This window comes from Phacochoerus africanus, chromosome 2 (genome assembly GCF_016906955.1).
Source record: "Phacochoerus africanus isolate WHEZ1 chromosome 2, ROS_Pafr_v1, whole genome shotgun sequence".
Taxonomy (NCBI): Eukaryota; Metazoa; Chordata; class Mammalia; order Artiodactyla; family Suidae; genus Phacochoerus; species Phacochoerus africanus.
The window spans coordinates 139,095,949-139,384,306 of NC_062545.1; the positions used below are offsets into that span (position 1 = coordinate 139,095,949).

At 44.2% G+C, this 288,358-nt stretch overlaps 3 protein-coding genes across 6 annotated transcripts in view; 1 reads left to right on the forward strand and 2 right to left on the reverse strand.

Moving 5' to 3' along the window:
* Positions 1-5,014: 5,014 nt before the first annotated feature.
* Positions 5,015-101,601, reverse strand: LOC125119600 (protein FAM169B-like). 3 transcript variants are annotated; one of them, XM_047766797.1, is made up of 9 exons: positions 101,546-101,601; positions 82,222-82,355; positions 78,226-78,325; positions 53,219-53,304; positions 48,835-49,012; positions 14,783-14,965; positions 11,544-11,675; positions 6,847-6,941; positions 5,015-5,590 (listed from the first exon to the last, which is right to left on the reverse strand). In XM_047766797.1, exons 1-9 carry the CDS (start codon positions 101,568-101,570, stop codon positions 5,414-5,416), a joined length of 1,110 nt encoding a protein of 369 aa, XP_047622753.1. In that variant the 5' UTR covers positions 101,571-101,601; the 3' UTR covers positions 5,015-5,413. The 3 variants fall into 3 exon arrangements, with proteins under 3 accessions (XP_047622753.1, XP_047622754.1, XP_047622755.1); XM_047766798.1 differs by having other exon boundaries at positions 82,222-82,352; positions 101,546-101,585; XM_047766799.1 differs by lacking the exons at positions 82,222-82,355; positions 101,546-101,601 and adding an exon at positions 81,263-81,300.
* A 10,143-nt stretch (positions 101,602-111,744) lies between these two features.
* Positions 111,745-183,941, forward strand: PGPEP1L (pyroglutamyl-peptidase I like). The gene is made up of 6 exons (XM_047769199.1): positions 111,745-111,832; positions 112,773-112,919; positions 120,386-120,438; positions 152,688-152,804; positions 153,797-154,023; positions 183,667-183,941. Exons 1-6 carry the CDS (start codon positions 111,745-111,747, stop codon positions 183,911-183,913), a joined length of 879 nt encoding a protein of 292 aa, XP_047625155.1. The 3' UTR covers positions 183,914-183,941.
* Positions 183,942-194,039: 10,098 nt separating this feature from the next.
* IGF1R (insulin like growth factor 1 receptor) overlaps positions 194,040-288,358 on the reverse strand; it is a 299,068-nt gene continuing 204,749 nt past the window's right edge. Inside the window, exons 3-21 of one of the 2 annotated variants that reach the window (XM_047766801.1) lie at positions 256,248-256,560; positions 251,982-252,130; positions 249,313-249,457; positions 238,672-238,886; positions 236,681-236,807; positions 234,634-234,872; positions 232,260-232,427; positions 231,884-232,088; positions 226,592-226,875; positions 224,908-225,044; positions 224,129-224,288; positions 219,161-219,263; positions 218,103-218,173; positions 213,844-214,073; positions 213,536-213,646; positions 211,321-211,480; positions 207,684-207,813; positions 202,067-202,201; positions 194,040-194,597 (exon numbers count right to left, since the gene is read on the reverse strand). In XM_047766801.1, the coding sequence (XP_047622757.1) occupies positions 194,216-194,597; positions 202,067-202,201; positions 207,684-207,813; positions 211,321-211,480; positions 213,536-213,646; positions 213,844-214,073; positions 218,103-218,173; positions 219,161-219,263; positions 224,129-224,288; positions 224,908-225,044; positions 226,592-226,875; positions 231,884-232,088; positions 232,260-232,427; positions 234,634-234,872; positions 236,681-236,807; positions 238,672-238,886; positions 249,313-249,457; positions 251,982-252,130; positions 256,248-256,560 (3,464 nt within the window). In that variant the 3' untranslated portion in view covers positions 194,040-194,215. Of the gene's footprint in view, positions 194,598-202,066; positions 202,202-207,683; positions 207,814-211,320; positions 211,481-213,535; positions 213,647-213,843; positions 214,074-218,102; positions 218,174-219,160; positions 219,264-224,128; positions 224,289-224,907; positions 225,045-226,591; positions 226,876-231,883; positions 232,092-232,259; positions 232,428-234,633; positions 234,873-236,680; positions 236,808-238,671; positions 238,887-249,312; positions 249,458-251,981; positions 252,131-256,247; positions 256,561-288,358 lie in introns of both variants that reach the window. The other variant, XM_047766800.1, reaches the window with a different exon arrangement.

A 288,358-nucleotide genomic window follows, 5' to 3' on the forward strand; every position in this document is an offset into this window, starting at 1 on the left:
GAAAAGATATTCAACATCACTCATTATTAAAGAAACACAAATCAAAACCACTATGAGGTACCACCTTACACCAGCCAGACTGGCCATCATCCAAAAGTCTACAAACAGTAAGTGCTGGAGAGGGTGTGGAGAAAAAGGAACCCTAGTACACTGTTGGTGGGATTGTAAATTGGTGCAACCACTGTGGAAAACAGGATGGAGATTCCTCAGAAAACTAAACATAGAACTCCCATTTGATCCAGCAATCCCACTCCTGGGCATCTATTCAGAAAAAACCATGACTCACAAAGACACATGTACTCTGATGTTCATTGCAACACTATTTTCAATAGCCAAGACAGAGGAGTGGATCCAGAAGATGTGGTACATATACACAATGGAATATTACTCAGCCATTAAAAAGAACAAAATACCAGCATTTCTAGCAACATGGATGGACCTAGAAATTATCATGATAAGTGAAATCAGCCATACAATGAGACGCCAACATCAAATGCTATCACTGACATGTGGAATCTGGAAAAAGGACAGATTGAACTTCTTTGAAGAACAGATGCTGACTCACAGACATTGAAAAACTTTTGGTCTCTGTAGGAGACAGTTTGAGGGGTGGGGGGATGTGCTTGAGCTGTGGGATGGAAATCCTGTGAAATTGGATTGTTATGATCATTATACAATTACAGATGTGATAAATTCATTGAATAATAAAAAAATTTTTAAAAAGAGAAGATGTGGTACATATACACAATGGAATACTACTCAGTCATAAAAAGAATGAAATAATGCCATTCACAGCAATATGGATGCAACTAGAGATTATCATATTAAATCAAAAGAAAAAGAAAGGCAATCACTTAAATAATTACAATGGCACAAATGAACCTATCTACAAAACAAAAACAGACTCACGGATATAGAGAACAGACTTATGGTTGCCAAGGGGGAGTGGGTTGAGAGAGGATGGAGTGGGAGGTAGGGGTTAGCAGATATCAGCTATAATGCATGGAGGGGATAAACAACAAGGTCCTACTGAACAGAACAGAGAACTAAATTCAACATCCTATGATAAACCGTAATGGAAAAGAATATATATAATAAAAGAATGTGCATACATATGTATATTCACATATACATATATAAATGTATAGCTGAGTCACTTTGCTGTACAGAAGAAATTAACACATTGCAAATCGACTATACTTCAGTTTTTAAAAAACCAACGAGTGCTGGCTGGGATGAGGAGAAATCGGAACCCTCATTCATTGCTGGAGGAAATGTAAAATGGTGTATCGTCTTATAAAGTAATTTGGCAGTTCCTCAAAATGTTAAAAGTAGAGTTACCAAATGACCCGAAATTCCATTCTTGGGTATATACCCAAGAGAACTGAAGGCTACATCCACATAAAAACACAATGCTCATGGCAACATTATGGATAATTGCTAAAACTGAAATTAACCCAAGAGTCCATTAATCAGGAAACGGGTTTTTTTTTTTTTTGTCTTTGTTTTTTAGGGCCGCACCTACGCCATATGGAGGTTCCCAGGCTAGGGGTCTAATGAGAGCTGTAGCCACCGGCCTACGCCAGAGCCACACCAACAGGAGATCCGAGTCACGTCTGCGACCTACACCACAGTTCACAGCAACGCCAGATCCTTAACCCACTGAGCAAGGCCAGGGATTGAACCTGCATCCTCATGGAGGCCAGTCAGGTTCGTTAACTGCTGAGCCACAACGGGAACTCCCAGGAAACGGATTTTCTTTAAAGTGGTATATCCATACAATGGAATGTTCTTCTGCTATAAAAGGAATGAAATACTGATACATGCGACAACACGGATGAGCCTTCAAAACATTAGGCTAAGTGAAAAAAAAATGCAAATGACCACATGTTGCATATGATCCCACTTAAATGGCATGTCCACAAAAGGTACCTCTATAGAGAGAAAGCAGATTCGTGGTGCCTATGCCGGAGTGGGGGGGCGGGGGGTGTGGAGAGAGAGATGGCTGAGGGGTACAGGGTTTCTTTTTGAGGTGCTGATTATGGTGGTGGTTGCACAAATCTGTAAACACACTAGAAACCATGGAATTATATACTTTAAATGAAATAAATTTTATGGATTTTAAATTATATCTCTTCAGAGCTACTATACAGTAACAGGCAAGAACATGAAGGACCTGAATAGTAAGTTCAGCAAAGGTGATTTAATACAACAACACGCCATGCACACAGCCTCACAGACACTCCTGTGCAAGTCCATCACATGGAAAGGACCCTGCACACAGCCCCACGCCCACAGGGCCGGGCCCTGCCACACAGGGTCTGCTCTGAGCTCCAACATGTTTCCCTCTAAAACCAAGCGGTTATCATACATCCTTAAATGAACTGCCTCAACACATCAGTTTTTTGGGAGTAGCTTTCGTGGCTCAGCGGTTAGCAAACTCCACTAGGATCCATGAGGGTGTGGGTTCGATCCCTGGCTTCATTCAGTGGGTTAAGGATCCGGCATTGCCATGAGCTGTGGTGTGGGTCACAGATGGAGCTCAGATCCCAAGTTACTGTGGCTGTAGTGTAGCTCCAATTAGAACCCTAGCCTGGGAATTTTCATATACCGCGGGTGCAGCCCTAAAAAGCAAAACAAAACAAAAAACAAACAAAAAAGACATCAGTTTTTCTTCCTTGGCAGGATTCTTTTATTGAACAATAACTTCATCAAACCCCTGAGGCATTTAGATCCGTCCACTTCCACGTAAACACAAAGCACCAATGATTTATCTCAAACAGGAAAATATTCACAGCTCACATCTAAAGGTTACATCTCATATCACATTCCCCCCCACCCCACCCCCACCACCACCCCAACCTGGCTCCATGTGTAAGGTTGGGCCTCCTTCCCAGAGAACCTACATGCACTGGGATGGCATGAGTCTCCATGTGGGGCTCTAAACTCTCTTTCTATTCAATTGGGCATGTCTCTCTTTTTAAAAGGTGTAATGGAGACAAATGCACTGAAAGACTCCAGGAGAGACCCTTCCTAAGAACAGCTACCTTGAACCCAGGGTCCATGCCTCACTTATCTGTACATGCCCTGTGCCCAGCAAAGGGCTTGGCCCTGAGCAAGCACACAATGTGTATTGTACAACAGGATGGATGGATGGGTGGATGGATGGATGGATGGATGGATGGAAAGACAGGTGGGTGGATGGGTAAATGGGTGGACAGATGGAGGAAGAGAGAGAATGGGAGAAATGGATGGGTGGGTGAGCAGATGGACAGATGGATGGATGGACAGATGAGATGAGTGGAGAGATGTAGAGAGAGAAAAAGAGGGACAGGGAGATGGACAAGTGGATGGATGGATGGATGGATGAGTAAAGAGATAACAGAGGTCCTGCCACACAAGCCCTCAGACTACCAGGGCAGCAGCAGGGGAGTATCTTGCCAGCGCTTGGCACTGGTGGTCTCCTCCCCATTCCAAGGCTCCAGAACCAGCTTCACCATATCCCTAAAATCTAAAACTGTCTTTCCATCCACCTCTCCACAGCCTAGCAGCAGAGGAACAGAAGGCAGATGTCACTCTCTCTCCTAAGGTGACCTGTGACCATCCATCCCTCCCCCCAGTTACTAGGGGCCAGCTCTGCACTGGGGACACAAGAGGCAACTAAGCAGACCCAAGCTGAACCTGGTGGAGGCCGTGGAGTCCCAGCAAGTGACTGGTACCTGGAGGCCACCTGGGAAGGCCACCTGAAGCAGTGGTGGTCAGGAAGGGATCTGAGCCGAGACCAGACATATGAGCAAGAACGAACCTGACATGCGTGCAGGTGTGTGTGCACGTTTGTGTGTGCAGGAGGGAGGGGGAAAAGGTACACACCCTGGCAGACCCTGAGTGAGACCCTGATGTGTCAGGATGGGGAAGCCTGGTGGCCGGGGGCCAGAAGGCAAAGCAGGCATGCCCAGAGGTTGGAGCAGAGTCAGCAGGCCCTCTGTGACCAGCCCTGGGGGCTCCAAAGATGGTGTTAAGCCACAGAAGGAGCAGGGGTACCTTCAGTGATACAATCAGATGTGCATTCCCCCCAGACATTAGGGCTGACACTTGGGTTGCTTGCCCCAAGATGACCTGACCGGATTGCCTGGAAAGAAGCCTACTGACCAAAGGGGAGGCTGAGCCAACTACACACAGCGTCTACCCCAACCTCCGGGAGATGGGCTCTGGGGCCTCATGAAGAGGGCTGCACTGGACTTTCCCATGAAGGGCCAGCAGCACTGGCCACTTCCAGCCTCTCCCGTACTCACTGGCGTCTGGAGGGGAGAGTCCCTGGCTCAGCTCCAGAACCCCAACAGTGGCCGAGCACCTGCCCCCAGCAGAGCTGTGTAGGTTTGTAGAAAGTGGAGGCCACGGTCACATGCAGGCCCAGTAGTTAGCTTCATGGTCACCTTTATTAGCGCAGGCCTGTCCCCTGAAGGCACCAATATTCCAGCAGGACCATCAGCCCAAAACCCCCTCTGGTGGCTTCCCTTGTGAATTAGATGCTAGTTGATGCTGGCGTTTGCCTGGAGTTGCCCTGAGGCCTCCCATGTGTCAGCCAGACAGGAGCCAGAGGCCCAGGGTGGGCAGCCGGCAGCCTGGCCCTCCCTCAGGGAGCTTCCCACGGCACTGATGCTTCTCCACAAAGGAAGTGTATGTCCTTAGAAACCCGTCTGGTATCTGGGGTCTCGCTTGTAGGGCCAGGCTGTGGTGGGCAAACCCAGGAGGGATTTTCTGCTACGTGGACAGGACTGGGCCTGGCTTCACTTCCTTGTGCTAAAGAGGCATCTTCATGTGGTTCCAGTGTAGTCTTTTTTTTTTTTTTTGGTCTTTTTGTCCCTTTAGGGCCATACCCATGGTATACAGAAGTTCCCAGGCTAAGGGTTGAAGAGGAGCTGCAGCTGCCAGCCTACACCACAGCCACAGCAACACGGGATTTGAGCAGCGTCTGTGACCTGCACCACAGCTCACGGCAACGCTGGGTCCTTAACCCACTGAGAGAGGCCTCATGGATGCTAGTCGGGTTCATTAACCACTGAGCCATGATGGGAACTCCTCCAGTGCAGTCTTGACAAATCCAACCCTGAGTAATAGAAACTGTATTAGGTTTAAGGAATGGGCTTCTGAAATCTGAGCTTGGGAAAGTGATTCCCAGCATGTTGGGATTACATGAACTACTTTCTCAGAATTCCCATTGCCTGAGCCCACACACCCAGCCTGAGGTAGAGAGGGTGGTCTGTGCAGTCATTTGCTCCTTCAAGGACACGGCAAGGACAGAGGCCAGCTCCAGGCCACAGGAGCGTGGAGTGACAGGCAGCTCTCGAACCCACATCCCTGTGGGTCCAGGTGGGCACTCAACAGACTCAGCTGGGCCTCTGCGAGTCAGGGGTTAGGAGCTGGGCCGCGTGTGCTTTCGCCAAGACCGCCCGGGCAACCCAGCATCCTCCGCTGTCCTCTTAGCTTCCATTCCTTCCAGCTCAGCCCAGCGGGCTCTCTTGAGCCACCCCATAGCTTCTTTCCTGGCACTATCTCCATCATTCTCCAGTTCTTCTCCACTGATCCTCTCCTGAAATCAGAGAAGAAGCAACAAAACATTCCAATGAACATTGCAGGGGCCCTCTGGGGGTCCTGGGCTGGCTGGGCACTGCTCTGTGAGCTCAGTGTCAGAGCAGGTAAGCCAGCTTCAAACACCAGGCCAGCCATGGGGACTCTGTGCTTTGTATGTAAGATGCTCCGAGTGCAGATTTGCTGATGGGAACACATCTGCTGGTAGGAAGTGAAGTCTCGGCTGGGGGAGATACGGGAAGGAACAAAGCCAAGGGGCACTACTTTAAACATTGCAAAGTGTAGGCTTCCCTGGATGCATGCCCATGGGCGTCAGGCCACCCTGTCCGCCCCCCCCCTTCCCCTAGTGGCCTTCAAGGGTTAAAAGGAGAGTCAGAGGTTAGCGCACACACTTGGTTTGGTGGCCTGATAGGGTCATAAGTCAGCCTGCCTTTTCTCTGCGACCCAAGGAACGTGAAAGCCACCCTCTGCCAGATGGCTACAACTGACCTCAGACACCAGGCAGCTTTTCTAAGATGATCCAGCACTTTCTGGGACATCTTATGCCTTTGATGTTGAGCCTCCTACTCCAGAATCATCTCCAAGATAAGCAGTATCCCCCACAAAGTGCAACTGTTAAGCTTTGCAGCTTAATACCATGGGCGATTCTTTAGGGATTCACGAGCCCAGGCCCTTCCGTGCCAGAGAACGGATGTCATTGCAATTGCCTTGTGCAGACAAAGGTCTGGATTGGCCTCAGGAAAACACCTGTGGAGTCATATTACTTCAAAACCTTCTAAAATACTGAGTGACAACAGGCCACCAAGAAATATGCAGCAGACATCCTTTCCCGTGATTCTCCCCTGCCATTGCTCTGAGGCATCCTGTATCCTAACACCCAATTCCATTTTCTAGCCTCTGGGCTTGAGGGGCGGGGGAGGCAAGAAAGCCAAATTTGTCCACACATTTGTTCTGCTTTGAAGATGCTGGCCCGTCCCAGAATTTGAAATGCAGATTTTTCAATGTTTCCTCCACAAGGCAGTTACAGCCGATTCCCATGTGTTCTCCATTTAGTTCTGGCTTCTCTGGAGCTTGTCTAGCTGGGGGAAAAGGACCATGAAAAGCCTAACAGAAGCAGCCTTTCCTCCCACCGCAGCTCAGAGGATCTCAGTGTACATCACAGGCCACTAGCTGGGGGGTGCCCAGAGCAGAGACGTTCAGGAAGCTACCCTGGATGACGCAGTGACCAGTCCTAGAGGGCCATGTCTATCATCATACCTGGTCGTCTTCTCCAATAGTGGACCGTCTGGGTCCATCGTCTTGAGAAGTCTGCCCATGACTGGTCACATCCTTCGTGGGGTTTTCCAGATGAACTACCATCCCCAAACAAGAGAGGGATGGGTGAACAGGGTGGCTCCCGAGGGAGCGGAAAATCAAAAGATTAGTAAGACACTGGGGGCCCTTCCAAAAGCATGGTGCCCACTCATTCCTTTGACCTCGACCCTGACACCTGCTACATGCCCCCCAAGGACAGGAATACCTGCCAGGTGTTGGGAGACATGAAGTAGTCATTCCACTTGAGCATTTCTGAGCTGGAATTTTCATCTATTTTCCAATAATTCAGGCATTAAATTAAGTCAGGTTTCCCATTCTATTCCTCTTTGCTCACTGGAATTCCTACTTGTAAGAGACGCCATAATCATGCCTTAATTCAGCCTCCCTCCTCCTCCTCCTATCCTATCAGTACCAGCTTGGAAGGGGGTGACTTTCTTATCCTACTGTGCTCCTTCCCATACCCCCAAATCCATATGTGGAGCATGGTGGGGGAAGGTTCAGATAAGGTTTGCCTTAGGATAAAATATATAGTTTTCCATTTGAGCTGCAAATATGAAGGAAACACATTTTTCAAATAAAAAAATAATTGTATTACGTGTTTCCTATATAAACGAGTATCTGAAGTTTATTTCCAGACCTTATAAAGGAGGAAAATTTGGTTTGGCAAAATTTAACTGTGAGCACTTAAAAATACCAGCCCTCTTTAGTCCTCTCTGATACATAAAATTTTTTGTTTGTTTGTTTGTTTGTTTTACAACTTCACCTGTGGCATATGGAAGTTCCAGGGCCAGGGGTTGAACTGGAGCTGCAGCTGAGGCCTATGCTACAGCCATGGCAACACTGGATCCAATTTGCATCTGAAAACTACACCACCACTTGCAGCAATGCTGGATCCTTAACCCACTGAGCGAGGCCAATGATCAAACTCGCATCCTCATGAACACTATGTTGGGTTCTTAACCCACTGAGCCACAGTGAGAACTCCTGATACATAAAGATTTTATATAAAACAGGAGCAGTTGCCCATGTGCTTTCCTTCACAAAAATGTAAGCTCATAAATGAGCTGCTGCAGACACTTAGGCAGCCTTATTCACTCCTATAGCCGTGTCATCTGCATAGCAACCGATTTTGAGAAATGTTCTATTAATAGTAATCAATTGAATAAATAAATGAATGAATGAATACCTGATGAATGAATGAGAAAATGAATGAGAATGAGGCAGATAATCCATTATCAATTTTCCTTCTTTCCTAATATGTAAAACTATGCTTTTATATACGATGGACAAAAGCATTCTAATAGCTCTCAAATGTCCACTTGCATTTTTTCCCTATATAATGAAGGTGCAATATTTAAAAAAAAAATGAACCCACTAATTTGGACTCAAAAGGATAAGAATCTGAGAAACAGCCACATAGGTAAGTCAAAGCTAAGTTTACCATCCAGCACTGCAGTGGAAGAGAATGGCCACAGGAGGGAGCCATACAACCTGTCGAAGAGCAGTATCAGACCAAAAACCCACAGAGTGCAGTGGTTCTGTTCTTGGCGCTTTCCAGCGTAGCTCACCATCATAAACTTGCTCTTGCTACTAGGCTACATAATGTCCAACTCTCCAGAACAAGCTGAAATAAGTTAGAGCTGCAATCGGCTAAGCATTAGGCTTTGAGAAAAACGATACCCCTTCCTTAGCCCAAATAGTTCACCTCTTTTTATGTACAGCCCTCTAGCTTTAAAAACTAAATGTAAATAGAAGAAAAGTATTTTCCCTATGGATGACAACTGAATCTATTAAAAATTCACCTGGACAGAAAGGAAAATATAATCTAAAAATGAAAAAAATAATGTTTAAATCTGTGTGCAATTACCTCCTGCCTCCAGCAACATTTTTGTAGTTAAAAAAAAAAAAAATCGACGGTTGACATATTCAATTACATCTCCTCCAGGGAAGAAACTTAAACATGTGTAGGCTAACAGGGAAGTCACGTCAGACAGAATTATGATCCTATTGGTCAAGTACGTTTCAAAGGCTTCAAATGTAACTGAGTGTAGAGAGAAAAAAAATGTTCCCACAAACTCCTTCTCTCCAAAGGTCTGAATAACTCTATAAATATTTTCAGGGCCTTTATAAGCCACAGATGTTATCAACAGTCAGGACTGTGCAAGCTTTAAAAGCCCTAGTCCACAAATGACACCACTTCAAAAATAGATTTTAAAACATGTGAAAAGAGAAGTTAATTTCCCGCTGGAATGTTGTAGAATGTTATAAAATGCCCTTGCCTTCCTTAGAATGTAAAAATCAACTGGCCCCACCAGGCTTCTTGTTTAGAGTTCTATTTCTGTGGCCCATGAAATTGTAGGAAACCTCCTAGATAACGCCAGAGATGAAGGGTCAAAAGATAGAGCTTGCAAAATACAAGTCAAGAAAGCAACTCTAAGAATAACTGATTAATTAAAAACTAAAAGTTAAGTGACCTAGTGAGATCTTCTCCAGGGACGAGAAGATCCCAGAATCTGTACTGTTTGGTGATCAGTGGGGAAATCCAATGGGCTAACATTGGCTGATTTCCACAAGGAGAGAAAAGACTAAAAACTGAGAAACTACAGAGCATCTGGGCCAATCTGTGATTGTATCTACAGCCCCCACTCACCAACCTGGGAGAAAACCTGAAATGTCAGCACTAACTGACAAAATTGTTACAAGATGAAGCTGCTTGGCTGAAAAGCTTCCTGAGTGAATTAAAATCCTGACTGCTGGCCCTGGGGAGACAGGAGGTGTGGGTGAAAACTGGGAACTAGCCCATGATTTATACAGGGAGTGAAACGACCACAACTTAGAAAAAAAAATTATAGACTTTTTAGTAATCTAATTGTATCCCTAATTATAATGATGGCCCTTCTACCTTCAAGGGACTCAGGCATGCTTCTGGAAACTTCTCTGAAAGTGGCCTCATTTGCCACCTTAAGGAGAGAGTTGGTGCATCTCAGAGTGACTTAAAGTGACAGGTCTAGCGTCTGAATTCTAGCTCATTTCCTCTGACCAGACCACACCAACTCTCAGCTCTTGAAATAACCCCCAGTGGAATTCTCCTCAGAGGAAGCCATCTTCCTAATTAATGCAAAAACGTTCTCCCCTGCAAGCCCCCTCCAGCCCATGCAATTTCCACATGATTTCTACATTCTGGTAGACAAGCCCCTTTTTTTTTTTTTTTTAACCTCATTCCCAGCCAAGGAATTGCAACATCCAAGTCACCAAGGCCAGGCCACGTGGGGGCTGCAGGCTTATTTGGGAAGTCCATCGATAAATTCACATGGTTGGCCAGCGAAGCGCCCGGGATCTGGGCCGGCTTCCCTGCATTTCTAACTCTCAACGCCACAGGGCAAGTCACTTAACTGCCTCATTAGGATCACAGTCACAGCCCTGCCAATGGCCTCCTTCGCGGGTGCCCAGTCACCCCATTAATATCTGTAAATATCCATTAAGCCTCCTAGCTGAAAGGCACCAGAGGAGCAAAGCCTATCACTATTATCATCAATAAATTCGCAGGCACTGTTCCCTGTCACCACCTAAGGGGAATCAGCTTGCCACCTGGAGAGAAAGTTGGCATCTCAGCTGCCCACCTGGTCCCTAATGAGCCATCTGCAGCCTCGGAAGTGGCAGGAGACCCTACAGGGACCCCAGGGGCCGCAGGGGAAGGGAAGTGAGGCTTTCATTGTGGCCAGTTAATTGACACAGGCTCCCCCTCACCGCCCCCACCTGCAGTCTAGAGGGCTCCACACCCCCACCCCTCCCCATCACCCACACGCACCTCCAGCAGCAACTGCGAGGGGCCTCAGCAGGCCATCCTCCCCTCACTCAGGGAAGGTGGAAAGATCACTGCCAGAAAGCAGCATGGAGATCCCAAGATGCTCGTACCTGCCGCTCTGGGCACCCCTCTGGCTACTTGAGGTCTTCCTATCCCTGCCTGAGACCCACCAAGTGGGCACAGACACCATCCGTCAAAAACCCGCCACCAACTCGCTGAAGGTTGTGTGTGTGTGTGTGTGTGTGTGTGTGTGTGTGTGTGTGTGTGTCTGGAACAGGGGCTGCATATGCAATAGCGCACCCACAGGCCTGGGCTGCCTGCCATCAAATAGGGCAAGAAGGACAGGGCAGGCCCCTCACCAACAGCCAACTGGGCGCTGCCTACCCTGGGGGGAGACCCACCCCAAAGGATAGGGGACCAAGCTCGCTCTTCCAGCAAACCCTTGTGTGTCTTAGCATTTTTACCAGATGCACACACTGCCTATTAGAAACAATTTTTTCAAGGGACCTTCTGTAAGAGGTCCTCTTATGTGCTTCAGGGATACTTTCTGATTGTAAACAGGGAACCCTCAGTGCCAGGGAGTTTCTGATTTGGCTCTCCTGGAGGAGATCTATTTGAGAAAGAGTATCTGGAGGTGTGGGTCATTAGGAAGGGAGGGGGAAGGAGGTCAGGATGCCACCCTCCCCCCACCCCCATTCCCACTCCCTCTGTTCCTGCAGTAGCAACAATCAGAACGTCCGCCTGGCCTGACTGGACCTGCACCAGTGAATCTATGCTTCCATTACTGACGCTAGAAATAACCAGACCAAAGAGCACGTTTTTCACCCGGACTCACAATCTGGACGTCTTGACTGTTGAAGCTGAACCTTCAACCAGATGTTGCCTCGCTGGCCCCAGGCTCCTGGGGGCTCCACCTCCCACAGGCGCCCCCGATCCTCCGGATGGGCTGCCAGGAGCTTCCTGCAGACTGAGGGGAAGAAGTTGCATGGGGTCAGGGAGGCAGCCCAGCCCTGGGGCACACAGGCCCTCTTTTGCATCCCCAGACATGGCCACTGCTGTCCTTCCTGCAGCCCAATCTGGCCCATGCCCAGCTCTGCCCCTGTTATATGCAAACCCCTCTGCCATCATCCACACACATCTGTCTCCCACTTTTATCCACCCCTGAGGGCCTTAAACAAGACATTTATTGTCTCACAGTGGTGGGGGGTTGGGGGGAGCTGGAATTCCAAGGTCAGGGTGTCAGCAGGCTTGCTTTCTCCTGAGACCTCTCTCCTTCTTACTGTGTCTTCACACCTTCTCCCTTTTGTACATCTCTGTCCTAATCTCTTCTTCCTGGAACCTACTCTTACCAATCCCACTGGGTCAGGGCTCCACTGTTATGACCTCATTAACCTTAATCACCTCCTTTGAAGCCCCATCTCCACATTAAGCCACATTGGGGGTTACAATAGAAGGGACCCAATTCAGCCCATGACATCACCCCACCAGGTCCTCTTCTCCAGTGATGTCTGCCCTCTGAGCCTCCAGAGCCCTCTTCTCCCACAGAAACTTCCAGCTCATCCACACACGCCTCAATTCCAGAATGCCCTCAAGATGCTTATGCCACGTTCACATGGCGAGCATTTCCACACAGAAGGACCCCAAACTCAGCCAACTGGGAAGTGGCTCCTGGTCCTGGAAGTGCTGGGGGATCCATCAGGCCCAGGACAAGAACGCAGATGGAAACCCACAGAGCATGATGCTCCGTACTCAAAAGGTATAAGCCAAGCTAGCCGTGTGCTAGAGAGAATGTTCTGCTCTCCTGTCTTGACAAATATAACTTCCTAACCACAGGGAAAGCCAGCTTCAAATTTAGAATTCTTGGACTCCTTGGAGTTTTGCATCAGAATGTGGCGATGCCAAGAGAACTGGCCCCCAGCCGGCAGCCGCCCGCCTCCCCACCCACGCAACTCCCCACACGCTGCAAGGAGACTGCGCATGCAAATGTGTAGGTGGAACGCAGGAACCATGCCTGCGTTCCACCTACAGCCCATCAGTGACTGTCCTGGGACCTAAGCATGTGCAAACTAGTAGCATGATCTGCCCTTAGGGGCACAGATCCAGGGACAGAGTCCACTCGGGCCCTTGGCAGCCCCTGGCAGGAATCCTGGGGTCCTGATAGCCTGAGCTGGTTTAGGAGTGGCCAGGATCCAGACGAGAACATCCTCTTGGGCTCTCTCCTCTTGGAGAGAGGTGCAGCTTCAAGAGGATGCTAAAGCCTGGGGCCCTGGGCATGAGGACCTCCTGTCCATTTGAAGGGAAGGACTGTATTGGATGAGAACTGGTCAGTGAAGCTGCAGTAGCCACACCTGGCCAGGTCTTGAGGCTCCAGTTGCTGCTTTGTGTGCATACTGCCTGCTCACTCACGAACCCAGGCACAGGCAGGGTGATACAGAAGCTGGAGGTCCAATACCTTCAGCTGGGCAGCTGAGCCCCCGAGGATGATTCAGAATCAGTACCTTCAGATCTTCTTGCTCTGCCAGGTGGAGACACAAGCCCTCATAAGGGTCTCTGCCACACTGGTCTGAGGCCAACACACTCGAATGAAGGTCTCAGAGTTGAAGTAAGAATGAGAGGAGAGAAAGACAGCATGTAGAGTGTGGACAGAGGACCAGTGCCGGGGTTCCAGAACTTTCCAACAAACCAGCACAGCAAGCCCTTTGCAGAAATTCAAGAGCTTCAAGAGTTTCATGAGACATGAAGAGTTTGAAAATACAGAGAAATGACTAAACCCACTGGAGGAAAATATGTTTTCTCCTGCTTTTCTTATGACTTCAGAGCAACAGAAGTTTCCTTGCCTTTCCCAGCTTTTCTCTCCTATCTGTTGTTCTCACACCATAAGGACACTGGAAACTCAACAGTAAGGATCCAAAAGCATCTGTGTGACAAGAAGTGAGACGGGGCCCAGTGTAGGGTGGAAGTGCTTGATGGGGGACCAGTGGATCCTGGGAGATGCTCCCCAGATTCTTCTACTCTTTGCTGACCTGGAGTGAGACATCTAACATCAGAGCTTTCTGAACTTCCTTTGGCAAAGATTTATCTTCGAGAATGAGGAAGGGGATTATGATAGTTCACATTATGTCAGCTTGAGTGGGCCAGGGGTATCCAGACATTTAGTCAAACATTATGCTGGGTGTGTCTATGAGGGTGTTTTGGGATGAGATTAATGTTGGAATCCATAGACTGAGTAAAGCAGATTGCCCTCCCCAGTGTGGATGGGCCTCACCCAATCAGTTGAAGCCCTGACTTTAAAACAAAAAGTAAGTCTGACCCACCCACAAGCAAGAGGGAGCTTCTTTTGCTTGACTGACTGAGCTGGGACATTCATCTTTTCCTGTCTTGGGACTCGAACTGAAACACTAGCTTTTCTTGGGTCTCGAGCTTGTTGGCATAGGGACTGGAACCACAAAGTCAGTGGTCTTGAGTCTCCAGCTTGCTGACTGTAGATCTTAGTGTATCTCAGTGTCCCCATTGTCTGAGCCACATCCTTATGATACATCTCTCCTCTCTATACACATATACACCCTATTGGCTCCATTCCTCTGGGGCACCCTGACTAATGCTGGGACTCAGTAAGACGGGAATGGATGGGGGAGCCATCTTTGGCAGTAAGAGCCACACAGGTGCCCAGTGTTCAGTGCACCCAGAGCCTGTCTTCCCTTCTGTTCCTGGACTGTGGCTCGTGCTGGAAGGGCTCAGTGGTGAACTATAACCTTCGGGAAACAGCAGAGGTCCTCCTCTGAGGCCTGGGCATCATGGCAGAAGTTTCCTGGATTCTTCTCTCTAATGCTGTGCTGATTTGTTTTTTATTATTTCTAAACCCACTCATTTCTCAGGCTGGGAAAGGTCAGCCCCTTGTGATCAAGCTTAAAGTCTCGTTGGTACTGGAGATTTCTCAGAAGGAAGCAAAAAACCCACAGATGTGTCATGATGCTGGGAGCTCCAGGGGGCCTCCCGGCCCCAGAGTCACCTGAAATGCACATGAGTTAGCCGTCACCACTCCTCAAGCACCGCTCCCTGACCCATTGGATTTACCTTGGTACATGGCAGGGGAGATGGGCCAGCTGATGCCCAGGGCCTCATCCTCTCGGAAGGTCTGGCAGAAGTCCTGCAGCATGGCCAGGCCCAGACCCTGGCGGCGGTGGCTCCTCCTGACGAACACAGTGTCAAAGACAGGCAGCAGGTAGCACGCACTTGTGCCATCACCACACAGGCTGCCTGTGGGGAAAGCAAGAGACACACACTGTCTCCTGGGCTGGACTCCCAATTGGTCAGCTCACTGGTACCACCTGGAAGCAGGGCCAGCCTCAAAAACTAGACCACTGAAGACAGAACAGCAGATGGTTGCAGACCCCCAGCTCTCCAACTGACTGGCCAGCCCACGTGTTAAGTGCTGTGAGCATTGCCACTAGTCTAACCCTAATCCTATTGTCCTGAAATGAAAAGTAAACCTGGGTGACTGAGCAGGGCAAGACTGTCATGCATCCAGACTCCTCAGACCCTCCCCTCACTGCGTACAGTTCAGAGACACACACACCCCCACCAAAGCCAAAGAGGAGCATCTGGGCAACATCAAAGTTCACCCTGAACTCAGGGATGGGGACTCTCCAGCTCACCATGTCCAATTACAATAAAGTACATTTACCCCAAAGAGACTAAGTCCTGTTTCTCGTAAAACATCAATGACCCTGGTACAGCAGAGCAAGAGAGACAATAGCCGGTACCCTTTTTACTATTCCACCCTGAACTGAACTTTACTATAAGCAGTGCAGTTGCTGTTTCTACAATAGGAACTTGGCCTTGCAGTCAATCACCTCTATTGTCACCCGAGCTAGGAAAATGCCACATGGACCTGACTATATCACTTTCCTCAGGTCCCAACTGCACAAGTGCCCTAGATGCCCTAGATGCCCTGCAGTCCCAGACAAAAAAAAACATGTCCTATATACAGCTCCTACTGGAAGAGGTGGTATCTGCACCTGCCAAGATTCAGAAGGTAATTTCCCAAACAAACAAACAAAAAATGATTCCAAATCTACTTAGCCAGGCTTAAATGCAAAGTCACATGCTGCTGTAGTGAACTATTTGCAAAAATGACCACAGTTATTCCCCTTCCTATTTCCACATACTTTTGTGTGTGATTTTGAAGTTCTTCCCATTAGGAGATGGGGTCTCTTTCCTCTCCCCTTCCAACCAGCTGGCCTGGTGACTCACTTAGAGCAAAAAACAAGGCTGGCAAGAGCACACCTGTTCTGAGCCTAGGCCTCATGGGGTGCGGGGCCCCTCCATTGCTACTTAGATCCCTACCGCTCACCATAAGAACAAACCTGGGCTAGTCTGCCACCATGAGAAAAACATGGCTCAGGCACCTCCCATAGTCACAGCTGACATCTAGCTAGTCCTAAGAGTGAGGGGGACAGGTAACCGCAGATACACAGGCCAGCCCAGCTGAGAGCACAAAACCATCCAGCTGAGCCTTGATGAAATCACCAACCAAAAGAATGGTGAGCTAAATCAATAACTGGTTTTGTGCCCAAAACGAATGAAAAAAATAATCTACAATCAGCAAGCATGGTAATCTACGATTGACTTGAGATGGTTAATTGTAAAGCATTTAGGCTTCACCCTCAATGTGCCTGAAATGACAGCACCAACTGGGTTGGAATTACATAACTTTCAACTTTTACAGACAGTAAGAGCAATGTTCCCTAAATAGTGAAATCCTCCAAAGCTAAGAAAGTTTAAAATTAAATAAAGATACAATTCCACTCACAGCAGCATTAAAAAGAAGTAAATGTTCAGGAATATATTTTAAAAAAGAAGCACAAGCCTTAATTACTGAAACCCACAAAACATTCTAAGGGAAATTAAAGAGGATCTAAATAAATGAAGAGAAATTCCATGTTCATGGATTGGATGGCTCAATACTCTTAAGTTGGCAATTCTTCCCAAACTAATTTATAATTTCAATGCTGGTCCTATCAAAATCCCAGCAGGCTTTTTCTGTGGAATTTGATAAGACGATAGTAAATTTCACATGAAATGTAATGTCTGCTTTTGAAAAAAAGAGAAGCACAAAGTTGGAGGTTTAACACCATCTGATTTAATACTTCTTATACAATCAAGGTAATCAAACAGTGTGATAGTGGTATAAGGATGGGCATAGAGATCAAAGGAGCAGAACTGAGAGTCCAGATGTGAACTATTACACTATGAATCTCTACAGAATGCCATGAGAACTCAATGGGGAGAAAGACAGTCTTTTCAGCAAACAGTGGTAGAATGACTGGACATCCATAAGCCAAAAATTAATTAACTAGTTAATTAATTTAAAAATGAACAAATGAATGAATGAAACTTGGACAGAAAAGAAGCCAGCATTAGTATTTTTTTTTAATGAACCTGGACCCTTACCTCACATCATATAAAAATATAACTCAAGATGGATCTAGAGTTAAAATGATAATGGAGTTCCCATCATTGGCGCAGTGGTTAACAAATCCGACTAGGAGCCATGAGGTTGCAGGTTCGATCCCTGCCCTTCCTCAGTGGGTTAAGGGTCCAGCGTTGCCATGAGCTGTGGTGTAGGTCGCAGACGTGGCTCCAATCCCGTGTTGCTGTGGCTCTGGCATAGGCCAGCGGCTACAGCTCCAATTGGGAACCTCCATATGCCGCAGGAGCAGCCCTAGAAAAGGCAAAGAGACAAAAAAAAAAAAAAAGAGGTAAAATGATAAAGCTCTTAGAAGACAATCTCACAGAACTAGAACAAACAATCCAAAAATTTACATGGAACCACAAGAGACCCAGAATTGCCAAAGCAATCCTGAGAAACAAAAACCAAGCAGGAGGCAAAACTCTTCCAGACTTCAAGCAATATTACAGAGCCACAGCCATCAAAACAGTTTAATACTGGTACCAAAACAGACATACAGACCAATGGAACAGAATAGGGAACCCAGAAATAAACCCTAACACCTATGGTCAAATAATTTTTGACAAAGGAGGCAAGAACAAAAAACAGGAAAAAGAAAGTCTATTCAGCAAGAATTGCTGGGAAACCTGGACAGCTGCATGCAAAGCAATGAAATTAGAACACACTCTCACACCATGCGTGAAAATAAACTCAAAATGGCTTAAAGACTTAAATACAAGACAAGACACCATCAAACTCCTGGAAGAGAACAGAGGCAAAACATTCTCTGACATCAACCTTATGAATATTTTCTCAGGTCAATCTCCCAAAGCAACAGAAATAAAAACAAAAGTAAACCAATAGAACTTAATCAAGCTGACAAGCTTTTGCACAGCAAAGGAAACCAAAAAGAAAACAAAAAGACAACTCACAGAATGGGGAGAAAATAGTTTCAAATGATGCAACCGACAAGGGCTTAATCTCTAGAATATACAAGCACCTTATACAACTCAACATCAAAAAAGCCAACGACCCAATGGAAAAATGGACAAAAGACCTGAATAGACATTTCTCCAAGGAAGATACACAGATGGCCAACAAGCGCATGAAAAAATGCTCAACATCCCTGATTATTAAAGAAATGCGAATCAAAACTACCACGAGATACCACCTCACACCAGTCAGAATGGCCATCATTAATAAGTCCACAAATAACAAGTGCTAGAGGGGTTGTGGAGAAAAGAGAATCCTCCTGCACTGTTGGTGGGAATGTAAGCTGGTACAGCCACCATGGAGAACAGTATGGAGGTACCTTAGAAATCTATACTTAGAACTACCCTATGACCCAGCAATCCCACTGTTGGGCATATATCCAGACAAAACTTCCCTTGAGAAAGACACATGCACCCACATGTTCATTGCAGCACTACTCACAATAGCCAAGACATGGAAACAACCCAAATGTCCATGGACAGATGACTGGATTAGGAAGATGTGGTGTATATATATATATACATATACACACAACGGAATACTACTCAGCCATAAAAAAGAACGACATAATGCCATTTGCAGCAACATGGATGGAATTAGAGACTCTCATACTGAATGAAGTAAGTTAAAAAGAAAGACAAATACCATATGATATCACTTATATTTGGAATCTAAGATACAGAACAAATGAACCTTTCCACAGAAAGGAAAATCATAGACATAGAGAACAGACTTGTGGTTGTCAAAGGGAGGGGGAGGGAGTAGGAGGGACTGAGAATTTGGGATTAATAGATGCAAACTATTGCCTTTGGAATGGATAAGGAATGGGATCCTGCTGTATAGCGCAGGGAACTGTCTGGTCACTTGTGATGGAGCATGATAATGTGAGAAAAAAGAATGTACACATGTATGTGTGACTGGGTCACCTTGCTGTGCAGCAGAAAATTGACAGAACACTATAAATCAGCTATAATGGAAAAAATAAAAATCATTATTAAAAAAAATCCAAACACACACACTACACACACAAAGAAGACAATCTTCATAACTTGGGTTAGGCAAAGAGTTCTTAGCTTCAACATCAACTGACACAACCAATCGGCAAATCTGACTTCAACAAAATTAACTTTTGTACTTCAAAAGACACCACTTAGAAAATAAAAATTCAAGCCACAGGCCACGTGAAAATGTTTGCAAATCACATTTCTGATCAAAAACATATCCAGACTATATAAAGAACTCTTACAATTCAACAAAAAGAAAATAAACAACCAATTAAAAATGGACAAATGATCTAAATAGACATTTCTTCAAAGAAGACATACAAACAGTTCATAATCAATGAAAAGATACTCAACATCTTTAGTCATTTAAAAATGCTAATTAAAACCATAATGAAATGCTACTTTTGACCTACAAAAATGTCTAAAAGACAAGCAAGTGCTGACAAGACATGGAGAAATGGAACCCTCACATACTGCTGCTGGGAATATATAATGGTACAGAAACTTTGTCAAATAATTTGGCAGTTTCTTAAAAATTTAAAACATACGGTTATCAAATTACCCACCAATTCTACTCCTAGGAACCCACCCAAGAGAAATGAAAACATGTCCATATAAAGACATGTATGTATGTTTACATGAGCATTATTTCTAATTGTCCCAAACTGGAAACGATACTGGTAAATGCATAAACAAAATGTGGTATAGCCATACCCATGGAACATTACTCAGCAATAAAAAGGAATGCAATACTAATATATGCTACAATTTGGATGAACCTCAAAAAACACCAAACTAAGTGAAAGAAGCCAGATGCAGAAGACCGCATACTGTATCTTTCCATTTACATGAAATGTCCAAGAAAGGCAAATTGATGGAGACAGAGAGCAGATCAGTGGTTGTCTACAGCCAGGATGGAAAGAGATTAACACCAAACAGGCAACTTTGGGGGATGACGGAAACATCCAAAATCTGGATTGTGGTGATAGTTATGCAACTCTCTATTTATTTTATTTTATTTTTTGTCTTTTTGCCTTTTCTTGAGCCGCTCCCACAGCATAAGGAGGTTCCCAGGCTAGGGGTCTAATCAGAGCTGTAGCCGCCGGCCTATGCCAGAGCCACAGCAACACGGGATCCAAGCCGCGTCTGCGACCCACACCACAGCTCACAGCAACACCAGATTCTTAACCCACTGAGCAAGGGCAGGCATTGAACCCACAACCTCATAGTTCCTAGTCGTATTCTTTAACCACTGAGCCACAGTGGGAACTCCTATGTAACTCTCTAAATCTGCTAAAAATCATTGAAAGGTACACTTAAAATTGGCACCTTTTATGGGACATAAAATTATACTTCAATAAAATTGATTTTAAAATTTACAATGAATTGTATTAAATTGTATTAGACAGATACAGTTAAGTAAGGAAAGAGAAAAACCATAACTTTACTGAGGAGGAAGAGGGCAGACACCCATCTGAGTGACTGGAGTAAACATCACTGATAGCAATGTTGGCATCTGTACCCCCCACATCTGATGTTCCCCAAACCCATAACCCTGTCTAATCATGAGAAAATACCAGACAAACCTAAATTAAGGGGGTATTCCATAATTCTCCTGAATGGTACTCCTCAAAAGTCTTCAAGTCATGAAGGACAAGGAAAACCAAGAAACAGTCACAAATTGGTAGAGGAGGCTAAGAAAACCAAAAGACAACCAAGTGTCCTGGATCAGACCTTACAAGAAAAGGACACTGCTGGAAAATCAATGAAGGTTAATGTCTCAGTTTTGACCCCTGAATCATGGCTATATAAGATGTTAACATTAGTGCAAGGTGAGTGAAGGGTACAGCAGGAACTCTTGGTCCTATCTTGGCAATTCTTCTGTAAAACTAAAATTATCCCCATATACAAAATCTGGAGTGGGGGCAGGAGGATCAAAACATTCCACCAGTTCTTCCTTTTAAAGGCTAATTGTACCTTCAGGCTGGTTGAATAAGACCCATCTCAATTCCCAAAGCCAACCAACTGGCTTTGTAATAAGAATATGAATTAATTGTAGTAAGAATATCAGAGCCTGATTGTGAACAGGGCTCAGACAGTAAGCTGGTTACACGCAAATGGACTCTGAACTTGTAACCAGAACATAAAATCTGAGGAAACCATGCTGCAAAGCAGAGCAGTTGGTAGGAATCCTAGCCATGATCTTATCCATTCTACCCATTTTACAGACATGGTATCTGACAGGGGCAAGAAAGGTGAAAAACACAGGACTTGGTTCCCTTTTGTCAGTAATGACTGCCCAGCTGCCTCTTATCAGCTCATGGGGAGTCTGTTGATACCACAGCAAAGACATTAAAGGGAAAGAGACAAGAAGGATAGAAATTCATTAAATAGAAAACAAAGATACAACATAAAGGATTTTTTTTAAATTCTGGAGTTGCTACAGCAGGAAAGAAGACACAATTCTTGAAGCACACTAGGAATTAAAATAGAGATATCACTATAGATGTGGCAGAAATTTAAAAGGTAAGAGACTACTAACTGTAGGCCAATAGATATGAAAACAGATGAGAACACATTTCTATGATAATACAACCCACCAAAACTGACTCATGGAAAAAGAGAAAAACTAAACTATCCTATGAGCATGGAAACATGAACTCAGTAGTTTAAACCCACCCCACACTGAACACATCAGGTCAGGTGTCTTTAGAGATAAGTTCTGCCAACTTTCCCAGGAAAGCCTTCCAGAGCCCAGAAAATGGGAGAATATTCTTCAACTCAGTCTATGATCCCAGTGTAATCTTAACAGGGAAAAAGATAACAAATATAGGAAAATTAAGTAAATAACAGTAATTTGTGAACATAACACAAAAAACTTAAATCAACAGTATCAAACCAAATTCAAGAGGGTAAACAAAGTTACTTTAGATCAGCGTAAGGAGCAGGTTTCTCTGCTCACGTCCCAGGCTGTTCTGGAAAAGTTGCACAAGATCAATAAGACATCCAGGGGGCAGAACTAACACCACACAGAGTAAGAGGGCTTTACCATCAGAACCTGGGGGGACCTGAAGAAGGAACCTCTGTGAGGACAAGAAGCCCATTCTATGAGGACAAGAAGAAGCTCACCAAGAGTAAGGAGGGGACGCCAGCAGACTGTCCTCTTAGCAATATGAGCCCAACAGAACAAAGATGAGGACGGTTACTCCAGGAAGAAAGGAGTGACTTCTTGGAAAACCTAGGACAGAATTCACAGATGGTACACCATGGGGAAGTGACAGTAGCAAACAGCCAGGAAGTGGTGGAGAAACTGTATTTGCTTCAAAAAAAAAAAAAAATCTGCCAGGAAGGAAGAAGCTATAAAAGGCAAGTGGCAAGACAAATGCCCACTGCCTGGCTGTTTAGACACTCAAAACCTGGGCACCAGGAGAGTTACGGTGTGGGTCCCCAGAGCGCAAAACAGCCAAGTGCTCGGCCAAAGGTAACCCAGCTCTCTGCACAATTCCTTTTGCAAAGCTGCATTTGCACAGCTGCAAACCACCCGTCCAGATTTGTCCTGCTAATTCCCAAACAAGGTATGCTGACCATAGCTGCTGCAGACACATGGCTCTGTGGAGCATTTTAAAAATTGCAGCTCTATTCACAACAGCAAAGACAGACGAATGAATTAAGAAGATGAGGTACCTATGGAATGCTACTCAGCCATAAAAAAGAATGAAATAATGCCGTTTGCAGCAACATGAATGCAACTAGAGATTCTCATACTAAGGGGAGTAAGTCAGAAAGAGAAAGACAAAATACCATATGATATCACTTACATGTGGAATCTAAAATATGACACAAATGAACTTATCTACAGAATAGAAACAGATCACGAACATGGAGAGCAGATTTATGGTTGTCAAGGGGGAGGGGGAGGGAGTAGAATAGACAGGGAGTTTGAGATTAGTAGATGTAAATGATTATATTTAGAATGACTAAGCAATGAAGTCCTACTATACAGTATCCAGTCAGTATATGTAACTGGGTCACTTTGCTGTACAGCAGAAATTGGCATAACATTATAAATCAACTACAATTAAAAAAAAAAGAATCACTGCCCTAAAAATCTAAATTCAGATCAAGTGCACCACTGCTGGTCTGAGAGATTAAGGGCAAACTATAAAGTTATTTGGGAAACTCCTAAACCATAGAAACCCAAAGCAGAAGTAGCTAAAAGTATCAACTTCTGCTAACCCTTAGCACTATCTTTTTGTGATAATCACACTCCCTGTCTGTCATGAGCCCACATCACAGTTAAAGCCAGACTCCCTGGGCCCCTGGGGGCAGCTGAGCATCTACTGAGCATCTGGATGTTCCTGCACCCTCCCCACCATGGAGCATTGCTAACATCAACCTCGATAAAATTGTTTTCTTTAAGGGATGAGGCATTTAAAAACTGTATTCTCTAGAACTGGAGGCTGGCAAACTTTTTCTGTAAGGGCCAGACAGAAAACACTTTAGGCTTTGGGGGCAACCACTCACCCCTGTAGCTGTAGTGCAAAACCACCCTTGGATAAGACTAATGCATGAGGTTATGTTCCAATAAAATTCTATTCCATATGCCATGCGTGAGACCATAAAAAAATAAATACGGAGTTCCCATTGTGGCTCAGTGGGTTAAGGACCTGACATAATCTCCTCAAGGATGTGGGGTCAATTCCCCACCTGGCTCAGTAGATTAAGGATTCAGTGTTGCCGCAAGCTACAGTGTAGGTTGCAGATGCTGCTTGGATCTTGTGTTGCTGTAGCTGTGGCATAGGCCTGCAGCTACAGCTCCAATTCAATCCCTTGCCTAGGAACTTTCATATATTGCAGGTGTGGCCCTAAAAAGAAAAAACAAAGGTTCATTTCTTTCTCTACATTTGACCATTATAAGAGGGATTTACTTATAAGGATATTTACAAGGAATTTATTTTTAATAAGTATATTTATTTATAATATATTTTATATATTTAATTATAAAATTAGATTCATTTTTTAAGTATTGAAGAAAATCTTCTTTTCTTAAAGGAAATAACCTTGGCCAAGTTGGATTTATCCCAGGGAGTTAGACATAAAATCTGTATCTGTAATTCACCACACTTATAAATTACAGGAGAAAGAATTGCCTCAGTTCAACATAATGCTTGACCCCGCACATAATCCAGTCCATACCACACACAACAGACAAAAATGTAAGCAAAAGAAACTACCACTGAGAATGGAGTGGAGTTCCCATTCAACCCCTAGCCTGGGAATCTCCATATGCTGTGGGTATGGCCCTAAAAAGCAAAAGAAAGAAAGAAAATAAAGAAAGAAAAGAAAAGAAAAAAAGAAAGAAAGAAAAGAAGAAAAAAGAAAGAAGAAAGAAAGAAAGAAAGAAAGGAAGAAAAGAAAGAAAGAAAGAGAAAAGGAAAGAAAGAAAGGAAGGAAGGAAGGAAGGAAGGAAGGAAGGAGGAAGAAAGAAAGGAAGGAAGGAGAAAGGAAGGAAGGAAGGAAGAGGAAGGAAGGAAGAGGAAGAAGGAAGGAAGGAAGAAAGAAAGGAAGGAAGGAAGGAAGGAAGGAAGGAAGAAAGGAAGGAAGGAAGGAAGAAAGGAAGAAAGGAAGAAAGAAAGGAGGAAAGAAAGAAAGAAAGGAAGAAAGAAAGGAAGGAAGGAAGAAAGAAAGAAAGGAAGAAAGAAAGAAAGAAAAAGAAAAAGAAGGAAGAAGGAAGGAAGGAAGAAGGAAGGAAGGAAGAAGGAAGGAAGGAAGAAAGAAAGAAAAGAAAGAAAGAAAGAAAGAAAGAAAGAAAGAAAGAAAGAAAGAAAGAAAGAAAGAAAGAAAGAAAGAAAGAAAGAAAGAAAGAAAAGAAAGAAAGAAAACCTACCACTGAGAATGCATGCCTTAGGTGAGTGGGTCTCAGACTCTAGAATCAAACATGGGAATCACCTGCAGGGCTGGTTGGAACATAGACTGCTGGACGGCACTCCTGTGCCAGAGGTCTGGGGCACAGCTCAAGAATCCCCATGGCCCATAACAGGCCAGCAGCACAGACAACACTCCATCCATTACGCCTTATTCCTTGTGTATCAAGGGAGGGCTTCCTGGTGGTCTTGACTGGAAGTATTCCAGCCCAGGCTGAGACTTTATAAACCGAATCCTTCCATGGATTACTATGGGTGTCTGCTCAGCCACGTTCTTCTCTAACACTGCCCCAAACAGAGCCCCAGTTAAAGAGCTGAAGCTTGATGACCGTATCTGAACCATAAAAACCTACCCACCAAGGTGGGCCTACAATCCACAAGAAATCCATCCACAGGGCCAGCTGGACCAACCTGATTCTTTCAAAAGGCTTCAAGTCAAGTGAGACTAGTACTTATAATAGGTCCTATTATACCTTTAAGGCAGTATAGGTATTGCTGGGTGAGCATCACAGCAAACAGTACTCATGGTTATGAGGAAGCAGAAAACAAAATGAGCAAAGGAAGCTGGTTTGCAAAGATGAGAATGGAGCAGCTGGAGCATAAGAAGCTGGGCTGTACCTCATGAACCACCCCTGCACCCTTCCAAAACCCCGTCTTGCAAGCCCTTCATTCCCTTGCAACAGCAACCCCCTTTCTCATTGGGCAGCAGAGTTGGTACCCAAACTCACACCACTCTCCCACTGCTCCACTTCTGCTGCTTACATTTCCACTAAAGTCCAGAAGATGGCATTACAGTCCCCTGCTTGATAGAACAACAGGGCAGGAGGGGCCTGTGGCACAGAGTGCAGAGTGCCTGGGGGAGGGGAGAGCAGAAGGCTCTGTGACCAGCAGAGCAGCTGAGACCACTTCAAGGCATTACAGCCATCTCACAGGTCACATACTTGTCTGGATTGCAAATCACTTAACTGAATACTTTCAAGTGCCGCTCCTGTTTTCTGGTTTGCATTAGTGTTGGACTTTCAGGAATCTGAAAGGCAAAGCTGTTCTTTTTAGATTTTTACACAAAAGCAAAATACTTATTAGCTCTGCCTTGAATTGGTCGACTCTCCACTTACCAGTCCAGTGTTTTCTTCTCTTGAATGCTGAGCCTTGTGGACTAACGGTTGGAGAGTAAAAATTAAAGTAAACCACCATTAATTTTGATTATCTAGGGAGAATTGCAGCATGAAATAATGAAACGACTGAAGTGTCAATATTTTGTAAAAAAAGGCAATTATAGAACCATCAAATGAAGGGAGAAACTCAAGCCAGCCCATTAACAAATGTCCCCAAAAAGAGGTCTACCTGAAAAGATCTCATTCATGCTATCCCAAGGAAGCCACTTGTTTCAAAACCAAACACTCTCCTCATACAAAGAGCACAAAGTCTTTTCAGACACGCTGATGTGAATGAGTCACAAAAGCATCACACTAAGTGAAAAAGGCAGTCTTACAAGCCTACCCACTGTATGGTTCCACTGCACAACAGCCTAGAAAACAAAACTACAGGAGGGTCCTGTCATGGCACAGTGGAAATGAATCCCACTTGGAACCATGAGATTGCAGGTTCAATCCCTGGCCTCGCTCAGTGGGTTAAGGATCCAGTGTTGCCGTGAGCTGTGGTGTAGGTCACAGACACGGCTCAGATCTGGCATTGCTGTGGCTCTGGTGTAGACCAGTGGCTACAGCTCCAATTGGACCCCTAGCCTGGGAACCTGCATGTGCCACATGTGTGGCCCTAAAAAGCAAAAGACAAAACTACAGTGATAGAGAATAGATCAGTAGCTGCCAGGAGGCTAAGGGGGAGGTCGGGGGGGAAGGCTAGAATAAGAAGGTTTTTTGTGGGGAGGGGAAATTACTCTATATTTTAACTATGCCTGTAATTATAAAAATCACAGAACTGTAAAGCAAAAAAAAAAAAAAAGTAGGGGTCAATTTTACTAGCTGATCGTTTTTTAAATAAGACTTAAAGTCACACACAAACAAAAGTGAATGTGCTTAGAATCAATGAACACACTTAAATAGGTGCAACCTGCCCCCTGTGATGCAATTCATGCAATGAAGCTGCACATTTTCTTTTCCTCACAGAATGAAATTATAAACTGCAGCCCAGCTGAAACAAAATTAACAGATATTCTGAATCATGTGGATCCAAACTAATGAAAAGAAATTGTACTGCAGCAAAGTTGGGAAACATATTGCATGCTATGCCAACAGTACTGCATGATGCTGCTGTGATAAGACATTGCCATGATTGAAGAAGCATCGTCAGCCGCCTTGAACTTTTGAACTATAAACTCCTCCTATGGTCAATTAAACCACATGCACTCATGAGTGATTTTTCACAAATCTATGCATAAAAAAAATTGTAAAATATATTCGCTATCTAAATTATTTTTTGCTTAATTTTCCTGCACATTTCTAATATCAACCATTTTCTAAAATTCATCAAAGAAAAACCCTCTCTCAACTTATAGAAAGGGATGGGAAAGAAAGGAATAAAATTTTATGATTCATATCTGAACAGAGTCCCTCTCTGCATGAACTGGTCATGCAGAGGCCCCTATATAATAATTATTTTTAAAATAAATTTTAAAAATCACTTCAGATATCATAAGGCACTCAAAAGCACATAGAAGCCAGAGGAAATTTTAATTTCAGAAAATTGCAAATGGAATAGGAAAAACCTATGAGTTTGTACAGTTTCCTGGCTATAGGGTATAACTCAACCCCCAAGGATACAGAAAATATAGGTGGGAAAAACTGCAGCCTTACCAGCTAAAGGTATCAGAGATCAGATTTCAGGACTAGGAAAGTAGCTGGAAACATAGAGGGGAAGTGGTAACATGGGAACCACAGAATGAATGAAATCCTAATGCAGAGCAACTGCCCAAATCCCTGACTATAAATAATCTACACATGAGTGAAGGCGACCCCAGGGGACCCAACAAACAGAAGTCTGAAACCAGAGAGATACTCACCCTTGACAGAAGGAAACACACAGGATCAGATCTGTGAATTTGATGCTTTTCTTGATCAAGGACCCTCCTCAACTTGGGCAGCTCAAATGGCAGAAAACTGAAGCCAAATGGGTTGGATGGGTGAGGGTACAAGTCCCAAACCAGCAGCAGCAAGGAAACCACAGGCGTCAGCAACATCCATGCCCAAATCTCTGTCTGACCACCAACTTTGCAGGCACAGGGAGGACTGCTACAGAGCCAGGCTAACACAGCAGCCATGAGACATTTTACCAATGGTATTAGCAGTTACATATGAAAGGAAACTAAGTTTGTGGTGTGAATCCAGGTTAGCTGAATACCTCCCAGATCAAAAATCCTCAAAAAAAAAAAAAACAAAAAACCCACACATTAAAAAATTAGGTGAGTTCCCATTGTGGCTCAGTGGGTTATAAACCCGACTAGTATCCATGAAGATGAGGGTTCAATCCCTGGCCTTGCTCAGTGAGTTAAGGATCCGGCATTGCCATGAGCTGTGGTGTAGGTCACAGACACGGCTGGGATCTCATGTTGCTGTGGCTGCAGTGTAGGCTGGCAGCTGCAGCTCTGAAGCTCTGATTTGACCCCTAACCCGGGAACTTCCATGTGCAACAGATGAGACTCTAAAAAGCAAAAACAAATATACAAAAAAAAAACCAGAGTTGCTGCACTATGTGTGCAATGTCAAGTCTACAACCAACACATGCGAAGAAACAGGAAAAATAAAAAGGACGTAGTCAATATAAGAGATTTTTATCTTTTTCTCCTTTAGATTTAATTTTTTTTTATTGAGGAAACACTGGTTTACAACACTATATGTTTCACATGTACAATATATTTATACTTTTGACTAACCTACAGTGTGTGCTCACACACCAAAAATTTAGTTTTCATTTGTCACCATACAGTTGATCTCCTTTACCCACTTCACCCTCCCCTATCTGTTCCCTCCCCTCTGGTAACCACTACCCTCTTCTCTGAATCTAAGTGTTTATTTTAATTCAGTTTGGTTTGTACATTCATTTTGGGGTTTTTTTGGGGGGGCAGGGAGTTATTTTTAGGGCCATACCTGTGGCATATGGAAATTTCCAGGCTAGAGGTAAAATCAGAGCTGTAGCCGTTGGCCTACACCATAGCCACAGCAATGTGGGATCTGAGCCGTGTCTGCCACTTACACCACAGCTCACAGCAGCACTGGATCCCCGACCCACTGAGCAAGGCCAGGGATCGAACCCACATCCTCATGGATACCAGTTGGATTCATTTCCGCTGCACCACAACAGGAACTCCTCGTTTGTTTGTTTTTATACTCCACATACAAGAAGTCATACAGTTTCTGTCTTTCTCCATGTGATGTCTGACCTATTTTACTTTAGTTAGCATAATGTCCTCAAGGTCTATCCACATTGTCAGAAATGGCAAGTTTTCATCTTTTTTTATGGCTGCCATTGTGTATGTGTACCACATTTTCTTCATCCTTTCAGCTGCTGATGGGGACTTAAGTTGTTTCCATATCTTTGCTATTGTGAATAATGCTGTGATGACATAGGGGTGCATATATCTTTTTGAATTAGAGATTTCATATCCTTTGGAAACTCAGAGGTGGGATAGCTGGATTACATAATAGTTGTATTCTTAATCTTCTGAGGAATCTCCATGCTGTTTTCCATGGCAGCTGCACCAGTTTACATTCCTACCAACAGTGTACAGCACCATACAAAGGTGCCCTTTTCTCCAAATCCTCACCAACACTTGTTAGCCTTTTAGTTGTTACTGTTAGCCTTTTGGATAATAGCCATTCCAACAGGCACGAGGTAATACTTCATTGTGGTTCTGATTTGCATTCCCCCCAATAATTAGTGGTGTCAGATATCTTTTTATATGCCTGTTGACCATATATGTATGTCTTCTTTTGAAAAATGTCTGTTCAGGTCATCTGCCCATTTTTAAATCAAGTCGTTTATTTTTCTGTTGTTGTATGCATTATTTATATATTTTGAATGTTAACTCCTTATAAAATATATCATTTGCAAATATTTTCTCCCATTTGGTGGATTATCTTTTTATTTTATTGATGGTTTCCTTTGCCATGCAGAAGCTTTTGAGTATGATGTAGTTTATTTTTGGTTTTGTTTCCCTTGCCTGAGGAGACATATCTAGAATGACACTGCTAAGACTAATGTCAAAAAATGTGCTCCCTATGTTTTCTTCTAAGAGTTTTATGGTTTCAGGTCTTTCATTCAAGTCTTTAATCCATTTTGAGTCAATTTTTCTGTACGGTGTGAAATAGTGGTCTAGTTTCATTTTTTTGTGACTATCCAATTTCTCCACCATTTATTGAAGAGACTATCCTTTCCCTATGGTATGTTCTTTGCTCCTTTTTTTGTAAATTAATAGTCCTTATATTTGTGGGTTTATGTTTGGATTCTCAATTTCATTCCACTGATATATGTATGTTTTTCTGCAAATACTGTGCTATTTCAATTACGATAGCTTTGTAAAAGACTGTGAAATCAGGGAGTGATTTTTTCCTGAGGATTGCTTTGGCTATTTGAAGACTTCTGTGCTTCCATATACATTCTAGAATTTTTGGTTTAATTTCTGTGGAAAATATTTATAGGATTTTGATAGGGATTGCATGAAATCTGCATTTTGCTTTATGTCATATGGATATTTTAACTATTTTAAGTCTTCCAATCCATGAGCACAGAATATCTTTCCATTTATTTGTGTCTTCCTCCATTTCTTTAAATGTCTTATAGTTTTCTGTGCAGAGGTCTTTCACCCCCTTGTTAAATTTATTCTTTTTGTTGTAATTGCAAATGAGATTTTCTTAACTTCTCTCTCTGCTAGCTCAATATTAGCATATACAAATACATTTTTTTTCTGTCTTTTTAGCTATTTCTTGGGCCGCTCCCTCGGCACATGGAGGTTCCCAGGCCAGGGGTCGAATCGGAGCTGTAGCCACTGGCCTACGCCAGAGCCACAGCAATGTGGGATCCGAGCTGCGTCTGCAACCTACACCACAGCTCATGGCAACACTGGATCGTTAACCCACTGAGCAAGGCCAGGGACGGAACCCGCAACCTCATGGTTCCTAGTCGGATTCGTTAACCACTGCGCCACGACGGGAACTCCACAAATACATTTTTGTATGTTGATTTTGTACCTTGCAACTTTACTGTATTTGTTTATTATTGCTAATAGTTCCTTGGTGGGTCTGAGGGTTTTTCTATAAAATCACATCATCCACAAATAGTGACAGTTTTACTTCTTCCTTTCCAATTTGGATGCCTTTTATTTCTTTTTCTTACCTAACTGCTTTGGCTAGAACTTCCAATGCTATGTTAAATAAGAGTGGCGAGTCTGCACCATTTTCTTGTTCCTGATTTTAGAGGAATAGCTTTCAGTTTCCTGTGACTGAGTATGATGTTAGCTGTGGATTTATCATATATGGTCTTTACCATGGTGACGTATGTCCCTTCTATATGACTTTGCTAAGAAATTTTATCACAAGTGTTCATTGAATCTTATCAAATGCTTTTTCTGCATATATTGAGATGATCATGTTTTTTATCCTTCTTTTTGTTAATGTGCTTATCACACTGATTGACTTAAATATGTTTGAACCATTCTTGTATCTCTGGAATAAATCTCACTTGATTGAGGTGTGTGAACTTTATAATGTATTGTTGGACTGTGTTTGCTAATATTTTGTTGAGGATTTTTGCAACTACGTTCACCAGAGATATTGGCCTATATTGTGTGTGTGAGTGTGTGTGTGTGTCTATGTGTGTGTGTGTCTATGTGTGTGTGTGTTTTGCTCTCTTTTTCTGATTTTGGTATCAGGGTGATGTTGCTCTTGCAAAATGGGATAGCAAGCATTCCCATTACATTATTTGGAATTAAATCTTTGAATATATTATTGAATTCACCTGTGAAACTATCTAGTCCCAAACTTTTGTTTCTTGGGGGCTTCCTTTTTTTGTTTTTTAGAGCCACACCTGTGGCATATGGAGGTTCCCAGGCTAGGGGTCTGATCAGATCTGTAGCTGCCAGCCTATGACATAGCCACAGCAATGTCAGATCTGAGCTGCATTTGCAACCTACACCACAGCTCATAGCAACGCCAGATCCTTAATGCCCTGAGTGAGATCAGGGATTGAACCTGCATCCTCATGGATACTAGTCAGATTCATTTCTGCTGAGCCACAACAGGAACTCTGGGAGCTTCTTGTCTACTATTTCAATCTCTATTAGTAGTGATTGATCTATTCAGATTTTGTATTTCTTGTTTATTTGTTTTTTTCTTTCTTTTTTTTTTTTGCTATTTCTTGGGCCGCTCCTGTGGCATATGGAGGATCCCAGGCTAGGGGTCGAATTGGAGCTGTAGCCACCGGCCTACACCAGAGCCACAGCAACGCAGGATCCGAGCCGCGTCTGCAACCTACACCGCAGCTCACGGCAACGCCAGATCGTTAACCCACTGAGCAAGGCCAGGGACCGAACCCGCAACCTCATGGCTCCTAGTCGGATTCGTTAACCACTGCGCCACGACGGGAACTCCTGTTTGTTTTTTCTTAATGGCCACTCCCATGGCATATGAAAGTTCCCAGGCCAGGGACTGAATCTGAGCTGCAGCTGCAGCAATTCCAGATCCTTTAATCCAATGTGCCAGTCTAGAGATCAAACACATGCTTCCACAGTGATTCAGGCCACTGCAGTTGGATTCTCTCACTGTGCCACAACAGAAACTCCAGATTTTCTTCATGATTCAGTCTAGGACAGTTTGTGTAATTCTATGAATTTGTCCATTTTTTCTGGGTTGTCCAGTTTGCTGGCCTTTAGCTGTTTATAATATTATCTTATAATCTTTGGCATCCATTGTTATTTCTCCTCTTTCATTTCTGATTTTACTTATTAGAGTCTTCTTTCTTTTTTCCTAAGTTAGCCTAGCTAATGGTTTGTCAATTTCATTTCTCTTTTCAAAGAACCAGCTCTTAATTTCATTGATCTTTTCTATTTTTTTTTTTTTTGGTCTTTCTGTCTTTTCGAGGGCCACACCTGTGGCATGTGGAGGTTCCCAGGCTAGGGGTCTAATTGGAGCTATAGCCATCGGCCTATACCACAGCCACAGCAATGCCAGATCTGAGCCATGTCTGTGACCTACACCACAGCTCATGGCAACGCCAGATCCTTAACCCACTGAGCAAGGCCAGGGATGGAACCCACAACATCATGGTTCCTAGTCAGATTTGTTAACCACTGAGCCATGACAGGAACTCCTTGTTTTTTTAATTTTTAAGAAATTGTATTGAGTATAGTTGACTTACAATGTATTAGTTTCAAGTGTACAGCAGGTCAATCAGTTATACATATACATATATCCATTCTTTTTTTCCAAAAAGTTAATACAGAACATTGAGTAGACCTCCTTGTGCTATACAGTAGGTCCATGTTAGTTAGCTATTTTACATACAGTATTGTGGTATGTTAATCTCATCCTCCTAACTTACCCCTCCCCATCACAGTTGCCCCTTTGGTAACCATAAATTTGATTTAAAAAATCTGTGAGCTGGTTTCTGTTTTATAAGTTCTTTTGTATCATTATTATGAGATTTCTCTTATTTCTTGATGTAGGCCTATTTTGCTATAAACTTCCTTCTTGGTACCACCTTTGCTGCATCCTATAAATTTTGGTTTGTGTCTTCATTTTCCTTTCTTTTACAGTAATTCCTTATTTCTCCTTTGATTTCTTCATTGACTCAATGAATTCAGTAGCACTTTGTTCAGTCTCCACATATCTGATTTTTTTGAGATTTCTTCTTGCAGCTGATTTTCAGAAAAGATGTTTGATATGATTTCAATCTTTTCATATTTATTGAAACTTGTTTTGTATCCCAACATATGGTATACTCTTGAGAAACTCCCATGTAGACTTGAAAGGAATGTGTATTCTGCTGCATTTGGATAAAATGTTCTGTATATCTATCAAAGCCAAAAGGTCTAGTATTTCATTTAAAGTTGTAGTTTTTCTTTGTTGATTTTTTTTGGTCTGGATAATCTGTAAATAATTGTTCTATACATTTTGGTGCTCCTATGTTAAATGCATAAATATATATATCAATCAATGTTATGCTTTCTTGATAAATTATCCTCTTTATTATTATATACTGTCCATTTTGTCTCTTGTTACCTTTTTTGGCTTTAAGTCTATTTTGTCTGCTATGAGTATTGCTATATCCACTTTCTTTTGGCTGCCATTTGCTTGGAGTATCATCTTCCATCCCATCACATTTAGCCTATATTTGTCCCTGGAGCTGAGGTAAGTTTCCTGGATTCACCTGGAGCATATGGCTGGTTCTTGTTTCTTAAGCCATTCAGCTACTCAATGTCTTTTATTGGTGAATTCACTCCATTTATATTTAGTTGATTATTGATAAATGAGGACTTGATATAGCTATTTTATCTTTTGTTTTCTGTTTCCTCTACCACTGTTGTTTCTTTTTGTGTTTCTGTCTCCAATCTTGGTTTGGTGGTTTTTCTCAGTTTCCTCCTTTTTTATGTTTCAGGTCTCTGCTCTAGATTTATGTTTTGTGGTTACCATGAGGTTTGTATAAAACATCTCATGGAGGAGTTCCCGTCGTGGCGCAGTGGTTAACGAATCCGACTAGGAACCATGAGGTTGCAGGTTCAGTCCCTGCCCTTGCTCAGTGGGTTAACGATCTGGCGTTGCCGTGAGCTGTGGTGTAGGTTGCAGATGCGGCTCGGATCCCGCATTGCTGTGGCTCTGGTGTAGGCCGGTGGCTACAGCTCCGATTCGACCCCTAGCCTGGGAACCTCCATATGCCGCGGGAGCGGCCCAAGAAATAGCAAAAAAAAAAAAAAAAATCTCATGGATAAAATGATCTTTTTTCTGCTGATAGCATCTTATCTTCATTTACCTATAGAATTTCTCTCCTTTGCCCTATCCCCCTTTGTGTTTTTGTTGTCTTAAATTATTCCTTTTCATATTTTGAGCTTACTGCCAAACTGAAGTACCTATAATTATTTTCTCTACTTTTTCCCCCTTTAACCTTTATGCCATAATAAAATGTTTAAATCCTATTCTGATAAAGAGTTACAATTTTATGATTCTATTTATCACCTTATTCAGAATTTTGCATATTTTTAGCTTTTCATTTCTGGCAGAAGGGCTCCTTCCAGCAGTTCTTGTAGGGAGGGGAGATAGGATTAAAATGGCAGAATAGAAGGACTGGAGCTCACCTTTTCTCATAAAAACAACAAAATTACAACCAAATGCTAAACAACCTTCAACCAAATGGCCTGGAAACTTTCAAAAAGATATCCTACTCCAGAAGATAAAGGGGTGGCCACATCAAGAGGTAGGAAGGGCGATTATGTGATATAAGCAACCCCATACCTGCCAGATGGGAAGCCCACAGACTGGAAAGCAACTGTATCATGGAGACTCACCTATAGGAGTGAGCATTCTGAGCCCACATCAGGTCTCCACGGGACTGGGGTAAACAGAGACCCCATTCTTGAAAGTTTCACACAGGTTTTCATGTGCACTGGGTCCCAGGGCAAAGCAGAGGCTCCACAGGAATTGGAGTCAGATCTGACTGCAGTTCTTGGAGGATCTCCTGGGAAAACTGGGTGACTGGCCCATTGTGGGGGAAGAACATTGGAAGCAAAGGTCTCAAGAATATTCTTCAGTGTGTGTTCCTCTAGGGGTGGTTATTTTGGGAAAACCTGGCCCCACCCATCATCACTGAGAAGCCCCAGGGCAAGCAAAAATCCAGGTAGGATCACAGCCCAACCCATCAGAAAACAGGCTGCCTAAAGAACCCTAGAAAAAAATATTTGAAGAGATAATAGGCAAAAACTTCCCTAACATGGAATAGGAACCACTCACTCTAATCTGCCCCACCCACCAGTGGGCAGGCACCAGTCCCTCCTATCAGGAAGCCCACAGCAAGCCCCTGTACCAACTTCAGCCATAAGGTGGGTAGACATCAAAAATAAAAGAGGCGGGAGTTCCCATCGTGGCACAGTGGTTAACGAATCCGACTAGGAACCATGAGGTTGTGGGTTCGGTCCCTGCCCTTGCTCAGTGAGTTAACGATCCAGCATTGCCGTGAGCTGTGGTGTGGGTTGCAGACGTGGCTCAGATCCTGCGTTGCTGTGGCTCTGGCATAGGCCAGTGGCTACAGCTCCGATTTGACCCCTAGCCTGGGAACCTCCATGTGCCGTGGAAGCAGCCTAAAGAAATAGCAAAAAAAAAAAAAAAAAAGTAAAAGAGGCTATAACTCTGTTGTCAGCAAAAAGGAGACCACATCAAAAACCTATAAAAGGTAGAGAACTATAATTCAGATAAGGGAGAAAGAAAAAAAAAACAAACAGAAAAACAGCTAAGTGATCTGCAGTTTATCAACCTACATGAGAAAGACTTTAGACTGATGATGCTGAAGATGATATAAGACATTGGAAATAAACTGGAGGCAAAGATTGATAATTTACAGCAAACATTGAGCAAAGAAACACAAGATTTAAAACATAAGCAAGCAGAGATGCAAAATACAATAACTGAAATAAAAAATTCATTAGAAGCCACCAACAGCAGAATATAGGAAGCAGAAGAAGGAAAAAGTGTGGTGGAGGACAGACTGGTAGAAATCACTGATGCAGAAGAGAAAAGAGAAAAAAGATTGAAAAGAAATGAAAACAGTCTAAGTGAACTCTGTGACAATGTTAAATGCACAAACATCTGTATTATAGGGGTGCCAGAAGGAGAAGAGAGAGAGAAAGGGACAGAAAAAAATATTTGAAGAGATAATAGGCAAAAACTTCCCTAACATGGGATAGGAACCACTCACTCAAATCCAGGAAGCACAATGAGTACCATATAAAATAAACCCAAGGAAGAATGCCCGAAGACACATATTAATCAAACTGACCAAAATTAAAGACAAAGAGAAAATATTGAAAGCATCTATGAAAAATAAACAAATAACATACAGGGGAACCCCGAAAAGGATATCAGCAGATTTTACAGCAGAAACTCTGCAGGCTAAAGGGGAGTGGCACCATATACTTAATGTAATGAAAGGAAAAAACCTCCAACCAAGATTACTTTACCCAGCAAGTCTCTCATTCATATTTGAAGGAGAAATCAAAAGCTTCACAGATAAGCAAAAGCTAAGAGAATTCAGCAATACTAAATCAGCTTTACAACAAATACTTAAGGAACTTCTCTAGACAGAAAAGACCACAACTAGGAACAAAAACACCACAAAGGACAAGGCTCACCAGTAAAGGAATATATATAGTAAAGGTAGGAAATCATCCATGTGCAAATGTGTTATCAAAATCAGAAATCATGAGAAGAGGAGGGTACAAATGCAGGACACTGAAGATGGACTTGCAATTAAAAGACCAACAACTTAGAAAAACAATTTTGTATATATATAGAGAGAGACTCCTATATAAAAACATCAGGATAACTGAAAATCAAAAAATCTACACTTGAAACACACACAAGAAAAATCAACTCAAATATAACACTAATGATGGTCATCAAACCACAAGAAGAGAGAACAAGAAAAGCAGAGAAGAAAAAAGAGCAACAAAACCAAATCTGAAACAGTTAATAAAATGGCAATAAGAACATACATATCAATAATTACCTTAAATGCAAATGAACTAAATGCCCCAACCAAAAGACATAGACTGGCTAAATGGATACAAAAACAAAATCCATGTATATGCTGTTTTCAAGATACCAGGTTCACTTCTAGGGACACATACAAATTGAAAGTGAGAGGATAGAAGAAAATATTCCATGAAAATAGGAATCAAAAGAAAGCTGGACTAGCAATACTCATATCAGACAAAATAGACCTTAAAATAAAGAATATTATAAGAAAAAAGGAAGGACACTACATAATGATCAAAGGATCAATCCAAGAAGAAGATATGACAATTTTAAATAAGTATGCACCCAACATAGGATCACCTCAATATATAAGGCAACTGCTAACAACCTTAAAAGGAGAAATTGACAATAACACAATAATAGCAGAGGATTTTAATGCCCCACTTACAGCAATGGACAGATCATCCAGACAGAAAATCAACAAGGAGACACAGGCCCTAAATGAAGCATTAGACCAGATGGACTTAATAGATATTTGTACAACATTCCATCCAAAAGCAACAGAATACACATTCTTCTCAAGTGCACATGGAACATTCTCTAGGATTGATCACATTCTGAGCCACAAATCAAGCCTCGGTAACTTTAAGAAAAGTGAAATCATATCAAGCATCTTTTCTGACCACAATGCTACACAACTGGAAATCAACAACAAGAAAAAAAATGCAAAAAACAAAAACACGTGGAGACTAAACAACATGCTACTAAACAACCAATGTATCACTGAAGAAATCAATGAGGAAATTAAAAAATACCTAAAAGCAAACGACAACAAAGATATAACACTCCAAAACCTACGGGATACAGCAAAAGCAGTTCTAAGAGGGAATTTTAGAGCAATACAAGCCTGCCTCAGGAAAAAAGAAAAAGCTCAAATAAACAACCTAATTTTACATCTAAAGCTACTAGAGAGAGAAGAACAGATAAGACCTAAAGTTAGCAGGAGGAAAGAAATCATAAAGATCAGAGCAGAAATCAATGAAATAGAAATGAAGAAAACCTTAGAAAAGATCAATGAAATGAAAAGCTGGTTCTTTTAAAAGATCAACAAAATTGATAAACCCTTAGCCAAACTCATTGAAAAAAGAGAGAGAGAGAGGACTCAAATCAATAAAATTAGAAAAGAAAAAGAAGTTACAACAGATATCACAGAAATACAAATGATCATAAGAGATGACTACATGCTACTATATGCCAGTAAAATGGACAACCTAGAAGAAATGGACAAATTCTTAGAAAAGTACAATCTTCCAAGACTAAACCAAGATGAAATAGAAAAGATGAACAAACAAATCACAAGTACGGAAATTGAAACTGTGATTAAAAAACTTCTAACAAACAAAAGTCTAGGACCAGATGGCTTCACAGGCGAATTCTATCAAACACTCAAAGAAGAGCTAACACCTATCCTTCTAAAACTATTTCAATAAATTTCAGAGGAAGGAACACTCCCAAACCCATTCTATGAGGCCACTAACACCCTGATACCAAAACCAAAGATAACACAAAAAAAGAAAATCACAGGCCAATTTCACTGATGAACATACATGCAAAAATCCTCAACAAAAGACTAGCAAACCAAATTCAAAAATACATTAAAAGGATTGTACATCATGATCAAGTGGGATTTATCCCAGGGATGCAAGAGTTCTTCAATATCACAAATCAATCAGTGTGATACACCACATTAACAAACTGAAGAATAAAAACCATATGATCCTCTCAATAGAGGCAGAAAAAGTTTTCGACAATATCCAGCACCCATTTCTGATAAAAACCCTCCAGAAAGTGGGCATAGCGGAAACCAACCTCAACATAATAAAGGCCATATACAACAAACTCACAGCTAACATCATTCTCAATGGTGAAAAGCCACAAGAAATCCCACTGAGATCAGGAAGAAGACAAGGATGTCTGCTCTCACCAGTACTATTCAACATAGGTTTGGAAGTCCTAGCCACAGCAATCAGAGAAGAAAAAGAAATAAAAGGAATCCAAATTGGAAAGGAAGAAGTAAAACTATCACTATTTGCATAATCCTAAAGTTACTACCAGAAAACTGTTAGAGCTCATCAATGAATTTGGCAAAGTTGCTGTATACAAAATTAATACAAAGAATCCAACTGCATTTCTATATACTAACAACAAAAGATCAGAAAAAGAAATTAGGGAAATGATCTCATTTACCATCACAACAAAAGGAATATAATACTTAGGAATAAACCTACCTAAAGAGACAAAAGACTCTGAAAACTATAAAATCCTGATGAAAGAAATGAAAGATAACACAAAGACATACCATGCTCTTGGATTGGAAGAGTCTTATCAAAATGACTATACTACCCAAGGCAATCTACAGATTCAATGCAATTCCTATCAAATTACCAAGGACATTTTTCACAAAACTTGAACAAAATATCTTAAAGTTTGTTTGGGAATACAAAAGACCCAGAATGGCAAAAGCCACCCTGAGAAAGAAAAATGGAGCTGGAGGAATCAGGCTCCCTGCCTTCAGACTATACCACAAAGGTACAGTCATCAAATCTGTATGGTACTGGCACAAAGACAGAAATGTAGATCAGTGGAACAGGATAGAAAGCCCAGAATTAAACCCATGCACCTACAGTCAATTAATCAATGGAGAAAAGACAGTGCCTTCAATAAGTGGTGCTGGGAAAACTGGACAGCCACATGTAAAAGAATGAAATTAGAACACTTCCTAGCACCATACACAAATATAAATTCAAAATGGATTAAAGACCTAAATATAAGACCAGACACTATAACTCTTAGAGGAAAACATAGGCCAAACACTCTCTGACATAAACCACAACAATATCTTCTCAATCCACCTCCTAGAGAAATGACAGTAAGAACAAAAATAAATAAATGGGACTTAATTAAACTTAAAAGTTTCTGCACAGCAAAGGAAACCCTAAACAAAACAAAAAGACGACCCACAGAATGGGAGAAAATCTTTGCAAATGATGTGACTGACAAGGGATTAATCTCCAAAATTTATTAATACCTTCTGTAGCTCAATACCAAAAAAATAAACAACCCCATCAAAAAATGGGCAGAAGATCTAAACAGACGATTCTACTAAGACTTACAGATGACCAAAAAATACATGAAAAGATGTCCAACATCACTCATTACTAGAGTAAAACCACTATGAGGTACCACCTTACACCAGCAAATCAAAACCACTATGAGGTACCACCTTACCCCAGCCAGAATGGCCATCATCAAAAAGTCTACAAACAATTAAGTGCTGGAGAGGGTGTGGAGAAAAGGGAACCCTATTACACTGTTGGTGGGAATGTAAATTGGTGCAACCACTGTGGAAAACAGGATGGAGATTCCTCAGAAAACTAAATATAGAACTCCCATTTGATCCAGCAATCCCACTCCTGGGCATCTATCCAGAGAAAACCATGACTTGCAAAGACACGTGTATTCCAATGTTCATAGCCAAGACATGGAAACAACATATATGTCCATTGACAGAGCAGTGGATCAAGAAGATGTGGTACATACAAAATGGAATGTTACTCAGTCATCAAAAAGAAAAAATAACAGCATTTGCAGCAACAGGGATGGACCTGGAAGTTATCATGCTAAGTGAAGTCCGTCAGATAGTCAGACATCACCATGAAATACTGTCACTTACATGTGGAATCTAAAAAAAGGACACAATGAACTTTGCAGAACAGATACTAGCCCACAGACTTTGAAAAACTCATGGCTTCCAAATGAGACAGGTTGGGAGGCTGGGGGATGCTCTGGGGGTTTGGGGTGGAAATTCCATAAAATTTGGTTGTGATGACTGTTGTACAACGATAAATGTAATAAAATTCATTTAGTAATAAAAAATGTTTTAGCAAAAATTAAAAACTACAAAAAACAGTTCTTGTAGGGAGTTCCCTTCGTGGCACAGCAGATATGAATCTGACTAGAATCCATGAGGATGCAGGTTTGATCCCTGGCCTCACTCAGTGGGTTGAGGATCCGGTGTTGCCATGAGCTGTGGTGTAGGTTGCAGATGCAGTTCAGATCCCACAGTTGCTGTGGCTGTGGTATAGGCTGGCAGCTGCAGCTCCAATTCCACCCCTAGCCTGGGAACTTCCATATGCCATGAGTGTGACCCTAAAAAGCAAAAACAAAATGAAACAATACAGTTCTTATAGTGCACATCTACTGTTGATAAACTTCCTCGGTTTTTATTTATCTGGGAAAGCCTTTATTCCTCTTTTAGATCTGAGTGACAATATTGCTGGATAAAATATTCTTGGGTGACAGTTTTTATCTTTCAGTATCTTAAGAATATCAGTACTCTTCCTTCTGGCAGGTAGAGTTTCTACTGAGAAATCTGCTGATAGTTTAGCGGAAGTTCCTTTACAGGTTACAATTTTTTTTTCTGTGACTGCCTTTAAAATTCTTTGTTACTTAGTTTTGACAATTTTAATATAATGTGTCTTGAAGAAGATCTTTTTTTGCACTGAGGTAATTAGATGTTTTTAGCTTTGTGGACTTGTACATCCAGTTCCTTCTGCACGTTTGAGAAATTCTCAGCTATGATTTCTTTAAATAATCTCTCTGCAACCTTCTCCCTCTCTTCTCTTCGCAGATACCCATTACCCTAATGTTGTTCTTCTTCTTCCTAGTTAGTTGGATAGCTCTTGTAGAATTTCCTCAATTTTTATGTCTTATTTTTCTTTCCTCCTCTACTAGCATCATTTCTAGATTTCTATTTTCTAGCTGAATAATTCTCTCTTCCATATGGCCTGATCTATTTCAAGTGCTTTTTAATGAATTCTTGATCTTGTTTATTGAGTTCTTCAGTTGTGGAATTTCTCTTGGATTCCTTTTTAGAGTTTTGATCTCTTCAGTAAAGTATTCTTGCTGTTCACTAACTTTATTCCTGAGCTCACTGAACTGTCTTTCTGAGTTTTCTTATAACTCAATGAGCTACTTCATGATATCTATTTTGAATTCTCTGTCAATAACACTAAATTTCTTGACTTTAAATTTGGTTTCTAGAGAACTATCATTTCCCTTTTGTGTTCTGGTGTCACCTTGGTTCTTCATGGTACTTGATGAGTTGATTCTATGGCAGTGCATTTGAAGTAGAAAATACCCTTCTGAGTCTAACTATTGAAGTTTAGAAATTAGAGGTCTTTCTTTGTTTTCCAGTAGGTGGCAGTATAGCACAATTCTATGAATTATGCCAACCCAAGCTGCATCTGGTTATGTTTGAGAGTTGGCACTTTCTACCTTCCATTACCTCGTTATTGCTTCTTGTGCCTCCAAGGGTCATCAATGCCTCCTTGCTGCCAGTGTCAGTGGCATTGCTGCCCAGAACCCTGGCATGGCAGGATCTTGCCTGGTGTCCAGAATCCGTAGTCATATACTCTGCTGCCACAGGGGAAGGATGAGGATGGGGGGTGCAGGGGTTGCACAGATGTCTGTGCTATGCCTTGTGTTATAAGGTTCATAGGCTCCACCATTGTGGATAGAGGAGTGGGGGGTCAGTGTTGTGAGTGCCTCAATGGCTGGAAGAAGGAGTCTCAGGCCCCACGGCTGCTGAGACCTAGTTACCTATGGCTGCAAGCACCATTTCAGCCAGGAGGCTGGAGTCATGTGCACTTCCTCCCCTACTGCTCTGTGTTTTCTGCAGCTGTGGGCTCAGCTGCCATGGCCACAGAGCTGGGCAGTTCTCTCGGTTCTGTCTCTCACATGTGTTCCATTCCAACCACCTTTAAATGTACAAATGTGTGGAGTTCTCTGGTGTCCTAGTGTGTTGAGCAGAGGCATCTTTGTTGAGTTGGGGATGCCTCACTGGTTATAGACTGAAAGGGAGAGACAAAGGTAGCTTTTCACTCTGCCATGTGCTGATGTCACTCTACTATAACTGATTTTAAGTAGACCTAGATTCTGGATTTGGCATACAGGGAACTCAAAACAGCTCTATAAATATGTTCAAGTCAAACAAAAGTTTTTTAAATTAAGGGAAATATATACTCAATAAATAAATATTCTCAACAGAGAAATGGAAAACACTCCTGACAGAAATTCTAGAGCTGAAAAGTACAATAACTGACAATTTTAAGTAGTTTCAACAACAGTTTGGAGATGGCAGATAAAGTTGAGTATAGATTAACAGAAATTATCTGACCAAAAAAGAGAGAAAAATGTTTGAAGTAAAACGAACAAAATTTCAGAGACCTACAAGACAATAGAAAACACCCCAAATACATATAACTGAAATCCCAGAAAAATAAAAAAGAAAAAAGCACAAAAATTTGCATAAATAATAGGCAAAGATGTCCCAATTTTGGTAGAAAACTTTAAAGATTCAAAAAGTTCAACAAATACCAAAAAAGATAAAAATAAAATCACTCCTAGACAAATCACAGTTCAACTGCAAAAGATCTAAAGAGAAGTCTTGAAAGCATTCCAAAAAAAAAAAAATGGCATGTTTGTACAAGGAACAACAATAAATTGACTGCTGACTTCTTGCCGAAGACTATGAAAACCAAAAGATACTGGAACAACTTATTCAAAGTGCTGAAGGAATCACTAATTATTTTATATCCAGCTAATATCTTGAAAAGATATAACTATTTAATACTTATAAATCAGTAGTGACAGACAGATATAATATATAACAATAGAACTATGTAAATAAAATGATGGTTACATAAAAATACACTACCACAAGGTTTCTGTATTTTACCTTAAGTAATTTAATATTAACTCTAAATTAGCATATGTTTAAGTTTAAGATGCATATGCCATCTCTAGAGCAACAACTTTAAAAAATGCAAAAATATGGAGCTGGAAATCCAAGAAAAAATAAAAAGGAATACTAAAAAATATCTGATTAAAACAAAAGGATACAGGAAGTGAAGAACAGAGGGAAAAAATAAGATACAAAACAAGCTGTAACAAAGAAGACCTAAGTACAACCATATCAATAATTAAATGTAAACAGACTAATATTCCAATCAAAAGACAGATTATTAAATCCAGACTTAAAATCCGATACTCAGTTGTATGCTATCAACAAAATATATGCTTTGAATATAAAAAAATAAACAGACCAAAATTGAAAAGCTAGAAAGAATATATTCCATGCAAACAGTAAGCATAAGAATATGAAGTGGCTATATTAACAACAGACAAAATAGACTTCATAATAAGAGATATTAAGGGAGGCAAATGGGGGGGGACAATTCATAATGTCAAAATGGTCAATACATCAAGGAAATATAGCAACTATAAATTAAGTGTGACTAATAACAAAGCTCCAAAATACACAAAATAAAAACTAACATGGATTGCAACCCTGGGATTAGCAGATGCAAACTGTTATCTATAGAATGTATAAAAAACAAGGTCCTACTGTACAGCACAAGAAACTAAGGAACTGGGAGTTCCCATTGTGGCACAGTGGTTAACAAATCTGACTAGGAACCATGAGGTTGCGGGTTCGATCCTGGCCTCGCTCAGTGGGTTAAGGATCTGGCGTTGCCATGAGCTGTGGTGTAGGTCACAGATGCGGCTCGGATCCCAAGTTGCTGTGGCTCTGGCGTAGGCCAGTTGCTACAGCTCCGATTAGACCCCTGGCCTGGGAACCTCCATATGCCGCAGGAGCAGCCTAAGAAAAGGCAAAAAGAGAAAAAAAACAAAAAGGAACTATATTCAATATTCTGTGATTAAACTGTAATAAAAATATGAAAAAATATTTATATCTCCATATCTAAGTCACTTTGCTGTACAGTAGAAATTATCATAACATTGTAAATCAACCACACATACTTCAATTATTTTAAACTGACTGAACTAAAAGAAGAGATGAATCCACAGTCATAAAGACTTTTACATACTTATCCCAGAAACTCATAGAATTAGACAAAAAAATTATTAAGAATATAGAAGATCTGAATGACACCATCAATTAGCTTAACCTAACTGACATTTCCAAGACATGAAGCTCAATACCTGCAGAATACACCCTCTTTCAAGTCCATATGTAGTGTCTACCAAGATAAACCATATATGGGACCATAAAATAACTCTTGATAGTTTTCAAAATATTAAAATCTAATAATCTATATTATCCTACTGCAATAGAATTAAATTGGAAACCAACAAAAAATAAAACATCTAGAATAGCCCGCAAATATCTAGAAATGTAAAACTCACTTTTAAAGAATCTATAGACAAAATCGATCTTATAGTTACCATAGGTGAAACCATTGAGGGGAGGAAAGAATTAGGAGGGTGGGAATAACATATACACACTACTGTATAAAAGGGATGATTAAGGAGAACCTACTGCAAAGTATAGGAAAATCTATTTGATAGTTTGCAATAAGCCACATGGGAAAAAAGAATGGATATATTTATATGTATGACTGATTCACTTTGGTGTACACTTGAAACTAATACAACATTGTGAGGCAACTATACTCCAATAATTAAAATTTAATTCTTAAATTAAATATTTTAATTTAATTTAAATAATTTAAATTTAAAAAAAGAAAAAAGAACTCATCAAAATCAAAAAGTAAATCTGAAAATATTTTGAACTGAATGATAATGAAAATTGATAAAGTGATAAATTAGACTTCATAAACATTTAAAACTTCTGCTCTTTGAAAAATTATTAAATAAAAATGAAAATGTTTTCAAAATATATATCTCTTTAAGAATGGATAGCTATAACATAAAAGGAATCTCACAGCTCAATAATAAAAAAACAACCCAATAAAAATAGGCAAATATATTTGAACAGACACTTTACCAAAGAAGATCTCTGACCTTCAAAAAAGCACATGAAAACATGATCAATATCCTTAGGAAAATGCAAATTAAAAACAAAATTAGATACTACTTCCCACCTTGTAGAATGACTAAAACTAAAAATACTTACACTACCAAGTATTGGCAAGGATATGGCATGACTGGAACTCTCATACATTGCTGGTAGCAAGGTGTATATAATTATTCCACGGAAATATTTTCATTCTGTCTCTCCAAAAACAAGCTAATCCCGCAATAAGCAGTAAAAAAAATTTTTTTGATTAGCTGTGTATACCTGAGAAATCTATTTATATAATTTTTCTACTCGTTTGATGTTTTTTAAACTAATGCAATTGTTGAGCAAGTAAAAAAAAAATCAGTTCATAGATGAAAACAAGACCTGGTAAACAGCTTCAGAAAACTTTCAACAAATTCATGGAATTCATCAGAAATGAAGAGGAGGCAGAATTCAAGCACCTAGTCTGATCTGCCTCAATTCAACATCTTAATATCCTTCTTCTACTTCAAGGCTCTGGACCTGCCTTGGGAAAAACGAGGCAGCCACAACCAGCCTCTGCTTGACCCTCACAGAACAAAGCCTAAGGTATCGTTTCAGTCAAGAGCAACACTACAACTGGTGAGAACAAGGCTAAGCTCTTTCTGCCCCTTAGCTGTGGTTCTCACACAACAGGTTGGGATCTAGTAACAGTTTTAGTTACTATTAGTAGGATGTCCACAGCACAAGTGATTTTGCTACAGATTAAAGACAAGCCATCTGTTAGAAAGTGACAATGAATGAATCTTCTAAGAAAGAGGAATTGCAAAAAGGTTCTCTTCCATTTCTAGTGTTCTCCAGATCCCCTGGTCTATCTAAAATGAAAGACTGAAGACAGAGCACCCCCAAAAGTGAAACTGTACATCAAAATCAAAGAAAAAATGGCTTTACCATGACCCAGGAAGCTGAAGGACACGGGCGCTTCAGCCTCTATGACTGACCTAGCAGGTAATTAAATACAAGAGTTGTTTGCATGGGAAACTGGTCATCCCACATCACATTGATGGGAAAAAAAAAAAAAAAAAGGTGGGGAAGGGGAAGAAATGCAGATCAACCCCACTCTGGACAGGTGGAACATCTACACAGTATGAATAGAGCTCAAAACCACAATTGTAGCATTTTTAGCCCCAGAGAAAAACACTTAATTCCAACAACAACCTATCCATGGTGGTATAGGTACTTGGAAATTTTATTTTTGCTAAAAATTTATAACTTTTTAAGAATTAAATGTTGGGGCTTGGACTAGTTGGGTCAGAGATGTTGATAGCCTTTCAAAATTAAAGAAACTGGAGTTCCTGTTGTGGTACAGAGGAAACAAATCCAACTAGGAACCATGAGGTTGCGGGTTCGATCCCTGGCCTCGCTCAGTGGGTGAAAGAGCTGGCGTTGCCATGAGCTGTGGTGTGGGTTGCAGATGTGGCTCAGATCTGATGTTGCTGTGGCTGTGGTATAGGCCAGCAGCTGTAGCTCCAATTGGACTCCTAGCCTGGGAACCTCCATATGCCGTGAGTATGGCCCTAAAAAGCAAAGAAAAAAATTGTTTAATTAAAGTAACTGTTAAAGGAAGCAAAGTTAAAGAAGACTGATTCCTTAGAAAAAACGGTACAAGTTCCACACTCCCTGCTGGTCAGAGCCCCTAAAAATAAGTCCCCATGTTTTACCATAACCTTGTTATCGTGGCCGACCTCCCTCCCTCTCTTCTGAGGTAATGTCTATAAATCTTGGCATCCAGTGTGCTTTTGTACCACATGTCAGCTATTAGCAATGGTATTTTTCCTGACAGCTAATTGGTAACATTAAAGAGAAGAAATGAAAAGCATTGTGCTTGCAAAGCTATCTTACCCACTAATGGCAACAAGTATTTTACAGGGGACATGGAACAGCCTGGGAATCAAAGGGACATGCTGAATTGTTACCCTGTTGGCCAGTAAAACAAGAAATGTGGTGAAAACGAAATCCATACCTTGTGTTTATTTACATGACAGCTGAATGAGTGATATCCCAGTGCCAGAAGATTCTCTCCAAATAAATGCTTGTGCTCAGGGAGTCCTCCGAGGCAGGCAGACATCTAGGGGCCTTCCTCAGTCGCCAGAAGTGGCAAGGCTCCCCCCCCCCCCACAGCCGTGTGTCCCTTACCTTTCATTTTGATTGTGTAAAATCCAACAGCTGCTCCATCTCTCCACAGAATTTTAGCCTCCTCCTTCACGGAGTGAGGTAAAAAAAACATGTCATCATCATCCAAATTCCTCTCCAATCTTCCAAAAATAACGACATTCAGAATGAAAAGCACAATCCTTTCCCCAAATGACTGAACCTTTGAAGGAAAAACAGAAAGGAACAGCTAGTGAGACGAGAGAGGAAAATCAGACACAATAAACTCTACACTTGGAATAGATCCACGCAATGGGGGCCAGGTGTGCATTCCACCATCACACAAACCTTCTCACACTCAAGAGCCAAAATGTGGATCATAGCTTCTCACAGAGGTTTTAACACCCCTGACCTTCACACCAACTGGCCTCCAGGAGCAAGGGGCCTCCTGGGTCTCCAGGGCCCCAGATGTGGAATGTGAGGAAACAGAACCATCAGTCACTTGCCAGTGAAACAAGGTTGCCTCCAGGAAGCCACCTCTGCAGAAGCACCAGATGTGTCCAGAAATAAACCCAATCTGCCTCCCTGCCCCCCCATTTTTAGGGCCAGACCTACAGCATATGGAAGTTCCCAGGCTAGGGGTCAAATCTGAGCTGTAGCTGCTGGCCTATGCCACAGCCACAGCAACACAGAATCCAAGCCTCATCTGTGACCTACACCACAGCTCATGGCAACACCAGATCCTTAACCCACTGCACAAGGCCAGGGATTGAACCCACATCCTCATGGATACTTGTCAGATTCGTTTCCGCTGTGCCACAATTGGAATTCCTCCAATCTGCCATTTTTAACAACAGTTCCATAATTCTGACCCTCAGAAGGAAGGCAAATCATGGGAGATTATTATTGGTGTAGCTGTTACACCAAGAGCAACTGATTTTCAGTGACTTATGACAGATTTTGAGTGCACACTGGAGTCCCAATCCCAGAGAATTACTGGGATTCAAGGCCCAGCCTGTCCTAAGGCTACAAGACAGAACTGCCCCTCACCCACTGAAGTATCATGACAGTTGAGGAAAATACACTGCGGTCAAGGTCCGGACCACACAGAGCTTAATCATTAACAGGTTACAACGACTTCCATCTCCTGCCTGTTCAGATTCTCTGCATTTGTAGAGCCTAAATGGCAAAGACATGACATACATAGAGGCCTCCCATTCCTGCTCCCACAGCAGACATGGCTAATCCATCACTGCTCGTGGTGGCTGAGCCTGGATATGGTCTCAGAATCCTCTTAAATGCAGTCCTCCAGACAACCACAAGCAACCACTAAAATGAGGCACTTGAGATGAAACCAATCAGCTAGTGACAAAGTGCTAGTATTGGTTTATTAGATTTTACTCTGATGACACTGCCATGTGACAGCCTAATGGGGTGGATGTTTATTGCCCCATCCCAGGCAGCACCACGAGACCTTGACCTGGGCTGACATTGCCATCCCCAAATACCATTCCGTTCTCACCACCCACTGAACTTGATTTGGCTGCTACTGTTTATAGGAAATTAAAGCTCAAAGAGGGTAAGCAATTACATATATTGATTTCCCTGCCCTGTCCCCAAGAAGAATTAAGATAGTTGAATGAGGCCTCTGAGAAGGCAGGCAGGTTTGAAATACCATGTCAAGACTTCTAAGTCCCAGGTCAGTGTGCCAACTGCAGCCCAGCCAGCAGCTTCCTTCTGTGTTTTCATCCATCAGAGCTTGGGGAAAAGGAAATCTGATACAAATATGAATGCTTGGTTTCATAATTAATACTTTACCCTTAAATATTTTTTATTGTCATTATCAGCAGCAGCACCACCATCACCATCACCATCATTTGTGGGCATGACTTCTCAGCCCAGATTTGCTGTGAGATCTTAAGCAACTCACACCCCTTTCAATCTCAGTGTCCTCCACTGGTCAAGGGAGAAGACGGCCTCAGTGGTCTCTCAAACAGTTGTATGTATTTCAAATGCTCCAACAATAAAAAATAAGCCAGCTTGCAGCACTCTAGCAAATGGCAAAAAAGTGTTTAGTGCCAATAAACTTATTAATTGGCCCTGAATGCAAAATATTTCACTTTCATCTGGAGCCAAATCTTAGATGAGAAAAAGATTTTTAAAAACCACAGCAGCCTAACTCTGAGAAGCCACCCCAATTTTGTATCTCAGACAGTAGCAGCCAAATCAAATTCAGACTTTAAGAATAACTAGCTCATCACAAAACTCGAGGGGTGTGATGTGGGAGGTTATATTTTTCAACTCATAAAACTAAAAAGTTCAGAGGCAAGCCAGAAAAGAAAAACGGATTGCATCTGGCAGAAGGGAAATATCCAATCAAAAGCTGGCAGGAGAAAAAAGGAGAAGAAGAAAATGCACTTAATTTGTCCAGTTTCATTACGGGGGGAGAAAAATGGGTGACATGTGATTCTGACTTAGAAACATTTCTGAAAACACAAAACCAAGATCCAGTTCTAATGCGTCAATTAGGACCACTAATTATGTTAACAGAACACTACAGTTCTTTTGTTTTTTTGGTAATTTGTGAAGAAGAGTTGGCTAAGAAACAGAATGTAATTAAAAGAAAAAAGTCAAGACCCCAAGTTCTATAAATGGAGAGGGTAACTCTCCCCCACACACAGCTGGGGCAGATGGAGGTTTACAACATGGTTCACCAAGTGGAATTAACATCCAAGCTTCTTTCTGTTCACAACACAGGCCACATTTTCAGAAAATGTGAACATTTTCCTCATCTAAACATAAAAGAATTGATACAAGAAGGAAGTGACCACTCTTGCTCTAAAAAAAAAAAAAATTTGTTTAAAGAGTAAATCATACACATATGCGATGTGTTAGCTTACACCTGTGGTGGTAGTCATTTTGCAGTATATCACTGTATTAAACCAACGCATTGTACACCTTAAACTTCCACAACATTAAATGTCAATTCCATATCTCAATAAAGCTGGGAGAGAAACAAACTTGAGAAAGACAACCCATTAACTGGGGGAAAATACTTGCAAATCATATATGCAATAAGGATTTGCATCTAGAACACGAGGCGTTCCTGTTGTGGTTCAGCAGTAACGAACCTAACTAGTACCCATGAGGGCTCGGGTTCAATCCCTGCCCTAGATCAGTGGGTTAAGGATTTGGCATTCCTGTGGGCTGTGGCATAGGTCACAGACAAAGCTTGGATCCTGTTTTGCTCTGACCGTGGCTGTGGTGCAGGCTGGCCTCTACAGCTCCCATTCAACCCCTAGCCTGGGAACTTCCATATACTGCGAGAGTATATGAAAAACTCTTACAACTCAACAGTAAAAAGTCAAATAACCCAATTTAAAAGTGGGCTAATGATTTTAATAGATATCCCTCCCCCCGGAAAGAATATAAAAATGGCCAATAAGCACATGAGAAGATGCTCAACTTTCTTAACCACAAAGATCCCTCACTCTTGCCATCCTAGGTCTCTACTTTATAGCTGCTCTACAAAAGTCATAGTGCTTCAAAAACCTACCAGGTCTGCTATCAGAGAGACTAGAGTTTGTGTCCAATTAAATCACTTACTGTGTGGCTCAGTTTCAACTGCTTCATCTCTAGAACAAATACCTTAAAGATTCTGAAATCAGATAATCCCTGTAAAAAGTCTAGGTAATACTAGTATCTACTAACACAATATCTAACTCACAGTAAGTACCAATAAACATTATTGGAATGCAATAAACAGGACTTCCCCACACACTAGAGAGATGATGTATATTAAAGTTTCAAAATTAAGATGGGAGAGGCCACTCAGGAAGGTAAAAGAGGTTTACCAATAGCCAGGCATCTATTGCATATATCCAGTTACTACTACTTTCCTTGCTGGCAAGGTGTTAAAGATTGAACTGTGCCCCCTCCCCAAAGATGTAAAAGTCCTAATCCTCAGTACCTAGGAACGTGATTTATTTGGAAATAGGGTCTTTGCCAATGATCACATAAAAATGAGGTCATTAGGGTGGGCCCTAATCCAGCATGACTGGTGTCCATATAGAAAAGTGGAATTTGGACACAGGCACAGAGACAAGAGGATGCGAAGACTCAGGAAGACCACCACTGATATGCCAGGGAAGCCAGAGGCCACCAGAAGTTAGGAGAGAGGCCTGGAACAGATTCTCCCTTGCAGCCCTTGGAAGACACCAACCCTGCCAACACCTTGATTTTGGACTTGTAGTCTCTGGAACTGGCAAATAATACATTCCCATTGTTTAAACTACCAAGCATGTGGCACTTCATTACGGCAGTCCTAGAGAACAAACCCACCGGGAAAGACAGCTTTAAATTATTAACATAAGCATGCTGACCTTTAAAACATGTTTTGCAATGGCCACTTAAATTCTCAATGCCTCACCTTCATCAGACCTTCTCTGGCAGGATCAGAGGTTCTTAGGACATCCTCGGTGGTCCACCAAGACCCCTTCATGTAAACAGCCACAACTAAAGAGAAAACCAAGAGAAAATGATGATGTACACACAGCCAGCCAGTCACCAAAGGGGCAGTTTGAGCAGCATGCAGCCACTGTTGAGGTACAAAGGACAGGTGATGTGTGGGAAAAGCAGGTGATATTTCTAGAGCTGAGGTGGCTGAGAGCACTGATCCAGACAGACTGACCACTCTCACCTAAACAGACTTCCCAGGTGTCTGCAGAGATGAGCTCTCATGGACTCCAATGCAGGATGTACCTCAGTGGTGAAGGGCACAGAGGACTACACACCCAGGCTGACAAATTCAGTGGGTGAAAATTAACTTTTTTTGCAAAGTCCAGTTATATGACACAACTTGGAACTCTGCAAATTTAGTCAAACCCACCAGCATTATCTAAACACATCGAATGAACTATCTTCTCATCACCCTTGGTGTTGGTCTTGGCACTGGTTTCTTTTATATGCCTTTCTTTCATTCTTACAATGAAACTGTCATCTGCATTTTTTTGAGGATGCTGACATTCTGAGATGGGAAGGCAACCAGCCAGGAGAGCTGAGGTCATGTTCAGCCCTGGGCCACTGGACTCCAAGTTAAGTGCTCTTTACAAGAGGCTGGAGATGGGTCAGCTGTTAGAAACAGGGCCAATCATGCAGGGATGGTGGGGAGGGGGGGTCTTTAGGTAAGACTTGGGCTGGGACCTGCAGGAGAGGAAGGGCAGAGACATCCCTCCTAACCCCCTCACACCCTGCCCTCATCTAGATAGTCACCTCTAGACAGCCTGTGAGGCCATTGATGCCACCCACTCCGAGTCTGGACATGTGTCCTGCTGCTTAGTAGAGGTGATCCTAGAACACCCCCAACCTCTCCAAGTCCCAGACTCCTTACTGGAGCTGCCCAAATGGATCACCCAAGGTGTTCTGATGAGGATCAGGTGTGGAACACCCAGCACAGGACACAGATGTAGAAAGCACTCAGTATCTACTAATTAACACAACAGCCCCCCTATTCGTGTTACTGTCACCTCCCCACATTGCACCTGCTGCCTCAGGACAGGATCCATGCCCTCCTCTCCATCCCAGGAGGCCGGCTGGTCCAGGCCACCATCATCTGCACAGGTGAGTGTGACAGCACCCCATCTGGTTCCCTGCCCCAGTCTCTCCTGCCAATCCATCCTTCCTGAGCTGCCACTCCAAAGGCAAATCCAGTCATACCCCAGCTTCTTATCTCTCGGCTGGGCCACCCTCCTCTCCTTGTATAAGAACTACATTTTAAACTAACGTGACTTTGGTTGTTTTCTGATACTTTTTTTAAAGACTATTTATTACGGAAGTTTTAGGTTCACAGCCAAGTGGAGAGAAAGGTACAGACATTTCCCATACTCACCCATAATACACACACACAGCCTTGCCTGCGATTAATATCCCTTACCAGAGTGGTACCTTTGTTACAACTGATGGACCAACACTGACATATCATAATCTCCCAAAATGTGTAACTTATGTGCTTTACTCTCCCCCCCCCCCCACTTTTATGGCTGTCCCTGCAGCATATGGAAACAAGCAAGATCATTAACCCACTGCGCTACAGCGGGAACTCCATGATTCACTCTTAGTGCTATACATTTTACGGGTTTGGACAAATGTATCCATCACTATGGCATCACATAGGATGTTTTCACTGCCCTAAAAACTCTTTGCACCTGTTCATCCCACCTCACCACCCCCCATCCCTGGCAACCACTGATCTTTTTGCTGCCTCCACAGTTTTGCCTTCTCCAGAAAGTCATATAGTTGAGTCATACAGTAGGCAGTCTTTTCAGATCAGTTTCTTTCCTTTAGTGAAATGCATTTAAGGTTCTTCCATATATTTTCATGGCCTGGTAGCTCAAAATTCTTTTCAGCCCTGTATTCAGTGTTAAAACATTCCATTGTCTAGATGTACCACAGTTTGGTTCTCCTCTGGTATCTTTTTATACCCCTTTTATTGCCATTTTTATACCTGCTTCTCAAGCCAGGTATCTGAGCCCCAGGGGTTCAGAAGCCACAAGATTAAAAAAGATGCATCTTTCCAGTCAAATCTTTTTAGCTGAAGAGCTAAGGGAAAATGAAAACAGAGTACAAAGCAACAGTCACTTGAACATTTAATATAAGGCTTAAGACTTTAAAACAAATCTTGTGGGGCTATCCAGTTAAGCTACCACCACCTTCTTCCCTATTCTTCTCTGCTCTTTGAGGAGCTTTAATAGAAAACCCTGTGAAGACCAGGCTTGACTTTAGCTTGTTATTAGCACTATCTCTGCACAGCCAGCCCCTCCTCTCCAAAGACCAACAGCATCTAATTCACTGTCAGTTTCACATCATTGGTGAATTTTGTCATCTCCAACATCAGTTCCAAACTGATAGAAAATAGGGCTGACTGAGAAAGAAGGGCCACTTAAATGCTTGACATCTGCCTTCATTTATTTGACGAAATTCATGTTCCAAATGGCACCTACCAGAAATTACAGGAGACTTACAAAGCCAAAAGGATTATTTTCCTGCTTAACAAGGTGAATCAATAAAAGATGTTCAATTTACTAATATGGTGTGTTTACTGTAATACAGATGTTTCATTTACTAAGACAGTCTCGGGAAATGTGTTATGATTTGATGTTTGTGGGGTGCCTTGCAAGTTTCACGGTGCACTGCAGGGCATTAATTAGCCACACAAGTTGTCACAAAATAGATTGAATTTTTTTTTTTTTTTCAGAACTAGTCTTAAGCTGCTGAGTATACATAACAATGAAGGTGAAATCCAATCAAATTTAACAGGCCTAAAATGAATTGCCCTCAGAAACAATTCTCAAAAAATAGCATCAGCTTTCCAAAGGACAGCAGCTTTTGATCGGAAAAGCATGCAAACTAGTCAAGAGGAAACAGGCAGGAGGAATGAGGGCAGAGCCCTTGGAGAGAGGCTGTTTCCAGCTCAGCAAGAACCAGAAGACCGATTCTAGGGGACCAGAGCCAGCTTCGGGGCTTCACTTCTGAGACCCTGGAGCAGTAAGCTCTGAGAGTTAGAAAGTGGAAACTGCACATACATGGTTTTAAAAGAAAAATTCACTCCTAATCAGTGCCCACTGGCTCTCTGCCATCCAGGATCTGGGAGACTGGACACCAGCCCAAGACTGAGCAGTGGTAATGGCAGTCAACAGCGCATTGGAGATTAAAGACCAGCCCCACTGCATGGATTTAATTCCCCTAAGCTTTCGGAGTGACAGGCGACCACAAAGAAGATGCCAGTAGTGAATTTTATTCTATGACACCCTAAGGCTTCCTAAACAAGTTACGACAGAGAGGTCCCTAAGGCTGGCTCCCAGGAGCTTGGCTTCATAAAGGCTCAGCAGGATTAACTGAATTCAACTACCTGGGGCTGAGTCCCCAAATGCATGGTCCTGTCCCAGGTCCCCAGAGGCTAATGACTAAGTCTCCATCCTTGCCACTGGGAGTTAGTGGCCTGTAAAGAAGAGAGCTAAATAAACTGCTACAACACAGGGCAAGATGTAATAGGTATTGGAATCAAGCTGGGAGCCAAAGTGTCCAGAGGACCCGGAGGAGAGGCCAGTTCTTCTGAGGAGACTGGGAAAGCATGCCAAGTTAGCCAGCTCAGATTCTGGATGGCTGAATAAGCATTCAACAGGCAGAGGTGACAGATGAGGACTGCAGGCAGGTAACCCATGAGCAGGGGCACAGAGCCTTACAAGGCCAAGGCCACACCAGTGCACCCCAAGCAGTGGGGGTAACTGGGCAAGGCTTAAACAAGGGAAAGACGAGCTGCAAACAACAATTACAGCAAGGCTACAGAATACAAAGCAATTATACAAAAGCCCATCACTTTCCTATATGCCAACAATAAGCAACTAGAATTTGAAATTAAAAACATAATACCAGGAGTTCCCATTATGGTTCAGCTGGTTAAGGACCTGACATTGTCTCTGTGAGGATGTGGGTTGGATCCCTGGCCTTGCTCAGTGAGTTAAGAATCCAGCATTGGTGCAAGCTGTGGCATAGGTTGTACGGTGCAGCTCAGATCCAGTGTTGCCATGACGTAGATTGCAGCTGCAGTTCTGATTTGATCCCTAGCCTGGGAACTTCCCTATGCTGCAAGTGTAACCCTAAAAAATAAAAAAAATAAAAAACACAATACCAAAAATTAAATACTTAGGCTTAGACAGAATAAAGTATTTAGATTTATACAATGTAACAAAAATGTGTAAGAGCTATAGGAGGGAAATTACAAAACTCTAATGAACAAAATCAAAGAACTAGCAAAACAAAGAGATACTCTCTGTTCTCAGATAAGAAGCCTCAACACTGTCAAGATACCAGTTCCTCCCAGCACGATCTATAAATTCAATGCAATGCCAACCAAAATCCCAACAAGATACTTCGTGGATTTCATCAAACTGACTCTAAAGTTTACAGAGAGAAGCAAAAGACAATGATAAAAGAAAACTATTTGGAAGACTGACACCACCCAATTTCAAGACTTACTCTAAAGCTACAGTAACCCAACAGCATGGTATCAGTGAAAGAACAGGCATATCAGTGGAACAGAATGGAGAGTCCAGAAATAGACCCATGTAAATGCAGTCAACTTATATCAGTCAACTTCGACAGGGGAGCAAAGGCAAAACAATGGAACAGAGACAGCCTTTTCAACAAGTAATGCTGGAATCCACACACATAAAAATGAACCTCTACCCAGATCCTCCACTCTTCACAGACATCATTTCAACAAACATAAACCAGTGCCAACACACAGGAAGACGACAGAAAGCAGTTTAGATACAGCCCTCTGGACCTGGTGTAGGGAGAAGATAGAACGCAGACTCAAGTCAGTTCAGATTCCTGCTTCTCTAGTTACCAGCTGCGTGACCTTCACTCCCCTGATCCAGCCTTGAGTCTCCCACCTGTCATATGGAGCCCACGAGATCCTCTCACCTGGCCACAATGCAGTTTTGGTGAAACAACTCACTTCACCAAACTGCTTTGCCCAAAGTATCTGAAGCTTTTCAATGGTTTCCCAAAACTTCCTCTACCTGCTTCAAGGGTTGCTCTGGGATCCTAAGGAAATATGAAAAGCCCTTTTGTTGTTTGCTGGCTTTTGTCAGCGGAAACAATGGAAGCTGCTTGCTAACATAACACTCCGCCTCTGTCTGGGAGCTCCCTCTCCGAACTTTCTGCTCTGGTTTGCATGGAAATGCCTGTCTTTCTTTCTCAGCTTGATCACTGCCATTCTGCCTGCCCCCTCCCAACATAAGTGGGGACACGTTCCTACATACCACATTTGCTCACCACTATTTTATTTCCATCAGGAGTGTTAAGCTGACCTGGCTTTCTCCTCCCAAGGTGGTGGGGCCATATCATGCCTGATCAAGGCACAGAATATAACCTGCCCATAACCTCCCAATAAGATTTCTAAACATTTGACCCTGCCTAAGATTTCTTAATGGAGCTAAATCCTATTTTTTTTTTTTTACTTAAATACTTTTAAAATATATGCATCTTATTTTTGAGAATAGTTTTAGATTTATAGAAAAGTTAAACAGAAAGTACACAGACTTCTCATATACCCTGTCTCTCCCCTCCCCCCATGCCCATACCCCCACCCACAGTTTCCTCTATTATTAACATCCTGCATGGGTGTTCTGTATTTGTTGTGATTAAAGAGCCAATGTTGATAAATTAACTAAATTCTCTACATTTGGGGTCACTGTGCTGTATAGTTCTGAGTTTTGACAAATGCACAGAGTCATGTACTGTACAGAATAGTACTGCCCTAAAATCCCCTGTGTTCCCCTATTCACGCCCTCTGGCCTCAAAGCCCTGGCTACCACTTACCCTTTTACTGTCTTTATAGCTTTGCTTTCTCTGGAATGTCATGTATTTGGGATCATACAGTACATAGTCTTTTCAGACAGACTTCTTTCACTTAGCAATATGCATTTGAGATTCCTCAGTGTCTTTCTATGGCTTGAGAACTCATTTTTTTTTTTATTCAAGTGTAGTTGACTTACAATGTTGTGCCAATTTCTGCTGTACAAAAAGTGACCTAGTCATATATATATATATACATTCTCTTTCTCATATTATCTCCCATCATGTTCTATCCCAAGAGATTGGATATAGTTTCCTGTGCTATACAGTAGGACCTCATTGCGTATGCATTCTAAATATGAAAGTTTGCATCTACTAACCCAAAACTCCCATCCATCCCACTCCCTCCCCCATCCCTTTTGGCAAACCTAAGTCTGTTCTCTATGTTTGTAAGTCTGTTTCTGTTTTGTAGATAGGTCCATTTGTGTCATATTTTATTTTATTTAGTATTATTATTATTATTATTATTTTGCTTTTTAGGGCCACACCCTCAGAAAATGGAGTTTCTCCCAGGCAAGGGGTCCAATCAGAGCTGTAGCTGCTGGCCTACACTACAGCCACAGCAACGTCAGATCCAAGCTGTGTCTGCAACCTACACCACAGCTCATGGTAACACTGGATCCTAATCCATTGAGTGAGGCCAGGGATGGAACCCTCAATCTCATGGTTCCTACTCAGATTCGTTTCCGCTGTACCATGACGGGAACTCCATTTCTGTCATATTTTAGATTCTACATGTAAGTGACGAGGATGTCCACTCTCACCACTTCTATTCAACATAGTATTAGAAGTCTTAGCCACAACAATCAGACAAAAGAAAAAAGAAAAGAAAAGAAAGGTATCCAAATTGGAAGAGAAGAGGTGAAGCTGTCACTATACGCAGATGACAAGATTCTATACATAGAAAACCCTAAGGACTCCACACAAAAACTACTTGAACTTATAAACGAATTCAGCAAAGTTGCAGGATACAAGATTAATATTCAAAAATCTGGGAGTTCCTGCTGTGGCTCAGCAATAATGAACCTGACTAGGATCCATGAGGATGTGGGTTCAATCCCTAGCTTTGCTCAGTGGGTTAAGGATCCAGCATTGCCATGAGCTGTGAGTGTAGGTCACAGACACGGCTCTGATCCTGCCTTGCTGTGGCTGTGGTGTAGGCTGGCAGCTGCAGCTCTGATTAGACTCCTAGCCTGGGAAGTTCCCTATGCCTTGAAAAAAAAAAAAATAGCTGCATTTCTGTTTACTAACAATGAAATATGATAAAAGGAATATTTTAAAAATACCTTTTAAAACTGCACCAAAAATTAAAAGAAAATACATAAGAATAAACCTGACCAAAGAGGTGAAAGACTTATATGCTGAGAACTATAAATCATTAATAAAGGAAATTAAAGAGGATTCAAAGAAATGGAAAGCTATCTCATGCTCCTGGATTGGAAAAATTAATATTGTTAAAATGGCCATACTACCCAAAGAATCTGTAGATTTAATGTGATCCCTATCAAATTGCTCATGACATTTTTCACAGAATTAGAACACACAATCCAAAAGCTTATATGAAACCATAAAAGACCCAGACTTGACAAAGCAATCCTGAGGAACAAAAACCAAGGAGGAGGCATAACTCTCCCAGACTTCAGACAATATTACAAAGCTACAATAATCAAGACAGTGTGGCACTGGTATAAAAACAGACATATGGATCAATGGAACAGAATAGAGAGCCCAGAAATTACCTCAGATACCTATGGTTAATTAATCTTTGACAAAGAAGGCAAGAATATAAAATGGGAAAGACAGTTTCTTTACCAAGTGGTGCTGGGGAAACTGGACAGCTGCCTGTAAATCAATGAAACTAGAACACACCCTCACCCATGCACAAAAATAAACTCAAAATAGCTTAAACACTTAAACATAAGACAAGACACCATAAAACTCCTAGAAGAGAACACAGGCAAAATATTCTCTGACAGCAACTGTGCAAATGTTTTCTTAGGTCAGTCACCAAGGCAACAGAAATAAAAACAAAATAAACCAATGGGACCTAATCAAACTGACAAGCTTTTGCACAGCAAAGGAAACCATAAACAAAACAAAAAACAACCTACGGAATAGGAAAAAATAGTTGCAAACCATGCAACCAATAAGGGTATAATCTCCAAAATATATAAACAACTCATCCAACTCAACAACAAAAAAACAAACAAACCAATTAAAAAATGGGCAGAAGACCTAAATAGACATTTCTCCAAAGAAGAAATATGGGTGGCCAGTAGGAACATGAAAAGATGCTCAACATCACTAATTATTAGAGAAATGCTAATCAAAACTATGATAAGATACCACTTCACACACCTCAGAATGGCCATGATAAATAAGTCAACAAATAACAAATGCTGGAGAGGGTGTGGAGAAAAGAGAACCTCCCTATACTGTTGGTGAGAATGTAAACTTGGTACAACCACTATGGAAAACAGTATGGAGATTCCTCAGAAAACTAAATATAGAATTACATATGATTCAGTAATCCTACTCCTGGGTATATATCCAGACAAAACTACAATTGAAAAAGATACATGTACCTATATGTTCATAGCAGCACTACTCAAAGTAGCCAAGACATGGAAACAACCTAAATGCCCATCAACAGATAAATGGATTAAGAAGATGTGGTACATATATACAATGGAATACTACTCAGCCATAAAAAAGAACAAAATAATGCCATTTGCAGCAACATGGACACAACCAGAGAGTATCATACTAAGTGAAGTAAGTCAGAAAGAGAAAGACAAATTCCATACAATATTTAAATATTCTTAGTTAATCAATAAATAAAACAATTATTTTTTAAAAGGCAGTGTGATTTGTCTACAGGATGGCAGAGGGAGAGCTGGTTGTCACCTGTCACCTTGGATGGATGGGCTGCAACAGTAGGGAGCTGTCCTGAGAAGGGCTTTGAGGCTACTATCCAGCTCAGCAAGGAGGAGCACTGTGACAGATGGTGACATCCAGGAGGAGGACAGAGGTGCATATGGCTGTGCTTGCTGTCCCTCATCACCTGCCCAGCACAGAGGACAGGGGACATGGCACAGTGGCTTAGGACCCTCCAGAGGTCACAATTCTGAAGGACATGGTACTCATTCAACCCCCATGCTGAGAGGCTGCTATGGGCAGAGCACAGGCTAAATCCACTTGAGGAATTAAATTTAAACTCTAGCTTAAGACACTTAGAACTTGGAGGAGGAGAGTGGGCCTGGTCACAGAGGCCCTGGAAGCCATACTCTGGAGACCACTGGTAGCCACCATGATTCAAAGGGGGAGATGAACATGACCCAATTACTGTGTTAAAGTAATGACATCCACCAGAGCTATAGGTCCAACAACCCACTGAGTGGCTGGCTGACCCTTTTGTTCAGAGGAGGCTCTGAAGGATTAAGATAGTCAAGGTCATATGCTTATAAACAGCAGCACTGGGACTGGATGTGAACTGGGTCCCAGTGATTCCAGAGACCCTGGTCTAAGCACTATGCTCCAGGTGAATAAAGGACAGAGAGACAAGGGGATAGAGCTGGGCCCAGGCCCCAAAAAGGCCAGCAGAGAAGGGAAGACAAAGATGAGACAGAGATGAGGAGGGGACAAGCCAAGACACCAAGGAGAAAGAATTGCCAGCAGAGAAAGTCTTTAATAGAACAAATCTCCTTTTGTACTTTGGGGAGGGGAGGGAGGCTGCCATTTATTCAGCAAACACTGACAAGTATCAGGCACTGTACTTGGCACTAGAGATCCAGGACAGAAGACACCACCCAGCAGGAGCAAGACAAGCCACCAGGCCGTGACCACACATACCATGACCAGTGCCTAAGATGTGAACAGCATCAGGCACCCACCTGGGGGCTGTGTCTTCATCCATTCACACTGCCGTGACAAAATACCACAGTCTGGTGGCTTATAACAACAGAAATTTATTTCTCATACTTCTGGAGGCTGGAAGTCTGAGATCAGGGTACTAGCATGGTCAGGTTCTGATGACAGCCCTCCTGGACTGCAGATGGCCAACTTCTCACTGTGTTCTTCTGTGACAGAAAGGGCAAGGGAGCCCTCTGGGGTCTCTCTGATAAGGGCACTAATCCTACTCAAGAGGGCTCCACCCTCATGACCTAAGCAGCCCCCAAAGGCCCCACATCCCAACCTCATCACATGGGCTTAGGATTTCAACATATAAATTTGGCAGGGGACACAAACATTCAGACCATAGCTGGCTGTCTAGGAGAGCTGAGGCAGAGTTCCAAGAATAGGCCTGAGCCAGACTGGGCTCCAGTGCTGGGGGCTCTGGGGACCAGGTTGAGGTAATGACTTCGAAATGAGTCTCCGGGGGAGTCTAATCAATGACAGACATGATTGGAGCAATGGTTTACAAAGCAGGTGAGGCTGGAGGCAGGGAGGACAATGGGAGGCTGTGATGATCCCACCAGGAAGTGTGGAGGGGCTGAGTGCAGCAATTATGCTGGACGGGAGGAAGATCCTCAGGGGGGCAAAAAAGACCACCTGTGAATCAAACTGGCCCAAAGGCGGAAGAGAGGGGGCAGGCAGGAGTGGCAGTGGGCAACCAAGCTTGAGCAGGACAGAGGTGCTTTCACCAGCAGGAAATGAGAACAAGGAGGAGGTGTGAGGGTTTCAGTTCTGAAATGCTTGTTAGAGACAACAAGGTCAGGGTGGCCATCCAAATACACAGCCCAAGCTGAGCAGAGAGACAGAGAAAGTCCATACCCCATATTACAGAGGAACCAAGGAGGCTGAGTGCACATGTGCCTTAGAGTGCATGCCTGCACATGCACATGCACACACACCTTATCTCCCCACACTAACTTCAAGTTGTTCATGTACTGGCCCATGGTTTATACTTCTCCAATCACAACTGAAGGAGCTTCAGGCTCTCCTGTTGCTCCCCACCCACCTCCCCCAGTCGCTTTCCTGGAGTCTAAGCCACCATTGCCCCATTACAAATCTAAAAAATATGTAATCCCCCCCCTCAAAAAAAGAGCACAGTTAAACCAAAGTGACAGGTCATCTTCCCCAAAGCAAAATACATGTAGGAAAAAAATAATGCTGAAAAGTTCTGGCAGGGGAGAGCACATAAACACATTCCAAGGCATTGCATGACTTTTATGCAACATTGACTGAGCTGGTCAATAATTTAAGGGGAGGGGAAAAATCCTCAAGTTGACATAGCAACTGTCACATCGCATTACTCGGGCTACCATTTCCATACAGATGTCTTCCTTAAAGGAAAACACTTCCCCAGATGCCCTGTGAACTTGGGCGCCTCTTTGCCATGGAGAAAGAAACATCTGGTTTGCAGTATATTTGCCTCAGCCTCTCTGTGGTTCTCAGGCCTTTCTGGCCTTAAGCAATTTTGTTTTCATAAGTCGAGATTTTAACTCAAGGAAGTTGGGGTGAGATGGGGTGCCTGGATCCTGAGGCACAGCTGGACAGCCAGGTGTTAGATGCAGAAAAGAAACCCACACCAGGGCTGGTCTACCTAGGAAAGGCATCCCTTTTGAGGCAGGGCAGGGGGAGACTGCACTCAGGATTTACCAGGCCAGGGATTGAACCCAAGCCACAGCAGTGACAACACTGGATCTTTAACCCACTGAGCCACCAGGAAAGTCCTAGGAAAAAAATCTTAAAATCACAGGCTCCACCAAGGCAAGCACACTGAGTTTCTCAGGGCAGAGAGATGCGGACAGCCCAAGCTGTAGCAGTAAAACTCTCGAAGAAGCAGCCCGGCCCCTGGACAATGGCTTCATCCTTGACACAGAATATTTTCCTCGGGGTGTCTCTGTCTTTCAAATACCATTAGTCCCTTGGTAAGAACGAAATGTCTTTGTTTGTTTGTGGGATGCTGTTTTTCCCTATATTGAAATCCAACTCACAGTAAGTGCCGTCAATTAACATGGAATAAAGAAGGAAATCCCAAACAATAGCCAAAACACAGTGCTGTCACTGCAAATAGCCCTTCAATCTGTCATGGCCCAAGGAAAACAGAACTCTCTTCTCCATATGTAGCATGGAGCTCTCTTAGTTTATGTGAAGTTGGGTCCTGCTCAACCTGGGGACCACCTGACACTGGCCTGAGCTTACAGGGCCACATGGGCACCTTAACCACCAAGAGGAGCAGGTATTCAAACAGAGGCTGAGTTTTTGGCCAGAACTCTTTTTCCCCCAAACTGTCAAACCCACTTAAGCAGGACTCCTCTAATTGGCAGGTGGGAGAATGGGACCCATTTCAGGCTTAGGTCTATCTCTGCAACATCCAAAAAGCAAATACAGACTTAAACAAAAGTTAACGTCCATAGGATCATGGGAGGCTACACCAATAGGTGCCTGCTAACCAGGTTATTCCTACAAATTTGGGGTACAAGAGTCTGTGGGGTTCCTCACACTTCAAAACCAGAAAAATTGCAATTACTTCCCAGATTTTACCAGGTTGGCAAGCCTCTCCTCCCATCATATTAGCTTGGTTTTTACCAGAGATACATAAACCACTTCACTGAGTCATGAGGATAGTGGATAGGCTCATTCAGCTAAAAAGAACTGGGTTGGGAGTTCCCACTGTGGCTCAGCAGCAACAAACCCAACTAGTATCCATGAGGATGAGGGTTCGATCCCTGGCCCTGTTCAGTGGGCTAAGGATCCTGAGTTGCCATGAGCTGCTGTGTAGGTCGCAGACACGGCTCAGATCTCGTGTTGCTGTGGCTTTGGCGTAGGTTGCAGATTCGACACAAAGAGACCAAAAAAAAAAAAAAAGAGAGAGAGAGAGAGCTGGGTTAGCTCTGGGTTTAGTCTCATCCTTCCCACTCTCCAGGAAGCCAGACCTTTCCCTTCAAGGCACACTACTAGGAGCTGTTCCAACCAGGTCCCTTCTGGAGGTCAGAGATTCAAAGCTCCTCCCCCTGCCCCAAACCTGGGCAGCCTGGTCAGAGGTAAAAACATCCCAGAAAGGGCCTCCCAGTTCTGCAAAAGTGCTCTGGGCACCTCAGGAGCACACCTCACTTTCCACCCACCCATCCATCTTGACCCACCACCCACCTGCCCCAAATGGAGCACAGTGAAGGCCTGGCCCTACGCCTGCCATGTCGCAATCCACCATCCCCCAGCCCACGACAGCCACTGGGAAGGTGGCTCCACAGCAGCTCTGGTTTCATCTGAATGTTTGCCTTGGCTCGTGCTGTCTCTGCAGGCCTAGGATGGGCATGCTTTTCCAAGAAAAAATCATCATTTTTCGATTCCCTGCTTGTTTTTCTCAGGGTGCACATGACATGCAATCACCAAAAAACCGTAAATAAATTAGCAGCAATTTGAAGGCTGAGTGTTATGCTTGGTCACAAAACGTCTTGGAAGTGAGCTGGGGGTATAGATGTTCCAATCAGGGAAGTCAGCATGTGGTAACACACACAACAAACAACCTTCCCTCCATCCTCCTTGTCCCCAAGGACCCTGCTTTCTGCTTCTCAGCCCTGCTGCCTCCCCTGCACAGGGAGTTCACCACACACCCTCCAGGAAATGACAGAAGGACTGCAAAGTGATATGCACCTGGGGTCCAGGCTGATGATCAGACCCCTCCTCCAATTCGACAGCCCAAAGACCCTGCAGACATCAGCTCAGGTAGCCCTCGCCTCAATTTTTTCCCTCTGCATCACCCAGCACTGCTGGCACCATCACTAAGCCCAGCCTCCCTTTGCCATCACCTCCCAGCCATCCCAAATCCGGTTTCCACTATTTCACCAACCCATATCCTTTCCACCAGGCAAGCCCTCAGCATCTCTACTCTGGGTGCTGACAGTCTCCTGACTTCCTCTCTTCTCTCCATCCTCCCTTCTGATCATGAGTAAGGCACTCTGTGAAGGTCTGAGATCCAACCCCAGTCCCCACACATCCTCCATAACATCACCAGGCATCTTGCTGACACCCCTCACCAGGCATGGGCCAAGAGCCGTCATGAAAAGACTTTGTGAAAGGAGATGTTCCCATTGTGCCACAGCAGAAATGAATCCACCTAGTATCCATGAGGATTCAGGTTCGATCCCTGGCCTTGTTCCATGCGTTAAGAATCTGGCATTGCTGTGAGCTGTGGTATAGGTCACAGACACAGTTTGGATCTGGTGTTGCTGTGGCTGTGGTATAGGCCAGCAGCTGCAGCTCCAATTCAAGGCCTAGCCTGGGAATTTCCATATGCCATGGGTGTGGCCCTAGAAAATCAAAACAAAACAAAACAAAAAAAATTTTTTTGAGAAAGGGAACTGCAAAACCATCAAGAAAGGGTCAGTGAGACTCAGGGCCAGACTGCAAGGTGGGGGGCTATCTGGACTGAGGAAGATCTGCTTTCTGGGTTGCCTGTGCCTCCACAGGTGCTGCTTCAGGTCCAAAGAGCCCAGCTTTGCAGCGCAGAGGAACCGCTGTGTGACAACTGTGTGACCACTGGTGAGCCTGGACAGCAGAAGGGGGTATCAGAGACCCCAGTGAGTGGTCAGTGGAGAACTTCTCAGACCTCCCACCCTATGTTGGCCAGATAGTCTCTTCCCTGCCAAGAACTCCACGCTCCTGCCTACCCTCAGCAATACTCAAGATTCCTCTTATTCTGGAAACTTCCCTAGCATGATGGCTTTAGGTCTCTTTCATTTGACTCAATTATAAATTGCCATTTTTAATCAGTCTCTGGACATTTTTTGCCCTGCCCTCTGATCATCTGACTGCTGTGTTTTATATGGGGAAAAAAAAAGTCAAACAGATATTGTCAGAAGAACTGAAAAAATTCTAACAAGTTTCCTAACAAGGAATACAGGAAGAGATGGTCTAGGAAAGGCTGGAGCCTGCCGAGAGGGCTTCCATCAGAACAGCTCAGATATTTGGAGTTCCCGTCATGGCTCAGCGGTAATGAACCTGACTAGTATCCATGAGGACATGGGTTTGATCCCTGGCCTCACTCATTGGGTTAAGGATCAGGCATTGCCATAGGCTGTGGTATAGGTCACAGACACGGCTTGGGTCCCCCATTGGCAGGCCGGCATCTGCAACTCCAATTCAGCTCCTAGCCTGGGAACTTCCCTATGCCATGTGTGGCCCTTAAAAAAAAAAAAAGCTGCAAGATGTATGGGAACAACATGGGGAATATAACCAATAATTCATAATAACTATAAACAGAGCACAACCTTTAAAAATTGCAAATCAATGTATTGAAAACTTGTAGTTTATATAATATTATACAGCAAATGTACTTCAATTGAAAAAAAAAATGACAAGTGTAAAGGATGGAAGAGGCCCCTCCTAGCCAAGGTCTCCAAGGCCAGCACAATCCTGTAAGATTAAGGTAGGAAAAGCCAAACACTGACTCAGTTTAGGCAGGCTGGGAAGATGTTCAAGGCAATAGGCAAGCTGCCTAGATAGGCCAGCCGGACTCAGAGGGGATTGCCCAAGGAAGAGACACGCCTTAGCTGGAGGCTGTAATGGCCACAGAGGCTCCTTTTCACTGGGAAAGCAAAGGGCCTCCAAATGAGAAGCAAGACTTGCAGCTGGAAACAGTGGAAAGGCAAAGGAGGCGTTAGCTGCTTCAGAGAAGCACAAACCTCTAGACTCAGTGAATGGACATCCCAGGGGCCAGGAGGTCCTGCAAATGTGATCCTGAAGTTGTAACCCTGAGTCTCTGAGAGCATGGGATGCAGGAGGGGGGCCAGAAAGACACATGAGCCAGTGCTCTTCTAGTGTATGAAGGGAAGGTGCAGATCTTGGAACTAGTGCCTGGTTCCCTGAGCATCCCCTCCTAACAATGGTCCAGAGTGAATTATGAAAGATAGCCCAGGAGTTCCCTTCATGGCTCAGGGGTGAACAATCCCAACTAGGATCCATGAGGATGTGGGTTTGATCCCCGGCCTCACTCAGTGGGTTAAGGAACCGGTGTTGCCCTGCGCTATGGTGTAGGCCACAGACATGGCTTGGATCCATTGTTGCTGTGGCTGTGGTGCAGGCCAGCAGGTGCAGCACTGATTCGACCCCTAGCCTGGGAACTTCCATATGCTGCAAGTGGGGCCATAAAAAGTGGAAAGAAAAAAAAAAGGCCCATAAGGACCCTATCAAAAAAAGACTGAACTTAAAAATCAGCATGAATTCACCAAGACCAGAGGAAATAAACTGGCCTCACTCCCTTATCTGAGTGTTCTAGGCTAATGTTAGGAAAATAAGTAAATATACGTCATTTTAATTTCAGCAGCACAGATTTCCCTCCATTCTTAACTATAGGCATGCATTTCATAAAGTCTCCTAACTTGCATTTTATGAACGTCTCTTGAAATCTCCAGAAATGTATTCTAAATAATGGGTTGTGTGTGTGTGTTGTGGTATAATAATTGCACAATTTTTTAAAAGGTGTTTTTTTAATTATTTGGATTGAAAATAAGGAATGAACACTTCCAGAACTTCAAATGATATTAACTACATAGCCAGAAGGAAAAGTTAATAGAACTGAATGAAACTCTTCAAACAAGCAAAGTTTTCTTAGATTTAACACCAAAAGCACAAGCAACAAAATAACAAAAGATAAACTGGATATCACGAAAATTTTAAACTTTTGGGTTTCTAAGTTCACCATCAAGAAAGTAAAAAGATAACCCACAGAATAAAAAAGTTCTTGTAAATCATATCTCTGATAAGGGGCTTGTATCTAGAATACATAAAGAATGCTTACAACTCAATAATAATTAGTAGACAAATAACCCAATGTAAAAGTGGGCAAAGAATCTCAATACATAATTCTCCAAAGCAGATATTTAAATCAACTGGCCAATAAACACTTGAAAAAATGTTCAGCTTCTTTAGTCATCAGGAAAATGCAAATCAAAACCACAATGACTCCTTGACATTGGTCTTGGATGATGATTTTTTTGGACTTGACACCAAAAGCAAAGGCAACAAAAGCAAAAACAAACAAGTGGGGCTACATCAAACTAAAAACTTCTACACAGCTAAGAAAACCATCAACAAAACAAAGGGGCAACCTTAAGGATAGGAGAAAATATTTACAGGTCATATACTTGATAAATGGTTAAAATCCAAAACATATAGGAGTTCCCGTCGTGGCGCAGTGGTTAACTAATCCGACTAAGAACCATGAAGTTGCGGGTTCGATCCCTGCCCTTGCTCAGTGGGTTAACGATCCGGCGTTGCCGTGAGGTGTGGTGTAGGTCGCAGACGTGGCTCGGATCCCGCGTTACTGTGGCTCTGGCGTAGGCCGGTGGCTACAGTTCCGATTGGACCCCTAGCCTGGGAACCTCCATATGCCATGGGAGTGGCCCAAGAAATATCAAAAAGACAAAAAAAAAATCCAAAACATATAAAGAACTCATACAAATCGACAGCAAAAGGCGGGGGAGGGGGGGACAGAGGATCTATGCAATATTGTGATTTATAATAAGACATACATATATTTGGTCTTCCTCCCATTTCTGGCTCAGTGCTCCTAAAACCCTAGGAATTTCTGAATTGATCGAGAGCAAAGAAGGTGACTCTTGTTATGTTAAGCGACTTTTGGACTCATGTTAGTATGGGGGCTGGTTGCCAAGAGAACCAATCATGAGATTGGAGGGTTGGCATTTTCCCACCCCTCCTTTCCAATCTTTGAAAAGGGAAGAGGCCCTGGAGGTTGGACCAGTTGCCAATCAATGATTTTACCAGTCAGGGCTATGTAATGAACCTCCATAAAAACCCCAAAGAACAGGTTTCGGAGAGCTCAGGTTGGCAAACACATGGAGGTGCACCTGGACGGGGTGTGGATGCTCCATGCATTCCCCACAACTTGACCCCTCCATCTCTTTCATTTGGCTGCTCCTGAGTTATATCCTTTTATAATAAACCAGTAATCTAATATGTAAAATATTTCTCTGAGCTCTGCCAGTCACCCTAGCAAATTAATCTAATCCAAGGAGGGAGTCACAGGAAACTCTGTTTATAGCCAGTTGATCAGAAATACAGGTAACAAGCTGGGCTAGAGACAGGGGAGTCTTGTAGGACTGATCCTTTAACCTATGGAAACTGATCAGGTAGTTGAATTGAGTTGAATGGTAGGACAGTCAGCTGGTGTCTGGAGAATTATTTGGTGCTATTAAAAAAACAGCCCCTTCAATACATTGGAAATTCAATCTCAGAACACATTTAATCTGAGTAGACATTTTTTCAAAAATGACATACAGATGGTGATCAGGTATATGAAAAAGTACTAAACATCACTAATTATCAGGAAAATACAAACCAAACCACAATAAAATATCACTTCATATCTATTAGAGAAGCTATTATCAAAAAGACAAGAGAGGAGTTCCCTGGAGGCTTACTGGTTAAGGACTTGGTTTTGTGATCGTTAAGGCTCAGGTCACTGCTGTGGTATGGGTTCGATCCCTGGCCCAGAAACTTCCACATGCTGTGGGCATGGCCAAAAAAAAAAGAAAAAAGACAAATGTTGGTGAGGATGTGGAGAAAAGGGAACTTTTATGCACTGTTGGTAGAAATGTAAATTGGTACAACCATTATGAAAAGCAGTATGGAAGTTCCTCAAAAGTTTTTAAATAGAACCATGCCACGATTCAGCAATCCCACTTCTAGGTATTTATCCAAAGAAAACAAAAACACTAACTTGAAAAGATATATGCATATACATCCACACAAAAATCTGTACATGAATTTTCACAGCAGCATTATTCATAATGACCAAAAGGCAGAAACAACCCAAACATCCATTAATAGATAAACAAAATGTGCTAAACCCATACAATGGAATAGTATTCAGCCATAAAAATAAATGAAATACTGAAACATACTACAAAACAGATGATCTATAAAGGCAGACATATAAAGGCAATCATATATTACATGATTCCATTCACAGGAAATGTTCAGAATAGGTAAATCCAGAGAGAAAGAAAAGAGCCTAAGGCTGAGGAGAACAGAGGAATGGAGTTGGTTTCTTTTAGGGGTAATGAAAATTAAGTGTGCACAACTCTGTGAATATCTGAAAACCACTGACTTGCATGCTTCAAATGGGTAATTGCATGTTATGTGAATTACATTCCAATAAGTCTGTTTACTTACATAGATAAAATGGGAATAAAAGTAGTCCATCTTGTGGGTTCAGAACAACTACATGAATTTGGAGGATGGAACCATGTCTTAATAATAAGTCTGTGTTGGGAGTTCCCGTTGTGGCGCAGCAGAAATGAATCCGACTAGGAATGAGGTTGTGGGTTTGATCCCTGGCCTTGCTCAGTGGGTTAAGGATCCTGCGTTGCTATGAGCTGTGGTGTAGGCCAGCGGCAACAGCTCCAATTAGACCCCTAGCCTGGGAACCTCCATGTGCCACGGGTGCGGCTCTAGAAATGACAAAAAAAAAAAAAAGAAGAAGGAGAATGTTCTGGAGTTCCTGCTGTGCCTTAGCAGGTTAAGGAACTGATGTCTCTGTGAGGATGCAGGTTCGATCTTTGGCTTCACTCAGTCATAGGGTTGCGATGGCTGTGGCTCAGGCTGTAGCTACAGCTCTCATTTGACCCCTGGCCTGGGAACTTCCATGTGCCACAGGTGCAGGCACAAAAAAGAAAAAAAAAAAAGAAAGAAAGAAGAATGTTCTAATAGAGCTATCCCAGAGCAGAATAGGCTCCCCCAGGGTATAGAGGCCACCGACCAGAAGCCGGTGCCCTAGACACAACCATCCTGATTCTGACACATTCAGACACCACCTTCTTACCCCATCATGAAAGAGGCATCATTGCTATGATTATAAAAATAAACCTTACAATGACAAATCTTTCAATTCTAGCTAAGGGTGCACATCTAGGAGACATTTTCTTCCTTTCTTTTCTTTTTCTTTTTCTTTCTTCCTTTCTTTCTTAAATGAGATTAACAAGTGTTAGATACGCATTAAAGGCATATTAGTAGGAAATAAACTCTTTCCTTGATATATTTAATATTGAAATAAAATGCAAAAGATCATTCTTTCTCTCCTTCTGAAATTTGGTTGTGCCACTTAAAATCATCTTGGACAGCACCAGGCCTAATGATTTAAACACCCTTTCAACTGTGAGCTTCTGGACCCCTGCATCCCTTCTCTCAAGATAAATAGCCCTAGTTTCCTCAAGCCTTGTTCAAATGGTTTCAAGCCCTCTCATCCCCCCGGTTGCTCTCCATGGATAAGCATCAGTTTGTTTCAGCTGCGGCCTGAGCAGCAGCACAGAGAACGGAGCCATAATTGAGCTGGAACATTATCCTTCCATTATCACAGCCCCAGGTCAGGTCTGCTTTCCAGCAGCCCACTTCAATGCCTGGGCTCACTGTGCTTCTGAGGAAGAACATAGCCACCTGTTCCTTTTAATCCATGCGGTGTAGAGGCATGTGCTCCCCAGCCCATCCTTGATCTCTGGCTGCATGACATTTATCCAACAAGGCAGTTTTGGGTTAGCAAAAAGAACAATGGTCTTATAATTAGAGTGGTGCAAAAACAGACTAGATTGCCCTAGTGTGATGTGGCCTTCCTCTCCGTGAGGTGTGCGAACAGAATCCATCAGGGAGGTAATTCTGCTGCTGAGTTTGGCCAGCAGTTGACAAGAAGGCCTCCCATTCTGAAACCCTGTGCTACTGTAACACAACACTCAAAGACAGAGAAGAACACACCAAGGTACACCGTGACGGAAGAATACCGAGTCCATGCCTATGCTCTCCCATAGATGCTTTAAAGCATTGGCTTTTCTGCCACAAAATCATTTAATTCTCACAACCACCTTGGGAAGATGCTAAGATGGCTCCATTTTGCAAATGACCAAACTGAGGCTCAGAGAGGCCAAATCACTTATGTGGGTCGCCTGGTCCATTGGCAGGGCCAGGATGCCAAGTCTGCAGGATCTGATGCCCAAGTCCTGGTTCACCTTATTCAACTCTGCAGCTCCCAAGAAGAAACGAGAAAAGCCAGAGGCCATGAGTGGATGGGAATGTGGGATGCTAGGATAATCATTTTAATTTAATATAGGAGATAAGAAAAGATAACTTTCTTGATGAGAGGAGTTTTTTCTTTAATCTATGTAAACACTTGAGATCAATTAATAATTTTAAAATAAGATGAAGAGCAAAACAAGGGGAAATAAATGAAAGATAAAGCCCTGGGGAGATACAGAGGCAACTAAGGAACGGAAGCTCTCAGCAGCCTTTGGCTGTGTCCCCTTGGTGACATAAACCAGCCTCCGATTAGAGGAACAGTCAAGCATGAGCCCCGCAGGGAGCAGCCAGAATAAGGGCACGTGTTTCTCAAACCACCTTCATGGAAAGCACATCCCCAGTTCCTTGCAGAGGAAAGCTGGAAAGCTGTGTTCCAGGCATATCTCGTTTCACTGCATTTCACTCCATTGCATTTTTTTTTTTAAACAAACTGAAGGTTTGTGGCAAACCAACAACAGTGTCATTTTTCCAACAACAAGTGCACACTTTATGTCTTTGAGTCACATTTTTGCCATTCTTGCATTGTTTCAAACTATTATTATACTGCTAAAATTATTATGATATTTGTTATGATGATCTGTGATCAGTGATTTTTTTGATGTTACTATCACAAGAAGATTACAACGACTCAATGAAGGTTCAGATGATGGTCAGCTTTTTTTTTTAGCAATAAAGTATTTCTCATTAAGGTCTGTACACTGTTTTGTTAGGCACCATGCTATTGCACACTTAAGAGACTACAGTATGGTGTAAGCATAACTTTTCTATGCTCTGGGAAACCAAAAAATTCATGTGATTTGCTTTATTGCAATATTCACTTTACCGCAGTGGTCTGGAACCTCCACAACATCTCCGAGGTTTGCCTGCACTCATATCCTCACGGCAGGCCATTAACTGCTTGCCACAGGGGAATTCACAACTCCAGGATGTTTTTCATTCACTCACAGGGTTATCGGAAGTTACCATGATTCAACCAGTTTATCAATAATTAACTCATACACAGGCTTATCAAACATCTCTGATCCCTTTAGCTTCCATCTAACCACACAGACACACAGACACACACACACACACACACACACAGAGGCCTTCACAAATATAACTGCTGGAGGAAGATGACAAAGGAACAGGGGATCATCTTCTCAATGATCCCAGCAAAGCACAGGTGTGGCACATGTGTCAAAGCCATCAGGAGCCTCTATGGTACTGTCGGCTGCTTCAGGGTCCACATACTTCAAGCTACAGGAGATGAATTTATGGGAGTTCCTGTTGTGGCTCAGTGGTTATGAACCCGAGGATCCACGAGGGCGCAGGTTCAATCCTTGGCCTCACTCAGTGGGTTGAGAATCCGGCATTGCTATAAGCTGTGGTGTAAGTCAAAGACATGGCTCGGATCCTGCCTTGCTGTGGCTGTGGTGTAGGCCAGCAGCTACCGTTCCAATTCAACCCCTAGCCTGGGAACTTCCATACAGCCAGACAGCCCTAAAAAGCAAAATAATAAAATAAAAAATAAAAGGAGAGAGACAGGAAAAAAAAAAAAGACATGCATTTATGTATCGTGTCTGCTTCAAAATACCAGATGAAAGGGCATGAGGTGTGGACAATACCTATGCACTTTTTGGAAATCACCCAAAGTTGCCACAACCACCATAGGTCCCCAGTAGCAGGAAAACACTTGGAAATTTTATTTATAAAACACAGCTAAATATAAAGAAAGGTCCGGAGTGAGATTTCTTGGAGCTTATGAATATTTATGATAATACATTCTTGAAAACAACCAAGAAATTAAGTACAATAGAAATAGGAAACAGATTTTAAGAGTCAGTCATATGTTTACATTATGCAAATTGTAGCTAAAGACCTATAACCAGAATACTGTTAAATGCCAAAAAGAGGCAGAGGGGAGGGCTGCTGATATTTGGACATTTTCTTAAAATTGGTAAATGATATTTTCAGAGTTTTTTTGACAATCTGTTCCCTGAGGAATGCCTGTGGGCACATCCTGTTCCTTTCACTAACCTGGTGCTAGAGTCACAAATTCAAGGCAATGTCAGAGGCCTGGGGTTATCACAGCCCCTTTGTTCAACCATGGCTTGGCCAGACAGTAATAGGAGATGTCCCAAACCTTGACCAGAAAGCTCTCACACATCGCTCAGCCACCCCCAGCCTTGGAGCAATGGGGAGGTGTTGCCGATGTGCCCCAAACTCCCAGACAGTTGGCTTAGCACACTCAGGTCTCAGGATAAGCAGCAGGAGAGGCATTAACAACAGTCTGTGTGCTGAATAATGTCCCCTGGTCAAAGGATGTCACCATGGGATTTGTGCACCCAATGAGCAGGGCATCCTCAGACTACAAACCCCAGACAGACCACAGAGTGAAAGGCAAAAGTCCATCTCCAGGGGAGCCAGAGAGTTGACGGAGACCCCTTTGCAAATTGCAGTTAAAGACCTATAACCCCAAACTTTCACCAGACACCAAATTATTGAAAAGGGGCTGGATGTCCCATTGTGGCGTAGCAGAAACAAGTCCGACTAGGAGCCATGAGGCTGCAGGTTTCATCCCTAGTCTCACTCAGTGGGTTAAGGATCCGGCATTGCCATGAGCTGTGGTGTAGGTCACAGACATGGGTCAGATCTGGCGTTGCTGTGGCTGTGGCAGAAGCCAGCTGCTACAGCTTTGATTCGAACCCTAGCCTGGCAACCTCCATATGCCACAGGTACAGCCTTAAAAAGCAAAAGAAAGAAAGAAAGAGAGAGAGAGGAAGGAAGGAAGGAAGGAAGGAAGGAAGGAAGGAAGGAAGGAGGGAAGGAGGGAAGGAGGGAAGGAGGGAAGGAGGGAAGGAGGGAAGGAGGGAAGGAGGGACGGAAGGAAAGAAAAGGGGATAGCTCACTGAGAGTGGGTTTGTTTTTTTCATTTCTTATTAGGAAAGCAATACAGGGGAATTGCAGGAAATCTGTAAAACACAGAAAAGTATAATAAAGGGAGAAAAATTTCTAAATTGGATTGAATTTAATTTGGGAGTCCCTTGAATTTAAATTGGGAGGGGCGGGGGACTTTGCTTACAGCTCACTGGTGGCCTGGGCTCCAGGTGGGCTGACAGGCTGGAACCGTTCTCTCCCATCACACCTCACACTGCTTACTGCCACTAGTCCCAGACCCTTACCCTGTATGCAACTGGGGCCCTCCACACTCCTCACAGCACTCACTCACAGAAGGTGAAACTGGTCACAAACAGACTCCTCATAATGCAGAGGAAGAATAAATAAGTTACAGATTACATAAATGTCACCATCAGAAACAAAACCCCACCAGATCATCACCTTGCACTGTGTGGTCCTGCACTGTGTGGTCCTGGACAAATTGCTTGGCCATTAGTGGCCTCATTTCCTCATCTGTCCAGCAGGGATAAGAATGGTCCCTGTGCGTCAAAGGGCTGTGGTGACACTCCAGTGAAAGGGCTCCACCCTGTGCACGCAACCCCTACATGTTATTAATAAGAACAGCCAATGCTACCCTCAAAAGCAGCTCTGAATACTGTCACTGTGGACAAGAAAGTGTTTAGTGTCTTTAAAACAGAAATCAATGCATGTGTCTATAAACAGAAATCACAATGCCTTACTGGATCTCTAAAAGCTGGAAATAAAGCAGTTCTGCCTTAATGTTCTTCCAAGCCCAGCCTAAAAGTACAACCATCATTTCTGAGCTATTTGGCTCCTTCAGTTGTAAAAAATTAAATAAAAATCCTTGTTTATTAAATTCATTAATAGCTACTAGAGTTCCCATCGTGGCTCAGCGGAAATGAATCTGACTAGCATCCATGAGGACTCACTCAGTGGGTTAAGGATCCAGCATTGCCATGAGCTGTGGCGTAGGCCAGCAGCTCCAGCTCCAATCTGATCCCTAGCCTGGGAACCTCCATATGCCGCAGGTGCAGCCCTAAAATAAAAGACCAAAAAAAAAAAAAAAAAACATTAATAGCTACCAACCTGTCTTTGTGTCCTGGGGATTAACCAAGACCAAGATTTTATGCCGAGGTTCATCACGGTGCACAGTGCAAAAGCGAACAGATGACGCATCAAGTTTCACCTGAAAAAATAATAAAATCACCATTTTGTTCTGTCATCATCATGAGGGCACAAGAAACTGCTTAACAATTAATGAGCATGATATTCCCTGGAAAAGGTTAATTTGACAGGATGGAGGCAATGAAAATGGAAACCTTACCCACTCTGAGCTATACCCAAGGGCAATCCGGCAAAGGCCCTTCCTCTGACTCCCACTCAGCAAACTCTCGCTTCCCCTCACTCGCCTTCCATCTCCTCAAGTAATGACTAAACGCCTCCTCAGCTGATGCCCTTGCAGCCTCTCCTTCCACTCTCTTTCTGCCCCAGCAGCCTTATCCACCTGAATCCCCTAGGCCTCTGCCTGCAAAAGCAGAAGACCACATCCCAACCTTGGCCCCACCTGCCAAGCCAGCCTCGACTGTCCTCCTGCAGCCATTCTTTGCAACCTCTGGGCCAGCCTGTGTCCACCCACAATGCCACTCAAGTGGACTGTGTCCTGGCTCAGGTCCCTACAGGCTCAGCCCTGGCTCTGAGTCAGCCCCAGGGAGGACATCTTCGGTGTCGGCACCTGTTTGCCCATGAACGTGGGGGATACAGGCAGCACGTGCGAGGCCTCTGACGCTGGGGCTGCCCCAGAGTCTTCCCTCAAGCGCCCACATTCCCAGTCCTCTTCCCGGCCATCAAACCCACTGCTCTCAAAAGGTCAACATGTTCCACTGCAAAGCGTGGCATGAACACCAAGCAAAGCAGGCAGGTAGCTTGGAGAAGTTTACAGCAGGCCTCCATGGTTTCAGAGAATTGTTTCTTAACCGACTGTAAACATCTTGGTGCCTCCCCATCTTCAAGTCACCTTGAGGAAGGGTCACCAAGCTGGCCTTCCAAGGTGGTTATACGAAGCATGGTTCACTCATCAGATGGCCATTACAAGGCCACTAAAAACAATACGTACAGGGAGTTCCTGTCATGGCTCATCTGCAACAAACCTCACTAGTATCCATGAGGATGTGAGTTCAATCCCTGGCCTCATTAAGTGGGTCAAGGATCTGGTGTTGCCAGTGAGCTTCGGTGTAGGTCAAAGACACAGCTCGGATCCCAGGTTGCTGTGGCTGTGGCACAGGCCGGCAGCTGCAGTGCTGATTCAACTCCTAGCCTGGGAACTTCCATATACCACAGGTGTGGCCCTAAAAAGCAACAAACAAACAAACAAACAAACCATATTTACAAAGCATTGTTTCAACATAGAAAGAGGCTTATTACAGATAATATTGTATTCCAAGAGATCTGGATGTTACAAAAGCAGGAGTTCCCTTCATGGTGCAGCGGTTAACCAACCCACTGGCCTCGCTCAGTGGGTTAAGGATCCAGCGTTGCCATGAGCTGTGATGTAGGTCACAGACACAGCTCAGATCCCATGCTGCCGTGCCTGTGGCATTAGGCTGACAGCTGTAGCTCCGTTTTGACCCTAACCTGAGAACTCCCATACAGGTGTGGCCCTAAAAAGTTAAAAAAAAAAAAAAAAAAAAAGCATGCCCGGAAATAAAATCCAATGGAAACATGTCAAAAAGTTCATAGGAGTTAACGTGAGTGATCTTATTTTCTCTGTCCTTAGCTATAGTTCCCAAACAGTATACAATGAGCATACATTTTTCTGTAACCAGGAAAAAAGTATGATTGTATCTTAAATATAAGACAATTTCAGGAGTGAAAACAGAGTTAATTATGAAAAGAAAAGACTGATTTCAGGAGGATGAGAGTGATGTAGCCTGATTATTCTCATCTTTTGTCTTTTTTTGTTTGTTTAGAAAAATTTCTCTGGGTTCAAAAAGAAAAGTTAAATTTACTAAAAGCAATGAGGAGATCCACCATTATCCTAAATCAGACTATTTTGAAACCTGCTACATGGTAGGAAATTGCTACCATTTCTTAATTAATTGGTAAAATAGTAGGAAACCAAAAGATTATTTTCAGGACTTGTTTTTTTAGAAGGGGATAAGTGAAGAGGTAAGAAGTCATTTCAGCATTTCTAAAACATTAAAACAACTTAATTTTATGGAGTTCCCTGGTGGCCTTGCAGTTAGGGATTCAATGTTATCATTGCTATTACTCAGGTTCAATCCCTGGCCCAAGAACTTTCGTATGCCACAGGAAAAGCCAAAAAAAAGGGCAACTTAATTTTATTTATTTTCTTTTTATGGCCACACCTGTGTCATATGGAAGTTCCCAGGCTAGGGGTCAAATCAGAGCTGCAGCTGAGGCCTACACCACAGCCATGGCAACACTGGATCTGAGCCACATCTGTAACCTATGCTTCAGCTTGTGGCAACACCAGATCCTTAACCCACTGAGTGAGGCCAGGGATCAAATCGGCATCCTGCATCCTCACAGATGCTATGTCAGGTTCTTAACCCACTGAGCCACAACGGGAACTCCAGGCAACTTAACTTTAATAACTTTTTTTATTTTGTTTTTGCTAATAACACTAAAGTATTCACTTACTGAGCATACTATCTATTAGGGTTTTTTTTAAGTAATGTAAACCATAAGTAAGCATGAAATAAAAGCAAATGACTGCAACTGCATCCTAAAGTACTTCAGGGATAACTCTGGTATTTCACCACACTTCTCAGATACCTAGAATTCCCCACACTCCCTCCAACAACCCTGCAGTCCACCAGCCTGGCAGCTCCCTCAGAGTAAGCCCTTAACCTTGACTGAGAGCTTGCTTGCCTGCTGGTTGAGCTGTCACTAGGGGGCGCTGAAAGCCTGTGAGTACAACTACCTCTCTGGGCAGACCAGCTATGGGGAATCACCCAGGAGAACCAGAGCCTTCTAGGAGTTGATTATAAACCAGCATCTCCAAAATCGCAAAATCTCAAAATTTATATAGCCACACTATATAAATTGTACAAGTCACTGTTTTAATTAACTCTGAAACAACTTCAGTATAGTGAAATAAAACCTCCTCATCCAGCCAGACAGCAACGATTTCTGGTATGAGCAAAATCTTCTATGTATAAAACAAGAAAATCTTGTCTCTTTCAACAGATCAGCCTCAAATCTGAAAGAAAGGTGAACAACTTAGGCATGGCACAAGAGTTATATATTCTTTTTATTTACTTCAGGGAGAAAAAGTTCTTAAAAATAACATAATTTTAAAATTTCATCCACAATTCCACCATCCTAAACAAATAAACAGTTTCCATTTTTTTCTGTTCTCTTCCAGTCCATATTTAAAATGCAGTATTGGAAGTTCCCATTGTGGCTCAGCAGTAACAAGCCCAAATGGTGTCCATGAGGACAAGGGTTCGATCCCTGGCCTCACTCAGTGGGTTGTGGATCCAGCGTTGCTGTGGCTGAGGTTGAGGCTGGCAGCTACAGCTCCCATTCGACCCCTAACCTAGGAACTTCCATATGCCATGGGTGCGGCCCTAAAAAATAAAATCTTATCAGTGATAAAAATCATAATTTATATAACTTCATTCCAGGTCACAAAGTTTTCAGATGAAATCAAAACTTAGAGACTAAAGGACAGCAAATTCCTTCATTTACAAATGGGAAAACTGAAGCCACTCAGGCAATACACACAGCATCTCATTTAACCTTCATAAACACTGTATGAGGTAAGCACTGAGATTTTCACACTTTCTGAGAATAGCAAGACCAGAGAGGTAATGACACATGCTCAAAATCACACAGCTATTGTGAGGATTTACAGCCTGCTGTCTGGCTGACTGCCTTGCAGAACTGGACCCTCCAGACCCCAGAATCCCAATCCAGGATTTCTTTTGCTTTTCAAAGTGCTATTATTCTAGGACTCACTCCAGAAGGATTTTTTAAAAACACTCTTTCACTAACATTCTCCTTTCTAATAAGTTAGATCTTACAGAGCTCACTGGCAACAAGGAAGATCACACATACCTGCTCCCCAGTGGGAAGCGAGAAAACCTCTGGTGAGGGCCGTGCTCCTTCCCCAAGTGAGGCAGAGTAAGCCAGAGCCACTTCCCGATACCCCACAGGGTCATCTTCCAAAACATCCACTGGGTAAATGCCTGCTGGGGTAAAAAGAAGGCAAGAAATGATGTGAGCTTTACTCTTCTGTTGAAAGAAAGGTAACATTTCTTGAATACGAAAAGAAAAAAATCAGCCAATTGAACAACTTGTTTTAGAAATTATGGTCACCTGTTTATTTAAGAGAGCAAAAAGCAGTGCAACAGCAGGCATGAAAGGAAAATAGAAGACATTCCTGACAGCAGGGCTGGCACCAAACCCAAGGAGATACGAAGTTCAATGTAAACCCTTTTAGGCCACTGCAGAACCCTCCTTCCACAGCCCCAAAACATCAGATGGTTTCCCAAGTATTTCCTAGTAGGGTCAGCCACCAAGGCCAAGGTACAAACAGGTACCTTGAGAGCTAATCCTAGCTACGTAGAACCTTGATGACTGTGACAAAATCCAGCATGAGTTATTCATTTGAGAGCTTATATGCACTGTGAAGTTAAGATTTGCCAATCCTTCTCCTTTAATTGTTCTATTATAAGAGAGGGTTTTGTTTGTTTGTTTGTTTTGTTTTGCTGCACCCAAGCATGTGGAAGTTCTTTGGGATGAAATCCACACCCCAGTTGCAGTCTGTGCCATAGCTGTGGCAGCAACCGTGGATCCTTAACTTGCTATATCGCAAGCGAACTTCCTCATAAGAGAGTTTAAATGTACTAGTTAGTATGAATTATAAAACTACATGTGTAATGGGCATACACAAATAAACTATTGCACAGATTAATTTGCAAGTCACCTCTTGGCTCTACGCAGCATCTCTTCCTTATCACCAAACTTTTAGAGGAAAATTATATCCTCAAAAAATCATACAAATTGAGAGCATCCAATTCAGCTTGGAGTTGGTAGCTGGTCGTCCCTTGCTGGCTCATCTCTGCTTGGCACACTCCCTCAATGGGAGGGGGCTCTGCAGCTCCTGCCCTTCTGTGGACCCCTCCTCTGATTCACCTCTGAGCCCCCTACGGTGGGGAGGGTGCCAAAGTAGCTGTCTCTTCCCCCTCCTCCTCTGCCTCCTCTTCCTGTCCTCCTCCTCTGCCTCCTCCTCTACCTCCTCCTCTACCCGCCTCATCTTCCTCCTCCTCCTCTGCCTCCTCAAGAAAGATAAGCCTGAACATAAATACCCACTCAAATATCAGCTTCCTACTTTCTCTCAGAATCTCCAGCCCTTCTTCCAGCCACTTTTCAGGGAACAGAGACGGTCCTCAGCAGCAAAAAGTTTCATGTCTTCGGCCCACCAAGTTCGCCTATGATGAATTTGTACTGCTGTTGATGAGTTCCTGGGGGAAGTGCTCATTGAAAACAGAGGCTGTCAAGAGCAAGGGTGGACCAGGCCTCAGTCTCTGCATGAGCCCCTCCCCGTGTCCCTGACTTTCATGGTGAAAGGGTCATGGGCACACAAAGAGCTGAGTAAATACATTCTCCCACTATTCAATTTAAGTATATGAGTATGAAATCTGTACCCTAAAATGACAACTCTAAGTGCACTGATAACAAATCTTTCAAATAAAGACATAAAGAAGTAACAGTCCATTCACTGACTGTGAACAAGTCAATGATGAAGCTGAGGAGGGTGGGCCTGTTTCTAGAAAAAATTGTGCCTCTACATAGTGGGCATATTCTGCTGCCAAGGGCACACACTTGGGGTGTGTGTGTGTGTGTGCGTGTATGTTTTCTCTCTCCACACACATACATTCAAGGAAGCCCAGGCTCCTTCTCACTACAATCGGCCAGGGACCCTTCAGCAACAAATCAGACACAGCCCGCAGGCTGAACCAGTATGCCCTCCTTACTCCTCACTGGGACCTCTGAGTATACAGGGCAAAGCCAGATGAATTCAAGCCAAGCCAATGGCTTCTTATTAGGGACCACTTCAAACCTGTCACTAAACCCTCAGCTTACATCACCTCTCTCCAGTCATCCTGATGCTCTCAGTTCAAGGCCTCAGCATCTTACAATAGCCTCTGGTCTCACCCCCTCTGCCTATCCTACCTCCACCTGCCACCAATTAAAATAACTGCAGCTACCAGGGGAATGCTGAGTGCTCCACACTTCCTATGTCACCAAGTCCAACCTAACTCCCATTTACAGATGAGAAAATTGAGGCCCAAAGAGAACTTGGCTGGTCAGTGGCAACACCAGGGCAGGAAGGTCTGATTTCAAAATGTATAAAACACTCAGATGATGTGAGTGACCTCATCAAAACAGTGTCCTCTGCCAAGCCTTGAAGGTCGTTTACAATTCCATGCCTCCTCCCCCTACAGCACCCCTACTCCCCAGCTCCTTCTGCTTGCCATCTTCAAGGCCCGTCTCAAACTCCAGCACACCCAAGGGCCTTTCTGGAGCCCCCAAAGACAAGGGCTCTGTGGGTCAGAGTTCTGTGTTCGAATCCAGCTAGGTCCAGAATGGGAACTGATACACCTTGGCCACCTCCCCCATCTTGCATTGCCTCACACACCTGAACTCAGCCTTTCACAGGACTCAACAGGCCAGGCAGCCTCACCCCACCAGGAACATGAAGAGCCCCACCAGGCACACTGAGTGCTTCCTTCTGAGTGTTCCTCTCCTGCCCCCCCACCCCCACCCCACACACAGACCTCTCCCTACGCCTTTCCCATTCTGAGCACTTCGGAAATGTGGATGGTTGTTCAGCTGAGCTCGCTATTCAAAGTGCTATTCATCTAGCTGGTCTAGTGGCTTCCCACAGATATGAAAAAGGATTCAGTGCACGTTCAAATAAATTAAGAAAAATATACTGGGAAGTGGGCTGTTTCAGCCCTGGGACACCTAACTGGTGCCACATGCATCTCCCAGGAGAACAACTGCAATAGCTACTTTCTCCAACCCCGCCCCGGGGGAACGCCATTTAAAGAGCAAGTAAAAACCCCACCTCTTTTACCCTAGGTCCAGAATGGGAACTGATACACCTTGGCCACCTCCCCCATCTTGCATTGCCTCACACACCTGAACTCAGCCTTTCACAGGACTCAACAGGCCAGGCAGCCTCACCCCACCAGGCCACAGGTGCTGGCCCTGTGTCTTGGGAGAGACGGTTGTCAGAGCCAGGCTTTCAGTCCTCCCCCATGAGGTTGAGGGCTGACAGAAGAGCCTTATCAAGACTTGCCCCACCACACACAAACAAGCAGAGACCCCTGGTGACAGGGGACTGGGAGGACACTGTAACCCTCCAGGTTCTCCGGAAGGGGGCGCGCGGGGGGGGGGGGTACCTCACCCAGGACCACTGGACCCAGAGGCCTCTGACTGGTGCCCCCTTAAGGTGCCTGGTTCCCCTGACTCAGCTCTGGTCAAGAGTCATCAGGAGAAATACAGTGAATACAACTCTTGAACAGCACGAAATCACTTCCCCAGAAGCTGAGACCCACTCCAAGATCCTGGCTGACAGAATCCCCTGCACTCTGGCAGGTCCCTGGAGGTTTTCTCAACAAGAAGCCCCTGGCACAATCAATTATCCCCAAGCCCTGAGACCAGTGTCTGCTTCAGGCCTGCCTCTGAGGATGAATTAACCCTCCACAAAGAGGACTTCAGAGATCTCAACACTCCCAGGAGTACCCAGGCCGAACCCACACTGGGTTCCCCTTCAAAACCTCCACGGTGGGCCAGACCCCCGAGCCCCCACCCCCACGCCCGCCACCAAGGGGTGAGGGACGCGGCGGGGTGCAAGGGTAGCTGAGACCCTCCAGCCTTTTGGGTTTTAATTCCTTCTCCTCTCGCTGGGGGAAAACGCCTCATTGGAAAAGTTCGGGCAGATTCCCTTTTACACGGAAAATGTTTGGGTTAGCTGTCTGGAAAACCGGGTGGGAGGGGGAAAAAAAGGAGATGCTTGAGGCAGGAAAGGGGAGGGGGTATCCAATGCTGGCTGGGAAGGGAGACCCCCCTCCCCAACCTGGGAGGGAGAAAGCAGGCAAGCAGTGCGCGCCTGCGCACGCACACACACACATACACACACGAACACACACACACAACCCCGCCTCCATCGCAGGGAGGAAGCCCCCAACCCCCACCCCAAACCGCAAGGGCACATTTGGGCCTGCACAGGGGCCCTCGGGAAGTAAACAAGTCTGGGGCGTTTTACGCATGCGCGGGAGGCCAACCTGGCCGCCACTCTGGTGATGGAAGGCAGACTCGGGCAGGGGCTTCCAGATGTGAAACGCTAACTGGCTTTAATAGCTTGAACCGAACAGGAAATATTTTTCCAAAGCCAAAAGAATGTAATCTTTTCAGTACAATGTAAAATGCTTTTATGAAAAAAGGCACACCGTTGAAATGATAATTCATTGCAGACTGTAAAGAAACCAAAATCCCCCAACGAACCCGGAATTTAAGAATTTACTTTAAGCGCCTGTTGGCTGTAGTCAACCAGAAAACAAAAGCAGAGATCGATCTTAATGCATTCTTCAGGGGAAAAGGCTGACTTATTCAGGATCTTCGTACTATAGCTTAAGTTTTCAGGGCTTCATGAAAGGCCTCCACACCCTCCTGAGCTTGTCCACTGCTGCTCCAGCCAGGTAAGGCCTACTGTTCCAAAGCTTTCCTCACGCTTTTCGGTCCTCCCAACGTAAACAGCAAAGCCAACAAAGGAAGGCTGTGAAAAGAAGCAATGCTCTGCACTTATCCATTCAGCATCCTTTGCAGAATATTATTCTCTCCAAATACCACCTCACCCCAAAGATTAGGAAAATTCTTTCACTTTAGCAAAGTGCAGTTTTTCTCATATTAGACTATAATTATGAGAAACATTAATAAAGAGGTTTTAAATTTTACGAGCCCCACTTTTTAAGAATTTCAACTTTACTGAAAGCCTCTGTCAGTAACTGCATGGCATAGGTCACTGGAAAAACTGGCTGTGATCAGAGTTGACATTCTTTTTCTTTTTCTTTTTTGCTCTTTAAGGTTATAACCATGGCATATGGAGGGTCCCAGGCTAGGGGTCAAATCAGAGCTGTAGCTGCTGGCCTACACCACAGCAACACAGGATCCAAGATGAGTTTGCCACATATTCCACAGCTTATGGCAACACCAGATCCTTAACCCACTGAGCAAGGCCGGGGGTTAAACCTACATCCTCATGGATGCTAGTCAGATTCGTTAACCACTGAGCCATGACAGGAACTCCGAGAGGTGACATTCTTGAACTACAGAAAGCACAATTCTTACTCGTGATAATATGTTAAAACAATTTTTTTATGCTTGCTTTTCTTTATTTTTCACATAAGCTGTCTGGTTATTTTCTTTGCAAATTAATTTTCCTCTAAAGGAACTTAATGGAAGAAAGAATCCTTACCATAGAAGAAATCTTCTGAGGGGGGTTAAGTGCCTAATTCTGAGCTTAGCAGAGAGCCTGGAGACTAATATCTAACCAGAGAGAGGGCATCAGACAAGAAGTATCTGAACCCAAGTGTTTTGCATATCCACAGCAGTAGGGTAGTGCCTAAAGGGAGATTTCCAAATGCCACCTTGATGGCTCAGAATTCAGCACCAGGAATTCATCAGGGTTCCTGATATCTAGTGAGGCATGCACTGCAAAGATGCATTTCAAAGGTGCATGCTTCAGGAGATCCCGTTGTGGCTCAGCGAGTTAATGACCCAACATTGTCTCTGTGAGGATTCGAGTTCGATCCCTGACCACATTCAGTGGGTTAAGGATCCAGTGTTGCTATAAGCTGTGGCAGAGGTCACAGATGCAACTCAGATCTGGTGTTGCCATGGCTGTGGTGTAGGCCTAAGCTGTAGCTCAGATTTGATCCCTAGCCCAGGAGCTTCCAACTGCCTCGAGTGCAGTTGTAAAAAGAAAAGAAAAAAAAATGTGCACACTTCAAGGAAAATCAGTATTCACAAATGCAAACTTCATCCCAACCCTCCAAAAGCATTCACCATAGGATGCCTTAAAACTGAGAACTACTCTTAACATAAAGTATGATTCCATTTAATTTTTTTAAAAAGGAAGAGGACCATTGCACACAGTGAGAAATACCCACAGTTGTGCAAGGCAGTGTCTGGGGTTTATTTAATATTGAAGAATGCAAGGTTCAGGCCTTCCCTTGGATCATGGCTCAATTTCATGCAAATATCCTGTGGAACACTCCCTTCACAAGATATGATGTGGAAGGAGGTGTCTGAGGCCAGTAAGTATGGAAAAGAGGACCACCTGTGACACCTTGAGCTCACTGCTACAAGTTCTATGCACCTATCAGCAATCAGGACATTTAGACATCCTGCAGCATTGGGATTTGCTTAATCTAGCCGTTATCTCTCAAATTGATTTAACTAGGAAACCCCTGTCCCAGAACATTGACTGACAGATGACAAATCATTCCTTAGAGAAGTGTGCTTTGACATAACATCCGGGCAGGGGGAGCCATGACTATCAGACAGGCAGAAAACAGGCAAATGCCTGGAGCTCAAGGACCATGGGAAAAGGGGGCCATGGTGTCAGCAAAGCAATCTTCTACAGAGAGGAGAGGAGAACAGAAGGTGAAGCAAATACACACTTGGATATTTTTTTTGGGTTTTGAAGAGCATCTGATTGCCAAAATATTCTTAGCAAAAGAATTGAAAAAAAAAGTTGGAAGGCAGAATGCAGAATATGTTATAATTTCTGAGCAGATGAGCAAAATTGTCAGTGAAGGAGGAAGCGCCAGGAAAGGTCTGCAGGTGGTGGCAGGAGAGGTTTCATTACCAGTAATTGACAGGGAGCCTGTTGCTCTGTTATCACAGATTTAGTATTGGCCAACTTGCAACTTGTCATTGCCTTGGCTGAGAATAAATCACTTGTCCTAAATCTAAGATGGTAAAATATGCAGATGACTTGATGTGCCACCCACATGAGGATTTATGTAATCCTAATTGCTTTTAATATGAAGGTCTTGTAATCTGAGCATTGGTGCCTCTTACTCTTAGCAAATGATACCAAGAATAAAATGATTGTTCCCCCTGAGAAGGGGGATGAGGTGGGACTGAAACATACTGTTCCTTTTGCATTCAAAGAGGTATCACATTTGGGGACAACTGTGGAGCCCTATTTGGGGCAGACAGGCGGAAATAGCATCTCAAATATCTGCTTCCTCGTGAAAGGTAACAGAAGAGGGTTCCTCACCTGACACAACTGTAGGAAGCTCTCAGGTCTGCCGCACCCCTGAACTTAAGCCGCTCTATCCCATGGGGCCATCATTACAGTGCCCTATGAGTCTAATCTTTACCAGGAAGGAAGAGGGCTTTGGCAGAGGCTCAGGAGAACATGGAAAACCTGACTCTTTATCCTGAATTTAATTGACCAGGAACTTGTAAAAATACCAAACCTCAGTATCAGTAACACCACCGCAACATGTGGTGGCCCTGAAGCTGGTGGGAAAATGCTTCAGGGGAGCAGTTGTCCATCATGGAACCAAAACCCTAAACCACACAGCACACAATGGGAGGAAGAAAAATAATTCGTCATCATCATTAAGCTTTTACCCATTAGTCACAGAATGACATTTCTCAGAACTTACCCCCAAACTGTAGTTGTTAATGGACTTCATTAATTTTCCTCCAGAAATCCCATCCCTATATGTACATCTATTACACTGCAAACAATATTATTTCTAAAGAGGACCAAAACTGGGTTTCTATCTGGCATGCTTGGACCCATGCAAAGCAACAAGTTGAAAGTAGACTAGCCCCCATTCTCCATGGCCCAGTTCTAGATTAAGCCAGTGCCCCCTGCTTTAGCCCTGGCCATCACACATGGAGAATGGATGGAGAAGAATGGGATTACCTTAAGCCTGGATGATGATTCACTTAGGGAAAGTGCAGTTACTTCCAGTATCTGGAAATGTGTTAAGAAAGCTACCTTTCTGGGGGGGACTTCCTGTTGTGGCACAGCAGAAATGAATCCAGCTAGCACCCATGAGGATATGGGTTCGATCCCTAGCCTCACGCAGTGAGTTAGAGATCTGGCATTGCCATGAGCAGTGATGTAGGTTGCAGACGTGGCTTGGATCTGACGTGGCCAGGGCTGTGCTATAGGCCAGCAGCTGCAACTCTGATTCAACCCCTAGCCTGGGAACTTCCATATGCCATGGGTGTGGCCCTAAATAACAGTGGAAAAAAAAAAAAGGAAAGCTACTTTGGCGGGGGGCACACCCACAACATGTAGAATTTCCTGGACCAGAGATGGAACCCACACCACAGCAGTAACCAGAGCTGCAGCAGTGACAACACTGGATCCTTAACCATTAGGCTACCAGGGAACTCCAAAAAGCCACATTTTTATAAAGGCACTGGATTCTGCCAGGTAAAACTACAAAGTAGACAAAGAAATACCTACCAAATACAAATATTTGCGTCTAAGTAAGTACCAGCTCAGCTCTAAACTAAAGGCATTATAAAAGAGAGTTAACATTCTGCCTTCTGTGGCTAAACAAAGCTTCTCAGGTACTAGTTGGGAGAAAAAAAAAAAAGTTACTAGAAAAGTAGTGATATGTTCTCACATTAGAATGTACCCTTTTAAATTTTTGTACAGTGTTTTCCCATGTACAGAGGACAGTTACACTCCCTCACTTATTTGAAACTTATATCAACCCTTTGAAGTCAAGAAAGAACAAAGCACTAACCCCATCTTTCAGATGTGGAAACAGGTTCAAAAATGGAAAGTTAGTAATGCGGCTGAGACTCAAAACTCAGATCTTAAGATTCCCATCAAGGCCTTCACCAATTCCTATACATATATGTTGTCAAAGACCACACAGTATGTACCCGCAGCAAATGACAGCCAGTGCTCAATATTGCAGTTTAAAATACCTGCCTTTCCGAGGATGAATAATATTCCATTTTACCCTCACACACATGCACGCATACTTCCCATTTTGCTTATTCATTCATCTGTCAATGGTCACTTGGGTTGCTTCCACTTTTTGCCTATTGTGATAAGTGCTGCCATGAATACAGACCTAGAAATAGCTCTTCCAGTGCCTGCTTTTACTTCTTTTGGGTATAGACTCAGAAGTGGACTTGCTGGATCATATGGTGATTCAATGTTTATTTTTTTTTGAGGAACTTCCATACTGCACAGTGCCTGTACCACTTCACATTGCCACCACTAATGCACAAGGGTTCCAATTTCTCCACATTCTCACCCAACACTTGTAATTTTCTGCTTTATCTGATAACAGCTATGCAAATGGTTGTGAGGTGGTATCTCATTGTGGTACTGATGTGTATTTCCCTAATGATCAGTGATGTTGAGCATCTTTTTACATGCTTACTGGTCATTTGTACGTCTTTGGAGAAATGCCTCTTCAACTCTTTTGCCCACATATTAATAATTTTTAACAACTACTTTAAAAAGCTTGTAATAATTAGAAAGACATGAATTCACAAAGAGGCTACATGGTGAGGCTGATGTGGTCTAAATGGGCTACCTGCACAGGCTTCCTCACAGCACCTGCATCAAAGTACATTGATGCTACCTCTGCCTGATGTCCAGCTGGACCACACCCCAAGAAAGGGGGCAGAAGCTGGGAAATAGCTGCAGTGAAAAGAGGACAGGCTGAGTGTTCACTGTCACTTGGAAAACCACATTAAGGCTTGGAGGAAAAAAACTACTACCTGTTTTTAAAACTATAACAGTAGTAGTAGCAGCAGTAATACCCGGAGGCCTCTGTGATCCCTGCTCCCAGAGCCTCTGCCCAAGGGTGACCTCATTGTAGCCCAAAGTCTTTCTGATCCCCTACGGTCCTGGAAAGAGGTCTTTTGGGACCTGGATCACATTCAATAGCAACCTCACAGCAAAGGTTTGAAAAACGCTTCTGCTAAAAAGCTATTTTATAAATGTGTAATATAAAACAATCATGGCCATCATTTAGGAACTTTCCTACCATTGCCAGACACCATGCTAAGTGCCAGTCAATACACTGGTAAAAAAGCAGAAATAGCCTCTGCTGTTACAGAACTTACAGCCTGGTCAGGAGACCCAAAAGCAGTTAAATACCTCGATGGTATGGAGGGAAGTAAGTGACAAAGGAGGTGGGAGACAGGGAACAGGATGACACGGGAATGTGTCTCTAAGGAAGTAAACTTTGAGCAGAAGAACTGAAGAATAAAATGCAGGCCTCGTGCAGATCACGGCTAAGGGCCACCCAGACTTAAGGAGCAGCCCATGCACGAGGAAGAAAGGAGCAGAGGGAGTCAAAGAGCTCAAGTGAGGCTAGTATGCCTGCAGCATGGCTGGCCAAGGGAAGATGGGCAAGAGTCACAGGAAGCAGGCAGACAAGGGCCAGAGTAACAGGACCCTGGGAAAATTCCATACTTCAGGTTTCAAGAAAAATGCAATAAGAGACTACTGAAGGGTCCTCAGTGGGGCATGATAACTGGAGTGTGTGTTTCCTGCTGCCTCCAGAACATACTGTAGTGGGAAACCCAAATCAGAGGCAGAGCAAGTTGATTCAAGTGATGATGATGGCTTAGACTAAGACTAACAATGGCAGTGAAGATGACAAAAAGGGGATGGCAGGGTTGAGCTAGATGTTGGCAGTAGACAAGTCAGAACATGCTGCTAACTGGTGTGTGGGGTGAGGGGCCAAGCTGACCAACGTTAGTCCTTCCCCTCCATATAAGTCAATGAAATTCAACAAGCAGCTTTCATATTGTGGCATATTTATAAACTAACACTGAAATAAATAAATACTAACATTGGAAACAGCCAAATTCTGTTAAGAGCCTGGCTTTTTCCAAAGGGGGAAATTGATGAAACTGCCAACAGAATAAGATGTACATTATTCTAAAACACTATTTTCCTTGAGGTATTACAAGCTGAACCCATCTGAAAACACAGATGATGCATCCACAAAAATGATGCCACCTTGTCAGACCTCCCCAACATCAGGCCACACAGACATGAGGGCATGTGGGCAAGAGCTTTGGGGTCATTCAGCCCTGATTTCAAAAATCTCTAACATATGATGCAATAAACTGCCACAAAAGACTCAGCACAAACTATAGACTCAATCCCACAGAGACTGTAGATACTGAAATTATCTAACAGGAGCTAGAGATATGAAATATGTTTAAAGCAGTCTAAATAAGGAATGTAAAGGACCAAGATTTTTTTTTTAATTTCCTAATAATATTCTAGGGAGAAAAAAAGTAGAGCATAGAAATGAATGGCTTAGTGGCCAATGAACTAGAAAATATCTGAAGAAATTACCCAGAATGCAGCAGAAAAAGAATAAGTGAAAAATATGAAAGGCAGGTTAAGAGAGAGAGAGGGTAGAAAAGTGGGGTCTGGCGAACAATGTAACTGAACTTCCAGAAGGAGGGAAAAAGTAGTTAACAGTCAAGATTTGAAGAGAGACTGATTGAAATTCTTCCAGAAATAATGAAAGACACCTATCCTCAGATGGTGGAATCCTAACTAAACACAAAGCAGGAAAAATAAAGAAAACTCACCTCCTAAAAACAATGTGGTCAAGCTGCAAAAGAACAAACACAAAAAGATGCCATGAAAGGTGCCAGAGGGAAAGACCCTCTTAATAGCAACTATGGAAGCTAGGAGACGATGGAAGAACATTTTTAAAGTGTTAAAGGAAACTAACTTTCATCCTCCATCAAGCAGAAGCAACTTCCAAGAATGTGGGTGAAATAAAAAACTTTTTAGAAAAACAAAATCTGAGTTTACTACCAGCAGATCCTCACTAAAGTTTTTTCTACAGGATGCCTATCAAGGGAAAATAAATTGACCTCAAGAGGAAATTAGTCAAGAAGGAATGGGAGCAAAGAAAATGAGAAACATGTGGATAAAACCCAAGCCAGTGCTGACCATACAGAACAAAAACATCTAATTTAAGAAGATAAAAACATCATAATAGAACTAAGGAAGTAATTGGAGTGAAGACATTCTAAGGCCCTTATATGATCCCAGAAAAAGTATAAAACTGATTAATTTCAGGATTAATTAGAGCTAACATGCATATTAAAATGCCTAAGCCCCTGAAAGAATAGGAATATAGATATTAAATTTCAAAATAGGAGAGAGAAACAATGGAATTAGAGCCGGGGGGGGCAATCTCAATTTAAAAGAAGGCAAGAAATGAAAACAAGATGACCTGTCAATATTCGTATTTAATTTTTATGATTAAAAACATATTCATCAACAAATACTAGGCTATGCTTTTGCACAAGGACAAATTTTTATTAGTGTTTTTAGCCAAGCATTTTTTAATATCTTAATAATATTTTTATTCAATTATCATGCATTTTGAGAAGACACAGAGCAATTCCTTTCCTTCTGCATAGCTTACAAAAACATTTTTCCAAGACATTCTAATAGCCCAAATGTGGGCAACGCACATGCATTACAGAAATCACTCATTGGAAAGTTCAAAATGAACAACCAAGTAAAATTCACTGTTTGGGCCTGGACCCCCCTGAACCCACATGCACACACTCACCCAAACTGGTCCACTAAGCAGCATTCACAGAGCACAAGTGGGTGGGGAGACAGCACTGTCAGCGGAAGTCTCTGCAGTGGTGGTCCCCCCACCTCCCCCGCATCAACTTCTCAAGCACCCTCCACTGAATGGAACGTTCAGGGTATCGGATGAGGGGTAATGCAAAGAAGAAATCAATACGCCTTTCTCTGTCAATGGAATTTTTGAGTGGTGGTTAGAGATTTGGTTTCCAAAAAAAAAAAAACACGCATTTATCTTAATCTGTGCAAGACAAGGAAATCAAGTGGTCTAGAAGGGTTGGGGCCTTAGAAGCCCTGGGCACACACACAAAGATGTGAGCTCCCCCTCTGCCCTCGGCCCTCTGCTTTGGGGCCCCGTGGCTGCCCTGCTTCAGAGGAGCAAAGCAGCATGGAATTGATTCTATGCCTTGACGGACAATAGGCATTTGGTTTAAGCAGGAAATGAAGCACTGCCTGGGCATGGGGAACGCGAATGCGAAGGGTCTGATGTGAGGGTGCTCTGAGAGGGCCAGAGAAGCAGGGAGAGAGACACGCTTGGATTTTGACGGACAGTGGCCTTTGAATTCATACAACCTGGGTGTCCCACCCCCACCAAAGCTCCCTGACAGCCCGCTTTGGAAAAGAAAACCCACAGCAGAGGATGGGTGCCCTAAAAGGCATGGAATTTGTAAACCACAGCTGTTACATCCTAATCAGCATTATGCAGAGGCCCCAGACTTTCAGTTGCTACTGACAGTCATTTAACTGCAACCTTACCCCAACCCACACAATAGCCCTGATTTTAAAAGTCACCTGACCCCAGGAGCCTCTGACCAACAGGTGTGTGCTTGAATTTTGCCCTGAAGTTGGTTTCCGTACCACCCGGCAGAGCAGAAAACATAGTCATCTCCTCTAATCCTCTGTTGGGAATTTCCCAGGGCTGAGCTACAAATAAGAATGTCATCAGAGGAGCCAGGAGCCAGCTGCTGTCAGGAACCAACCCAGCTAAGGCCAATCGGCCGGTCACCAGACTAGGGTTTCAAAGGTCAGAAAGACAACACCTCAGTGCCTGCTCCCTTCCCATTGCCCGGCCTAAGTTCTGGCCACCAGGTCACTCACTCCATCCTGCCAGGCCACAGCAGGAGCCAGGGGAGGTCAGGACACCAGACATCTCTGGCCCAGCTTCATACTGCAGAGATCCCTGTTTAACAAGACGTTAATACAGCTCTTGATGCTACAGATGAGGGTGAACAAACCATCTATAGGACGGAAGGCATGGCAAAGAATCACCACCAACAGACAGTTAACATACAAAATGCCCAGGCCATTAGGAGAACCCACTCAGGACCAGGCCTTCCCAGGAAGAGTGGGACCCCTGTAAAGACATTCCAGGGAATGGGCTGATGAGTGGCACTCCATTCCAGGGAGTACTGCTCTAAGCATTACCTTAATTGGTCCTCATAGTAAATAGTAAACACAGACGCTATTATTATCCCATTTTACTGTTGAGGAAGCAGAGTACACAGAGATAAAGTAACTTGCCTAAGGTCACCTGCATCACCCCACATCCCCATACACACAGGCTTCAAAATTCTGGCAGCAGGAGATCCCGCTCTGGTGCAATGGGATTGGCAGCATCTCTGCAGCACCAGGACACAGGTTCAATCCCCCACTGACACGATGGATTACAGGATCTGGTGTTGCTGCAGCTGCAGTGTACATGGCAACTGTGGCTCAGATCTGATCCCTAGCCCAGGTTCTCCATATGCTGTGGGGCCACCAAAAAAGAGAAGAAAAAAAAAAAAAAAAAGCTCCCAGCAGTCCTTCTATAGCCAGGGAACCAACAAGGTCTTCATCAGCACCCAAAAGGGAATGATTCCTCCCTTTAAAGCACATAGAGTTCCTACTGTGTGCCAGGACACCAGAGCACCAGGACATAAAGATCAATAAGGGTCCTGCCCCCCTACAGGGTTACAGTTTGGTTACAGTGATGGGAGGTGACTGACAAAGTGGACTTTTAGGAACTGTCTTATCCTTTCTGTTCCCTCCCAGTGAAGGAATGGAGACCTGGCCGGGGCATGAAAAGCATTTGGTCTCAGTGATGTGGAGTCCCAGTGCCCATCCCTCTGTCCTCCAGTGAGGCCCTGCCCCCCAGGAACTGAGATTCCCCATACTTGGCCAGGTCCTTGTTCCTCTAAGAAAACACTTCTACACCTTGAACTACAGAAGACCCCAAATGGCTGATGAATATTTGATTTTTTTTTGAAGGATTATGTGTTAACATTGAAGTCATCTCTGAAGAACTGGCTCATGGATTATTACCTTCCTGAGTCTCCATTTGGGGGTGGTGGGGGGAACATCACCCTCTGACAGGTTCCTTTCTCTGGGGAGTCAGACACCACCACCATCACCCCCCAATCTGAACCCCAACACTGCCACTTACTAGCCAGGTGACCTTAGGCAAGTTACTTTATCTCTGTGCCTCTGCTTCCTCAACAGTAAAACTGGATAATAGCATCTGTGTTTACTATTTACTATGAGGACCAATTAAAATAATGTTTTGAGCAATACTTGGGGGGCAGTAAAGAGCTCCTAAGGGTTAGGCTACCAAAAATGTCTTCAAGTCTCCTCCACCAAAATGCAAGGGAAACGCCACCCTCCCTCCCTCATACACCCTCAAGAGCAGCCTTCTCCCTCCTTCTCCCTGGTCTTGTCTCTGCAAATGCTTATGAAACAAACAGTCGGGGCGGGAGGGGGGCAGCGGCAGGGCTTCAGGTTTTAGGTTAAGTGACAGTAACATGCCAACGCCCTGCCCTCCCTCCCCCACCCCAGGCTTCTTTTCTTTCTGGTCCCTTCTCCTTTGTTTTTTTGGTTGTTTTTAGGGTTTTGGGGTGGGGGTTGTTTTTTGTTTGTTTTTTGCTTTTTAGGGCTTCACCTGCAGCACACAGAAATTCCTAGGCTAGGAGTTGAATCGGAGCTGCAGCTGCTGGTCTGCACCACAGCCCAGCAACTCAGGATTCAAGCCTGCATCCATGACCTACACAGAGCTCATGGCAATACCAGATCCTTAACCCACTGAGCAAGGCCAGGGATATAAGTTGGGTTCATTAAGGCTGAGCCACAGTGGGAACTCCCTGGTCCCTCCTCCACTGGAATCTCAACACAAGTTCTCAGAGCTTCTCCCTCCCAGAGCCTTTGCGCTGAGCCCTCAGCTCCTCTCCTTCCATCTCCCAGGGACACCCTCCCTAGGTCCCATTAGCTCTGCTTTCTCCACTCAGTGACAGGGGTCCCTAAGAGAGCTCAGAGTCCTTACTGCCCTTTCTAGATTCCCCCTCTGCTCCAGAGTCAGTGTTGCTTTAACTCTTCGGTGTCTCCAGTGGGAAGATACTGAAACATTTTGAAATTACTCTGTTGAGACTGCATCAGGTTTTCTCCCTCCCAGAGTAGGTTGCTTTATTGGCATTACCCCTGTCCCTATACCCCCAAACCAAGCTTCAGAGTCATCACAGATTTTCCTCCTTGCTTGCTAGCTTCCCTGTCTCCAAAGCTCTGCTTTATGACCGGGGCAAACCGTCCAGCACCTAACTTTTCTAAATTGGAACACTAAACCAGATTCCTAAATGGAGATCATAAAATAGGTCATTCTCACAAACGTCGCAACTTTCTGTGTAAACAGAAGGGAAGAGGGGCAAAACAAAGGACGTTCTCTGAGTCTACTCAAAAGTTCACGAGGGGCCCAGCAGTCCACTCTGATGAACACAGCTTCATCTAATCCTTATGAGGCAGGTCAAGTCCCTATTTTATAGACAAAGGGGGATCAAGGTAAAGGACAAGAGGAGTAACAGGACTGGGCCGAGCCTGACTTTCTTACTCCTTTTTAGTATAGTCCAAACTGAAATGACAGCGACAGATGGCCTAGTGGAACCCAAGACGGTCTTCAGCATCAGGGAAATTAGAAACACATACAAACTCTCAGAGAGAGAAAGAGAACATGTGTGTGGCCGGGAACGGGAAGGTGGGCATGTCTTGAATTATTGAGGGTACCCCCCCCATCCACACACACCAATATTGATACACCATCTACAGAGGCAACTCCCACGAGAATGTCACATGCCCTTTCCTTACATTTCAGTGCTAGAGTGAAGTGGGGACCTGGATACAGCCATGTCTGAAAGCACAATTCCCCATTTCATGCTTCTTTGCTAAAAAGAAAAAGGATTCCCACGTAGGCATGGTTTGCTGAAGCCCTTTATGGAAATGGGCTATCAAAGCTTGGGCAATGGTTCAGCTATGTAAAACTCCAATCCGTTAGGATCTAGCACATGTGGAAATGATTAATGTGCAACTGCTGTGTGTCATCTGGGCCATCAGCAACGAGGAAAGCCACAGCAAACGCTGAAATAAATACAAGAAAATCCTTAAACCGTTTAGGCCAACTACACTTTTCCAGAAGATGAAATTACCATTACTTGTCCCATTTAAGTAGAGTAAGATTAGGTAGAATAAGAGCAGCTCTAAAAGTTACAGGAGGAGCTCCCGTCGTGGTGCAGCAGTTAATGAATCCAACTAGGAACCATGAGTTTGCGGGTTCGATCCCTGGCCTCGCTCAATGAATTAAGGATCTGGCATTGTCATCAGCTGTCGAGTAGGTTGCAGACGTGCTTGGATCTGGCATTGCTGTGGCTATGGCATAGGCTGGCAGCTATAGCTCCAATTAGATCAGACCCCTAGCCTGGGAACCTCCATATGTCCTGGGTGTGGCCCTACGGGGAAAAAAAAAAAGAGTTGGGAGGAACTCTCTGACTCATGGCACCACTCTGAGGGGGAAGGGAAAGGAGAACGCTAAACTGAGCAATTTTGTGTGCAGACCTGCTAAGTGTTTGAAATACATGAGCTATTTCTGTACAGTAAGTCCCCAAGTGGGCAAATTCTCCATTTTTCAGGTGAAAAAGGTGATATCAAAAGTGTGAGTTGTGGGAGTTCCTGTCATGGCGCAGTGGTTAACGAATCCGACTAGGAACCATGAGGTTGCAGGTTCGATCCCTGCCCTTGCTCAGTGGGTTAACGATCCAGCGTTGCCGTGAGCTGTGGTGTAGGTTGCAGACGCGGCTTGGATCCTGTGTTGCTGTGGCCCTGGCATAGGCCGGTGGCTACAGCTCCGATTCGACCCCTAGCCTGGGAACCTCCATATGCTGCAGAAGCGGCCCAAGAAATACCAAAAAGACAAAAAAAAAAGTGTGAGTTGTGGCTAAGGACCTGACATTGTCTCTGTGAGGATGAGGGTTTGATCCCTGGCCTCCATCCGAGGGTTAAGGATTTGGCGTTGCCATGGCTATGGTAAAGCTCTAGGATGAGGCTCCGATTTGACTCCTGGCCTGGGAACTTCCAGAGCCTGCAGCTGCAGCCATGGAAAGAAAAGAAAAGAAAAGAAAAGAAAAGAAAAGAAAAGAAAAGAAAAGAAAAAAGAAAAGAAAAGAGGCAAGTTGATTTTTCTTCTTGCCTCAGTTCTCAAACAATAAACTGGCAATAAACAAGCACTCACTATCCACAGTCCTGACGACCAACTTTCCACAAATGACCACAGAAAAATCAAAAACGAAATAGTACTTCTCCCTCTAAAACTGGAGACAAAACCCTTTTTTCAATCTCTAGACTAATGGAAACTTTCAGGGAAGATGTAAATAATTCATACAAATGGCTAATGACCATCTTTTCTCCTTAACTCACTTTCTTCAAAACGGGGGAAATAAGTCAAAATCACAGCTTTTGAATATGGGTCATAAAAACAAGCAATTTGCCCACGTTGGCACCTAATAAAAGGCAGATGAGCTTCCATAAGATTGGGTTTTCCCTTACAGGGATGTGTGGTGGGAGAAAATCTTTGGTTTGACTGCATGTGGGTGCAAGGCTCCAGGGCCAAACTAGACCTGCAGGGGACATAAGGACCTGCTGGCCAAGGAGCCCGTTCCTGCCGCTGGTCCCCGCGGAAACAAGATAAGGGTGCAAGAGGGAAAGAGGCACTTTTTGGGCATCCAATGACCCTATGCTTGCTCCCTTCTAAACACTCTTTCCTTTGCAGGACCGGTAGAAACCCCTGAGAGTGGTTGTTCCACGTGCTTTCAGACTCAGATGTCGCACGGCTCCGCTCAGATCTCCAGAGAGGGGGCCGGCAAGGGACGCGTGGGAGGTGGCAGGCTCTGGGGTAGGGGCGGCGCTCCCAAATCCAGACTCGCCTGCCGGCTAACCCGGGTCAGCATGCCAGCCGCGCACCGGACGCGGGGCGGGAAGCTGCAGACCCGGGACGGCGGGGGGCGGGGGCGACAGGGGCGCCCGCCATCACCCGAGGTGCTTTCCTGCACCTTCCCTACCAGGCTCTTCCCATTTCACAGACAAAGCCACCAAGGCTATGGGAAAGCAAGGAGTTTGCCAGGCCAGGTCAGCGGTCGCTACAGGGGTTGCCCTTCAGGATGAGCGCCGGAGCCCCGCGGGTCCCGTCCCCCGACATCCCGGGACGCTAGCCATTACGTTCCCCGGCGGCGACAGGTGCGCACCTCGCGGCGCCCTGGCGCAGACTCCGGGGAAAGTTCCCCTGGCCCCGGCGCGCTGTTTACGGTCTCGTTTTGCAGCGCAGAGGCCAGTAGCTTTTTGCCCAGCCCAGCCATTGAAACCCGACACTCGGGGTGGGGCCCGCGTGGCCGACGGCCAGGGAGGCGGGCGGGCTCCGGGCCGGTTGGTCGGGGCTCCCCTTACCTGCAGCTCTGCCGCCAGCCTCCATCTCCAAGCTCCTGCTCCCCGGGCGCAGCGCCCCGCCCCGTCCCGCCCCCTCCCCCAGTCCGCCCCCGTCCCCGCCTCCTCTCCTGGGGCTTCCCCGTACCAGCCCTGGGGACTGTCCCCGGTGTCCCTGTTCCCCTCCCCCGCCCTCTGCCCTGGGGCCACAGTCTTGCGTGCCTTGCTAGCGACCCCCCGGCTCCCTACACACTTTGCAAAGCGAACTCACCACCTCTGAGGAGTAGCTGGTATTCCTCTTACAAATGTTGGAGGAGAAGTTGTTCTCATCCCCAAGCGCTTGCCAGTGCCCCTCAGCTTGGACGCGATACCCCGATGTCTGCGCCCCTTTCCATTTCCTTCTAGTATTTCTGTTTCTATGGGCTAGCATCCCTTGTAGTATCCCTTTTTGAAAATTTACACAGTCGAAAACTAGCTAGAAGACAATGACCATATGCACCCATAATGCAGGACATCCAGTAATCTTTTCCACCATTTTTTCAGTCTTTTCAGGTTTTTTTCCTCCTGACTATCAAGTGCTTTTTCTGATAACTGATGCTTTTATGTATTAAATGTTTAAGCTTGTGCTCACTTGAAATAGCAAAAGTCAATGAGAAGCACCTGTTTCTCTAGTATTTCTTCTTGACCTCTTTCAAGGTGTTTTTTAACGGGAGAGGTGGGGAGCAGGGGTGGTTTTAAAATGCCAATGGCCTTGGAACCCAAAGGCCTGTGGTCAGTGAGCTGGCACCTCCCCTGTTTGGTTGTCAGCTCTGAGGTTTGCCCTTCTGGACTGGCTTCCTTAAGCTACATTCTCAGCCGTTATGATCTTCTACCTCCTAGGATGAGTCTGGAATTCATTTAACTTCTGCCTGCACCCCAGCAAACAGTGGCTCAGAGGAACCTCTTAGCTACTCCCTGCCATGTGACCCCAGCTTCGGAGCAACACACCCTAGAGAAGACCAGGGCACCCCCATTTAGAGGATGAAAATGGCCCCAGCTCTACTTCCATTGCACATTATGCAGGATGTATTGACTGTGTCTTAGAGCCCAGAGTCACCTCTTGGAAGTGTGAGATTTCATTTTCTACAATGATGAAAACTCAGAGATCCTTGGATGATAGCATTCTGGTCACTTAACTCCTCCAATCACCTTGTTTTCATTCAATACATATTTATTAAATTCCTACTATATGCCTTATACTGTTCTAGATTTAACGTATATTTTAAAAAAGAGCTAAGAAAAAAATAAAACAGAGAGAGGGAATGGGAAGGGAGTTTTACAATTTAAAATAGTTAATTGTAAGCCTTGTTGAAAGGATGACTTTCAAGCAAAAATATGAAGAAAGTCAGGGCAGTAAACATGTAGGAAGGGAAAATGGCAAGGGCTATAGCAAGTGCAAAGGCCCTGAAGTGGGGACAAATCTCTGTGCCTTTGTTGAGCCCCTGAAAATGGTGAATGTTACTTAAGCTGTTGGCACATAGGGCTGAAGGTTCATTAATTTCTGCTGTAAAATGTACTTCTTCAAAGGCCTTGTTACACTTTTTAAGCTTTTGTGTTTTTCTACGTACTGACACAGTACCTGATTACATGCTTTTTTTCCCCCCCTTTTTACTGCCACACTCTCGATATATGGAAGTTCCCAGGCTAGGGATCAAATCAGACCTGCAGATGACAGCCTATGCCACAGCCAGCAATACCAGATCAGAGCTGCATCTGGGACCTACCCAGTAGTTTGTGGCAATGCTAGATCCTTAACCCACTGAGCGAGGCCAGGGGATGAACCCACATCCTTAGGGACACTATGTTGATTCTTAACCCACTAACCACAATGGGAACTCCTACATATTCTTTAAAAAAAAAAAAAAAAAAAACTAGAAAGAATTTTTATGGACTGAAAATTCCCCTCTTTCTCATTCAACTCCTGCCCAAAATCAGAATTCAGTCATGAAAACAACCTAAATTCCATCAACAGAGGAGTGGATCCAGAAGATATGGTACATATACACAATGGAATATTACTCAGCCATTAAAAGGAAAGAAATAACAGCATTTGCAGCAACATGGATGGACCTAAAAATTATCATGCTAAGTGAAGTCAGTCATATGGTGAGACACCAACATCAAATGCTATCACTGACATGTGGAAGCTAAAAAAAGGACATGATGAACTTCTTTGCAGAATAGATACTGACTCACAGACTTTGAAAAACTTATGGTTTCCAAATGAGACAGGTTGGGGGGTGGGGGAGGGCACTGAAGGTTTGGAATAGAAATACTATAAAATTTGGTTGTGCTGATTGTTGTACAACTATAAATGTAATAAGAGTCATTGAGTAATAAAAAAATAAAAATAAAAAAAAGAACTTAGTCAAATACTTCCTCTTTTCCTTTAGAGTTTCTGGATTTTCTGTCTTGCTTGAGTAGGCTGAAACCACCTCCAAATTAGAAATAAACTCTTCTACATTTTCTTTAAATATTTGCATTGTTTTGGTCTTCAGATTTGAATTTTAAATCTAACTAGAATTTGTTTATGTATATGGCATAAGGAATAGATCTAACTATAGTTGTTCTCACACCATGAAATGATCCACTCTTTCCTCTCCTAATTTGCATTCCTTCCTTAATCATATATTAAATCCCTTTATACATTATGGCTCTTGTTTTATTGATTTTCACTATTTCTACAATACCTCATTATTTGAATTGCCAATTTTATCATATATTTTGATATCTAGGAGGACAAACCCTCCCTCATGAAATATTGGAACCAGCTAATTAAGGAGATTGGAGTCTAAGATTGCATCTTGTTTTGAATATTAATTCACATGACATTAATATCTTTAAAGTTTTGAGTCCTCCCATCAAAGAACACAGCATACCTTGTTTAGTCAGGATTTTTTTTTTTTTTTTTTTTGCCTAGTTTCTATAGTTCTTACAAATAGATTTCATATATTTCTTGCTAGGTTTATTCCTACATATATCTGATGTTTGCTGGCTATTTTGAATGGCTCTTTGTTTTCTCCAATTACATTTTCTAATCAGTTATTGCTGGTATATAAGAAAACTATTAGCTAGGGTAAATGCCACTCTCACATCCAACCACTTATATGAAGTCCAGTAGTTTCTAAGTCAATTATCACAGAATTTCTAGGTAGACAATCAAATTGTCCTTGAATAAGTTGTTGGATTCCTAAACCTTCCTCAAATCTTCTCAGCCACATGGAGTTCGCTTTTGACACCAAAATTGCCCTTGACTCTAACAAGAAAAAAAAGAAAAATATGGTTTATATAAGTAAACCGGAAAATAGGGGCCTGGAGCGAGTTTTCAGTATGGTTCTCCCTTCATTCCAGGAGGTTGTTAAGCGCTCGGCTGCCTCCTCCATCTGGCCTCATTTATCTACACAGGAATTTCCTCAGTGTTAAGAACACAACTGTTCTAGCCATTCCCAAGGTATTTGAGAAATTTGAAAGAAAAATCCAGTATTTAAAAAATAGAGCTAGCAAGCTACTGGATTTTAATAAATAAACCAATTCCTGTAGCAGCAGTTGTTACTTTTCAGTCAAAGTGATGTGGTCTAGTCCTTTAAAAACGAAGTAAAATCAAGACTTTAGCAAAAATCAAAGAGAAAAATATAAGAGAGAGGAAAAATATAGGCAAACTATTCTTCTATAAACTGTAAGGAAAATATTACCTGATGATGTATCTTAGCAGACTGTCAGAAATTTTGCTTTTTGAGCTGTACCCATGGCATGTGAAAATTCCTGGTCCAGGGATCGAACTCTAACCACAGCAGTGTCCTGAGGCACAGCAGTAACAACACTTGTTTTTAACTGCTAGTCCACTGAGGAACTCCAGCCAGAAATTTTAAACCACTACTTTTCAAACTAGTGATTCATATTCATAGGCAAAGTTATAAAAATTAGTATCTTTTGGAGTTCCCGGCGTGGCTCAGTGGTTAACGAATCTGACTAGGAACCATGAGGTTTCAGGGTTCGATCCCTGGCCTTGCTCAATGGGTTAAGGATCCGGCATTGCTGTGAGCTGTGGTATAGGTTGCAGATGCAGCTCGGATTCAGTGTTGCTGCAGCTCTGGCGTAGGCCAGTGGCTACGGCTCTGATTCCACCCCTAGCCTGGGAACCTCCATATACCACAGTAGTGGCCCAAGAAATGGCAAAAAGACAAAAAAAAAAAAAAATTAGTATCTTCTATACCAGTTTCCAAAGGAATGCTCACAATAATACCAGCATTGTAATATTGTCTCTAAAATACCAATTCCCTGATTGTTTCTAAAACAGTTTTCTTTTCTCTTTTGGCTATTCCACAGCATGTGGAATTTCCAGGGATAGAACCTGCACCACAGCAATGACCCGAGCCATAGCAGTGACAATACCAAATCCTTAACCTGCTGGGCCTCTATGGAACTCCTTGAAGCAGTTTTAAATGGCTGTTTCAGTCTCAAATTCTTTTATGTTTAAATAAGTGAATGCCATAAGCACTTGAGAGCAAAGTTTTAGAAATCCATACATAGAACTACCATATGACCCCGCAATCCCACTCTTGGGCATATATCTGGACAAAAGTTTCCTTGAAAAAGACACATGCACCCGCATGTTCACTGGAGCACTATTTGCAATAGCCAAGACACAGAAACAACCCAACTGCCCATTGACAGACGATTGGATTCGGAAGATGTGGTATATATACACAATGGAATACTACTCAGCCATAAAAAAGAATGACATAATGCCATTTACAGCAACGTAGATGGAACTAGAGACTCTCATACTGAGTGAAATAAGTCAGAAAGACAAATACCATATGATATCACTTATAACTGGAATCTAATATACAGCACAAATGAACATTTCCACAGAAAAGAAAATCATGGACTTGGAGAACAGACTTGTGGCTGCTGGGGGGGAGAGGGAGGGAGTGGGAGGGATTGGAGCATGGGGTTATCAGATGCAAACTATTGCCCTTGGAATGGATTTACAATGAGATCCTGCTGTGTAGCACTAAGAACTATGTCTAGATACTTATATCAGAACAGAACAGAGGGAGGAAAAAAAAATGTATACATGTAAGTGTTACTTGGTCCCATGCTGTACAGCAGAAAAAAAAACAAAAACAAAAAAAACGAATAAATGGCATCTGAAACGTCCAAAATAATGAAGTACAGCTTCTGGATCCTTCCTTACCTGGGTGTTGGAGCCAAATCTCGCCTAGGAGAACGAGCAATTGCACATAGATAGGTGAGCAAAAATATTAATTGATAATGGCTTGAGTGATCTTATTCCACACTGTAAAAGTCATAAATACTATCACTTTGAGAACAAAAATGTCTACTATATTTAATCAGACTGCTCTTTGAACTTAACGGTGGGTAAATGTAATGAAAAAAAGGGGAAAGCAGTGTTTTTTTAATAGACTATTCTGAATTACTTAACCCCTGTTTGATTTTATTTTATTTTTTTATTACTCAAATGAATTTATCACATCTGTAGTTATATAATGATCATAACCCCTGTTTGATTTTAATTAAAATCAACTCATTTAACTGGGAATTTGTTCATGTGTATCACAAGGTCACTTTATCACCAGCCATATCAAGCTCACTATGGGAGAAAAATTGTATTCTAGGGCAGAGTTCGGCAAACCAGAGCCCACACCACAGCCCAGCACGCTGCCTGTTTTTGTGCAGCCTGTGGACTGGAATAATTTTTACATTTGTAAATCATTGAAAAAAGAAGAATAGTTTGCGACCTGGGCATTATATGAAATTCAAACTTCAGTGTCCATAGGTAAGCACTGGTGTATAGCCACACCCGCTGATTTGCATATTATCTATGGCTGCAGGAAATACCACATGGTCTCCATGTGGTGCACAAAGCTTAAAATATTTCCCATCTAGCTCTTTTTTTTAAAATAGTGATTTTTATTGTTTCTGTTATAGCTGGTTTGCAGTGTTCTGCCAATTTTCTACTGTAGAGCAAAATGACCCAGTCACACATACATATACATTCTTTTTCTCACTTTATCTTCCATCATGCTCCATCACAAGTCATAGATATAGTTCCCAGTGCTATACAGCAGGATCTCATTGCTTATTCATTCAAAATACAATAGTTTGCATCTATTAACCCCATATTCCCAGTCCATCCCACTCCCTTCCCCTCCCCCTTGGCAACCACAAGTCTGTTCTCTAAGTCCATTAGTTTCTTTTTGTGGAAAGTTTCATTTGTGCCATATATTAGATTCCAGATATGTGATATCATACAGTATTTGTCTCTTTCTGACTTACTTCACTTAGTACGAAAGTCTCTTATTTCACCCATGTTGCTGCAAATGGAATTATTTTGTTCTTTTTTATGGCCGAGTAGTATTCCACTGTGTATATATACCACATCTTCTTAATCCATTCATCTGTTAATGGACATTTAGGTTATTTCCATGTCTTGGCTATTGTGAATAGTGCTGCCATGAACATACAGGTGCATGTGTCTTTTTCAAGGAAAGTTTTGTTTGGATATATGCCCGAGAGTGGGATTACTGGGTCATATGGTAGTTCTATATTTAGTTTTCTGAGGCAACTCCATACTGCTTTTCATAGTGGTTTTACCAAGTTACATTCCCACCAGCAGTGGAGGAGGTTTCCCTTTTCTCCACACCCTCTCCAGCATTTGTTATTTGTGGACTTTTTTATGATGGCCATTCTGACTGGTATGAGGTGGTATCTTATAGTAGCTTTGATTTGCATTTCTCTGATAATTAGTGATGTTGAGCATTTTTTCATGTTTCTGTTGGCCATCTGTATATCTTCTTTGGAGAAATGTCTCTTCCGGTCTTGCCCATTTTTTCCAATTGGGTTGTTCGTTTTTTTTGCTGTTGAGTTGTATAAGTTTTTATATTTTAGAGATTAAGCCCTTGTCAGTTGCATCATTTGAAGCTATTTTCTCCCATTCTGTAGGTTGTCTTTTTGGGGTTTTTTTTATGGTCTCCTTTGCTGTGCAAAAGCATGTCCGTTTGATTAGGTCCCATTGGTTTATTTTTGCTTTTATTTCTGTTGCCTTGGGAGACTGACCTAAGAAAACATTTGTAAGGTTGTCAGAGAATGTTTTGGCTATGTTCTCTTCTAGGAATTTGATGGTGTCTTATGTTTAAGTCCATCTAGCTCTTTAAGAAACTGTGTGTCCACCCCTGTTGGACTATTAAGCTGAAAAGGCAAAGTAATAGGAGAGGGTGAGGCCAAAAGACCACCTACCTTAGAAGAGCGGCATTTTTGGAGAACTTCTTCAAGCTTTGAGAAGATGTAGTTTGATTACGAATTCTATGTTTACTGTAGAGTATGTAGCTTATTTGGAAGCAGTGATGTTTGACACAGAAGAGAGTTGTTGTTATTATTGTTATTATTATTTTAATCACGAGTGCTTCTTACTGACTGATTTATTTTCTCCAACTCCCAAGAGGAATTTGACCAGTTTGATTACATCTCATTTATGTCAAGTGTACCAAATGTGTTGTAAGAGTTGTTGTGTCAGAGACAATAAACAAACCCTTTAATTCTTCTTCTTGCTTAAGCAGAAAGTCACAGCTTGCCAATAATAAATTTAAAACAAATCCCACTACATATTATGTTTGGTTTAAAATGAGAAATATTTTAGGTCTTGGGCTATTGTCATCTTGGCAACCACACTTGTCCTCCCTGGTGAGAACACGTGTGCACTGCTGCTTGCTTTCCGGTTCACTGACAGAGGGTCACACCTTGCCCTCTTAATCCCAGAGTCAAATATGATTACAAATATTTTCCTCCCGGGGAATCTAACTTGTAAGGAAGATCACTGTGCTTTTTGTTAAACAAGACATCTCTCTTTAGTTGCCTTATTTATTCTCAGGCTTACTATATTTCATCGGCCAAAAGATTGTGTTTGACATCAGCAATCATTAGAGACCATTTGTTTTTACAGTGGAAAAATAAATAAAAGTGCACATGTCAGACCTCAAAATTCATATTTCTCTGAATTGTTCTCATTTTCAAGAATGAGAATGTGTGTGTGTTTTCCCCCAGAAAGGGGGGCGGGGGATGAATACAATCACAGACATGTTACTGTAGCTAAGTCAAAATAGTTTATGTCTCTTGTTTTCTTTCTTTTTTTGTTTCAATAAACAATTTATTTTTGAATGAAAAAATAGCTTGATAGCAAGCAAATACTTAGGAGTCATAAGCCTGATGATACACAATTAGAAAACCAGAAATTAATACAACATAATGATTGGCATAACAATATAGAGAAAGACGAGTTGATTCCAAATAGTTTATTTCTCAATTGCATCTTTCTTGACAATTAAACATGGGTCACAACCACTGGCTAGTGACAGCAGCAAGAGTGTTTTGGTCAAAAAAAAAAAATCTTTTTTTAAGACTTTTTTTGGGGGGAGCAGTTTTAGGTTCAAAACAAAATTGAGAGGAAGGTACAGAGATTTCCCGTGTACTCCCTGCCCCCCACATCTTTGGCCTCCCTCATTATCAAAATCCCATACTAAGATGTACTTTTGTTACCCTTGATGTACCTGCATTGACCTATCACTCAAAGCCCATAGTTTATCTTAGAGTTCACTCTTAGTGCTGTACATTCTTCGGGCTTGGATAAATGTATAATGACATATATCCATTATTATAATACACAGAATATTTTCACTGCCCTAAAAATCCTTTGCACCATATCTATTCATCTCTTCCCCTCAATCCCACCATTTTCTTTTTTATTAATTGCAAAATTAGAGGACATTTTAGGACATCAGAAAATTAGTGATTACAGGAAAGTGAAAATTCCAGGACACATTCCAGTTGCAGTTAAAACAGGAATGGCTTGGAGTTTCTGTCATGGCTCAGTGGAAATGAATCTGACTAGCAACTATGAGGATGTAGGTTCGATCCCTGGCCTCGCTCAGTGGGTTAAGGATCTGGCTTTGTTGTGGTGTATATCACAGACGCAGTTCAGATCTGGCATTGCTGTGGCTGTGGCATATGCCAGTGGCTACAGCTCCAATTAGACCACTAGCCTGGGAACTTCCATATGCCATGGGTGTGGCCCTAAAAAGACCAAAAAAAAAAAAATATATATATATATATATATGAATGGCTTATGTTGAATCTCGAAAAAAAATTACAGCTTTGTTATCAGAAAAGTAGCATTGTTTAAAAATGGGCAGTCTTAGCAGTTGAGGATATTCTTTTCAGACATGATAAGTTAACATTAACAAACACAAGTTAGACACCCAGACCTCGTTAGTCATGCTGATATCAGATTTGATCTTAGGGGCAATGAACTTTACAAATGTGGGCACGTCTAGTGACCTAATCTCATTTGTAAATATGATGGACAAGCAAAGCCCTCCTGATAGGACTAGTTAAGTGACATGAAGCATGAGAGCTGTTCACCAGAGGGTGGAGAAAACATCAACAGTGAGAATATGAGAAACTGGTTAATTGCTTTCAAACTTGGATTTTCGTATTGTCTACTTTAATCTCAAAATGAAGTGAAATGCAAAGCCCCTTGCATTCCCTGCAAAACAAGGCAGCCCCAGTTTCCCAGAGCAGGCAGGGGAAGGCCACTGGAGGCAAATACCACAACCCACCTGTTCTCCGTTATAAATAAGCCTGTAGCCCACACCAGGGACCAATTAAAAGAAATGGCCGTTGGTTCAGCGGCCCAGGAAAGCATCAGGTAGAGTCTTAATTCCTTGGCAGTGATCCCAATTAAATGGTGGTGGTGGGGAGGGTACTGTTTTTTATCAGGGGGCCAATTAAGAAGACAGAGCCACTAGGGTGCACACTCTCTAATGGAGCACTCTGAACTTGGGAAGCAATGTGATGTTAGAAGGGGGTTCTACCAGCTTCCCCTAATAGAGCTTCTCTTGGCCACACCGGATGGGGAAAGAGAATTATGGTCTTTGGCCTCTTATTAGACAGCTTTTCTAAAAAGTATTTTTAGTTAAAAAAAGTTTTTTTTAAGTAATATATTCTGAAAGGTCAAGATGTTGAATAACACTGCTTCTTCAATAGAGGAACCAGCCCCAAATGTTAGCTCTTTGGTTACTCTGACACAGTTAAAAAGGAGGCAGAAGGGCCAGGTGGCATGCCAAAGCATTCAAGTGCCCTATTAGGCGCTAACAGCAGGCAGAATGGGGGATGATGAGCGCAAAGCCTGGAAAGCCAACACAGACACTGCCAGTTGTGTGAACCTCTGCCCCAGGGCTGTGGGAGGGCTGGGTACAGTGCCTGGGGCTCAGTAAGACTGCATCCTGGAAGCAGTGCTGTGATCATCCTCATTTCAGGGAAAGGGGTTAGGGGAGTGGGGGAGGGGCTCAGAATCCTTAACTTGTCAGAGAATCCTCAGGTTATAGGCAGTAGGTGCTCTCAACCCTCACTGTCTTTTTTTCTTTTTTGCTTTTTAGGGCTGCACCCTCAGCATATGGAGGTTCCCAGGCTAGGGGTGGAATCGGAGCTACAGCTGCCAGCCTACACCACAGCTCACAGCAACGCGGGATCCTTAACCCACTGAGCAAGGCCAGGGATCAAACCTTCGTCCTCATGAATGCTACTCAGATTTGTTAACCACTGAGCCACGACGGGAACTCCTCAACCCTCACTTTTAACTCTAAGTTTCTTCTGTATTTTTGGTTTCTTTCTTTTTTGGTCACACCCGGGGCATGTGGAAGCTTCCCGGTCAGGGATAAACTGTCACTGCACATAGCAGTGACAACACTGGATCCTTAACCTGGTGAGCCACCAGAGAACTCTTTCCTTTTAAAAAAAAAAAAAAAAAAGCATATTTGACAGAATCATTTCCAAGAGCTATCAAATTTTATCAAGTTCTTCAGAAAAAACTTGTAGGGTCACCCATCATCCTGACTTGCTGGGGCTGTACTGGTTTTAGCACCTTTTAGCTATCCCTCCCCCCACCCAATCCCAGAAACTCCTCAGTACGGAGCAAATTGGGACAGTCTGTCACCATACTCGTGGCTGGCTCACGTTTGAACATACTGACCAACAAAGGGACCCAGACCCAGGTGGCCAGAAAGACCCTGATAGTGCTCTGACCTTCTACTTGTCTGTTGCTGCTGCCTCTGCGTCCTGAGCTGGCTATTTCTAATTTCAAGGACCATCATTTTACACTCTCTCCTCTAACCAAGAGTCTTCAGCCTTTCAGGGCCCCCAAAACCTTACGGGGTGACCCTCATTGGAGACAGAAGCTGTAGACCAGGCGGGAGGGGCCGGGCCTCTGACCCGCGCAGGCGCACATGCGCACTCCACACAGGCTTCATGGATTCCCAGTGCAGCTGCGTGGTAGTGACCGGTAAGACGACCTTTGTATTTTCCCACTTGATGCTGCTTTTAGCCTGACCACGGAATGCGCACTTGCCTGATCCTGGTCATAAACAGTTCCCTCCAGGGGAAAAAAGAGTGGCAACTGGTGGTGCCAATAATTCCAGATGGAGCTAACTTCCTGCCATGCCCTATTAAAAAAACAACCAGGGGACAGAGAGGCTTTTCTGCCTCTGTCCTGTCATTCCCTTCAAATGACTCTTGAGTGGCATACGCAGTAGGTGCCCATGTGCGGCTTAACTCCATCAAGGAGGAAGTGGAAGCTGGCCCCGGCTATTGGAGTCTGGGGCCCATGTGGCATCCATTTGGGTGCAGCTGCACAGCAGGAAGGGGGAGCCAGCGACCCAGAAAGAAAGGAGCCTCATAAGGCTGAGACAGTCCACCCTGAAAGGAGCACATAGCTCCCCCTAAACTGGAGAGCTTTTAGCCACTCAGGGGACTCACCCTCTCTGGGCCACCAGTTAGAGACTTTGAACCCCAAAATGTCAACTCAGAAGGAATGGTAGCGGCCCACTCCTGCCTTTCACTAGCAGTTCAAAATCAACCCCAGCCACGCCCAATCATTGTCACAGCTGGTCCCTGAAGGGCTTGATTTCTTCACAAAGCTCTTTATTTTTAGCCAGACACAGTTGGCATATTTTAAGTTTTTTGAATTGTGTTGGATAAAGGAAATGTAGCAGAGACAAGGGTTCCTGTATGTGTGGAAAATTGAAAGTTACCTATCTTAATATTTTCAGACTATAATCAAACTCCTGTTAACCTTCTGAGAAAAAGTCCTTTTGAAAACCTTTTATCTCCCTTGTTCTCATTTGTGTTATTTTGGGTATTAGAGATTGGTTCAAATTACCCTTGAATTCCTAAGGAAAATGTACCCATGATAAATGCGATACTTGTCACAAATGAAATATGAATATTGAAGCACCATGGCAAGCCTTAGACTCACACTGACCTTTGTCTCTGTCCTGTCAGCTTGTGGTTTGCTGGCAAACTCTAGATTGTTTGATGAAGTACTTGATGATCAGCTGCGATTTGGGAATGCCCACTGGTTTCCAGAGTGTGGCCCTCCTTTATTAAAAATGCTCTGGGCTGCCAGGGCCGTCTTTTCATTTAATTGGATTTGCTTCACATGTAAATCTCTCCAAGACAATTGGCACAGAGACAGTTGGGGCGGGGGCTGCTTTGACAAACTGCTTCAAGATCAAGACCGGCACCAGCAATGACAATGGGAGACTTGAGAAAACCTGCCTCCCTTCAAAGAGGCAAAGAAGGTTTCTGCAGCCCTTTTTCTCAAGTTCCACTCAAGGGCCTGCCAAGTTTAAAGTATAAGGTTTGACCCTACAAAGCAAGAGCTTCAGACCTTCATTTGCTGAGTTGTTTTGCTTAATTTAAAACATGTGAGAGATGATCTGAATATGCTGATCTGAATACAATGCTAAAGTAGAATGTGATTTTTTTTTTTTTTTTGGTGTCATAGCATTTTTAGTATTTCTACAGTCATCCTGGGAAGTACCTGGTTCCCAGTGACTTTTCCTTAATTTTATCTATCTATCTATCTATCTATCTATCTATCTATCTATCTATCTACCTATCTACAAATATATATATATTTTTAGGGCTGCATCCACGGCATATGAAGTTTCTCAGACTAGGGGTCAAATCGAAACTGTAGCTGCTGGCCTACACCAGAGCCATAGCAACTCCATATCCAAGCCGTGTCTGCAACCTACACCATAGCTCATGGCAACGCCAGATCCTTAACCCACTGAGTGAGGCCAGGAATTGAACCTGTGTCCTCATGGATGCTAGTCAGATTCGTTTCTGCTGAGCCACAATGGGAACTCCATAATCTCAATATTTTCCAAAATTTTTTGTTTGTGTGTTTTTTTGCTTGACAACTACAGGCTTATTTATTCTATAGGATTCAAAGTCAGAGAACACCACTGGCTTCCTGGGATATCTGCCCCAAACTTTTCTATTCCCTTAGAAGATTTGAGATAAACTTGTTATTGCTCTAGATACAGGGGTTCTGGAACTATAAAGATACAGTCTTCAGAGTTCCCGTCGCGGCACAGCGGAAATAAATCTGGGAACCATGAGGTTGCAGGTTCGATCCCTGGTCTTGCTCAGTGGGTTAAGGATCCACTGTTGCTGTGAGCTGTGGTATAGGTCTCAGACACGGCTTGGATCTGGTGTTGCTTGGATCTGGTGTTGCTGTGGTGTAGGCCAGCAGCTATAGCTCTGATTAGACCCCTAGCCTGGGAACCTCCATATGCCGTGGATGTGGCCCTAAAAAGCAAAAAATAAAAAATAAAAAAAGGGTGCAGTCCTTTCGGGAAATACATCATAGGAATCAAATAGCTGGAACTCAGAACCTCAGCTGGGTTCCAGGTACAGCTGAGTTGGACAATGTCACCTCTATCTGCAACCCACTGTGTATTTTGGTTGTGGCTCGGCGCTAACGAACGCGACCAGTATCCATGAGGACGTGGTTCGATCCCTGGCCTCACTTAGTGTGTAGGGGATCTGGGCTACAGCTCCAATTCGACCCCTAGCTCGGGAACATCCATATGCTACAGGTGCAGCCCTAAACAGACAAAAAAAAAAAAAAAATTTGCAGCACGCTGCACACCCTGAAGTGAGCCCCCCACCGGTCACAGGCCCACTCACAGTAGCTGACCTCACCTACAGGGCCAGGCAGGAACCATTGAACTCTGAGCATAAGCCAGGCTGAAGATGAAAAAAGAGGTCCAGGGGTCTGGTTCCTCCTCATAGCCACACCATCCTTAAGGGCTTGTGATGGTTAATTTCACATGTCAACTTGACTGGGCCATGGAGTGTCCAGAAAGCTGGTTAAACATTATTTCTGGATGAGGGATTTTCTGGCAGAAATTAGCATTTGAATCATGGGCTCAGTAAAGCAGATGCCCTTTCCACAGTGTGTGTGTGTGTGGGGGGGGTGCATCTAATCCATTAAGGGCTTGAATAGAATAAAAAAGCAGAGGAGAAGTTCCCTTTGTGGTGCAGTGAAAATGAATCTGACTAGTATCCATGAGAATGCAGGTTCAATCCCTGGCCTTATTCAGTGGGTTAGGGTATTGCTATCAGCTGTGGTATAGGTTGCAGATGTGGCTTGGATCCCATGTGGCTGTGGCCATGGCTGTGGCATAGGCCAGCGGCTAAAGCTCTGATTTGACGCCTAGCCTGGGAACCTCCATATGCTACAGGTGCAGCCCTAAAAAGGAAAAAACAAAAAACAAACAAACAAAAAAACCCAGAAAGTTTGCATTTCTCTGTCTGAAGCCATGAACTGGGACATCATTCTTCTCCTGCCTCAGACTGGTGCTCCTGGTTCTCAGGCCTTCAGCCTCAGACTGGAATGTACGCCACTGGCTTTCCTGGGTCTCCAGCTTGCAGATGGCAGGCAGATCTAGGGCCTTCTAAGTCTCCATAATTGCAGGAGCCAATTATAATAAAGGTCCTTCTATACATATACATATACATATGAATGTAGGCCTCTTAATTTTGAACAGAGAAATGAGGTTTAAAGTCCAGGTTAAATCTCAACATGGAAAAGTAAGGACGGGGCCCTTGAGGGATAAGCACGTTTGAGGGGGGGTGTTGGGACTGAGAAATGCTGGCATCAAGTGATCAGAGAGAATCAGCAGAGCAAAGCAGTGCATAGAGAGATGGTGGAAAAGGATTTAACACTTGTTGCACACCTACCACTTTCTGGAGAAAATACATGCCTTATATGGCATTGTTTAAACAGTGTAATGGTCCCAGGAGGTTTGTAACTATAACAACAATGAAGGTGAAGCTGACACTGCTTCCTTTGCTCAAGGCAGTATTGCAAATGCTCCATTTTTGAAGTTCCCACTGTGGTGCAGTGGTATTGGGGGTGTCTGCAGTGCCAGGATGCAGGTTCAGTCCCCAGCCAGGATCCAGCATTGCCACAGCTAGGGTGTAGGTTGCAACTGCGACTTGAATATGATCGTTGGCCCAAGAACTTCATATGCTGCAGGGTGGCCAAGAAAAGAAAAAAAAAAAAACTCCTCCATTTTATTCTTTCATTGAATCTTCACAACCCTGTTAGATTTTTGGTTCCCATTTTACAGATGAGGAAAGCAAGGCACTGAAGCTAAGGAACTTGATCAAGGTCACCCAGCTGCTAAGTGGTAGGGCTGAGAAGCAACAGCAGAAGCCTGACCCCAAGTACTAAAGTCTTGGACCACTCTTGGCTTCTGTTGGGCCATGGCCTGAGCTTTGGAGGTGCTGCTACATAGTACAGATGCCATAAAAGTGAGCAGCCACAACACTGAGTGACAGAGTCCCAAGATGTGACCTCTCCCCAAGCCATCAGGAAACCTTTCCTAAGCTAGTCCAAAGGGGGTCTGCTGTCCTCCCCAAAGCAAAATTCTACTTAATTGCCTTTTATTAGAAATCTTCATTGCAGTTAAATATGTAATAGTACACGGTATAAATAAGTGTTCCCAGTTCAAGGAACTTCCATCTGCACACCTCATTCCAACTGGCAAGGCTCCTGTTCCTTCCCAGAGTGAGGTCTCCACAACTAGGGCCAACCTCTCCCCTGGGCCTCACTATACTCTCGCTCATCCCGGCCAACCTGTCTTCATCTCCTCCCACCTATGAAGTCCCAGCTCACCCCCATCTTCTCCAGAAGTCTTCCTCAAGCACCCCCACCCTGCCTTCTCTCATCGCTCTGTAAAGTATTCTGATCCTAGTTGTTTGAAGTCTTGCTATTCAGTGTGTGGTCTGCAGGCCAGTAGCATTGATACCACTGAGAAGCTTGCTAGGAATACAGAATCTCTAGCATCACCCCAGACCCTCCCAATCAGATTCTACTTTTAAGATAAACATGCATACTAGCATTTGAAAAACACTGGACCAAACCACACAGTTTTGTAAACTTTTAATTTTGAAATAACTATAGATTCACAAGAATTTGCAAAGAAATATATAGAATGCTCCCCTGCATGTTTTACCCAGCCCCTCCAATGTTAACATCTTCAAATCAAAGGTAAGATGTTGACAATGGTATCATTCCGTGTGTGTGTGTGTATGCACATACACAACTCTTTGTAATTTTAAACATATATAGCTTTGTGTAACCACCAAAGGTAAATAATTGTACCAACATCACAAGGCTCCCTTGAACTTCCCCCTTATAGCCACACCCACCCTTTCCCCATCTCTTAACTCCTAGTAATCATTAATCTATTCTTCATCTATAATTATGTTTATAATGCAATCATGTGGTATGTATCCTTTTGAGATTGGCTTTTTACTCAGCATAATTACCCTGAGGTTCATTCAGGTTGTTCATACCAATAATTCCTTCATTTTAAAAACAATTGTTTAATAACTTGGAGATATAATTCACGTGCTATACAATTCACTCATTTAAAGTATACAGTTCAGTAGCTTTTAGTGTAGTCACAGAGTTATGTATTTATCACCACCATTAATTTTAGAACATTTTCATTACCCCCAGAGAAATTCCATCTTCCTTAGCTAGCACTCCCTAATCCTTGTCCCTACTCCCCCCACTACACACACACACACACACACACACACACACACACACACACTCAAGCTCTAGGCAATCGCTAATTCTGGACATTTCACATCAGTGGAATCATACGCTTTGTGATTGGCCACATTCACTGAGCATAATGTTTTCAAGGCTCATCCATGTTGTAACATAAATCAGCACTTCCTGTCTTTTTACTGACAAATGATATTCCATTGTATGGGTAATACCACATTTTGTTTATCCACTCATCAGTTGATGGACAGTTGGGTTGTTTCCACTTTTTTCTTCTCACTATTGAGCAATATTCCATGATCTGGATGAACCATAGTTTATTTAGCCATTCACTTGTTAAAGAACATTGGGGTAGTTTCTAGGTATGCGCTTTATTACAAATAGAACTGCAGTGAACATTTGTGTACAAGTTTCTGTGTGAAAATAAGTTTTCACTTCTCTGGGACAAATGTCCAAAAGTTCAAGTGCTTGGAAGTCCACTTTCAGTTTTAAAAGAAACTGTTTCTCAGAATGGCAGTTCCATTTTACATTCCCACCAACCATACATATGTGACCCAGTTTATTTTCATCCGCATCAGCTTTTGGGCTTATCAGCATTTCTGTTTTAGCCACTGATAGAAGTGCAGTGACATCTGATTGTGGTTTTAATTTGCATTTCTCTGATGGCTAATAACATTGAACAGCTTTTCATGTGTTTTCCACCTGTATATCCTCTTCATTGAAATGTTTCCCCATGTATTTTAACCATTTTCTAATTGGCTTGTTTTTGTCAAGTTGAATTTTGAGAGTTCTTTATACATTCTACATACAATGCCTTTGTCCAATATGTGATTTCCAATTATTTTCTCCCCGTCTGCAGCTTGTCTTTTCATCCTCTCAGCAGGTTCTTTTGCAGAGCAAAAGGTTTTCATTTTGATGAAGTCCCCTTTATCGGTTTTTACTTTTATGGGTTATGCACTTGGTGTCAAGTTCAAGAACTCTTCAACTAACCCTAGATACCAAGATTTTCTCCCTTTTTGTTTTCCCTAAAAGTTTTATCATTTTACTTTTTACATTTAAGTCCGTGATCCATTTTGAATTATTTTTGTATGTGATGCAGGCTAAGAGATCCTTTTTTTGCCTATAGGTGTCCAATTGTTCCAGACCCATTTCTTCAAAGGCTGTCCCTACTCCATTGAATTACTTTTGTATCTTTGTTAACAAACAACTGGGCATATTTGTGTGGGTGTATTTCTGGGCTGTCTACACAGCATGATTTTTTTTTTTTTTTTTGCTTTTTTTGGCTCCCTCTTGGCATATGACGTTCCCGGGCCAGGGATCAGATCCAAGTCACAGTTGCAACCTACGCTACAGCTGCAGCAATGCCGGATCCTTAACCCACTGTGCTGGGCTGAGGATCAAACTTGTGTCCCACCACTACAAATATGCCACCAATACTGTCTCACCATAGCAGGAGGTCCTACACAGCATGCATTTTAACTGCATGTGTGTATACACTTTCTTAAGGGCATAGGTCAGCCCCGCATTCCTTTTTGCTCCCCCACAATCCCTCACACAAGAGGACTTGGAAGATTCTCCCAGTTGGCAAGGTTGCAGGCCTCCATGAGAAGAGATGTGTGGGGAGTTCCTTGGTGACACAGTGGGTTAAGGATCCAGCATTGTCACTGCCATGGCCTGGGAACTTCCTCATGCCTTGGGTGTGGTCCAAAAAAAAGAGAGAGAGAGAGAGAAAAGGGATATGTGGAGTCCCCATGAGCACACTATGGTGCCAGAAGCCACAGGAGGTTCCCAGGTAAATGTGGGAAGCAACTCAGGGTTTGAGGTACCCCATCCTAAGGCCTGCCCTGAGCAAACAGTCTTTTTGGTTTCAGGTTTTGGGCCCTTCCGGCAGCACCTGGTGAATTCCAGCTGGGAAGCAGTGAAGGTAAAGACCCTCTGGGCCCAGATCCAAGAGCTCAGGGCCCAGCCAGTTCTTTCTGTGGTTCTGAGATAACCCAGCATGCAGGCCCCTTGGTGACCATGGGAGGGGGAAAGCACACACTGGGAGCCCTGGAACATGAGCTATAACCTTTGGTTCTTCGGTTGACTTGCCTGCCCCCTGGGGCCCCTTCTGGCTCAGTGTTTAAAAAAAAAAAAGGCTAAAGAGACACCTCTGGGAAGGATGGGGAGTGGCCCAGGCAGTCTGGGAACCCCTTCTGGCTGTAGAATGTTGGAAAAGTCACTTCCCCCAGCCTCAGTGTCCTTGTTCATGAAATCGGAAAGTAATATCACTGTCATTACTGGATGGTTCTGGGCACAAAAGAGGTAAGTATGTGAAGCAAGTATAAGTTTGCTAAAGCAACTTTTTTTTTTGTCTTTTTGTCTTTTTAGGGCCACACCCATGGCATATGGAGGTTCCCAGGCTAGGGGTCAAATTGGAGCTACAAACAGCTGCTGGCCTACACCACAGCCACAGCAACGCCAGATCCGAGCCTCATCTGCGACCTATACCACAGCTCACAGCAACACCAGATCCTTAACCCACTGAGCGAGGCCAGGGATTGAACCCGCAACCTCATGGTTCCTAGTTGGATTCATTTCCACTGTGCCATGACGGGAACTCCTAAAGCAGCTTTTTTAAAGCACAGCACCTGGCACAGGAGAAAACACATCCATAGACAGGTTGTAAGGAGGCCTCATCCATTGAGCAGACCTCTCCTCTCTGAAGCAGTTGCCTCACTCGTACCAGTCCCCACATGGTGTCACTTGGAGGCTCAGTACACAGCCAGCTGTTTCTTCACACTTGACCAACCATTTCATGCCTCTCTCAGATCAAGCCAAAGGTGGGGTCTTGACTCTATTCTCAGAGTTTCCCAGTCAAGCTGAAAATGCAGCAAAATCACTTAAAGTGTGCGTTTGCAGCCACTGTAGCATTGGTTTCCTAGCCTGTCTACACAGATGCAATCCAGGAAACTCTTTTCTCTTGAGTTAGAACTTAGGTTTTTTTTTTTTTTTCAACTAGCCAGAAAGCTCAGAAAGCCCCAGATTCACTGCCAAACCTCACCACTGCATGCAACACACCAGAAAGGCCAGGATGGGGCTTTCATGAGTTCCCAGCATTTGCAGCCAGTTTCTCAAAAAACAGGACTTCTTACTGCTGTGAGCCCTTCTTTTTGCAGTCATGAGAATGGAAAAGAGCCAGGCTACCTGGGATCAGGTAGTTCTCAATTCCAACTGCTGCAAGCTGTTGGTGTCAAAACAAGTCACTCAAATTTTCTTTGCCTCAGTTTTCTTATCTGTATAATGGGAAGCTTGTAATGAATGGGAATTGACACACATAAACCCCTCAGAACTTGGCAGAACAACTGCTTACTGGTGCTCACAAGTACCATTCTTATTACTAGGAAGCAGTTCTACCAGTTAGTTTTCTCAGTCAAGGTCAAATGGAATCGGACTTTGGATAGCCACAGAATGATGGAGGGGGGGATTATTTGGTAGGTTCGAGGTTGAGTGAGAAAGCTGGAAAATCAGGGCAGAAACAGAAGCAGGCTAAGGTTTTCTAGGAGGAGGCAGCAGGATGGCAAACTAAGTGCTCCGAAGGCTCTTCTCCTGCATATAAACTAGGAAAGATAGAATCCTGCTGGGCACAAAGTGGTAAAGGAAAACTTATGCACGTCATACCACACACAGATCCATCACACATAGTGAAGGCTGCAGCCTGAAGGAATGAGTGGTCAGCATCCCCTCCCCTACAAAACACACCCAAAAGACAGGGGGCATGTTGTCATTGTCACCATTGTCATCAGCAAGGGAGATGGACCAGAACTGAGACTTTTACTGTAAGTCAGACCCTTGAAAGAAGATCCTGTGGATTCTAGTACCCCTGACTCCCAGGAAAGCGTATGCAGTTTCTCTTGAGGATTTAAAACTCAGATTTTTGGCGTTCCCTTCGTGGTTCAGCAGTTAAAAAACACAACTATGATCCATGAGGATGTGGGTTTGATCCCTGGCCTCACTCAGTGGGTTAAGGATCCGGCATTGCTGTGAGCTGTGTGGTGGAGGTTGCGGATGTGGCTTGGATCCTGAGTTGCTGTGGCTGTGGTGTAGCTGGCAGCTGTAGCTCCAGTTTGACCCCTAGCCTGGGATCTTTCATATGCCGTGGGTGAGACTCTAAAAAGCAACACCTCAGGCTTTTCTGCAAAGTAAGATGAGCTAAACAATCAAAGATCCCCAATCAAAGATCCCCAATCTTTCCAATCAAAGATCCCCAAATATGCAAAGAAACCAACTACCCTGAGTAAGAATCAACAGAAGCAGATTTAGAACCTAAAGAACTTTGAGTTTCTAAATCATTCTGCTAGATATTAGCATAAAATAGCATAATTATATATAGAATATTTAAAGAAGTAATGATATAATCACCAAAATAAGCAAAAAAATGGCTATCAAAAGATTAGACAAGTGAGTTCCCTGGTGGAGCAGTGGGTTAAAGACCTGACATTGTCTTGGGTGACTGCTGTGGCAAAGATTTTGTCCCTAGACCAGGAACTTCTGCATGCTGCAGGTGTGGCAAAGATAAATTTAAAATATTAGGCTAATTGAAAAGGGGGATAAGAGAACTATAGAAATTTAAAACACAAGTGTTGAGGTGAAGAGATTAACAGATGACTTAAAAGATGGTTTAGAATTATGCTAAGTGAAAGATACCAGTCACAAAAGCCCACATATTGTATAAATCCATTTAGATGAATGTCCAGATGAAGTTAATCTATGATATATAAAGTAAATTCATGGTTGTATAGGGCAAGTGATTGGGTATTGGGGGAAATAGGGAGTGACTGTAATGGGTATAGGATTTTTTTAGAGATGATGACAATGTTCTCAAATTGATCAAAGTGATTGTTGCACAACTCTGAATGTACTGAAAGGCAATGAATTATAAACTTTAAACATAAATTGTATGGTATGCAAAATATAAATACATGTGTATAGCAGTTTAGAGACATGAAGTGAAAATTAGTGAACTAGAAGATAGCTCTGGTGATATTTTTCAAAGGGCAGCATAAAGAGATGGACAAGGAAATGGAAAAAGAAATTAAGACATGGATAATAAAATCAGATATTCAAACATGTTTATTTGGAATTCTATAAGGTGAGAATAAGAATGGAAGAAAGCATCATTCAAAGAAATAATGATTAAGACTATTGCAGGAGTTCCCATTGTGGCGCAGTGGAAACAAATCTAACAAGTATCCATGAGGATGTGGGTTTGATCCCCTGGCCTCACTCAGTGGGTCAGCTATTTGGCAAGGCTGTGAGCTGTGATGTAGGTCACAGAAGTGGCTCAGATCCCACATTACTGTGGCTGTGGTATAGGCCATCAGCTTTAGCTCCAGTTTGACCCCTAGCTTGGGAACTTCCATATGCCATGGGTGTGGCCTAAAAATAAAAAAATTTATAAAAGACTGTTGCAGAATTGGATGAAAAACATGGATCTACAAAGATGTATAAACTATATACCAAGCAAAACCAAAATCCATTGCTATACACTCATCACACTAAGACTGCAGAAAACCAAAGACAGGGAGATCCAAGAGTATCCAGGAAGAAAAGACAAGTCACCTACAAAAGGCAGTTTCATTAGACTATGAATAAATTTCTCAAAAACAATAATAAAAGCCAGAAAATAGCGGAGTGACATCAAAGAACTGGAGAAAAAAATTTCAACCTGAAATTTTGTACCCAGTAAAATTATTTTCCAAGACCAAGGATGAAATGAAGACATTTTCTTAAAAGCCAGCATCGGGAGTTTACTACCAACATGCACAAGCCTAAAGAATATAAAGGATCATTCACAAGGAAGAAAAATGGTCCCAGAAAGATGATGTGAGGTGCAAAGAGGAACAGCGAGCCTGGAGGTAAAATCTAAACTAGCACTATTTGTTAATACTGACAGTAGTAATTGATGGCTAATTTTAAGTTTAAAAATAAAGGAATGATCTGAAATATAGGACAATGAAAGCATAGAAGTCAAGAGGTATATGTATGACCAGGTCATATTTCTGTACAACAGAAATTGACAGAACAATGTAAATCCACTATAATAGAAAAAATAAAAATGTAAAAAATAAAAAATTTCCACTCCAAAAAAAGAAGTCAAGAGGGATAATTCGAGTTTAAGTCTTCTAAGGACCTTCACAGGCATCTTGATATCAATTTAGACTTTGTTAAGCTATGTATATAAATATATATATATATATATTTAATTGAAATGTAGTATATAATTGAAGTATGGTATTATAATGTATTAGTTTCAGGTGTACAGATTCTTTTCCATTATAGATTGTTACAAGATATTGAATATAATTCCCTGTGCTATATATATAATAGGTATTGGTTATCTGTTTTATTTTATTTTTTTATTGATAGATTTCTTTTTTTATAATGATTCTTATTTTTTTCCATTATAGCTGGTTTACAGTGTTCTGTCAGTTTTCTACTGTACAGCATAGTGACCCAGTTACACATACATGTATACATTTTTTGTTCTCACATTATCAGGCTTCATCATAAGTGACTAGACGGTTATCTGTTTTATATATAGTGGTATGTATTTGTTAATTCCAAGCTCCTAATTTATTCTCCCTCCATAGTTTCTCCTTTGGTAACCATAAGTTTGTTTTCTATGTCGGTGAGTCTGTTTCAGTTTTGTAAATAAGTTCATTTGTATCATTTTTTAAAGATTCTGCATGTAAGTGATATCATATGATATTTGTCTTTGTATGACTTGCTTCACCTACTCCACTTAGTATGATAGTCTCTAAGTCCATCCATGTTGCTGCAAATGGCTTTTTTTCCCATTCTTTTTTATGGCTGAGTATTATTCCATTGTGTGTGTTTGTGTGTGTGTGTCTGTCTGTGTGTGTCTGTGTGTGTGTATCACATCTTTATCCACTCATTTGTTGGTAGACACTTGAGGGGCTTCCATGTCTTGGCTGTTGTGAATAGTGCTGCTCTGAACATTGGAGTATATGTATCTTTTTGAATTAATATTTTCATCTCTTCTGAATATATGCCCAGGAGTAGGATTGCAGGATCATATAGTAACTCTGTTTTTAGTTTTTTAAGGGACCGCTATACCATTCCCCACAGTGGCTGCATCTTACCTTTCCATCAGTAGTGTAGGAGAGTTCCCTTTTCTCCACACCCACTCCAGCATCTTCGTTTGTAGACTTTTTAATGATGGCCATTCTGACCAGTGTGAGGTAATGCCTCATTGTAGCTTTGATATGTATCTCTCTAATAATTAGCAGGTTCAAGCATCATTACATATAGCCTAATGGCCATCTGTATGTCTTCTTTGGAGAAATGTCTGTTTTGGTCTTCTGCCCATTTGCTGATTGGGTTGTTTTTTTCATATTGAACTATATGAGCTGTTTGTATATTTTGGAAATTAATCCCTTGTCAGCCACATTGTTTGCAAATATTTCCCCTGTTCTGTAAGTTGTCTTTTGTTTATGGTTTCCCTTGCTGTGTGCAAGAACTTTTAAGCAGAATTAAGTTCCATTTATTTATTTTTGCTTTTATTTCCATTATTCTAGGAGATGGATCCAAAAAGATATTGCTAGAGTTCCCACTGTGGCTCAGTGGGTTAAGGGTCCAGCATTGCTGTAGCTGTGGTGAGGGTTGCAGCTCTGGCTTGGGTTCATTCCCTAGCCTGGGAACTTCCATATGCTGCAGTGGTGGCCAAAAATGAAAACAAACAAATACACACACACACAAAACCCACAAAAAGATATTGCTGTGATTTATGTCAGAGTGTTCTGACTGTGTTTTCCTCTAGAAGTTTTATAATATCTGGTCTTACATTTAGATCTTTAATCCATTTTGAGTTTATTTTTGTATGTGGCATTAGAGAATGTTCTAATTTCATTCTTTTACATGTAGCTTGTCAGATTTCCCAGAACCACTTATTGAAGAGACTATTTTTTCTCCATTGTATATTCTTGCTTTCTTTGTCACAGATTAATTGACCACATAAGTATATGGGGTTTATTTCTAGGGTTTCTATCCTTTTCCATTGATCTACATGTCTGTTTTTGTGCCAATACCATACTATTTTGATTACTGTAGCTTTTTAGTATAATCTTAAGTCAGGGAGCCTAATTTCTCCAGCTCCACTCTTTTTTTCAAGATTGTTTTGGCTACTGGGGGGTCTTCTGTGTTAAAAATTATTTATTCTTTTTTTTTTGTCTTTTTGCCACTTCTTGAGCCACTCCCATGGCATATGGAGGTTCCCAGGCTAGGGGTCGAATCAGAGCTGTAGCTGCCAGCCTACGCCAGAGCCACAGCAACATGGGATCTGAGCCACGTCTGCAACCTACACCACAGCTCATGGCAACGCTGGATCCTTAACCCACTGAGCAAGGCCAGCGATCAAACCCACAACCTCATGGTTCCTAGTTGGATTCGTTAATCACTAAGCCATGACGGGAACTCCAAAAATTATTTATTCTTGTTCTGTGAAAAATGCCACTGGTGGTTTGAAAGGGATTGCATTAAATCTAGATTGTCATGGGTAGTATGGTCATCGTAACAATATCGATTCTTCTAATCCAAGAACACATTATTTCCATCTGTTTGTATCACCTTCAGTTTCTTTCTTCAGCATCTTATTATTTCTGGGTACAGGTCTTTTGCCTCCTTAGGTAGATTTAGTCCTAGATATCTTATTCTCTTTGATGCAGTGGTAAATGAGATTGTTTCTTTTATTTCTCAATTCTGATATTTCATCATTAATGTATAGTAATGCAACAGATTTCTGTACATTAATTTTGTGTCCTGCAACTTTACTAAATTCATTGATGAGCTCTAGTAGTTTTCTGGTGGCATCTCTAGGATTTTCAATGTATAGAATCATGTCATCTGCAAAAAGTGACTGTTTTGATTCTTCCTTCTGTTTTGGGTTCCTTTTAATTCTCTTCTCTAATTGCTATGGCTAGGACATCCAAAACTATGTTGAGTAAAAGTGGCGCGAGTGGGCATCCTTGTCTTGTTTGTGATCTTAGAAGGAATACTTTCAGCTTTTCACCACTGAGTATGATGTTAGCTGTGCATTTGTCATATATATTGAGGTATGTACCTTTGATGTCCACTTTATGGAGAATTTTTTCATAAATAGATATTGAAAATTTTGGGGGCCACACTGACAGCGTACAGAAGTTCTGGGACCAGGGATTGAACCTGCACCACGGCAGTAACCAGAGCCACAGCAGTGACGATGCCAGATACTTAACCTACGGAGCCATGAGGGAACTCCAAATTTCATGAATCTTTTTTTCCCATCTATTGAGATGATCATATGATTTTTATTCTTCAATTCGTTAATGTGGTATATCACACTGATCAATTTGCAGGTATTGGAAAATCCTTGCACCCCTAGGATAAATGCCAATTGTATATGATGACAAAATTTCAAGAGTAACTATGAAGGAGTAGAAATGAAGTATACGACTTCCAAGAGAGCAGAGAAACAAAACAGAGTAAGTAAGCAGATGAAGAAAACTATAATCAAAGGGGCTCATAAGTCACCCAATAAGAAACAAGGTAGATGAATACAGGGTCTCCATCCTGCTGAATACTAGATACTGCAGCTTGTCCCCATAACACTGGCTGCTGTATACCCCCCACTGGCATTATTGGTGCCCTTGGAACCTTGATGTTTCTTCTATCAGAGATTTGCTCCTGACTCAAAGATGAGTGTACCAGATGTGGCCTTGGCCACAACAAAACTGACCTTTCAGTGTTTGTGGTGGGAGCTGGAATCTGTCTTCTACCAAGACCCCAATATTAAGAGTTGCCACAAATAAGAGTAAGGTCAAAGAAATAACAATGTTGATTTGTATATAAAATATTAACTCTTGGAGTTCCCTGGTAGCTCAGCAGGTTAAGTATCTGGTGTTGTCACCACTGTGGCATAGTTCAATCCTTGGCTTAGGAACTTCCACATGCCACCAGCATGCGCCCCACCCCCCACCCCAAAGTTAACTCTTCTCAGCTCAAACTATATTTATCCAGTTCCTGATTTGGAACACAACCTACTGAAACATGAGTCTCTCCCTGTCCCACCCCAGCTAGGTGTACTGCAGTGCAGTTCTGACACTAACCTGATGCCGCAAGTTAAAGGCAAAGTCCTCTACAAGATTGCCCTACCTTTAGACACAACCTGCATTTCAAGAGTCCTGAGTCAGGATTTCTGACTGACTGTAAATTCGGGTATTTTCATGACCCCTGCAGTTTTGATAATTTGCTAGAATGACTCACAGGGCTCAGGAAAGCTTTAAGATTACAGTTTTTACATAAAGGATACATTTAGGGTGAGCTCTAGTTGAGCCCCATAGCAGAGCTTTCATGCCCTCTTCCTGTGGAGTCGGGGCACATTATCCTTCTGATACATCAGTGCATTCATCAATGCATTCATCAAACTTCACCAAACCTCCACATCCAGAGTTTTTATTGGAGTTTCATGGTATAGGCGTGATTGGTTAAATCATTGGCAGCGTGATTGAATTCAGTCTCTAGTCTACCTTCCCTCTCTGAAGGTCAGGCAGCTGAAAGTCCTAACCTCACAAGTGTTTGTTTTTTCTGGTGACCAGATTCCATCCTGAAGCTATCAGGGGCCACCATGAGTCATCCCCTTTAGCGTATCAAAGATACCCCTGTTGCTCAGGAAATTCCAAGAGTTTTGAAGGTCTGTGCCTGGAACTGGGGACAAAGACCAGATAACCACATATATATACCAGATATATTCTTTCTCTTTTTTTCTCCCCCCCATAGCATATGAAGTCCTGGGGTTGGGGATCAGATCCAAGCCACAGTTGTGACCTACACCACAGCTGTGGCAACACTGGGTCCTTAACCCACTGTGCCTGTGCTGGGCTGGGGTTCAAACCCATGTCCCAGTGCTCTAGAGATGCCACTGATCCCATTGTGCCACAGTGTGAGCTCCCAAGTATACTCTTTCTTATACCACAGTTCCCCACAGGGGTTCTGGTGTAGGGAGAGGAGAAGGCTTGTTAATAAAATAATGACAACCCAAAGCAGATTCTGAGAAGTGCTCCTCTATGAGACTCTGAATAGGAAGAGATTAATATCATTCTGGAGAACATATGGAAGAAAGGAACCTAAAGCAAAATGAGAAAAACCTGCACCCCTGGGAGGTCACTGGGAAGGCCATCTGGTGGAAGCAGCAATGAAAGACAGGCAAATTTCTGGCAAGAGGGAATAAATTCTCCAAAGCACCATGTGTTGGGTATTCTAGACACTTCATGCGGAGTAGCTCACTGCATTCTTCCTGAAGTCCAAATAAGTTGATACAGCTATTCCCATTCTGAGGGCAAGGAAATGGGTTCTCAGAGAGGTTGAATATCTGGCCTGAGGACACGTGCCGTGAAAGTAGCAGTGCCTAGATTCCAATCTCAGGTGGTACCAGTGAGTGAAGTCCAAATTCTGCCCACTTGCCTTGCTCTTCCCCAGAACAAAACAACACTGGGTTCAGAAGAGAAGCTCTTCCAGCACAATAATGGCTTTTAAACCTCCTAGAAACCAAATATCAAGACCCATTACCCAGTGACCCAAGGATTAGCAAAGTGAGACTCTTCACCCAAATGCCTCAGCCCGACATCCACATCATCATATCTGCCATCTTTGGAGCTTTCCCACAGGAGCCTGAGACATGGACAAGGCAAAAGGCTGCATAGTCTTGTTCACAATGCAACCATAGGATTGATGACTAGAACAGAAACCTCCTTACCAGCCGATGGGGAGGCAAACCCAAGCCCAGCTCCTTGTGCTCTCTGTCACTCTAGTTTGCCTTCTCCACTGGTCCCTGCTAACAGACTCTGGCTTATGCTTTCCCCTTCTTTCTAGTGTTTTTCTCTAGAGAAGAGGCACTTGCAGTCTCTTTAGAGGCTACTTTACTCTCAACCCTCAGACCATTCTCTCTTCCTTTCCCATCCAGGATCATTCTGTGTCATCCACTAATGTGCCTATAGACTCAGCTCAGTGTTAGACCTGCTGATCCTGCTTTGAAACCTCCCTGGGAGTGTCCACTTAAGGTGCCAGCATATGGCCAAAAGAGCATTCATTTTAGGGTAATCATCTAAGTGGAGCATTAAGGCGAAGATCCAAGCTAGTTCAGGTACATATATTTGACCCATTATACAGATGTAGAAACAGGCTTAGGTGAGCTAAATAATGCACGAGGGGACCAACCCCTTGAGTCAATATGCACAGCACACTATCTGTGGGGACCTGCATCACCACATTCCTATCCACACAAAAGGCCTGGCCTGGCGCATGCTCTCCAGTGTCTGTGTGTTGACTGGATACATGAATGAGTGCCATTCTTTCCTATTCTCCTACCGGAAGTCAACCTTGTCAAAGCCATGGCTGTGTCTTCTGGGTACTTCCTCTATGCCAGGCATGGTCAGTGGAGATATATAGGATAATAGAGAGAGGAGACAAGTGCACCCTACACTCACAGCATCTCACCTCTGAGACAGGTGAGCTACTAAATCATAAGTTGAATACATTTTTGTTGCAGTTGCCCTTAAGTGGGAGATTGTTTTCTCTTTTCTTTTCTTTCTTTGTTTTCCTTTTTTTTTTTTTTCTTTTTAGGGCCACTCTCACTGCATATGGAGGTTCCCAGGCTAGGGGTCTAATTGGAGCTACAGCTGCTGGCCTGTGCCACAGACATAGCAACTCAAGATCCAAGTCACATCTGCAATGTAGACCACAGCTCATGGCAATGCTGGATCCTTAACCCACTGAGAAAGGCCAGGGATTGAACACGCATCCTCTTGGATCTTGCAATATAAATGCTAAAATTCCCAGTAAACAAAGCCATTTCCTACAAGCTCCCAGAAGGGTGACTTAATGTTGTTTACCAAGAGCATGTGCCAAAGACCTTAACATTGGGCTGACTTGTGTTGGGCATCCTGCCCTCTCTAATCTTAAGTCTCATCTACTGACTTATGCAGTGGTCATTATCTCCTGGTTTCTTGACACTGTCATTTTAGAGCTAGTACCACCTCCCATTCTTTCAGAAGAATTATTTCCTGAACTCTCCTAGAAATGCCTGAGCCTGGAAAGGCAGAAAATAAAACAAGGGTTTTGTAAAACACAACCTGGGTCAGTTGAGCTAGGACATTATGTAACTGCACTTAAAATAAACCCAGCCTTGGGGGCCAAGAGGTCAGAGCTCTTGCCAGATTTGATCAACTTGATATGCAGAATAATTTTTCTAGACGCCAAAGATGAGGAGGCTGCGTGCCTTTATTACATGTTGCTTTTAAAAAGCCTAGTAATAAGGGACAAAAGGCAGTGATTCAGAAGAGAAAAAAGAAGCAACAAGCTGAATAATGCTTTAGAATGAAGGATGAGGTGTGCAGACCACGCTCATAGATAGATAGTGAACTGCTTAGCTTTCCATGTAAAAGTAAAGTGTTTCTTTTGATTCAGCTTTATTTTATTTCCTAAGAGGCCTCTATTCTTCTTACCAAATCCCACAATAAAACCTTTTTCCATCCTAGGGGAAAACAGACCATATGTATGACAGACATTTTTCTGACCCACAGTGGGCCTTGTTTTATTTTGTTTTCTTGATTAGTATGGGAAGAACTGGAGTTCCCATTGTGGCTCAGTGGGGTTAGGAACATGACTAGTATCCATGAGAATGTGGGTTCGATCCCTGACCTCTCTCAGTGGGTTAAGGATCCAGCATAGATGACTACAGCATCAGATCTGGCATTGCTGTGGCTGTGGCGTAGGCTGGCAGCTACAGCTCTGATTCAGTTCCTAGCCTGGGAACTCCTATATGCTGCAGGTGCAGCCCTAAATAAATAAATACAAAAATAAATAAATAAAAAATAAAAATACATTGAGATGTACAGAAAAGTCTGAAGATAGTACGGGGAGTTTCCACGTACAGCCCCAACCAGTTTCGCCTGTTATTAACATAATATACGTACATTAGTATGGTACATTTGTCACAGTGAATGAACCAGCATTAATATATTATTATTAACTGAAGTCCATAGATTATTGACATTTCCTGAAGTTTCACCTATCATCCCTTTCCTGTCCCAGGGTCCCATCCAGAATAGCACATTATACTTATTCCTCATGTGTTCCTAGCTCCTCTGGTCTGTGACAGTTTCTTAGAGTTTCCTTGCTTTTGGTGGCTTTGACAGTTCAGTTTTGAAGAGTGCTGGTCAGATATTTTATAGGCGTCCTCCAATTAGGATCTGTCCAATGTTTTTCTCATGATTAGACAAGGTTTTGGGAAGGAGGAGCACAGAGGTCAAGTGCCATTCTCATCCCCTCCAAATAGGGATACAGTCTGTTGATGTGACTGATCACTATTGATGTTGACCTTGATCACCTGGCTGAAGCAGTGCTGCTCAGGTTTCTCACTGTAAAGTTGCTTTCTCCCCCTCTCCCCCTCTTTAAACTATGATCTTTGGAAGGAAATCACTATGTGCTGCTCACACTCAAGAATGTGGAATTAGGAGTTCCCGTTGTGGCGCAGTGGTTAACGAATCCAACTAGGAACCATGAGGTTGCAGGTTCAGTCCCTGCCCTTGCTCAGTGGGTTTAACGATCTGGCGTTGCCGTGAGCTGTGGTGTAGGTTGCAGACGAGGCTTGGATCCCGCGTTGCTGTGGCTCTGGCGTAGGCCAGTGGCTACAGCTCCGATTGGACCCCTAGCCTGGGAACCTCCATATGCCACACGAGCGGCCCAAGAAATGGCAAAAAGACAAAAAAAAAAAAAAAAGAATGTGGAATTAGGAGTTCCCCTCATGGCGCAGCAGAAACAAATCTGACTAGGAACCATGAGGTTGCAGGTTCGATCCCTGGCCCTACTCAGTCTATTAAGGATCCAGGGTTGCTGTGAGCTGTGGTGTAGGTCACAGAGGCGGCTCTGGTGTGGCTGAGGCTCTGGCATAGGCTGGCGGCTACATCTCCAATTGAACCCCTAGCCTGGGAACCTCTATATGCCACAGGTGTGGCCCTAAAAAAGCCAAAAAAAAAAAAAAAAAGAATGAGGAATTACACCCCCCTTGAGGACAGAGTATCTCCAAAGATTATATGGGATGGTTCTGCATGGAAGATTTGGCTCTTCCTGGCCCACCTGTTTATGGATTTATTTAGTCACTTCTTTACATCAGTAAGGACTCATGGATAACTATTTTATACTTTGGGTTATGGCTCGTTTCCTTATCAAAGTCCGTCTTGTGAAGAATATCCCACTGCCTTTACTATCCCTGATCGCCAATACCCTTCTTCCACGAGAAACACAAGATCACACACTTCATTTTCTACCCTTGAGAATTAGACTAAGGTGGATACTTTTTAATTAGCTGCATTCCTTTTATATATAAATCTGTGTTTTTCCTCCTGTCATTATTACATCATTTATATTTAATTTATATAAAGAGCCACATCCCTTTTTTTAATTTTAAAGTATTTTATTCAAGTATAGTTGATTTACAGTGTCATATTAGTTTCAGGTGTACAGCACAGTGATTCATTTATATGTGTTATTTTTCAGATAATTTTCTCTTATAGGTTATTTAAAAATGTTGAGTATAATTCCTTGTGCTATACAGAAGGTCCTTGCTGGTTATCTATTTTATGTATAATAGTGGGTATCTGTTAATCCCAAACCCCTAATTTATCCCTCCCAACCCTTCCCCTTTGATAACAATAAATTTGTTTTCTATGTCTGTGCATGTTTCTCTTTTATAGATAAGTTCATTTGTATCTTTTTTTTGGTTTGGTGAATACGCAATATCATATGATGTTTGTCTTTGGCTGGCTTATTTCATTTAGTATTGATAACCTCTAGTTACATCCATGTTATTGAAAATGGCATTATTTCATTCTTTTTTTATGGCTGAGTAATGTTCCTCTGTGTGTGTGTGTGTGTGTGTGTGTATGTGTACACTACATCTTTATCCATTCATCTGTTGCTTCCATGTCTTGGCTATTGTAAATAGTGCTGCTATGAACATTGGGGTGCATGTATCTTTTTGAATTAGAGTTTTTATTTATTTTAGATATATGCTCAGGAGTGGGATTGCAGGATCATATAGTAACTCTGTTTTTAGTTTTTCAGGGAAACTCCATACTGTTCTCCATATTTGCTGCAAATTACCTTCCCCACCAACAGGGTAGGAGGATTCCCTGTTCTCCACACTCCCTTCAGCATTTATTGTTTGTATATATATATATATTTTTGGTCTTTTTAGGGCCACACCCATGGCATATGGAAGTTTCCAGGCTAGGGGACAAATCAGAGCTGCAGCTGCCAGCCTATACCACAGCCACAGCAACGTGGGATATGAGCTGCATCTGTGACCTAGACCACAGCTTATAGCAATGTGGGATCCTTAACCCAGTGAATGGGTCAAGGATAGAACCCACATCCTAATGGGTACTAATCAGGTTCGTTACTGCTGAGCCACAACGGGAACTCCTATTTGTTGATTTTTTCTTTTTGACTTTTTAGGGCCTCAACCATGCCATTTGGAAATTCCCAGGCTAGGGGTCTAATCAGAGCTATAGCTGCCAGCCTGTGCCACAGCCACAGCAGTGCCAGATCTGAGCTGCAGTTGTGGCCTGTACCACAGCTCATGCAACACCAGATCTTTAACCCACTGAGCGAGGTCAGGGATCAAACTCACATCTTTATAGATACTAGTTGAGCTGAGCCACAACAGGAAATCCTGTTTGTAGATTTTTTGATGATGGCTATTCAGACCAGTGTGAGATGATAACTCATTGTAGCTTTAATTTACACCTTTCTAGTTATTAGCGACATTGAACATTTTTTCATGTGCCCATTGACCATCTGTGTGTCTTCTTTAGAGAAATGTCTATTTCTAGATCTTCTGCCCATTTTTTGATTGGGTTATTTGTTTTGGGTTTTTTTTTATATTGAACTGTGTGAGCTGTTTGTATATGTAGGAAATTAATCCTGTCAGTCATATCATTTACAAATATTTTTCCCCATTCCATAGGTTATCTTTTTGTTTAATGTATGTATTCCTTTCTGTGCAAAAGCTTTTAGGTTTAACTAGGTTCCATTTGTTTATGTTTGCTTTTATTTCCATTACTGTAGGAGATGGATCCAAAAAGTTATTGCTGTGATTTGTGTTGAAGAGTGTTCTGATCATGTTTTCCTCTAGGAGTTTTATAGTATCCAGTCTTACATTTAGGTCTTCAATCCATTTTGAGTTCATTTTTGTATGTGATATTAGAAAATGTTCTAATTTCATTCTTTTACATGCAGCTGTCCACTTTTCCCAGCACCTCTTTTTGGAGCGACTGTTTTTTCTTCATTTTATATTGTCTCCTTTGTCATAGATTAATTGACCATAAGTGTGCGGGTTTATTTCTGGGTTTTCTAGCTTGTTCCATTGATCTATATGTGTTTTTTTTTTTTTTTTTGTGCCAATACCATACTGTTTTGATGACTAGTTTTGTAGCATAGTCTGAAATCAGGGAGCAAGATTCCTCCACGTCTGTTTTTCTTTTCCTTTTTTTAAATTGAAGTATAGTCGATTTGCAATGCTGTGTTAATTTCTGCTGTATAGCAGAGTGATTTGTATATATATATACACACACACATACATTTTAAAATATTCTTTTCTTTTATGGTTTATCATAGGATATTCAATATAGTTCTCTGTGCTATACAGCAGGACCTTGTCGTTTATCCCTTCCACACATAATAGCTTAAATTTGCTAACCCCAACCTCTCATTCCATCCTTCCCCCAACCTTCTCCCCCTTGGCAACCACAAGTCTGTTCTCCTTGTCTGTGAGTCTGTTTTTGTTTCACAGAAACACATTCATTTGTGTCATATTTTAGATTCCACATATGACACCATATGGAATATTTATTTATTTATTTATATTTGTCTTTCTAGGGCCACATCTGCAGCATATGGAGGTTCCCAGGCTAGGGGTCAAATTGGAGCTGTAGCTGCCGGCCTACACCATAGCCACAGCAATGCAGGATCCAAGCCACGTCTGTGACCTACACCACAGCTCACGGCAATGCCAGATCCATAATCCACTGAATGAGGCTAGGGATTGAACCTGTGTCCTCATAGATCCTAGTTGGGTGTGTTAACTACTGAGCCACAACAGGAACTCTGAATTTTTTTTGTATTTAAACCATTTTTATAATTGATTAACAATGTTCTGTCAATTTCTGCTGTACAGCAGAGTGATCTATCTATCTATCTATCTATCTTCTTTTTCTCTCATTATCCTCCATCATGTTCCATTGCAAGTGACTAGATATAGTTCCCTGCACTTTACAGCAGGATCTCATTGCTTATCCATTCCAGATGCACTGGTTTGCATTAACTAATTGCAAACTCCCAGGCCATCCTACTCCCTCCCCCTCTCTCTTGGCAACCACAAGTCTGTTCACCATGTCCATGAATTTGTTTCTTTTCTGTAGATAGGTTCATTTGTACTGTATATTAGATTTTAGATATAAATAATATCACATTGATGCCAGAAAGATGATACCAGAATCTGGGTTCTTGTTCACAGCAGTCAAAGAATGAACTCAGTGAACACACAGGCAGCAAGCAAGCAAAGTTTTTATTAAAGAAAGCAGATAGCTCCCAGGGTTACTGGGAGGAGGGAGAAGAGCCCCCATTCTCTATTGTCCTATAGGGGTTTTTATTCCTTAAAGTTGGGGGGGTACCAACATGGGGTCCAGACAGAAGTGGTCTTCTCCCATTAGCCTTGCTCAGTTACCTATATCAGTCCTTGTCCTAGGGGTGGAAATGTCTGGTAAGTCTCATAGTTTCTTTGCCCTTTTCTTCCCGTAAACTGAGTCACAGGGGATTGGGGTTAATGTCCATCTGGGCGTAGGTACACTCCCTGTAGTAAACAAGGCCTGTGGGGATGTTTCTCCCTGGAGCCCTTAAGCCACAAATGTTAATCAATGGCCATACCAAAGAATGTATGGAAGCCCATGCTCCTACATTGACTACCTGAGTTAATATTCTGCCTCAACATGGTATTTATCTTTCTCTTTCTGATTTAGCTCACTTAGTGTGATAATCTCTAATTGCATCCATTAATCTGTCAGTAGACATTTAGGTTGTTTTCATGTTTTGGCTATTGTAAATAGCCAAGAATCATGCTGCTATGAATCATGGATCATGTGGTAACTCTGTCTTTAGTTTTCTGAGCAACTTCCACATGTTGTTTCCTATAATGTCCAACTCCATTTTTTCTTTCTCAAGATTGCTCTAGTTTCTTGGAGTCTTTTGTGTTTCCATACAAATTAAAATTTTTTTGTTCTAGTTCTGTGAAAAATACCATTGGTAATTTGATAGGGATTTCATTGAATTTAGGTTGCCTTGGGTAGTATGGTCATTTTAACAATACTGATTTTTCTAATCCAAGAACACGTTATATCTATTTGTGTCATCTTCATGGTCTTCTATTAGTGTCTTAGAGTTTTTGGAGTACAGGTCTTTTGCCTCCTTAGGTTGGTTTAGTCCTAGGTGTTTTATTCTTTTTGATGCAGTGTAACAGAATATCATAGACTGGTAACTTCAGCAATAAACATTTTTAACAGTTCTGGATGTTGAAAGTCCGAGATCAGGGTGCCAGCACTGTTGGGTTCTTGATGAGGCTCCACTTCCTGGTTATAACCTCACATGGTCCCTCTTTGGTGCATGCTTGCAGAGAGTTCTGTTCTTGTCATGCCCTTATAAGGATCACCAGTCCCATTGTGGCAGCCCCATCTTCATGACCTCATCTAAACCTAATTATGTCCCAAAGGTCCTATGCTACCCCACTTGGAATAAGGGCTTCAATATATGAATTTGTTGGGTTGGGGAGAGGACACAAACATTCATTCCATAAGTGGAGCCATTGAAATCAAGCAGGACCCTGCCAAGCCCTCTTTGTTATGAAAGCCCCTCAGAGTTCCCCATTTCTTGTTTGTTAAAAAAATTTCCTAGGGCTCTCCCTGAGTCCCGAAGAACAGACTCAAGCAGTTGCTAACTAGGGAAGTGATGGAATGCAGAAACAAAGGAAAAGCAGTCAAGCAAGAAAACTAAAATAGTTTAAACAGTAGTCCTAATTCCCCGCTCAAGAGAGCTCAAGAGATTTACGTAATTATCTGACGCAAATCTTTGCATTGTTCTGCAGAAACTAAGATCCCACCTAGGTGGAGGCCTACTGCACTCTAACTATAGGCACAGTCTCCAGACTGGTTGGAACCAGAAATTTGGTGATTAAGATGCCCAAAACATCACCCTATTACCTCATCACCAACCTATCAGAAGAAATTTGCCCCCTGCAACCCTCACTTTTCCAAAACTCAGCCTCTGTCTGAGGGTGCCTACAACAGAGTTGTAGGTAAAGGAAGAAAAGAGGTTTATTGCTTTGCCAGGCAAAGGGGGCCATGGCAGGCTAATGCTTTAAAGACTGCCTTCCTTGGAAGGGATTAGGAGGTGGTTTTTTAGTTTGGAGAGTGGAAAATAGGGCCACAGATAAGTGTTAGGGTAGAGGCAAGCTTGCTTTGTCTTTCAAAACTGGTATTTAGTAGCCCCAGGACTAGTTTTGGTGGTCCTCCTTCTTCCTGGAATGAAGAATGCTTCAGCAAGTAGTTCTTCCATTTGTTGGGGGTTTTAGTTCTGCAGAAAGGCTCAAAGATATTGTTATGTATACTCCTTAAGGAGGAACCAGGACCCTGCGCCAAGGCTGCACTATCATCTCTTGACTGTTCCTCCCTGGTCTCTCTATTCCCTCCCTTCTTTGATTAGCAACTGCCCTTTGGAACTCAGGGAAGGTCATGGAGGCCAAAACTTATCCTCTAAAAACAAGAAATGGAGGACACAGAAAGGCTTGTGTGCCCAGGTGCCTCACAGGGTCCTGCTCAGTTACATCACCCCCAAATGTTGCCTTTAAAAATCCTTCCATGAGGAGTTCCCGTCATGGCGCAGCAGGAAGGAATCTGACTAGGAACCCTGAGGTTGTGGATTACATCCCTGGCCTCACTCAGTGGGTTAAGGATCTCGCATTACCATGAGCTGTGGTGTAGGTCACAGATGAGGCTTGGACCTGGCATTGCTGTGGCTGTGGTGTAGCCAGCGGCTACAGCTTCAATTTGACCCCTAGCCTGGGAATCTCCATATGCTGTGGGTGTGGCCCTAAAAAGGAATAATAATAATAGAAATAATAATAATAATAATTCTTCCCTGAAAGCCATTGGGGAGTTTGAGTTTTTAGTTTGGCCATTCTCCTTACTTGACCCTGCAATGAACTGTTGAACTTTTCTTCACCACAACCTGGTGTCCATAGATATGCCAAGTTTGGTTTGGTAACATCATCTTAGAGATATGCTACCACATGAACTGATATTACCCTTCCAAAGGCTTATACCAGTTCCCCCTTGCAGTAGCAGTGAATGAGAATCCATGTACTTCATACACACCTCAAGGCTAGGGTGTTATAGTTCCTAAAACCTTTGCCGGTTTGATTAATATCACATGGTTAATATATATCCAATTGAACCAGTATCATTAAATTAAGACAAAGGCCATTGAAAGGAATGGAGAGAGGAATTCCCTATGCGGCCCAGTGGGTTAAGGATCTGACAGTGTCTGTGAGATTGTGGGTTTGGTCCCTGGCCTCACTCAGTGGGTTAAGGATCTGACATTGCTGTGGCTGTGGCTGGCAGCTGCAGCTCTAATTCAATCCCTAGCCTGGGAACTTCCATATGCCATAGGTGCAGCTGCCAAAAAAAAAAAAAAAAAAAAAAAAAGAAGAAGAAGAAAAAGAAAGAAATGGAGAGGTATCATTAACTCAATTCCTTTAAATTTCCTGACTGGTCACTTTTTTAGGAACTGAAAATAACCTCAATAGCAATATATTGCATTCGTGTGGTTGAACATTTTTTTCCAAGATTTTTAAGGATGTGAATCAAGTGGTTTAGCTTGACTATGATCATGACCAATATCAGGCAAAAATATCTCCCACATTTGATTTTGGAAAACAAACTAAATAAAATTCAATGTAAACACCCACTCCCTCATTTGGATAACAAAAACTCCTGGTTTCTTATTCAGCATGTGCCCCACAGGCACTATTTTGATCAATCAAATGTTCAGATCTAAGTGATTGGAGAAATTGAAATATTCAAAAAGTCTAAGTACGCAGCTTTTACTGTGTTTTGTTTGGAACAGTCCTGGAATCCCAGTGAAGAATGCAGTCCTTTGGGATCTGTGGGACAGAGTTCAGAGACAGGCTGGTCACAGCCTCTTTCATTCTACAGCATCTGAAGCACACCTGCTGCAGGGCACCTGGCAGTGATCCGGTCAAAGCCTCAGCTCCAGTGAGCTTATAAGAAACCTTATAAGAAACAAAAAACTGAGCAAGAGAATGTCAGCAAATCCTAAGGCTACAGAGATTATAGACCATAGTGACGTGGTGGGTGGTGACTCTGGGACTCCTCTACTAGAAATGGGCTAGGAAGGCCTCTAAGAGGATGTGACATTTTAGCTGAGACCCAAGTGACCAAGAGCAGCCACCCTGGGAAGTGGTCCAGGAGGAGGGAGGAGCTTCTGCTCAGACTGTGGGTAGCATCACAGAACCACAGTTCTGGAGCTGGAAGATGTGGAGAGGAAGTTGGAGGTGGTAGGGTTGTACCTTCACTTTGCACACCCAAGCTCCTTTGACTGTGTACATCTAGGTAATTAAAAACTCAATCTGTAGGAGAAATGTTCTTCAAGGCTGAGATAACTTGGGGTTAATTGTTCCATCTGTAGTTCATTGGGGAAAAATCGGATGTGCTGTATGCATGAAGGTGCATTTCCACCCTGTTGCAGAGACAGAGTCAGTTGAGCAGACCTGAGGTTGAAGTTCTGTGTAGCTCAGAAAGTCTGGAGGGGAGTTCCTGTCATGGCTCAGCAGAAACAAATCTGACTAGCATCCATGAGGATGCAGGTTTGATCCCTGACCTCACTCAGTGGATTAAGGATCCTGCATTGCTGTGGCTATGGTGTAGGCCAGCTCCAGTTCAATCCCTAGCCTGGGAACCTCCATATGCTGTGGGTGTGGCCCTAAAAAGATAAAAAAGAAAGAAAGAAAGAAAAAAGAAAGTCTGGAGGATTTGACAGTCAGAGAACAATTGATTTTTAAAGTCTCCCTTGTAAGAAGGACCATGTGACTAATGATCCTGTGCTGCTCAGCCACCTTGCCCCTGTCAAGAACATGAACTGCTGAACTTAAAGCCTAAACAACTCTCCCTCCCAAAATCAACACCCTGGATTTTGCTTGTTATGAATCAGGTAGCCAGTGTGGTTAAGCCTCTGCTCCTGGCTGCATAGAAAACCTGGGGCCTCCATAGGTCTGGGGGCTGCAGGCAGAAGCCTGAATCTGCCCAGGCTTCCAGATAGGGACTCTCTGGAGCTGAGAGCACCATTGAAAAACCATGAGGTTATAGTGATATTCTTGGGACAAAGACCACTGGAGATGTATTCAGAGATTATAACCTCCAACCATGTCTATTTAAAAAGCAAATTCTTGGAGTTCTGGTTGTGGTGTAGCAGAGACGAATCCAACTAGTATTCGTGAAGATGCGGCTTTGATCCCTGGCCTCGCTTAGTGGGTCAGGGATCCAGCATTGCTGTGAGCTGTAGTATACATTGCAGATGTGGCTCAGATTCCATGTTGCTGTGGTTGTGTGTAGGCCGACGGCTGCAATTATGATTCGACCCCTAGCCTGGGAACCTCCATATGCTGCGGGTGCCACCCTAAAAAAAAGCAAATAAATAAATAAAAAACAAATTATAGGAGTTCCCTGGTGGCCTATTGAGTTAAGGATCCGGTGTTGTCACTGCTGTGGCTCTGATTACATTGGTGGTGTGGGTTTGATCCCTGGCCTGGGAACTTCTGCATGCCTCAGGCAAAGCCAAAAAATAAATAGAAAATTCTAGCAGCAGTCTCTAATGACCTCCCTTTCTAGCCAGATCTCTGCCAGATCTCTAGCAGACTCCCCTTGCTATTCTCTAGCTGGACAGAAGGACAATTCCCTCCTGTCCTTTCTCTCCCCCACTCAGACCTGTCCAGTCATACCAGGCTAAATGCAGCTGATGAGCTTATAAGTTGAAAGGTAATATCCCTGATACAGAAAAAGCTTTTATAAATAGACAAAAAAAAAAAAAAGATGAATGACCCTATGGAAGAGTAGGCCTAAGATACGAAGAGTCACTTGACAGAGAAAGGAATGCAAATGCTCTTACCCATGTGGAAATATGTTCAAACTTGCTCATAAGAGAAAAGCAAATTAAAGCTAAGATCACATTGGCAAAAATCCAAAAGTTTGACAACTAGTGTGTGAGGCTGATGGGCACTGTCATACTTGGTTGGAGGGAATGCACCATAATAGAACCCCCATGGAGAGGAATTTGGCAGTCCTAGCAAAATGATATATGCATGCTCCAGCAATCCAGAAAATTTCTAGAAGTTCTCCCAAATATGTACTGGCAAAAATAAGAAAAAAATCTGCATAAAGTTGGAGAAAATGTGTATAAGAGGGGGATGCCTAAATATAAGTCACATTTTGTTTATGAAAATTAAAAGGGGGAGGATAAATCATAAAACAAAAACATGGTTTCCTATGGAGGGGAAAAGCAATGGCACTAGACTTTTTTCAGTAAAGCTTGTTCTGTAGATTTAACTATGGAACCATGTAGAATATTTTCCATACTAACAAAACAGCATTAAGTTTTAGAAAAGGGATCCACAGAAATCTTGAGTAAATTAAGTTAAACTAACAATGTATCCAGTTAGTGACACAACCACACAGAGAGGAGCTATGATGAGTAGTTTCGAAACACAGCAATTTAAGGACAAAAATCAAAAACCAAATAAAAAATATCTTAAAGTTTTCAGTACTCCTCTTGTTAAAGATGAAGATCGTAGTATTATTCTGAGACCATGGTGTGTAATGTGGGGTAAAGTGAAGTGTGCATGGAGGGACATTTGGTGTCTTGACCTCTGTGGTATTGGCAGTGGCTTTCCCTCAAACACACTGCCAGACAGCAATAATACCTCGGTTGTAGAGATAAGACATCTGAGGCTCTTAGAGTCAGTCATTTGCCCAAAGTCAAATGCATGAGGGGCAAATCTGGAATTGAACTGCATCCACCAGGCTCCAAGCCTTGTTTTTCTGACTCCATAATGCATTATGACCTCCAAGTTGATGCTGATACCACCTCTCCTTATCCTCTAGCTGCTCTGAGGACATTTACTATCCATGGTATTTCCCATCCATGGTAGGAACAGGACAACATAGTGCTTAGCCAAAGAAGGGACTCAAAACATTTTGAAAAATGAGTGAATGAATGAAAATGAAAACAAAAACTGCCTTCTTTTCTACTTGGACAGAAAACTAGTAGGAAAAAAGAAAGAAGAAATGATTTCAAAGTAGAAGCCAGGGAGTCCCTGTTGTGGCTCAGCAGGTTAAGAACCCAACATAGTGTCTGTGAGAATGCAGGTCCAACCCCTGGCTTCACTCAGTGGGTTAAGGATCTGGTGTTGCCACAAGCTGTGGTGTAGGTCATTGTTGAAGCTCAGATCTGGCAGCTGCACCTCTGATTTGACCCCCAGCCCAGGAACTTCCATATGCCACAGGTTTGGCTATAAAAAGAAAAAGAAAGAAAGAAAGGAGGGAAGGGAGGGAGAAGCAAGAATCCAAGAGACATTCAGATGCCTCTGTGTCAGATGTCTTCAAGACCACCCTCAGGCTCCATGGTTCATCTGAATCAGGAATCAAAAAGCTGCTATGCTCACAGTTACAGTGTGCTACAGCAAAAAGATCCAGATTGAAATCAGCAAAGGAAAGGTGCATGGACCAGGAAAGACCAGGCACAAGCTTCCAAGTGTCCAAGTGTCCTCTCCCAGTAGACTTGCGTGGATATGTACATGTCACTCTCCCAGCAATGCCATGTGATAACACGTGAAATGTTGTCCACCCAGGAAACTCATCTGAGCTTTGGTGTCCAGAGTTTTTATTGGATTCAGTCACATAGGTATGCAGTGCCTGCCTACCTGACTTCAGAGCTGATGTAGGCATCCACCGTAAATCACACTGTTGGCGTAAACTCTATTCAGACAAGCACAACATGACCCAAGGCCTTGGGCATATGAAAGCACTCTAATCAGACAGAACATCCCAAGAGCTCAGAGCTTTTCTTCCAGGAGCCAACCAAGGACCAGTCCTGAAGACAAGTGTTTCTTGGGAAATGCAGAGTTGGAGCAGTCCAGGCCTGATGGGTTAACCCTTTCCTGCCCTACCTCCTAAGCAGAGGTATGCGGGCCCACCCACTCCTTGTCCTCCAGTACTTCCCATATCGGCACCTTCTTGAAGATCCCAAATCATTTCCAAAATAGGGTTTCCAAGTTGATCTACTGGAGCACAGGATGAAAAATCAGAATTTCCATTGTTATGTTTCTTGAAATTTACTATTAAGTGTATAGTTCAGTACTGTTACATATATTCACACTGTTGTGCAACAGATATCTAGAACTTTTCATCCTGCAAAACTGACACCAAATTTACTCCTCCCCTCAAAGCCCTGATGACCATCATTGTACTTTCTGTCTCTAGGAGTTTGACCACTTTAGATCCCTCATATAAGTGGAATCATACAATATTTGTCTTTTTGTGACTGGCTTATTTCACTTAGTATAGAATATCACTCAGACTTTTATATATGTTATAGAATTTTCTTCCTTTCTAAGGCTGAATAATAGCCCATGTTTTGTATAGATTACATTTTGTTTATTCATCATCAATGGATATTTGGATTGCTTCCATCTCTTCGCTGTTGTGAACAGTGTTGCAGTGAACATGAGTGTGCAAATATCTCTTTGAGCTCTTGCTTTCAGTTCTTTTGGCTATATATCCAGAAATAGTGTTGCTGGATTATATGGTAATTCTATTTTTAATATTTTGAGGAATACCCATACTGTTTTCCATAGCAGCTGTACCATTTTATATTCCCACCAACAGTGCCCAAGGGTTGCAATTTCTCCACATCCTTGCCAACACGTGTTATTTTCTATTTTCTTCATTGTGGTCATCCTAATGGGTGTGTATTTCTATGTTTTTAGTCGATTGAAAAATTAAGTTAACCTTGACCAATGTTTCATAGCTAGACTAAAGTTGGCCTTGCTTTGTACATCTTTAGGTCACTGGGCAGGCTTTGTATCCTGAGGGAAGAGGGAACATGTCACCCTTGGGGCAAGGGACACCATGGTGATAGAGAGGACATTCCTCTTTGAATTTTTTTTTTTTTGTCTTTTTAGGGCTGTACCTGCGGCATATGGAGTTTCCCAGGCTAGGAGTCCAATCAGAGCTGTAGTTGCTGGCCTACGCCACAGCCACAACAACCTCAGATCCGAGCGATATCTGTGACCTGCACCACAGCTCACAATAACACTTGATCCTGAACCCACTCAGGAAGGCCAGGGATTGAACCTGCCTCCTCGTGGATTCTAGTCAAATTCATTTCCACCGAGCCATGACAGGAACTCGCTTTGCATTGTTTTTAATTTATTACAATGTATTTCTGCCCACTTAACATGTTTGAGGATTATATTATCCAGTTTTAGTTAAACTTATCCTCAAATTATGATCAAACTATCCTTACAAAAATGATCTTTCAAAAACCCACAGATAGAAGATAATGTGAATAATGAAAACCTGAACAAATGTGGGAAAACAGCCAAGTGACCCTTCTCCTACCCTCATCTGATCTCTCTCCTGGCCAATTTTTATGTGAGAACAATGACAATCTAATTAATAAGAAATGGCCAAAAAACAGGAAGAATTAAGAAAATCATTGGGAGTTCATCTTGTGGCACAGTGGGTTAAGAATCTGACTGCAAGGAGTTCCCATTGTGGCGCAGTGGGAACAAATCTGACTAGTAACCATGAGGTTGCAGGTTTGGTCCCTGGCCTCACTTTGGGTTAAGGATCCAGCATTGCTACGAGCTGTAGTGTAGGTTGAAGATGCAGCTCGGACCATGCGTGGCTGTGGTGTAGGCCAGCAGCTGATTTGACCCCTAGGCTGGGAACCTCCACATGCTGTGAGTGTGGCCCTGAAAAGCAGAAAAAAAGAATCTGACTGCAGCGGCTCTGGTCACTGTGAAGGTGAGAATTTGATCCCCAGCCTGGTGCAGTGAATTAAAGGATCTGGTGTTGCCTCCGATGTGGGGGAGGCTGCAGGTGTGGCTCAGACTCAGTCACTGACCCGGGAACTTACAAATGCAGTGGGTGGGGCCAATAAAAAGAAAACCATTGAAAATATATATTCACATCCACTTTTTAACAGTCAAGCCCGCTTGCCATGTGTACTGAGTCTAGAGACATGAAGACATCATGTCTAGGGAGTTTCTGTTGTGGCTCAGTGAGTTAAGAATCTGACTAATATCCATGAGATTGCGGGTACAATCCCTGGTCTTGCTCAGTGGGTTAAAGATCCAACATTGCTATGAGTTGCGGTGTAGGTCACAAAAGAGGCTTGGATCTAGTGTAGCTATGGCCATGATGTAGACCGACAGCTGCAGTTCCGATTCACCCCTAGCCTGGGAACTTCCATATGCCACAGGTGTGGCCGTAAAAAAAAAGAAGAAAAAGACAGCTAATGATAGTGTGTAGGTATGCCTGTGTGTGCATGTGTGCATGTGTGTACACTGAAATCTTTTATTAATAGAAGCATGTGAACAAAAATATTTGCAGACAGCTGCTACAGTTAGAAGATTAAGAATTATGAGGTCACTGTTTTTCATTACTGGATTTATCAGGCAAGAATGACCCAGTAGTTTGGAGGAATAAGCAAAGGATATTGGGAGCAGGCTGGGAAGTTGTCACATATGGAGAACGAACTTGGCATTGTTACGGGAAAGAGAGTGACCTGTAAATAATGCCAAGGTTTCCCAAACCACTGGTGAGATCTGTGGTCAGCCCTCAATAGTTGACTCCACTCTTGTGGTAACATCTCCTGTGTGACAATTCCCTGGAACTCCTCCATTGATTGATTGATTGATTGTCTTTTCTATGGCTGCACCTGCAGCATTTGGAGGTTCCCAGGCTAGGGGTCTAATTGGAGCTGTGGCTGCTGGCCTATACCACAGCAATGTGGGATCCAAGCTGCATCTGTGACCTACACCACAGCTCACAGCAACGCTGGATCCTTAACCCTCTGAGCAAGGCCAGGAATCGAAACTGCAACCTCATGGTTCCTAGTCAGATTCATTAACCACTGAGCCACGACAGGAACTCCCTCCCTTCTTTTAAACTTATCCTTGGTTTCCTCATCTCTAAAATGGTGACATAAGCAGGAAGACTGGGGTGAGATGCTGGGCATAGTGCCTGCACACAGTGAGGATGATCCAGGGGCAGCTAGCCTGACTACTGGACTATTTTATAGGCTTTAATAACCAGAAAAAAAGGAGTTCCCATCGTGGCTCAGCAGAAATGAATCTGACTAGTGTCTGCGAGGATGCAGGTTCAATCCCTGGCCTCGCTCAGTAGGTTAAGGATCCAGTGTTGCTGTGAGCTGTGGTGTAGGTCACAGACATGGCTCTGATCTGGCGTTGCTGTGGCTGTGGTGTAGGCCAGCGGCTATGCTCTGATTTGACCCCTAGCCTGGGTAATTCCATATGCCATGGGTATAGCCCAAAAAGACAAAAACAACAACAAAAAAAGTCACTATGAACATCTTATGAAGCATGTACAAAGAAATAAGAATCTCCCATAATTCTTCCCTCACTGGATGACCATTTTCAGCAATGTTTTTATTTCCATAAATGGCTATAGGAAATAGTTTGAAATCCTGATTTTTTTGTTCATTTGCTTGGCTGCACACACAGCAGGTGAAAATTCCTAGGTCAAGGATTGAATCTGCGCCACAGCTGTAACCAGAGCCAGAGCAGTGACAAAACCAGACCCTTAACTGGATGAGCCATGAGGGAACTCACTGATTTTTTAGATTTATTAATGAGGGTTTTTGTTTGTTTGTTTGTTTTTTGTCTTTTTAGGGCCGTACCTTGGCACATGGAAGTTCCCAGGCTAGAGGTTGAATCAGAGGTACAGCTGCCAGCCTACTCCACAGCAACCCAAGATTCGAGCTGAGTCTTTAACCTACACCACAGCTTATGGCAATGCCAAATCCTTTAACCCACTGAACAAGGCCAGGGATCAAACCCCAGTTCCTCATGGATACAGGTCAGGTTCGTTACTGTTGAGCCACGACAGGAATTCCCTTTTCATGGGTTCTGCTGTGTCAATTAATTCTTTGTAAAATCATTTTGAATGACAGTATTATTCTACACCAGTGGCTGTCCTATACTTAATATGTCAGACCTTCTGTCTCTTCTATGGCTTCTTCCTGCCCCTGGTGACCCCCTCCCTAGCTCTGGCCTTAGTGTCTCTCTTTGCAGCACCTCTAGCCTGGATGGAGTGGGAGGGAGCCCAGGCCTGGCAAACACCACTTTCCACCTGAAGGCTCCTAGGTCCCTTCTAACAAGGTCAAGAAGTACCAGTTATCATTTCCTCTTCCATTGTCAGTCCCTGCATGGGTGCACCTAGGCACACAAGACCCTCAGCCAGAACCTAGCACAGAGGCTGCACATAGGAGAGCCTCGTCCACATTGGGTGACTAATGGATAAGTGAGGTAAAGAAGAATGGAAGGATGGAGGGAAGGAGGGAGAGAAGGAAAGAGGAAGGAATGAAGGGAGGGAGGGGGAAAGGAAGGAAAGAAGGAAGGAAGGAAGGAGTAAAGGAAGAGAGGGCAGGAAAGAGGGGAGGGAGGGAGGCAGAGAAGGTAGTTTTATACACCTCCAAGCTCCTGCTATTCTTTTCCCTCACACACTCTTGCTTATTCTCCTAGCCATGGTCAGAGCCCCCTCCATGTAGCCTTCCTAGGCAGCAACTCCATGCACATGGTCTTGTTAATCTTCACAGCAACCCTCGCAAGGGAGGTACTCTTATTACTAAATTTTGCAGATAGGGAAATTGAGCATCAGGAAATTTCAATTATTTGCCCAAAGTCATGCAGTAGGGAGAGGATGAAAGGGTCTGGGCTCCCTCATAATCCCCTATTTGGGGGTCCTTACCTTCAGGCTTCCATAGCCCAGTAGGTGCCCAACACAGCCCTTGGAACCTGAACCAGGACTCTTGACATCACTTCCTGTCCCTAGTCTGTGTCTCCTCTGAGTCCTCTGACCCTCCAGGACACACCAAGCCTGGAGCAGGGGGCTGCATTGCAAGCACTCCGGGAGTTTTTCTTGAATGCCTGCATGAAGAATTGCTTTCCTGCTTCCAGGTGCTAGCCCCACACTCTCATTTAATAAGGAAAGGATCAGATTTTGGAAAAACAACAACCATTTTGCAATACCAGCTGGTGCCACAGCCTCAGTGGATTTGAAAAAAATTCAAGGAGCAACTGATGTCTTCTTTCCTTCCTCCAATCCCTTTGTTAAACTGCCATGTGTTCCTGGCTACCAGATTTCTGATGCCATGGAGGTGGGAAGAAGTGGGAGAAAGAGGCAGAAGGTGGGGCTCCCTACTTCCCCATGACCTTTATGACTGGTGGGGTTCAGGCTTTTTGTGGGATGATGGGCCTGGCCTGGGTGCTCAGCACCCTGCCGAGCCTGGTCACTTCTCTGGCTAGAGCAGGACCCTGGATTCCACTTCAGTGAGGATTACCGGGCTCTGTCCCTGCCTCCTTGAGCACAAACACTTTGCAGTTCTAGCTAAGAAAGTGTGCCAGCCTAGAAAGCACAAACTCCTGGCTTTCTCTGGTCTGCACGGAACTGACACTCCCTTTGCTAAAACAACCAACACTTCTTGGCAGAAAGGGTGGTGGCAGCCAGTGGCCTGCTGTCTGCAAATGCAGAATGTTCTCCTCGCTGCTTCTGACTGGCCCCCACTCATCAAATTCTAGCAAATACCACTTTCAATAAATCCCTCTTGCACTATATTCTCAAATTAATATGGATTAATTATAAGTATTAATCCCTCACATAAAACTTTAATTATGTGCCATATGCTGGGCTGGGCAATTTTTGTGAATCCTTTAATAGTTGTGAAAACCTCTCCAACTTTTGATTATGTCCATTTCATAGATGAGAAAACTAAGGTTCAGCAAGGCTGAATAACATGCCCAAGTCTGCTCAGTGAAGGGTGGCAGAGCCAGGTCTCAAACCTGAGTCTTTCTGAATCCAAGGTCTATGCTTTTCCCTGAAGCACTATAGTTGGGGTCTGGCTTTGCCTATGCCCCCTTCTTCCCTGTACCCTCCTCATTCCAGGCATAAGCTGCTGCTGAGCACCAGTTTGGCAAGTTAGAAAACTTGCTTCAGAGAACAGTGTCCACATGAGGCAGTGCCTGACTTGCCATGGTTGCATGTTGGAAAAAGTTCCTCATCCCAAATCAGGTTCTGACTTCAGTTCCAGGTTGGCTGTGTCACTTTCAAACACTATGATGAGCTGGATGGACGAACTGGCATGTATCTGAAATTCAGTTAGGCTTCATATCATTACCAACCAGAAGCTCCTTTGTATTGGTCAGCTCAGGCTGCTATAACAACATACCATAGGCTGAATGACTTCAACATCCATTCATTTCTCATAGTTCTAGAGGCTGGAAGTCCAAGATCAAGGCACCAGCAGATTTGGTTTCCCTCCCCCTCATGACAGAGCCAAAGATGACCCCATAATCATGCCTTCCAACCCCATTCCCTAAACTGGGAGCATTCTGGAGGGGCTGGGGCTCAACCTCACTCATTCCCCTCAGGACAGTGGGCCAAGATGGCATCACAAGACCTGAGAGCCCTTTGATTTGTCTGGTTCTTAGAATATCCACCTGGAAGCTCAGCCTGCTGCCTCCCTGACCCTCTAGGCCTCTGTTCCACATGACCCTCCTTTCTTCCTCCCCCTGCCAGAGTCAGGCAAGTGAATTCTTCTTCAAGGCCCCAGTGGGGATGTGGCATTTCCTTTCAGAAGATAACAAAGCTTGAGCTGATCCAGGGAACTGGGCATCTGAATAGGTGTCTGCAGGATAAAGCAGGGCCCCTCAGGAAGGCTGAGCTGGTCGAGGACAGACCTGAGACACTATAGGTTGGCCTAAATGCCCTCCTCCTAGATGAGAGCGGCACAGGCAGATCAACATCTGGGCATGTCATCCCTGCCTATCTCCTCCAAAGCCTAGGACAGGGCACTGGAATCAGCCACCTTCAACCTTTGAGCAGGCCTGACAGCCCTGGCTTTACCCTTTATACAAGGATGTGTGCTCCTGGATTCCTGAAAGGCCAGGAAAAGGAGTGAGGAAAAAAAGAAGCATTAATCCCAAACCATCTTGGTTATGAGAACAGCTCCTGGAGCAGGGAAAGGACTTGGCCTTTTCAGAAATGACCTTTGTGTCTCTGATTTAACTTTTACCAACAGTGAAATGTACATCTCTAAGGTCTCACTCTCCTGGTTTTTTTCCTTCTAAACTCTCTTCCATTTCTTCCCTTAAAAGAGGACACTCCTGACCTTGAGTTTTTTTTTTTTTTCACAGTCCTGGTTCTCTTCTCCCTATGTTTGTTCTCTCTCTCCCCTACGCCCCTCAAATCTCATTTAAACCCATGTCTTTTGTTGCCCTGACTTACCTGAGTCTTCCCATAAGCCTCTTTGTGAGCTCCAGACACACAGAGCCAAGATTGAATCCGCAACCTCATGGTTACTAGTCGGTTTCGTTAATCACCATTTGTGTACTTCAAGTTCAGCTGGTCTAGGATCAACCCTGTGATACCCCCCAGTACACCTCCACTTTTAGGGAAATGGCTCTGACTCATTAGCTCCTTGTGCAGAACCCTTCAGTGCCCCTGTGGTACATGCACCTTGATGGGAGCAGCTTGTGGGGCAGGAACCATGGCCCCCCTCTTGGCCCCTCACCACTGTGTGAGCTCCTTGAAGGCAGTGTCCAGGCCCACAGAAGACCCCTAGGAGTGGTCTGGATGACTCTGACATCAGCTTTTCAAGAACTTACTTTGAGCCTCCATCAAGCAAGGTGAGTTCACCAGCTTCTTTCTGCAGGAACTCTCCAAGCTAGGCCTGGGGAGTGATGTGGAGCTGAGGATTCTTCAGCTACCAGTGGATTACAGGGAAGTGAAGCAGAGGGTCACCAGAATCTGGGAAGATCTTCAACCGCAAGTAAATGATAGGGAGGCAATGCGGCTCAGGGAAAGGTGCTGATGATGTGGTGGAGACCCAGAGCTTGTGACCCCCCTGGACCCTGGTTCTTGGGTGGATGGCTGAAGTGTACCCAGCAGCAGGGTCCCATACAATTTTGTAAGATCCTATTTGTCAAAGTTTAAGGTGAAATACAGAGTAGATCTTGGAAGAAGACTCTGGAGAGAGAGAAGGAGAAGAAACGGAAGTTTTTCCCCAGCCAGGACTCAAAGATAGTTTCCACCTGACAGAGAGACCCTTGGGTTAGGTCCTAGCCAGGCCCTTGCAAGCCAGATGTGTTGTGTGGTGGGCCTAGAGGGAAGGACATTTTGGACCTAGAATAGCAGTTGGAGGGTGGCCCCTATCAGGAGGTGGAAGAGTGACCCACCTGGGAAGGGCCCAACTTTGTCACTCCCAACCTATCATATCTGAACAAAGTTACTATATAGGAAGGTGGTACAAATATCCCCAAAATAATGAAGAACAGATGATGAGATTAACAAAAATTATATCAGTAAAGCATTAAAGAGGACATCCCAAATGTTTTGATAAAATAATCAGCTATATTTTCAGAGGAAAAATAATCCGCTCAAAAAATCTAACGTTTTATTAGGCTGTTACTAAATTCCTGTATTACATGTTTCATAAAAGTGATGGAAGAGTCCAGAAAGGCTAAGCTGGGATAGTCTTAGATACCAGCTGGACTACCAGGGGCAAAAGGGAACATGCTACCTGGTAAGAATAATTTGAAATATAAACGTTTTAAAATTAGATGCCACATGGGTTTCCATCCAGCTGTTTTTTGTTCCAGCACATTCTTCGTAGGAAGGGGGCAAGGGATGGGGGTGTTGCTGGCATATTTGGGGTGTGTATGAGAGATGTCTTGCACTGCGGAGCTCTTCCTCTGTACTGTTTGGGGTAGCAGAGAAAACCTCAATTTCCCTAATTCCCTGCCGCCACGTGTGTTCACACAGCTCACAGTGCACGTGGGTGTTGACCCCGCAGCTAAGGCAATATTTTTGGAGCAGCGAGGCAAGAACCCGGGCTACCGCGATGCGGACATCCGAGGCTTCCGGCCAGAGCGAGGCGTGTGCCTTCCAGATGGCCCGGAAGTGATTGTATCCAGAGTCGACATGAAGGCGGTCAGCAGGCGAGTGGAGGTGGAGGGCGTGGCGGTGGCTTTCTCCGGAGACGCGGGCAGGTGCGTCGCGTCGCTGGGCAAGTAGGGGAGGAGGAAGAGCTGCAGTGGCCTCTGATCAGCCTTTTTCTGAGGTTGTGCCATCCATTGCAGTGCAGCTGGGCACTTGGTCGCGTGGTGCGGCCCAGAATCACCCTGCAGTGCCGCTGCTCACTCCTGAACAGGTCTGGTTCCAGGGCCGTCTCCAGCTCACCCGCCTTTGGTGGCTGGCAGAGGAGAAGAGGTGGGAGGGAGTGTGAGAGCCACTAACATTTCGTGGATGCTTTATTTTTCTTTATTTGCCGCCAAAGTTATGAATTAACTGCCCCAGATAAAGATTAATTTACCTTTGTTTTTCCAGATTCTTACCTCCAGGAGGTGGTTTTTCCTCCCTCCAAAGAATGATGTACAAATATGCACCCTGCTTAGACCCTGGTTCAGCTTTGGCGGGTTCTTTTTCCCTTTAGGTTTCAGCCTTATTCAGGAGCCAGAGAATGGAGAGCAGATCTAAGTTCACAGATCAACTTCTCCCCCACCTGGCAAGAGAGATTTAATTTTAAAGAGCAAAAGCAAAGTTGCTGGGGGGTGGGGGGAGTGGGGGGGTGGAGTTCCCATTGTGGCGCAACAGAAATGAATCGGATTGGGAACCGTGAGGTTGTGGGTTCCATCCCTGGCCTGGCTCAGTGGGTTAAGTATCTGGCGTGGCTGGCTGTGGCTGTGGCTGTAGGCTGGCAACTGTAGCTCCAGTTGGACCCCTAGCTTAGGAACCTCCATATGCCGAGAATGTAGCCCTAAAAAAAAAAAGAGAAAGTGAGGCTAATATTTGGGAGGCATATGCATTAATCTACCTGAGAAGGGGCAGGGCTTTTTTGAGGGAGCCAGATGCCACCCCCTTTTTATCCTTTTTTTTTTTTTGTCTTTTGTCTTGTTGTTGTTGTTGTTGTTGTTGCTATTTCTTGGGCCGCTCCCACGGCATATGGAGGTTCCCAGGCTAGGGGTCGAATCGGAGCTGTAGCCACCGGCCTACGCCAGAGCCACAGCAACGCGGGATCCGAGCCGCGTCTGCAACCTACACCACAGCTCAGGGCAACACCGGATCGTTAACCCACTGAGCAAGGGCAGGGACCGAACCCGCAGCCTCATGGTTCCTAGTCAGATTCGTTAACCACTGCGCCACAACGGGAACTCCCCTTTTTATCCTTTTTTTGTTTTTTTTTTCTTGTTTTTTTTTTTTTTTTTTTTTTGTCATTTTGCCATTTTATTGGGCCACTCCCACGGCATATGGAGGTTCCCAGGCTAGGGGTCTAATCAGAGCTGTAGCCACCGGCCTTCGCCAGTGCCACAGCAATGCAGGATCCGAGCCGCGTCTGTGACTTACACCACAGCTCACAGCAACGCTGGATCCTTAACCCACTGAGCGAGGCCAGGGATCGAACCCGCAGCCTCATGGTTCCTAGTCGGATTTGTTAACCACTGAGCCACGACAGGAACTCCTTTATCCTTTTTTTGATCCTTAATGTCTGGTCATGGCCACTGGTAGGTGTGTCATCTAATATGCTAATGTAGTAAAAAATCAATGTATAATGAGACCCAGGGTGTGTTGGAGGCTGGATTGGTGGCTATCTTGGTGGCAGCTGGTTCCTTGTGGTTTTTTATTTGTAGCTTCTTTTCCTATCTCTGGACCCTTTAACTCCTGCTAAAGGTGGGGTGTGGCAGGTTTTGAGCAAGGACACTCCTGCCAAAGATGCGGGTTGGAGGTTGTGAGTAAAGACCTGGAGTAGTTCTGACAACAAAATCCCTCCTTTCCTTGAGAGATGCTTGTTGCCAAAACTCTCCCTCACCCTCTGTCCACCGGTGCCAAATAGAAATGTGGAGACAGAGTTTGGGGCAAAGGAGGAAAAAATAGTTTTATTGCTTTGCCAGGCAAAGGAGGCCACAGCAGGCTAATGCCCTAAAGACTGTGCCCTCTCTTTGGAGAGATTAGGAAGTGGCTTTATAGTTTGGAAGTAGAAAATAGGACCACAGATAAGGATCAGGGTAGAGGTGTTTGGTGGCTTTAGGACTGGATCTGGTGGTCCTCTTCTCTTGTTTTCATTCCTTGGGGGTTTTAGTTCTGTAGAAGAACTCAAAGATATTATTGTGTATATTCCCTGAAAATGAACTAGGAGTCTGCCCCAAGTTTGCACTATTGTCTCTTGAATGTGCCTCTCTGTTCTCTCTGTTCCCCTCTCTCCCCTGATTAGCAACTGTTTGAACCTGCCCTTTGGAACTCAGGGAAGGTCATGGAGGCTGAAGCTTATTCCCTTAAAACAAGAAATGGGGGACTCAGAAAGGCTTGTGTTCAGGAGTCCCATAGGGCCCTGCTTGATTTCACACTGAAGGGCAAAGGTCTGAAGCTGCTTTCTAGTGAATTTGGGCATGGTTTTCCCCTGGATTAGAGGATTAGAGCTATCCCGACTAGCCTAAAGTAAGTCTAACTGTCGCCAGGCTGTAGTCCCAGGTGCTTGTACCCTTGTATTAGTATCATCAGAAGTTTGATGGCTTCAACCTGTTTACTAAGGAAGCTGACAAGGCAGTTAAGGAGACAAAGCCTGAAGATAAGCAGGAGGATAATAGCAATTAGTGGGGCCGAGGAATGGTAGAAACCTAGTTAAGCTAGGGAGGCTCTGACGATATTCCTGAGAGAGATCTGGTCTGGCCTTTGTGTGTTGTATCTGTCAACTGGAAAAACAGGTACAACCTAAAAGATGAGAATTATGTTAAAGCAGACAAAACTAAGGCTTTAAGCCTGGACACAGAATCTCAGATTTGTGAGAGACTGCTCTGAAGAGGCAAGGTAGACAGGACAGGATATATAGGAGTTTTCGCAACAAAGACTAGGTAGTTGGAACATCAAAATATTACTGTTAATGAAAGGAAACCAGATATTTCAAGGTAAGGAACTTAGTGCTTTTCCGTATATGGGAAGGTGCAGGAGTCTGGGCTCATTGAAATCTTTCCTTTGGTATGCACCTGTTGACTTAAAAAAAAAAAATGCACAGCCTGAAACTTGAGAGTTAAGTTTTACTTGGGGCAAAATTAGGAATTAAGCCAGGGAGACAGCATCTCAGGTAGCCCTGAGAAACCCTCTTCAAGGAGGAGGTGGGGGAGCTAGGACATATAGGAATTTTTGCAACAAAGAGCAGGTAGCAGGAGCAAAAGAGATCTGGGCTCACTGAATTGATTTCTTTGATATGAACCTCAACTATCTGGGCCAGTTTTGACAGCCCTGGATTGGGGGGTGGGGGCTCACAGGCTCACCCTTGGAGGTGGCTGTATTGGCAGATGACTGTGACATTCTTTGTTTAGAGGTAGCTCTGAAATACCGCCCCAAAGAGGAGAGTGGGAATATCAGGGAATGATAAAGGTGAGGGGGAGAAGTGCGTGCAGCCTTACACACACACACACACACACACACACACACACACACACACACACACACACACACACACACACACACACACATTCTACAAAAGTTTGTTACTGGTCTCATGAGGTTTACTACAAGGAGCAGACATCACCACGAAGAATTTTAGTCTTTTTCTAGATATGAGAAGATGCAAGAATTGGGCACATAAAATCTTCTCCTAAAAAGTATCTGACTATCCAAAGACCTGTTCTTCCAGTTTTCCCAGAGCACAGAGTACTTCACTCCTGATTTCCATCCTGAGCTCTGCTCAGGGGATACTGCTGGTTAGCAGCTGCAGTGGCTCATGATTTAATCCATGTAGAGGCAGATAGCAAGTGATGGCAAGTGCCAAACTCCAGTTCACACACCCCAGCTATCTGGGGCCAGTATCCTGTGTTTTCTCATTCTGAGTCTCCTCATGGTGCCTGTTGGTGGGGGGTTTGGGGAAGGGGGGCAGTGGCTGCAGCAGTTGGCTACTGGAACATCCTGTTTCAATCCTGAGTTCCCTCAGGGCTGTACCATCTTGGAGGCTGTAATGTGATGGCTTGATGGCTCCAATATCCTTTGTTTACTGATATGGCAGGCAATATTTTTCACTCACATATCTATGCAACCATTGAGCTTGCTCATATATCTCTGTTATGTTTACTTCAGCTGACCTGAGTTACCGACATAAGTGTAGCAGGTTTTATTAATAACTGCGCAGACTCCCCCTTGCTCAGCCAGGAGGTAGTCAAGGGCTAACCTATTGTCCAGAACAACATTTGCTAATGAATCCAAAGAAGTACAGAGTCCTTGTAAGGCAACAGCAGTATTTTTAGACATCTTCAAGGACCCAGGTGAGATTTTGTAAAGTGATTTCATGGTATGTAAAACCTCCCCAGGGGACCGCCTAGTCCAAGAGCAATCCCTCCTCTTGTCAGAATGAATACCTATTGCCCTTTTGTCTCAGGGCTGGGTGATATCATGAATGGTTATACCTGGTTTCCCAGAACTTAGCTGGCCTAGTGTGCATTGTGCACAAATTGGGCATCATCTAAACAAGGATAGATTAGAGCCCAACCTGGAGAAGGGAAGGAGGAGTTGGGGTTGTTCTTTTTTCTTTTTTGGAGGTTTTTTTTTTTGTATTTTTTAATTAAAAAATTTATTATAGTTGATTTATAGTGTTCTGACAATTTCTGCTGTACAGGAAAGTGACCCAGTCTCTCTCTCTCACACACACATGTGTATATACACGTTCTTTTTTTTATATTATCTTCAATCATGTTCCATCACAGTGATTGGATATAGTTCCCTGTGCTATAGAGTAGGACCTCATTGCTTATCCATTCTAAATGTAATAGTTTTCATCTCCTAACCCCAAACTCCCAGTCCATACCTCTCTCTCCCCTCCCCCCAGAAACCACAAATCTGTTCTCCATGTCTGTGAGTGAGTCTTTCTGTTCTGTAGATAGGTTAATTTGTGCCATATTTTAGATACCACATGTAGGTGATACTACATATCATTTGTCTTTCTCTTTCTGACTTACTTCACTTAGTATGACAGTCTCTCCTTCCATCCATGTTGCTGCAAATGGTATTATTTTGTTGTTTTTTTTCACAGCTGAGTAGTATTCCATTGTGTGTACCACATCTTCTTAATGCATTCATCTGTTGATGGGCATTTAGGTTGTTTCCATGTCTTGACTATTGCGAATAGTGCTGCAATGAATACAGAGTTGTGTGTGTCTTTTTGAATTATAGTTTTGTCCATATATATGCCCAAGAGTGGAATTAGTGGGTCATATGATAGTTCTATAAATAGTTTTCTGAGGAACCTCCATATTGTTTTCCATAGTGGTTGTACCAATTTATATTCCCACCAACAGTGTAGGAGGGTAACCTTTTCTCCTTCTCTCCAGCATTTGTTATTTACTTTTTTTTTTTGTCTTTTTATGGCTGCAACCCTCAGCATATGGAGGTTCCCAGGCTATGGGTCCAATGGGAGCTATAGCCAACTACTGCAGCCACAGCAACTCAGGATCCAGGCCATGTCTGTGACCCACACCACAGCTCACAGCAACGTGGGATCCTTAACCCACTGAGCAAGGCCCAGGATCGAACCCACAACCTCATGGTTCCTAGTCGGATTCGTTAACCACTGAGCCATGACAGGAACTCCTAAATACTTATTATGATGGCCATTCTGACTACTGTGAGGTGGTACCACATTGTAGTTTTGATTTGCATTCCTCTAATAATTAGTGATGTTGAACATTTTTTCATGTGCCCGTTGGCCATCCACATGTCTTTGGAGAAATGTCTATTTAGGTCTTCTGCCCATTTTGCGATTGGGTTGTTTGTTTTTTTGTTGTTGAATGGTATGAGTTGTTTGTATATTTGGGAGATTAAGCCCTTGTCAGTTGCATTATTTGCAACTATTTCCCACATTCTGTAGATTGTCTTTTCAGCTTTTTGTTTGTTTGTTTGTCTTTTTAGGGTTGTACTCTTGGCATATGTTAGTTTCCAGGCTAGGAGTTGAATCGGAGCTGTAGCTGATGGCCACAGCCACAGCAATGCCAGATTTGAGCTGCGTTTTTTATCTATACCACAGCTTATGGCAACACCAGATCCTTAACCCACTAAGCAAGGCCAGGGATTGAACATGTATCCTCATGGATACTCGTTGGATTTGTTAGCACTGAGCCACAATGGGAACTCCTGATTTTTCTTTTCTTTATTCTTCTTCTTTTTAATGGTTTACTTTGGTGTGCAAGAGCTTGTAAGTAACTTGATTAGGTCCCATTGGTTTATTTTTGTTCTTATTTCTATTGTCTTGGGGGACTGACTTAAGAAAACATTTATATGGTTGATGTCAGAGAAGATTTTGCCTATGTTATCTTCTAGGAATTTTATGGTGTCCTGTCTTATGTTTAAGTCTTTAAACTATATATATATATATATATGTATATTTTGTCTTTTCCAGGGCCGCACCCACAGCATATGGAGGTTCCCAGGCTAGGGGTCTAATTGGAGCTGTTGCTGCTGGCCTACTCCAGAGCCACAGTAAAGCCAGATCCCAGCCCCATCTGCACGACCTAGACCACAGCTCATAGCAACACCAGATCCTTAATCCACTGAACAAGGCCAGGGATTAAACACGCAACCTCATGGTTCCTAGTCGGAGTCGTTGACCACTGAGCCATAAGCGAATTCCAAGTCTTTAAGCTATTTTGAGTTTATTTTTGTGCATTTTGTGAGGGTGTGTTCTAGTTTCATTGATTTACATGCAGCTGTCAAGTTTTGCCTGTACCACTTGCTGAAAGAGACTGATTTTTTCCACCTTTATATTCTTGCCACCTTTGTCGAAGATGAATTGACCATAGATGTCTGGGTTTATTTCTGGGCTCGCTATCCTATTCCATTGATTTGTATATCTGTTTTTGTACCAGTACCGCACTGTCTTGATTACTGTAGCTTAGTCGTATTGCCTTAAGTCTGGGAGAGTTATTCCTCCTGCTTGGTTTTTTTCCCTCAAAATTGCTTTGGCAATTCTGGGTCTTTCATAGTTCTGTATACATTTTTGGATTGTTTGTTCTAGTTCTGTGAAAAATGTCATGTGTAATTTGATAGGGATCACATTAAATCTGCAGATTACTTTGGGTAGTATGGCCATTTTAACTATATTAATTCTTCCAATCCAGGGAGCATGGGATATCTTTCCATGTCTTTGAATCCTCTTTAATTTCCTGGATAAATATTTTATAGTTCTCAGTGTATGAGCCTTTTACTCCGTAGTCAAGTTTATTCCAAGGTATTTAGTTTTTTGGTGCAATTTTGTTTTATTTTATTTAATTAATTAATTTATTTGTCTTTTGTCTTTTTACTCTTTTTTTTTTTTTTTAAGGGCCACACCCACGGCACATGGAGGTTTCCAGGCTAGGGGTCTAATTGGAGCTACAGCTGCCGTCCTATGCCGTAGCCACAGCAATGCAGGATCCCAGCCATATCTGTGACCTACACCACAGCCCACAGCAATGCCAGATCCTTACCCCACTGAGCGAGGCCAGGGATCGAACCTGCAACCTCGTGGTTCCTGGTCAGATTCGTTTCCGCTCTGCCACTATGGGAACTTGTCTTTTGTCTTTTTAGAGCCGAACCTGCAGCATATGGAGGTTCCCAGGCTACAGGTCGAATTGAGGCTGTAGGTGCTGGAACCACAGCAACATGGGGTCCAAGCCACATCTGTGACCTACACCACAGCTCACAGTAATGCCAGAACCTTAACTAGGCAAGGCCAGGGATTGAACCCACGTCCTCATGGATTCTAGTCGGGTTCATTAACCACTGAGCCAGGGAACTCCTGGTGTGATTGAAAAGGTATTGTTTTTATATTCCTTTTCTAATGTTTGATTGTTAGTATACAGATATGCAATCAATTTCTGAATGTTAATCTTGTATCCTGCTACTTTGCTGAATTTGTTGATCAGTTCAAGTAGTTTTTATATGGAGTCCTTAGGATTTTCAATATAGTATCATGTCATCTGCATATAGTGACAGTTTTACTTCTTCTCTTCTAATTTAGATACCTTTTATTTATTTTGTTTGTCTGATTGCTGTGGCTAGGACTTCAATACTATATTGAATAAAAGTGGTTAGAGTGGGCATCCTGGTCTTGTTCTAGATTTTAGTGGAAGGCTTTCAGCTTTTCTCCATTGAGTATTGTATTGGTTGGCTATGGATTTGTCATAAATGACTTTTTTGGGGGGGGGGTCTTTTCAGGGCTTTACCCATGGCATATGGCAGTTTCCAGGCTAGGAGTCAAATGAGAGCTGTAGCTGCCAGCCCACACCGCAGCCACAGCAACTTGGGATCTGAGACGTGTCTGTGGCCTACACCATAGCTCACGGCAATACCAGATCCTAATCCGCTGAGTGAGGTCAGGGATCAAACCCGCATCCTCATGGATACTGAATGGGTTTCTTATCCCTGAGGCACAACTGAAACTCTCTAAATGGCTTTTATTATGTCAAGATATATTCCCTCTATATTCACTTTGGTAAGAGTTTTTATCATGAATGGATGTTGGATTTTATCAAATGCTTTTATTTTTTAGTACTTCATGAATTTTATTACATTTATAGTTGTACACTGACCAGCACAACCAAATTTTATAGCATTTCCATCCCAAACCCCTAGCATCCCCCCACTCTCCACCCTGTCTCATTTGGAAACCATAAGTTTTTCAAAGTCTGTCAGTCAGTATATGTTCTACAAAGTTCATTGTGTCCTTTTATTAGATTCCACATGTGAGTACAGCATTTGATGTTGGTGTCTCACTGTCTGACTTCACTTAGTATGGTAATTTCTATGGTCCATCTATGTTGCTGCAAATGCTGTTATTTCTTTCCTTTCAATGACTGAGTAATATTCCATTGTATATAGTGCAGCAATGAATATTGGAGTACATGTGTCTTTTTGAGTCATGGTTTTCTCTGGATAGATGCCCAGGAGTGGGATTGCTGGATCAAATGGGAGTTCTATATTTAGTTTTCTGAGGCATCTCCGTCCTTTTTTCCACAGTGGTTGCACCAATTTACATTCCTGCCAACAGAGTAATAGGGTTCCTTTTTCTCCACACCCTCTCCAGCACTTACTGTTTGTAGAGTTTTTGATGATGGCCATTCTGGCTGGTGTAAGGTGGTACCTCATAGTGGTTTTGATTTGCATTTCTCTAATAATGAGTGATGTTGGACATCTTTTCATGTATTTTTTGGTCATCTGTAAGTCTTCTTTGGAGAACTGTCTGTTAAGATCTTCTACCCATTTTTGGATGGGGTTGTTTGTTTTTTTGGTATTCAGAAGGTGTTAATAAATTTTGGAGATTAATACCATGTCAGTTGATTTATTTGCAAAGATTTTCTCCCATTCTGTGGGTCGTCTTTTCATTTTCTTTAGGGTTTCCTTTGCTGTGCAGAAACTTTTAAGTTTAATTAAGTCCCATTTATTTATTTTTGTTTTTATTGTCATTACTCTAAGAGGTGGATCTGAGAAGATGCTGCTATCCTTTATGTCAGAGAGTGTTTGGCCTATGTTTTCCTCTAAGAGTTATAGTGTCTGGTCTTATATTTAGGTCTTTAATTCATTTTGAGTTTATTTTTGTGTATGGTGTTAGGAAGTGTTCTAATTTCATTCTTTTATGTGGCTGTCCAGTTTTCCCAGCACCACTTTATGAAGGGACTGTCTTTTCTCCATTGTATGTTCTTGCCTCCTTTGTCATGGATTAGTTGGCTGTAGGTGCTTGGGTTGAATTCTGGGCTTTCTATCCTGTTCCACTGATCTACATTTCTGTCTTTGTGCCAGTACCATACAGATTTGATGACTATAGCTTTGTGGTATAGTCTGAAGGCAGGGAGCCTGATTCCTCCAGCTCCATTTTTCTTTCTCAGGGTGGCTTTTGCCATTCTGGGTCTTTTGTATTCCCAAACAAACTTTAAGATATTTTGTTCAAGTTTTGTGAAAAATGTCCTTGGTAATTTGATAGGAATTGCATTGAATCTGTAGATTGCCTTGGGTAGTATCGTCATTTTGGTAATATTGATTCTTCCAATCCAAGAGCATGTTATGTCTCTCTGTCTGTTTGTGTCATCTTTGATTTCTTCCATCAGCATCTTATAGTTTTCAGAGTACAGGTGTTTTGTCTCTTTAGGTAGGTTTATTCCTAAGTATTTTATTCTTTTTGATGCAGTGGTAATTTCTCTGATCTTTCATTGTTAGCATATAGAAATGTGGTTGATTTCTGTGTATTAATTTTGTATCCTGCGACATTGCCAAATTCATTGATGAGCTCTAACAGTTTTCTGGTGGCGTCTCTAGGATTCTCTAGGTATAGTGTCATATCATCTGCAAATAGTGATAGTTTTACTTCTTCCTTTCCAGTTTGAATTCTTTTTATTTCTTTTACTTCTCTGATTGCTGTGGCTAGGACTTCCAAAACTATGTTGAAGAGTAGTGGCGAGACAGACATCCTTGTCTTGTTCCTGATCTCAGTGGGAATTCTTTTAGGTTTTCACCATTGAGAATGATGTTAGCTGTGGGTTTGTCATATATGGCCTTTATTATGTTGATGTAGGTTCCCTCTGTGCCCACTTTCTGAAGGGTTTTTATCAGAAACAGGTGCTGGATTTTGCCAAAGGCCTTTTCTGCATCTATTAAGAGGATCGTATGGCTTTTATCCAGTTTGTTAATGTGGTATGCGGCATCCCATAGCTTTTAAATGGTTGTGTTTTCATTGTCATTTATCTAGAGGTGTCTTTTAATTTCCTTGTTGACCCATTGGTTTTTTAGTAGCATGTTGGTTAGTCTCCATGTAGTCATTTTTTTTCTCATTTCTTTTCCTGTGGTTGATTTCTAGGTTCATGTCATTGTGGTCAGAGAAGATGCTTGAAATAATAGCTATACCCTTAAATTTGTTGAGGTTAGTTTTGTGCCCCAGTATGTGGTCAAGCCGAAGGAATGTTCCATGTGCACTTGAAAAGAATGTATATTCTGGGGCTTTTTTTTGACATAATGTCCTGAAAATATCAATTAAGTGTAACTGTTCTATTATGTCATTTAGGATCGCACTTGCCTGATTGATTTGCTTTGTAGAGGATATGTCCATTGATGTGAGTGGGCTGTTAAAGTCTCCTACTTGTTAGGTTTGCTGAGGGAGGAATGTGTAAGGCCAAGTCAGTAAAGCAAGAGAAATTTATTAAGGCATCCAGAGTGGATGGACTGAGCTCAAAATGGTGCCAGCACTGACCATGAGGAGATGCTAGGCTTATAAAAGGATCTGGGGTGGGGAGTTTATGGTGGGAACTTGTGGCAGGAACAATGTTGGAGGAGGGAAGGTCAAGTGAGAGATAGGGGGTCAAGTCCAATGACAGAAGGCAGTTAATCTTTGTAGGTGGTTAATCTATGCAGGCAATTGTTTTCCATAGGTCATTGTTTCTTGCTGCTCAACTTGAGCATCCACATTCCTGGAGAGGGTGTAAGTCCTGCTTACTCTTGTCCACAGCTGGTCTCCAAGACGAACTGCCACATTCAGGGGCTAGGGGTGGGGGTGACTCTCACCATCCTCCTGGGAACCTATCACTATTATTATTGTATTCCCATCATTTTCTCCTTTTATGTCTATTAGTATTTGTTGTATGTGTTTGATGCTCCAGTATTAGGGGCATATATTTTGACAAGGGTAGTGTCCTCTTCTTAAATTCATCTCTTTTTAAAATTTATTTATTTTTTTCCACTGTACAGCATGGAGGCCAAGTTACACTTACATGTATACATTTTTTTTCCTCCCTTTGTTCTGTTCTAAGTATCTAGACATAGTTCTTAATGCTACACAGCAGGATCTCATTGTAAATCCATTCCAAGAGTAATAGTTTGCACCCGATAACCCCATGCTCTGATCCCTCCCACTCCCTCCCTCTCCCCCCCCAGCAGCCACAAGTCTATTCTCCAAGTCCATGATTTTCTTTTCTGTGGAAAGGTTCATTTGTGCTGTATATTAGATTCCAGTTATAAGTGATATCATATGGTATTTGTCTTTCTGACTTATTTCACTCAGTATGAGAGTCTCTAGTTTCATCTATGTTGCTGTAAATGGCATTATGTCATTCTTTTTTATGGCTGAGTAGTATTCCATTGTGTATATATACCACATCTTCCAAATCCAATCGTCTGTCAATGGACAGTTGGGTTGTTTCCTTATCTTTGCTATTGTGAATAGTGCTCCAGTGAACATGCAGGTGGATGTGTCTTTTTCAAGGAAACTTTTGTCCAGATATATGCCCAAGGGTGGGATTGCGGGGTCATATGGTAGTTCTATGTATAGATTTCTAAGGTATCTCCAAACTGTTCTCCATAGTGGCTCTACCAGTTTACATTACCACCAGCAGTGCAGGAGGGTTCCCTTTTCTCCACACCCCCTCCAGCACTTGTTATTTGTGGACTTATTAATGATGGCCATTCTGACTGGTGTGAGGTGGTATCTCGTGGTAGTTTTGATTTGCATTTCTCTTATAATCAGGGATGTTGAACATTTTTTTATGCACTTGTTGGCCATCTGTATATCTTCCTCGGAGAACAGTCTATTCAGGTCTTTTGCCCATTTTTCCATTGGGTGATTGGCTTTTTTTTTTTGCTGTTGAGTTGTATAATTTTCTTATGTATTCTAGAGATTAAGCCCTTGTCCATTGCATCATTTGAAACTGTCTTCTCCCATTCTGTAAGTTGTCTTTTTGTTTTCTTTTTGGTTTCCTTTGCTGTGCAAAAGCTTGTCAGTTTGATTAGGTCCCATTGGTTTATTTTTGCTCTTATTTCTATTGCTTTGGGAGATTGACCTGAGAAAATATTCATGAGGTTGATGTCAGAGAATGTTTTGCCTCTGTTCTCTTCCAGGAGTTTGATGGTGTCTTGTCTTATATTTAAGTCTTTCAGCCATTTTGAATTTATTTTTGTGCATGGTGTGAGGGTGTGTTCTAATTTCATTGCTTGCATGCAGCTGTCCAGGTTTCTCAGCAATTCTTGCTGAATAGACTTTCTTTTTCCCATTTTATGTTCTTGCCTCCCTTGTCAAAGATTAATTGACCATAGGTGTCAGTGTGTATTTCTGGGTTCTCTATTCTGTTCCATTGGTTTTGTCTGTCTGTTTTGATACCAGTACCACACTGTTTTGGTGACCATGGCTCTGTAATATTGCTTGAAGTCTGGGAGAGTTATGCCCCTGCTTGGTTTTTGTTTCTCAGGATTGCTTTGGCAATTCTGGGTCTTTTGTGGTTCCATATAAATGTTTGGATTATTTGTTCTAGTTCTGTGAAAAATATCACGGCTAATTTGATAAGGATTGCATTGAATCTGTAGATTGCTTTGGGTAGTATAGCCATTTTTACAATATTGATTTTTCCTATCCATGAACATGGAGTATCTTTCCATTTCTTTACATCTTCTTTAATTTCTTTGGTTAAAGTTTTATAGTTCTCGGCATGTAAGTCCTTTACCTCCTTGGTCAGGTGTATTCCGAGGTATTTGATTTTTTGAGGTGCAATTTTAAAATGTATTGTATTTTTGTATTCCTTTTCTAATATTTCATTGTTGGTATGCAGAAATGCGACTGCTTTCTGAATATTAATCTTATATCCTGCAACTTTGCTGAATTTACTAATCAGTTTAAGTAGTTTTGGGTTGAGTCCTTAGGGTTTTCTATGTATAGTATCATGTCTGCATACAGTGACAGTTTTATCTCTTCTCTTCCTGTTTGGATGCCTTTTATTTCTTTTGTTTGTCTAATTGCTGTGGCTAGGACTTCCAAAACTATGTTGAATAGCAGTGGTGAGAGTGGGCATCCCTGTCTTCTTCCAGATTTGAGTGAGAAAAATTCATCTTTTTATCATTACATAGTGTCCTTAGGTATCTTTCTTTTATGGCCTTTGTTTTAAAGTCTGTTTTGTCTGATATGAGTATTGCACCTCCTGCATTCCTGTCATTTCCATTCACATGCAATATCTTTTTCCATCCCCTCACTTTGAATTTATACGTGTCCTTTGTCCTAAGGTGAGTCTACTGTAGGCATCATATTGTAGGCTCTGTTTGTTTGTTTGTTTTTATCCAGTCTGGCACTCTGTGTCTCCTGATCAGAGCATTCAGTCCCTTGACTTTTAAGGGAATTATTGATAAAAATGTATTCATTGCCATTTTAAGCCTTATTTTCCAGTTGAATCTATGTTTTTCCTTTGTTCCTTTCTTTTGTTGGTTAGATGATTTCCTTTTATTTTACTCTTATGTCCTCTTCTTTTTAGTTTTTGTGATTGTATTTTTTTGTGTGTGTGTGTGGTTGCCCTGTTTTTCAAGAATGTTAACCGCTACCTATATCTGCTTGCTTTAGCCTGATAGGCTCAAACACATTCTAAAAAAAAGAGTCTAGATTTTATTATTTTCCTTCCCCCATATTTTATGATTTTGATGTCCTTTTTTAAATCTTTGTATTTATCTTTTTTTTTCTTTTTAGCCCCCTACCCATAGCATATGGAAAGTCATAGGTTAGGGTTGAATCAGAGCTATAGCTGCTGGCCTACACCACAGCCACAGCAACTTGGGATTCAAGCCTTGTTTGTGACCTGTAACCACAGTTCGTGGTGATGCCAGATCCTTAACCCACTGAGCAAGGGCAGAGATCAAACCCACATCCTCATGGATCCTAGTCAGGTTCGTAACCCTCAGAGCCACATTCATGTTTATTCTTTTGCTGTTCCTTGTGTTTTTCATCGCTTTTATGAATAGTTTTTTTTTTTCCTTTTAGATCTTTATACTGGCTTATTTAAGTGATTTCTTTTCAATTGTGAATTTTCTCCATCCTATATCTTCTTATTTATTTCCTATTTAGAGGAGACCTTTCAGTATTTCTTTTAGAATGGGTTTAGTATTGCTGTGTTCTTTTAGTTTGTTGTTTCTCTTAGTTTAATTGATAATCTTGCTGGGTGGAATATTCTAGACTGTAATGTTTTCCCTTTGATTTATTTTTCTTTTTAGGGCTGCACCCATGGCATATGGAGGTTCCCAGGCTAGGGGTCAAATCAGAGCTACAGCTGCTGGCCTGTGCCACAGCCACGCCAGATCCGAGCCATGTCTGTAACCTATACCACAGCTCATGGCAATGCTTGATCCTTACACCACTGAGTGAAGCCAGGGATGGAACCCACAACCTCATGGTTCCTAGTCAGATTTGCTTCCGCTGTGCCACGATGGGAACTCCTTCCCTTTTAGAACTTTGAATATATCTTTCCATTGTCTCTGACTTCTAATATTTCTGTAGAGAAATGAGCTGATAGCTTTATGGGGGGATCCCTTATAATTAACTCTGTTTTTCTTTTGCTGCTTTTAGAATCCTCTCATCTTTGACTTTTGAAATTTTTAGTATAATATGTCCTACTATAGGTCTGTTTGGGTTCAACTTTTTGGGGGCCCTCTGTGCTTCCTGTATCTTAATATTTGTTTCCTTTGATTTGGAAAGTTTTCAGCCATAATTTCTTCAAATATATTTTCAATCCCCTTTTACTTTTCTTCTCCTTCTGGAATCCGTATTACGTGCAGGTGGGCCTGCTTTGTATTAACTTATAAATCGCCTATATTACTTTCATGTGTTTTCATTTGGTTTTCTCTGTCTGCTGTCTTGATTGGGTGATTTCCATTATTCTATCTTCCAAGTCACTTATTCATTCTTCTGCATTATTCATTCTGCTCTTCAGTGCCTTTAACTCAGCTTGCATCTCTGCAAATGAATTTTCTAATTTTTCTTGTCTCCTCATAGTTTCTAGTTCTTTTTTAAAGTAATCTGCAGTAGTGTTCATAACTGCTCTTAATTCCTTCAGTATTTTCACTATCTCCTTTTCGAACTCAGTGTCCATTAGACTGCAGAGGTCTTTTTCATTGTTTGCTCCTTCAGGGGAATTATCCTGCTGTTTTAACTGGGAATTGTTCCTGAGCGTCTTCGTTTTGCTTATATTTTTCTTATTCTGTGAGTTTAGGGAAAACAACTATCTGATGTCATCTTGGAGGGCTGTTTATGTGGGAGAGTGCCCTGGGTAGCTTCTGAGGGTTTTTTGTTTTTTGGTCTTTTTTTTTTTTTGGTGTGAGGGCTATTTTTGGTTTGGATGCTTGCTGTTTTTTTCCTCATTATGTTCAGTCATCCCCTTGACATGGGATGTGTTGGTATATGGCCCACATGTGTATCCAGGGACATGGAGGCAATGAGCAGGGCCTGTAACCAGTGCCTGGTTTCTGGGCCCTTGACAGTGGCAAGGATCTGAGGGGAGGTGGGGCACAGGCTGCTCCTGGTTACAGGGCCCTGGGCAGTGACAGTGACCCTCAGGGATATGGAGGCAGTGCCCAGAGCCTTTGGCAGAAGGAATAGCAGGACATGTGCCTTCTCAGGGGAGTTAAGGCAACTGCTAGTTCTTGATTGCAGTGTCTTAGTGGCAACCCTTGAGGTGACTGCCTCAGGTGGTGCCTGTTCCCAGGACCCCAGTGATGGTGAGCTGCACCCACCTTTGGAGTCTGAGATTGTGGTGTAGTTTGCACCCACTGCCTGTAGCCCATGCAAGAGTCACCTGAGAACCCTGCATATGTGCACAGAGAAAGATGTTCCTGTGGTAGTCCCACCCTCCTTCTCTTGCCCTCCTCAACTCTGGCACCTTGCTTCTCCTACAGAGCCAGGTCTCCTCCTGCGCCCCCTCAACTGTGGTGTTCCACTCCCCAGCCTGCAGTGCACTGCTCCCTACTGCCCTCAGGCTGTCTCCATGCAGCCAACCCTAGTCCTCTCTCTGAAACTGACCTCCAAAATCTGAGTCTTAATGCCCAACCCCTTCCCAAGTGTGTCAGTCTGCAGTGTCCTGAGTGGTATTACCAGTGTTCTGTGTGGCTTGCTCTCCTTTGCCCTCCTCATTCTGGCTGCTGCACTTGTTTCTGAGGCTTTGAGATTCCCACTCTGTCCTGGCTGATTTCCCCATAGGTTAGGTGGCCTCCCAAGGTGCAGATTCTTTTTCTTTCACAGCTCCCTCTGAGGAATGCTGGTGCTGTCCTCATTCCTTTTTTTCCTCTTTGTTCTCTCTCTCTCTCTTTCTTTTTCCTTTTGTTCTGCCTGGTTATATGGAAGCTTTCTTGCCCTTTTTGGAGGTCTGAGGTCTTCTGCCAGCTTTCAGTGGATATTCTGTGCAAATCATTTTACGTGTAGATGGGTTTTTTTTTTTATGTGTTTGTGGGAGAAGGTGAGTGCCTTGTCTTACTCCTCTGCCCATCTTAATCCTGCTTAAGTTGGAATTGTTCTGCTCGGACCATTGGTTTATTCTTGCGCCACAAAGGAACAGATACTCAGGACAGCATATATTCTGGCAAGTTGAACCACCTCTATATGTGGCCAGCCCAAGCCCCTGCAGTGTGGGGAGAGAGGCCCACCTGCATAGTGTAGGTCACTGGGGGATTCTTGACTAGTGGCTTTACCCCAGGCCTTAGGAGGGCCATGTACTAAACACCAGACAACCTGTGTCTTCCCTTCCCAGTAAGTACATCTCCCATGCAATCCTCATGTGTATTCATCAAGTTGGTGCAGAGGGCACCAATGGATGAGATGTCTATAGGAGTTTATCCAGGGGCACTTAAATTGTAGGGTAATAGAAGAAGCATTGATCAGAGTCTAGAGCAGCCCCAGGGTATTATTGCAAGTTCTTCCCCTTGATAGGGACATTAGACAGAAGCAGTGACAGCACGCCCCATTTAAGAGTCATGACACTTTAGAGTGAGTGCTTTCTATTCATTAGAGATTTTTTTTTCTTTCTTTTTATGGCCTCACCTATGACATGGCTAGGGGTCAAATCTGAGCTGCAGTCATCGCCCTATACCACAGCCACAGCAATGTCAGATCAGAGCTGCGTCTGTGACCAAGGCCACAGTTTCCTGCAAAGCCGGATCCTAACCCACTGAGCCAGGCCAAGGATAGAACACTCATTCTCACAGACACTATGTTAGGTTCTTAACCTGCTGAGCCACAGCAGGAACTCCTCGTTAGAGATGTTAATGTGAGGGGTGAGGTCCAAGCAGGGAAATTTGTGTTTGGGAAGGGATGTGAACTTCAAGAGGGGTAGGTTTAGCAGACTTGTTAGCCAAGGTGAGTGTGAAGTTGTCATTCTTAGGGGTAAAATGTAATACATTTACTCTATAGGTGTCACTTTGAGGGTGGGAGTACAGATCCAGCACCAGGGTAGATTTATAGTCCATGGGTTATAATTCTCAAGAAATTTACTACATCATAGAATTCCTATTCTGTGTGGATGGCTGTAAGAGATAAGGAAGAGGAACTTAAGAATAAACAACAGGAGTTCCCTTGTGGCCTAGCGGCCTAAGGATCTGGCATCACTGCTGTTGCATGGATTTTATCCCTGGCTTGGGAACTTCTGCATGCCACAGGTGTGGGCCAAAAAAAAAAAAAAAAAGATAAACAACATTAGCCCTTCATCCTGTTTCCAATATTAATGTTCTCTGTATCCAGCATGGGCAGAGGAAATGTTTTCCAGAGGGAGTGGAGTTGACAAAACAGCAGGAGTCAAGTAAGGCAATAGCAATTACAAGGCCAACTACTAAGCCTGTCCACCACATTACTTATCTCTTGGTAAGTTCATCGTTTTGAAAAGTAACTTAAGGAGTTCCCATCATGGCTCAGTGGTTAACGAATCTGACTAGGAACCATGAGGTTGTGGGTTCGATCCCTGGCCTTGCTCATTGGGTTAAGGATCCGGTGTTGCCATGAGCTATGGTGTGGGTTGCAGATGTGGCTCGGATCCTGTGTTGCTGTGACTCTGGCATAGGCTGGTGGCTACAGCTCCGATTATACCCCTAGCCTGGGAACCTCCATATGCCTTGGGAGCAGCTCTAGAAAGGCAAAAAGACTAAATAAATAAATAAATAAATAAATAAATAAATAAATAAAATAAATAAAGATATCACCTTGAAAAAAAAAGTAACTTAAGGTCTGTGACAGGCTCATAAGTGTATTGAGTGGGTGGGTTAGTAACTTCTTCCTCTGGCTTAGGTGCTGCCTTCACTCTGGTGCAGTGGAGTTATGCCCTGTAATATAAGGCAGAATGAGTGGTCATGATGACTAGATAAGGTCCTTTTTACTTGGGGTCTAACTGGTCTTGTGGATTTCAAGCGTTCCAGGTTTTCAAATAAACCCAGACCCCAGAGGAGAAAGGACATAAAGCCATCTCAGAAGGGGAAGGCAATTCCTAACTCCCGTAGCCTTGTAAAGCTTTGATTATTTCCCCTCTCTGTAAGGTACATTTCCATTGGTCCATATAGCTGAAGTTGGCTTTGTAACTGGTCCTTCAGGAATGGGCCTCCCATCCATGAGCTCATGTGGTTTCAACCTGAGCTTTCTTTTAGGGGCTGTTTGCATTCTTAGAAGAGCTTTGGGGTGAAAGGAGATCAAGGTTGATGAGTCTGTTGACATAATCTGGCTAAGTTTCTTTTGAGAGTTTGATTTGTTCTTTCTACTTTTCCTGAGGATCGTGGTCTCCATGCAGAGTGTTGCTATTCTGAAGTTTTGATGTAAGAGTCTATGTATATATGAGATTGTTTTAAGTTGTTGGTCTCTTAATTGCAAGTGCATCTCCAGTGTCCTACATTTGTACCTACCTCTTCTCATGATTTATGATTTTGGTGGTATAATTGTGCATGGATGATTTCATATCTTTACTGTATATATACCTTTACTGGTGAGCCTTGTCATTTGTGGTATTTTTGTTTCCTGTTGTGGCCTTTTCCTTCCTGCCTAGACAAGTTCCTTTAGTATTTGTTGTAAAGCTGGTTTAGTGGTGCTGAATTCTCTTAGCTTTTGCTTATCTGTGAAGCTTTGGATTTCTGCTTCAAATCTGAATGAGAGCCTTGCTGGGTAAAGTAATCTTGGTTGGAGGTTTTTCCCTTTCATCACATTAAGTATATCATGCCACTCCCTTCTGGCCTGCAGAGTTTCAGCTGAGAAATCTGCCAATAGCCTTATTGGGGTTCCCTTGTATGTTATTTGTTTCTTTTCCCTAGCTGCTTTCAAGATTTTTCTCTTGGTCTTTAATTTTGGTCAGTTTGATTAACATGTGTCTTGGTATATTCCTCCTTGGGTTTATTTTATATGGTACTCATTGTGCTTCCTGGATTTGAGTGAGTGGTTCCTTTCCCGTGTTAGGGAAGTTTTCAGCTATTATCTCTTGGAATATTTTTTGTGTCCCCTTCACGCTCTCTTCTCCTTCTGGCACCCCTATAATACAGATGTTGGTGCATTTAACACTGTCCCAGAGTTCTCTGAGACTCTCTTCATTTGTTTTCAATCTTTTTTCTCTTTTCTGTTCCGCATCTATAATTTCCATTAATCTGTCCTCCACCTCACTTATTCATTCTTCTGCCTCCTGTATTCTGCTGTTTGCCGCTTCTAGTGAATTTTTTATTACAGTTATTGTATTTTGCATCTCTTTTTTTTAAGTTTTATATCTTATGTCTCTTTGCCCAGTGTTTCCTATAAATTATCCATCTTTGCCTCCAGTTTATTTCCAATGTCTTGCATCATCTTCAGCATCAACAGTCTGAAGTCTTTTTCCTGGAGGCTGAGAATCTCCTCATTGCTTAGCTGATTTTCTGGGGTTTTTCCTTTCTCCCTCATCTAAGTTATAGTTCTCTGTCTTTTCATTTTTATAGGCTTTTGGTGTGGTGACCTTTTTTTACAGATAATAGGGTTGTAGCCTCTCTTACTTCTGGTGTCTGCCCCCCCTTGTGGGGCTTGAAGTTGATACAGGGGCTTGCTGTAGGCTTCCTGATGGGAGGGACTGAAGCCTACCCACTGGTAGGTGGAACTGATTCCTATCCCTCTGGTGGGTGGGGCTTTGTCTGTAGATGAGATTAGAGGCTGCTGTGTTCCTGGGGGGTCTTTAGGCACCCTGTTTACTGATGGGCAGGGCTGTGATCCCACCTGAATTGTTGTTTGGCCTGGGGCTTCTCAGTGTTGATGGGTGGGGCCAGATTTTCCCCAGATGACCACCTCTAGAGAACGTCATGCTGCTGAATATTCCGTGAGAGCTTTGCTTCCAATGTCCTTCCCTGACAACAAGCCACATTCACCCCTGTTTTCCCAGGAGGTCCTCCAAGAACTTCAGTAAGGTTTGACCCAGATTCCTATGGAGACTTTGCTTTGCCATGGGACCCAGTGAAAGTCTGTGTGCGCCTTTTAAGAATGGGGTCTCCATTTCCCCCAGTCTCATGGAGCTCCTGCATACAAGTCCCACTGGCCTTCAATGCCAGATGCTCCAGGGGCTCTTTCTCCCAGTGCCAGATCCCCATACATGGGAGTTTGATGTGGGGCTCAGAACTCTCACTCCTGTAGGTGAGTCTCTGTGAACCAGTTACTTCCACTCTGTGGGGCTTCCCACCTGGGAGGTATGGGGTTGCTTATATCGTGTAATCGCCCCTCCTACCTCTTGATGTGGCCTCCTCTTTGTCTTCTGGAGTAGGATGTCTTTTTGAAAGATTCCAGTCCTTTTGGTTGAACATTTCCCAGCATTTAGTTGTAAATTTTGTTGTTTTTAGGAGAGAGGTTGAGCTCCAGTCCTTCCATTCCACCATCTTAAGCCCATCTCCCCATGCAGAGTGTGAACTCCATTTAATTCCTAGGGCTCCATTAGTAATTTGAGAAATAAAGGTTGGCCTATTGTTACTGTGGCTAGATTTAGAGAGCCCAAATCTAGAGATTATTTCTTTGAGCAGGGTCTTAGAGACCTCCAAGGCAGTCTTAGTTCCAGTGGGGATCTCTCCCCAGCTAGAGAAGGTGTTATTTTAAACTAGCAAATATCAGAAATGTTCTTGTGCCCAGGGCATTACTGTAAAGTCACCTTGCTAGCCTTGACCTGGAAATGTGCCTCAAAATTGAGTGGGGGTCATTCCTTTGACCTTGGGAGGTGAGTGTTGGGGTTATTCTGGAGGCAGGGCAAGCATCAGCCACCTGCTTAAGGAGACTTCCAGAACTAGGAGTAGTCGTGGATTTGATGACATTGATATGTGGCCTCCTGCCCATAATGTGTGCTCTGGTGAGCTTCCCCAATGGCCTGTGGTGCAATGGCCAAGGGGAAGAACAGTTGCCCATGAACATTGACCATTCATTTTGGGTATTCTGGGCTTTTAAAATAGCCCCATCTCAACACCTTTTCCCTTTCTTGTGGATGTATGTGGAAGTGTAATATAGGGTCTTAGGAGTGGCGTGGTCTGTCCCCATCCTCTGCTGCTTGTTTAGCTGCCATGTCTGCTTTGTTATTTCCTCTTATTATTTCTGCTTCTCCCTTTGATGGCCTCTGCAGTGAGTAATTGCTATCTTCTTTGACAAGAGTATAGCCTCTAGCAGCCACACAATCCCCCCCCCAATTTTTAATCTGTTTATTCCCTGATGTCATCATTCCCTTCTCCTTCCAGATGGCACCATGGCGTGTAGGATTGAATAGGCATATTTAGAGTCAGTGTAGATACTGACAGCTTTCCCTTTCGCCAGTTTCAGTTTTCTGATTAGGATAGTTAATCTGGCCTCCTGAGCAGAGCAGCCAGAGGGCAAGGCTTTAGCTTCTACCACTTTGGTGTGATGGAAAGCACTGTATATCCTGCCTTTTGTTTTCCACCTTTCATAAAGCTACTCCACCAGTGAACCATTCTAATTCTGCATTCTCTATAGGGGCTCTTCAATTCAGGCCTGCTGGAATAAACTTGTTTCATAACTTCCTCATAACCATGAGTTAATTTTGGACCTGTCTGAGGTAGCAGGGGGGCAGAGTTAAGGATAATACAGGGCCTTAGAGTCACAGATGAGTTGTCTAGAAGAATGGCTTGGACTTGGAGGATTCAACCAGGGAATAACCAATCTGCCTGCCTTGCCTTTATAAAGGGTTGGAGGTGATGGGGGATCCAGACGGTCAGGGGCTGTCCAAAGTTAATTTGTTAGCCTCTTTGAGAAGCTGAGAAGTAGTAGTTATAACCCATAAGCATGACAGCCATCCTTTAGCAGTTTGGCCCAATTGATTAGAAAAATAAGCTACAACCTAAGTCAGAGGTCCCAATTTTTTTTTTTTTTTTTTTTTTGGTAAACACCTCTAGGGCAGTTGCTTCTCTTTCACATATAGATGGAAGGGGCAGCTCAGGTGGGGTAAAGCTAACTTGGGGGCTTTCATGAGATGGTTTTTCAGTTCTAGGAATGCCTGGTCACAATCAGGAGTCCACTCAAAAGGATCAAGATTCTTCCCTTTTAATTGGTCATACAAGGGCTTAGCAATTAAGCCAAAACTGGGGATCCATATATGGCAGAACCTGGCCATCCCTAGGAAACCCCAGAGCTATTTTCTTGTACTAGGGGGTGCCATCTGGCAAATCAATTCTTTCCTCTCCTTAGATAGTGTTCTGTGCCCTTTTCTATTATAAATCCTAAGTGTTCTACCTGCTGGAAGGAGATTTGGGCTTTTTCCTTTGAAACTTTATATGCTCTGAGCCAGATGATTTAAGGCATTAACTGTATTATGGTTGGAAAGCTCTTTGGTGTGACTGGTGATTAGATTGTCCTTCAGGGTCCCCTGTTCTAACTCAGGGTCAGGAAGATCCTCAGATAAAACCTTTGGGGAAAGGATTGGGGAATTTTTAAATCCCTGGGGTAGAACCATCTAGCACAAGAGTTGTTTTCTCTTGCTGCCATTCAGATGCAAAAATGTATTGAGATTCTGGGGCTTGAGGGCACACAAAAAGGTGTCTTTTAAATCTAGTGCTGAATACCAGATCTCTCAGGGTTTAGCAGTAGAGAGTAAGGCATAGGGATTTAGCACCACTGCATGAATTTCTTCTGAAGGTACATTTACGGCTCAGCGGTCCTCAACTAGCTGGTATCTCCCATTTGGTTTTTTTAAGCTGCAGAATAGGAGTGTTGCAAGGGGACTGGCAAGGTCTAAAGAAGCCCTTGTTTGAGTAGGCTTTCTATTATAGGCTTAATGCCTGCCAGGGCTTCTTTACTTAAGGGGTAATGTTTTTTATTTGAGTGATTGTAGCCAGTTGGTCACAGCCTGATTATGACTGGTGGTGCCCTTCTGGCTCTGCCCTTGGTGTCATGGGCCCATACTGAGGGATTAATCCCCTCAGTGTTAATTGGGCCATTATTCCTGGCAGAAGGCAGTTGGTGGTCACGCTAGGGCTACAGAATGGAAGGGAGTCTTAGGTATTTTGATGGTTAAGTTTTTGTCTGATATAAATTGTAGCTCCCGGAGTTCCCGTCGTGGCTCAGTGGTTAATGAATCTGACTAGGAACCATGAGGCTGCGGGTTCGATCCCTGGCCTTGCTCAGCGGGCAAGGATCCAACATTGCCATGAGCTGTGGTGTAGGTCGCAGACGTGGCTTGGATCCACATTGCTGTGGCTCTGGCGTAGGCCGGCGGCTACAGCTCCGATTGGACCCCTAGCCTGGGAACCTCCATGTGCGGCGGGAGCAGCCTTAGAAAAGAAAAAAAAAAAAAAGAAAAAAAAATTGTAGCTCCCAATTTATATAGTAAATCTCTTCCTACTAAAGGAATCAGGCATTACGGGATGTATAAGAAAGAGATAACATTTTCCCTTCCAAATCACACACTAGGGGCTCTATAAAATTGTTCTGTGACTTCCTATTATAGTGTAATCCTATTATCTTATATTTATCTTTGATCATTTTGCCTCATTGGGTGTTCAAGACTGAGTAGTGACCCCTGTGTTGACTGAAAAGTCAATTTTTTTATCCTCTGTGGACAGAGTCAGCTGAGGCTCCTTGGCAGTAATTTCCAGGGCACTCCAAGGAGCTTCTGGGCCCCTTCAGCCCTCTTCTTTTATGTGTGCAACTAACAAAGATGAGCCAGGACATGGCAGTCCACTTAGTCTTCTGAGACTTCTGAGACCTTTGAGGCACTCCCCCTTCTTCCAATGGTCTTCCTCTCAGCGCACACTAATTGGCTTTAAGACCTTCTCTCCACTGTGGGCATAGTCTCTGAAATCCCAGACAACCCATTTATGTTACGGGGTCCCTTGGGCGGGAGGGTTGTCCCTGGAAAGTTGAATTGCTAAAGCAAGAGTACTTGCACTTCATTCTGCTCAAATCTCTTCTTTGCATCCACCTCCACGTTATTGAACTGGAATTCAAAATGTTGATTTCCACCAGCCAGGAAGTTGGTACAATGGGCACTGTGTCCAGCTTTTGTAATTTTCTCCTAATGTCTAGGCTGCTCTAGGAAATAAAATGGTCCTTAAGAATGGCCTGCCCTTCCACTAATTCTGGGTTTACATTTGTGTACACTCAGAGGCCTTTCTTCGGTGCTTAAGTGTGGCTGAGCGATTTTCCTTTGGTCCTTGGATGACTCCTTGAACCTTGTTTCAGTTTATGGATTTCTTCCCTGCTGATTGAATGCCCTTAAGAATCAAATTGCTGAAATGTATGGAGTGCTGTTGACCATTTTCCTCTCAGTGTCCAGGGTCCATGTTGGGAACAGCCTGGAGCCTAGGCTGGTATACATCATGCTCCATATTATTTTTTGGATTGATCTTAATCAGGTTTCTCCCTTGCATTAGTTATAATTCTTTTTATTCCCCAGAGAATAAGATGTATAAGAGGGTTTGGATATCCATCCAAGTGGGGAAATGAATGTGAAATATTCCCTGGACATGGGAGTTCCCTTCGTGGCTCAGAGGTTAACGAACCCAACTAGGATCCATGAGGATACGGATTTGATCCCTGGCCTCGCTCATGGGTTAAGGATCTGGCATTGTCGTGAGCTGTGGTATAGGCCGTAGCCGTGGCTCGGATATGGTGTTGCTGTGGCCGTGGCGTGGGCCGGCAGCTACGGCTCCGATTTGACCCCGAGCCTGGGAACTTCTATATGCCACAGGTGCAGCCTAAAAAGAAAAAAAAGAAGGAAATATTCCCTGGACAGAATTAAGGACTCACTCAGGGGCTTCCCTTAGACCCTGAGATTCATTCTCCCAGTTATATGAATCTGAGGAAAAGAAGGGTACATATACAGTGTGTCAGCCCACTGCCTCCACTGGGAACCTTCCGAAGGGGGAATAGCTGATGGATTTCAGGGCTGGCATCGGATGCCACTACTGGTGTGCATTGGACTACTCCCCAGAGAGGTGTACTGAGAGGTAGAGGTGGGAGAGTCGGGGAGTGGACCCACCCATTGGGAGGAGGAGGGGGGATCAGGTAGGGAGGTGGTGAGTTCGAGGGAGTAGAGAACATTGGGGATTCAAGAGAGGAAGGGGTGGATGTAGCTGACTCAGGAGTCTTGGGTGAACTGTGGGACAAGGGGGCAGCTAGCCTTGGTGGAGGGAGGAAATCAGGAGAATCCTCAGGCTGAAATTCCAATAAGGGAAGAGAGATATTTGAACTAGCCTCTCATTTTTTCCAGAGGCCCTTGTTTTGGCTTAGAGCCATGAAAAAATTGGACATAGGGGAGCTTATCCCCTTGTTTTCATTGCTGGCAATAGAGGTACGATTGAAAAATAGTATTATAATTTAGGGAGCCGTTAGTTGGCCAACTCTCTCCATCCACCACTTTATATTGGGGCCACGCAGTCTTGCAAAAGAAAATAACCTGTCTCTTTGTTAGTGGCAGTACTCAAAGAATTTCCACTTATGGAGAATGTGCCCTAGCTGCATTCACCTGGATAGAGGCTTGGTTACATTGGAGAGGTTACCCTTATTTCTAGTCTGTTTCCAACTTTCCAGGGGGCCTCGTCCCTGGTTGGTGGCTGTGCAAATCCCAACAGAGCAGCTCACCCCAAGTGGTCCAGGTGATATAACTGAACCAATATTTGTAAGGGCTTGAAGGCAAGACCCTGTCCAAGAGGGCCTTAGTTATAAAGCCCCCCTTAAGTCAGCAACTAGACATTCCCAGATCCACCGCGTGGCTATAGGCAGTACCTGATGTAGGTGAGTGCTTTCAGTAAGAAGCCCCCAGAGAGAGGATGACAGGGAAGTTGGAAATAAGGGTTCTCCTATCAGATACATTGCCTTGAGAGCCTCTCTGGCAGGCAAGGAGGCTTGTTCACAAAGGGTGTGTCCCAGCTTGGTTACAAGTCATTGGGCAGGGAGGATGAATGCCCATTTGGTGTGTTTCCTGTTCTCTATACTCTCACTCTTACTCAAGGATGACTTGAAGGTCCTGTTCTTCCATCTCCAGTCAGGCAAATTGGTTTTCCTGAAATCTGGTGAAAATAATATTTTTAAAGGGTTCTCATCTCAAAGGATCCCTAGGCATCTGTGATGGACAATAATGAGGAATGACCTACTCAACAGAGACGTAAACCTTGCCCGAGACCGCTAGTTAGGGGGAGATGAACCAACACAAGAGACATCATAGATTTTTTTTTTTTTAAGCATTTCATTTGTTTGTTTGCTTGTTTTAGGGCTGTACCTGCAGCATATGGAGTTTCCCAGGCTAGGGATTGAATTGGAGCTGTAGCCGCTGGCCTACACCACAGCCACAGCAATGCAGGATCCAAGCCATGTCTGCCGCCTACACCACAGCTCTCAGCAATGCCAGATCCTTAACCCACTGAGCGAGGCCAGGGATTCAACCTGCGTCCTCATGGATCTTAGTCAGATTTGTGTCCACTGAACCATGGTGGGAACTCCCATCATGAATTTTTGACTATACCCCAGAGGTGGGAATGTGCAGGGGTTGGAACTGTGAGTGTTTTACAGTGTGACTAACTTACACGGACATTGGCTTCTGGTAGACAGGGTACCTTATGCTCATCTACCTTGTTCCATGACCAACCTATCCTTTCATGAGAGTCTTTTTGATGGTGAGTGCCCTAGTGGCATTCAAGTGTTCAACCCACGCCCATAGTTGTGGCAAGTATTTCTAAGAGCATTAGGACAAACAAAACCATATAGAACAGAGATCAAAGCTTTACTCACTCATATTAAGAACAGAGACTAGGGCTTATGTCACACACACAAAATAATGAGATGTTCTTACCTCAAGGGCTTCCAGTCCTGTCCAGTCTTCTTGCTGGGAACTGGCCCAACCAGGGGACCAATTTTTTAATCTCACCTTCCCCCTTACCAGAGGATTGATTCAATTTAGACATCCAGCCCTTCAGTCCAGTCCTCTGAGGCAACTCTGGCTCCAACCAGATGGCCAGGATCCTTTCCCTTTACCAACCAACCCCTGCACCCAGCCTCGGCTTTATTGGTAGAGGCAGGGTCAGCACCCCTTATGTCAGGTGTCTCCTGGACACTATCCCAATATGTAGCAAGTGCCCTTGTTCTAGATCTGCTGGGGTAGGGGTGGGGGGTCTTTAGCTGGGGAACACCCCACTTGATCCTTGGCTGCTTTTCCATCTCAGGCTTAATTTAGTAGCCCTCACTGGCCCAGAGGTTGAAAATAGGGGCATACTGCCCAGCTATTTAGCTGGCTTTGTCAGCCCTGGGTCAGCAAGTAAGCCCTAGGTCAGCAAGTAAGCCCTGGGTTACCAGAGGGAATGTGCCCCACGTTGGGTGCCAGAATTTGTTCCTGAATTAAGTTGTATGGACCTGTTTGGGCCCTAGCCTGACCAAGGCTCTCCGCCTTGGCTGGGGAAGTTCTCTTTCCCGCTTGGGTTTGAGCTTATTCTGCAGACAAAAAAATGGAGGAGTGGGTCTAAGTTCACAGATCAACTTCTGTGCACCTGGTAAGAAGGATTTAATTTTAAAGAGTAAAAACAAAGGGATGAGGGAGTTCCCTTTGTGGCTCAGCGGTAATGAACCTGACTAGTATCCATGAGTATGCAGGTTCGATCCCTGGCTTCACTCAGTGAGTTAAGAATTCGTGGCCATGAGTGTGGTGTAGGTCTCAGACATGGCTTGGATCTGGTGTTGCTTTGGCGCTGGTGTAGGCCAGCAGCTACAGCTCTTATTTGACCCCTAGCCTGGGAACCTCCATATGCTGTAGATGTGACCCTAAAAAGACAAATAAAACCCCACAAAGGGCCAAGGAGTGAGGCTCATTCTGGGGAGGCATATGCATTAATCTACCTGGAAAGGGGCAGGGTTTTTTTTTGAGGAAGTGCATATGCTAATGTGGTAAAAATCAGTGTATATTGAAACCCAGGGTCTGTTGGAGGTCAGATTGGTGGCTCTCTTGGTTCCAGCTGGTTCCATCTAGGTTTTTTTGGTTGGTTTGTAGTATCCTTCTTATTTCTGGACCTTTTAACTTAAAGATTTATGTTAACTCTTGCTAAAGGCGGCGGGGGGGGGGGGGGGGCGCGGGGGGGGCGTGGTTGGAGGATTGTGAGCAATGATCCGGAGCAGCTCTGACAACAGAATGACTCAGTGCAGGCCTGAATGGGAAGGGTTCACAGGGGTGGGGGGAGGGTTTGAGACTAGATGGTTGAAAATCTGGTTCCTTTTGGGATTTGGCCACTTGTTAGTCATGGGATCAGGAGGCCAAGAGCCAGTCTGCCCGGCTCTTTCCTAGCAGCATGTTCTTTCTGAGACAGAAGAACCAAACCTAGGTCTCCCGGGGTGGCAGTCCTCCCTCATGCTTTGGGGATGCTACATTTGCTGCTTTTGCTTACTCTTCACTGCAGTTAGAGGCTGGTCCAAGGAGTAACTTGGCCTTTGGTCTGGTTTGTAGGTACGTCTGCGATTATGCCTACTACCTGTCTTTGCATCATGGAAATGGGTGCGCTGCGCTCATCCACGTCCCTCGATTATCTCCTTGGCTACCGGCCAGCCTGCTGGGAAAAGCCCTGCAGGTCATCATCCAGGAAATGCTGAAGGAGACTGAGAAAGCCAGGCTCAAGACCGGTGCACAGGAAACAGCCTTGGCGAGTCCATTCAAGGGGAACCAACTGGGGGACTGCTCCTTTAGAGAAAATTAAATGTTTCAATCCTGTGTGTAGAGTTCAACTGTGCTTTGAGAGGCTTTTAAAAAATTGCTCGTAAAACAGTTTACGCAGAGGAAAAAAGTTCGGATTTAGCCCAATGAAATCACAAAATCACAAAGGGTTATTTTATTGTCAGAAGAAAGAAAAACACTCTGAAAGGCAGACATTTCATGAGGGATTAACCAGCTTCAGTTATTGTTTTCCTGACAATAAAATGAAATGCTAGCAATATTTTCCCCCCTCTTAAAAGTCTATTCAGTGGGCCTGTGTGAATCTGCCTAGATTGCTGGGACCCCAGACCTGTGCTGTAGAGGCCTGTGTGGTGGGATGACCCATGACCAGCCCACGGTGGGACACACAGGTGCAGCACTCACTCTGGAACCCCGCTCCAGGCATGCAGCCAGGTGTTGTGGGCAGCTTCTGAGCCACCGAGTTGCTAGTGTCTGGTTTTTTCCTTTTTTAAATTTATAAAAAATTAAAATGGTAAGATATCATTTTAACCATGTTTGCATGTTCAGTGGCATTATGCACGTTCACCTGTTGTGCAACCACCGCTCCCATCCATCTCTAGGACTTTCTCATCATCCCAACTTGAAACTCCATACCCGAAAACAACTCCCCCTCCCCTCCCCCAGCACCTGGCATCCGTTATTCTACCCACCCTCTCTGAATTTGACTACTCCAGTGACCTCATGTAAATGGAATCACAATCTTTGTCCTGTTGTGACTGGTTTATTGCATTTAGCATAATGTCTTAAAGGTTCATCCATGTTGTGGCATGTGTCGGAACTTCCTTTAAGGCTAAATAATACCCTGTTTTATGTTTGGACCACATTGTGTTTATCCATTCACTTTTTGATAGATGCCGGGTTGCTTCCACCTTTGGTTATTGTGACTGCTGCTCCTGTGAACGCTGGTGTGCAAACATCTGTTAGAGTCCTGGTTTAGTGTTTTGTGTTTATGAATATGCCTATAAATAGAATTGCTGGATCATAAGGTAATTCTGTGTTTACTTTTTTTTTGAGGAGCTGCTATACTGCTTTTCATGGCAGCTGCACCACTTTACATTCCCCCAGTAGTGTTTGTTTGATCCTAAAGCAAAGGTTAATAGCTGGGTTGAGCTTCTCTGCCATGGTCAGTATTATCTCTACCTTTTTAGAAACAGAATCTCCCCTTTTCATCTTTCATTTTGCCTTTATGGCACTGTGCTGTTGTCTTGTGCCAAGCTGCTCACAGCGAGGTTTTACTTGTCCAGTGTTTTCTGGGCAAATTTCCATTGAGAACCCTATTAGCAACATGATTTTTTTTGGAGGAAGAACTTGAAGGTGGCTAAGCTCTGGGAAATTTCTTGTTATGTTGGTGTGCTCATGACTATCATTTTCCACTTAATTTCATTAAAAAAAAAATCATCGTCACTTAGTGCCCAGATTCATTCACTGTAAGAAAAAGCAGCTGCACCTTAATAACAAAGGAACAGGGCAAAGGAACTTGCTCGTTTTACCATTAGCCCTCCAGCACACTTGTGCGTTTGTAGTAGACTTTACAGGACCCCCTTTGCAAATGAAATTGACTCCCTTGACATAAAACAGATCAAAGTTCTACTGTAGCAGACCAAAGGCGGCAAGTGGGCTGGGGTGGGAGGTGGTTGGCCAGCTGGCGTATGTCCAGCTGCATGCCTGTTAATGTGGAGAGCCTTCAGTATTTAGAGGCAAACACCTGCCACCCAGAGCCCTGGACCCTCCTAATCTTAGCTCCTGTCTCAGGACAGTGGCAGGTTGGGGTCCTCTGGGCCCTAGCTCCAGTGTCATGTCAGGTTGTAAAATGTGTGTGTCTAGGCGCCACCAAGCAGACTTTTAGATGTCATCCACTTGGGAGGCCCAGAGCTGCCTCTTAATGAACGTCATCCCCCCTCTCTGGCCTCCAAACTTCTTTAGGGAGAACCCCAGAGGGCCCACTCACATCCTGTCCTAAGTGGCCTCCCATCCCCTGCTGACACACACTGGGGTCTGTTGGGTTGGGGCTGATCTATGGCAGTTCTGAGTCAGTTTGAAAGCTGACACAGCTTCAAAAGGCTGAGCCCTGGGTTGGTTATGTAATGGCTGGGGGGTCTTGGACATGTCTGTGTGTTTGCTCCTCTATAAAAGAGAGTAATAAAAATCCTTCCTTTGCAGAATTGTTGTGACGATCTGGTGGGAGAATGGAGGGGAGAGTCCATCAGTGATGAGAGAACGCTTTATTGAATATGGGCTCGTAGCTGGACCGTGAGGTAAATATGGAAATAGCTCTGCTGGGTGGTAGTCTTAAGAAGTGGCATGGTGGGGAGAGGGTCTGAGACCTCTTCCAGAGACACAGCACCTTCATCCTCAGAAGAAATCGCTGCTGCTCTGGCTGAAGACAGATGCAGACTATGCTTCTGCAGCTGGGAAGCTCAGCACCCCCAACCCGAGAATGTGGGAACCACACTGCACTCCCATGTCGGCCCTGCCCAAGGCCAGACACCCACCCGAGCCTTGGAAATTAGCCTGCTGTTAGTCATCGGTCGCCTAGGGAGGGTCCCCTCAGTGCCAACCACTTGGTGACAATGGTAAGCAAAACCTTGGGGCCAAGCCAAGCTTCAGAGTCCCCTCTTTCAGAAAGGCCTTTTGTTTCTAGATCCAAATACCTGTGAGCCTCACCAGGTCTTAAGTAAGTGTGGCCTGTCATGTACTTCTGCTGCCTACACCTTTGCTATTTCACCCTTGTCCCATAGACTGATTTTGTTACTGAAGTATAATTTCCCATGATCAGATTTTATTAAGGAGTGATCAGCTCAGCTTCCTGATATGTCCAAGGTCTGATTCTAGAACATTTACAGCTTGTTTCCTTTGAACATGCATTTGCATTTCCTACTGTAACCGTTTCTCCCTGGCAAAGATAACATGCCCTGATCATCAAGTCCCTGGGGCAGGCCAAGCTCATCGGCTGGAAAGTAACATTTCTGAGTGGTGCCCGGCAGGCTGCACATGGCATGCATGTCCATGGCCATCACCTGCACCCTCAGAGTAGGTATGCCCACTGTGAGGGACTGACAAGGACTTAAAAATGTGAAGAGTGTAAGTCCTTTGCCCCAGAGCCACCCAGATCAAACCTGCCTTGGCCTGGCTTTTGTCAGTGGCAGATACAGGAAAAGTCTATGAAATCAGTCAAAAATCAAGTACAGATTTCTCTGTTTTACGCAGATTTTCTTCTAGCTGATTTAATGGAGTGAGAAACAGAATAGCTTCCCTGTTCAGCAGCAATTTTCATGCTGAGAAGGTTGAGCTGTTAGAAGTAAAGCAAAGCCTTCACACAGATCCCTCCCAACATTATGTGTGAACATACATGCCCCATGTGGCTTAGCTTCCCTGCCTCAGAAGCATGGTGGTTCTTCCAGAAGGGGTGAGGAGGGACGAAATCAGAGACCAAAAATGCATACAGAATTCTTTTATTTAACTTAAACCATGTAGTACTTTAACTACTAGAAAAAAGCAGAGTAAGAGAAACTAAAGTTGCCTTAGCTTCAGCCATTCAAAATAGACAAAGTTTCTTTTCTTTTTTTCATAATGTAAAGAATCCAGAGTATATCGCAATAACAGGAATAAATTCTTACAACAGAATATACAAAAAACATTTTGAAATTTTTTTCATCTACTGATTTTTTATATAAACAGAGGAATTTTTTTTAGGAACAATTTATACACAGAAAGTCATTTTATGTAACAAATTGGCCATGTTATTACTTTTTTTTTTTTTAGTTTTTTTTTTTTAAAAACTTTTTTTTTAAACAAGAAAACTCAGAAAATGCATTATTTGCGATGCATCCATTCCATCGCGCCTTCTGGTTTGAATTTTTTTTTTTTTTTTTTGTCCCAGAGGTAGACAAACTCTGGCAAACCTCTCACCTCAACCTCACTGGCTTAGAAAGCAGACAGGTGTTTTTGCCAAGCATCTGTTCCACCTGTGGATGGTGTCTATGCAACGCCAGACATCCAAATGGAAAGTTATAAACAAAACCCAAATTGTTTCTGGACCTTTCTCCCATGTAGTGCAAAACATCCAGATGTTTCCAACGATGGGGATTTTGTGGAGTTGTGTAGACATGGCCAATAGTCCATTGGGAACCAGAGGGAATGGTGTCAAACTTAAAAAAATCTTGCATGTGCATGGTTTTTATTACAACAAATTTGTACTATATTGAAAAAGAACTATCTTCGGTGTTCTGCCTTAAATAAAAATAAATAGGATCTCTTACATGTAATAACAAAGCATTAGTCATGATATGAGGCATGTAAGCCAGTGGCTTTCGGGCACCAGAATTATCAGCTTTTGTATGATAAGTCTGTGTGCTGTGTCATGGTGAAAGCCACTAGATGTGCAATGGAGTCCTTCCATCTCGAGGCACTGCATAAGAGGACAACTACCAAACCTACCAAACCAGATGCTTATGGTGCCACAGGCACCGCCAGGCTGTAACACCTCTGCTGTTTCCTTGGCCAGTGAGGTTCTTTCAGTCTCTTAAAGTAGCTACACTCCAAAGGGAAATGACCAGTAAAAGATGATCCCCTTCCCAACCAGAGGGTTCTGGAAGACCAAGATACTGAAGATACAGAACTACTTCTTAAATCATCATCATTCCTTTGTTATAAACTAGGGCACAAAGCATGGGGGGAAAAGAGGGTGAACCACGGCTTGGGTCAGGGAAAAATCTGTTTTTGGCATATTGTAAAGCTAGCTAGTAAACAGGTGTCCTAAAAAAATGGATCACAAACACACATTTGCACACACAGAGAAAAAAGGTGTCTTTAAATTATTTTCGGCAATTATAAACTACAAACATTTTATAAAATTATTCTATGTTCTTACAAAAATGCAATGAAACATTTAATTAGTTCTTGTAAACCAGATCTTCGTCAACTGACTACCCGTAATCTACTGGACTTAAGAGCCCTATTGAAAACGCTAATGAGTGACTAATTAAAACGATGTTTACCAGGAAGATGTGGACACACACAAACGTGGACATACAGATGAGTGATCATTATGTTCTTGCATAAACAAAATAAAACAAAACCCTAAAGTCATGCCCCAGAACTGACAACTGACGGGTGCGATGCAGTTTGTATTCTTGAACAATTTGACTGAACTCTGCAGTAGCAGTTTCGAAAGTAGGATGTTAGGTTTATTTGTTGAAACCAAATGCCCATGGATGACTGTTGAGCCTTGATGTGGTCTGATCCCTTCAGAAACCATCAAGTTCCAAACACAGCCCACACTTCTTCCAAACCCTGCACCTTCTGCTCGTGATTCCTCTCTCCATGTCATTCATGATCCCTGTTACAGTGGTTTCCTGCTGCCTCATCATTCCACCATCAAGGAGTGTTCATCTGCTTTTTCTCAAAATGACCAACTAGTCATCTAAGCTGGGAGCCAAAAATGAAAACTTTTGGCCTGTCCAAGGTCTGTATCTTCAGCATCTCTGGCAACAGAGGTTCAAGCTAAACAACATCCTCTCTTGAAGTTCTCCTTTGTACCACCAACTATGTCAGAGTGGAGTAAGAAAGTTTGATTTTCATCACTGGTTCTTAAAGGGTGGATCTCTGGTCCATATCTCCCAATGCTGCTTAGCCCAGGAAATGAAAAGACAGCCGACAAACACAAAAGTAACATTAACGAAAGAACAAACCCCAAACCTTAAATGCACTACTGGGACTGTTGGAATGGGTCAAGGCATACCATGGAGCTTTACTGTCAACTGGAGGGTGCCTGTGTTTTGGAAAGGAGTAACTTCCTTTGACACTGTCTAGCTGGAGGACCCAACAGTGACAGCTGAGGACCTTGGACCAAGCATCCTAGCCTTCTCACTGATCTGAGCTAGTGTGACCTTGCCATAACAGTGGCCTTCATTCAGTGCAGCCACCTGCCGGCAGAGGTAGGCTGCTGAGAAAGAGGCCTCGGTGGAACAGACTGGCCTAGAGTTTGGCATCTTACTTGGCTCTTAGATCTGTTATCCCAACTGAAACACACCATGCCATGCCAAGCACTTTGCCGTTGGCTAGTTCCACAATAACCACCACTATTGAAATGTTGTTCCAAGTCATAAGAAAGAGGCTGAAAGGAAAGGCCAGTGTCGGCCATGAACATGGTCTTCTATCTTCCAAGGAGGAAGCTCATTCCACCTGTGTTAAACGTCAGGACATCCCATAATGGAGACCTGGGGTGGTCTGGGTGTTACCCAGTTGAAGTTCAACAACGTCTCCAGAATACACCAGCTCCCGCTGCCTCAGGGAAGGGCTGTGTGTGGTAATGTTTTAATGCTCACATCAATTCAACGATGTGCCTCAGTGGTTCACGTCACTTCAAGCAGTGAGCTGCTGTCAGAAGGAGGCTGCATGGAGAATGCCACAACTCAGCTTGATTAAGTTATTTGGAGCATACAAAGGAGGAAACTGAGAAGAGGTGGGGGAAATCAGCATAAAATTAGGCTAGAACTGTGGATACATGATGCCTTGGTATAGTCAAGGTGGGTGATTTGGTCCAGTAAAATGACTGCACCATCACACAAGCAAAAGTTTTTATTTTAAGTGTTTCTGAAGCATTTGTTATGATGGGCACTACACTGTTAGTGTTTTCTTTCTACTAAAGGAAAACCACCTACGTAAAACAAAAACAAAGTGACACCAACAACTCGGACAGTTTAAATAAAAACCCTAAAAACCAGCTGAATGATCTGTAGAAATCCAGTTGTGGAAACCGGTAGGTATGTGCAAAAGAGAGGAGAGGCCACTATTCCAAGGGGTCACCTACAGTGTGGAAGCGGGAAAACCCTGATCAAACACTATTTCTCAATGACCTTAAGTTCCCAGGGGACTTGGGAAAGGAGAAGGGGATGTCCTAGTAGGAGGGAAGAGCTCCTGAGCGGAACTGCAGTCCTGGGACTGTGAAAGAGCCGCCACGCTTTGGGAACCCCCCCCCCCCCGTGTTTCCCAGATAAAACGCCAGTGCCTGTGAGAGCAGCTGCTGGAATGGGGATGTGCCGTCCACCCCTGTGAGCAGCGGGATGAGGGGACAAGGCACAGCCCGCCCTGGCGGGGGCCCCTTCCAGCCCAAAGGTTTGGTACGTCGTTTTCCCCTGGGGGAGGAAGTGAGCGTGAGGTTGAGAGAACAGTTTGGAGAGGGAGAAGGGGACTCTTGTCTGTACATTCTGCATGGGACTGGCCTTCGGGTCAGCAACCAGGAGCAGAAGGCCTGGAGGGGGCTCAGCACCCACCCGTGGCCTTAGGGCCTGCTAGCGAGGCACTGCCTGCCCCTCACCTGCACTGTCTGTCCCGGAGACCTGCTCTTCCCCCGTGGAATCTGTATGCGGTTCAATCTGCACAAAGCAGTTGGTTTCAAAACCAACCAGCCCGGGCCCCTCAGGCAGCACAGGCCCTCACCACCTCCTGGGAAGCCAAGTCAGGAGAAGAACAGAAGCAATGCAAACTGAGACGTTGCAGAAGAAGGCGAGCTGTATGAAATGAGTGCAGAGGTGAGTTAGTGTTGCTTTGACCCCGGAATACAGCCTGGCCTCTCCCCCCACCCCGTCACCTGGTGTGTGCGGCCTGCGGTGTGGATGAGGTTACCAGTATCAACGGCGTATTGTCAGGTGCTGAGAAGTGTGAGATGTATTCTTTTTTATATATACACATATAAAAAATAAGAGTGAGGTAGATAAATGTCTGGGAAAAAAAAAAAAAAAACCGAAAACTGTCCCGTCTGACACGCGCGCGCACACACACACAAACCCTTTCCTCAGTATTTAAATTCATAATGGGGCTTCTCTACAGTGATTGAAACTGGTATCACAAAATAAATTAAAAGAACACTCCTACATATAATACCTTCTTAATTAATTTTTTCTTTTTCTCATTTTTTTTTAAGGGAAAAACTATGGGACAGGGACTAGAGAGAACAGTGGGACTGAAACTATGAAACTACTGACACAAAAAAGCACTACAAACTTTCTTTTTTGTGTTCAATCTCCAGTCACAACTAGCAATCATCGTATTGTAGCCTTGTTCTTACTCATAATTTAAACATTTCCATCCCAGAAGCAACTCTTGTGCTGTCATCACTCTGGTGAGAAGTGCTAAAAACTAAACAAAACAAGACCCCCGGGCCCGAGGACTTGGCTTCCTGGCAGAGGAACAGCACGCCCGTGCCAGGGCTCCGGGCGCCTGCGCTGTCCCGGCTTGGCAGCTGGCTGACCGGCACCCCGAGGATGCTGCCCCTCTGCCCCACTCCCATCGCTGCCCGGGGTCCCTAGGGAGTCTCTGGTTCTAAAGACAGGTAGGTCAGTCTGGAGGGTGGTGGCAGGAGCCCGCAGAGGGCCGCTGGAGCGCACTCCACTGCACCCCTGGACTCAGCAGCTGTTTTCCATGGGATGGAAGGATTAAATAGCCATTAAAAAAAAAAAGTCATCCAAATGCCTAGTGTCTGCAGATAAAACTGCTGTTGTACCCAAGAATTAAAAAAATAGATATATGTGTGTCACAACCAAAACAAAGGCAAGGGAAAGAGAAGGTGAGACTTTTCAACAATGGTGAATATGAACACTGAACAAGGATGTGCGAAATATTTAACCTTTTTTTCTGACCTGAGTTTGTATCATGTCTTGCACTGTAACAGACTCAAATGCTGTGTGAGAGCAGGCTGGGGAGAGAGGGGAGCCTCCCCGGGCAAGTGCCCACCTTCTCTCCGCCGCCTCCCCTCACCAGCCTCGTGCCCACAGAGCCTATGGGATAGAACAGAACTAATGGGGCAGGTGGAGTGGGGAGGGGGGATGTATTTATAAAAAGGCATCAAACAGTTCATGGCAAATTATGTTATATAAGTATCAATTACTGGGAAAAGAGGAAGAAAGTCACGCACTCTAGTACAAAGCATTAAGAAGTTTCTTGGAGTGAGCAGAGAGGGAAGAAGGGTAGACCTGAAGGTTTTCATAGATTAAATCCACAAAGATAAAGAACAAAAAAAATAGCAGCTTTTTTTTTTTCTGTACAGACGTATAGATGAATATCTGAACCGTAAAAAAGTTATAAAAGTGACATTAAAGACGATGTGTATGCAAATGTTTCATGGTCTAACATAGAACTGTAAGACCCATGAAGAAGTCCTAGTAACAGAGAAAATGTCAACAAAGCTTAGAATGCTTGAATCCATTTACTGTTTTTCTTCGTACTGTTGTTGTGGTGTTTGAATTTCTTTCCTTGCAAACCTGCATAAACAGTTGGGCTGAGTCCCTGGAAACCCCTTCCTGTCTGTGTCCTTGGGGGCCGAGAGGGAGCTGGAGTGGGGGGGAACAGGAGACTGGCATGGGGACGACCTTTACTCAAAGCCTATCTTCCAGGCTCCTGAGAGGGCCTGTTTGCTCCAGAATTCCTGGGGGTTAGAAGGTGGGGGTGTGGAAGGTGGGGCGGGGACGCTTCTCCCCATCTTCACTGAGACACAGTCTCATTCTGTCCAGTTCCCCCAAGTGACAACCTTGTCACAAGCAATTACACCTGTGTGAATGTGAGACTCGAAAAGAACCCTGGGGCCGATCCGGCGGAGAGCATCATCAGCGTGGCTCTTACAAGTGACCAGCTACCGTGCTCACCCCGGGGTCTCTGGAGACAAGACGACAGTGAGGGGATAGTGAGGGAGAAAGTGCGGGGTTGTGGCAGAAATTTGGCAGCGTTAACATGGTGACAACCTGGGATGAATGATGGCCCTTTTTAAATTTCGTATGTCCCTAAAGGTTCAAGATTCAGTTAAAAATTTTCATCTCAACATGTTTTTTTACAAAGACCTATGGTGTGTTTGGGGCAAGGTGGGGCCTTGGAGGGACAGCTCTTTCCTCAATCCTATATGAAGGGCGTCCCGGCTGGGCTTGCAGCAAATGCGTTTCCATCGAGAAGCAGAAAGAAAAAGGTGAGAGACAGAGGGAGAAAGAGGAGAGAGGGACAGGGAGGGGGTGAGGAGGCTTGATTCTCAAGTGTTCTGTTGCTATTAAGTGTTGTCATTAAGGTTCTTAAAGGCCCGTGTCAGTTAAGGGTTTGGGTTGGGAAATAAAAAGCTGCTTGCATATTGAAAAAAGGAACATCCCAAATGTGTTTACTGCAGAGAAGCCGTCTCCCGTGGGCAGCAATGGCAGTTCTGGAGATCCACTGAGGTACAGGAGGCTGTGAATAGATTGTTAAAACTCTCCCCCCGCCCGCCCGCGTGCGCACGGTACTGTTTGCACGGGATCGGGATCCAGGATCAGCAGGTCGAGGACTGGGGCAGAGGCAGGGCCCGCTCGTTCTTGCGGCCCCCATTCATGTGCGCGTAAGGCTGTCTCTCGTCGAAGCTGGCTCGCAGCACCAGCACGCCAGGGCCTGGGCCGTTCTCAGCCTTGTGTCCTGAGTGTCTGTCGGGCAGCGGCAGGGAGGACGAGGAGGCCGAGGGGTCCAGGGGGACGCTCTCCATGTTCTCCGGCTCCAGGTCCAGCTCCTCCGGCTCAGGCGGCTTGTTCTCCTCACTGTAGTAGAAGGAGACCTCCCGGAAGCCGGGCTCCATCTCGTCCTTGATGCTGCTGATGATCTCCAGGAAGGAAGGCCTCATCTTGGGGTTGTACTGCCAGCACATGCGCATCAGCTCAAACCTGAGGGGAGGACAGACAAAGATGGGCCCTGCAGAGAAGGGTGGGCACGGCTGGGGCCACTTGCTGTGGCTTCCCCACTGACAGAGACACAGGGAGCGCTGAAAAGGGCTCCGCTGCCCGTCAGGGCCTCTGGCTTTGTATCCTGATGGCGCAGGTGGCCTGAGGCTCCTCCTGACTTACATCCACCACTGCAGTCACTTCATCCAGACCCAGGATGTAGGACCCTCCAGAATACAAAATTCTCCATGATAAAATCACTTCCCGGGAAGGACAAATACAGTTTCACACAGAGTCCGTTTTTATAGGTATTCTTTATAAAAAAAAGCAAATCAGGGAGTTCCCTTCATGGCTCAGTGAATCTGACTAGGATCTGTGAGGATATGGGTTCGACCCCTGGCCTTGTGGGTTAAGGATCTGGCGTTGCCATGAGCTGTGGTGTAGGTTGCAGACGAGGCTTGGATCTGGTGTTGCTGTGGCCGTGGTGTAGGCCGGCAGCTACAGCTCCGATTAGACCCCTAGCCTGGGAATCTCCATATGCTGCAAGGGGCCCTAAAAAGCAAAAAAAAAAAAAAGTAAACCAGCTTCCTATTTGAAGCATCTCTTGCAGCCACTGATTAAACACCATTTCCAGAATCAATGCAGGAAAACTCTGGTTTCTCACTAATGAGGCTGAGGAGTGATTGTAGCTTTCCCCTCAGGGATCTCCTTCGATTCCACCTGCACTATTTGTTTGGGCCACCTTTGCAGCAAGCAGAAGTTCCTGGGCCAGAGATAAACCTGAGATCCTTATCCTGCTGAGCCACCAGGGATCTCCACCCAGGCTCTTTCTAAGCTTCCTCTTGGTGGCAGGGGGCCACCGGCAGAGAACCTGAGGGCAGGCAGTGTGAGGGAGGCCAGCCTGGGAGCCAGGCTGCACTGAGTCTTTTGGGGGGCCCAGTGAGGACCTGCTCCAGAAGCCAATAGGCTGGTGGGGAGAGCCTGGTTCCCAAGTCTTGGCACAGGCACGGGGCAGGCAGAGAGGGCACCTGGACTGCAGCTGCTGGGAAGTGCTCTGAGTCATGTGGCCACAGGCAGCGTCCTGGCCCAAGAGCAGGAGGCTGCACAGGGAATAGCAAAGTGCAGCAGTGCTGTCAGGGCAGCCAAGAAAGGCCCAGGCTCTGATGAGGGGTTCAGAATGGCTACGGGAGGAGGGGTGCTCCTTATTAATTGGGGTGTAGAGGGGTCTGGCTAAGTAAACCTCTGGTGTGAAAGGAGGGTGTTTGAGCAAATGTCCGGGCTGTCCAGAGCACAAAGTTCCAAGAATGGACAAGCCAGTGGCCCGTTGTCACAGAGACTAACGTGCCTTCCCTTCCACTTTTGTTCTCTCCAGAAAACCCCATTCTGTTTTGTTTTAAAACTGCTGGCTAACTATGGAGAACAGTTTGGAGATACCTTAGAAATCTATACATAGAACTTCCATATGACCCCGCAATCCCACTCTTGGGCATCTATCCGGACAAAACTCTACTTAAAAGAAACACATGCACCCGCATGTTCATTGCAGCACTATTCACAATAGCCAAGACATGGAAACAACCCAAATGTCCATCGACAGAGGATTGGATTCGGAAGATGTGGTATATATACACAATGGAATACTACTCAGCCATAAAAAAGAATGACATAATGCCATTTGTAGCAACATGGATGGAACTAGAGAATCTCATACTGAGTGAAATGAGCCAGAAAGACAAAGACAAATACCATACGATATCACTTATAACTGGAATCTAATATCCAGCACAAATGAACATCTCCTTAGAAAAGAAAATCATGGACTTGGAGAAGAGACTTGTGGCTGCCTGATGGGAGGGGGAGGGAGCGGGAGGGATCTGGAGCTTGGACTTATCAGACACAACTTAGAATAGATTTACAAGGAGATCCTGCTGAATAGCATTGAGAACTTTGTCTAGATACTCATGTTGCAACAGAACAAAGCGGGGGAAAAATGTAATGTATACATGTAAGGATAACCTGACTCCCTTGCTGTACAGTGGGAAAATAAAAAAATTTAAAAAATAAAAATAAAAATAAAACTGCTGGCTAAAGGAATGCTTTTCAATAAAAATCTCCAAACGGAACTCCCCACATCTAAGAAGCTCAAAACACCCCAAACTGGCTTCCAGCCTCAGGCAGGCCAACATCTGACAGACCACGTGCCTAAGGGAAGGTTCCCAGGAAAGCAAGCCCGTGGGGCACAGGAAAGCTCCCAGGCCATCCCATCTGCTAGCTGCCTGCTACTTTGAAAGACGGGGCCGGCAGAGGAGGGGGGGCAGTCAGGTCAAGTCAGAGGGAAGAGGAGGTGACCTTGAGGGAGGGTAGGACTGGGAGCAAGGTGACTGCCTGCTTTTGTAAATCAAGTTTTACTGGGACAGAAACACGCGTTTGTTTACATATGGTCTATGGCTGCTTTCAAACCACAACTATGAGTCAAATGTTGCGATTGTTTGGCCTACAAGGCCGAAATATTTACCGGGTTGCCCTTTATAGAAAAAGCTTGCTCTAGCGGAAAAGGAACTAGACAATACATGAAAATGACTAATTTTTCCTCCTCCCAACTAAACCACCTCCACTATGCCATGACACCAACCTCATGGCAATTAATTAATGATCTCAGTAGTTTTACAGATGTAAGTTGCTTTACTCTTCATGAGCCTGGGAAGGTGTGTATCATAACATTATCCCCATTTTGTAGACAGGGAAGCAGAAGTACCAAAGAGATTAAATAATTTGTCCAAGTCCTCAAACTAGTGAGGTGGAGCAGGGATGGAGTTCTCAGGAGTGGTGTGGTTACACTTTGAATGCCACCTACTTCAGAAAAGGAATTTGCTCTCAACCTAAACAAGAGAAACCACAGACTCTCCCTCTCCTGGCTGTGCACCGGCAGTGACAGGTGTGGGGGCAGCTTGTCCTAGGCTCAGATGGCAGACGAGCCTCCTCCCACATCCCCATCCTCATCACTTCCTAAGAAAAGAACCCCCTCCCCCCCCCCCAAAAAAAAATAAAGGGCCATAAATACATGAAATCCCTCTCCATGGCCAGGCTGCAATTTCCTCTCTGGCCGACTGACTGATACCTGAATAGAAGTGCAGCCAGGGCCAAGGGCACGTGATGTGCCCCTGGCTCCATGCCCCTGGGGCCAGGGGTTGAGAAGGTGCCACCAGCAGGGGAGGCCTGTGAGTGCCCTTGGCATAAACAAGACACGTGACACCACTTTCAAACCGTTCCAGAGTCACGGCCCTTCTAGTGCTGCCCATAAAAGGAAGTCTTTTTTACTCTGTGGGATTCAAGACCTTGTTTACACTATCACCACAAAAAAACTTTCCAGTGGACTCAAAGAGGATTTATGAGCTGATAAAACTCTTTTTTAAAAGAAAAAAGAACTTTTTTTTTTTTTAAATAATTAGCCAGCTCTGGTGAATGCCCCACACTGAGGGTGGGCAAATGCGGGCCTGCCACTAGGGCAGCGGCAGGACCAGACGAGCTGCTGCCCTTGTGTGAAGTGGCTTAACAGATTTGGGTGTGACCCTGGAGATTGTGACAATCAGGTGTGATGACAGAGGGACCGTGCTACATGTGCTCATCCCACTCATTGCTCCCCCCAGCCCCCTGCCTTAGCTCTGTTGTGTGTCGGCAGGTGGTGACCTCAGGCCAAGTGACTGTCACAACAAAGAGGCTGCATTCCAGGAAGGACCATAGGGGCCCAGGGCACCCCACCTGCCCCCAGCAGCCCTCAACAGCCAGGACTGTCTTACAACCACTCTTCTCTCAGCAAAGGGTGGCAGTGGGACAGGGACCTGCCTGACCCTCACCCCATGCTGCTGTTTGGGGGCAGAGATCAAAGGCCAGGCCAGTGTACCTGGGGCAGGCCCACCACAGGCTCAGTGGGCAGGAGCTGCCCTTCCTGACTGTCTGACACCCACTCAAAACACTCGATACCCACAGAACTAGCATAGGATTCCCCACAATGTGGGCTTTAATCAGCAACATGGAAAAACCATGTCTGAAAACTGCAAAACAACCAGAATCTACTAAGTTTGTTTCAGACTTGCCTGTGAGTTGATGTCTCCAGGATAAAAGGTTCAAATTCCTTTCTGAATGCTGCTCATGGAAGGCTTCCTGGCCAGTGTCTGATGGGTGACACCATGCAAGTCCCACAGAGCATGTCATGGCTCGAGCTCAGCGCACATCCCTGCCCCTGCCCAGGTCCCGGGGCATCGCAGTCCAGTCCTTCTAGTCACCTGACTTGGGGAGCTGGGACTGCTCCAGGCCAGGGGCAGCCAGCACGTGCTCAGAGGGGCTCAAGGACATTGGGGCCATAAGTACAGACATCTAACCATGAGAGGGTTAAGGACAAGCTTTGCTGTCAATTTCGAACACAGATCCACCAGCGAACCCCAAGCCAAGTCTGTCTCACGCCATTGGCTAAATCAATTCACACTGACTCCTGATGTTGAGACGCATGGGTGTAGACACCCTGTGGCTTGGACCATGGAGATTTCCTCCTAAGCCTGGGCACCCTGTGCCATCAAGGGGATTAGGCTGGTCTACCACTGGGGTAGAGCCAGCTTCATCTGCTCCTGGGCATCATCAAGCAACCATGATGGGGTTCACCAGCACCCAGCCCCATGCTACCCTAAAGGTGCTGTTCAAACCGCCAGAACCACCCACTGGCTTCTCTCACAAGTGGCTTCTCTCCCATGTGGAGGCCCAGCAGGGCTTTCAGGCAACTCCCAAAGGCTCAGTGACTCTCCTCTCCCCTGAGAGAAACAAGAGTCCATTCTTTCCTTTTTGTAATAAAAGAGGTCCTCTCCCAGAACATGTCTTCCTACCTAAGCTCATCAATAAATTCACAAGGACAACAGAGACACTCCCTATGAAACCAACTTGCCTTCTTTCATTTTGTTCTTTCCTTAGAAGGGAGAAAGTGTGCCAAGGGGGTTCTGCATGGCAAAGCAGAAATGCCTCCTGAATTATACATTTAATATCCCAGAGTAACCTCTCCATGTAAATTCCCTTGTCACTCTATGCTGGGAACAGGAAGTATGCTGCCTTTCCCATGGCAGGGGGGCTGCTTCCCAGGCATATTAAATTAATATTAAAACTCCCGTCACCTGGGGGCGGATCAACTTCAGGAGGCCCACAAGTTTCTCAGAGATAAGTGTTTACCCATGTCAGAGAAAGCTCAAGAACAGCACCCCTGCCCCCCAAGACCAAAAGCTCACAGCCACTTTCTTGGACTCCTTCTAAGCTTCCTGAAACACCACCAATACTAGCATCAGCCTCTCTTCTGGCACTGGATGCCTCCATTGCAAATTCAGTGGGCATCACTCCTCATACTCCATTACTTGGTTTTTGCTCTGAAAGATTTTTCTTACAATGGGCTGACAAGAATACAGTGGCCAGGGTATCCCTGTTGGGGTACAGTGGAAACAAATCTGACTGATATCCATGAGGATCCCTGGCCTTGCTCAGTGGGTAAGGATCTAGCATTGCCATGATCTGTGGTATAGGTCACAGACATGGCTTGGATCTGGCGTTGCTGTGGCTGTGGTGTAGGCCAGCACCTATAGCTCCAATTCGACCTCTAGCCTGGGAACTTCCATATGCCGCAGGTGCGGCACTAGAAAAGATAAAAAGACAAAAAAAATCCTTCCAACAACCTGAATGGGCCTGCAAAAGGGAGGCCCCTGAGCAGCTCCAGCTGACAGCTTGATCTCAACCCTATCTGACTGAACAGAGGAGTCAGCACACCTGTTTCCTGAGCTATGGAAACCTCGACAGACCAAATGAACAGAGCTTTCATCGCTGTTGGGGCCGAGTCCCTGGTACCCATTTGACATGGTGTCTGACTCATATCTGCAAGTCATCCCATCATGACAGGGCCAGCCCAGCCTGAGTTAGGCTAACCCAAGGCTGGTGCGTGGGTAGGTGGCAGACCTGGGGGGAGCCTTCCACGTGGACACAGACACAGACCAATTCCTCTAGGGATCTTGCCAATGTGTGGCCAAACCTGTCCTAAAAAGCACTTCTGGAAACTTCCTGCGTTGGGCTTGAGGTATTAATGGTAGCCTACCTTCTATCTCCTGGGATCTAGAAAAATCCTGAGCCCTGTCTTAATGAGGCTGCTGCTCCCCAACTATACCTCCCCACATATGATAACCCAACCACAGCACACCTACACACCCTGACACCTCCACACACCCACAACCTCATATCCCCACACCTTCACATCTCTGCACCCTCACACCCCACCTCCATGCCCCCACACCTCCACATCCCCACACTCCAACACCTCCGCACCTTCACACCCCCACACCCCTCCTCACACCTGTACACCCCCACACCCTCACACCCTCATGCCTTCAGCAGTTCTGACATCCACTGACAGAGGGACTTCTCTTAAGAACCCCGAGCAGGGAGGCCAAATCATCATACTGCTCCCTAATAGCTGACAAATCTCAGGAATAGAAAGTGGAAGGGTTTTCTTCGAAAAGAAATGCTGTGAGGAGACAAATCTGCCAGTGCCCAAAGCAGCATGTGCCAGGGGCTCATCTGCCAGGAGGCCTGCAGGACTTCCTTCAGGTCCTCACGGGCCACTTGAGGAAGCTGCGGAGAGCCTGTCACTCATAGGGCTTGCTTTCTTTTTTTTTTCTGGCCACGTCCAAGGCATGCAGAAGTTCCTAAGCCAGGGATCGAACCTGTGCCACAGCAGTAACAATGCTGGATCCTTAACTGCTAGGCCACCAAAGAACTCCTTCTCACAGGGCTTTTATGACTTCTATAAACACTTAACAGAGGAGTTCCTGTTGTGGCACAGCGGAAATGAGTCCGACCAGTATCCATGAGGATGTGGGTTCGGTCCCTGGGCTCGCTCATTTGGTTAAGGATCCAGCGTTGCCATAAGCTGTGGTGTAGGTTGCAGACATGGCTCAGATTCCGAGTTGCTGTGGCTGTGGCGTAGAATGGCAGCTTTAGCTCCGATTCAACCCCTAGCCTGGGAACTTCCATATGCTGCAGGTGAAGCCCTAAAAAGAAGGAAAAAAAGAAACAAAAAACCCACTTAACAGAGAAGAAACCTAGAGGGGGACAGCATTTGGTGTCAGGGTCCTGGAACCACCCACAGGAGAAGGTCTGAAGTCACCCCACAGGCCTGGAGGAGTCTTCAGTGTCACATTGTTGCCTTTTTAAAAAACTCTGCATGGAGAAGACAAGCAGGGACACTACCTGGCTCAAATATTTCACAAAGACATTTGGCCTAAGAAATCACCGGCAAACCGCAAACCTGAACCCAAGGATTCAGGAAGATGCGGCAGGGTTAAGGCACAGGTTCCTTCCACTGGGATAAGTCCTCTCCTCAGCGGCTCTGGCCACCGCAGCACCCACTGGGCAAGAGGGCCTGGCTCTTACGTGAGCCAGGATATACGTACAGCATGTCGGGACAGTTGTCCGGCTTATCCAGAAGGCCGCCCTCCATGACGAAGCGAAGGACTTGCTCGTTGGACAAGCCCTGGTATGGCTGCTCGGCCAGCGTGGCAATCTCCCAGAGGACGACCCCAAAGGACCTACAGCGGGGAGAGAAACATGAGGCGCTTGGAAAGGGACAATGGAGCCACGCTGCCCTCTCCTCCTGGTAGCCTTTCTGACCCCAGGCACTGAAACCCTCTCTCCCTGTGGCCACAGAGCACGTGTCAGCCAAGGAGCCAGGCCCTGGAGTGCGCATGTGTGGGACATCTGTCCCCATGTGCAGCAGGGTTGGTGCGGCTCTGGTGGCACAGCTCTGCAAGCCCAAGTGGGGTCAGTTTTCAGGGACCCCGGAGTGGCAGCAGGCTCCTGATCTCTGATGGGAGCCCCGGGCAAGCTGAGCTCAAGGCCTAGCTGCAGCCATGACCCTGCACGCAGGGCAGTGTCTCCCAAATGTGACCTAGCCCACTGATACTCAAATGCTGGTCTCCAGGTCCGGCCAGGATGCTGAGTTAGTGGCCTCACATGCAGCCTGGGATAGCCAAGCTGTTCAACAAGCTTCCTGTTTTGGAAACCTACTGCTTAAGTGGCTCTCAACGCAGGGAGCAGGACAGAGACCCCTGGCGAGTTTTTAACACATGCTGATGCCTGGGCCCCCAAAGACCGCAGTGACCATGTCCTGAATCTTGGGTGGGGGCCCAAGCGAACAGGGGTTCAGTTTCCCGGGCTGTGGGCATGAGGAGGGCCTCACTGGCTGGGGTGGAGCTCAAGGACAAAAATCCTTAAACACAAGAGTTTTGCTGAGGGGAAGGGGGTGGCCGAGGAAGAAAGTCAGCAGGGGTGTGGGGAGCTGTTCCACCTCACGTGTGCTTTTGCCTGTTGGTTTCAGGCTCCAACTCCCAGAAACCAATTAAAATTGATACACACAGACATGGGAATTTCAGACAGACAATGTTAAAAAGGCAGTGGCGTGATCTGCAAAATAAGGGTGCCCTCCCGGCACACATCGCCATCTTTTACAAATTCTCCACGGTCTATTGGCCTTTCCACCCGCTTCATTTCAGCCAAATAAAGCAGGCTGCTCAGCAGCGAACAGCCAGCCCGAGGGGCTTCCAACTGGACCTTCGCAGCCCAACGCTGGCAAAGCCGCACTGAAAATTTGGGCTGGGGGCTGTCTCCCATGAGCACTCTGGGGATCCTGGCCAAAGCCTGAGTCAGGAGGGCTGGGCTTGTATCAGGATGTTTTATTTGCTGCTTTGCAACTTTCCATGAACAAAAGGGTTTGGTACAAATGATGCTGAGAGCACAACAGAAATAGAATCTCAGCACTCAGAGGACTGACCCACCCAAGGTCCTTTTGATCTTCCAGGGACCAAGAAACAGTCTTTATATTGCACAAGAGACCTAGAAAAGCCAAGGGCCCAGAGGCCCAGGTGCAGTGCTCAGAGGCTGGATGCGGGCAGCGGCTCCTGAGCAAGGATGGCTGCAGGGTCTCTGCAGACTGAAATGGGTCCTCCTCTGAGGCCGTGACTCCCAACTCCATGTCTGAAACATGGTACCATGGGGAAGATGACAAGCTGGCTGTTTTTACTGAGTGTAAGCCTGGCCTGAGAAATAATCTGAGAATGTGGTTCCTCCCAGGCCTCTTCCTGCTCTACACGCTTCTCCGGTGCTCCTCGGATGGCACCCACATTGACTCCTCTGGTGCCAATGGCTCCACTTCAAGCTCTGAGTTACTGCGGACCCACGAGCCTGACGTGCCTCAAACTGAACTCTGTCTCACACCCTGATCTTCTCACTGCTGCTGCTGCTCCTCCTTCCCACCTGAGCAGGAACCCTAGAGTCATCCTTCCCTCAGCATCCTCAGAGTCCTGCCATAGCTCAGATCTGTCCAAGTCGGGGTCCCCTCCTTCCTTTGGTCTCCCCTCAGCTGGCCTGCAGGACTCCCCTTTGGCACCAACATCTTACTTAGTGGAGCTTTATACTCTAGCTAACATGAACTTCTTCAAATACAGCTCCAGGTTGCTCTCTGCACAGAAGCCTTAAACGTCTTTACAGAGCCTGCAGAATTAGGGGGTTAGCCAACCCCCTAACACAACATCCAAGGCCTTACTTGATCTCTCTTCAGCCTGACTCCCTCCAGGAAGTCCCACGGTCCTCCACACACACTAAGCACGTCCCACCTTCACATCTTCCCCCAGCATTTCCACCACCAAGAATCTGCTTCCTCACTCTTCTGTAAGCAACAGAACCCACTTCAGGATGCCCCACAACTCCCTCTCTCCTGCAAAGGGGTCCGTGAGGCCAGCCTGTCAGGGCCACTTCCTGTTCTCCACAAGACTTAAGCCCTCAGGGACCAGAACAGTGTCTCCGGGCACCCTGTCCTGAGTCCTAGGTCTGGGCCATGCCAGGTCCTCACGATCACATAGGAAAGAACACATCCAGTAACACACCTGACTCTCCATGAAGGCTTTCCCTGGAGTGACTCTGGTCTGACGACAGTATCACTCATCAGTGAGGGCCACCTGGTCCCAGAATCTCCTCATCCCTCAGAGGACATGACAAGCTGGGGTCAACCATTTTTCTGCCCCAAGGTTTGGAGCTATAAAGCATCTCTGCCCAATACCAATAAGCCTCCCTGGCATCACCAGTTGTCATAGGGGCCATTTAAATGCCAAAGGAGGGTCTGCCAATGTCCCTGTTCAGGCCTCATCTCATAGATGGAGCAACCCAAGCCCACAGATGCCCCATTGTTTGACCAAGGCCACATAGCCAGAGACTGAGAAACAGGCAAGCCACATGGTTTTCCAGAGCAGGTCATTTACAGTGTGGCACTGGCATGAATGCCTTCATATAAAACCAAGTTTTGAATTTTGTGGATGTCTTCTTTAAACGTTAGACAGATGCCTTTGTGTGAAGTCTCTCTTAATGATGAGCACTAGGGTTGTTTTCCCCAAGTAAGGCTGTGAGTTTCCTCTCAATTCCAGTGCTAGTGAAGATCAGCATTCAATAATGACACCTCCTTACACCAGGACAGGATTGTGTCAATGTCCCACCCACCAGCAAATGGAAACCTACAGCAGAGACAGCCACATTTTCTGCTAATGTTAATTAGCTTTTTTAAAATTTTTATTTTAATTAATTCATTTTTTGCCATGCCCACAGCATGTGGAAGTTCCTGGGCTAGGGATCGAACCCATACCACTGCAGTGATAACCCCAGATCCTTAAACTGCTGAGCCACCAGGGAGCTCCTTAATTAGTCACTGCAGAAGCAAATAACTCTAGGAGGGAGCAATCAGCCCTGGGTATTTGTGGCCATTTGGAAAGCTTCTTAGTAAGTCAAGAAAAGAAAACTGTTGTAGGGTGATTCAGAAGCCCAGGAAGGGAATACACCTTCAAGCTGTGGGTTCCACCTTCCCAGTCCTTGCCTGGTTTCCTCCTTGCCTGGAAGGCACACTTGTATCTTCTAACCCAAAGGAACCATTTGCAGAGACACAGTGCTATAAGGGAGCTATGGGAGGAACAACACAATGCCCACGGGCCTGGGAATGACATCTGGAAGGACAGCAGGAAAATCTGGAGATGTTCCAAGGAGAGCAAAGAGACCACTTCCTTGTGACTCCAAGGCTTGTCTTATCAAAAACAGAGCCGAGTGTGAAATTGTGTTCTAGGGAAGAGGGCCAAAGGGGTGTCAGCGAGAGGTCAACTTAAGCTTAACAGGAGAAAAACCTGCAAAACACAAGGGCATCTTAAGGATTCAGACTGTCTGCGAGAGAGGAATAAGCGGTCCCTGGAGAGAGGCGAGCAGAAGTTCAACAACCAGCTGTCAGAGATGCTGTGGATGGGGTTTGGGGCTGGTCCTGACCTCAGAACACCTTCCAATTCTAAAATTCTAGGGTCTCTTCCACAATTCTTTGTATTTCTTTTGAGATTTTAACTGTTTAGGGATGACTGTTTTGGGCCACCGAATACACTCAAAAATGGTTCCCATTCCTTCAGGAGGGAGAACTTTGGACCCTGGGAAGCGGAGATAGCTTCTGTATTCTCCATGGTCCAGCCTGCCCCCTGAACCCAAAATGTTATCCTCAAAGGATGTGTTTCAAAATAAAATGTCAATGCCTGAACATTGAATGGAATGAATATTGAAATCCCTACTCTTGTTTATATATGTACATATCTTTTTTTTTCCATAGTGGTTTGTAATGTCTAGGTCATCAAATAGGAGAAATGGCCAAGAATACCCTCTCTGTCCCTTTGTTGCTGCCTGTCAGAGTAACTGCTAACCAGCATTTGAGGAAACTTAGCCTGTGAGCTATTAACAACTCTAGTTTTATCTTCCTGCCCTGCCTCTGTTTTCCCTGGCTCTCACAGTTTTCCATTTTATTGCACTGTACACTGACCTCAACGCTTTTGGAAGCACGGATCCTAGAATAAACAGATACACATGTGGACCCAGACCTGACATCCCCCTGTCAGCTCTATATCTAAAAATGGTGTTGAACACTTGGATTTGACCGTAAAGAGAGAACCATCTTGAAGAGGCTGATTGCAAAACAGATCTCATACTTGAGCTCAAGAAGCACTCATGCCTTGGTGGGTCATATTCAAATGCTATTTCCAATTTGCACCTGTGTTCAAAATAGGATCCAGGGCCCTTGAACTCTGACAGGTTCATGAGTTTTAAAAAAAATAAATAAAACAAAACAAAACCCAACAACACCAAAGCTGATGTGGGTCACTATTTAAATATCTCCTCTGTGTGGTCATCCAGACAGTGGGAGTAAACAACTACCATTTCTGTGACACATCAGCAATGGGATCTCCCTAGGGGACAGCTAAGAAACTAGCTGATGTTCTAGAAGGCAGACGGGCCAGGGTCTTTGCCTGCCAAGAACCCCAGTGGGATTTCAGAACCTGATGACCTGTCCACAACATTGCTGAGGAACTGCAGTAAATAGTAGTACTGGGGAATCCTCTGCACCCTCAGCTGACACGCCTTCTCCCCCCAGCTATGGTCGTGACTAAGGGAGACATGTTGCTTTCCATCCAGTGCCCGGGCCAACAGCCATGGGTGCTCACTGGAAGAGGACATATGGCAGATAAGACCAATAGGAGAATACCTCAGGACTCCAAGACTTAAGGTTTAGATTAAGCAATGTCTGCAACCTGAAGGTTTAATTAGGTAAGGCCGCCCCCCCCACCCCCACCCCCACAGCACATCTATTTATCATGAAAGAAGATGAGAGAAGGCAGGTAGGGAGAGAAGCAAAAAGAGGTGGCATTTTCTGGCATGTCCCTGTGGCCCGGCCCCAGGTATTGTGTCTCCAGGGCTCCTAGTCACCTGGTGAGCAGCTAAGCATCAAAAGAGACATTGGTCCTGCACATTCTTTAGATCCCACAAATGCCCACTGACAACAGGAACACGCCAAAGATGTGGGGGTGGCCCACATCACACTTAGCTAAAGCTGGAATCGGGGTGACACTGAACAGAAAACAGGAGGAAAGGAGAGGACAGGGAAGAGACTGAGCTGGTGGGATGCATGGGAGCTCGGGGCTGGAGTTACAGGAGTGCCTCTCATACCAGACATCAGAGTGCGTGGTGAAGACTCCGTCCTTGAGGGACTCAGGGGACATCCAGCGCACAGGCAGCAGCCCTTTCCCTCCCTTGCGGTAATAGTCTGTCTCATAGATGTCTCTCGTCATCCCAAAATCTGTGAGGAGAGAGGGTGTGAGGGTTATTATGCGGGTGGGGAACAGCAGAGAGGCTCAGTGCCCCGACGCAGGGGGGCCCCCTCGGCCAACACCCGGCATCGAGGGAAACTGGATGCAGGGGGAGCCCTGTGTCAGTGTTACCATTTGATGAGGCAGAAACCAGCAGGGATGACCAAGGAGTCACAGGACGGGCAAGGGCCCAGAAATCTCTGCCTTTAAATACACCAACAGTGTGATTCTTTTAAAAAGGTAGTTCCCTCGTGGCATTTGAAATGAGAAAGACAGCTTACAAATGATCACTTTCCGTTGTCTATCAAGAAAATCTGTACTTCATAGAGCAAAGGTCATTTATACGTGGTTGAAAACCATGATCAAGTGGCCGAGAGCATGTTGGCTTTTATTTACTTGGTAGTGTTGCCTCATTATCAGACGAAAGAAAATGGTTTCACTGTCTAACAAGGGGGAAAATATTGAGAGTATCAATTCACCAAGAAAAAGTACACGGTGAGATGCCTAAGAGATGCTATTTACTAGGCCCCTGAAGCTATTACTCAATAATGTTTTTCAACATAATACTCCCACTCATTTTTGAAAATGTCTTCCATTTTCCATGTCTCTAGAAGATGTCACATAATTATGTTTGATGGCAGGCTTGCTTTATAATCCTAAATTATTGCTTCTTTGTCAGATTTTGATTTTCCACTCAATCATGTAACCTTTTCTTAGAGGGACTTTTCCATTCTCCTTCCCAGGAGAAAGGGCCCGCTTTCCTTTTTATAATGTTCATTTGTGTCTCTAACTCTGCCACAAAGATGTAAGGCTACAAAGCAAACACAGAGAACAAAGCTCCTTGGATGTTAACCAACATAATTTCCTTGTACTATGCTAAGGACCATCGAATTGCCTCTGGTAAAATTGCTTGTCATATTTGTAATCCATGAGACATGGGCACTGGAAAAATATTTTTGAACCCTAGTGAAGAATAAAAATGAAGTGCTGTAGTCTTATCTCTGAATTAATCCAGTGACATGCAAATTAGAGGATTTGCTTTTTCTTGCACAAAAAGGAAAAAAAAAAAAAAAGAAATCCCAGAAAAAGAACAAAGATATTTCTTCCTTAACTCAAAAGAACAATTTCATCAGTTCCTGTCGTGGCCCAGTGGTTAACAAACCTGTCTAGTGATCATGAGGTTGCAGGTCCAATCCCTGGCCTTGCTCAGTTAAGGATCTGGCGTTGCCATGAGCTGTGGTGTAGGTCACAGACGTGGCTTGATCCCAAGTTGCTGTGGCTGTGATGTAGGCCAGCAGCTGTAGCTCTGATTGGACCCCTAGCCTGGGAACCTCCATATGCCGCAGGTATGGCTCTAAAACGACAAAAATAAATAAATAAATAAATAATAAAATTTTCAAATTTTAGGAAGAAAAAAAATGCAAAGAAAGTGTCACTACAGATATGCCACATGGTTGAACAGCAAATAGAGTCCTGGCTGATGTGGACTGCAAACGGCTAGTGGCTGTGATGGAGAGCAGGGCAGAAAAGGAGGAAGAACTGAGGCCACAGGAACTGACGTTTCCTGAGGCCCTGCCCCCTGCCAGGCATGTATGTGCCCGGGGCTTTCCTGCACTGAGACCTTCCCAGCATCTCATGGGTCTATTATGTTACCATCCGCATTTCAGTGGTCAACGCATTGAGGCTCACAGAACTTAAGACACTTGCCCCAAGTCTTGCATCTGTTAGTGGCAGAATCTGGACTTAATTTACTGAGTGGCTGGCTGGCTCCCCAGTTGGGGAAGGGGAGCTGGTTGCCAGCTCTGTGGGAACGACAACGTGAGGCCCTGCTGAGACGTGAGGGATGGGAAAGGGATCTGGGTTCACAGAGGAAGCCCAGGCAGCAGCTCTCCTCTGGGAGTCCTGGGGCAGGACAGCCTCTCAGACTTTCAGGGACATCAAATGATTGGATGCCTCAAAGGGCCAAATCCAGGGACACACAATGGCTCCTGAAGGAGTAACTAAGGATATTTGTTCTCCAATGTGGCTGTATCCATCACCTCTAGCTCATACATGTGAAGATAAAAACACAGCCCCTACCTGGGAAACCACTCTAGAGGGGGTACTCACTGCTCATTAAAGGGCCAAAACAGTCACTCGAAATCTTTGCTAAAGGAAAAAAATACTGCAAAAGGAAGGTGAGCATTTCTAGAACAGACAGGTCAAGGGCTAGACAGGTGAATCTTTTAAATACTTTTTGGATGTAAAATCTTCCTACAGTTTCTCAGGATAAATATTTAGCATTTTCCTGAACCACTGTCATCTCACAGTGGGAAAAGCCAGTGGTTCCTGGGCAGCCCTTGTGTCGTTTTTTGTTTTGTTTTGTTTTAATTTTATTGGAGTATAGTTGATTTACAATGCTGTATTACTTTTCAGGTGTACAGCAAAATGAGTCAGTCTTTTTTTCCATATAGGTGATTACAAACATCAGGCAGATTCAAGGACCAAAGTATAAACCAAATCTAAAGGCTGAAGTATAATTCTCACCCGTGACCAGAAATGTAATCCTCCCTTTCTTGGTGTTGCAGTGGGCAGTGGCAACAAGGGGTCTAGCCAGGAGGCTGGTTAGGCAATAAGTAAGGGTTGCAACAAAAATCAAAAGCTTAGAGCTTGACTAGACTGGATGTGAACCCAGAAGTCAGGAGTCTTCCCTGAGGGAATGTAGTTCTTCCTCTGTGCATGGCATCCACCGTAGGGGGCCTCACCTCTTAGAAACTCCATGGACCTTGGGTTGCTGGGTGGGGAGAGTGGGACGATGGTCCTTGGAGCTAGAAAACTAGAGGATTTATTGGTAGTTTGGATGGTGACTTTTAGGCCCAAGTCAAAATCGCCTGAGGACACTGTCAATTATTTTTGGAACCAATACTTGGAACTGTTCTGCCAAGAAATGCCTCATATAGTTACCAAAGGGGACAGGTGTAGGGGGAGGAATGGACTGAGAGTTGGGGATGGGCATATGCACACTGAGGTGTATAGAATGACAGGCCAACAGGGACCTGCTGTATAGCACAGGGAACTCTACCCAATATTCTGTGATCATCTATGTGGGAAAAGAATCTGAAGGAGAATGGAGGTGTGTACGTGTATCACTGAATCATTTTTTTATACATCAGAAATTATCACAACATTGTAAATCGACTATACTTCAATAAAACTTTAAAAATGAGGGGAAAAAAGCCTCTAATGTCAGTTGAGGAGACCTCAGGGACCACTGCCTCAGCCCCTCTTGCCCACTACCTGGACTGCCGTGCCCACCTGCTCAGGATTAGAGCTGGCCTGGCCTGGCCAGGTGTGCGGTTGACTGTCAAATGGAGACAATCACATGATTCCCAAGCACAAGACTCTGCATCCATAGCATGCTCTGGAAAACCTCTCCACAGGCAGGCCGATGCCTGCTTGGTCCCTAAAAAACATGCTGAGTTTAGTTCTGGCTCAGACCTGGCAAGTTAAGGGCTCACCTCCGATTTTGACTGTGAAGTCTTCGGCCACCATGCAGTTCCGGGCAGCGAGGTCTCTGTGGACAAACTTATTGGCGTTGAGGTATGCCATGCCATCTGCGATCTCTCCAGCCATCTGGATCATTTTGCTTAGGCTTGGAGGTGCTAGGACAGGATTATTCTGTTGGAGATGAAGAAAAAAAAAATTCAATAAGACTTTAGGAATTTTTCTCACCCTGCATTCTTTCCGGGTTTGCATCTTTGTCCAATTTGAGACCACAGGTCACCTGCTAAGAAACCTGGACTGGCTCAGAAGGACTGTACTGCCATGGAGGCCACGGCACTTGCCCTCTGTTCACGTCACACAGAGCTGCAGAGAGAAGCGCCCATGAACACAACTTGGGACCAGCATTTTCTATTTTGGGTGTGGCAAACATCATTCAACGTGAAACAAGTAATTCTGGATGTTAAGAATTCTAGATACTCAAATTCCAATTAGTCTGTATGTTCCTTTTATTTCTACAAAGTCTGTACAGGGAACAGGAGGGAGAGGACATTACAGAGACCGTGTAGAAATAAGCAAACGACTTTGCCAAATGGACCCTGGATGTGTTATTTCCCACGTAAGCTTTGTTATAAACTATTTAATCCTTTTCTTTCTCGACTTTCTTCTGAAGTACAAAAACATCGAGATTATTTTTTTTCACTTTACAGAGGGGTATTCCTTGGCTTATTATTTTCCGTGGGTGCTGAGGAAAGCAAGCCCTTGACAGAAACTTATTCTGGAGAGCCCCACATCCAACAGTGACAAGTAACAGGAATAAACGGTTCCTCTTTGCAGAGGAGGGCAACATACTGGCTTTGGAACTGAAGAGAAACATCCCCCAATAATAAATCCATTTAGAAAAGAGTTTCATATAAAAGGTGTGCCTAAGTCTCTCCATCAAAAAAATTGAAAATGCAGAAACCAACCAGCACCCCAGTTTCAATGTTGACAACCACGTGCTTGTACAAGTGCAACCAACTTGAGCTGGTTTCCCTGATTGCAGAGAGCTCTTACGGTGGGGCAAAGCCATCCTACTCTGACAGGTCCCACGTGTCCCCTTCCCAGCTCAAACCCTGGGCCACAGGGAGAGCACGCCTAAGCTCCTCTTGGGAGCTTTCCCACAGGAATCAAGGCTGGGTCACTGCCTGGATGAAGACCTGGGGCCATGCCTGTGTCTGGCCAGGGTCCATGCACAAGAGGATGGTGGCTTTGCCCAGTCAGGAACTAGCTTCTGCAGAGAGCTGGCTTCGAGAAGCAGTGTAACCCTATACTTGACCATATATTTGATTTCTGAAGAGGCTACGAGGACTGTCTGTGGTGATTTTTTTTCTTTTTAGGGCTGCACCCGTGGCATATGGAAGTTCCCAGGCTAGGGGTCGAACAGGAGCTGTAGCTGCTGGCCTAAACCACAGCTCACAGCAATGCCGTATCCTTAACTCACTGAGTGAGGCCAGGGATTGAACCCACATCCTCATGGATACTAGTTGGGTTCGTTACTGCTGAGCCAAAGTGGGAATTCCCAAAAAGAACAACTTTAAATGTGACAAATCTAAAAGTGAATTTCTGGTCTGAAAAGGACTTTGTTAGTCATCTTGTTTAACCCTCTTATTTTGCACATAAGGAAACGGAGGCCCAGAGGCCTGAAGCAGCCACTCCATGCAGACAGCCAGTGGCAGAGCCAGGACTAGGGCTGCATGTTGCACATTTTTTTTCTGCACCTAAGACTGGGGTTGAAGGAATTGAGTGCTTCAGACTTTTCAGAGGTGCCCTGAATGTATCTGCCACATCTCCAGTAACCCATATGATGATGCTTTCTCCTTCCTGCTGTCTTATGTATAACACAGTGAGCTGGGCAAAGGCACTAAGAGTCAGGGGAGCTGGGGACCCACGCTGGGCAGAGCGGAGGGTGGGCATGTCATAGACCACTCTGCCCAGGGCCTCAGTCCACACTTGGCCTCATGACCACCCTCAGCACCACGCACATCATCTGCTGCGGATGAAGGAAGCCATGTGTGAACAGGCGCGTGAAACAGGTCTCTCTCTAGTCAAGGAACACACTCTTCTAAAGGACCCAGGGCCAAGCACATGGCAAGAAAAGTGCATGGATTTAAAGACACAGTATCTCCTGGGGGAAGGTTCTAGAGGAAAGGGAACAGATAGCATGGCGTGTCGGTGAACATTGAAACTAACCTCCATTTCTGGTCTCAGAGACCGGAGATAACTTTTGAGGTCCCCCCGGGTCATCAGTTCCATGATGACCAGCGTTGGCTGGCCCTGGGACACCACACCTAGCAGCCGCACCTGTGAGGGGGAAAGAGAAGGAGACAGGGGGTGAGCCCCCCCAGCCCCCCAACCCCACCAGGACCACCCTGAGCAACCCTGGATGATGTGGCACCAGACTCCCTGGACCTGCACACCCCCCCCAACCTTCTTGAGCAGTGACAGGGATCCTACAGAGACAGGATGAGTCGCAAACCCATAAGGGGCCCTTCCCTCACCACGTGGTGACAGTTGAACTCCTTCATCACGGAGGCCTCATTGAGAAACTCAATCCTCTCGCGCATGCTGGCGGCCTCGTTCACTGTCTTAATGGCCACCCTGGTCTCAGGCTCATCTTTGACCACACCCTTGGCGACGCCTTCATAAACCATCCCGAAGGAGCCCTGTCCCAGCTCCCGGCTCATGGTGATCTTCTCCCGGGCGACCTCCCACTCGTCGGGCACGTACACTGGGGAGAGAGGCCAGAGCTGAGCTGGGGGTGCTCTGGGGAAACTCCCGGCCATGGAGCAAGAGGCCCCTTCCTACAGCCCATAGGGAAGAAGGTCAGGATATGGCGACACAGCCTGTTCTGGAGTCTCCCATGGGCTTGGTTTCTGCATGGCCACTGTTCAGTTAAATACTAGAATTTCAAGTCTTCAAGGATTCCTAGGTAATTCAAAGATACCAACAGCACAGAAGAGCCAGGAGGTCATCCAATCTGAGATGTTGCTCTAAGTATAAAATTTCATGCTGGATTTCAAAGACTTAGTATCAAAAATAATATAAATACCCCAGTAATTTTTATATCGGCTGTATATTAAAACTGATAGTACTTTGGATATACTGAGTTAAATAAAATGTTCTCAACATTTATTTCACCCATTTCTTTTTCATACTTTATATGTGGCTACTAGAAACAGTTGCGGTTTCTTATGGGACTGGCATTATATTTCCCCTGGTAGCATTGCTCTGGTCTAGACAGTTTCTCTGGCTTTGCCAGAGACGCTGGGGGTGGAATGAGATATGAAAGCAACTGATCTCCAGCACCAGGTTGTGGGGGAAGGCAGTCAGTGTGACCATCTCAGAGGGGCAGGGCTCTGTGAATCCAGGGACCTCCCACCACTGGGGTGATGGGCTGGGTGGGGGGGCTTCATAATGATTAAGCCTGGTAAGATTTCCTCTCCAGCCTATGCTTCCAGTCAGACGCAATTTGTTTTAATAACATAAATGAATAATTCTGTGCAGGAAAGAAGGACAAAGAAAGAGGGAAAGGAAGGAGGGAGGAACGAAAGACAAAACAAAACAGTGGACCCATCCTACAACTCTGATGGGTAGGCTGAGCACTAACATGAGATCAACCTGGTCTATAGCTCCATAAGAAATGTTAATCCTAATCCCATTCTTCCAATGCTGTGTGCTTTCGTCCTTGACTGAGAGGGGAACTCCTACCAGGCTCCGCTGGTAGGAAAGTGCTGGTCCTGGCTCAGAAATGCAGAAGGACTGGGAACCTGGAATGGCATCTGTGTTTGCTGTTACACTTTCAGATATTAACCTTGAGCCTGAGGTGGATGTAAGAGAAGCAGGGGATTGACAACCATATTCCGACACCCCCAAGTCCCAGGTATGTACCTTTAAATGATGTCTTAAAAGAAAGATGTCTGTAACTCAGGAGATACAACCAATTTACACATCTAATGAGTGTCCAATATGGACTATATTAATCAGTCTAGAATCTTCTTTCACATACATTTTTGTATATTATAGTACATATCTATGTGTTCAAGAGTTGCCCAGAAGGATCGCACCATCCATGTGGCCCCCGAGAGGAAGCTACTGCCTGCTTAGGTAAGTATGAAAGACAACCCAGTGGTCACACTCTTCCCAACCCCCCTCAGAAGGTATAAAAAGAGGCTGTCTATATCCATTTATCTCTGAAAATCCAGGCTTGCTTTTAATCAGAATTAACTATGTAGCCACCATGAAACATGGAGTTAAAACCAAACACATTCCCTCCTTAGGAGGTGGCTGAAGTCAATCCTGGCAATCCTTTCTCTGCAGTCCACCCCCGCAACTCCTGGCTTCAGCCAGCAGTCCTAAGCCCTGCCAGCCAGCAGAGGTTTTATGCGCACAATGTTATCAGCTTTCCCCTGTAGGGGATTTTCAGTGCAGTCTGGAGAATGGTGACATGCAGATTAGCTTTTGGAGAGAAAAGTTTTTAAAGCATTTCTGAACTGCAATGTCATTTTGTTGCCCCTTGAGGCAACTAGCTCTAAGATGCTTGTCAGGAGGCCGGAACAGAGTAAGTTAAATAAGGTGATAGTGTTTCTACCTGTTGACCTGGGTTTTGCTTCTTTGTTTTGTTTTTAAAGAATTAAGACAATTAGTGGAGTTCCCATTGTGGCTCAGTGGTTAACGAGTCCGACTAGGAACCACGAGTTTGCAGGTTTGATCCCTGGCCTTGCCCAGTGGGTTAAGGATCCTGTGTTGTCATGAGCTGTGGTGTGGGTCGCAGACGCAGCTCAGATCCCGAGTTGCTGTGGCTGCGGTGTAGGCCGGCAGCTATAGCTCCCATTGGACCCCTATCCTGGGAACCCCCATATGCTGCAGGTTGCGGTCCTAAAACGACAAAAAAAAAAAAAAAAAAAAAAGAATTAAGGCATATTATGAAAACATTCTGGAAAAACACAAAATTTGAATTCAAACTGCCATCAATGTCTGATAGGATTGTATTAGTTCTCTCTAAAAACTTTCTGGTACTGCAGAGTCAAAGCTACAAATGCCTATCTTCTCTGCTTTATTTTGAAGTCAAGCAGCATCTCTGAAGTAGTCTCATTCCACACTGACAGAGGGGGGGAGCGGCCTTGCATTTCCCCTATAAATTCCGTTAAGTGTGTGATGACTCCTCACCTTCCTTGATTACCAAAAAATCCTATTATTTATACAAACAATGCATAAAAACTGTTCTTTTATGAAAGAAAAAGATCATCTCCACAAGTAACTATTCTTATAAGTTTGGTGTGATCCTTCCAGAATGTTCTCTGTCTCATATACAGACGTGTAGGTATGTGTGTGGGTGTCCATATATATGCATTTAAAAAATACAGCTCTTCTAGACCTTTATATAAAGAGGAATAATGTCCTTATTATCCTGCACCTGCGGCATACGGAGGTTCCCAGGCTAGGGGTTGAATCGGAGCTACAGCTGCCGGCCTACACCACAGCTCCCGGCAATGCCAGATCCTTAACCCACTGAGCGAGGCCAGGGATCAAACCCCCAACCTCATGGTTCCTAGTCAAATTTGTTTCCACTGCACCACAACAGGAACTCCTGAAATAAAACTTTATACACTTATATAGTGCTTTGACATTGTCACAACGTTTTCATACGTTTTCTCATTTGATCAGGATAAGCAATGAGAATAATCGTGACTCTATTTCACATCTCCTGACCAAACACTTCCACTTCTAAAGCATGAGAGAGGCAAACATGTTTCCTAAACACATCAGCCTCATCCCATGCACTATTTATTCACCTGACAAAGAGGAGGTCCAGCTCCTCCTGTGTGCCTGCTTGTCCGCCTGCCCCCAGGACTTCACAGTCTTCCTCCAGGGCGACTGTGCCACATGCCAACAAGATGCCAGGGCTGTGGCATCTTGACTTAACTACCTGGCTCTACTTGACCGGGGCAAGTTTCTCCCCTGAGCCCTGTTACCCCATGGACAGATAGATGAGCATCAGAAAATCCATCTTATGGGGTTCTGGGATCAAAAGGGATCGCATTGTGAAAGTCTCCAGCAAAGTGCCAGTGAGAGGCACCCACTGACCAATGTCCCACTCTGATTTACCTTGACAAGTTTTGATTTTGGCAAACTAGGAAGATAAGACAGCAAAAAAGGAAAAAAAGAGAGAGCCATTGAGCGCAAGCCAGCTTCCAGGTCAGACCTCTTCAGCGTTGAACTGAATGGCCCTCAGGACTTAGAACCAGAGGGAATGCGAATGGGCCATGAGGGACGGAGTTGTACCACCCCAGTCAGGAGGAAATGAACAGAAAATACCCCAGACACAAAGAGCAGAGAGGCCTCGGTGATCAAAGCCAATTGTAACGATACGGAACTCAAGCTGCAACTAGTTTAAAAGGACTGTTTTGTCAGCTGCAGCATACCCTCCAAGTAGATGTGGACAATTATTCAGCTTTTTTTTTTTTTCATTCTAGCATAAAATTTCAAGCAATTAAATAAAATGATTACTGTGCTGGCCATACTCATCTCTGAAGCCTGCTTTTCCTTGGGGCAGCCCAGATGGTACCAGAATTTCTGACCTATTCAGAGAACTGCTCAACACTCTGATTTAAAAAAAAAAAAACAAAACTGTTAATGGAGACAGATCTGAGGCCAAAGCTACCTCAAAATAATGCAAACCTCTTCCCCCTCAATTACTAACACTCCCCAGAGCTCCTGATCTGGGCCCCTCGGCAGTGAATGCAGTTTAGAGGCTCACCATCAGCTGCGCTGAAGTACTCCGGGTTCACGGAAGCATACAGCACTCCATTCCCCAGCCTGCTGTTATTTCTGTCAAAAAGGATGAAATTTAGGTTAGAGGAAAAAAAAAAACAAAAAACAAAAAACATCCCCATGCTTCTCTCTGTACTTTCATCTTTGTTATCCCAATTTTATTTGTTCTGTTTCATTAAGGATCAAGAGGGGCTGTGGGGGGAAGGGAGGGTACTGTCATGACAACTCTCATCACACTCCTGATTCAGGGTGAGCCAGCAAGACACTTGCTGCCTCTTTTGCTTATTATTGTCATTGCTATTATTACTATATTATGTTTTGCCTGCACTGGAGGCAAGTGGAAGTTCCTAGACCAGGGATCAAATGTGAGCCACAGCAGCGATCTGAGCCGCTGCAGTGACAAAACTGGACCCTTATCCCACTGAAGCACAAGCGAACCCCACTTGCTGCCTCTTTTGGCTTCTTCAGTGGCCTCAGATTAGAGCTTGTACAGAAACATTGTTTCTTCACCTCATTGAAAACTGAAAGGCGTATATGATGGATGGGGTTAAGATACTGAAAAAGCTTTGCATAAGCAGCAGTATCTGTGATGGAACCACCAGTGTGAGCAGTGACCCATACTCCCAAGAAAGTGTTTTCTGTTGTTGAATCATTAGAAAACATTTTATTTTTCTGTGAAGAACATTTGATCGGAAAAATCAGGTTTTTTGGAGTTTCCGTTTTGGCTCAGTGGTAACGACCTGACTAGTATCCATGATGATGTGGATTCCTCAATCCCTGGACTTGCTCCGTGGGTTAAGGATCCAGCCTTGCCCATGGCTGTGGTGTAGGCCAGCAGCTGCTGCTCCAATTCAACCTCTAGCCTGGGAATTTCCATTTGCCACAGGTTCAGCCCTAAAAAGTAAAAAAAAAAAAAAAAAAAAAAAATTGAGTTTTCTGATCCATAAGATAGTTCCTCAAAATCCTAAAAAGTGGACTTTAACTCAGGTTCAAATCAAACCAGTTAGATGGCAAAGTGTCTGACCTTCTCACCAAGTCACTCACCTCTTTCTGTGGAAGACGTACAACATTATAACCAACCCTCCTACTATCAACAGAACGGCCACTGGTAGGGCAATGATCAGATGGATGAAGTTTTCATATGTCGCTGCAGAAATAAGGGGGAAATGAGAGAATGTCACTGGGTGAACAAACTGCTCATTTCATCTGCTTACATTTTGCTAGAAGTGTGACAAAAATCCCTGCGAATTCCTTTACTGCCCAGTCACAAACTAGGAGTTCTGTGGTCAACAGTATTGGAAGTAACAGCAAGAAACACTGAGTTATTTGATGAAATGAAAAAAAAAAGATGAAATGAATGCAGACTGAGTAGAGTCATTTTTATTTCCAAAGCACAGTGTTTTTGTCTTTTTTTTTTTTAATCTTTTATGGCCACACCTGCAGCACATGGAAGTTCCCCCACCTGGGATCAAATCTGAGTTGCAGCTGTGCCCTAAGCCAAAGCTGCGAAAACGCTGGATACTTTAACCCACTGCACTGGGCCAGGGATCGAACCTGTGTCCTGGGGCTGCAGAGAAGCCTCCAATCCCATTGTGTCAAAGTGGGAACTCCAGCACAGCATATTCTGAAATAATAGCTCAAATAATGGGCTCAAGCAAAATAATGTTTGTATGCAGTTTGGTGACTATTAGTGGAATTGCATATATTTGCTAAAATAAAATGAACTGAGGTTCTTACGTGCATAGTGCTCAAGCTGCACTGACTTTTATCTGTATTAAGACCATTCCACAGACAATTAAAAAAAAAAAAAAAAAAGTAACTGCATGCTACCCCTGGCCAAAGCTGCTCTGAGTTCTCCCCAAACATCAGAGTCTATAGTTACAAGTCTGGGACCCCAGAGCTCTCTGCAGCGCTTGCTCCTCACCCACCTCTGGTGTCACATATGTGTCCCCAGCACTCCGATGACAGATGCCAGGCTGAACACCGATCCCTACTCTTGAAAATTCTGCCGGACGCTGGAAATCAACACATCTGTAGGTAGCCTAAGAGCCAGACAAGTGGAGTGCCTGACTGTGAGGTTGCAAAGGTGGAGGAGGGGAGAGAGGGAAAGGGAGTCAGGGGAAGCTCTTCAAGCACAGAGGGTGGGTGGAAATGATACTGGAAAGAAAGCAGGGCTGCTCCCAAGGGCCCTTGTCCAAGCTAAGCAGTCTGAGCTTCATTGTGCAGGTTGAGGCACCGGTGAGAGCTTTCCAGCCCCGAGGTGAACTGGGGATTTGTGCAGGGATTGGTGGCTGTGCCTGAGGACGGCCCGAGGGGCTGGCAGTGGAGAGATGTGTGGGCAGTGGGTGGGAGGGGCCCTGGGCGTGCTCTGCTTCACCCAGCTCAGACCTCACCAAGAAATTGCTACTTCTTTCCTACAAATGAGAGGTTCAGAGGTGAAGGCCTCCCCCAACCCAGGGTCACACAGGCAGCTGGTGGGCCATGGCCTTGGTATTGGAATCCAGGCTTTCTGCACCCCCAGTTCACAATTTCCCTACAAAGCAAGTGCCCTGGAGGCTCTGAGCTGAGGTGGTGATGGTGGTGATAACAGAGGCCGGATTCCAGAGCTATTTTGGAGGCAGAATCAAAGAGAGGGGGGCTTGATTGCGAAAAGGGTGGCAGGTGAGAAGGAAAAGTGAGGGATGGCTGTAAGATTCCTGGCTGGGGTGACATGTGGATTACTGGACCACTGACTGGGCTTAGGAACAAGCAGAGAGATTCTGAAGGGAGCACCTGTGATTCTGGTTTTGTGCATGAGGGGTCCCAAGTGCCCTGGGACTCCCAAGTCGAAGTGTCCATGTGGAAGTGAGGTTGGAACTCACTGGAGACCAAGGTACACCCGTCGATTATTTTGCCGTTAACTCTACTAATGTTATCACTCTTTAAGGACTATTTAAGCTATTTTCATTTTTTTACTTAAAAATATTTTTATCTGGAGTTCCTGTCATGGTTCAGTGGTAACAAATCCCATTAGGATCCGTGAGGACTCAGGTTCGATCCCTGGCCTCCCTCAGTGGGTTAAGGATCCACCATTGCTACAAGCTGTGGTGTGGGTCACAGATGCGGCTCGGATCTGGCATTGCTGTGGCTGTGTGTAGGCCGGCAGCTGCAGCTCTGATTTGACCCCTCTCCTGGGAACCTCTATATGCCCGAAGTGCAGTCCTAAAAAAAAAAAAAAAAAAAAAATTTTTTTTATATCAAGCAGCTCTAAAAATGGATGCAGGCTGCTACATTTCCTAATTTGTGAGAATACTTGCAAGTTAACATTGCCTTTGGGAAGCTAGTGGAGCTTCTTTTTGTCCCCTGAGGATGATTTCTTATATTTCTATCACTTACACTACTGGTCAGGTTGTACTGTGTTCTTTTTGAGTTTCACATTTCAATGGGGACATGGAGAAACTGGAACACAGCCAAGGAAGAACAAACTGATTGAATGGTTAGAAAATTGGTCCATGAGACTGGGCTACGAGAAAAGGCCACAAACCTGAGATTATTTAGTCTGGAGGAGAAAAGCCTGAAGAGTAATTTAATAGTATTCAAGCACACCAAGTGTTCCTAAAAGGAGAGCTGTTGCCAGAAAGCTTCCAAAGCTTCTGTCTCCTCTGAGGATTAAATAGGAGGAAATGAGACTCAACCGTAGCAGGAGAGAGTCTTGTCTGACATGAGGAAAAACTTCCCGATGGTAAAGGAGGCCACGCAGATTTAATTTCCTTGCGGTGTGTGCCAACTTCTGCTGGAAAGGTGCCATCAGAGGGGTTCTTGGGTTTCCCATTAGCATTCTAGCACTCACAGGGTTAAAAATGGGGAAGCAGTGGTAGAGAGGAATATGTTATCTCTGGGTATAAGCCAAGGTCACTGAACCCCAGAAGCCAATGCTGCTGTTTTAAAGAACACAGCACGCCAGGCCTCTAAACCTAGGCTCTGCTCCTAAGGGATGGATGTGGACGTGGTGGGGGAGGGGAGAAAGCAAGCCACTTCTTTGGAGAGGGTTCCCGGAATACTGTTGAAAGTTCCAGCAATGGAGTGGGTGGCACCAGCCAACTGGAATGAGTAGGTTAAATGGACCACATGGAGAATTCAGACTATTGTAGTTGATGGAATTATTTTGCCTAAGCATCTGTTTACCCCTCACACAGTGCCAGGCTCATAAAATCCTGCCTCAAGGTCTGCAATTCTATCCACCCCCCGATTCTGCTTTTGGTATCTGTCACTATGTGGATTTCCAAATACCAGGCATGTCTTTGACTATTAGGTGCTAACCTAGGTGGACTGCTCAATCGATTGCATCCTGAATTTAAAAACTCAGACTCCACACCAGAGCAGCACAGATACGGACACCAGGAGGGACCAGGGCAGTGGAAAGTGCTCACTTGACCCAAAAGTAGCACCACAAAGCAAGGCAGGGCTGCATTTTCTTGCGGAAGCAGTAAGGAACACAGTGTTATGCCAAATTTGACTCCATTATCTGAACATGAAATAATCTTAAAAATTTGGTTTATAGGAGTTCCTGCTGTGGCACAGTGAATTAAGAACCTGACTGTAGTAGCGTGGACAGCTGCAGAGGCACGGGTTTGATCCCCGGCCTGGTGCAGTACATTAAAAGGATCTGGTGTAGCGTAGGTTGTAGCCACGGCTCGGATTCAGTCCCTGGCCTGGGAACTTCCATATCATGGTGTGCCCCCCTCCCCAAAAAAATATTGGTTTCTAATACAAAACAGTAGAAACTCAATATGGAAAGAAAAAAAGGGATATTTACGTCACCAAATGAAAACATTGAGTTTTCTTGGCCAAGCAAGTTCAGGGCCCTTATTGTGCTCATACATTTTATAAAATTGTTTTAAAATCTAAAATCCTCACAGAGAATGGCCTCTTAAGAATTCTGTCTGTCAAAGGTTTGAGCACAAACGTACAAAATGGCTCAGTCTCTGTGTCAAATGGCAAGTGCCACGTGCTTTCAATGTACATTGCTGCTTTAGAAGTGCATGTGGGAGTTCTCGTCGTGTCTCAGCGGAAACAAAGCTAACTAGTATCCATGGGTACTGGGTTCGAGCCCTGGCCTCACTCAGTGGGTTGGGGATCTGGCGTTGCCATGGGCTATGGTGTAAGTTGCGGACGTGGCTCAGATCCTGTGTTGCTGTGGCTGTGGTGTAGGCCAGCAGCTGCAGCTCCAATTTGACTACTAGCCTGGGAAGCTCCATGTGCCGCAGGTGTGACCCTAGAAAGTCAAAAAACAAAAAACAAACAAAACAAAACAAAAGTTGGAGTTCCTGTCGTGGCTCAGCAGTTAACGAACCTGACAAACATCCATGAGGACACAGGTTCGATCCCTGGCCTCACTCAGTGGGTTAAGGGTCTGGGGTTGCTGTGGCTGTGGCGTAGGCTGGTGGCTACAGCTCTGATTGGACCCCCCCTAGCCTGAGAACCTCCATATGCCACAGGTACGGCCCTAAAAAGACCAAAAAATAAAAATAAAAAATAAAAGTGCATCTGTATCTTACCGATGAGCAGTGATGAGGGCCATGTCTCAGCCTGGGATGCTATCCTGGCGACTCCTGCCTGCTCTGGAGCAGACTGGACCTGAAGGCCCTCAGGTTTCTGTCACCCGTTATGGTTGAGAGCCCTGAGCCTGAGTCCCAACCAGCATCCCTGACGAGGCAGGAGGCAGGAGGCAGGATGGTCAATTCAGTACTTTGTAAAATGCTCTGACGTAAACCAAGTTGGGAGCAAAAGCCCCCGGCTGTCTCCCTCAAAAGAGGGGCTCAGAGTCTCTCGCTGCCCATCAGATGAGGTAAGGACTCCAAGTGTGGCAGCTCCTTAGCCTGAGCTCCCAGACAAGGTGTTGGCAGAAGCATGACTCTTCTGAAAGTTGGCCACCGGAAATTAGAAAACCAGAGAGCCACGACCAGCCAGGCTTCCCCAGTCCCGGCCCCACCTGCTTTCAGTCTTCCCAGCTGCTCCCTCCTTAAGCCTTACTTTTGGCCTGGACGTAGAAGAACACAGGTTCCGTCCACGACCCATTCCCGGAGAGAGAGGTGGCCTGAATCCGGGCCGTGTAGTTCCCTGGGTTGAGCCGGTTCAGCTTGGCCCCTCCATACTTCCTGTACTCCTGTCTGGACACACATTCCCGCTGATCCTGGGGAAATAAACATTTGCGTTTGCGTCCATCTCCCACACATTCTGGGGAAATGGGCGACTACTGCTACCTCACCCCTCACCTCCCACCCAACAGTGACCCAGAGCTGCAGTGAAAGGGAAAACACCCAGTTGTACAGTGTGGCAGCCCTCCAGGAACTGTGAGCACAGCCAAGCTCTAAACAAACCTTATTTCTTTAGCTAAAAAGACTTCCAGAAAGACTAAGTTCTTAAGGCCAATCTACTCCAGGTTGAAAGCTGGTTTTCTGCGAAGAAATAGTTTCTTGAGGGTGAGAGTAAACCAGCTCCTTGCACATTCTGAGAAATCCTCAAAGAGAACGGAGTTGGGAGAAAGACCTAAATCCTCAATGATTTACCTCCTGATTTTTATTTTTATTTGTTAGCTGCATGCAGAAGTTCTTGGGCCAGGGATTGAACCTGAGCCACAGCAGTGACAATGTCAGATCCTTAACCTGCTAAGTCATCAGGGAATTCCTCACCTCCTTATTTTATTGTTTAAAGTCTTAAGCTAAGCAGGAGGTGCCCTGTGTCACACTGGAACATATGCCATCTACTGTATTGGAAATATATCCAGACATAGGCCACTGCCCCAGTCTTACCTCGACTTGTGATCCATATTTTATTTCATACATTAGAATCAATCCATTAGGATTCTCAGGTTCTGGCCACTTTAAAAAGATGGAGTTCTCAGGCCGTGGCTCCCAGGTCACTGGCCCGGGAATGTCATCTGCTCCTTCTGTGCAACAATTGAAACAAGCAATGAAGTTAGACTCAAGTCCCCCAAAAAAGACAAAAAATGCTGGATTAAACCTAAGAATACCCTCTTCAACCATGCATACAGGACTGCAGACGGTACCTGCGTTCACTTCTCCTGACCTGACCTCCCATACACAGTAGGTTTCTTTTTTTTTTTTCCTTTTGAGGGTTGTACCCGTGGCATATGGAGATTCCCAGGCTAGGGGTCGAATTGGAACTGCAGCTGCCGGCCTACACCACAGCCACAGTTACATGGGATCCAAGCCACATTTGCTACCTATACCACAGCTCAGGGCAATGCTGTGAGCGAAGCCAGGGATTGAACCCACATCCTCATGGATACTGGTCAGGTTCTTTACCACTGAGCCACAATGGGAACTTCCAGCAAGGGTTTTGGAAGGAACCCAATGGCCTGTAAGTTTCAAGATGCCACCATACCCTCCCTGTTCCCCAGCCCCCAACAAAAAAGCTTACTATCAAGCACAGGAGGAAAACCTCAGCAACCCAATTGTCTTATTTCTGGTACTCAGCTTCTTTACCATGCCGTCAAACACAGGCAGCACTGAGAAGGTACTGAGTGAGCAGAAGCAGATATTCCACCTCCAGGCCAGACTGGACACTTCACGCTTTGCAGCTGCGCAAGGCAGATGCACGCTTTCTGCACAGGCGTGAAGGATGGTCCCTGAGCCACCTGCAAGGACGCTGGTGCTGAGTGCAAGCTCACCACCTCATCAGTGAGTCCTCTAGCTGCCCAGTAAGGCTGGGGTGCCTGTTCTCTTGCTTTTGCTTCTTAAAGCGATTAAACCCAAGGGTGAGCATAAGTCACTGAAAGTTCCAGCTGGGAAAGGCTGTGAGAAAGCAGCTGGGCTATGTCTCGCCTGGAAGGGTGAGGAGACTAAGGCTGGAGAGGCTGGTGGCCACATGTAGGTGCCAGAACCAGGCCAGGGAGGCCCTGCTCCCGGGCCGCAGCCTCTATGCCACTTTGCCAGCTCCACAGGGAAGCCAACTGGGCAGTTCATCCATCCTTAAAGGTGGATGGCTTGCTGTCTGGGCCACAGGTAGCTTCTAAAAGAAGAGGAAGGTGAGGACCAAACAAGCAGGACACAAGGCTCCTCTGGGAGCTGACCTTCAGGAGCTACACTTACTTTGATTCAGGGCAGCCAACTGAGGATTTCACAGAATCTCTGAGAACTCAGGAGAGACCTGGCAAATTTCCCTGTGCATAAATGGGCAAAAAAAGGGGGCCACGGGAATGCACAACATGAACCAAGGAGAGGGAAAAGTGTAGACCCTGAATTGAGTTCCCTGCTCTCAAGCACTCTGTATGGAGAGACTGGGGAGAGAGTGGGGTTGCTATGAATGAACTCCATTCCTGGGCTGCTGGACTAGTGAGCTGCCTACAAAAGACCACTCATTCTTTAATAAGCAGGACTGAGAGTAAGGGTCATTGCCCTGGGTGTCAGCCTCCATGTGTACAAATCAAGGCTGTGAGTGAATTAGGAATGGAGTGACTGGATCACACCATACCTGCAGGCATGGTTCTTGCAAAGACAAAGTTGGAGGCACTGCAGCCCAGCTTCTCAGCCTCATGGTTACAGCTGTGGATGTCAATTCGGTACAAAGTAAAAGGCCGGAGGTTGGAAATGACAGTTCTCTCCTTGTTATCCACTCTGCTCTCAAAAAAAGGGTACTCTGTCTCAAGCTCCTCTGGGTCCGTGACATTGTAGGTGTCCACCACTGTGGTGTTTCTGCTCCGGCTGGACATGGTGGTGTTGGCGACCTGCATGACCTCCCTCCGCTTCCGTTCAGGTCTGCAAAGAAGAGAGAAACTTGACTTGTGAGTAAGGACTTCTACCTCTTTGGTCTTTTCTATGACTTGGGTTAGGGTAACAGAAAGAAAAGAAAAGAAAAATCTTAACCTCAGAATAAAAGGAGCCATTCAACTGCCTTGCATAAGAACCGATAAATAAACGGGGATTTCCTTCCTCATTATTTATTTTGCTTTCTCTCCACGGCAAACCTCAGACTTGCCATACAAACTGCCCCCTGGCTCCCAAAGTGGTTACTCAAAGGTACACAGAGGCCAACTAAAGCCTTAGCCCCCAGCCGCCCCCAGCTCAGCAGAGCCCTCGTTGCTTTATTAGAACATCAGTGCCATCTGCTCCACAGACCTCTTGCTACGTGTCAAAGGTGACTGACCTGCTGGCCACACTGAGATTTACTGGGGATGGGTTAGAGGTCGGGTGTGGGGTGCAGGCCCAGAGAAGTGGGCAGCAGGGTTCACAGGCCTGTAGTGGTGGTTCTTTTGACCACCTTTCTGCTTTGTAGTAAAAGGAAGCTTGTGGTAGCAGGAACTTGCTTGGATCTCAGACCTGTCGCTCTGGGGGCCCCACTAGGCCCCTCCTCCTCTGAAGGGGGCGTCTATATTCTTCTCAGCCTGGTCTTACTTCCCACCCAGCAGGCACCACCATGGTCTCCCCAAGGCCCTGCCCAGGACAGGGGCAGCGTCACGGTCACAGATTTCAGTGGGGCTTAGAACAACAGACATGAACAACAACAAGAGAGCAGAGGGACTGTTTGAGTCACCGGGGGGAGGACGACCACACCCACAAGGACAGGTGAGGCATCCAAGAAGCTGGACGACTCTTCCAGTGGCTGCTTCCATGAGAGCTTGAGAGAGAGTACCCTTTTTTCGAGAGCAGAGTGGATAACAAGTACAAGTCAGAAACCTTAAAAGTAGGCTCCTAGCAGTTACAGGAACCTAGAGAAACACAGTATGAGACCAGTAAGCACTCAGACAAAGAAACAGCCACCCTCAGGTCAGCCATAGGGCAGGCGGGGGCGGGGGCGGGGGGCGGGGGCAGCACTGTCCTGTCCACACTGGGTAACCAGCCGGCATCCCTCTCCTATGGGTGGGCAAAGGGTGGGGAGCTAATGAAACAAACCTCATCCGGGAAGGAAAACGAAAAGCCCAGGAAGGAAATGAAGGGGAGAGAGCCCAAGTTCCCACAGGGGCCCAGGCACCCAGGAGGCTGACACCTGGCAGGCTTCCCTCAAGTCCTTATTTACCCCAGAGGGAAAAACCTGGAAGAGGCTTGGGGAAAGGGGTGCAGGCTCCCCCATGTGTCTGGCCCACGGATTCCCCTCAGAAAACACTGCCATTGCCTCCATGCAGGGGACATACTGGGCTCTGCCCAAAATGTGATACATTCAACACAGGTAAGCTCATTCCAGCTCATCCCAGCCGGCAGAGAACCACAAGGCTAGGGCATGAGCCGAGGGCCCACTGCATCTGCTACCCTGGCGATGGTAACCCATCCTACCCTCATTTATTGCTAGGAAGACCTTTTTTTTGATACAACCAGCAAATTTCCTGCCTTCTCTTCAAAACCGACACAGCACATAAAATCAAGACAACGCCTACTTGCGTGTATACGTAAGAAGTTGCTCGGGTTTAATTCACCACAAAATAATACTGTGTCAAAACTCCTCCTGCAGCCCACTCCTGTTTACCTGGGGTTCCAGCATGAAGTTCACTTGACAGTGTATTTTTTCACCACAGTTTTGGAGGCTGCAGAGCTGTTGCAGTGGATAGGGACTGGGGAAGGCATGGGGCCAACAGAATGGCAGGTCCCAATTCTCTGTCAACAGCCACACTTCCAAATGGTGTGATTCTCTGTAAACAGCAGCCAATGTTATCGCCAGCTTCCCTCACGCCCACGCTTGGGACGACTTACACCTGTCGGAAAACCTGCCTTACTCTTCAACATCTGTTGACATTTCAGTCACTGCAACCAAACTCTGTGACTTAGAACGTAAAGGCGGTGATCAATGAAAAGTGCTCAGCACCAGATAACTGACTCCAGAAAGCAACACACCACCCCTGGGGACGTCCTGCTTCAAGATACATGGGACATGTTCAGCAAACAATGTACCACAGTGGCCTTGACTGGCTGGAAGCCCCCAAATAAACTGTTCTTGTAATGAACTGGAAAAAATAAAAACTGACTTTGGACAATTTAGCTGTAAAACAGAAAAACCTTCCTTTATAATTTATTCAGTCCTTCTGTTACCTGGACACTTCTTTTACCAGAATTCTGTCAGAAATTGTGTGCACATCAGATGCATACCTTAATAGGAGGCATAAAAACACAAATGTGAGATTCTTAGCAATTGTGGCTCCTCACCATGGGCCAAATGGTATTATAGCTGTCCTATGAAATGAGGGGCAGGTAGCAGAACCAGACTTTGGAGAGAGGCCGTGAGGACCGCAGGGTGGATGCATATACATTCATAAGGTGAATGTAGCAAAGAGGAAACTTATCTTGAACTCAGCAACAAAAACACAGGGCATTCACGATATCTGTGTGGCTCTGCCGCAATATCCTCTGATCCATGTTCCACGATGGATGAGTGAAAATAGCACTGCCTGGTGACTATAAACAGAGAGCTAAGGGCTTTTTAGCAAAACCATTCCCAAGCCTGGACTCACAACCTGGACCTTGGGCAGGTTGGTGGTCCAAGACGGCAATGTAGCCGGTGTCTCTGATGGAGAATGAAGTGACAGCTCCTGCCTAGCCTGCCTGGGATGCTCAAAATCCATCCTCTTCTGGGTTCACAGGAAGTAGGGAAGAGCCTCTGCTGGCTTGGGATGGGGGGGGGGGCTGGGTGCAGGGGGCATGGGCCATGGGCCATGTTGAGATGCCATGAAGGAAAGAGTCTTGGTGTACAGGGAGGAGGGCCAAGCCCTAGATTGATCATTAATGATCAGGATGGTGCAGAAGCCACTGAATCTGGGTTCTAGTTTCAAAACATCATTGGGCTATTTTCCAGTCTGGAAACCACACACAGTATACAGACTATCTGGACTAACATGTGAACCGCAGTCCTGTCAACCATCTGCAAACAGGACATGTCACCAGCAGAGCAGGTTGGGAGGTTCAGGGGTAGAAAGCCACTAAGTGATGCAGAGCTTCGTTCTGCAAAGGGAATAGTGCCTCCAGTTCTAAAAGGACTTGATTCCGTTTTAATGATTTTTCAAAGCAAGATGTCTATTTTTGACTATTATACAAATATCAAGAGGGTCCCTTGACCAAAAAAAAAAAAAAAAAAAGTCTCTTCCAAAACCGTTTGTTGCTAAAAACCTAAGAGCCTTTAGGGTGAAGCAACTAGAGAACCCACAGAAGCACAGAGGCTGGGAGGAGAGTGATCACTAGACTAGGCCAGCAGCGGGGCTGTCGGCTGTGGCGCCTGGGGGTCAGGGAAGACAGGCTTGTAAGTCAGCACTGTTCTGCGTGCTGATCCTCTGCCCAGATTCAGGCACGATGTTGTTTCCAAACTCTGAACTCTAATCTTTCAGGAAGAAAAGGGAGCCATCAGCCACCACCCTGTTTCTATCTCCTCTCCCTGACATCACACGGTTACTCTGCTGAAGGTCCCTCCACTGTTTTTTCCTTTTACTGTTGTTTGTTGTGGTAAAATAACCATTTAACATTTTTAAAAAAACCTAACCAACTTTTGACATTTCAGCACTTTGAGGTGCACTATTGAGTGTCACTGAATACAGTTATAATGCTACACAACCGTCGCTACTCCTTCCAAAAGTTTTCATCATCCCAAACAGAAGTTCCACATGCATTAAGGAGTAACTCCCCCACTTCCCCTCCTCCCTACCCTGAACAACCTCTAATCTACTGCCTGTTGCTATGAATCTGCCTGTCGCAGACATTCCATATACATGGAATTACACAGCATCTCCTTCTGTATCCAGCTGCTTGCATTCAGCATTGTGTTTTCACAGTTCACCCATGCTGTAGTCCATGCTTCAGAATCACATTCTTTTTCATGGTTGAATAATATTCCATTGCAAAGAAAGACCACATTTGTTCATCCATTAATCTGCCAGTGGACACAGGGGCTATTCCCCGATTTTGGCTATTTGAATAATTCTGCTCTGAACGTTTACTTTCCTCTGGTTTTATCTCTACTTGGCAGAGACGGGAGTAGCAGAGCAGACAGATGCCCTGGGGCTGGGCTGCTGGCCTTTGAAGGGCTATCTTCTATGTGGCTCCCAAACCTGCTTGGCCTGAGGCACTTGGTTATGCTTTTTTTTGGTTTGTTTTTGGTCTTTTTAGGGCTGTACCCACAGCATATGGAGGGTCCCAGGCTAGGAGTCAAATCAGGGCTATAGCTGCTGGCCTCTGCCACAGCCACAGCAACAGCAACACCAGATTCAAGCCGAGTCTGTGACCTACACCACAGGTCACGGCAACACTGGATCCTTAACCCACTGAGTGAGGCCAGGGATCAAACCTGTGTCCTCATGGATACTAGTCAGATTCGTTTCCGCTGAGTCATGACGAACTCCCTCAGTTATGCTTTTAGGTTGGGTCCCTTTCAGAACCAACTCTGATTTTCTCCCTCTCACTGCCCTCCTCCTCATCGGGCTGAGAGGCATCAGGGAGGAGTGGGAAGGGCAGACAAGCGCCCAAATCCAGGCTCCTTGATCGCTGGTTTCTGTGAGTGTGGCCAGGTGACTACTGCTGTCTAAGCCCATGTGTTCTCTACAGGAGGCTGGCAGCTGCCTTGTCACCTGTCACCTGTCACATGCCACTGCCTATAGCACAGGTGTCGGGCTCTGAGCCCTCCCCTGGGGGCTGAATGCCTGGGGCAGTAATCCCACCTGGCCAAGTTGAGAGCCTACACTGCTGTCCCACCTCCACAGCCACTGGGTCTCACCTTGAGGCTGCTGACCGACAAACCACCGGGTGGAGAGGAAGAGCCAGGACCTGCCTGAGGACACCTTTAAAGGACACGTACCTGGGCACAAAGATGGCATTGTGCAGGAAGTTCTCGAAGACCTTGCGGTACTCAGCCTCCTCCTTCTCTGCCTGCTTCTCAGCTTCTGTTTTGGGGCAAGCACAGCATGGTCCCTTCTCCCCACCACACACTTCAGTCTTGGGGTTCTCTGTAGCCTCCTCGACATCAATGGTGCCATCAGCATACTTCCTGATGGGGATTTTGTCTGCTTGGAAAAGAGCAGCCCAAGGAGAGCCAAGTTACCTAACCGGTGTGGGAAGACACCGCGGTTAGCACCTGTGACCATGGCCAAGGCTGCACACAGCAGCAGCCTGATGCTGAATGCGTAGCATAGGGCTCGGGAGTCAGAGCCACAGGTGTCCCATGTCCCCCTCACCTTTGGAGCAATAATTATGCCGGTAGAGATAGCTGTCCTGAGGCTGGCGCTGCCACCGCACGATGTAGTAGCTCAGGTTGCCATTGGGCAGGGAGGGCGGGTTCCACTTCACTATCAGCTGAGAAGAGGAGTTTGATGCTGAGAGGACATCCAGGGGAATGGAAGGAACTGGAAAGGGGAACAGAGGACCTTTTACAACACTCAATGAACCCATCACCCAGGCTGCCAGAGACACAATGTAAACCCATGAAAAGCCCAAAGTCTGACCTGGAGAGGAAAATGGTGTTGGACGCTGAAACACATAACAAAAACTGAACCTTGTTTTGAAATCATATTAATTTCCCGGTACCTGTTCTCAGGGAATCTCTGTGATAACAAATGTCATCAGAGAGCTGCAGATGGAACTGGGTGGGAGGGGGTAGGGCAGAGCCAGGGTTGGGAGGGATGACTTAAGACCTTCAGTTAATTCAAACACTGAATTCTCATTTATTACAACTGCCATCCGCCAGAACATTTAACTCCAGCAGCAGTCTCAGCAAATGGTGAAACTGACTGACTTGTCTTTCATCTGAGATTCTGAATCTCTGAGAAAAATGGCAAAAAGCCAAAAAAAGAGGGAAGAAAAAAGGGTGCTAGAGAGAGAGAGAGAGAGAGAGAGCGAGCCAGGGAGGGAGTGCTTTGGCAATGCAAAGTGTCTGGAAATCTACTGATTCTGTAATCACAATTCAATGGAACTATGACAAGCAGTCTAAAACATCTGGAAAACACATAAAACCCTGATTTCAAGCCATGGGCTCCGTTACCAGCAAAACCTTTGATTTACAGGCAAAGCATAATAATCTGGTCATGCTTTACTTACTATTGCCCTCCAAACCCAAACTCAGGGCTGACCTGTGTGTAAAGGGCAAATGCATCTTGGGACCACTGAAATCTTATTTTCATTGGGGTCATAAAAAAAAAAAAGCACTGATTTTGTCCAAAGAGCAAAAGACACTTTCACTGTTTATCACTTTTGCAACATGGTCATGAAAGCTGCTTTTAAAATTTGAAAGCTTAAGGTGCAAAATATTATTCACAAGGTGCTGAACACCTGTAAGGAAGGACAATTAGGGAAAAGGTTCTGACTAACGCTAACTTTTTCTGGGAAAAACGAAAACTACTGAATGCTAGGTCTCTTTAGCGCTTGCTAGAACAAGTATTTCAGAAGCACACAGCTTACCCTAGATATTTCAATAACAAGTGTCACAAAAGAGCTGAGGTGAGGGACCAAGTTATTCTCTGTCCCTACCACTAGTGAGGACTGGGGCCAAAAGGAAGCAAACGGACTCACTTTGTACGGTGCCTTGTTTTCCATCTTTGGGGAAAGGAAACAAGTTTCCTAAGAATTGGTCATAATAAAGAAAGATTTTTTATTTTTCTCAAATTAGCTACAATGGATTACTTCTAAATTTTAGGTGGAACAACTTAGTCTGCTGCCTTTGTGCCTCTGCTGCAACATCCCGGGCCTCAGATCAGAAGCCTGTATCACATGTTTTGATGTAAACACTGTACCATCAGTGACATGACCGTGGCCACTTAGAAAACTGAGATGGAATGGGGGAGGGGAGGGTAGGAGGAGGTAGGTGTACGTGGGCTAAAGGATTTCCCCACCATTTCTTCCTCACCCTCTTTAAACTCACTGTGTACTAGCTAATGGGTGTTTTAAAACAGCCGAGGCACTGTAACAATAGCTATCATCTAAGAACATTTGTCAGTGTCTTTTAAAATGGTTTTTATATATTTGGGAAATACACACAAATGTCTGCTTTTATTAGTTCCAGGTCCTAAGGTTGAGAAATAAGGTGGTTTAGAAAATGAAGATCAGGGGAGAAGGGGGCCCATTGTCATCAGTGAACACTTTGAACGTTCACCACACAGTTCATCTGATGTTTTTCAACTTGCGCGTATTTTCTTGGGACGCTCACTGGATCAGGATGAAGATGAGAAACCAGCCAGCCACCTGAGGTAACTGGAACACCAACCAGCATGGTTTCAGTTCCCAGAGGCCCAACTGTCAAAATAACCAAGAAAGGTAGCCATAGAGGTCCGTGTCCAGGTCAGACCTCTCAATCCAATAACCTAGCACCCTGGAGGACCTGGGCTCATAGGTCCAGGATAGTCAGAATGATGATGGAAGATGGTACCAAGTCCAGAAAATGGCCTGGAAGAGGCCAGGGTATTGGGAGTGGGAAAACCTATGCATGGTACTATATGCCAACCAGACAGATGTATAAAAGACAGACAAGGGGCACAGCTCATTGCATCCCTCTGCAATGTTGTATCTCAAGTGAGGACGGAGAGAGCAGAGGAAGTGTGGGAAGGCGGGGCTGGATACCTGAAGCATTGGTGCGAATGTACAAGATCTCACTCTTGGCCCCACGGATGTGGTCATTCTCCACCATGGTGAGGGTCACGGCCTTGACGTAAACGGCGTACTGTGTCCAGGGCTTCAGCCCATGCAGTAGAATGCCAGGCTCGACGTCCTTATTGGGAGGGAGGTCCACGTCCACCATGTTCCAGCTGTTGGAGCCACAGGCATCCTGCCCATCATACTCCGTGACGTTTTTAAAGGGCCTGAAACACAACTGATGCAGCTCAGAGTGTGTTTTACAGGGCTGACACCAAAGTTCTCAGGAACCTCCCCTGGGGCTTCCCACATCACACGTACTGGGAGTTCTAGGTAAAGCAAATAATCAATTAGCTTCTTTTTTTTTTTTTTTTTGTCTTTTGTCTTTTTTGTTGTTGTTGTTGTTGCTATTTCTTGGGCCGCTCCCGCGGCATATGGAGGTTCCCAGGCTAGGGGTTGAATCGGAGCTGTAGCCACCGGCCTACGCCAGAGCCACAGCAACGCGGGATCGTTAACCCACTGAGCAAGGGCAGGGACTGAACCCGCAACCTCATGGTTCCTAGTTGGATTCGTTAACCACTGCGCCACAACGGGAACTCCTCAATTAGCTTCTAATAGAAGACAAAAATGAAGCCATTGGGCTCCAGGTTTTGCACGCTTCTGTACACACTATAGAATCAAACACTCTCCCTCAGGAAGAGCAAGTTCCACACTTCCGGGGACTGAAAACGCTGATCCTTAAAGGTACATGCAAATGTTCCTTTCCTCTCTTCCGTTTAATGAGAACAACAGTTCCTGATAATGACTAACTTTGGGGAAGTTCCCCTGTGGCGCAGCAGGTTAAGGATCTGGTTGCTGCTGCTGTGGCTCAGCTTGCAATCTGATCTCTGGCCTGGGAACTTCTCTTACTGCAGGTACAGCCAAAAAACAAAAACAAACAAAAAAACAAATAAACCTTTGCAGGAAAATGACTTTGCTACAGAAAGACAGTGTCTCCAATGTGCTTCCAAATCTAATTTGCTCACAAACAATTCTGATTGCTTAAGTACCTGGTAACATTCAAATATTTAGTTTCCAGATTATCTCAGATTCTAGCATCAACTCTTCAGTGAAATTTCTAGCCGACATTGCCAGAGCACTGGCCGGACCATCAAAGAGGATGATCACTTTGCACAGATGCAGAGCTGGGGCAGGGACTCCATACCTCTCAGGTGAAAGGGCTCCACAGCCACTGGCTTCTGAAACAGGCACTAACAATAACCCTCCCTGTGGTCATGATGGAAGACCGTGACTGGCTCCCCTGTGTAGGGACATCCTGCAGCTCCAGCAGGGGGAAGGGTGCCAGATGCTGCTAGTGGTGGCTCTGCTTCCAGCTCCAGGGAATCCCAGCGCCTGGGAAAGGGACCCATGGCATCAAGGTGGGACTCGGGTGAGGAGGGTGACTAAGAGGCCTGAGGGAACCAGCTGGATACAGGAGGCATGGAAAGAAAGGGGGGGAGGGACCGAGAAGAGCCACCACCTGGAAGGATGTCCTGGCTGCCGAGGCAGGCCACTATCCTCTGAAGGCACAAGAAAAGACCCAGTAGACTTTGGGAGAAATCCTGGGAGGTTTGAGACAGGAGGTCAGTCTCCCTCCATTCTCCCTCCCTTGTTCAGAAGGCTCATGACCTAGAGCAGAGGGGCCACAGAAGGAGTGATTGGAATAGACAATGGACCTGTCTGGGGGTCACATCACGGGGAGCTAAGCATCCTGTGGGGTGTTCCCAGACCAAGGGTGAGCACACACCAAGGCTGCAATGACATTTCAACCACACCCTCCATCCCTGGTTATGAACTTTGGGACTGACCTGCTTCCCACCAAACAGGTTTCCCCCCTTAGATCCACTTTATTCCAGCACCTCTAACTATGCATTGAAGACTGAAAGGCCTCAAGTTAACATTTTTTGTCTAGAGCTGTCACTGGCGGTGACAGCCAGGAGCATGGTGAGGAGGAAGCCCTGCCAACAGAATGACGTCACCAAGCACAGATACTCACGCTTCCTTGTAGTAAACAGTGAAGCTGATGAGGTCCCTGTAGTCAGGGGGCCGGTATCGGTGCCAGGTGATGATGATGCGGTTCTTCCACGTGGTGGTGGAGGTGAAGTGCAGGACGTCACTTTCACCTGGGGCACAGAGGCACATCCGTGAGTGACACAGGTCAACTGCCTTGCACGAAGACCCTCTTCCCCAAAGTCGGGCTGCCCTGTGAAGCCCTCTTTTGGACTTCTCAGTGGCCTTGTTGTTTCTACTAAGGACCCAAACACTGAACTATGCGGCCTCCGAGGGGCTCGGTCTTTTGTTTTAGGACACTTGGTGGCACTGGGCGTGAACCTGTAATTCCTGACCTGGATGAGAAGAACTGCTGGATAGAGCAAGCTGGCCGTATCTCTCTGCTCATCCCTAAGATGCGGGCCACCGAGGGAATCTGGGAAGGTGAGAGGGGACCTTGCCACTGGCCCAAATCTTCTTAGATGTGATGGCACCTATCCTGCAGTTGTAGATATCCACCTGCTCATGTCAAACTGGCAAAATAGGTAACAGCAGGTGTGTCTCCAGAGAGGAACTCTTTTTAGTTTAAACTTGGTATGGATACATTCCTGTGCAAGGACGCAGGGACTCCTTGGAGGATCCAGCCAGTGCTGACATGCAGTGGGGAATGGATTAAGCCCTTTGCTTCTGGGGGAAGGAGGCCTTTGCTGCTGAGGCAAGACAGGGAGGCTGCCCCCAGCACCCCCGTTTCCTGACCAGATTCAAACTGGAAAGAGAACGGGGAAGAATCCACGACTGCCTCCCTCTCCTATGAACTGTCCTTTCCCCACATGTTTGCCTGACTCCCAGTGGACCCTCAGCAGGTAAAGCAGAGGCTAAAGGGAGCTAGAGACAGTTTATGGGGCCGTATGTGAGGAACTAAGATTGAAAAAGTGTTGCAATTCTGGCTAAAGTGTTATTTAGAAAGGAAATATGGTGTTTCCAAAGGAAAATAAATGGCTACTGTATTCATGATCTGACAAGTCAGACTGGCTGAGTCTAAGGATAAAACACTTGAGACAGTGCTCTGGTAAGGCTGCTTCTGCTGTGATATGAACAGGGGGCGTGGTGGTGGCTGTGGTGGGATGTGTGAGAGAGAAGGCCCTCTAAAAACTTTTCCTGAGCAACCTGAGAATCTCCCAGGTAAATCCAGGGCTCAGCACAACACTGACCTATGCTGAAGTTCTCACAGATTCTCCTCCACCCCCACTGCCATGTGTGCGAATTTGCAAATCACTCTTGCTCACCTAGACTGGTCTCTTTTTTCCTAATACCTGTCCCTTACCAAAAGCTGATGGTGGAGAGACAATCTACTTTTATAGCCCTGTGAAGCCACACAGAACCACACCATCTTTAAAAGCAGTTTTAAACCCTGTTTTTCAGGGCTAGGTGAGAAAGTCACTATAATATCTCCGATGCAAAAACCCTAAAGTAGAAATCAGATAACCAGTGTAAGGTTATAAGTATATTGTTCAAAATTAAAAAAGCAGTATCAATCCAGGGAAGCAGTTTTCATGCTGGGGTGGGAGCCAGGAGGAGGCCAGGTCAGGGGCTGGGGGCCTGTGGCCACAAGGGCTGCTGTGCTTGCAGCTGGGCCCTTCTGCCCTCAGGCCTCCCTTCACTCTGCAGAGAGAGAGAGCCAGCCTCCACTCCCTCCCAGGGCTGGAAGAGACCAGGTCTCCCTTGGAAAATAACCGAATTGTGTGCCTGACAATAAAAGATGCTCAACTCTGTGTATTCTGTAAGCACCTCTTTAAAATCTGAGAACCTATTTATAAATGTTTAGCACTCACAAATAGATGCTCCAGGAAATTTACAAATCTGCCACAAATCTGCCCCACTACTGACTTTGAAGATACCCACGTGTGAGTGGAGTGCTCATCAAGAAGCCCTCCTGTGAAATGGGGAGGGGCCCACAAACGGACGCTGCCATTTAGATGGGGGGGGGGGTCCACTCACAGGAGGCTCTCTCTCCATTGTTCCTGGTGTTTATGTCCCCTTTGCTCTGGCGCCCTTTAGTCCCTGTCACTTCCTCCATGCGGTAAATCTCGGAGACACACAATTTGGGATTGAAAGCAAAGTACATTTTCCCAGCTTTGATGGTCAGGTTGCGATGGTCCCAGTCCCACAGCTGCTGCAAGTTCTGGTTGTCAAGGACGTAGAAGGAGTAATTCCTAGGAGCACAGAAATCCGCATTAGCACCCTTGCCGTTCCCCACCAGCTATGTGGCTCCAGAATACATTGCCTTTGCCTATCAGAGATGTGGCTACAAACAGCATCTAAGAAAGGATAGTTACTGTTATCAATGGCAACGATATGATTCAAGGACAATACTGAAATCGATAAGGCACTAATTAATTTGATGATCCCTCTTACCGACAAATAATGCTTCTCAAACGGAAGGATGCTCCTCGAATCATTCCCTAGAAATGCCTCTGGTTATTGCTCTCAAGCGGAGTATGTACAATGCGCTGGAAATCAGTTCGTGGGAGAACAGATATGCTCTGCTACTCAACCGGAACAGCTTACATATTTGCTGTAGAAAGTCTGCCATTATCCTTGGGGGTAAATCCCATCCGTGCTGTCAGCAGCATATGATGGGGTAGGAGAGAGAATGGGTCGGAGAGACAGACTTGGTGCTGGACCAGCCCTGGGCCGGCTCCCTCCTCTAGATTCACCCACCCTAAAGAGCCTCCACCTTCGGTCCCTGGGGAAAGTGGGGGAGGAGGAATGGCCCCCTATGGGCAGTCCCCCAGGCCACCCTTCCAGGTAACAGCAACTTGGTGTCCAACACAAGCTTAGCCTGCACAAAGCTTATTTTCAGAGTGCTGGGCCCCACCCCAGTATTTCTCATAAGCAGATTTGGGCAGGCTGAGAATCTGCACTTTTTTTTTTCGGTCTTTTTAGGGTCACACCTGCAGCATGTCAAAGTTCCTAGGCTAGGGGTCGAATCAGAGCTACAGCTGCTGGCCTACACCCCAGCCACAGCAACTCGGGATCTGAGCCGAGTCTGCGACCTACACCACAGCTCACGGCAACGCCAGATTCTTAACCCACTGAGCAAGACCAGAGATCGAATTCAAGTCCTCATGGATACTAGTCAAGTTCTTTACCACTGAGCCACAATGGGAACTCCAGAATCTGTATGTTTAACCAGCACCCAGGTGATGCTGACATTGTTAGTGCTATGACCACACTTGGAGAAGCACTGGTCTAACAGAGGCTGAGCACCACCAAGAGGCCAGAGGTCCAAAGCCGAGCAAGTGAGACGTGGGTCCTGCCTTCAGTAGATGGCTGCAGAAGTGGTAGACCCAGCTGTCCACTGCAGGAGAGATGGGAGACAGCCAGCGTGGGTCACCCAGGGAGAAACCCATGTCCAGGGAGGCAAGAGAGCAGGCAGCTCTGGCTTGGGGGCTGGGGAAAGCTTTGCAGGACCCCTCTGTCTGGTCCCTCAGTGAACCAGGCAGGCAGGGCCACGGCAGCCAATTGAAACCTCTGTGCTGATAAGTATGCTCCCCTTCTCATCCCCCAGCCTCAGCTTCCTGTGGGGCTCGCTGAAGCACTCTCTACAAAACTAAGTCTAGGAATTGCTGCAAGACTGAGCTATTCCCAAGACCCCCTCAGGGATCCGCTACACAAATAGCAGAAGATAAAGGATCCCAACCCTCTTTCCAGAGCTGGGACAGCCTGGACAGAAGCTGTCCAATGGACACCTCTCCATGTCCACTGCAGTTCGCTGCCACTGTACCAGGGCCTTTTCTAGGCCTCTACATCTTGTCAGTCCTTAGCCCAAGCCTCGCTTGCTTAGAGCAAAGTAAAAGTTATGGTCCCTGCACTGCTCAGCTGATCCCTACAATTCCCTGGGAATTCACGGGCATTTGGAGATAAGGTCCTTGACTAGCCAATGCCATTCATGAGCTGCATGGCCACAGGCTGGTCACCCAGTGCTTTCTGTAGCCCATGTACTCACTTGGACAACAAGGTGCATGAACAAGTGTCATCAGAGCTTCCTGACGGTTTTAAGGAATCAGGACTCTAGCTTCCTGAGCTGAGGTGGCATCTATGCCACCAGTATGAAGCCCAGCGCCTCCGAGAGTGCTGTGTATGTGCTGGGGGTGGGGGTGGGAGTCATGCTGGCATGGGGGTGCAGTGAACCAATGGATCCAAAGGCAGCACCTTGGAGACCAAGTCGGGCTCCTTACAAACCCACCTGGAGGCTTCCTGACCCTTTCACAGCCACCAAACCAAGTGGCAAAAATGAGAGAGTTGACAGTCCTCTCCTTTAGGTGAAAGCTCACTTCCAACACATTTATCTGCTAGAAAAAGAGTGTATGACATTGTCCATCAGAAACTGGACTCAGGCTCTGCTATGCAACTAAAGGCCATGTGTGCGGTGGGAAGCACGGGGATCTAGACAGTGGATCTGCCCTGCCCACTCAAGCTGCTCCCTTGTTGCCAGGCTGCAGGGGATGCTGCTGGGAGGAGAGGGGTTCGTGCAGTCACACAACTGAAGGTGGGGTTCACAGGTAGAGACAGATGACTCCTGTAGTTCCCATGGTAGCACAGCAGTAATGAACCCAACTAGTTTCCATGAGAATGCAGGTTCGATCCCTGGCTTCGCTCAGGGGGCTAAGGATCTGGCATTGCTGTGAGCTGCAGTGTAGGTTGCAGACCCAGTTTGGGTCCTATATTGCTGTGGCTGTGGTGTAGGCTGGAAGCTGTAGCTCTGATTTGACTCCTAGCCTGGGAACCTCCATATGCTGTGGGTGTGGCCCTAAAATGACAAGGAAAAAAAAAATGAGTGAGAAAGAGAGGCAGATGACTTCTGTCACAGGGCCAATATTGCCCTCAGAATATTCCCAGCTCTGAAGGACATTCTTCAGCATCAGTATGAACTCCATGGGTCTGGCTGTTCCCAGGTCCTCAAGTTGGCTGCAGAATCTCCTTGTAGGTGAAGAAACCTCTGGGCCAGGGAGTAAAGGCCAATTACCCAGGCCAAGCTTCTGGCTCAACCCAGGATGAGGCTTTTATATTAGTAAACAAATTTCACAAGCAGGGAAGAGAACCTCACCAAAAATACCTTCCGAACAAAACATGCTTCTCCCCAGGGGAGAAAGCATGAATTATAAATCAGGAATTTGACAAATGAATGGCAGGCACACTGAAATTCTGTGTATGTGATTAATCACTTTGAAAAGCAAGATTATCTCTTTATAGTAAACATAAACATTTTCTTACAACTCTGAGAAGGCCTGGAGCCAGGATACCAATATCAAATAAAACCTGGGCGTTATGGAGCCTCTGTAAGTGACAGAAAAATACAAATAAAACCGTTAGCAAAATAATAATCAGCCATTCATGAGCTGCCTGTCAATATTGCTCTTGTTTTTCGACCCCAGCTATGGGCCTGGCTCCCCCCACATTCGTTCCAGGATCAGGTGAGGATTGAGAGATGGTAAAAGGCAGAAACTTGCCTGTGCATCTTTGACACACTCATACACACACCTCGATTTTATTGTTTCCTAAAGGAAATGGCTAAGTCAATTATTCTGTAAATGTGATTTCCTAATTGTTTCTAAGTTGACTGCCTTTATATTCAAAGCATATTTACAAAAATTAAATTATTTGTTTACTTTTCTGACCCTTTACATGGGCTCTGTGGTGCCTGGGTTTAATTGGTATTTCATACTGGCTCCAGCTCTTGTCAAGGCTGTGGAAAAATGTTTATTTCTATACTGGGGTTGCTCCTTCCCCCATCTGTCAAAATGTGGACCAGTGTGGGCAGCTACCTCCTATATCATTTACAATAATATTCTAAATAGGTATTACATGACTAACTGTTTTCTTTATGGCTCCAGTCTCAGGGCTGTCTTACCTCTGAGTTGTTAACACCACCACCTCCCCGACTGCTCGAGTGAATAGCAGGAAGGATGAGGAGGCAGAGGAAGGCAAAGGGCTGGGGATTCGCCTGGTCTTTGGAAGACAGCCCGGGCCCAGGGCTTGGAGCCTGGCACATGGGGACCCAAAGATCTGGATGCAGCATTATCTCCAGTAGTCACTAAGCAACAACTCTAGGCAAAGTATTTCTTTGGCTTCTCCCAGGCTGGGGCAGATGGGGCTGAGGATAAGATCTCCAGCCCAAGGAGCAGGAAGGGATATCCTCCCCCCACCCCCACACTTGCAGCCTTTGCTGACAAATTGGAAAAAAAAAAAAATCATCATCCCCCTTCATTTCTCAGAGAAAAAAAGCATGGCCTCTTTCCGGCTGTCTCTAGGGGGCATCAGAACCCAGCACATGGGGGCTGTCTCCAGCATCCCAGCAATCTGCAGCTGATAAAGGCCTTTTCACAGATGCTGCCTCCTACCCACCTGCAAGGGGTTGCTTTCTACTACGTCCAGTCTCCCCCAAGTTCAATATTTACACCAGCCTTGGGGGTTCATCAAGGGTGGGAATTTATATTCGAGTGGCACTAGACAACAGATACTTAGCAAATGTTTCCTCTCTGAGTGTTTTTTTTTTTTTTTTTAATTAAAAAAAATTTTTTTTTTCTTTTTTGCTTTTTTAGGGCTGCACCTGTGGCATATGGAGGTTCTCAGGCTAGGGGTCGAATTGGAGCTGTAGCTGCTGGCTTCCACCACAGCCACAGTAACACTGGACCCAAGCAGCATCTGAGACCTACACCACAGATCATAGCAATGCCAGATCCCCAACTCAACTATGAGTGTTTTTAAAATAGCTTTACTGAGGTATAATTTATTGTCCAAAAATTCACTGGTTATAAGTGTACAGTTCCGTGAGCTTCAGCACATTTACTGAGCTGTCCCACAGTCACCACCATGCAGTTTCAGAACACAGCCATTACGCCAAAGGTCTTCACTCCCGATGGTGGTCCATCTCTGATCCCATGCCCAGTCCTTCACTGATTTGCTTTCAGTCTCCATAGTTTTACCTTTCCCAGAAATCACATATTAATGGAATCATAGGAGTAGCCCTTTGCATCTGGCTTTTTTTCACTTACCCTTGTGTTTTTTGAGGTTCACTTATGTTGTTACATTATTGTCAGGCAGTAACCCATCGTGCCACATTGTATCTATCCACTCCTTTGCTGCTAGATGTTTAGGTTGTTTCTAGTTTTTTGGTTTTTGTTTTTTTGTTTTTGAGTGGTGGTATCATGAAAAATACTTTTATGAGCACTCATACACAAGTCTTGTGTGGGCATGTTTTCATTTTTCTCAGGTAGATACTGGAGTAGAGCCTGGAACTGCTGAGTCACATGTTTGTATGTATATTTTTTGGAGGCCAAAGAATGTTAAGGGATAGTCATGTTGCAACCTAATCTTAGAGTTGCAAGAAGGTAGAATAAAGTACAGAGTGTTGCAAAGTCAAGTGGTCCGGACCTGAGCAGAGAGGCCCAGATGTACCCAAGAATTCCAATTCTTATAACCCACCACCTCCACCTACTCTTACTCTTTTCAGGGCAACAATCTTTGGTGGCACTAAAGAATTTGCAATGTTAAATCCTTATTTATCTGATGCCACCAAAAACTAAGGTTGTTCAAATAATGGGATTTTTTCTGATAACAGAAATATTTTTTCTTATTCAAGGGCTTAAAAATTAGGTATTTCATAGAAATCTTGAATGTATTCCAAAATCCTCTTCCCTTCCAAAAGAGCAGAAGAATCTTGATTTTTTTTTTTTAATGTCTAAAGTTATTACTCTGGAAACAGATCACACTACACAGAATAATGTCCTCAAGGAAACTTCGGCCATCTGAATTCTTCTGGAGAAACTGATGATAGCCTGTGCTGTCCCGCCCCCTATTCCAGAGACTGGCAGCCCTGCTGTCCATTCCGATGTGATTTTGCCAGTATCCATCACCAGTGTGCACATCAATTACAGAACAGCTAACTTTGAGTGAATACTAGGAGTTCTACTCCAGGTAACATTCCTTCTCCGCCCCCGCAAGTACCATTCTTAAATTTCATACCTGGACTTGACTCTGTGGTCTGAGCTCCTCAGGAGACATCTGGAGATAGATCTCAGTTCTAGTTTGGAAAGCCAAGGCTGACACACACACAAAGGATCTCTGTACTACTCATTTATTCTCCATCAAAACAAAAGGCTAGAAAACTTTTATCCCATTGAACCAAATGGAAGCACTTATAATCTCATTGGTTATGAGAGGTACAAGAAAAATCTTACTTTAAGGCAAAAAAAATTTAGACGAAAAAAAAAAAAATCAAAGTGCTTTGGGAACATGCTTATGAGAAGAAGAAATAAAGGGATAAAGCAGTTGATTCCAATCATTGCTGCACACTGAAATACCTCAGAATCTTTAGAAAAGCACCCATGTCTGGATCCCACCCCCACATATTCTGATTAAATTGGGATGGAGTGAAACTTGGGCATCAGGATTTCTTAAAAGGTCCCAGATGATTCTAATACGTAGCAATGTTTAGGAACCCCCAGGGTAAAAGTCATCCTGGCTTACCCAGAAATGAAATGTTCTACAAACACTCCTGTAACTCATAAGCCCTGAATGGGCTCCTCTGACAAACTAAATTATTACAACTTCCATACCTGGGTACACAACAGTTTGCATAATCCTAATACCACCTACCTCTCCAGCATTATTTGCCAAAAAGGTCCCCAGATGCCCTAACTCATTGCCTTTGCTGCTGCCCTATCCCAAAATGCCTTTTTTCACTCTCTGCTTCCTGAGTGTTTCCGGAAACCCTCCAAGGCCAAACAGAAAGGCCACCTCTTTTCAGAAGCCTGTCTGATCTTCTTAATCAGGGATCTGACTCTTTCTCAGGCCCATGGTACGTGCCTTTTCCTTCCCCATGGCACTAAGTTCTACATGGCACTGCTGCATTTATCTATTTCTTTTTTTTTTGTCTTTTGTCTTTTTTTGTTGTTGTTGTCCTTGTTGCTATTTCTTGGGCCGCTTCCACGGCATATGGAGGTTCCCAGGCTAGGGGTCGAATCGGAGCTGTAGCCACTGGCCTACGCCCGAGCCACAGCAACTCGGGATCCGAGCCAAGTCTGCAACCCACACCACAGCTCACGGCAACGCCGGATCGTTAACCCACTGAGCAAGGGCAGGGACGGAACCCGCAACCTCATGGTTCCTAGTCGGATTCGTTAACCACTGCGCCACGACGGGAACTCCCATTTATCTATTTCTTATCTTCCTTTTTCTCTTCCTCCCTCCAACTCTTCCCTTCTTTATTTTTTTTTCAAAGTTTGAGTGGAAGATTGTCTCTTTTTAAAGTTCATTTTGCATTCTTTTAAAAAAATTTATTCTTATTGAAGTATAGGTGATGTACAATGTTATATAAGTTTAAGGTATACGACATAGCAATTCACAATCTTTTTTTAAAAATTATTTTTAGGCCACACCCACAGCATATGGAAGTTCCAGGCTAGGGGTTGAATCAGAGCTTCAGCTCCCACCATAGCCATATCTGAGCCTTGTCTGTGACCTATCAAGGCTCCCATGAATGACTAGATCCTTAACCCACTGAGTGGGTTCATTACTGCTGAGCTCCAATGGTAATTCTGGAAATTCATAATTTTTAAGGGTTATATTCCATTTATACTTATTATAAAATATTGGCTACATTCCCTGGGTTGTACAATATATCCCTGTAGTTAGTTATTTTATTTTTATTTATTTATTTATGGCCACACTTGAGGCATATGGAAGTTCCTGGGCCAGGAATCAAATCTGAGCCACAGATGTGACCTACGTGACAGCCGCAGCAACGCTGGATCCTTGGCCTACTGCACCAGGCCAGGGATTGAACCTGTGCCTCAGCAGTGACAATGCTGGGACCCGCTGTACCATAGCGGGAACTCCACTTATTTATTCATTTGCTTTCTAGAGCCATACTCACAGCATATGGAAGTTCTCAGGCTAGGGGTCAAATTGGAGCTGCGCTGCTGGTCTATCCCACAGCCACAGCAAAGCCAAATCTGAGCTGCATCTTCAACCTACATCGCAGCAGCTCACAGTAGCAACACCAGTTCCTTAACTCACTGAGCGAGGCCAGGGATTGAACTTGCATCTTCATGAATACTGGTTGGATTCATAACCCACTGTGCCACAACGGGAACTCCCTCCACTTATTTGTTTCAAATACAATAGTTTACATCTCTTAGTCCCCTCCTCTGATGTTGCCCCTCCCCCCCCCTCCCGACTGTGACCCACTGGTTTGTTCTCCATGTCTGTGTGACTCTTCCCTTCTTACAGGAGTGAGGGAAGCACGTGAAGGGGCTGGATGGTACTAAGCCTCTTCGGTCACCCCTGATACAAGTAAGGGTGATGTTCAGCCTCTTGCGATGAGGCAGGCAGCTCAGAGAACACAGCTCCCATGGAGAGAGGCAAGGTTCTCAAGTGCTGAAACTAAAGAGAACCCTCAAGCAACAGCAGGCAGGAGTACAAAGCTGGAAGCCCAGCATCCTCAGAGCTACAGGGGCTACCAATCAGTAGTAAATGTGACAACCTGAGGTCCACTGCCCTCCCCTGACAGCTAAATACTAGCAGCAAGGGCAGGGGCCTGAGGCTTAGCTGAGCTTGGAAGTGGCCCAAACAACTAAGCAATGACATGTACCTGTAAGAAGACTCAATGGGACTTCAGGTTTTACACACCATTCAGATACTAAGAAATACATCCTAAATATTCTTGCAGGTAAAAATCATGTGGTAATATTTGCTACATTTAAGTGTGTAATACTGGTAGTTAACTGACAGTTAAAAGGTAATCACATCAGGTAATAATTCCTAATAAAAATTAAACTCGGAGTTCCTGTTGTGGCACAGCGGAAATGAATCCTACTAGGAACTATGAGGGTGCAGGTTCGATCTCTGGCCTCGCTCAGTGGGTTAAGGATCCAGTGTTGCCCTGAGCTGTGGTGTAGGTCACAGAAGTGGCTCGGATCTGGCGTTGCTGTGGCTCTAGCGTAGGTCAGCAGCAACAGCTCCGATTAGACCCCTAGCAAGGGAACCTCCATCGGCCCTAAAAAAGACAAAAAGACAAAAAAAAAATTAGTTAAACTCTCCTATCAGCCTATCAGCTCTCCTCTCTATGTATCACACTTGTTCAGCTTGGGAAAAAAAAGAATGCGCATCCTCATGCAGCAGGAAAACTTGCAGATACCTATATGCCAAAGACAAAGTGCTTATCAACCCCAGAGTTTCTGGAAACACAAAACTCCTTAGAGAGAGAGAAAAAAAGTACTGTGCTAAAATTGATTTTAAAATTTAATACAACCAGAGTTCCCACTGAGGCTCAGTGATAACAAACCCAACTAGTATCCATGAGGATGAGGGTTTGATCCCTGGCCTCGCTCAAGTGGGATAAGGATCCAGTGTTGCTGTGAGCTATAGTGTAGGTTACAGATGCAGCTCAGATCCCAGCAGCTGCAGCTCCTATCTGACCCCTAGCCTGGGATCTTCCACAGCCATGGACGCCACCCTGGAAAAAAAACTGTATATAATCATTAAAATAACCATCATCTCAAATTGACAGAGCCTCCGCTTGCCATGCAGGTGACCTGGGACACTCTGGGGCTGGGATTCACCAGGAGAAAGATGTTTTTCTAAACAATCAGTATTCCCAGTGAGGAGGACAGTGTGCTTTTCAAGGATGGAATGAAGAGCTGCCCTCTCTCTTTAGCTGTATCAGATGATGGAATTTTAAGAATTTCAGACTGACCAAGAGTTAGTCTGAGAAAAGCAGGAAGGCTGTAAGGAAACCCTTATGCGGTAACTTTATCCAGTTGGGGCAGATAGATCAGCAAGGACAACCTTTCCCATGACCTTCCCACCTCTTGCTTTCCTAAATTATCTCCCTCAATTCTATAGAAGGAATTAACTCATTAATGGATCTTGCCTTTTATTTCAAAGCTTCAGCTTAAAGCAGGCAACAGCTGTTGAAAGACAGGGGGTCCTGTGAAGAGAAGTCCGTACTCACAGGCACACCCAAGCTAAGAGCTGGCGAGAAAGTGGGTGTGCAGGAAGCGCCTACTTTTAGTCATCCTCTGGTGAAAAGCCTCCAGCTGATTTAAAACCCTTATCACAGAGCACATCTCTGCAGAAGGCAAAATTTCTATCAGGAGCACAAATCCTGTGAGCTGATCGATAGTAACAATTTTGTGAATCAAGATTTCTTTGTAATAGAATGAACTGTTCCTACGCCTGCGAAGCTCTGACCTCCCAATCCGTTGGTAAAGCTGAAGTGGTTTCTACATAGTGGAGTAAAGCATCCCGAGGCAGGTAAGGATCTTGTCAGTGATGACTTGAGAGACAGGTAAGCACTTGGGACCTATTCCTGGTGCTTTGGTAGAAACAGTTCCTACCACACCCCGGTCTCCCACTTTGCTGACCATGATCAGAGGCGCAACCCCTGATGGTTGGGTCACAGTGTGGTCCAAGCACAGACAGCTGTGACTACACCAGACTCCACGTGAGTCTGGTGGAGTGGAGTGAGTCACTCGGAGTAGCTCGGGAAAGTACTGCTACTTTCACTTCTCTCGAACACAGACCTTTGAAAGCACGCTCCATTCTCTGCAGGTGGAGAATGTCAGCACTTACCCCTCTAGCTGCTCCTCCCCTAGGATCTGGCGAAGATTTTTCAGGAAGGACAAGGAGACCAAGGCATGGGAGTGGCGGATCTTCACGTAGCCCGTCACCACCTCGATGAGCCCCATGAAGTTCTCTAGCTCCGAGGCAATGTTGTCTATGACAAGAGGGAGCTGTGTCATTGAGTGTTCACTTGGTACAAAGGGGACACACTCAGTTTCTTGCAAACATGATGGAGAGCAATTCAGTTCAGGCCAAGTTTTGGTGGTGCCATCTAGATGCTCACGGGACCCCCATTCCTTGTCTATAAAAATGCATTTCCTGAAGTCTGACTTTTAACACCCTCACCCTGAGGACAAGGCCTCTGGGGCAGGGGAAGGGGAGTTTCTAGAAGGCCGGGTACTGCAGCTCCTAGGCTGATTCACAGAATGTAAAATCATAAGTACCAGACCACCAATTAGCTAAGGCAGACACATCTAGGGAACGTCTTTTAAGATGCTCTGTCAACAGACAGTGCTGCCTCCACAGAACAAGGGCGTAACTAAATAAACAACATTTTCTCAGTCTCATTAGGAACTGCCTTTGCTGCATTTCTGGTTCCTAAGATACAGGGATCTATATATAAAGATTCCATCTCACTAAGACTGGAAGAAAACACTCTGAAATGTTAATGATGGTTATCGGCAGGTGGTTTTCAAAAATTCATTTCCGCACCTCTAAGTTTTCTATCATGCACATTTATGATTCTCATAGGTAGAAAATAGTTGGGAAAATCATTGCTAACAGATGTGCAAAATAACATAATGTATAAACAGTGTATTTCCTTTCATCTTGTAGCCTATCTTCTTCTCACAGTAAATAAAAACATAAACTTGAGTTCAACTTACGCCAAAATTGTAACACATACTATAATGAATTGGGTGTGGTGCAGCTAATAGAATTTTACTGTGTATGATCTGTGCTTTTTATTTAATAAAAGGTTCTATTTTGCTTTTAATTGATAAACATCAAAGAATAAGGGTACTGTCCTCTGGGGTAAGGCTCTACAGTTAATGTATAGTTTGATGGTTTTCCAAGAGAAATGAAGGAGAAATTCAAGTTGTAAAGACTAGAGGCTGCCTACAGTTGATGTTTCAAGGGAAAGATCCTGAATTTTAAATGTGGGGTGGGACTCATGCCTTTTAGTCAAGGCTGAGGAATGTCCTTTCCAATGAGAGGTCCAACCGCTTTCCTGCAGTGGACATAAACTGGAAGGCACATTTCATCCCCAGGCATGAATATGTGCCAACTCCTTCTCAAACTATCCTACTCCACGGATTTAATTCATGGACTAAATTTTTATCTTGAGGATGGAAAGATGGAAAAAAAAAAAGGAAGGATTAGGCATTTAAAGGGTATATCCTAGGGAATAAGGAAATTTTTTTTACAAGTTAAGAAATCTAGTTAGAGCAAAAAGAATAAACCTTCAGAATACCATAAAGGTAAGAAAATTCTAGTCATGTGGAAACAAAGTTATCCCTGTTGTGGAGAGGTGAAAGGTATTGTGAAAGTCAAGAGATAACCAAAAATTCAGAAGAACTAAGCAAAAAATTATTTCTGCCATCTTTAAACCACAAGAATAGAGCTCATTCATTGTACAGATAGTATTAGGGAAAAGTAAATGTCCTGAATAAATAAGATATTTTTGCCTCAAAAACAGTACAAGAAAAATTTCTTCACAAAAGGATTTAGAAAAAAATTCCTTTCAACCTCAAGGTCTTCTTACTATATTTCTCCTAGCTTATGAACGTATCAGTACCTCCACCAAGTAGAGGAAAATTTAAGGCACTGTTACTAGAAGCTCTTGTCGATTACGGATCAGAATGAAACTATCACCAAATAAGACAACAGGAAATGCTTCACATGAATATATAATTTCCAAGAATGCTATCTAGTGCAAACAATGGCAATCCTACAGACCGTGAGACTGAAGCTTTGATGACATATGTATCTTGTATCTTTTTGGTTCTCAGAAGTAACTTAGAGAGTGACCACTTGCAGACTTAATAAAATTTGAAAGTGACGTCATTAAATTCTCTTCAACACATCCAAGTAACCCACACTCTTTGGATTTAAAGCTCTGTGGACTTGGCTCCGGCTGGAGACTGCTGAGTCACACCTCTGATCCATCCATCTCTTCTAGGGTTTATGTGTGCTGGGACATGCATTTCCTGAGTAAGATGAAACTTAAAGATGAAGGACGACCTTCTGCAGAAATAAATGCTGTGTCAATGGCTAAAAAACAGTCTCTTTTTTCTTTTTTTTTTGCTTTTTAGGATTGCAGGTACAGCATAGGCTGGGGGTAGAATCAGAGCTGCAGCTGCCAGCCTACACCACAGCCACATCAACACCAGATCTGTAACTCACTGAGCGAGGCCAGGGATTGAACCTGCATCCTCATGGATATTAGTTGGGTTCATTACCATTGAGCCACAATGGGAACTCCCTGTTTTTGTTTTTTGTTTTTTGTTTTTAAATCTTTGAGGGAAACTCAAAGGAGGAGCATTGAGCATGAGGCTTACACACCATGTTGTTTTCCTAAACCCATATTTAAGTTGTGAGTCATGGATGAGTTGGAATAAGCATCAGCAAAAGAAAACCAGGAGATCTGGCCATCTCTTCCAGCGAGATGGAATACTTACTGCCACGTCGGATGTTAATGAGCAGGTTGCCCTTGAAGATGGTGCATCCTTGGAGCATCTGAGCAGAAGTGACAGAATCAATGGTCTTTGTCTTCTTCTCTTCCTCACAGACTTTGGGGCAAGGGCCTTCGCAAGGGATACAGTACATGCTGTTGAACATAACCAACCCAAAACACAGAGAGCTGAGTCCATCTTGTATTAACAAAGAAATCATAAAGCTATGCCTTTATTCTAGGTGTTTTTTACAGCACACATCACAAAAAGCAACCATTGGAAACATTCAAGTGGTTGCACTGTATCTCATCCCCAAGCCTTCCCAGGATAAGCCACTCAAATTGCAACTAAAAGGGGAAACTGCCTACAAAGGAAAAGTGTGCTGCCTGCTTCCAGACAAAACACATGATACATCCTCGAGGCATGCATGTATCATAGGCTGTGACTGATGAGCCAGCCAGTCCCAAGAGGGAGAAAATGCCTTACAGAAAGGAAGCACTGAGGGGCTCCTAGGAAGAACAGAACTGTTCTGTGATGCTGTGGCCCCTGCTGATGCTTCTGGGAGAGTAGACAGGGTCAGCAAAGGGACAGCAGCATTTCTGCCACTAACAGGAATCTAACTCCTGCAGCCAGCGGCCCAGCAAAAAGCCCAGTGAGGGATTCTGAAAGGCATGTGGTAGAGCGCAGATCCATTATTTTCTTACTAAAGCACAACTGAAATAATTTCTTGACAGTGTTTGGCAAAAACTTGTAAATTGATCCAAATGTTGTTTTCGCTGCATACACAATAAAAACAAGGAAGTTCCATTACTTTGTAATGAGCTATTTCAAATGCAATCCAGAGCATGCCACAAACTACCAAGAGTCAGGGACTAGTGAGTGAGATTGGCACTTTTCCTGCTTACCTAGCCTTATTTAGGGAATAGTAGACAGAATGCTAATGCCAAAACAGCACACCACAATCAGAAAGTTGAGAAGATTTCCAAACAAATAAATGATACAACATTATAGGATTGGTGTGCAAGAGGATGGTGAACTGGAAAGCCACTATATTTACATGATTATTCTTGAATGATCTTTCAAATTTCATGAAGACAAGTACAGTACATTCAAGAAAACAGAGTAGGTCATAGCCCTTTGCATTCAAGTCCACCCTCCAGCCAAACTTTATTGCAAATCTAAGGCAAAGATGAGGGTTTTGTTTAAAAGCTTATAGATGAATAAAATTTCCTTGCCATTTTCCTATTCCATGCTGGGAGAACAGGAGGCAAGGCTTCCAAAGGAACTGGACCAAACACAGCCATGGAGATTTCTCCTTTCTTGAACATCACAATCAACATTCTCATTTCTAGAAAAGGGGGGCAGCTTCCCTTCATGACTTTGTGTTGTTCTTTTATTGCTCCTAATTTAGCTACATGCCAGATAACAGCCTACCTCCCTTTAAAAAAAATTGTTATTTTGAAGTAATTATAGATACACAGAAAGGTGCAAAGATAATCCAGTTCTGTAAACCCTTCACCTGGTTCCCCCCAATTGTTCCGTCTTACATAATGATAATGCAATTATCAGCACTGGGGAAACTAACATGCCTACAATGCATGCCTATCATTCTATGGCATCTTAGTACTTGTGTAAACAACTGGAACTAGCCCAGCACCACAAAGATCTTCCTGCTGCTCCCCAAATAGTCACCCTGTCCCCACCTCTCTAACTCATGGCAGTCAATGATCTGTTCTCTATCTCTATAACGTTGTTCTTTTGAGAATGCTATATAATTATATAATGAAATACATGTTACAAATGTTATATAATTTATATAATGTACTGTAATCCTACAGTGTCTGACCTTGTGGGATCGGCTTTTTGCACACAGCATAATATCGTTGAGATCCATTCGTGTTGTATGTGTTTTAATAGTTTGTTTCTTTTTATTGCTGACTGATATTCTGCAGTATGATGGCTCACTGTTTGCTCAGCCATTTACCTGTTGTGGAACATCTGCCTTGTTTCCAGTTTTTGGCTTTTACAAATAAAGCTGTTCTGAACAACAGTGGACATGTTTTCATTTGAATGTAAGTTTTCATTTCTCTGGGATAAATGTTCAGGAGTGTTAACTTCTGGGTTGTAGGTTAAGTGTATGTTTGGTTCCCTCTGACATTTTATTCAGCAATTTCTGCACCAAACACCTTTCTTAAAATGTCTAGGAATCATCCAGCACTTAAAAAATGTTTTTCTAAGGAAGTGCTCTGATTAGATGTTTAAAGTTTAAGCTTCCTCAAATCCATTTTGGTACAGAGCGGGTATAAACAGTATTAAAAAATAAGTATTTTACAGTAAGTGTCAAATAGGCCTTAGAGGCAGAGAGGAGGATTTATTAGTTCTTGATGGCATTTTAGGAAAAGGTGGCTTTGAACAGACTGTAAGCACAGGTAGGAAAAATAACAGCTCAGTTCTTTGAAGAGTGAACTGCAGTAGGAGAAACTGTCACAGTGCATAGTGCCCCTATGTTGCCCCACTGCTCTGATAGCTGCAAATAACTGAATGCCTCCAAATATCACAGGAAACACCACCTGCAGGACAAAGAAGTTATTACCCAAGGTCGTGCACGAGCTGCCCCATCTCCACCACAACCCTTGGGGAAGAATTATGGCTGAGTTTTAAATGGGTTCTAGGCACTGCTCTAGGCACTTGGCAAAGCCTTTTTGAGTTCTAAGGCTAGCAATAAAATGTGATAGACTTATTTTGGGTGGAATATGTATACTTTATAGGTTCACTGGCATCATTGGCACATTTGTCATTTTAAAGTATTAGAGTAATTTTTACTATTACAATGGTCAGAAAGTTGTTCTACATCTAATATTATGAAATGATGTGTGTTTTATCTTTGATCTGAAGGAACCTTATATCACACTGGATAAACAGACTCCCCTTTACCAAGACTTGCTTGGTGCAGTTTGCAGAAACAGACTGCCACAAATGGAAGAGAAATTGTGCATTAGGTTCGAAATTAATAATTCCTTTTCCAGTGGCATTTCATGCTTGTAGAATAGTTTTATTTTGAAGAACCTAGACATGTAAGGTACTTCTGGTGCCAATCAAGAACTAGGCATTTGGGAGTTCCCGTTGTGGCGCAGTGGTTAACAAATATGACTAGGAACCATGAGGTTGAGGGTTCGATCCCTGGCCTCACTCAGTGGGTTAAGGATCCAGCGTTGCCGTGAGCTGTGGTGTAGGTCGCAGACATGGCTTGGATCCCGCATTGCTGTGGCTCTGGCGTAGGCCGGTGGCTACAGCTCCGATTGGACCCCTAGCCTGGGAACCTCCATATGCCGTGGGAAGCGGCCCTAGAAAAGGCAAAAAGACAAAAAAAAAAAAAAGAAAGAAAAGAAAAAAAAAAAGAACTAGGCATTTGGCCCATTACAACAGAATTACTCTTCTCTGAGCTTTCTCTGCTCTGCTGAAGAGGAGGCAACAGCCATCCCAGATGTCCTTTTGCTTCCAGGGTTATAGTCCTATACTTTGTACCAACACTGCCATTGCTTTTTCAAGAACTTAAAATCAATGACAAATTTGCAGAAGTCCAGCTGGCATGCACAGAGGGATGCCATTTGCCATAAGGAACTTCTTTGCTTCCCAGGAGATGTCTCAGTGTCCAGGAAGGAAAGTGAGAGATACAAAGAACACTGAGGGAGGGTAAAGGGTGTGTGTGTGAGTGAGTGTGCGTGGGTGTGTGTGTGTGCAGAAGGTGCTATTGGAAAACATCCATTACTTTAAGCTACTGCTTGCTTAGTGGCAGCTAGTTCAGGTGCAGGAAGGGAGCCAGTGCTAAGAGACTTTGGAGGCCAGCCGGCTGCCTCAAGGATGCTGGCGGGCTTGCCTGGTCTTCCCTCCTGTACTCCCAAAGCCTTCACTGGGCTAGTGTTGAGCAGCACTGGGGGTGGGAAAAATCTCAGTATACAGTCTCCCCCCTCCCCCTGCTGCTGGGGTGGCAGCCTGACAACTGCAAAGAGAGACAGTGCCCTCCAGGGACCTGAGCCAGTAAACCAGGTACTTAATTCCAAATGGCCAGGCAGTACTCTTCCAAATTGAAACAAAGCAAAGTGGAAAAAAAAATTGCCCATTGCTCCTTGAGCTAGCCAAAGCTGAAGTAATACCAGCCCCCTCCAGAAGCTCCATCTCCCTTAACCTCCCCAGGGTCCCACCGGATGGAGTCCAGCAATGCCCCTGGGGAGGGGGCGGTAGCGTGACTGTGACCCCAGCGCCCACACTGACCTCTGGCTGCCATTGCGGATGAAGCCTGAAGGGCACTCCTGCATGCACTCGCCATCATGGATCACAAAGCCCTCGGAGTCACTGCTCTCCGCACTGGGGATGTTGGCGCAAAAGTCGCGGTCCACGCAGCGCCAGCCCTCGAAGCGGTAGGTGTTGGGCGGGCAGCTGGGCACGCAGACTCCGGCGTAGTAGTAGTGGCGGCAGGCCACACAGGCCGTGTCGTTGTCGGGCGCGCTGCAGCTGCCCAGGCACTCGGGGTGGCAGCATTCGTGGTTCTCTGTGCACGCCCGCTTCCCGCACGCGCTCGGGCACACTGTGGGTGACAAGCAAGGGGTGAGGCCAGTGAGCTGGATGGCCTCCTCGGGGCCCAGACAGCACCCAAGCAGAGCAGCATTCATCCACTACTAGCAGCACCAGATCGCCCCACACAGTGCAAACCAACCACCTCTATGGTCCCCAAATGCAAGATCACCGGGCACCAGATCTGAATGAATGGTATTACATATTTGGAGTTTCATCAAGGCAGGGAGCAGTTACCCTGCATTTCCACTCAGGTGAGCAGGGGTTAACATCCAGCTCCTCCTATTTCATCTTTGACCTTGATCCTCTCTTTTCTCATCTACAAAACTGGGTAATCATCTCCATCTTGGAAGGCTACCTGTGGCACGTGTGACACTGTAGAAGCCCTATGTGAACAATACAGTTTATTATTATTTAGAGGTGTATGTACTGCTCCATCTGCATTTTGAATAGGTTCCTTACTGAAATATCTTAAAAAGCCGTAGTGGGCAGAAATGCTTGCTTATGTTTTAAATGACTAAGCTAGTGATGATGATGCCATTCAGGTTGACAAAGTGGTTTAGAAAAGATTGTGTCTGCTTGTATCGTATCAAAGGTCTTACCCCAAATTAGTGATGATATTAACTTATTCAAGCATCCCAACCTAAACATCTCTGAAAGGTCCTCATGTCCTTCTCAAATATAAGAAAGTGGGTGGATATGCAGTGTGTCTTGAGCTCAGAACACCAAAGGATATTAGAAGTCATCTCCTCTGAGGCCCTCTGTGCTAAAGTTAAGTGAAAACAGTGTCTAAAAACCAGAGATCCACAATTCATGTCCCAAATAGATGAGCTGGCATTTATTTCCATAACAGAATTGTAATGATCACACTCTAAGGGCTCTTAGTTTTACTAGCAAATAAAGTGTAAGTCAACAAAATATGAAATGTGGTTTGCATTATATGCTTCCTACTTTTTCCTTGAGTTGAAAACAACACACAATTACTTAAAAATATGTATTATCGACTCTGACATGCATTATTTAGCCAAGATTCTATTACTCCTTTTACTTTTAATAAAAAATACCAAAAAATCAGAGATCACAGATAACAAAATACATAGGACATCTAGTCTGCCTGTCCACAATGTCACCTTATCAATACCTTCATAGGTAGCCCCTCCCAGATAATTGTCTATGCATGTACATGCACTTATAAACATAAATATCTCTAAAAAAAATCAAGCCATTCTGAAAGCATTTTTGGCCAAACATACTGTGAATTCCATAATCATTTAACAGCTGCATTGTATCCCACAGTATAGTATATCCTAAGTTATAATCAGTCTCCTACTATTAGACATTTTGTTTATTCCCAACATTTTATTATTACAGTGAACACTTAATCTTCATGAGAATTCTTAATTATTTCGATATAATCAGTTTCCAGAGTTAACCCTGCTGGACCAAAGTGCCTTCTGGAATGCCTTTGTGCCAATTTACTCATCTACAAGCTGTATCCAGGAGTCCCAATTTTTACCGCAAATGGGTGCATTTAAAATCAGGTATCAGAACTTGGATATTCAAATGAATACTGTCACCTCTGAAGAAACAGACAAATTCTCCTGATACTACCAAGCTAAAAATAACTTTGCAATGTTCTTCTATGATCATCATCTTTTGGCTGAAACAGCAAGTGGCCTTCCATTATTAATTCTTAACTATTTTGGTAATAGAACCTTTATTTTTAACATTTTGCTATCTAGTTACGTATGATACCTCCCAGTCTCTCCTGTAAGCTAGAAATCACTTAAGTTCTAGTCAGTGAGACACTAGCAGCCTTTGTGGGTAGAAATTCCCAGAAGAGTCCTCAAAAGAGAGAAGTCATGCCCTTCTTCCTCCTTGCTGGTTAGAATACAGGTGTGATGCATGAAGCTCAAGTCTCCATCTTGGACCATGAGGGAGCCGGTTTACAATGGCAGAGCAAGATAAAAGGAATGTGGTCCTTCATGACTGTTTAGCCCATAGGCTAACCCTGGACTGCTGACCTCTAGACTTGTTTACAGGAATAAGAAATAAACTTGTATCTTGTTTAAGTGCCTGCCATTTACTAGATGCAACAGAACAAATCCCCACTGAGATGCGCTTTCAGAATTGTGGATAAGCAAAAAGGACAACTGTTCTTGTTGGTTTATGTCATTTGTTAATCAGAATTGACTTTCAACGATTTCTGGCTGTTTCTAAAAATGAATCTACCCAAAAAATCACAAGGAAGAATTATCTCTAATCACACCAAAAGAAGTACATTTAGGGGTTGTAGGAGCTCTTGAAATGGTGAGATACATCATATGTTATGAAGCAGATAATGCAAACTTGAATTCACAAGCTTAGTGCATTCACAGTTAAGGCATATGCACATGCCCCCCTCACTCTACCCTCAAATCTCACACTTGATCTAATAATCACATAGATTAAATGACTGTGTAAGTTCAAATATATCTATTAAAGGGATAACTACAAGGCCCAAGATCTAAAGTAAATTGCAAATCATTAGTTCAGGTTTTTAGACAAGAGAACATAAGTCCACCTCTCCCTCATTTATTTATCCATTTAGCAACTAGAAACTATCATATTAAGTGAAGTTAGACAATGAAAGACAAACATCACATGCTATCACTTATATGTGGAAGTTTTTTTAAAAAATGATATGAATGAACTTATTTGCAGAACAAAAACAGACTCACAGACTTTGAAACACTTATGGTTGTCAAAGGGGACAGGTGAAGTGGGGAGGGATGGACTGGGGGTTGGGGACTGACATAGGCACACCGAGGTATATGGGATGATTGGCCAATGGGGACCTGCTGTATAGCACAGGGAACTCTACCCGATATTCTCTGATAATCTATGTGGGACAAGAATCTGAAAGAGAATGGATATGTGTTTATGTATGACTGAATCACTTTGTTGTACAGCAGAAATTATTGCAATCTTGTAAATTACCTATACTTCAATAAAACTTTTTAAAAAAGAATCTGACTGCAGTGGCTCAGGTCACTGAGGACGCGTGGGTTCAATCCCCGGCCTGGTGCAGTCAGTTAAAGGATCCGGCGTTGTCACTGCTGTGGCTCGGATTCAATCTCTGGTCCAGGAACTCCCATATCTATGGATGCAGCCATTAAAGAAAAGAAGAAGAAGAGGAGTCAAGCCAGAGGAGAAATGTTATGTTGTCCCTACAAAATGTATGTAATATAATAGATCTTCTAGGTTTATGTAGTTAAAAATGAAACTAGCTGTAGAAACCATGTTTACATGAAACTGCTGTGTTGAGCACACACCCCATTCAGAGCACTGAAGTCCCCAGGGCTGCTTTTTAGCCATCAGTCACCACTAGGCTTTGTGACTGGAGGAAGGGAAAACTGATTAAGAATCTTCCGATCATCATCAGAGACTACCTGGGACCAATATCTACATGGAAAACGCCCTTTTCCTTCTGACAACTTAAATAAAATGCTATATAAAATGACAAGTAACAGACACTGATATCAAATAGCCATTAATAGCTATTAATAGTTTTAAGTACTAAAAACTTAAGGGCATTTAAAAGAATAGAAAAATGCCCCCGTGCACTTGCTCGGACTCAGTTATACCCAAATGCAAATGTTGGGCATTTTCAGTATGAAAAAGAAAAAAAAAAAACCCTAAAAAAAGTATCTGTAGGAACATTTTGCATTCCATTCCCCATTCCACTGGAAGCAGCACCTCTGGGCAGTGGTCCACTGAGACCGTCCCCCCATCCCACTCTCCCTGCCCAAGTGGTGCAATTGCATGGAGTTGCACTGTCAGTCAGTTCCTGCCACAAGCAGCACACAGGCTAGGGAATTAAGGCTTTTTTCAGCGATGGGCACTACTTCAGAAGGAATTTCAGTAAAGCTTAAATCAGGTAAAATCCTGTTCTTTACATACAGAATAATTCCACTTACAGGGATAGCAAATCTTCTGTGTTAAATGATGCAACTGTGCACAAACATGCATCAAATACATTCGGGGAATAAAAGAGGGAATATGATGGGGAGAGGAGGAGAAAGGTGACTGTTTGCTGGAGGACAGACTCCAGGGATGGAAGCCAGTCTTCCCCTGGCTGCAGCATCAATCTGTGAAGGCTCTGGGAAGCGGGCAAGAGAACCCACAGGAGTTCAGGATTAGAGAGTCCTGGAGCCAGCCCCAGAAGCCTGCTGTAAATTTTGCCTCATCTCAATGTATATAAATATTATTAGTGTTCAGGACTATTAAGGGATTTCTTGAAAAGCCCCGGGCAGTGTGTCTCGCCAGCGGATGGATGGCTGTTCCACACAAAAGCCAAAACTTAAAATTTAGTACAGTTACCAAATTTCCAATTACGGAGCTGTGAGAGAAAGGAAGGGAACTTCTTCCCTGGCTTCCATGAATAAGGAGTACACCTAACATGATGAAAGGCATTTCCACTTTCAAAAATGAGAGGAAAATGGAAGGTGCTATAAACTAACAAATACACAGGGGGAGGAACAAATTGATTTTGCTCAGGAGATCTTTCTATTCATTGGAATTTTTACAATGACCAACAATAAAAACAAATGCCTATCTAAACTGTTGGAAAAGCTAATGGCAGGTCCCAAATCTACACTAAAAGGACTCATTCAGGGTCACAATCTCATAAAAATGAGGCACTGCATTTAAAAGCTCATTCTCTTCAAGGGACAGGAAGAAAGTCACACATATCAATCTTTAACTCTCTCCCTCCCTGGAGCCCTTGTATTTATTAAATTCTTTCTAGGGATTTTAAAAACATTCCTTTTTGTTCTTGCCAATAAGCTCTTTAATAGTCTTTACCTTGAGAAATCAGTTTTAAAAGTGTATGTTGGAAGAAAAGATGGAAACCTCAACCTCCTCACATGGAACAAAAAATAAAAAAGAGGCCACTTAGACACACAACTCTAAAAAACACAAACATTTTATATCCAATAATTTTTAAAGTATAGAACCAGTTCACAAATGTTGAAATAAGGGCAAGCTTCTAAATCAAAATACAGACTAGTGTGAGGTCCTCTTAGGTATTTCTGTGTACCCTAAGGGAAACATCACTGTTCCATATAAAAAGAGGGGTGACTGGAGTTCCCGTCATAGCTCAGCGGTAACGAACCTGACCAGTATCCATGAGGACATGGGTTTGATCTCTGGTCTGGCTCAGTGAGATCCAGCATTGCTGCAAGATGCAGCTTAGGTCGCAGATGTGGCCTGGATGTGGTGTTGCTGTGGTTGTGATAAAGGCTGACAGCTATAGTTCCAATTCGACCCCTAGTCTGGGAAGTTCCATATGCTACAGGTGCAGCCCTTAAAAAATGAGGGAGGGGGTGTCTTTCCTAAAAGACAGGTGTTACTATGCATTAAGTGAACTGCTGCTAACTCCAGAAGAACAGCTCAACTTCATTCAGCTTCTCAAGTTCATCAAGGAGACATGTGGTCCAAAGAAATTTTGTGGTTTTCTCACCTGGCCAGGAGAGGAGCTGATTCCATCAGACATTGTGGGGAGGGGAGCAAAGAAGACCCCAGCTGGGTCAACTGAACTCACAAAACCCACCCCTTGGCCCAGCACAGCCAGAAGTCACATAAGGCTGTCATCATTCTCCTCTGGAGAGCACTGAGCCACAGTTGAGAGGATGTGAAAAGCTCTTCTGACTGTTCAATACCTTGACCATACCCTAGGCTAGGTCCTGTAAGCTAGGCTGATAAGACAGCACAGCCTCTAAAGTAGAGCAGTGCAAACACGAGAAGTGCAAGCAAAGAGCCAATGAGGAGGGTTTCCCAGGGGAAGGGACTACCAGGTCCCCCTTGAAAGGTTGGAAGGAGCTAGCAGGCACACAATGGTGATGGCAGGGGCTGATGAGGAACGGGGCCCAGAGAACCAGGCTCAGCATGGCTGCAGAAGCTAGGTTTTGGAGCTTGAAGTGTCTGGGGAGAATGGGAGAAAAGATGGGGAGACAGAAGTAGAGAGCTGCAAGAAGGTCCTTTTAAACCACAAACAGGAGTTTGGACCATTCTTAAGAGAAAAGTGATGTTACTACTTGACAATTTTTTTTTTTTTTCCATTTTTGGCCACCCTGCGGCATATGGAGCTTCTGGGCCAGGGATCAGATCTGAGCTGCAGTTGCGACCTAAGATGCAGCTGCGATAATGCCGGATCCTTAACCCACTGTGCAGGGCTGGGGATCCAACCTGAGCTCCAGTGCTCCTAAGATGCTGCTGATTCTGTTGTGCCACAATGGTAGCTCTGCTGCTTGAGGATTTTAAGCAGGGAGTCAGGTGAGTTGATGTGCAATTTAGAAGGATCACTCTGGGTGCTGAATGGAAAAGAGAATGGAAGGATGACCCAAAGGCCATGGTGGCCATCTCTGTGAGCAATGACAGCAGCCCTGACCAGGGGGCAGCAGCACAGGTGGAGGAAAGTGGGCAGAATGTGTGGTGAATTATTTTTCTTTTCCCAGCAGGGGTAGCGAGAGATCAGTTCATTTCAGGATATGCTCTTTTTGTGCATACACTTCAAATAGACAAGCCTGGAACATACCTGCATGGATGCAATGGAGTCTGAGCTGGCAAGGTCAGGAGGCATGGTCAGCAGACAGAGGCAGAGGAAGAGGAGGGAGGGGGGCATCTAAGGAGCAGCAACAGGACCCTAGACAGAATTCCAAAGCTACCACCACCTGTGGGGGGCCCAGTGGAGTTCCTGCTCCTTTCAAATACCTCCATTCTTTTAAAATAACCCATTCCATACAATCTGTGAATTCTGGATTCCATGTTTCTACCCATGTCTCCTCCTTGACAGACACACAAGTTCGAGTTTAAGTAATGATAATATGAATTTATGGGATTCTTCTAAGCCTCTCAAACATGATAGCAAGCCCCAAAGGACAAGGTTGGGCCCCACTGCTTTCTCCTGGGTCATCAAATCAACCAGCCTGAGGGCAAAAAGAAAGGTTCACCTTCAGGGCTGCTTCTGAAGCCTGCAGGCCATGCTGATTTTGGAGCTCCATGCCCATCCTTTCAGCTACAAAGGTGGGTGAACCACTGATTTCCTGCCATGTGGCTGGTTGTTCCAGTTGGACAGAGTCGGTGTCCAGTTCTGACTGCAGAGGGGGTCAGGGCCTGACCAGGGGAACCCACCTCAGGCCAGGGGATCTTCAGCCCACCCTCACTCTTAAAATAATCTTTGATCTGTCCTCCCTTTTATCCTTACACACACTCCTCCCCACCCAAAACTCCAAGCTGAAACATCTATCAAAAGGGCAGAGAGGTGAGGAGCAGCAAGTTGCTAAGTCTGGAGTTCTCTAAATAAGTCATCTAGGATGGAAAAGCAGGCTTCCATGAAAATGCTTAGAGAGCCATGAAGTATAAAGAAAATAAAGCTGGGAGTTCCTGTTGTGGCTCTGTGGTAACAAACCTGACTAGTATCCATGAGGATGCAGGTTTGATCCCAGGCCTTGCTCAGTGGATTAAGGATCCAGTGTTGCTCTGAGCTATGGTGTAACAGACTCGGCTCAGATCTGGTGTAGCTGTGGCTGTGGAGTAGGCCTGCAGCTGCAGCTCTGATTCACCCCTTAGCTTGGAAACTTCCATATGCCACACCAGTGGCCCTAAAAAAAAGCAAAAATAAGTTTAAAATAGAAAAGAAAGTTGGTACAACTACATGTGTGCTACACTCTCATGCACATGTATGTATATGTGCGTATATTTATAAGTCATGCATATATGTAATGAGTAAAGCACTGTTTTCTCAAAAGGAAGACAAGAAGAATCTGTCAAACTTCTTGCCATCCTGAGCAACGACTCAGAACCACTGCCTTGAAATCCTAGGCAGAGTTTCCAACAACTTCCCAACCAGCCTCTGCCTGGAAAATTGTAGCAGTTATTCCTGATGAGTTACTCATGCCAAAGAAAGTTCAAGGGGTAACCCCAATGTCTTAAATGTTCACAAAAGAAAGTTGCATTTGCAACATTTCCCTTCTCAGAGCCAAAAGAAACCACCTCTTATGCTGGAGGAAACATTCTAGCATAGAAGTGGCCAGACTAAGAGACAATTTAATGGTTAGAATCTGAAGATACTTCATTTTCTCTGTTGGAAGTGAAAGGGTTCTGTGGCCCCCCTCAAAGGTTAGCAGCAGAGCAGCAGAGTTTGGGGAAGGGACCCAGAGGTCCCAGTGCTGAGCTCTTGGCAAGCCAGGAAGGGCTGCGTGGGGAAGCGGGGGCCACAGTCCCTGATCCTGTAATGAGCCTGAAAGCTCTCATCTTCTTCCATGGGCAGACTATATGGAGGAGGGTCTCCTTGCAACCTTTGAAGGGATTTTCAAGACTCAGTTTTGAGTCAGCTTCCTTCTTCATAGGAAGGGCCCTGTACAGAGCATCCTTGAGTAAGCAGGTAAACTTCCTACAGTCCTAGGGTAAGCAGAGAGGGTGGAAGTTATGTACATTCCTCTTCACTGCTTCCTTCCTGTCACCTGTCTACTCTGGCCTTCACTCCTTCTGAGGTGACACAGGGTGGCAGGGCCACTTCAGAACCTGCAGGAGCAGAGAGCCTCATGCCAGCAGCTCCTGGGACCTTAGATCTGCTCCCATACATAAGTGACAAGGACTCTGCAGTCACTTCCTGCCTTTCATGGAACCCAAATTCTCAGAGTTGAAAGGAAGGTCAGAGGTCACCATCTCACGCATGTCCAAGGCACCTCTCTATGAAAACCTAGGTGAGCCGGAAAAGCACTGTTAAAGGGAGTTCAGTTCCTTAGGGAAAGTGCTGCTCCAACTGCCAGACAGCACCCCCCTCCCCCATCCCCAGCAAGTTCCTCCTTGGCCCACAGAGAACACACTTTCCCAGAGTGTGCTCTCCCTAGACCTCGTTAGGGGCCTTGATACTCAGGGGGAGACGGATGCCTTCTTGCACAGGCCAAACTTAGCAACTGCTCAGACTCCAAATTCTAAGGCTGTGATCTGGTTCAGGGCCATACTCAGCTCATGTAGCATACACAAATATCACTGCTCCTTAACACCTGTCTCCAAACCTGCCCTAACACTGACTAGAGAAGCAGTCTGAAGGATGTGGAATATGAGGGCGCCGAGAGACCAATATCGGCCTGCCAAGACCAAGGCAGCAAGCATGAGGTCCCTCTGTATGACCTTCCAAATAACCCCCACTGTCACACTAAGATAGCTCGTTCAGAGTTTCTCATCACTTAACATTACCGTCTTCCGGAGTACCCATCGTAGCGCAGTGGTTAATGAATCCAACTAGGAACCATGAGGTTGCGGGTTCGATCCCTGCCCTTGCTCAGTGGGTTAACAATCCGGCGTTGCCATGAGCTGTGGTGTAAACTGCAGACACGGCTCGGATCCCGTGTTGCTGTGGCTCTGGTGTAGGCTGGCAGCTACAGCTCCAATTAGACCCCTAGCCTGGGAAACTCCATATGCCGCGGGAGTGGCCCAAGAAATGACAAAAAAAAAAAATTTACCGTCTTCCTTTTCACAGTCACTGCTTAAGTCTCTCCTGCATGAATGCAATTGGAGTCTGAATATAGGGCTCAATCTCATACATGGTATTGAATTTAATCTTAACCATCACAGGGGGGTCAGCATCACTCTTGTTGTTTGTAGGTGCCCACATAGAGGCACAGGGATTTAACAATTGCCCAGGGCTATTAACTGCCCAAGTTAATAACTGTTAAACTGTAAACCTGGGCTTTAAACCCAGATCCGTCTGTCTGACTGGCTCCCAGGCCCTTCACCTGTTCTCCTCCTTGGTGGCGTGATGTTTTAGCCAGGTTCTGCTGCTCAAAAGGAAAAGGGATAGGGAGTTTTTCTCAAGCCATTTTCTTTGCCAGCCTGCATCCATCAGGAAAAAAAAATAAATCACCAGTCCAAACATCCTTATCTTCTCCTTGAGGTGGCCCACTTAGTTTGGAGGAAAGAAAAACTCAAGATGCTCTGGAAAAGGGTCAAATATCCAGGTGATATTAAGGAAATCGTATGTGCCCCCTAAGCCTTCTTTATTTACTGAGTTATAGAAAATAGAACCCTCAAGGACATCCTCCCAGCAAGGCTGAGCCCTGTTGAATTTATCAGCAACAGTCACCACTTAATTGTAACAGTGAAGCAGCAGCTCCTGATGAGGAAGCCATTTAGGGCACATTCTATGGGGCAAAATCATCTATATATCTAAGTGACTGTGTTATCAGGAGCCAGACCTAGGGAGACTCAGTGACCCCATAGAACACTTTTTTTTATCCAAACAAGTCCTACTCTTGAGATTAGATAACCAGAGTTCATTCTTTTCACCAAGGCTGTAACCTTGGTCATGAAGGAGAAGAAAAATCAGTTCTGTGCCTTCCCCTTGGTTGGGCCCATAAACCAATATAATCTAGGCTCAGAGAAATAGCCAAGTTCTGTGTAGATCCCTGCTGCCTAGTATACAAGGTTAAGTTAAGACGTTTGGGAAAGCAGTTCATACTGGCTACTGAATGCATCTGAGAAGATTTCCTTAATGAGCAAAAAAATCACCTACAGACAATACCCATGGGCTCACTTAGGTCTCCAGGATCCAAGAAGCAGCACTGGGCAGACCATTGAGGAAAGAGAAGAAAAAAGAAAAAAGGCAACAAAGAAACCAGGAGGAAAGCTACACCTGGCACTACTATTAAGTAAAAAATTTAAGAGCTAATTTGTAAAGAAGGAGCAGCCATCAATGCAAAGACCCAGTGCAGGACCCACGCCACAAACCAAGTGAGGAGCAGAAGGCACTTTAGGAATCTTCTTTGGCTAAGCCTCCGGTTTTGGTTACTGTGGGTAATGAGACTTTTTTTTTTCTTCCTTGACAATTTTTATAACAGCTTTATTGAGATAGAACTCATACACAATTTCACCTATTTCATGTGTACAGATTGGTGGCTTTTAACATATTCACCAAGTTGTGCAAACATCACCCCGAAGAGAAACTCTTTACCCATTAGCCACCTTCCCTACCCATTCCCTCTCCATCCCTAGGCAATCACTAGTCCACCTTCTGTCTCTACAGAGCTGCCTCTTCTGTACACTTTGTACAAATGGAGTCATACACTGCATGATCCTTTGTGTCTGGCTTCTTTCACTTGGCATAACATCCTCAAGATTCATCCATGTTGTGGTGTGTGTCAGTACTTCATTCCCCTGTATTCTCTTTCACAAACATTGACTTTCCTGATCCACAGGTGGCAAGATTCGCCCCACAAGCCCTTCTATTCACATGTGGTGACAACATCACAGGCTCATCAGTGGGAAGTTGGCGGAAAGGCCCATTTGGTCTCCAGAATCTAGCCATGGTCTGGATTCATTCTAAGGAAAGAAAGACTCAAACCTATTAAACTAACTCAATTGTGTCACCCACTGACCTTTGGAAAAAAGAGAAAAAAACATCTAATCTGTGGAGGAAGTGTCCCCAAGTCTGAGGGGCACCTGCCCTGCCTGATGGAGGATGAAAGATACCAGTGAGATGAATCTCTGTAGAAAGGTCTGGGCCTTGAAGGTGATGATGTACCCTAGGTAGGTCCCTGTGGATGGGAGTGAGGGGAAAGGAAAGGAAAGGAATAAAGTCAGATATTAAGAAGAGGGGGAGGGTTTGACCTCCTACTCCTTTTATGTTTACACAACAGAGTATTCTTCTTATATACTCAATCCAACTCTCCCAGTGTACTTTAAAACCACTCCCAAATTCTTTCTTCTAAACTCACATTCAAAGCCTACATACAAGTTTTGGAAATACAAACAAATTTTAATGGGAGGGAAACCCAGGAAAAGGAGGACGGAGGACCCTCCAGGTGTCCAGCAGGACCTACCCCTGCTCTGCTGAGCTGTGACGAAGGCAGTCTGTGCCGGCTTCGCCACATGAGATCATACGGAGTGTCTCTTTTCTACACAACTCCCATTCCCTCCACCTTTTATTAAGTCTTTCTCAAAAAAGAAGAGAGACGTCCCTGCAGAATGGGTGATTCTTCTGAAGCTTTTCCCTAGTGCTGTGGCCACCAGGCCTGAGCACAGAAGGATACCAATCACTTACTACTGCCCATCATAGACGCTTAAACTGACAGGGTAGAAAGAATATTCTTTTCACACGCTTAAAAATTACTCTAAGTTATTTTAAATTTGGAACTGTTTGTATATTCCTTATAAGTTTATAAAACTCACACTGTCCCTTCATGACTAACTGAAGTGGAATTGAGAGAGTAGTCTATATTTATAACTTCTCTGCTTGGTCGTGCTCACAGCCCTATTTCCACTCTCTGTTACTGTACACAGAGTTATGTGAGGTATTGTGGGCTCCTAAACTTCACTGATTTCCAAACAAGGCAGGCCTGTGTCCTGTAGGGACAAATTGGGGGCTGTTTCATCCAAGTGGAGACCGAGCTCAGAGGGAGAGTCCTCCAGCTTTGCGGTTTTGGCTGCATCTCTTAACACCGGTGTTAGGGCCCATTCTAGGCAATTACACGCCTTACCAGTGTTGACCAGTATCATTGCTACTGATAGACTGCCGACCGCACATGCCCGTTAGCAGCGCCATGCTACACGGCTGTGGCTACGCACTTCCCCGCTGCCTATTTATTTTGGTAGAGATTGTTAGTCCAGAAGTTACGCTGCTTCAACAACCCATGCAGCCCCTTTCCACATACATAAATCTTTATGTCAACAGAATTTAAATGAACCAACCCAAGGCAGCCACTTGCAGGGAACTCCTATTTAGGGGCCAGCAGACAATGTTTTGGATACAATTTTGTCAACAACGACAGAACTGCTTACCAGGAGATGGTGAGAAAGTCTGAGGTCCCTACGGAGGGGGCTGTTTGCAGTGTGTGCGCAATCTAGATCTGTGCGCACATATCTGCACATGTGGGTACATCACGGTGCAGCATCTTCACAGCTGTTGAACAAACCTCCTCCAAAGCTACCTCCTTGGGAGGATGCACACCTGGCCAATAAGCTCACAATTTGCAAAGCCCCCTTCGGAAACCTTTTTTGAAAAACATGCTTCTGGAGACCACAGTGCATTCTTTGCTACAGGCCCCAAGGGTGGCACATCTCGGTAAAGGGAGGGAAGAATGGCCCCAATCACATTATTATTTTCTTTTTTCCTAACGTCAGTGGGGCCATAGGTATCTCATCTCAGTTCTATGGATGCTATGGCGGTTGTGTCCCCTGGGTCACCTGGATTTCCCACATCCTCAACTTCTCAGCCATTTGCAGCACCTCTTTTTTCCCCCATTTTGAAAGTTTTATTGAAATACAGTTGATTTACAAAGCTGTGATAATTTCTGCTATACAACAAAGTAGTTCAATTATACATATACACACATCCATTCTTTTATAGAGTCTTTTCCTCTACAGACCATCACAGGTATATTGGGTAGAGTTCCCTGTGCTATACAGCAGGTCCCTGTTGGCCTGTCATTCCATATACCTCAGTGTGCATACGCCCGCCCCCAACTCCCAGTCCATCCCTCCCCCAACACCTGTCCCCTTTGGTAACCATAAGTTTGTTTTCAAAATCTGTGAATCTGTTTCTGTTCTGTAAATAAGTTCATTTGCATCTTTTTTTCTTTTTAAAGATTTTTATTTTTTTCCATTATAGCTGGTTTACAGTGTTCTGTCAATTTTCTGCTGTACAGCAAGGTGACTCAGTCATACATACATAAATACATTCTTTTTTTCTCACATTATCATGCCCCATCAGAAGTGACTAGATATAGTTCCCAGTGCTATACAGCAGGATCATATTGCTTATTCATATATATATATTTTGAAATTCCACATATAGGTGATATAATATATTATATTATATTACATCTTTCCCTGTCTGACTTACTTCACTTAGTATGATAATCTCTAGATCCATCTATGTTGTAGCACCTCTTGAATGAACTCTTAATATCATTGGTCTGTTTTCTTTGTGGGAGCTTAAGTTTTGACCATATATCTAGATTCATTTAAGCCCTTAAAGATGTATATGCTTTTTAAACAGAGCATTGTGATTTGGATATGTTCTTAGGTGTCTAGAGAGAAAAATGCTCGCCCCCCCCCACCCCCGCTTCTTTCTGTAATTAAATCTACTGGAGAAGCATGAATTGTAACCACTAGAGATCACAACCTTTGAGTGATTTATTACCCTCCAGCCTCTCTAGTTGTTTCTCCTTTGATCTTGTTACTTCCTGATGGCACACTTTCAGATTTGTAAACATATATTTCAGAATATATGTTATACTAGAACGCCACATTATTCTTTTCCGTTATCTCATCTGATTGCTGGCCCCATTTCCTGAAGTTAAATTATTGTTACTACTGTGGAGAAACCACAAAAGATCCACTAGACTTTCAAAGTACAGTAGACTCTGCTATAAGGAGAGAAGGGGGAACCGGATGTCCTGGATGGCAGCACATTCTGGTTAACAGAATTGCCACACAACCCTTATGAGAATCAGTCTGCGGAGAACTGGACCAAAGAACACTTCCACCCCCAAATTCACAGAACTTACATTTTATCTGTCTCGTGATTCAGTAGTGTCTCGGAAAAACACACATGTAGAATGTTGGCATGTCCTTGCAAAGATTATAAACAAAACAAAACCTGCTGTTCCCACAGAATTCTGTTGGTTCATATTTTATTTTGTTTAATTTTTATTTTTATGGATGGCAGAGGTAGTGGTGGGGCAGCACACTTTGATAAAGATGTGATGAACCTTGCCAGAATGCATGAAAAGTGCCAAAACTCTTATCTTGACAATGCAAAATTCAGTCATGTTGGAAATTACATTTTCTCCATTTCAACAAAGAAAAACTGGATTCGATACCTCAGAAAGGTTGACGGAAAGATTCCAAAATTTAAGACTCCTCCACCTCCCTTTTTAAAAAAACCCTAATAGTAGGAGTTCCCGTTGTGGCGCAGTGGTTAACAAATTCGACTAGGAAACACGGGGTTGCGGGTTCGATCCCTGGCCTTGCTCAGTGGGTTAAGGATCCGGCATTGCCATGAGCTGTGGTATAGTTTGCAGACTCGGCTTGGATCCCATATTGCTGTGGCTCTGGCGTAGGCTGGTAGCTACAGCTCCGACTGGACCCCTGGAACCTTCATATGCCATGGGAGCAGCCCTAGAAAAGGCAAAAGGACAAAAAAACCCCACACAAAACCTAATAGTAGAGTTTTCTAGGTTTTGGTTTGCTTTTTGTAAGTAATAGGTAAAACTGGATTCCATTCAAGTGCCAACATGGGCATCTCATGCATAAAATGCTACTTGAAAGAGTGTTACAGTTGTAAATGCCCAATAAACATGGGTTCACAGGTGACTTCTGCCTTATCCAATTAATTAGGAAACATCTGAGCATGAATTTTTATTTGATCTCTGAACCACTGAATATCTAGTTATCATTTCTGATTTTAGGTGTTTGTTTTTTTTCGAGTATTACCCAGATTATAAGGTGAATTGTATCACTGCAGGCCCACCCAGCATCACTTAGGGCTCTAAGAAAGCTGAAGCAAAATATGACACAGCTCAGTGAGGTCTGAAACACTGGGTGGGAAATTCAGGGCTTTTCCCTTCAGACACTGCCACTCATTTGCCCTGCAATCCTGGCAAGTGACCTGACCACCATAGGCTGGGCCTAAGGAATGGATATACAGTGAGGCCAGCCTGTGCTGGGCAGTGGGCAGATCTTTCTCCCCTTCCTGTTTGAGCAACCTTTCCCCTATTCCATATCTTCATTTAAAAAAATTTTTTTTTCGTCTTTTTAGGGCCACACAGAGGCATATGGAAGTTCCCAAGCTAGGGGTTGAATCAGAGCTTCAGCTGCTGGCCTACACCACAGCCATAGCAAAGCTTGATGCTTAACCCACTGAGCAAGGCCAGGGGATCGAACCCATGTCTTCATGTTAACAGTTGGATTCATTACCACTGAGCCATGACAGGAACTCCCATGTCTTCATCTTTAGACCCCTAGCCTGGGAACCTCCATATGCTGAGGGAGTGGCCTGAGAAAAGACAAAAAGACACACACACACAAGCTTCTGGCTCCTGAGTTCCTGGTGCATCCTCATGCCCAACGCAGAAGGCCTCGGAGGCCTGGGTGTGGAAGCTGCAGCCCATGCTGCAAACTGGTGCACAGTATCCCTTAGGATGTTTGTGTTGTACTCCCAGAGGGAACAAGTACTGGCAAGTGACAAGAAAAAAAAAAAACAAAAAAACAACAACCCCACACACAAAACATGTTTTGCAAACAATCGGGGTGACCTGAAACTCAGGGTAAAAACTGAAGTCAGCATTTGTTCATGGCCATCCAAGCCAGGCTCTATTATGCATGTTAGGAGAGTTTGGAGGAAGAAGAAGACTTCTCAGTTTCCCATCCACCCAGGACCTCTTGCCTCAGGCCCATGGCCCACCCCCAGTCTGGGCTGCATGACTTTGTTTTGCTTCCCCACTGAGCTAGGAGCATCTCTGAAATGAGACGGAGGAAGGAAGGAGTCATTATTGTTTTCTGGAGCTGAAAGCAACCCCAGAATTCGGAGTACAAAAGAATGTCTCCATTTTCACTCACTTCAGTCCAGAGAGCTCAGTCCAGTACCTGGGTCATAGAACTCAAAGCCCAGGGCTCTGGTAACCCCGGGATGTGATGTTCCCCACTTCCCCCTAACTCCCCAGAAAAGAGAAGCATTTCTCAACCTTAAAAGCACGTCAGGTCCCCTTACCATAAACCACCCCCAAATCCCATTTGATACTACGGGAAATGGATTTGTTTCTCATTTTCCAATTCTGAAACTGCCTATTTAGGTATGTTCCTCCTAATTGTACTTTTCTCCCACTGCACAGACAGACATACTTCTCCCAGTCTAAGTAAAGCCTTGTAAATGCATTTTTACCCCCACTGCACTCCCCCTGCTGCCATCTAAATAAAAGCATCTCGACTTTCCCCAAAATCCACTTTCTCCTGTTCCACAGATGGTAGGACCTTATCTTCCCAAATTCACATTCTCAGCCCACGCCAGCGCTCGGCAGGAGCACAGAAGATACATTTTGAACCTGTTGCTTCTATCCTCCTGCCAGCTCCACTTCGCATGCTTCTAATGCTTCCCTCTCCAACTCCCATCCTTTGAAATTTCTAAACCCCCGGTAGAGGAAGCGCCTCAGGCTCTTAATAAGCTCAGTCATGCTCGAAATATCCGTTTCACCCACGAGGTACTGCAGACAGCCATTCCAACAGGAGCACACACTCAGGGGAAAGGCAAGCCTCCTTCAAGACTCAATATTTGTAATTCCTAAAAAAGCCATTCCTATTAATTTTCATTAACATACCTGTGAACTTGCAAGAGTCTAGGGGTTGAAAGGATGCCTTCTGAAACACCCCGCATCCACCTACATCCTTGGTAATGACAGTGGATTAAGAAATTCCCTTCATGTCCCCTTGACCACAGAGGGCATATATGCAACTCTCCTCCCCTGGAACTTACAAAACCTAACAGGAAATCTTCCACCACCTACACAGAAAACCCATTGCCAGAAAAATGAAGTGTAAACACTTTATATTAAATTAGCCAGGTGTTTTTAAAAAATAACATTATCCCAATCCAATACTTTCAAATTCTGGCTGGCTTTCAAGTCTCATGGTGCATACAGGAGCAGAGGTACAACAGACACATGGCTTTGCCCCCCTGTAAGGGGCATGGCTTTTTCTTTTTGTTGGCTGCATCGATGGCATGTGGCGGTTTCTGGGCCAGGGATTGAACCCATGCCACAGCAGTGACCCAAGATGCTGCAATGACAATGCTGGATCCTTAACCAATTGTGCCACCAGGGAACTCCCGGGTTTTTGATAAATACAAACAACGTGCAAACTAGTATACATCTAAAGCTGCCAGGAGAAAGCAGCCAGTGATCCTATTTCTTTTATCTGGGGCTTCTCTCCTATATTTTTATAATGGAAAATGATGGACGTCAAGAATACAAATCTGGAGTTCCTGTTGTGGCTCAGTGGAAACGAAACCGACTAGCATCCATGAGGATGCAGGTTAGATCCCTGGCCTTGCTCAGTGGGTTAAGGATCTGGCATTGCTGTGAGCTGTGGTGTGGGTGGCAGATGCAGCTTGGATCTGGTGCTGCTGTGGCTGTGATGTAGGCCGGCAGCCACAGCTCCAATTCAACCCCTAGCCTGGAAACTTCCATATGCTGCAGGTGTGGCCCTAAAAAGACAGGAAAAAAAAAAAAAAAGAATATAAATCTGCCTAAGATAAACCTTTAACTTGGTCCTAAACCTCCTGGGGATATTTTGATACTCGAAAGACGTATCAATGAAAATGAAGAAACTTAGAAAGAACATGAAAAAGTGGGAAACTTCCATGTGACTCAGCTTATAGAGGAACACATGTCATTATGTATTTGTGAGAGATTCTATGAAAAAAATCTACCAGCCCTCAAACATTGTCACCTACCCTAATCCCTCCCACTGGGCAGTTTCTGGTTCCAGGCCCTGACATGCCCTGACATGACCCCTGGGCAAGCTTGGCTCTTGGTAGCATTTCTCTGCCCCTAAATCATGTCGAAAATACATTAAAAAGCAAATAAAACTACTGGTCCAGAAGCTATGTTGGCAAAATTGAAAGCAAGAATTTAGAAATAGCCTATGCTCGTGTATATGCTAGGATAGCCACATTTTTAAGGGCCTAAGTCATGTCTGTCTGTCTATTTTTTTTTTTTTTCACATATTGGTTTAAGGGAGAGATTGTGAGATGTTCATCTTCTGTTTTGGAGACCTGGCATGAGAGAGCAGTGTTCAGATAAGAGAAGAACATGGACTCTGGGTTTATAGCCCAGCTTTGTCATTTATTGGCTGCTGCAAGACAAAGGGACTCAGTGTCCTCAGCAAACGTCTAAGATAAACAATACCACCTTGTGCTATTGGTGCAAGAGTAAATGCGGCAAACCACATAATGGCATCAAGTATTTTTCCTGGCATGCCATAGGTCCTCTGTAAACATTAGCCATAATTATTTGATCCCTTGCCTGGATTTCAAGATTCTCGGGTTCTAGTCCTGCTCTGCCAACCATTTGCCCGCTCAGCTGATGTGTACAAGGGGTAGGAGAGATAACTAGTCTCACACTGTGACCCACTGGTCTCTCTTGAATCCCTGGAAGTGACTTCTGGGCCATGATGAACCAGGAAGAGCAAAGAGAGAGGCCAACAGCCCTGCCTCTGATCAGCTCAGATACAAGGGATCACGTTTCAGAAGTAAGGTTATGTGGCTACGACAAAAAAAGAAAACCAAGAGGCAAAATTCTAAAACACTTCAAATTTCATCTCTGCTCAAACAAATGAAAATATTATACGTTTTCAGATTAGCTTAGCATTCTGGTTCTGGTCTTTTAGTGCTGTTCTTAAAGCTGTTTGCTCCAAAAGAATCTTCATTCAGCACAGGTGGACATACCTCCCTTACCAGAGACAACATCATTGGAGGGGTCGCTGTAGTTGTAGTTACTATTTTAAAGGGTCCTCAAGATCCAGATGGATGAGGGGTGGGTGGGGTGGGGTAGGGGTTTGCTGAGAGCCGTAGCCAGATTCAAGTTTCTTAAGTCTGCCAAGAAGGCTTTCACAGTGTGGAACTTGAACCTTCAACTTCTATCAAGAAGTAAGCCCTGTTTAGATAAGAAAAAGAAATTTTTGTACGTTTGAAATGACTTTATTAGGCTCTTCAAAAAGAAAAAAAAAAAACTCCCAACCCAAATTGCTGCTAAACAACTTCTTTCAACTTTTTCTCCTGGTTAGATGAAGACTCTCAGGCTGTAGCAAAGAGACAGACAAGCTCCTTCCTCTGTGGTGAGGAAAAAACTCCCTACAAGCACTGAAGAAAAGGGTAGGGAAGCATCTTCCTAGTTACCTACTGGGCTAAGCTGGAGCAGGGTAAGGAGGGGGCAGTAATTTGGGAGAGGCACTACCGATCATCATCGATGCACAAATAAATAGGCAGTGCTAAAGAGTACTTTTCAAAAGGGAGCTACAGCTAGTTTCTGCTGTCAGGCTCAGAGGCTCCTCAAATTTATGGATTCTATGGGAATCACTTGGAGGCTTGTTGAGAGTGGAGCAAAAATATCTTCCCCTGCAATTTTCCAGGTCATAAGAATCTCTTCCAGAATCTTCGGGCTAGACTTATGAGTTGCAACCCAGAACATGCGCAGGCTGTCTGAAAAAAAAATCACTGGCTTTGTGCACAGGCACCCCGGGCTGGCTCTTCTGCATGGAGGTGGGAAGTTCGGCCAGCTGACCAGAGCACCCGCCAGACTGTCCAGTTCTCATGCCACCTGCACCTCCCTATCTAGAACCCACTGCTCCAGCTGCACAAAAATAATCCAGGGTGCCAGTGCCACAGGGCTATTGCTTCATCCTGACCCCATCACTCCAGGCCACTGTGACAGGAAGGGGGACGCCAAGAGTATGATGACCCCCTGCTCCTCTCAGACCTCCCACCTCTGGTCCTGTATCAAGCAAGATAGACTTGTTCATCTATCCCGTAAGGAGTTTTGTGATTTTCTGGTGCAGCCCTGGGATGCAGCTGGGAGTCTGGGCCCTAGGTCCCATGGACCATTTTAGTTTAGTGCCAGGGTGAGGGTAATTTTACTGAATCATGACAAGGATACACTAAAACACAGAAACACACACTCAGTTGAACACTTTTGCCCTCCTGGCCCCTGCTCCAATCACACTGGCTCCTTTCTCTTTTGTGAATAAGGTATACCCTTTCATAACTTCAGGGCTTTGCACATGTTGTTACTTCTGTCTGGATTCTACCTCTCCCCACCCTCAACCTGCCTCCCAGCCTGGCTGTGTTCACCCCCCAACAGCCTTTCCTAAGTGGGTGCTATTCCCGCTGCTCCATCATTTTATGTGACAGCACCCTCTTCATCTTCCTCAAAGCACTGACCACATTTACAATCAAAGGCCTTGTTTTTTTTTTTTTTTTTTTTCAGTGGCTGGAGGAAAGAGGAAATGTGGAGTTACTGTTTAATGGGTACAGAGTTTCAGGTGTACAACATAAAAGGAGTTCTGATGATGGGTGCACAACAATGTGAAAGTGCTTAAATGCCATTGAACTGTATACTTCAAAATTGTTAACATGGTTAAATGGTTTTGTGTTATATATATTTTACCACGGTTTCAAAAAAAAAAAAAAAAAAAAGAAGAAGACAACGATGACTTAATTTTGTGTTTAAGGCCTAATTATCTTTCTTCCATAGTGTACACTGCACCAGGGCGGGAATCCTATGTTTGTTCACCACTGTGTTCCCAGGGCCATGTCAAAACCAGGCCTATCACAGATGCTCAGGGTCCACTAGTTCAATGATTCATGATGAATGCACATTTCCTACTCAACTGTAAGCTTCTTCCAGAGGGCTTCCTACACAGATAGAGTCAGATGCCAATTTAACCCCAGCATAAGCAAACTTTCCAAAAGCAAAGCCCTTGTGTATGGGGTGGGGAGTGGAAGGGTGTATGTATGTACATAGACAGATTTTACTGTATTTTCTCTCTTGCCTTGGCTGCCAAGAATCCCAGAGGAACCAGATTCCAGAAAGATGAACCATCCTTCTGGTGTGGTAAGAGTATCTTGCTAACTCGGCCATTCAGGTCTCCTGTCATCCAGATTTTTATTTTTTAATTGAAATCTGCCTCAAATTCTAATTTTCTTGGGCATCAGGCAAAGTATAAATGGAAAACAAGTAAGTAACAGAAGGGAGTTTCTTGCAGGATAAGTACTTTACTATGTTTTGATAGTGAATTGTGATTAAATAAATAACCAATGATGACAAGAGTAATATGAAAAACTACTTTCCTCACACCCACCTAAAAAGGGAGAAAAAATGACAAAAATCAGAGCAGCCACCTTTAGGTAATGAGGAATAAAATGAACCGTAGTCCCCTGGTTTATTTCTCAGCTATTTTTCCCCACGAATAACCAAAGAAATCATCTGACCTAACACCAAGCCCCAGCCTGCTTTCAGGTCACACTTGCTTTGGGGCAGCCTCAAAGTTTTAATGAAAACAATTCTCTTTCTCTTTCAAGGACTTGATGTAAGTAAAAGCTGAAGGTACTAGTTGGGGAGGGAAGAGATAAATGTTATCGTTAATGGTGTGGCACCTTCCATTTATGGGGCACTCGCTGCCCCACATGTTATGAGCCTGGCACACACTAATCTCCACAATTTAGAAGGGAGAGCCTGCTACTTCCCCATTCTCTGAACCAGAGCCTGAGGCACACAGAAAGCAGTAGAGCTTGAAAGAGGCAAAGGTAGAAATTCCAACCCCAGCGATCCATATCCAGGGTGCATGCTTTCTACCAGCGTGCTACAGTGCATCTTTCAGGGTAATTCTCCTAATTCATGGAAAGGAAGCAGCATTATTTCACTGATGAGGAGAATAAGGACTAAAGAGGCTGTGACTCAACAGGGAGCCAGTGCTGATAAGTGGAAAACTACTCAAAGCCAGCAGCTCAGCCCTAAGACCACATGAGGCTCCTTTCTGCACCTTAAAGACTTGCCAGAGCTATTTGGGGCCAACCCAAAGGACCAAAAGCCAGGAATTTTGTTATCAAAAAATGGGAACTTCACTGCCATGCTTAACCAGCTTGAAAATATTTTTCAGTTATATCTACTTTAAATGTCATATAATTCACACAAATTGGTAGAGCACAGAATTAGTACCACCCCAATCACAGTGCTTAATAATAATGGCTTTTTAAAAAAAGAGACATAGAGCTCTTCTTTTGTAAATTGTTATGGAATAAGTATTTGTTAATTTAACACCCAAACCTGTCTGGAAGACACACCTGGTGCTGTGAGGGCTAAAAGAAATGCACAAGACCTTCTGTAGCCAGAGTCTGAAGACCAGATGCACAAACAATAATTTCAAGGTGACGATTTGCTTCATAAAGATATCAGGAGGGCAAGATTAACCAGCTGAGAGGACCATGGAATGGAAGGGTGTGTACAAGGCAGAAGCATCTGAGTAGGGATTCTTCAAGTAGGCAAAGGGACCTTGCAGTTTCAGGGGCTAAGGGTGGGTGTAGGGGCATGGCTTGTCATATATTTCAACAGAAAAATCATAAACTGCCATCTTTATTAATATATAGCTTCAAATTCTTAAAAATGGCCTCTGTGCATTTTTTCCTTTAAGAAAGATTTTAATTGAACATATCAAGTTTGTTTAAAACATCACAGGATGAGGTCTAGAAAGAGGCTTTTGTTGCTATCCAAAGTTAAAGCCTATGGATCATCTATTGCTAAAGTTGTTTAGAATAGACTAATTATTCTTTTTCCCTCCTCCTTTCTCTGTCTTGGCACAAGGAAATTTTAAGCCATCTACAATCCCTCCATTAAATTAAAAAAATAAACAAACAAACCTCCATTGTGAGAGGCGCCATTGGTGTCTGCCTCCTTGTCCTCCCATCACAAAAGGAGAGGAGTGCTAAAGAACAGGCTCATTGGTCACTATTTCATGAATTTAAAAAAGTGTAGCAATGCTGCCTGGCCAGACAGAGTGAAAAACAAAAACCTCAGTCATTTGTTTAAACAAACTCACAAAAACAAAACCACTTCCTCAACAGACCCAGTGAATTCTAAAAAGGATCACACACTTAACATGATTTTTTAAACTTTAAATTTCACAAATTAAAAGCGGGATGATGGGACCAAACCAATGGACATCATCCCACTCCTCTGCTTATCTGTTTCTGGTTTTACCCAGCTGCCAAAAACACCGACAGCACTTCCTCTCATCCCAACAGGAAAATTTCAAGGCTCCTGAAGGTCTGAGTCCGACCGGAAAGCTCATGAATATTCTGATTTTCTGGAGCTGATGCAAGGAAATCACTGTAATTGATGACCAGACACAGAGTTACCTACTAAATGTCTGTTCCCCAGAATTACTCCTCTGAAATAATTTATCAAAAGTTGGATTTCCATTTTCAAAGTTATTAATAACAAGAGTCTGTTTCCGATTTTTAAGATGAGGTTTAATCTTTGGAGCCTTTCTTCTTCTCACTAAATTGTCTCTATACAGTGGAATCGCCCTTAATAAACTCCTTTGCTTTATTGCATTTTAATGAAGGTGAATAGAAAGCAAACTGAAGGAAATCTTAAATTCCCACGCGAAATGGGAAGAAATGAGAGCGCTGAGAAGATTTAAATTAGAATATGCATTTACTGGGTGCCAGGAAATTAAGAGGGTACGTGTGCCTAGGGTGGCATGCGGGCGGGGGGTGGAGGCACTGGCGGCGCCGTCAGTGGATGCCGTGAGCATCAAGCGCTGTTGCGATCAGTTTTTGTCTCCAACCGGAGTGTGTATTTGGGCGTGAACCCAGAATATTAAGACTTGAGTTTAACTTGAGAACGAACACCCTCTCTCCATGTTAGTTTTTCTCTTTCGCAATCACATTTAAATCTTTTACTTTCGTTTAAAATTTTGCCCCGCTGCTAAGGTACTGAACCTGGGTGACCTCTGCGTATCATCTACCCAGAGGCTCCTCCCGCTGGAAAGTGCCGCCAGGTCGGAGGTCTGAGCACTCTCTTACTTTAGGACAGCCGGTTTTCTATCAAAACTTTATCCTTAAGAAGAAACTAGGGTTTGTACGGAAATTCTTCAGAACGAGCTATTTTTCCAACATAACGTGGATCGCCAACAGGCGAAAAACACCAGCCAGCAGCACCAGGACACATCCCGAGGGAGGCGGCGTGGCTTCACACTGTGCTATCGCGATCGAACCACAAGATTCAAACCATGTTTCCGTGGAAAAACTTGAACCAGCAAGAGGTTTAGATTACATGATTGGAGACAAATGAGAAACCGTTTACATGTTTTCAGCTTTTGGGATTTTTAAAATTAGGAAAAACAAAAGCCATACAACAAAAAAAACAGGGAGCTGAGGAAGTCTTTCAAAATCCAAATGCCACACCCGCCAGCTCCCTTTTCTGACCGCTTTCCCACGTGTGGTGTCTGGAGACCACGTGACGTGGAGGTGGGCGTGGCAAGAGCGCCGTCAGATGGCCCTGCCCACTCTCTAGGCTTAACACTTGCCGAGCCCCTCCTCCAGTCAGCCAGGCCAGCGCAGCAACGATCTGAGGGGGAGTTTTGCATGTCCACTTCCAAGAATTTTTAACCGCTCTATTGGGACTTACTCTAACATCGAGATTGGGGACTAGAAATGACAGAAATAAATGTTAGCTATCTCATTGTGCTCTGAGCCAAACTTAAAACATTCACCAAGAAACTGTAAACACAAAAGAATCTTGGTACAAAGTAGTCTTCTGATTTCTGTGCAACCACAACTTTAAAAGCTGTACATATTTAGCATCCAAACTAATTCAGTATTATCAATTCTACCGTCAAAATACCTACTTGGTCCTGCAAATGTGAGTGACCTGATAGCCCAGCCCACTAAGCATGTATGGTTTAAGATGCTTGAAGTTTTTTTCTCTTTTCCTAATATAACAGTTACATTTCAAACTCTTAAATTTGTGAGAAGTTATAAGTATCAGTGAGCTAAAATAAAGGCCATATGGAGCTCAGTGTACCTAGCATGATCTTGTCTGTCAAAATACAATTACAAACTGGAGTGGACTGCAGGATATTAAAAACTGTAGTCATTCACAGTTCTTTCAAAGAGATGCATGAGCTTTAATAAAACATTATAGTTGAGTAGAAATAGTTTTTTATTCTTTTAAGGTATAAATAAAAAGAATAAAAAAGGTCATTTAGGTAGTTAAGAATCAAATAGCTATTTTTTTTAAAACCCTCTAAAGAGTAATTTTAATCGTTTGGTAATGGGAAATTCAAAATAATGATTTCTTCATACAAATCTGATTTTGGGCTGCTGAAATTTAATTAAATGGGGGGGGTCCTCCTAAATGTTTGTATTGTCAGTATTAGTGTATATTCTGAAAGAAGAAAACAGTATCTGGAGCACCCCTTTCAATTACAGTTTAAAAAGCTCAGAGATAAAATTTCATACTATTAATGAAATTTCTTATGGTGGCATAAGCCTTCCTAACCCGTCCAAAATATTCAGGGCTGTGCCTGAGTCAGCTCTCTAATTGTGTCCTCTCGTTAAGTCCTCAAAAGCAAGAGACATTTGCAGCCAGGACCAAAGCTAATGGGACTTTTTTTTTTTTTTGGTCATTTGAGATCTCCTCCCTTCTCCTTCACCTCCTCTGAAGGGAAAAATGGCAATGATGTTTCAAATAACATTCATATTTGAGATTGCTTAGCTTTTACATTTTTTTTCCTGCTTCATGTCATTCATAACTGCCCTCCCAGAAAAAGTGGAGCTGCTACTGCTATTTAAAAAGTTTCATGTCCCTCATTTTAAAAATACATAAGGTCCTCAGAGTAGAATTCCAATTACTAAGTGTAGAAACAGAAATAGAAAAATCACCATTTGGCAAATACCATAGTAATGAATGTTAAAATTAGCAGGTGAAATAATGAGGAACAGTAGTAACAGGATAGTCTCAAGTCTCTACTCTTAAAAGATGCTTCCTAATTACAAAGGGGGAAATAGTAATGACACCTGTGGAACCTGCAGAGACCACCTTAACCAGGTGATCAAAGTTATTGCCATCAAAAATGAAACATTAGGTATCATGTGTCTCTTAAAAATGTATAATCTGGATTTAATCAGGAGGAAAGACACATTTGAATTGAAAGATATTCTACAATCTTTCTCTACAAGAGAAAGAGATGGTCCATGCTCTTCAAACATGTGAAAATAGTGAGCATCTAAGGAAGACTGAAGACAATGTCACAGATTAAAGGAAACTGGAGATATGAAAAATGCGAGATGGGATCCTCTACCCAACCTAAGACTAGCAAAAGGGCATCAGTGGAAGACTGGAGAAATCTCAGTCTAGTCTAGAGATTCATGGTGCTGGAATCATGGTTAACATCCTGCTTTTGATGCCTATACAGTGTTACAGTCAGATAAGATGTTAACATATGGGGAAGTTGGGTGAAGGGTGCTTGGGAACACTTGCCAGTTTTTATAACTTTTTTATATGTCTGAAATTATCTTGAATTTTAAAGTTACAAAATGATCCTATTACAAATGTTCACAAAGGAAAAGAAAGCAACTTATAACATGATCATCAACAAAAGGATACTTAATTATCAGGATATGTGCCAACTGATTTTTAGTAAATTCCAAAATCTCCCTTTGTGTGTTTCCCACTTGAACCAGTTACTAACAGTTCCACCCTCCAAGAAACAGTCACTTAGTTTCTTAAGGTAATCCCAGAGTCTGGAGATATGGCACATTTCTGCTTTTTATATTTGATTCCCAGAGAAATACTGTCGCTAGAGGTTAGGGAGGCTGGTGGAGAACTGGGCAAGCATGTTGAGGGCCCTTTCCATTCTGCCATATTGCATAACATTTACTTTCTCCAAGTGGGAAGTACAATGGTTGAGGGATACAAAGGAAAGTAATCAACCAGAGGGACAAGAGAAAACTGCGTGACTCCCCCGGATCCTTGTAAGGACTCCTTGCTTTTTGTTTTAAATGTAGATGGAACTGCATTTTTCTCATTTGAACACATACGCTGCTCTGGTATCTGCTGCAGATAATATAGGCTTCTGCTCTCTTCGCATTATGTGGCAAAAAGACCAAATTCTTTCGGCACCAAAAATCCCTACTGCGTTAGCAGCAATTTCCCAGCACTGCAAAGCCCTACAGTTTCCCTGATCCACCACTATGTGGTAGAAAAGGCAATACAAAGAGTGTGTCAGAGTTGCACTAAAATCTCATCAGACAAGCTTGATCTACTCCCCCCCCGCCCACCGCCCAGAGATACTGGTCTCAAATGAAATGATCCTCATTGGGGAATAATAGGAAATTGAGGCCACAAATGAATGTGCAAAAGCTATTATTTTTTTACTTTGGTATTCTCTACATTACGCGGTGTGCAGGAGAAGGTGAGAATTCTGTTGTCGAGGAATGCCCAACTCTTTTAAGAATATGTGTTGCATCTGTGCAGGGCTGCTGAGAGGAAGGAGTGAGGTGCCATTGATTAAGTCCCTGCCTGGCCAGGAGCAGTGCTGTTTAAACCAGTACAAGCTCCTTTCTATAGACAGGAGACTAAGGCTCTAAGGTTGGACTTGCAGGGTCGTGTGTATGTGTGTGTGTGTGTGTGTGTGTGTGTGTGAGAGAGAGAGAGAGAGAAAGAGAGAAAGAGAGAGAGAGAGAGAGAGAAGAGAAAGAGAGAAAAGGTGGGGCTGGACTCTGCTTGGCCTCACTCCAGGATCCAGGTTCTATTTTCCACGTTGCCTCAAGATTAAGACATAGTTCATTTGCAAATTCTGCAGTAACTGAGAGGTATCCAGTGGAATGGAGGGTAGAAAACTGGTGTCGCCTAGAAGGAGGGGATGCAGAGAGACCCAGGAGCACTAACTGCGTGACAGACGAGCACTGTGTGCATGGAGGGTGTGAGAAGGAAACTTTCTTGCTAGCAGGGTCAACTTAAGCCAAGGAGAAAGACCAGGAGGGTGGAGGACCCCTAAACGATTAGGATAGCCCTTTCAGGCATATTTATCTGAAAGAAAGGGACAAGGGGACCCTCCTAAAATACTGTGTCATTAACAAGGTGCTGAGGGCTGGTCTAGGATACAGCAATGGGGACAGCATGCATTTTGAAGATGGTTTTTGACCACGGTGTTAAGGCTTCAATGAAGATGAATGTGTCCTATTCATTTAAAATATTCTAGCAACTGTCATACTGTGAGAAAGAGACAGAGAGAGAGAGAGAGAGAGAGAGAAAGGTAGATGGAAGGAAGAGAGAAGTAAAAGAGGAAAATTATTATGTGAAGGAAAAAAACTGCTCACATTTCCAGAAATCAGCTATCCAACAAACTCACATTTTGGGCACTATACAGCCAAGAACCAGAAAGAAGCTACAAGGCACTTAGTGCCTATTTTCTCTTACATACAATTCTGATGAGCTTGCAAATCTGTTTGAAGTACCCACAGCAAACAGGAAGGAGCAACTAATCACCTGCAGAGGGGCTGATAGGCAGAGCTTTCTTGTCATATTGCAATAAGTCTATTAAACAGAAATAGAGATATAAAAATGATAAAACTGGACCATAAGAACACAACCAGTACAAGAAATCTTCAGTATAGAGTAAGCTGCCTCCCACCAGGCCTTGAGGCTATGGCTGTATTATGCATATTAATACAACACCTTCTGCTCACTGATATCCCTGAGTTGGTCAGAAATGATTAAATCATATTCATGAGTGTAAGAAGCAAAGAACTACATAATCTATGTTGGAAGGATTTTTAGACTGAGAGTGTACAAACACAGTCTCAACTACCTCTGAGGCTTTACTGTACACTTCTTTGTTCATTGGGCAAATATTTACTGAGAGACTGATGTGAGAGGCAAGGCCCCTGCCCACATAGAGTTCACAGTCTAGTAAGTATCTGAGTTACCCAAGATGCCAACTTTGACCAGGAGAGCCTGCACAAGTTTTTGGACTTTTGTACTCAGTGCTGTGGACTGAGATAGAAAGAAGTTTTGACTTATTTTTGGAGCAACCAAAACTGGTCTAGGTCTTCGATTGGCACTCAGGAATCAAGTAGACAGTACTTCAAGAACCAGTCCCCATGGCCAAGGTATGCAGCTTTGCCTACACAAAAATCCAGCAACATGAAAGGCTCACGGAACTGAATTTGCCAGCTCTTTCTCCTTGTTAAAGAGACAAATTCAAACCCATGTGCATTCTTACATTTAAGCTATAAACATCCTGTACTGAACCACTAATCATTTAACCAATGCATTTAAGAATATGGCATGTATGTTTTAAGTAGTGACAAAATTTTTAAAGGAAGAATCCTAGATATCTTGATATTGTTTGAAAATTTTACATCATTTTACAAAAATCTTAATCAGAAAACTCGGATATAATAAAATTTCTTTTCATCTTCTTATTGTGTTAAAAACCCGAGAGTCCTTCCCCTCTAGAGGGAAAAGCTTAAGAACTAGAAATTTTCACTTAATGGGGTCTTCTTTGGGGGAAAACACTAAATAGAAAATTTCTTCTAATGTTTGAGTGCAAAGATTGTAGATGCAGGAGAGCAAATAGAAAGCATATATTTAAAAACTGGGTATATTGGAGCTCCTACTGTGTTGCAACGGAATCAGCAGCACCTTGGGAGCACTGGGACGGGGGTTCAATCCTTGGCCTGACACAATGGGTTAAGGATTTTGCGCTACTGCAGCTGCAGCTTAGGTCTGGACTGTGGCTCAGATCTGATCCCTGGCTTGGGAGCGCCATATGCCACTGGGTGGCCAAAAATGGAAGGGGAAAAAAAAAAAAAAGTAGATCTTGGTTCCAAATCCATCTCTTCCGCCTACCTGTTAACATGGACAGTTTATTTTTTCTAGGCCTTCCTCTGCTCATGAGTAAAACAACGCTGACAGAATCTCCTTCACAGGTGGTTGCAAAAACTAAATGAAATATGACTGACCTGTGTGTGGTAGCTCTTAATATACTGCTCATCATTACACAGGTCTGTGCTAAATTTTTACAAAGACCCTAGTATTCACGGGCTTTGTAACTGTAATGATAGCACAGTGACCTCAAACTGGACGTGTTTCTGTGTTGGACAGTTTTTTTTCTTTCGGAGTTTTTGCTTTTTCCTTGGAAGAGAGGCTCACCTTCCCCTGAGGCTGGGCTTCTTAATAAGCTGAAGTCACTAAGGAACAATAACAAAACAAAGGGGGAGAGTAAAGGCAAAAGTCTGACCTCGAGAGGGGTGTGTCCACCAACCATTCCTTAAGAAAGGGGTGAGCCACTCTGTGGCCTGTTCAAACACCTTCCAGCAAAGCTGGTCCCAGATGTCAGATGGGATTTGGAAAGAGGACGTTTCAACATCAGCCCACTTTGGCAAACGCTTATGAGTTGTTCAAAATAAAACTCAAAGATGATGGTTGAAGATGGAGTGAAATTTCTCGGTGGCAGACCCAGAGCTGAATGCTGCACTGGTTGGCTGTGCTGCCCCGTGGAGAACCACAGGTCTAGACAAGGGCCTCGAAACCTCGCCCACATTTATTAGCATCCTGAAAGACAGCCTGTGCCCCTGAACCCCACCATTCTCTGTGCTTTATATCTCTACTAAGTGACTGAGATTGTCCTTGTATACTTGGGTGGATTGATGTTATTTCTAAAGCATGCAATTCATTTCAAGAGGGGAGAGGGAGGATTAAGTTGGAAATATTTTTCTATTGAGAAGAAAAATTAAATATAAGTGGAAATGTTTTCATGAAAATGTTTTTATATTTCAATGTTTCCCCGGAGCACTCTGATCTCAATACATCACAGGAGTGCACTAGATTAGAAGGAATGAAGACAAAATGAATTTAAATAAAATTGAAACTGACCAGCCAGGCTTTATTCTCCCAACCTGATGAAACAACAAAACAAGGGGGGGGGAACCCCACAGATGAGCCAAAAGAAGAAATAAAAATCCACTCTGCTGAAGATTTACAGTTAAATGAGGGTTTCAATTTTGTTTCAAAATTTATCAAATCCAGCTTATTTTCACAACCCACAGAAGCTCTTTTTTTTGGCCATGCCCACAGCAGGCAGAAGTTTCTGGGCCATGGGTGGCACACTAGGTCCTTATGAACCCACTGAGCCACCAGGGAACTCTTTTTCTTCTTCTTTTTTTTCTTAGGGCTGTACCTGCAGCATATGGAGGTTCCCAGACT

Bases quoted from the DNA above. Each gene is read 5' to 3' on its own strand.
- LOC125119600 (XM_047766797.1), bottom strand. From the start codon at position 101,570: ATGGAGGCTGGCGGCAGAGCTGCAG. The intron at 78,326-82,221 runs GTATGTGTGATC...TTATTTTTTCAG, and splicing joins CGCTTCCCACTGGGGAGCAG to GTGAAACTTGATGCGTCATC. The intron at 5,591-6,846 runs GTATGATGATAG...CTCTGATTTCAG, and splicing joins CTATTGGAGAAGACGACCAG to GAGAGGATCAGTGGAGAAGA.
- PGPEP1L (XM_047769199.1), top strand. From the start codon at position 111,745: ATGGGGGATGATGAGCGCAAAGCCTGGAAAGCCAACACAGACACTGCC. The intron at 111,833-112,772 runs GTACAGTGCCTG...TCAGCCTTTCAG, and splicing joins CAGGGCTGTGGGAGGGCTGG to GGCCCCCAAAACCTTACGGG. The intron at 152,805-153,796 runs GTAAATGATAGG...GTGTTCACACAG, and splicing joins GGGAAGATCTTCAACCGCAA to CTCACAGTGCACGTGGGTGT.